Consider the following 288,358-nt stretch of genomic DNA (forward strand, 5'->3'; position numbering starts at 1 on the left):
TCACTAAGTCTTTCTTTAGGATGGAAACCTTCTCTTCCAGTTGCTCTTGGATCCTCTGCCTACATGGGCAAGAAAACAGCACTTAACACTTAGGACATCCTTGTACCTGCTGGGATGTATTGTTGCAGGGATCCAATATCACATTAAAGTGTAAGTTGGCTAGGGAAACATTCTTGACATATAACAAATTAAGATGTTTGTGGTAAAACAGGGATTACGGTAGCAGCAAGTCATTTGTGGTATTTGGGAGACCATAACAGGACTATGGCACTGTCTTTTGGAGAGAGAACTATTTGAAAGTATAAATGCATACTTTATGTTCTTAAAAACATTCATTTTGTAGTGCTTTTTCACTTATGTTTCAGTGTCTTTGACAAACATTTTGAACAGTTTGGTAAACGTTTGCTAAAAACAAATGATTTAGCTTAAAGGAAAACTATACCCCCCAAACAATGTAGGTCTCTATTAAAAGATACTGAGTAAAACAGCTCATGTGTAAAACCCTGCTTCATGTAAATGAACCATAATCATAATAATGTACTTTTTTAGTAGTATGTGCCATTGGGTAATCATAAATAGAAAATTGCCATTTTAAAAAATAAGGGCCGCCCCCTGAGATCGTAAGATTCACTGTGCACACATACAAACCACATGTAAGGTCACATGAGCCAATTAACAGACAGAGTTCTGCCTTTTGCTTCCTCACTTCTTCCTGTTACAGTTAGTGTTGTAGTATTTCTGGTCAGGTGATCTCTGAGGCAGCACAGATAGAGTCACGAAATGGTGGTTCAAGGCAAGAGATGTAAAAGGGCAATATTTATGTAAATATATATTCCAGTTTGGTAAGATTCTTTAATATGTCATTCAATTTGATATAAACTATCTGTTGCTTAAGTATTCATTTTGGGGGTATAGTTTTCCTTTAACACTGGTTATCATCAGCTCAGAAGTCTAAAATTAGTCTCCACTAATTATGAAAATGCATCAGAAATGTGCATGAAACATTTCAGTATTAATTCTACAATATACAAGATGAAAGTAATGGAAACTGAATTTGCTGGATAGTGATACTTAGGTATAACCAGCTCTCTTGGAAGATATTAGTACAACCATATTATACAGTGTTTACAATCATTTGTGTAACTGTATAGGCCAGGAAACATCGGCACCACTGAAATCAGTCAGGAACTGTTAAGAAAACCAACATTTCAAATAAACCTTTGGTATGACCAGAATTTGTAAAAAAAATATTACTGTAACCAAAAGGTTGGAGGAAATTATCTGAGCAACTGCAGTTTGGCAGTAACAGTCAGTAGAAAAGGAAGTTTAGAGGAAATATAAATGTGGCCACAAATGTACCTTTTTCAGAAAATGTTAGCATGACCAGAATTTTTGGGGAATTTTTAGTACAGACTTCATAAGGATAAATTAGTGCAAGCCTGGCAGGGATTCTAAGTGCAAATTGAAGTTTCCAAAATGTTACTATAGCCAGCAGTTGTTAGAAACACTTCATAAAAAAACAAAATCTATCAGAAAATGTTGGTTCAGTCATAATGCATGAGAAACGGTTCGTACTACAGGAGTTTTAAGTGCTTTTGGTGAAACCACAGTTTGGCAGGAATTGTAAGAAGCCATAGACATATGCAGAAAATGGTAATGAATAGGTCAAATGCACTTAGTTAAAACATATTGTCAGGAAGTTTTAATACAGAATTTGTCAGGAGTCAATTTTACATTGGGCAAGAGAGCAGACAGAAAATTTAAGAAACTGTTAATTCATGAAAAATTTGCCAGAACTGTTACACACTCGACATATTTGGAATTTGACAAAATTTGTTAGAATAAATAGGTAAATATGTAAGAAGTTACATACTTGGGGCAAATTCCCTAAGCAGCGCAAACTCGCTATCGACCACTTTGCCCACCTAGCCAGGCTTAATTCGCTAGGACAACGCCAATTCCCTAGAATGCAAAGTTTCGTCCAGGGTGCCAAATGCTGGCGAAGTTGCGCTACCGTTACTTCGGCAAGCAAATCAAAGTTCACCCTTTAGGGAATCTCCCCCTAAGACTACTGGTGTGTGTGACACAATACTCTTCCATCCCCAGGGAAAGGGACCATATATTAAAGGAACAGTTCAATGTAAAAATAAAAACTGGGTAAATAGATAGGCTGTGCAAAATAAAAAGTGTTTCTAATATAGTTAGTTAGCCAAAAATGTAATGTATAAAGGCTGGAGTGACTGGATGTCTAACATAATAGTCAGAACACTACTTTCTGTTTGCAGCTCTCTTGGTTTCCACTGATTGGTTACCAGTCAGTATCCAATCAGTGACTTGAGGGGGGGCACATAGGTCATCACTGTTTGCTTTTGAATCTGACATACTTGTTAAAGGAAAACTATACCCCCAAAATCAATACTTAAGCAACAGATAGTTTATATCAAATTGAATGACATATTAAAGAATCTTACCAAACTGGAATATATATTTACATAAATATTGCCCTTTTACACCTCTTGCCTTGAACCACCATTTCGTGACTCTATCTGTGCTGCCTCAGAGATCACCTGACCAGAAATACTACAACACTAACTGTAACAGGAAGAAGTGAGGAAGCAAAAGGCAGAACTCTGTCTGTTAATTGGCTCATGTGACCTTACATGTGGTTTGTATGTGTACACAGTGAATCTTACGATCTCAGGGGGCGGCCCTTATTTTTTAAAATGGCAATTTTCTATTTATGATTACCCAATGGCACATACTACTAAAAAAGTATATTATTATGATAATGGTTCATTTACATGAAGCAGGGTTTTAAACATGAGCTTTTTTACTCAGTATCTTTTAATAGAGACCTACATTGTTTGGGGGGTATAGTTTTCCTTTAAGGATTAATTGCAAACTCACTAAACAGTTATGACCCATGTGGCCCCCATTAAAGTCGATGACTAACTCAGAGTTAGAGAGCTGCAAAGCAGAAAGTTGGGTTCTGTTATATTATATTAGACATCTGCTCACTCCAGCCTTTCTAAATTACATTTTTGGCTAACTAACTATATTAGAAGCATGTTTTATTCTGCACAGTCTATCTATTTACCCAGTTTGCATTTTTAAACTGAACTATTCCTTTAAGGCTTTGCAAATGTGCCATGGTACATTCAAGGTTAATATACAAAGGGGTAGGAGGGACACTCCTGTATATTTCATATTTTAACAGTTATTCTGCAAGAAGTTAGGTTAAACTCCTATGTTGTACTTATACACACAATAACCTCTTGTGTTCACCTAGAATGCTATTTCTGCTTTATAAAAAGCTACTACTGGGAGAAGGAATAGTAATTATACAATGCTATAGTAATGCTATAGGAGGAAGAGTTTAAATTACAGAACACACTCCAAGGTCCAATACAGTAAGATGTACGACATTGGGCAAGGGTTTTGATCCAATCCTTAATAGAGGTATAATTTTTTTTTTTAAAGGTTATGTTTTATTTGCTTTAATAAACATTACAAAAAAGAAAAAATTATAGTAATATATCAATAAACATGTGTACAGTTGAAACATGTGACACTGGTCCTGAATTATTTGCTTTCAAATGTTGCAGCTTAGATTGAGGTTTAATTAACATCAGAAGTCATTACGGGTACCATGTAAGCATATGTATTAACCGGTTGCATGATCATTTCTGGGTTGCACGCCCAGGCCCATTTCCCACCAAGGACTCCATATCTTTTGACATTTATTTGCTGTGCCTCTTGGTTCATGAGTAAGCTTTATTTTGGGTATAGTTGAATTAACTAGGTTAATCCAGGAGTCCTTTGTGGGAGGGGTAGGTCCCATCCAGTGCATAATCACACATTTCTTAGCATAGAATATTAACGCTCTAAACCTTAATCTTGCACATACAGTGGGTACAAGGTGTTCCACTACACCCAGGAGACATACAGTGGGGGAGAGTATATGTGGGAACTCCAGTGTGTTCGCTAGCGAAGCCATTACTTGCGACCAGTAAGCATTTATTATTGGGCAAGACCAGGTCATGTGTAGAAAGTTGGCTTCTGGAGTTCCACATCTGGGGCAGGAGTCATTGTCCTTCTTACCCATTGCCTTTAGTTTAAGCGGGGTGATATATAGTTGATGGAACACCTTGTATTGTATCAGTCTATCCCTTATTGCTATTAAGCTTTTAAACATAGTTTCTGTTGCTTCGAATAGAGGTATAATTTAATAATGTTATAACTAATTACTAAGGTGTTGATAAAGTCATAGGTGCTGATCCTTTTAACATAAAGAAGTATGTTTTATTAGCTTGAAGTTATGAATAAGGAAGCCATGGGTGGTCTTTAAGCATAATTCACATGTGATAACAGTCAATAGGTACACCGAAGCAATTTTATGGATTTTATTCAAGATGTAAATGACTGACAGCTTCTGCATTGCAATGCTTTTTGAAGGAGCTATCATAAACCTAACATTAATATTGCTGATGAAGGATTATGATAGCATTCCTGGCACTCACCCTCTCTCTAGTTCCTTTTGATTGCGATCTCTCTCCCTATTCAGTTCCTCCTTCTGCTCTTCCAAGGTCTCCCTCTGTCGGAGTAACTCTCCATTGACGGCCTTCAGTCTTTCAGTTTCCAGCAGAGAACCCTCGGCTTTCTGCTTAATTGTGTGCAAGGATTCTTCCATATCCTCCTTCTCCCTGTAAACAGGTATACACAATCATAGATTACCCTGTATTTAAGTTATGCTTCACCAGGCAGTCTGTTTCTCCTATCTACTCAATTTTTGGCGAAATAAATGAATCAGCGACTAAATATTACCTGAAAACAAACAAAAAGGCTTCATTTAAAATGACACTAAGCACATGGACAGTAATAGCAAAAATTACTTCTATCAAAAATTCCAAAGTAGAGGGAAATAAATACATTGAGCATAATTTAAGATGGGGGATAGCTCTTCTCTCAGAGGTATGGGAAGTTGACTGTTCCTGCCTCAGTTGAGCAATAGAGTTTGTAGCATCTACATGCAGACAATGAACAATATTTGCAACAGTCTAAAAGGGCTGATTTTCAGTTGAGTGCACACCTAGCTAAAATGATCTGCCCATCTACCTTATGTAGGCCTCACACTTATTTTCTGAATGCTGATGCCTCTCCCCCGAGCACTTTTTGTAATACTGGGAGTGTAAAGACTCACCAAATGCACTTCTTGCGCTGTTTCGAGAACTAGCAGCAATTATGTGTGCACTGACAAGCTCACGGAGTGTCACACAGCTGTAAAAACACAATGCTGTTTTTAAAGGACTTGTTATAATCCTATTCAGCTCTAAACAGAGCCTTAAATAATACTTGCTGTTTCTGGTTTTATAAGTGTGCCAGTTTTAATGAAATGTTATTTCAAAATATAAATCTGGCATTCTTTACTTTATTTAGTTTTTCTTAACACTCCAAATCCACTATAATGCTAGGATAAATCCTGCCTTGAGTCTTTTGCATTGGAACAGAAATGAAGAAGAACAGGGTGGTGGGGGTCATTTATGTCTGTTTGTCAATCACTATCACTAATCAGTTTTACAGATACATTTCAGGCAAAAATATCCCCATTTGTATGTATTAACTGCAGTCAATCTAAAAGCCTGCCTATCTAGTTAATGGACTTCCTGTGCATTTTATAGGCTTTAAAAATAATTTCCACGCACACTTTTGCAGTTATATTGGAACACTGCTTCAAATAGACATAAGACATCACACCATAAATGCAGACATTGCCAAAAGATCACATTTATTACAATTCTTTTGAAATATAAGCACTGTTTTAAGAGCTATAGCTTACAGAAAAAAAATACCCATTCTTGATTGCATTCTAGAAAAAGGAAACTTTACAATTACACTATTTTAATGAAGTGGATAAAATGGCTAAGCACATGGACAGTAATAGCAACTAAAGGCAACAAAGTTGTTAAAATAAAGTCACGTTCTTCCTAGTACGTGTTAATATATAGGGGATAATGAACTTGCCTATTGTAACCAGGTCACCAATGACCTTTCTGGTGGTTGTAAGCTTTTATGTAGGTCTTGGAACTTCAAGGTGACTTTCTAGAGTTGGTAGTTTTTTTAATAATACACAAGGTTTTATGTGACAAATCACATCATTTATATCTAATGATACAACTAAGTATATATATATATATATATATATATATATATATATATATATATATATTTATATATATAGTTACATAGTTAAATCGGGTTGAAAAAAGACTAAGTCCATCAAGTTCAACCCCTCCAAATGAAAACCCAGCATCTATACATACACCCATCCTTTGCTAACTATAGAGTTTAGTATCACAATAGCCTTTGATATTATGCCTGTCCAAAAAATCATCCAAGCCATTCTTGAAGTCATTAACTGAATCAGCCATCACAACATCACCCGGCAGTGCATTCCACAACCTCACTGTCCTGACTGTGAGGAACCCCCTACGTTGCTTCAAATGAAAGTTCTTTTCTTCTAGTCTAAAGGGGTGGCCTCTGGTACGGTGATCCTCTTTATGGGTAAAAAGGTCCCCTGCTATTTGTCTATAATGTCCTCTTATGTACTTGTAAAGTGTAATCATGTCCCCTCACAGGCGCCTTTTTTCCAGAGAAAACAACCCCAACCTTGACAGTCTCCCCTCATAATTTAAGTCTTCCGTCCCTCTAACCAGTTTAGTTGCACGTCTCTGCTCTCTCTCCAGCTCATTTATATCCATCTTAAGGACTGGAGTCCAAAACTGCATGCATACTCCAGATGAGGCATCACAGATGAAACATATATATGTTTCAGGTTATTCATGCCTATTGTGTATGTTACTATGTATTCCATTTCTCATATCTTGCTCCAAGACTGATCATTCACCCATGGTAACCAAAGTGAACCTGCTCCCTGACTTTCTTCTAGAGAAGTGATCCCCAACCTGTGGCTTGCGAGCATCATGTTGTGCCCATTGGCCTCAAAGCAGGTGATCATTTTTTTAAATTTGACATGAAAAAAAGTTTTGGAGGCATAAAGACCATGTGTACTGCCAAACAGACCCACCTGTAGTCTGTCAGTCCACACAGGGGCTACCAAATAACCAATTAAAGCCCTTACTGGGCACGCCTCTAAACATTTTTTCATGCCTGTGTTGCTCTCCAACTTTTTTATATTTAAATGTAGCTCAAGGGTAAAAAGGTTGGGGACCCCTGTTCTAGAGACTCCCTGACTGATTCTAGAGAAGTAGTGTTATTCTATTCAAGTTCCCCCAGGGCCCAAATCAGTGTTAGAGATCTAGGAATACATCAGTGTATTAGGCATTCAGCCATAGTTCCATCTCGAGCAGCAAGTAAGTTGTCACCTCAAATCACACACTAATTGAGCTTCAAGCTTGGTTTACTTGTTCAAGAAGAACAGGTAGGAATTCTCCCCAAAACTCACCCAGCTTGCCTTTTAGGAGGAGCCCCTCTGCAACTGCTTAAAAGCACCCTGGGGCCCAGCCCCACACTCTAGGAATCACTGATCTAAAGCATAGACTAAAGATAAAACTACCAATTACAGTGTCAGCTATTAAATACACAGCTATTAAATCTCCTACTGGGAGATCCTCTGGTATTCTGGTAGGCCAGTCCAACCATGCACAGAATAATGCATAACCAGTGCAATGTTTTATGTTGGAAAACAAATAAATCTTGTGGACCCACCCAACTTAACTCGGGAGCTGTGTGTGAAAAATAAGCCTCACCAGTAATGCAAATGGCCTTCATAAGTATTACTGGCTTCAGTTTGAGAAACAGTCATCTGTATCTTTTTCAGCTATATGCCCCTTTCCCCCCATTTTGAGGTAATTCCAGGACAACAAAAACACCAAGCATAATCTCTCGCCCTCCCTTACCTGTTCAGCTCTTCTATGCTGTTTTGGCATTTCTGCAATTCTTGTTTTACACTTTCCAGCATGGTATTAATCTCCTTGTTCTCCTTTTTCAGTTCCTCAGTGTATGCCTCTGATATCTGCTGATTCTCCTCCTGCTGCTTCCTAGTTTGCTCCAGTGAATCCCGTGCTGCTGCAAGCTCAGAGTGTAGCTCCTACCCAAACATACGCCATGAGTTACATATTGGTCCTTGGTAATTGTAAGTGTGCCGACTGATCTGCAGATGTTTTACTGAGATAACGTATCTCAATCTAGAGCATTAACTGCTTGGAAGATGGTCACCAAATGAAGCCATTTTGCTAGCACATCACGTTGATTATAAGACTGCATGTTTTAACTTTCTGCACTGTACAAACACTGCTCCCCATAATAATAACCATCTCTCTTGCTTCTCCTCACTATTGCTTGTCTATAGCAGCAGCTGTGTTATTACTACAGATCTGGATTCACTTGACCTTGTCTTTGAAACTAGGAACTGCTCTAATGATTTTTTCAACAACAAAACATCATTTTGAAAGTCAATAGAATAATACGTACACATTTAGAAGGGTGGTTAACAGAAAAAGAGTAAAGGGGTGATGAGAAGTGGAAATGGAAATTTGTATATTTAGTGGAGACTGGCTGTTAGCACAGTCTGCAGCTCTCAAACAAATGTTTCACCTTTTCTCTGTCTTGGTATCGCTGCAGAACATTCTGAACTGCCTTCAGTGCCAGCTCTGAGCGCTGAGGGGAGCGCATACGTGTGGGAGACCTTCGGCGAATTGGGGAAGAGCTGAAAACATAGAAGGGGTTGACAGACGGTCTCATTTCATCTGTAGTAGATATTTCTGTGTTCTCAACACATGTTGGATCTGGGCTCCCATCAGTTTGACACATCTATGGAGAAAGCATTTTAGTATTTTAGTTATAAAATTAAAACCACAAAGAGTAAATAACTAAAAAGCTGAAATTGCAAGTATTGAAAAATTACCTATATTTCAATAAAATAATAAGTGAAAAGACGGTGAGATGAAAAAGTGAAAAGTAACAATTAGATTTAATCGATCATAATGGAAAGGGTATTTGAGTGTTTAGCAATACACTGTACAACAGTAAGGCAGCTCTTATGTAGATGGCTATTAACTGTTATCTGCTGAGTTCAAGAGAACAGAAGGAATTGTAAGTTCAATGAAAGCAATAATGATAGGTTTATAGTCATCTAGAACAGCACAGTCCAAGATTTTCTAAGATTGGGACAATTATCTGCTATTTCACATTTGTGTGGTGATTGTTAGAAAACAATGATGCACAAAGAGATTTTTGGATATCTTAGGCATGTGTATGCCATAAAATCTATTGGAGGACCCCATCTGGCCGCGGCCCTGCAGCTGGACAGCCCTGATCTAGAAGGAGTTATATTAAGGAATAGCAAAGGAAGAACACAGGTTAGCTTGATCTCACCATAAATGGTGAGACTATATGTTGTATGCTCAAGGGGAGGTTGGTATATGCTTTGATCTGGTGATATATTCTCTTGTAATCTTGCGACAAGGGGTGTGTAAGGAGATGGCGTCATGCATTAGAATTTTAACTATGAATTGTATGGACAGACTGGCAGTAGTGAGTTTGTAGCAAGCTGGCAAGAAACATCATTCTTGTTTGAGGGCCAAAGAGTTACATACAATGATGTGTGCTAAAAGTTAAGAATCTACAAGCAAGAAAAACATTCATTTTCCAGGACAGCATTTCTTCTTGGGCTTTGAAGTCTTTCTCTGTGGTAATGAAAAAGGTCAATATTATTTGAAAATTATTGAAGTTTGGTAAGTGTCTGTTGTTAACATTTGTATTGAATATATTATACCACTGTTGGCGACACACTGGCTTGATTATTTGGCACTATTACATAAAAGTCACCTAATTATTATTACTATTAAAATTGTAAAGGAGAAGGATCTGTGCCACACTTTTTTAGGTGAAACACCCAGATCTTTAAACTATCTGTGATTTTCAACTAGAAGAACAATTTGATGGGTGCTGTCCTTAAGGAATGGACGCAACTTGAATACTCCAGACCCCCCTGCAAACAATTGTGCAGATTGAAATGGCTCTCATTGTCTCCTATGGATCTAAAGACTTTTGTTTATAACTAGAACATGCAGTATATTGTATAAAGATGTTGCAAAGCACTGGGCTAAATGATGACAAATGGCACTGGGGAATGGTTCATGTGAAGGGGGTGTTAGAAAGAGCTGAGGGGCTGATAGGGCAATTTAGAATGATGATACAGATGCTGCTGGGTGAGTACCTGAGTGATGTTGCTCAGTACTTGCTGCAGTGAGTCACACTCTTCCCTGACACCTTCCAGCTCTTGCAAAGTATCGCACCCACTGTTCTCCTGTGAAATGAAAATACATCAGTGCAAGCAAACAGAAAATATAACCCGTTTATACATATATTTTACCCTAGTAAAGTCACTGAGCTCAGATTTTGGCTTTTGAAAAGTACTAAAGAAATAACATAAAGCAGGAAAACAAACAAAACATTCCTCATTCATTGTATATATATATGAGCTTTCGGACGCAAGGGAGGGTGCAAACATATGGGTCGTTCTTTTTCCTCTCTTTACATTTCATTCCTGCCTAGCTGTTTCTCTGACAAATATACCACATGTTGCCTTTTTAGACTTATTCCAGGTATGACACAGAAAACATAAAAGAAATAAAAGCAAGGGTCTCCAGCCCTGAGTAAACCCACCCTGGAAGTGTACTCCCCAGATTGCGAATGAATGCCAGAGAGAGTAAATTGCAACTATTACTAGAAAAATGCCATATGTTGTGTAACAAAGAATGGCTTCACTTGACTTAAATGTCATTGTGCAGTTCTACTTATAGTATGCAATAGCCTATAAGAACTGATTCCCTGCAAATAGAATGTGAACTACATTATGAAGTTATAAATGTTCCATTATAGTCACTGTTAGAGGAAAACTATACCCCCAAAATGAATACTTAAGCAACAGATTTATATAATATTAAATGGCATATTAAAGAATCTTACCAAACTGGTACATATATTTAAAGGAAAAGTAACACCAAAAAATGTAAGTGGTACACTGGTAAAACTGATCTGTTTGCTTCAGAAACACTACTATAGTTCATATAAACAAGCTGCTGTGGAGCAATGGCGGAAATTGAAAAACAGCTATATGGCACAGGTTAACTAATGGATAACAGATAACACCATTAGACAGACAGAGCTTATTTGCTATGTAACTTGAGCTTTTTCTCCTTTGAATGGCTGCCCACATTGCTACACAGCAGTTTATTTATATAAACAATAGTAGCGTTTCTTAAGCAAACACAGCAGTTTACCAGTGCAGGGCAACACTGCATTATATTTTCATTACTTTAAAACACTTTTATTTTTTGATGTTACTGTTCCTTTAAGCAAATATTGCCCTTTTACCTTTTACACCTCTTGCCTTGAACCACCATATTGTGATGGTCTGTGTGCTGCCTCAGAGATAACCTGACCAGAAATACTACAGCTCTAACTGTAACAGGAAGAAGTGTGGAAGCAAAAGACACAACTCTGTCTGTTAATTGGCTCATGTGACCTAACAAGTATACTTTGTTTGCTTTGTTTGTGTGCACCGTGAATCGTACGATCCAAGGGGGCGGTCCTTATTTTTTAAAATGGCAATTTTCTATTTGTGATTACCCAATGGCACATACTAATAGAAAAGTATATTATTATGAAAATGGTTTCTTTACATGAAGCAGGGTTTTACACATGAGCTGTTTTATGCAATATCTTTTTATGGAGACCTACATTATTGGGGGGGGGTATAGTTTTCCTTTTAACTGGATTGCCACCATTACATCTGCTACTTCTACTTCTGCTCGAAATGTTAGTAGATGGCACTTTCACACAACCATGTATGAATTTAGTAATAACTATGAACACTGCTGATCCCATGAAAATAGTAAAACATCAGAGTCGCATATGTGATCAAGGTTGGACTGGCTTGCCAGAATACCAGTAAATCTCCAGGTGGGACCAGGCCCTAGAGGGCCCCATCCAAGGACTAAACCATCAGCCCTTTCTTATTTCCAACAAAGGACTAAGCAGGTACAACATTTAGCACTGTCTACATCTCATTGTTGGGAAAGTGTACCTTGAATGTCAGGTTCTCTGGTAAAGGGCCAGTCCATTTGCAATGTCCCTACTTCCACCACTGCAAATAGCTGGCAAAAGTCTTTCTGGAGCTATGTGTAGCAGTGCTAATTTCCTCCTACTTTGATCCTCTTGCCCCCAGAATCATTTACTACTTAGCTCCAATTAATGCAGCTACTGTACACCATGCCAGTGCTTCAGCTTCAGTAGCTTTAGCTTTGGATAAAAGACAAATGTTTGTACCCAAGTTTCAGATTATAAAACATTAATTGCTTTTACCATGGTTTGTCCCTAAAGAAGTTCTGTTTTATATATAAAAATATATAAACACACATGTGTCTGTGACTTTACAATAATAAGTACAAACTGCTGTAATCTTGCCAGTTTCAAAATGTCCATCCTAACAATGCCCAATATAGTTGACCATTTCACTAATATTAGACAATACTGGCTTACCTCTGTTCATAGTACTGTGCTGCTACTAACAGATTTCCAGACTCAGGCAATCTTATTGAATATTGGCACTGGACTGTATAGGGTAAACAGTCAACCAGGGTCGTACTGGGCTGGTGGGACACCAGGTAAAAACACAGTGGGTCCCCCAAGCCAGACCTGCCTACAGACAAATGTATTTTTTGTTGTTGAAATATTGGTATGTAGGCAGCCATCTTAGGTCACTGTGCCTGATCCAGCAATTTACAATGCAACTGCTTTGAGATAAGCCATTGTTTCCCCTACTTTATGTAACTGAAGGAGTCGCGACTTGGGTTAACTGGACTTGGATTTTTACTATTGAGTGCTGTTCTCATATCTACCAACTAGTTGGGGCAAGGGAGTATTTTAGCAATGCAGGGGTAAGGGAGTTGTTACCTTGTTGCATTCCCAGTGTTCTGCTGATAGGCTGATAGGGGGAAAGGAAGGAGGTGATATCACTCCAACTTGCAGTGCCACAGAAAAGAGTAACTTATCTTAAATTTATCAGAGCACAAGTCACATGATTGAGGGCACCTGGGAAACTAATAACATATAAAGCCCCATGTCAAAATTAAATATTGAAAAATCTGTTTGCTCTTTTGAAAAATAAATGTCAGTGCAGGATTCAGCTGGAGCAGCACTATTAACTGATGTGCTTTGAAAAAAACATGTTTTCCGGTTACACAAAATCCCTTTAGCTTTACTTTTCTTTTACTTTACATAAAATAATTCAGTGCACACAGACGTGTCAAAATATTTAAGTTTGTATTGCAATGTTTAGTGCCTCTAATGGACTCCACTGTATTTGTCTTGAAGTAGTCAATTTAATTTAGGGATGCACTGAACCTAGTGATTCTGGATTCAGTCAAATCCTGAATCCGACGCATTGGATCTGTACGAATACTGAATCCAAACCCCTACCAAGGGCATTATTTGTACGAGACAAAAAAACATCAAACCCCATCGTTTTATCACTTGCCTGCCACAGAACGTAGAATCTATAGCCAGGCCCGGATTTGTCGAAAGGCCACCTAAGGCCACCGAAAGGCCTAGGGCAGCAGGATTTTAGGGGGGCGGCATGCTGTCCAACCACACCCACATTGGTTCAAAAACACTGGGGATGCGCTGGAGATACAATCATTTTTTATATTCCCATGTGCCAATCCCCATTGCTTCGGTCCAGATGATTTACACGAATAAAGGGGAGGAGACAGGGGCAATGAACGGCAGTGGGCCTAGGGGATCCCACTATGTAAATCCAGGCCTGTCTATGGCATTGAATGTCAAATAGTTCACTGTCAGTGTCATAGATTCCATGCTTCCAGGCTGCTTCTTCCAGATGCTGCAAAATCAAAAGTGCCTGGGAGAGAGGGAGTTAACCACTTCCTGTTTTTTTCTTACATAGTTTAGGGGAAAGGAAATGTATTTCTTTTCCAAACATGATATATTAAATATTACCATCAAAGTCATAATTTTTTTTTTTTATAGACTTTTGTTCCAAAAAATATCCTTTAACAGTCTTTAAAAGGTAAAGCATCACACAACACCACATGCCTTGGCAGTGAAATCCATTTGGTGGAGTCTCCCTGCTGTGCAAATAATTTACATATACAGAAGTCCCTTTCCTTTTTCTATCCGAGGACAATAACCTCATTATAAAAGATATGTGTATCTAACAATGCTGTAAATTCTTTTTTTTAGGTATAAGTCTCTGTAACTAAAGGTGTGTAAAATACACTGTGACTGTACCCTGCACAGATCACACCTCAGTACTTCACCTGGAAAAAGATGCTGGTTGCGAGTGACCTAATTGTATACTGCATATCTTGGTTCACTCATTTCAGCAGATTTATAGCTGTTTTATGATGTGTTTGCAAGTGACAGTGTTAACTGAAATTCCCAACTGTGTAATACTGTAAGGTGTGACAAAATATTTTGGTAAGGTACCAAGAAGTTAAGATAAAGTACTCACTTTCTTAAACAATCTAGTTTTCTCTATTTAAACTCCCACTGGAGGTTTCATGGGACTTGATAGAAAATATGGCTCCGTATGTAGCCACGCATAACTATTGTTTGTATTAAATGGATAAATAGATGTTTCAGTAGACTCCATAAAAACACCTGGAGGCAGCTGACAGGGTGATGTTTAATGATCTGCTTCAAAAGACACCAGATATGAAAAAGCAATTTATACAACAGATGAAGGGATAGAGGCAGCATATGAAATAGCATTCTACATAATAAACCTTTCACACAAAAGATATGTTTCTGGTGCAGCAAGCGCAATATTCTGCATTATTAAGAGGGCACAAAATAATGTGATAGAGAGTACATCAATCAGACACCATCATCAGCGTCGGAGTGGGGGGGGGAGTCTGGGCCCACCAGGGCTGCCACATCAGGGCCCCCCACCCTCAGCAAATCCCCCTTTGTCCTCCTTAAAACCCCGCCTCCAGCACGTCCCTTTTTGAGCATCATTTCTAATTGCGATGGGAAGGGGTGAAAAAGGAGTGCTGGAGGCCAGGAGCTGATGGCTATAGGGAGTGGGTTTGGCTGGTGGGGTCCACCAGGTTTTTTCCCAGTGTCCCACTAGCCCAGTCCGACCCTGACCATCATATCTGAATCCTGCTAACGCATCTGCTTGTGGCTAACTTTGCATCATGGCAAACATAGTGCTCAAGCAGGAAGCTTTTTTTTTTGAGGATCTGGGGCCTTTACACGTTATTTGATTACATTTAAAAGAATGAGCTTTTGTAAGGAAAAAAAGTAAAATATTTCCATACATGCAGAATGTAAACTTGGTCTGTATTTGTAAAACTGCTTTTGATTTAGCAAGTTGTATACAACATGCATAATACTGTATGAAACTCTGAATTACAGGGAGGCCTCTCAGATAGTGAGTATTTTATGCAAATAAAAATATATATAAATATGTATGCCCATATCTATATAGGGGAAGAATGATCCAGGGATAGACACAGAACACTGAAAACCAAACAAGATCCCATGTTATGAGTAATAAATCCTTGGGCCAGTTCATCTACTTTGCAGAACAATATGGAGATGCAGATCTGTACCTGACATGTGTGCCGATATCACGATGAACTGGTATATGTATGTGATGTGCCTTCCAGTGACTGCAACGATGCAGTTGGAGAGGACAAGTGCAAATAAGAAATAAAAGAATCTGACTTACTAGAATTTGCTTCTCCTTTTCTTTTTTACTGTTTTCTCTTATGAGTTTTTCAGTCTGCAAAGACAGTTCCGAGACCCTGTGAGAACAAAGGAGAGAGCATAGTTAGCTTACATACAGGCAAGCAGACAGGCAGGCAAACATTAAACATGCTTGGCTTACTTTCATTGTGATACAAAGTTTTGTGTGTTTTGTCATCGGTGATCACTATGGGTCACAACTCATGAAGTTTTCTAGGGTTCAAAGTGCAGCAACATATGGGCTTGCTAGTACTAAAAATGATTTGTTTGAATTATATAGACTGACATGTATTTTAGATTTAGCGACCCTTTAGTGAACAAAAAGCAAAGAACTAAGGATACATTGTATAGTGTATGCTAGAAATGGTACACTGAAAAAAATACCAGCAAGACTCAAGAGGGTGCCAAGTCTGGGTCTGGGGTCGACTACATTTGGGGTCCTGTGACTCAATGCACCTCAGTATAACACAGTATGGGGCAGATTTATCAAGGGTCGAATCGAAAATTCAAATTCGAAATTCAAATTTTTTTATGGTCAAAACTGTTAACTTTGACTAGGAAGTTATTCAAATTCAATTCGAGTTTTTTAAACTCTGGAACTAAACCCCCTTTAGCCAAAAGTCCCCACTGGCCCCCCTCCCCGCACATGCAGAGTCATCGCAGCAGAACTCACGGGCAACATCTTCGACTCTTTGGTATTCTGTGCAGTTGGAGCAATCTTCCGGTTCGCGACAACTGCGCATGCGCCAAAAGTAACGGAAATTGCCAAATGGACCCGAAGAATACAGAAGTGCCGGAAGATGGTGGAATTCAATTCGAGTTTTTAGGTTGGTTCAATTTGTCCAAATTTAAAAAAATTTTTATTTTGGGGCTCTTGAACACGGCTGTTTTTGCCTGCGCTCCCCTGCATTGCGCTTTCTTCTGTTCAGCCGCAGAGGAGCGCAGGAGTAGACGCAGTCAATTATTTTGATGGGGCTGTACTCACACAGATGCATGTAAGTGCCAAAGGCAGGTTGAGACGCAGCATGTTGCATTTCACCTGCATTCAGCGCTTACATGCGTCTGTGTGAATACAGCCCCCATCAATATAATTGACTGCGTCTACCCCCCTGCGGCTGAACGGAAGGAAGCGCAACGCAGGGGAGCGCAGGCAAAAGCGTCCGTGTATAAGAGCCCTTGTTAATAAATTTCGAATTTATGGGAGTTTAGGGGAATTTTTAAAAACTCACAGGAATTCGAAATTCGACCCTTGATAAATGTGCCTCTATAAGTCCCACTCTCTAAATCCCTGTAACACAAGTTATCATCACGCAGGCAAAATCATCTTATTAACTGGGCTATGTGGTCCAGGTGCAGCAGCCCCTTCACCTATTCACTATTATAATAAGAAGGATGAAGTCTGCACAAACACATAGGGCCTTCCCATACAGGATCAACGTGTTAAAACAAATTCAGCTTTACTGTAGAACTCGTAAAAGCATCTTGCCTTATGTGTTTTGTGCTTTTAGCTCTTTCCTAAAGGCAGAATACAATGTTTGCTGAAATAACCTGTCCAGGTGTGCTTGTTGTTTACATGAATTATGCCCCAAGTTTAAGTTAGATTAGCCCGTTTCACATACTTCTTACCAATTTGTAAAGCCAAACCCTCACAAATAAAACCTGAAGGGAAAACTCTGTTGGATAAAACCTGCATTTAAGCCAAATGCCAAAAGGCCTGTTGTAAATTGCTATAGAACATACTTCATATTGGACCTATGTAGGGCTCTTTGGATTTTTGAGTAATTCAAATTCTTGGGCCTATTTTATCCAGCATGGTTCCACCTTGAACACTGCACAGAATTTGAGCTATAGTACATACCCTCCAGCATTTGAAGATTGAAAAATCTGCAGGCCATGCCAAGACACAACTCAAACCTGTCCAAAACTCTATTCAGTCCCTCTAGTAAACTCCACACCAATAGGAGGCTGCCCCACCTAGGTAACAATTATATTACCAATCTTATGATTGCTTCTTAAAACCAAAAATCCAGCTCTATACTTAGGCTAAATAAGGGGGTTACTAAACGCAAAAATCACGAAGAATTCATGATATTTTTTTATAAAATCGGACTTTTAAAAAATTGAAACCCAGAGGACGGAAAAGTCAGGATCTGAAAATCTCAGACCTGTTGAAGTCAATTGGAGAAGTCCCAATGATTTTTTGATGTGCGCTGAGTTTTGTGCAATACCCAGAAGTTTTCCGGTGAAAATTCTGAAAAAATCATGAAAATCGCATGAAAAATGTTGAAAATCGGATTTTTACCGCAAAGCAAATTTTTGGGAAAATGTAATAATAAATAAGCGTAAAAAACCAGAGCGGATTTGATCGGAATTTGTAGCAGAAACTATTGAGATAAATTCGGACTTTACAGATAACGGATCTTTCCGTAATTTGGAACTTCATGCCTAAAGTAAATTATTTAAACATTAAATAAACCCAATAAGCTGATTTTTCCTCCAATAAGGATTAATTCCATTTTAGTTTGGATCGAGTACAAGGTACTGTTTTATTATTACAGAGAAAAAGGAAATTACTGTTTACATTTTGGATTATTTTTATAAAATGGAGTCTATGGGAGACAGCCTTTCCATAATTCTGAGCTTTCTGGATAAGAGATTTTACGATAATGGATCCTATACTTGTATTGGTATATAATGGTCTAGATCATTGCAGGTATACTCATTGAGTTAACTAAAATAGTATACACACTAAAAGGTAGTAACCTGTATTACATCAATATGTCTCTCAGGGTAGTTACAATTCATACAATACATATAGGGGCAGATTTATTAAGGGTCGAAGTAAAAATTCAAATTCGAATTGTGAATTATCCAAACTCGATTTGATTTTAAATTCGAATTAGAGTTTCGAGATTTATCATACTCTGGCCCTTTAAGAACTCGAATTCGACTCTTCTCTAAAACCTGCCAAATTACTTTATGGGTCAATGGGAGAGGTACAGGGATCAATTTGGCGATGTTTGCAGCCTTCCTGACATTCAAGTTTTTTTTCAAAGAAAATCCAGCTTTTCTAATTCAAATCGAATTTGATTCAAGTTTTCGGGTTGGTTCAATCTGTCCAAGCTGAGAATATTCGATTTTATTAATACATTTAGGGGGTTAGTTATCAAGGTCCGAATAGCCGAACCTCGAATAATTTGTGGTTTTCTGAGAAAAATAGAATTTTTCGTGATTTATTAAAGTCCGATGGTATAAAAACTCAGAATCCGAAACCCCGGCATCTAAAAGCTCTCAAGGTCCTGTATAAGTCAATGGGGAAGGTCCCAGTGTCTGCGCTGATGTCTGTACCGATATCCGATGAGTTTGTGGTTTCTGCGCAAAGTTTTTTTTCACCGATTTCTGCGTTTTTTGCGCAGAAACAACGAACAATTTGGAGTTTTCGGGGAAAGCTTCGAAGTTTGCCCGACCCTATTTTTTCTGACTTTATTCTTCATAAATAAGGTCCATTCGGGCAATCAGAGTTGCTCGGATTTCTAACTTAGAAATACTCAGATAAATTCGGACCTTGATAAAGAACCCCCTTAGATTAGTTGAATTTCGAGTTTTTGGGAGTTTTAAAAAACTCACCAGAATTTAAAATTCGACCCAGTTCTTTTTTCTTGAATACTTTTAAGAAAAGAATACCAAAAGATTTGTAACTTTTGGCTCTGTAGCCAAGGCAGAAATACCCGAGGAATGTTTAGGCACATACTTAACACCTGCTAAAACACACCTAAGGTAGCGTTAGCCTTCTGTGAGTAAGGCGCTAGGGTCACTTGCTAAATAAACATGTCTGACGTGCAAGCATAGGGTCTGAGTAATGAATCAAACTATATACGCAATTTGTATTGTCTTCTACATTCCAAGAGTTGCTAGAGATTTTGAGACAGACAAAGACATCTGTTTATTCTGCTTCTGAAAAATGTGTTAAGCTTTCCTTATTCTTCCAGCTTACGTCTCTGTCAACCCTAAGTAAATTGCTAGTAAGATTTAGTACTGTTGTTGCCAAAACCAATTTATGCGATTAAGCTTGAAACTTGTTTTAGACATCAATAAAAAGAAAATTCTTAAAGGGCAACAGTCACATCTAAAAAAGTAAATAAAATTCAAACAAAAAAATATATAAAAAGCTCAAAAGCAGGTCTATCCATTTAAAAGCTTTTTTGAAAAAATGTTTCCGAGGTTTATAACAGCAAAATCAAGATGTAAGGATCTTGTGGTTCCTAAAGCTAATATAATTTCCTGTATTTCTCTTTTGGCCGGCATTTGTTTTCATGAACCTTTACTTCTGATTGGTTGAAAGCTGCTCAATTTTACATGGAAGTTTTACATTGGGGATCATTTATCAACTCTGTGCAAATTTGCCTGTGGGCAACCAATAAAATTGTCTATATCTTACTCCTTTTAAAGTTTTACAAAACTTGTTTCTGTCCCGCCCACTTTTGATGGTTTCACTTCCGGTTTTCAGCACCATCACTTCCTGTTTGATGGTGGTCGGCGGGTTGCGGGTCGGGGATAAAGCAGTTGCGTGTCCGGGTCGGATAGCGGATCAAAGTGGGTAAATATGCGGGTTGCGGTTTGGAACGCGGGCTGCGGGTTCGGGTCTTAGAAATTGGTTTACCCTGGGCCTCTCCCATTGACTTAAACAGCAATTCAGCAGGTTTTAGGTGGTGAATAGTTGAATTCAAGTTCTTAAAGGGTTAAAGTATGATAAATCACGAAAATCTAATTCAATTTTTTTTTTAAAAAACTCAAATTGAATTTGAATAGCTCCCTTGTTGAATTTGACAGTTTTGACCATTAAAAACTCAAAAATTCTAATTTTCAATTTGACCCTTGATAAATCTGCCCCCTGGTGTCAACAAACAAAATAGGAGCTGCCCAAAAATATTAGTTAGGCCTGTATTTTATATTTGCATTGTTATGACGGAACAGTGAGGTCCAGCATGGAAAGGGTTAGGCTTTCTAGTTCAGTAAGTATTTTAGAATCTGCATTCTGAGTAAAACCTGCACAGTAGGGAACAATTCACTAATACCCCCTAAAAGATCATGAGGACAGGCTGTCTGAGCAGGGAACTGCAAGGTTGCAAGAGCAAGACAGGGCCAAACAGCTAACACAATTATCATACTTATGCCGTAGTGGAGTGGTCTGTCTCAGGGCAGATCTACAGTTAATATTGGTTTATGCCCATAACATAAATATCTTCTAAAACAGATAAAAATAATTTCACCCATCAATTACTTTATAGCTAGGGCTTCTCAAGGAGTCCAAACACTCCAACATTATGATGACCCATCTCATTGTTACCCAATATTCTGATAAAGCCAGAATAATATGTTAATCCTGGGGTGTTTGGTCTCTATAAAATGAGAATTCCATTTCCTACCCAACATTCATGATTTCATAAGCAGTTTAGGCTGGTTGAAAATCAATGTCTCCAGAATTGCCTGGTTCAAATTCAAATCGATGACCCGCCCTCACCTTTCTCATTGGAAGGGGGAGTGACCTACCTCTTCCCAACCTAGATATCAAGGGTCTGGGAAGATACATGCCTTTGGGGACCGAGCTGGGTTGGGAGCTGTAAATCGCTATTTCTTCCGTCCACCTAGGAACAGGAATCCTACAAGATCCTTCTGTAGTGTAGGGTTCTGTATTTTTATCCCTTTTTTATTTTGTTACTGTTTTCTACTCTGTTTGTTATTTTGTAATACTATCTATATTTCTATATAGTTTATGCGCTGTCCACTCTGTATTATTAAATATATAGTTTAATAAGTTTGTCTTTGCTGCTCTATACAAACCTTTTACCCAAGGGGATGTGTGTATGTTAAACGTGTTTTAACCCTTTTTGCTAGTTAGAAAAGGTGTGTCTGTTTAATCCTTTGCCTGCTTGTGGGGGAACTTTTGTGTTGTCTGTTGATTGACCTGACCTGTCTGCTGGAGTGTATGTCATAGTGCTTAGCTAGAAAGCATAGATAGTAGGGTAAGCCTCTAGTGAGTGTCAAGAGTCGAGTGCTTGTGGCCCTTAAAAGCAGGGGTGGCAGCTTTTAAATGATGGCTTGTTGGGGCTGTTTTGGGTGTGACTGCGTGAGTTCCGCGTGGACTGCATGCTTTATCACTTCAATGGTGTTGTGCGTGACAGGCATGTGTTCTTTGAATGTAAGGAACTGTAAGGGGGTATTCACTAAAACTCAAATTGATCAAATCAAGACAAGACATTTATCAAGAAATCAGCTCAAAAATGTCACTGCGGGAAAAGGCTTGACAAAACCGTGGAACAATTCAAATCGTACAAATTTTTCAAATTTGGGAGTTGTCACGCATAAACCCCCATAGATCACTATGTCAAGAAACATCTTCAGGGACATCTGCCATTGACTTCTACATGACCTAAACAGGTTTTAGCTGGAGTATTTTCGGATTCAGATTTTTAGCAGTTTTGGGGTACAAGTATGGGACTTGTTATCCAGAATGCTCAGGACCTGGGGTTTTCCGGATAATGGATCTTTCCGTAATTTGGATATTAATACCCTAAATCTACTAGAAAATCCTGTAAACATTAAATAAACCCAATAGTCTGGTTTCACTTCCAGGAAAGATTAATTATACCTTAGTTGGAATCAAGTATAAGCTTCTGTTTTACTATTACAGAAAAAAGTTTGGATTATCTGGATAAAAAGGAGTCTAAGGAGCTTTCTGGATAACGTGTTTCTGGATTACGGTTTTCCAGATAACGGATCCCATACCTGTATAATAAATCTCTAAAAATTCTATTTTTTTCCCTCTAAAAATTGAATTTTCCCCTATAAAAAATCGACCAGAAAAAAATCGAGGTTAAATAAATAGGCCCCAAAGAGTTGTTTTAATGAATCACCTTAATATGGATATGGATCATGTGCTGTCTGTGTGATAAAGAGCCCATGTAGTGGATACATGTTCAGTTTCATCTGGTCAGTGTTTACATGCATTTTCAAGTCTACAGTCCCATAAAGGAGACTATGGTCAATTAACTCCTATGTCCCCACATGAATATGTTAGAGCCATACAATTCAAAGTCAGAGTTTTCATAGGAAGAAATAATATAATTTTTTCTTTGTGTAATTGACAATAAAGTTTTTTTTTTATTTTCAGGATTTATTAAGCATCTATGAGGAATTCAAATTAAAATATAAGTGCTGTCTTGCAACAACAGCCAGTTAATAACAGTTAATTGTAATAAATTGTATCTTCAAAATAAGAAAAAAAGAAACATCCACTAATACCTTACTACAGTAGTGCTTTCATTGGAATAATATCTCTTAGGGATTCCAGATTAGTAAATATTATAAAATACATAAGACTGGCATTTAGCAAAAAATGACAGCGCTGCATACAATATATAAACAGGTCCACGATATAAACAAAATTCCCTACATGTTTTAGTAAGATCCTGTACACAGTCTGTGTTAAAATATCAGTGCCGATTAACAAGATTAAAAGATATTAAAAGGGTGGTTCACCTATAAGTAAACTTTCAGTATGTAATAGAATGACCAATTCTAAGTAACGTTTCTATTGATTTTCATTATTTATTTTTTATAGTTTTGTAATCATTTGCTTTTTTTTCTTCTGACGTTTTCCAGCTTTCAAATGGGCGTCACTGACCCCATCTAAAAAGCAAATGCTCTGTAAGACTACAAATTTTAACGCACCAGTTAATAGTGCTACTCCAGCAGAATTCTGCATTGAAATTCATTTTTCAAAAGAGCAAACAGATTTTTTTATATTCAATTTTGAAATCTGACATGGGACTAGACATTTTGTCAATTACCCAGCTGCCCCAGTCCTGTGACTTGTGCCTGCACTTTAGGAGAGAAATGCTTTCTGGCAGGCTGCTGTTTTTCCTTCTCAATGTAACTGAATGTGTCTCAGTGGGACATGGGTTTTTACTATTGAGTGCTGTTCTTAGATCTACCAGACAGCTGTTATCTTGTGTTAGGGAGTAGCTATCTGGTTACCTTCCCATTGTTCTTTTTTTTGGCTGCTGGCGGGAAAAGGGAGGGGGTGATATCACTCTAACTTGCAGTAAAGAGTGATTGAAGTTTATCAGAGCACAAGTCACATGACTTGGGGCAGCTGGGAAATTGACAATATGTCTAGCCCCATGTCAGATTTCAAAATTGAATTTAAAAAAAGCTGTTTGCTCTTTTGAGAAATGGATTTCAGTGCAGAATTATGCTGGAGCAGCACTATTAACTGATTCATTTTGGAAAAAAACATTTCTCCCATGACAGTTTCCCTTTAAGAATAAGTTTGAGCTTCACCAGATACAGTAATGGCAATGGCATACCTGGCCACCAGGAATTGCCTCAAATCCCTTATTTTGCATCAAATGTGAACCTTATTTCTAGTGATAGTTGTACACGTGTGGCAAACCCAGATACAATTATCTTTAGTTCACATCTTCCATTTTGAAATTATCGCAGGAATCCCACTGCTGTAAAATGCCAGGTGTGTCACTGATCAACTGATCCTTCATTTTTAATTAATGAGCATTTTCACCAGCTGAGCAAAAAGTATTGCATTGGATCATGTACCTGGAATTCAGCTCTACTTTCTCTGCATCCCACTGACTCTGTAGTTGCATCATTTGCCGCACTTTATCCCGGAGCTGCTGCTCAAGGCGAGCGGTGTGCAGAGATGCCCCTGCAGCACTCTGGGACAATCGCAAATTGGAGTCAAGGTTGAGACAGGCTGTGTGCATTCTGCGGGAGCTTCGGGAAATATCTGTCTTCATTTCAGCAAGACCCCTATACAGAAATGATAAAAAAAGAACCTATGACTAAGAATATACTGTAGTCATGCTCTCTGCAGTTTTCTATCAAGTTATCCCCCATCCAGCTATGCTGTCACAGTGTATTTGCCCTAACTTTATGTAATGACTGACTTATGTACTGATAGTAGTGTATTTGTATGTCACTAGGAGTAATACAGAGGCAGAGCTGTCAACTTTTAAAAGTAATGTATTGAGGGGAGGTGCGGTGCAAAATAATTCCGGGTTTGTGACTTTGCTCCACTGACGTCACTGAAATGGTCTGTGCACACCGGATTTTTGCCTGCAAATCATTAGAAATTGTCCGCGATCGTCAGAATTCGTTGGAATGCATAAAAGTGATAGGAAACGGGGACAAAGAGGAAAATCTGATAACTCCTGATAAAATGGGTAGAGTTGCCAGCTCTGTAGAGGGCGCTTTGCTGCATCTGCAGTAGTTTCCTTTCGGTGCCTGTTCTGCTATATCTCTTTCTCTCTCTCGTACAGCATCTTGATGTTTGGTGTTAAGTTAGATGCTCCTTGCTGAATAAACTTGTAGAAAGTTGCTGATAACGTGCTGCCTGTTTCAGGAGCCATAGTATTATATGCAGAACAATGAACACAATGTTGACTAGTTACATCTGTATGATATCCTGTCATAGTGTGGTTTCTCACATCATGATCACCTCAGCCATGTTCCCACATTATAATCTACCCCAAATCGGTATCACACTTACAGAAAGAACATCAAAATGAACCACTACAAACGAGGTACTGGAGACTTTGCCAGTTTTATCCGTTAAAAGGGAATATCCGTGATCCGGGTATAGATTTTTCATTACCAGCGCTAAAAGTTAGTGAGTATAGGGATGCCTTAACCATATTTCTGCAAAGGCAACATTAAGTCTTATATACCAACACTGGGCAAATCTGTACCTGGGCAGTAACCTATGTCAGACAATAAAATATTTGCAATTGTTGTTTTAACTACAGTTGGCTGAACAAAGCTGATCATTGACTGGTGTAGTGGGTTACTGCCCAGATGCAAATTTGCCCAGTGTTAGAAAAGATTTAGTGTGACTGTCTGTTTTTTTGCATTAAACCCCTGTGATATGCCCAAACAGCCCATTGTTACATTGTGAACTAAAAAAGCTACTTTTTTGGTCTAGCTGATCATAGCCTTACCTCTCAGTTATTGCACGCATATCAAGGAATTGACTGCGAAGAGCTGCTGCCTTGCGCCACAGTGTCAGGATACCACTGTGCTCATTGCTCAAGTAGGATGTATAATTCTGAAACAGTCAAATAATATGATATGAGCCAGACATATAATAGAGTGCAAAACTCTTATTATTGTAGTTTATGTGTGTGTGTATTGGGGGTTGAACTTGATGGACTTATTTTTTTCAACCCAAATAAACTATATAACAATATAACCTGTCGCTCTTTCCGCCACTCTGCTTCTTGCTGATCTAGGTTCTCGTGTGATCTGTGCAAGTCAGAGGTCAGGCGCTTTATCTCCTCAGTTAGTTTGTCATTGTTTGTCTTCAGCTGCTCCATCTGCTCCCGCAAGGTAAAATTCACCTGGGCCAGGCTGCTGCTCCTAAAGGGTAAAAATAAGTATAGGATTCCTATTTTTAGTACAGATTTATACAACCATTGATTTGATCAAGAAACATTTCCATAATATACCTGGAGCTAGTTTCAATAGATCCCACTAAACCATCGAGAATAAAGCAAGGCTGGCAATCCAAAAGTTTAGCAATTTTTGAGAAATGTTTCACTAAGCATAAGTGTACATGTGATTACATATAGAGTAACCTATCACTGGTACACAATAGTGATGTGTGGGTCGGGTTTTTTCTGACTCGCACCCGCCCGATATCCAGCACCCGCCCGATATCCCTTACTCCCTTGGCCCGTGCCCAACTTCTGGGAGCAGGGCAAGCAGGGGCGCGGCTATAAAATCAGAACCCAGAAGTCGGCAGTGTAAAGTGGCTCGAACAGGACCCACCCGAAAATGGGGGTGCAAGGTCGGCCCGAACCAGACTGACCTGGTCCCGTGAGCATCGGACCGGCCCTCACATCACTAGTACACAATTCATGAGCATAAACATTGATTTGACCCACCACTGTTTTTGTGTGTGTTATATGAGAGGTACAGGTATGGGATCTATTATCTGAACTACAGTACATGGGACCTGGGGTTATCTGAATAAGGGGTCGTAACATAAATTGGATAACCACTACTTAATTTTATAAAAAAAAATGTAAACATAAATTAAACCAAATAGTATTCTTTGCCACCAATTGTTACTACAAAGAAAAAAGCAATAGCTCCTGAATAATTTGCTTAGAGAGAGGTGTTAAATATTGCCTTTGTAATCCCTGACCTGAATATACTGTATAGTCCAACCCACAAATTGGGCAATAGTCTTCAAAAGGCTTTCAATCACTTAATATACAAAACAGGTGCACTCTAGAGTATATGTTAAATAAATGCTTTATGTGCAAAAAGAGATGAAAACCTTGAAAACTAGAACATGATTTAAGAACCTGGGGCACAAGGTGAACTGGCTCAGGATCAACCAAACTATCTTCTAATCTTCTAATATACAGTATATTCATTTGTTTACTCTTATGAATGTAATATTTCTTCATTAAAATAACTTAACTCTTAGGGGCAGATTTATTAAAAGCAGAGTTGTATTTAACCTTTGAGTGTATTTTTCAATCAAAACTTTTTTAAAAAAAATAACTGAATTTTTCCAGTATTTGTAAAAAAAAAAAATTCGAATTTTTCAAGATTTATTATATCCTGAAGCTGGAAATAGCTGGAATCTGAATATACACCATCTAAAACCTGACTAGGTCATGTAGAAGTCAATGGCAGAGGTCCCTTGATCCATCTGAAGATGTTAATAGCCCATGATGTTCAAGTTTTTTTTCAGTGGGTTTCACTCAAAAACTCGATCAATTTGAGCAATTCGAGTGTTTTTCAGTGGAAAACTCGACTAATTCGAGTTTTCAGATTCAAGGTTTTTCTTAAATTGGAAAAAATTTAGTTGTGAGTTCATTCGAACTCTAAAATTCGACCTTTGATAAATATGCTCCTTAGGTGGAGATTTATTAAAATTCGAGTTTTCAAGGGTATTTTTCAGTCAAAACTTGTAAATACTAACTAAAACCTGTCGAGGTCATGAAAAAGTCAATGGCACCTTTCGGTGGGTTTCGCTCGAAAACTCGATCAATTCTATTTTTTCCCCATGAGTTTTCAGGTTGTTCACTCGAAGTATAGCCACAAAGCTCTTAAATTCAACCTTTGACAAATATCCCCCTTAATCCCCCTTGTCTTAAAACCAAATGAGAACCCAATTATGAGTCAAAAACATAGTATTTGTTCATTTATCTACAGTTACATATATGTGTGAGGGGTAAAAGTATGCAACCCTTTGCTTTAAATAACTGGTGTGTCCCCTTGGCCAGCAATAACCTCAAATAAAAGTTTCCAGTAACTGGTAACTGTTGATCAGTCTAGCACATTGGCTTGGAGACATTTTAGCTCATTCTTTCTTATAGGAGGAATATACAGTATATATATAGACTACTTTTAGTTAGAAAATGAAAGAAATCTAAGGTCCGGAAAGCTGGATTGGTGTAGTTCTGCACAACATTAGTACTTTAGCCCCACTGTGACACTGTATATGACTGTTTCTTTCAGCCACCTACTGATAATATGGGACATACCTTTGCTGTTCCTCCTCAAGTCGAGTAAGAGCATTCTTTAGTTCTAAGCTGTGATTCTGATCCATCCTGTTCAGCTTTGATTCTGCAGAATCCAACCGTGCTTGGAGCTTTGTGATCAACAAGAGAGATGTTATACTGTGCCATTAATGCTCTAAGTTTTTTTAAATGCTTTGCTAAGATGTGTAGATATATATAGACAGACAGAAAGATGGAGAAATGAAACCCAAATTGGCCATTAAACAGGAGTGTGAAAATAAAATACAATTCGTCAGAGGGAAATTGCACCTCTCTATTCTCCAAAATAAGAATAAGAGGCCTATTTATCAAAAGGTTAAAACAGAAAAGCTCTGTTAGCACTCTTTCATAAATATGCTCTTGAAAATCCTATACATGTAAATTGAATTGAGTGGTTAAATTTCCCTTAAGTGAACTAAGGAAAACTCTAATTTTACTCTTTGATAAATATGCCAACTGAATAAGTTGTAGATGTTGTGACTGTAGTTGCCAGTGCTTACAGATATATGATGGTCTGCTAAAGATGAAGAATAATGAAAATATTGCAGATTCTCATGCTGGGATTAAATACTCTACTCTAACGTTACTCTAAGGCGCATATTTATGACTCCTCAAGGATTGTGATTAGGCAAACAAAGGCAGAAAATGCAAGTGTATTACTGAACTTACTCTCCTTTTCTGTAATCGTTTGCTTTTGTTTTTTTCTTGATCCTATTTTTAAAAAAATCAAGCATATTTGATTTAAAAAAACTGTGTGTGTGTGGGGGAAACAAAAGCAATTGATTGCAGAAAACACAGATGAGTTCAGGAACTCACTTGCAGGTTCTGCCTTTGTTCTGCCTGACCACAATCTTTAAAGGGATCATAAACATGCCCCCAAGTGTTTGCATTCCACATGAAAATTGAAAATTCAGAGGAAAAAGCAACTGAAAAACTGCTGTTCCCGATACACATATATTACGAAAATACTATAATGTATGTCTTACTTAGAGTAGTTTCCCGAGCCACTTATGCTCAGAGTTTGTGTAGCGTTGTGTGTACAAATGGCACAAAGAAACATTAATCTTAATATTTATACATTAAGAGGGCATTGAGCAGTAAAAATTAGGTACAGTTTGCCTCTATATTCAACTTGTTCAGCCCAGGAGAAGGGAATGTTCCAACCATGCTGCTAAGAGTACAACATTTTTCAATATCAAATGGCAGGCTCTATTAGTAGTTATTACTGTTTCTCTGAGGCAGGAAAACAATTGAATGTCCATCTTTCCCATAATTCTATAGCTGCTTTATCATAATGGAAAAAATATGCAGAGAAATAGCTAAAAGAGCATGGAAAAGGATTGGTTTTCTTTAGCTCGGTGGCTGAGAATGCTGGAAGATGCAGTGGAGGGGGCGGGGGATCAGCCTTTCTGAAGTAAGGGATACTTAAATAAAGTTTCCTTTACTGGATTGGTCTGACATATTGTGTTAAAAACAAGAATGTGCCTGTGCATTATACTATTTTAAATATAGAAGAAATGTAGTGTTTCAGGCTAATTTAATGAAAATTTAGGCAAATGCCTACTAGACCCACCCATCTGTTCCACTTCCCAGGTTGTGCAAGGGAGCTGGCAGTACACTGCACTGTAGGACAGGAACCAGTCAGCAGCTAGGCTGACCTGATAGGGAACTTTGATTGTGTGACTGCAGGGCTGTGATTGGCTATCCCCGGCTTACTGTGCTTCTGGCAGGTGCAATTAGGATACAACCACCCTTCATTTGAAACATGGACAGAGTCCGTGGCAGATCTGTAAGGAGCTCCAATATAAATTTTTAGCCCAATATTAAACCTGCACCATATATTATTCATTATTGCCTACATGATTAGGAGGGGGTTGTAGTAATGCTATATGTCTCCTTTAAACATTGTTAAATATTCTTATATAAGAGAAGGTGTGTTATTTTTTTTTTATAATGTAGTTGATTTTATTATAGTTTAAAAAAAAAGAGCAGCTAAGAAGCATTTGATCCTAATGCTAAGCTTCAGTCCTGCAGTGCTTGTCTGGTATTTCGGCTGAGCGCTGTGTGATTGATTTAAAGACACCTATTTGTAAGCCAGGTAGCATGTCTGCCTTAATCCATTCTTCTGTCTGTGCCCCATCACAGGTGCTTAAGGGGACGGCTTTGTTAGCATATCAGCAAGACTCTGATGTTTCTGCAGCTGGCTAAGCACAATTTCAATGCCAAAGATTGTAGAAGTATAAATCTAATAGTAAACACAGTATTTTAACCTTGCAATTTAAAGACAGAAAGACCTATTCAGACTTGTTAGGTACAATATTCAGAATATTTTCTCCACATTCCTAACATTTTGAACATGTTCTGCATAACTGTAAATAATACACTATTTCTGTTATCACAGGCCTTTAACAGACTTACTGGAACTTAACCATAAAGAGAAAGTCCATATTCAGGTGTAGGAACTGCAATGTTAAAAGCACTGTGAGCTACAGTAAAGTAGAATCTTTTTTTTTTGGTGTAAGAAGACACACTGCCAGCTGCAGGATAAGTCTAGTTGCTACTTTCTTTCAAACCCTTTGGCCTCACGCATTGTTTCCTATCCTGTTCCGATGTATCTAATTTCAGGCTGACCAGTTTTTTGGGGTTACATTTCCTCTCCGGTAAGTGCATTTATTATAAGAGGGTATCACATGGGACCACCAGTGCCGTCAAACCTTCACTCATAAAAAGAACTATTCTGTCACCACTGTAGCATCTCCATGACTGGGTTCCCATTTGATCTACGCCATGCCATGTGCTTAACTGGTAAAGTCCTGGCAATATCATAAGACCCTGGAACTGAAAGGGATAACTGATAAGAACGAATAGAATTCTAACATGCTTCTGCATAATTCTATATGTATATTTTTCAAACCTGGTGGCAGTGCTATTATGGCTAATATCTGAACTTTTACTATGCTCTATAACATATTCATATGGATGGAAATAAATATATTTTTTTAAAGGGTTGTTTACGCTGGAGAAGAGAGGGTTAAGGGGTGATGGGATAACTATGTAAAAATATATAAGAGGATCATATAATAATCTCTCTAATGCTTTATTTACCAATAGGTCCTTCCAGCTGACACATGGGAACCCATTCCGATTAGAAGAAAGGAGGTTCCTTCTAAATATTAAGAAGGGATTTTTACAGTGAGAGTTGTGAAGCTGTGGAATTCTCTCCCTAAATCAGTTTTACTGGCTGATACATTCAATAGCTTTAAGAAAGGGTTGGTGGTGTTTTTTTTCAACAGAGGGAATACAGGGTTATGGAAAATATCTCATAGTACAAGTTGATCTATGGACTGTTCTGATTACCATCTTGGAGTCAGGAAGGAATTGGAGAGGCTTCAGATGTTTTTTTTTTTTTTTTTGCCTTACTCTGAATTAACTAGCAGATTTAAGACTTAAAAGTTTGAAGCTGATTGGTGAGTGTCTTTAAAAAACGCCGGCAACCTTGCTCCCCCCCCGTGTATGTGTGTACCTGCACAGGGCCCCCCTTTTGTTGTGCCTTCTCCCTACCCCTAGTTCTGGCCCTGACTCAAACTAACTTACTATGTTTCTATGAGCCAATACAACCCATTTCATGGCAGCTAGGAAACATGGCCACAACCACTGGCATAGCGCCCTGTAATTACCAACATTCCCTTTAATTTCTTTTTAGCAAAATATAAGATAAGATAAGAATCACTTAAAACCACAAGTGGAGTCAGCAAATTGCAATTTCAGGTAAAAGTTGCCATGTTTTTTTTTATCCTCAACTTTGCATATTCTCCATAATTCTGGATTAACCGCAGGTGCAGTTGTGCTGATAATTCAGTGTCAGGATGTCATCATATCTGTCAGCCAGCTGTCAAATGTTGCCTGCATATGATTTTTACAGGGTTTACCTGCATCAACAGTTACATTGCCCAAGACTCCCAAGAAGAGGCAGAGTGGACCCAGCAGCACCAAAATCAACTTTGCAGAAGTGCAAGGAGCAGCTTTGCATGCAAATACCTTCATTGAATGCAGTTTTTTTGTGCAACAACTACACTTACTAGTTGTAACTGTTCCCATGCAAAATTCTCTGTGAGACCCGGTCGCGGCAGGAAGAAATTAAGGTGCGCACACGCACTGTGAGAGCTGAGCGCAGCACACTGTGAGATAACTTTAGAAATGCAGGGTGCAGATCTGGGCTGGCGGGGCCCACAAGAGCAGGAGGCCCACCGGGTTTTTCCCAGTCCGACCCTGATCACATCGCTTAGAGGAAACACTGCAACTAATATCTTGCTACTTTCCTCTTTTCTCTCTTGTTTCTGCAAGGTTGTTTAAAGATTTCCCTTAATTTACTTTCACTTTGTGTATGTGGACATAAATGTAGAAGTGTGATATGAAGTATTGTACAGGGCCGCATTTCTGGGACAGGCCCCTAGTCCAAACGCCTGGCCACACGGTCCAAATGCCCAGTCGTAGCACCCTGGCCCATGCGCGCATGCGTGTAAGGGGTTGGGCGGCATGCCGCCCCTAATTCTCTGCCGTCCTAGATCCCGGGTCTTTGTGGCCTTGCCACAAATCTGGGCCTGGTAGTGTACAGCAATAAAATGAATGTGCAGTATCTCTACATGGTACAAAAGAATGCTCAGGCACCAAATATATGTATGTCTCATTGACAAGTGTGTGCAAGCTTGTTGTTGGCTGCAGTGCAATCATTATTAGATGTGTGTTACACAGGAAAAAACGAAAGTAATGACTTTTCAAAGAATAATTATCATGTTGAACTCTAGCGTTCATATAGGTCTAGTGCTCTTATCATACACATCACCTCAAGGGCATTAAGTAATTAATACTGCATAATTGCAAGAAAATGGAATTCTAAACTACTGTCCAATATACTGTACATTACAGAGGTAGTTTTCCCTCTAATCAATTTTTCACTCCCATTATTTTCCAATAGTTTGCCAGAAATTATTTTTTTCCAGTTGCTTTTTTTTAACATTTCTTTTTTTTTGAACATTTTGCTAGTATTGAAATTTCCTTTTTCACCTTCTCCTGTCTAACTGGAGCAGCTCTTACAAAGCTCCAACTCTTATTTTATAGTTTAATTAATATGTTTATGTGCGCGCATACATGTGTCTCAAACTCACATCAAGGGCATGAAAAAACACCCAGAAGAGCCCTAATGTAGAAAACTGTAACAGTAGAGAGTCTGCCCTGGATTACTGAGCTCCCTGACACACTGAGAGAGTGAGGAAGGTTAAAGGGGAACTATCGCGGAAATTTTATATTAGCTTCAGCATTCTGAAATAAGAAACTTTCTAAATACAATCAATTAAATATTCTGTATAGTTTCTGAAATCAAGTAAATCAAGTTTATATTTACTATTCCTCTCTCAGCATGTTTATCCTTCATTCAGGAGTTGGGTGTCAGATGAATGATCCAATATATCGTATAGGGGGGCTCCTTTTGCCTAGAAGATGTATTAGAGCTCACTCTATTAAAACCACAAATCCTGTCTCTCTACATGCAGAATTTGTGCAAAAGGCTGTTATTTTGTTAGATTTTGTTTATACTGGAATCAGTTATTTGAGTGAGCTCTAAACTTTTTTTTTTATTTCTGATACATCTGAACATTAAATAACTGTTTGGAAGGTAAACTTTGCTTATTATCGAAAAGCTTTAACGAATGTATACTGGAAGGTTGCTTAAGATTACATTTTAACTTAGCAGATAGACTATGTAAAATTCAGCAGTTTTAGTTGCTACACAGGAAGATAAAAGGTCAAATTTCCAAATAACTACAGAATAAAAATCTCTCTTAAAAAATAGCATATTTATTGCCAAAAATAAACTAAAGAACTAAAAAAAATTGAAGCAATTGACATTTAAATGTACAAAGTACGATGACTCTATGATCATTGCTAAAAGACTTTTTAAGCTGTGTGCCACTATAGAGAGAAAAATAACACTTTGGGGTAGTACCTAATAGTAAAGACCCATCAGCAGTATGCCAACTATACTGTCATAACAGGGATAAGGGTCCAGGTGTCACCGATTTATGTAAGTCCATGAAAACTGGTTACCAGCATAGTTGTGTTAAGCTTGCTTCTACACATTGTTCTACACCTATCTCAATGCTAAAATGACAACGTCTCAGGTTAAGCAAACAGACCCCACTGAGTTATTCCCCAAACATAAGCAATTCCAAACATTTCTTCTGGGCACATTCCACTCAGCATCAGACCCTCCCCCAGCTTTTATGCAATTCCAGAAGGCTTCCCACTGTAGGGAAGTGTATCTTCATCTCTTCCAAAAATTCCTTCCAGTTTTATTATGTAATCTCTGCCCACTCTGCCCCACTGCATTTGTAGGGTTGTTACTTCAAATTCCAGCCATTTTAAACTCTTTTGGAGGATGCTGGGACTCTTTGCACCTTGAAAAAATGAGATGTTCTAACATAGTTTTGTTTATCCTAAGGATGCACAGTATCCATTATTCTTTAATTTGGTCAAATACCAAATGCAGACTTAAAAAGTTGAACTTGATGGACATGTGGCTTTTTTTCGACCGAACTGCCTATGTTAATATGTTACCAAATCTTCCACAAAAGATTTAGCCAAATACTGCACAGAATCCAAAACCTTAAATTTGAAGAAATCTGAAAAAATTGCATTATCCAAAGCAAAAGCCAACCTCTGTTGACCTGTGCTTTAAAGACCCAGGACATTGAAGCGATACTGATATGTTCCTATAACAATCATAAGACAGTGTCTGTATCAAAGAGGTGCTGCACGCTAAATATTTACATTCAAAAGCTCCCCCCAAAAGCTGCTCTCAGCCCCATGAACCTTGCCACGCAGTCACGCTGGGCTGGGGGCGAAGTGATCCTTCCATAGGCTGGAGTCCTGGTATCATTTGTAATTAGCCTATGGAAGGACAATGGTTAACCCAGCTAGGTTTGGTTAATAAGCCCTATTATTTGATATCTGAATATAATAATTTGGAATTGACAATAATGCAACTCACCTTTTACTATGTTCTGGCTGATTTGTAGAAAGTTTAAACTTGTACAAGTAGATAAAACTTACAAATGAATTAGAATTGTGGTGTCATATGGTTACAGCCAGGCATCTTGCACAGCATGGTCACTAATTGTAATATTTTTCCTTGCTGTACAAGCCATAGAATAGCCTAGAAGAGCTTTTAGTGCAAGCATCCCATGCTGACCCTCTTCTCCCCTACCTCCAGCTGCCCAAATCCTGGGCTAACCTTACTTAATACAGCTTTCCCTTAAATAGATAAAGCCAATATGGGCAATTTTTTGATGATTCCAATGATTCCGTTGTAGACACTCACAACCACAATTCCAAGCAAATAATGGTATGCCTCGCTACTACAGGTATGGGACCTGTTATCAAGAATGCGCAGTACCTGGGGTTTTCTGGAAAAGGGATCTTTCCTTAATTTGGATCACCATACCTTAAATCTACTAAAAATTATTTAAAAATTAATTAAACTTAATAGGCTGGTTTTGCCTCCAATAAGGATTAATTATATCTTAGTTTGGATCAAGTACAAGGTACTGTTTTATTATTACAGAGAAAAATTAAATCATTTAAAAAGAATTGGATTATTTGGACAAAATGGAGTCTATGGGAGATGACCTTTCCGTAATTTGAAGCATTCTGGATAACGGGTTTCCGGATAAAGGATCCTATACCTGTACCACAAAATTTACTTTGGTTGTTACTTGTTAGTGTACGAGTTTGTAAAGGAAGATTAACATATTTTTATGCATTGGAGGGATGCTTATACCTGTACCACAATATTTACTTTGGTTGTTACTTGTTAGTATACGAGTTTGTAAAGGAAGATTAACATATTTTTATGCATTGGGGGGATGCATGCAAGTGCAACAAATCATGGAGAGTTCCCCACCTGGTACGCAACTTCTTCTTACAACTGAATATTTATTTTACATGTCTAAAATGTATATCATAAATTATAATAAATCATAACTTGCTGAAATAGCAACTGCTAATTAATGTATTTGCTTAAGCATTTTCTAATTTTTGCAGGCTACTTTTCATATAACCTTTACTTAAATAAGATCACATGTGTGCTATTTTGCAATGTGAATGGTAACTGAAAGCAAAGCTTCCCAACAAAATCTGCATCCGTTTCACTCTTCCTTACTACCGCTCACTTCCAGTTTTCCTCTTTTCCTTGGTGAGTGCATTATTTCCCATCCCGAGATTAATCAATAGAGCAAGGGCTACTTACTGATGACTTAAAATCTGGGCCAGGAAAAAAAAATTCACTATAGTCAAAGTGCCGCCAGTCTGTCCCCGGGGAACAAACCCGATGCCATCTGGTTCCTTTTATCCTCCTTGAGGACAGAATGACTTACTCAGGAATCAATACTGCTTTTGTTCCTTTGCTCTACTGAGAGCCAGAGAGGGACATGTACGAGCTAAGCACTATGTAGCAGCCAGAAGAGACGCACACTTACTGCCAATCTTTGCTGCTCGCTCTCTGAAGTTTTCTCCAAAAGCTGCTGCTCCAGTTCTCTACACCTCCTTTTATACTGTAAAACCTGGGGAACAGATGTCAGGAACAAAATCAGAAAGAATAAAGCCGCCAAAATGGATACAGAAATATTAATAATTATCTGTGCTGTATTTTATATTCATCTACAAGCATGTACAATCACTGATTCCAATGTGTTTATTCAACTTAAGAAGCAGAATTGAGCATGATGAACATTATACCTTCTCATTGACACTGACTGCTAATATGCAATTTAATGGCCAAAGCACAACTGCCGGTAGTGTCTCACAGAAGAGGTGTCAGGGTAAACATTTAAAATAGCATATCTAAATAAGCAGCTCACGATTTCTGACAGTATGACTCCAGCAAAAAAATATGCATTTGCATCACTAACAGTATATCTTTTTGTGGCTTCCTTGTGCTATTCTGGGGTTCTTTCACAGAGTTTCTTATTAACATGCCCACTCCACATGTCAGCATGCTTTGTTAAAGGGGAACCATCTCAAAGATGAAAATTTAATATGAGCTTCATCATACTGAAATAAGACATTTTATAAACAAAATCAATTGAAAATTTAACTCACCCCTCTCAGCATTTGTCTCTCTTCGTTCTCTCTTCATGCAAGAGGTTGGAGTCTGATTTTAAATGACAGTAAGATTCAATAAATCTTTTAGGGGGGTCCTTTTGCCTAGAATATATATTAGAGCTCACTCTTTTAAAATCACAAGAAAACCTGTCTCTCTACATGCAGGATTTGTGCCAAAGTCAGTTTTTTTGTTAGATTTTGACTGTACTGGAATCAGTTATTTGAGTGAGCTCTGAAACATCTGCTAGGAAAGGCAGTCCCCCCATAAAATATATATTGGATCTATCAATTGGATCTGTCAATGAAAACCTGACACCCAGCTCCAGCATCAAGAGAGAATGAAGGGCTGCTGAGAGAGGAACAGTGAAGATAAACTTGATTATTTCAAAAATGGTACAAAATTCATAATTTATTATATTTAGAAAGTTTCTTGTTTCAGTGTGCTTAAACTTATATAAAATTTTCGTGATAGTTCCACTTTAATATTTAAAAGCTACTTTTGTTCATGCAATGTACAGATCCCAATAGCACCCCTCAGCATGCCTTTTGAGTACCATAGTTCTAAAATCAATCCATATGCTCTGTCCATGTCAAATTTACTTTATTAAGACAGTTGCTCACCAAAGCCTTTGCAAGTATGAATAACATTATTTATTAATCACTACTAGGATATGTGGTGCTGTACAATATAATGTATTAAAAGGGCACACAGGGACAACACATATTATAATAGGTAAATAATTATAAAAATGCAGAGATTAAATGCCACGTGGTAAGAGATAGTAGTACGTAAGCCCCTGCCCTGCAGAGCTTACTGTGGGCAGGCTTACAGAGTGGGGCAGGCTTACTGAGTGGGTGAAAATAACCCAGGCACAAATAGGAAGGAACAAAGGTTTGGGCATTGGTCCTTAAATTCCAAGACTAAGCAAGAAATGTTCTAGTGCTTTCAAATAGTAATTTCTTTTTTGAAGAGTATCCTTCAAAGGAATTAACCGAGAGCAAGATCATATCCCTGCTTAACAGGCAGCCATGATAGAGATTTTAACAGGGGTGAACAGGTTCCCTCTTGAGCCAAGGGCACTGTATGTAGATGATCCACTTCTCTCTGGTTGTGTTTTAAATGCAGGTTTAGAAAAGTAGATCCGCTCTTGACTGCTCCTCCTTGTAGCTCCACTAACACAGATTCGGCCTGTGTGCAGCTACACTTTTTACATACTTTTGCCTTTTGGGCTGAAATCCACTCAATTTAGCTGCATACAGGCAAGTACTGTGTCAGTCAGTGGAGCTACAAGGAGTGGATCCACTTTTCTAAGCCTGCGTGTAAACACAGGTGGAGAAAAGTGGATTATCATAATCTGAATGCAGACTAGAATATGAGCCAGAATTGCCAGAATACAATGCTACATAACTAAAATTTAAAGGGAGCGTAATAAAATATCTTGTGTAATTATTTTCTACAAACAGATGTCCAATTTGGCCCCTTATCTGTAGTAATTTTTCCTATTAAACAACCAGATCTATGCCAATCCAGCAATCAAATGGGGAACCAAGATATATAAATCAGGACTGGAATACCCAGGAAGTTTTGTTGACTGGTGAGTGATAGCAGAACTGTGTGCATACACAAGCAAGTTGTGACATCAGCATTTGTAAAATAGTGTGGAAAAGGCAAAATATGTTGCATTACTTAAAATGACTCTTACCTCAATATTTTACTTGAAAAATCATACAATATGCCATGAATGGTTATACAGAGTCATACACTATCATCATTTAGTAGTTAATTGTAGCCACCCACCATTCTGCACAAATGTGTACCTATCTTTTCTAAAATGAGAAGGAACCGTGGCAATACACCAGTTTGTGGTGACAATCATGAATTTGGACTCGTGAAACACTAAATATAAAGCAGGGAGCTATATGGGTATGTTGCATTATAACATCCTGCATGGACTTGAACCAGTGACCTGCAGGTTATTATGCAGTCCTGTCTTCCTCTGCACTATACGAGCAGACAACTCAGAACCTGGCTCAGTGCCTTGTTATCCTTGAGGTACACATGGCTTGTTTCTGCTGTTGTAAATCTGGCCAAATGTGGCCTGAGTTTACAGTCAGACTAACCCCCAGTAGTGATGTGCTGGTAGGCCCGTTACCCGCCGGTTCAGGCCGACCCCGCACCTCCATTTGCGGGTGGCGGAACTGCCGGCTTCTAACTTCCTACTTGATTTTTTAAAGACGCGCCCCTGCTGCCCCGCCTCTTTTGTGACGTCATCAGCGGGGTGGTGCGGGCCTTAAAATGGTAGCAGGAAGTCAGTTCGGGTTAGGTTTCACCCGACCCGCACATCACTAACCCCCAGCTTGGGTCCCTTGTTCCCAATTCCTGCTTCCCTGATCCTATACATAGGGGCACATTTACTTACGTGCAAATTTTTGCTTCGGAAGTAGTCACCAGACTTCGTGCGACTACGTCAGATGTTATTTTGTTGCTAATACGCATATTCATCAAAATGTGCATCAAAATGTGCAATTACGTCTTGCCAATGATTCATTGGCGCTACTTTCATACCAACATCGTTAACTTACTTAGGCTTACGTCAATTTAAATTCAGCGGGTATATAAAGGTCATATGTATGTATTTATTAGCGATGTTCTTGAAATTACTGGAAGTGGCCACTTTTAATTAAAAATGTCCAAGGAAGCAAAATGAAGACAGAATTCCTCTATTGTCCTAGGCCATGAGCCCACCACCCTAAAACAAATGTGGCATGAGCTTCAAATGTTAAAAAAAGTGCAAATAAAATATTTTTTAACAGTTACAACTTGTAAACATAACCAAATTGACCAAATTGCTTTTGCGAAAGTTCGCAATGTATGTAATAAAATATCGCAATCAAAGAGCAGGTGTTAAAGGTTCTCAATACACAATTAAAATGCGCAATGCGATAAAGCCTAAAGAAGAATGTTACATTGTAACAAGCAAATTTTTATTCCCAAAGTTTTGCACTTTGCAAATTTTATAACATTTCCCCTAAAGCATTATAAATGCTTTTCTCAATGTCTACTAATGAAAGAAATTAAGAAAGGTCCATATTCAGTATTATTTTATCTGGGGAAATCCTGTAAAAATACAGTACTTGTACTGTATGTTTGGGGGTAAAGAGAAATGTAATTCATTAAATAAAATTCAAATGTAATGTGAAATATACTGAATAATGAACATAATAACAAAAACGTTATTTACAAACCTTGTCTTGTAATCTCTGTACCAGCTGAGCTTGCCTCTGCTGCCCCTCCTGATAGGCTGACAGTTTGCGTTTATATGCCATCTCCTCCTCATGGAAGCGCTGCCGCAACTCTAACACTGCTTCTGTTTCTTCTGAACGGTGGCTCTGATACTGCTCCAACTACCCAGAAACAATGAAAGGAGAGAACTGTTAAAGATTTGTCACCATTGTTTTTTTCTAGGCTGTCCCTAACTCCCAAATCTGGCTCGTTTTTTGTGGCTGCGATGAGGGGCTGACACGGGTGGGAGGTTTAATTTAACTGCAAATTCAGATAGATAAAGTAAGGGCAGATTTATCAAGGGTTGAACTGAAAATTCGAATTTGTATTTTAAAGTTTTTTTTATGGTCAAAACTGTCAGATTCAACTAGGGAGTTATTCGAATTCGATTCGAGTTTTTTAAAAAATTCAATTTTCGAGATTTATCATACTCTGGCCCTTTAAAGGAAAACTTTACCCCCCAAATGAAGCAACAAATAGTTTATATCAAATTAAGTGACATATTAAAGAATCTTATCAAACTGGTATATATATATTTAAGTAAATATTGTCCTTTTACATCTCTTGCCTTGAACAACCATTTCGTATTGGTCTGTGTGCTGCCTCAGAGATCACCTGACCAGAAATACTACAACTCTAACTGTAACAGGAAGAAGTGTTGAAGCAAAAGACAGAATTCTGTATGTTAATTGGTTCATGTGACCTAACATGTATGGTGTATTTGTGTGCACACTGAATCATACGATCCCAGGGGGCGGCCCTTATTTTTTAAAATGGTAATTTTCTATTTATGATTACCCAATGGCACATACTACTAAAAAAGGTATATTATTATGAAAATGGTTTATTTTCATGAAGCTGGGTTTTACATATGAGTTGTTTTATGCAATATCATCTTTTTATAGACACATACAGGCAGGGCCGCCATCAGGGGGGGACAGGGGGGACAAGCGTACCGGGCCCGGGCATGAAGGGGGGCCCGGGCATGAAGGGGGGCCCGGCAGCGCTGCATTTTTTGAAGATCCGGGCCCCCCTTACGAGCGCCCGAGCCGTACGTCTTGCCTCTTGCGTGCCGAATGCGGAAGTGCCGAAAAGCCGAAGCCGATGCGCCGAAAAGACCCGAAGTCACGGAAAAAGCCGAAGTCACGAAGCGCCGAAAAGACCCAAAGTCACGAAAACAGCCGAAGCCGAAGTCCTGAAGCAGCACAAAGACCCGAAGTCACGAAAACAGCCGAAATTGAAGTCCTGAAGCGGTGAAAAGACCCGAAGTCACGAAAGGAGGCGAAGTTGAAGTACTGAAGCCATGAGTTCAATCTTACTGAACACCAGTTTGTGGTTTTTTTTTTTTTAATCCCCTGGCCACCAATGTATTATTTTAATATTCTATAGGCCCCTGCCACCAATCTTTTTTTTAAAACTTTTTTTTGGGGCCCCAATTTTTTTTTCAACTCGTAAGGGGCCCCTTGCCACCATTGTATTTTTTTGTTTTTTTTTTTAAAAAAAAATTAATTTTCTTTTTGGTGGCCCCAAATTTTTTTAACTTGTAAGGGGGCCCCTGCCACCAGTTTTTTTTTTCAAAAAAAAATTATTTTTTTTTCAAATTTTTTTTGGGGCCCCAATTTGTTTTTAACTTATAAGGGGGTCCCTGCCGCCAATGTTTTTTTTTTTTTTTTTTCAAAAAAAAATTTTTTTTTTCACATTTTTTTTTGGGGCCCCAATTTGTTTTTAACTTATAAGGGGGCCCCTGCCACCAATGTTTGTTTATTTTTTAGGTTTTTTTACATTTTTTTTTGTTGGGGCCCTAAGTTTTTTTTAACTTGTAAGGGGGCCCCTGACACCAATGATTTTTTTTTCAAAAAAAAATTTTTTTTCACATTTTTTTTTGGGGCCCCAATTTGTTTTTAACTTATAAGGGGGCCCCTGCCACCAATGTTTGTTTATTTTTTAGGTTTTTTTACATTTTTTTTTGTTGGGGCCCCAAGTTTTTTTTAACTTATAAGGGGGCCCCTGCCACCAATGTTTTTTAAAAAAAAAAAAATTAATTTTTTTTTTTGGGGCCCCAATTTTTTATAAGGGGGCCCTGACCATCAATAGCTTTTTACAACTTGTGTGGGGGGGGTTTACTTTTTTAGCGCTGATGTCTGTGTGGTCTTTTAACTGCGATGTGGAGTGGGCGGGATATGGGGTGGAGCTTGGTCGTCAGTGTGGGCGGGGCCCAGGGGGCCCCAAAAATTTTGTTGTACGGGGCCCCGTGATTTCTAATGGCGGCCCTGCATACAGGGGCCCATTTACTTAGTTCGAGTGAAGGAATAGAGGAAAAAAAGTTTGAATTTCGAATGGTCGAATATGGCTACTTCGACCATCGAATGGGCTACTTCGACCTTCGACTACGACCTTCGAAACGAACGATTCAATCTAAAAATCGTTCGACTATTTTATAGTCGAAGTACTGTCTCTTAAAAAAATTCTTCGACCCCCTAGTTTGCCACCTAAAACCTACCGAGGCCAATGTTAGCCTATGGGGAAGGTCTCCATAGGCTTCCTAACAATTTCCTGGTCGAACCTACCGAAACATACCAAGGCCAATGTTAGCCTATGGGGAAGGTCCCCATAGGCTTCCTAACAATTTCCTGATCGAAGGAATATCCTTCTATCGATGGATTAAAATTCTTCGATCGTTCGATCATAGGAATATCGGTAAATCCTTCGACTTCGATATTCGAAGTATTTTACTTTGACGGTCGAATATCGAGGGTTAATTAACCCTTAATATTCGACCCTAGGTAAATGTGCCCCACATTGTTTGGGGGTATAGTTTTCCTTTAAGAACTCTAATTCGACTGTTTGCCACCTAAAAGCTGCCGAATTGCTGTTTAAGTCAATGGGATATGTCTCGGCATCAATTTGGAGTCGTTTGCAACCTTCCTCTAATCAAGTTTTTTAAATTCGAAACATCCAACTTTTAAAAATTTGATTTTATTAATAAATTTCGACTGGTCAAATTTCGAGTTCGTGGGAGTTTTAAAAAACTCCCATGAATTCGAAATTTGACCCTTGATAAATGTGCCTCTAATAGCGAGAATTGATTCCCATTAGTTCATTTTATGTGGAGACATCAAACACATAGGAATGATTTAACAACCCTCGTTATTTATTTAGAAGCATGAGTAACTTCAATGCAAAGCTCTCTATGTTAAAGGTAGGGTGTCATTTGGAAAGAAAGGAATTCGACTGCTCAAAGAAATTGATTAAATTCTGACACTGATAAATGTATCAGTTTAGTAAACACTTCAGTGTTTCATAATGTGAAATGTGAATACATATTCATACTGCTGTGAATTCTTATGGATTCCCTAGTTTGAATTTAAGTAAATCACCCCCATACTATATATATCATAAGAATAAACAAAGATTAATGGAAGTAGCTATAGTCTCATGGGTCCATTAAATAAATATAGTACTGGGTCCCTCCTTATCAAATACCCATGCACCACAAAAGTCACCAGTTCCTTATTCTCATCCCCTCTATCCACCCATATCCCACATTTAAAGTATTTAGGACTGTGCACAAAGACTGTTACACTGCCGCTGTTTTTCTTGTGTGGGAAAATATCAAATTCTGTGTGCACATAGGGCCATCTCGGATTCCCAGGCCCAGGTGCGGAACCAGTAGCTATATAAATGATAGGTTGCCAACAAGGATTAGACGTCTCTTATTCTTGTTTCCATTAGAATAGCAAGTATACTTAGCATAATGTGTGTGTGTACAGTGTGAGCCTTAATTTAAATTACCAGACAATGGGAATGAATGAAACTGTTATAAAGAACAGTGTTATGTATGTAAAATGTATTGGTTAGATGTGAAAGGATATGTAGTACAAGTGTGGGATCCATAATCCAGAAACCAGTTATCCAGAAAGCTCCAAATTACGGAAAGGCCGTTTCCCATAGACACCATTTTAATTAAATTATCCAAGTTTTTTAAATTATTTCCTCTTTCTCTATAATTAAACAGTACTTTATTCAAACTAAGATATAATTAAAGGACAACTAAAGTATAACTAAAGAAGTAGCTAGAAATGTGATACATTATGTTTTGGGTTTCTGTACCAGCCCAAGGCAACCACAGCCCTTTAGCAGTAAAGACGTGTCTCCAAAGATGCCCCAGTAGCTCCCCATCTTCTTTTCTACTGATTCACTGCACCTGCTCTGTGCTGCTGTACAGTACACATAGAATATAAATGTCACAATATAATTATGATTAATAATTAATACAGATAATTACTACGTGTCAGATCAGAAACCAGTGCAATTAGCATCAGAATTTAATAATCAGCCCTGTAGCATCAGCTTATATTACAGACCAACCTCATTTTCTGCTTCATAATTTGTGACAACCCCTAATCTTATCTTCTCAACAGCTGCTCAGAGACCACTGAGCATGTGAGTGTCACAGACACTTTCCAAGATGGTGACCCCTGTGACAAGTTTGAAGTCCTGGATCATTGCTGCTATAGACAAGCTGAAACTTTAGGCCGGTGCAATAAATTCAGTATATAAAATATGGCATTTTTAGGGTTTAGCTCTCTTTTAATCCTTATTGGAAGCAAAACCAACCTATTGGGTTTATTTAATGTTTACATGATTTTCTTTTTTTTTAACAATTCAAGTTTATTAAGTATATCAGAATAACAGCAGTGTGACACAGGTAGGTAATGCAAAGTCACATTACAAGTGAATACAGTACAAACAATGTTAGCAGGCATAACATACAATTTGTAAGTTCCAACTATTCTAACACCTTGCAGTGTCTACCCTGTGTATTAGGCAAGTGGGTATTAAGATGGTTAAGGAGTTTGTATATGCAACGAGTTGCTCACCCAATTTGCCTCAAGGACTCATACTTATACCTTAACTAAACTAACTGGGAGGGATTTCGACACCTGCTTAATCCGACTAAAGAACATGCGGGAATCAGTGACACTTTGTGTGGTTCCTTGCATCGCTGTACCATCTGAGGTGACCATTTAGTAGATCACAGGGGGGATTATCTAAGATTAGGAATAGCTATATCCCTGTATACTCTTCATGTAATCTCATAATTTACCTTATACTGTGGGAGTTGGTTGAGCCTCTAGCCATTTGTCCCATGTCTTTTTAAACTTTTCAGGGCACCCTCTTCTAATATATATCAGCTTGTAAAGAGGAATTACTGAATTAACTTGCTTCTGCCACATGACAAGTGAGGGGGGGTCTTGGGCCTTCCACTTCATAGCTATACATTTTTTTGGCCGTAGTATATAAAATTGCTAAGAGAGTTCTAAGTGCCCTTGTTGGGGCCAAGTCCTCCACTTGGTTAAGCAACATAATCAACGGGTCAAGTTTAATTGGGATGTTTATTACCAGAATTGGTGTATTTTGCTACATGACCAAAACATGTGCATAAAATTTGCCGGGGTCTGGTGGCATTTGGGGCATTCTTCCGAGTATTGCATTGAGATTTTATGTGTTTACATGATTTTCTAATAGACTTAAAGGAGAAGGAAACCCCCTAGGAGCAAAAATCCCTCCCCTCTCCTCTGTGTTGCCCCCCCTCCCTTCTCCCCCCTGGCCTACCTGTCCCCCCGAGCAAATGCCCCTAACTTTTTACTCACTCCTCTGCGTAGGTCCTGTCCACGGAGTTCACAGGTGCCATCTTCTCCCGAGCGGGCTTCTTCCTGCTTTGACCGGCGTTTTTTGGCGCATGCGCAGTAGAAGCACTTACCGGTACGGATCTACTGCGCATGCTCCAAAAGTCACAAATAAAACTTTGTGACTTTCGGCGCATGTGCAGTAGATCTGTACCGATAAATCCTCCTACTGCGCATGCGCCAGAAAATGCAGATAAATCCAGGAAGCTGACCGCTCGGGAGAAGATGGCGCCTGTGAATTCCGTGGACAGGACCTGCACAGAGGGTTGAGTAACAAGTTAGGGGCATTTGCCCGGGGGGACCGGTAGGCCAGGGCGGAGGAGGGAGGGGGGCAACACACCGGAAGGGGGGATTTTTGCGCCTAGGGTGTTTCCTTCTCCTTTAAAGTATGAAGATCCAAATTACAGAAAGATCCTTTATCCAGAGAAACCCAGGTCCCAAGCACTCTGGATAACAGATCCCATACTTGTATTTGCAGATATGGTAATGTTTCTTTATGCATGCATATTACTTACTTTTTGCAAACATGCCAATAGCCAATAGTAGACTAGATTCTAACCTAAGAATCTTTAGTAACATAAATATTCTACATTCAGAGTTGGTGACCCAATATTCAAAGCTTATTATCCTTAGCCCAGCTATATTTTAGCCTAAAAAATTATCAGTCGCCCCTTTTCTAGCCTAATAAACACTGATTTCAACCACCAAATCTCTAGTCTTCTTTAAATTTTCATGTCAGTTTATTTAATATTTGCCAGATTCTAGGGATGCACAGAATCCACTATTTTAGGATTCGGCCATATCCCAAATCCTTTGTGAAAGATTTGACCGAATATCAAACCGAATCTGAACCCTACTTTGCATATGTAAATTAGGTAAAGGCGGAGAGAAAAAACTTTTGATTTCCTTGTTTGTGTAACCAAAAGTCATTTGATATTTTGGATTTGGATTCAGTTCAGTCAGGTACTTGGAATCAGTCAAATCTGAACCCTGCTGAAAATGGCAGAATCATGGCCAAATCCCGAACCGAATTCTGGATTCGTTGTATCCCTACTGGATTCTAACCTGTTTGCGTGACCAAGTCTCTAACTCCAATATCCCCAATCACACCAGAATAAAACAATTACCGTACTCTAAGATTCTAACTTTGGACTCCCATCATTTCTATATTTCAACCCCAAATCCCCAATCAGCCCTAGTTTATATAAATTAGCTAATCCCCAGGCATCATTCCAAATCTGGAATCCCCAATCACCCCTAGATATTAACCTCACTATTCAATCACTCCAAAATTCTAAGATCAGAATGCTCAATCAGTTTAGATTGTAATCTTAGAATCCACAATGAACCCCACCTAATCACACCTATATTCTATACTCAGTATCCCCAAACACCCACAGATTTCACAGTCATCCCTAGATACCAGCTTCAGAAACCTAAATGACACCTAGATTCCATGAACAGCAAAAATATCAACCCCAGATTCTAACGTCATTATGCCATTTACCCCAAGATTCCTATCCTGGAATCCTCCTTGATTATATTCACAGCCACAGATTCTAACCTCAGAAACCAAACAACCTAATATTATGACCTTAGTATACCCAATCACGCCTATAATATAATTTAAGACTTCTCGTTTAATTGTAATTTATAATCTATGGATATCCACTGACACATAGATATTAACTTCATAAACCTGAATCATTCCTAAATTCTCACATCAGACTCTTCAACCACCCCTAGATTTCTCATTTCAAATCCCCTTAGTACCCCTAGATTCTGCACAGAGACCTGGATTAATCCTGCCCCAGATTCTAACATTGGGATCTAACAGTGCTTATATACTGTATATCGTTTTTTAATTTTTTGAAATTAAACTAAAAAAGCAAAGCTGAGCACAAATGCCACATTCTCTTTTAGTGCCGTATAGATAAAAGTCTGACATGTACAAAGGATCACTAACATACGACTAACACAACACTGAGCTTTTAGTGCCAAAATATCCACGGGTTTTCTGAAAAGGACCATTAACTAGCTGCATGGCATTAAAATTATTTGGTAACAATTATTAGCTTGACAGCTCTCAATTTGACATAAAACATTCACATCCAACCAAATTCACATAGAAATATTTATGTTGCCCAATAAAATGTGTCACTGTGTAAGCATTTCTGTTCAAAGGTGTGAAATCTTGACGTTTCTCTTGCTGTAAGAGCGGAGTCATGGGGGAAGGGTTGGGATTTAGAGATCACACATCCCTGGGAAAGTGTTTGTGGGGAGGGCAATGCTCCCACCGGGTTGTTAACAGCCAGACAGTTTATTTAGTGCTGTTATGAGAGAGCGTTAATTCTGCTCTGGAAGGTGGGAATCTGGCACAGGGGGGCACCGAGGTGCAGTCGAAGAGAATGATGTGAGCTGAAGTGTGGAAGGACAAGGTCACAAAGCAGGCAAAAGCCTTGTCCAAGTGTCAGACTTGCGGGTTTGCTGCCAAAGTCAGACACAGCTGACAAGTAGGAATGACAGTCCCAAGCAAATTCACAATGTGTAGGACAAGTAGACACAGTGGTTAAAGAAATCACATCCTTGTGACAGGAGCTCAAAAAAAAAAATCTTGGCTATAAAGAATGATTAATGGCTTTCATAAATCACCACTAGGGAATCAGAACATTTAATACATGTTGTTCTGGACTGCCTCCGTATCTAAATGCCTACTTGTTCACAGGATGAAATGTGTATAGACAATTCTGAATTAGAACTGGAGCTACATCGGTAAGACGATCTGTAAGCAAGGCTGGCACTGGAATCATTGCTGCAGCCTGAATCATTGCTGAATTAGTACTACTGTAATGAAATGTAGTTTAAGAGAATCTGAAAGCATTATGTATCCCCAGGATCTCAAGCTGTACACTTGGGGGTAATGCTCAACTAGGGTTGCCACCTGGCCGGTATTTTACCGGCCTGGCCGCTAAAAATGATGTTTTTAATAGGGAAAAAAAGATAAATATATATAGGAAGGCCGGTATTTTTTTAGCAACCCTATGCTCAACTGGTGCTACAAACAAGCCTTTTTGCCTCTAGCAGGGACTTGTTGCATTTGCTGCTAACACCTTTTTAAAAAAGGTGCTAAACTCATATAAATTGTGTCTATTTAGCAGTGATGCAATATCATTTTGTCCTATTTGTAATAGTTTCTACTTTGTCACAGAAGGGGGCCCAGACATAAAGGCAGCATACATGAGGTTCAGAATAGCATTTTCAGTCCACTGAACCTAAGAAGCCTTGGATAGGTCTAATTACCAGGATATCCAGATTGCAAGTCCAGGACTGAAGAGCGTGTATTTGCACAAACAGCCTTATTTGTAAGGTATTTCACCAGTGTGCATGTACCACCAACAGTATGTACAGGCCTAAAGCAGCGTGTATGTGCAACCAGTAGTATGTGCAACCACCAATATGTGCAGGGTCGGATTGGCCTGGCGGGACACCTGGAAAAAACCCAGTAGGCCCCAGCCCTCGTGGGCCCCGCTGGCTCAGACACACTCCACGCAGCGCTCCTGACCTTCCCCCCCCTCACTTGAAGAAAATATGCTGGCATGGGGTGGTCAGAGGGGGATTAGCTGCAGGGAGGGGCAACGCTGAGTCCAATGCTGAGTATGTGTAGTCTGGTGGCGAGTTGACATTATTCATGGTAGCCATAGCCAGTTTCCTTAAGTTAACTCCCTCCAGTAGCAGTGGATGAACAGCAAAATATGCTTTTCCAACTACTTTGAATGTAGTTCATAATTTCATGCACTTTGGTAAAAAAAACACAGCTTTAGATTAGCATTTAGCACATAAAAAAGAAGCTAAAATCTTGTTGCAGTTTTGCAATTTTGTTCCTCATAGTGTTTGAACATTTGTGCCAGTGCAAGTCCTCCTGATTCTATCTCCTTACTTACTTTCTTCTTACTTTTTTCTTATTAGTTTTTCATTGGTTACTACAGTCATGAAAGCATGTTAAATTGAGTATATCGAGCAAAATCTTCAACGTTTAGGCCACTGAAAACACTATACTACCTAACTGCTTGAGTAAGGAATCTGTGTAGTGTGTTGTTATTTCTCCATTTAAAAAATCAGCAATGGAGAAAAACTGTGTCTGTGTCTTTTTCGTAATGAACATCAGGAAAAGTGAAACAGGTAAAATGTGTACCTGCATAAATTTAATGATATCTACTTAGGGAGAGGTCACACAGTGCGTTTTTACATTGCGTTTTTAAAAATAAGCACTCGAGCATAAATACTCCAATGAAACCACACGCGGATGGTAATATGCTTTTTTCAGTCTGTCATTTCTGTTTTTTCTCATGCTAGTTTCACATGCTTTGTACTTGGCCAATGGTATTAGGATGATCATTCGTTCTGTAAAAAAAGCCTTGGAGGAAGACATCTTGGAAGAATTTTAGTAAACTTTTGTGCATAAAAGCAGAGTAGAAAAGCAATTTTCATGCAAAATGTAGCCAGAACGATCGTAAATGCGCAACGTAATTAAGTCATCAGCCTACAATGCCACAACTGCGTATCTCGTGAGAGTTTGGCTGCCATATTGAAAATACGCTATGTATTTCAGCAAAGTGTAGTTCCAAACTTGCGGAGTCCAATGATGGTGTTTCCTTGGCGTATCTGCAGAAAAACTCAAATACTGGCTTTGCGTGGCGGATGTTGGCTCGCAAGCACATTGTGAGCATTGCCATAGTGTGTATTCTATTATTTTCAGTTGTACTTCATTTTATGCATATTTACACTTGAGCACTTGTTTTTAAAAATGCGACGTAAAAACGCACCGTGACCTCTCCCTTACTGTGAAGCATTCCTGCATGTATGTTAGATTTAAGGGTACACCCTACAAATGCATTTGTACCTTCTCACTCAACGTCTGGTTTCTAATGGCGAGGTCTTCACGTTCAGACCGTGTTAAAGAGAGAAGGTCTTCCATTCGTAACAACTCATCTTGCAGAGACCTGTTTTCCTCTTGCAAACTGACATTTGGATGTGATTCTGCGAACCCTGTTAATAAAGAATTTTTTTTAAAGGTGTTGTAAAACCCAAAATTAAAGATTTGCCCCAGAAAAAAAGCATTACATTTTGAAATTACTCTAAAAACATTTTAATGAATGTATATTTAAAAGTGGCTGATAAATGCAATTCCTTTGAGTAGGCAATTTAAAAACCCTCACAGAAATGGCTGAGATGGGAAAACTTGCTTTATGAAGCACGCCGCATTACAAATATCTGAAGGAATTTCAGTCTCCTATGTGCATGTACATCAAGTATACAGAACTGCAGCTTTTTTTCATTGTTAGGATTATACAATACGGCTGCTGGCAAGATAAAAAATGGACTCACTGTATGCGGAATCCTCGCTCAGGTTCTGTGTGACGATTTCTCTGATACGTGCAGGCACGGGAGTAAGTGCATCCCTCTCACCCTCTCCACTGCGTACACTTAATGCCCTGTCCTCACCCGAACTCCCTGGATTCAGAACCACATCTTCCAGGTGCTAGAAAAACATAGGAACATACTGGTCAGTTTTTTAATGGTATTTGATCACTGAAGAACAGCACGATTAGTGCATTAGAGGTAAAATAAACACAAGTTATAAGTAGGGTTTACAGTCACATTAGTCTTCTATAGAGGTTGATGAGAACAAACTAGCATAGGTTGTTTGGCCCAGAGAATAAAATATAACTATAAAATATAACATTATTTAGCCTACTCTGCAACTGTTTATCTGAGCATTCTAAATGGACTAACACAAAGGCACTTTTCAGAAGAAGCATGATGATTTTGCAGTCACCTACAACAGGTATAGGCTATCTTCAGCCTTCCAATAACAGCAGAACTAGAACCAGCTTGATTGCTTGAAATTCCCTGGGGTTCTGTGCTTTTCTCTGAAATTATATCATTATGGGTCATTTTCTAAATCTTCACTTAATCACTGTGGCAAATCATTCCATGGCAGGAAGCTGTAGAAATAAGTGTACCTGGGGGACAAGTTACAGTTGCCAAGAAAAAAAATGTCCTCCCCCCCCAAAAAAATAATCATGACTTATGTATCTTTTTTACTGAAACTATTGCTTATGATGTTCAATGCAGTTTAAAGCTTTAAAAATGCTGTTTAATGTCCTAAATGATAGTTTTCGCTTCTCGTCTCTCACTTAGCAGTTATCCTTTATTTTGGAAACCAATGTCCATCATCTGCTGATCCAAAGGCTGCAATCTACAAATGGAAGTTAATATACTGCTAATGTAAATACCTCTGATCCCCAGTGAGCTTTTCAGTTTATCATATGTCACTAAGAAATGCAGCATGAGGACACTTGGTATATTGTAAGCTCTACTGAGAAGGGCCCACTTTACCTTCTGTATTGTTTGGATGTATACATAATTTATTTGTATGATGTATACAATCTTTAGTTCTACATTGGTGGAGCTTATGTTGGCACTTAATTAATACATTTTATAAATAATAATAGTTTGAAAACACACACAATAACTGAAATAGTACTTGAGCAATGCCAGATGAAAATCATTGAGCAAAACTTGCGTGTCATGCTCATCGACATAACTGGGAGCACAATTAGGGGCCTTTTAACATCATCATCATCATAATAATAATAATAATAATAATGACAATAATACCATGGTGTAGGTATCTGCCAAAATATAAGTAGGTTAACCCTAGTATGTGTGTTCCTGTCTCACAGACATTCCCTTAAATTAACTTTTAGTATGATGTAGAGAGTGATATTAGCCAGAGACAATTTACAATTGGTTTTTATTTTTTATTATTAATTTTTTTTAGTTATTTTGCTTTTTTATTCAGCAGCTATCCAGTTTGCAATGTCAGCCATCTAGTTGCTAGGGTCCTAATTCTACTAGCAACCATGCATTTATATGAATAAGAGACTAGAATATGGATAGGAGAGGCCCTGAATAGAAAGATGAGAAATAAAAAGTAGCATTAACTGATTAAATTAAATTTGTAGCCGTGCAGAGCATTTGTTTTTTAAAAGTTGAAAGGAGTGAAGAGAAAAAGGCAAATCATTAAATAAACTAGAAAAATAAATAATGACCAATTGAAATGTTGCTTAGAATTTGCCATTCTATAACATACCAAAAGATTACTTAAAGGTGAACCACCCCTTTAAAGAATGATGCAAGTTTCACAAACACAAGAGTGGTCACCTCTACTGCACTTAGGTTGCCATTGGATATGAACCTTAGACCTTCCTGGACATTAAGCAAACCTTTCCAACATTTGAAAGTGAGACATTTTAGCCCATATGCCTCAGATACAGGGCCGCCATCAGAAATCGCAGGGCCCTATACGAAAAAATTTCCTGGGCCCCCTGGGCTGCACCCACCACAAGCCCCACCTACAGGTCCGCCCTCCCCACCCCACAGGTCCACCCCCCACCACACACTAAAAAAAAAACATTGGTGGCTATGGTTCCCACATGTTAATAAAAAAAATTGGTGGTCAGGGCCCCCCCATTGAAAAAAACATTTGTGGTCAGGGCACCCCATTAAAAAATATTGTTGGCTAGGGCCCCCCCATGTTATAAGAAAATTGGTGGCCAGGGCCCCCCTTAAACGTCCATGTAAAAAAACTTGCCCCCTCCAGAAGTTTAAAAAAAATTTGGTGCCTAGGGCCCCACTTACTTCATTAGTGTGGCCCACCTGCTGTCAGTGAGCTGCCAACTACAGAAGGGAGGAGGGGAGCACAGGTGGCTGCATCTTCTTCCAATGACAGCATGTTCTTCCCTTATTGGTTACAGAATTTCAAGTCCTTGTAAAGCTGCATGGTGATTGGATGAGCTGGAGGAGAAGTTCAAACCTCCGCTATCCAATCCCTGAGCAGCTCAAACGGGACTTAAACTCAGTGACCAATAAGGGGAAGTAATGGACAGAAGATACCTCCCCTTGTGCTCCCGCCCTGCGTTCCCGAAGTCAGCAGCTCTCAGAAAGCAGGGGGGCCGGCTAATCAAGAAAGTGCGGCGTGGCCGGGCCCCCCTTACCCTCGGGCCCCCTACAACTCTCCCCCCTGTCCCCCCTTGATGGCTGCCCTGCGTCAGATACACCCCCAGAAACCCCAGAAACCCCCACATGCTTTTCAGTGTGCCCTAACTCTGTATCACTATTTTAGTCGGTCCTGTGGAAATTGTTATTGTTACGGAAACACTAAGGTAATAACTACTGCTACTGATTAATAAACTGTTTATTTACAGTTTATTTACTGTCCAAAACCTTTCATACCAGATGTGATTTGCATCAGGGCAACTATCAGGAATCACTGGGCCCTGTACTACTAAGTAAGCAGGGTCCTTATCCCCCTGGCAGCATTAATTATTAAACTATTGGTCTCCTGGGTCCCTGGGTAGAGGGCCCTGCCAATAAGGAGAAAGGGACCCCAACTTATTGCTATGCCCTAATCGACCCCATTACACTGCCAACTGCCACTACCAGAAGGATTTGCACTAAATACCAGGGCCAGCTTTAAAGGGGTGGTTTACCTTTTTCTTCTTTCCAGCTTTCAAATGGGGGTCACTTACCCCATCTAAAAAACAAATTGTTATTGCTATTGCTGGTAATTTGAACCCTAGCAACCGGATTTCTTGAAATTGCAAACCGGAGAGCTGCTAAATAAAAAGCTAAATAACTCAAAAACACAAATAATAAACCATGAAAACCAATTGCAAATGATCCCACAATATCACTCTCTACATCATACTAAAAGTTAACTCAAAGTAGAAGAAGCCTTTTAAGTGCACGTTTCTGCTCTGCAATCCCTGTCATGGAGTCTCAGCTTTCCATTTGTTTCACAGGTATAGGGGTCCCCTTTGGGGCCGGGTTTATGTGAATGGGAATGAGCAGGGTGAAAAAAGTGTTTTGTTCTCCTTTGGCTACAATGGAAAAGGCAACATCCCCAAGCTAACAGGATATATCACATACATTATATTGTAAGTCACTTTAGAATAACAGTATACACATTGCTTTCTTCTTAGTAGATGAATCTTCTGTAGTCATCTCAGCAGGCGCTGTTGCCTTTCTGTCCTGCAATGAGTCAATAGAATCGCAAGGCAGTGTCCAGTGTCTCTCTGCAATGCCTCCCCCACCCATGCCCGAATTGCTTCCGCACCTGTCGGTGGCTGTTGTTGACTCAGGCCACCCCACCCCTTCCAGGCAGGCTCTGGAGTCCGGCTCAAAGATTTGGCAGGTTCATGGGCTGTTTTCTTTCCCTTAACAGTTTGGGCAGGTGCCAGGCCAGGAACAAGGGAGTCAGTATAAGGAGAGAGAGAAAGAGAGGTGGGAGGGGGGAGAGGAAAGAGACAGGGACATGGAGAGCAGAGGGGGTACAAGAGATGAAGGAGCAGAAAGATTGATGCAATGTAAAGCTGATATGGGTACAGATATAAGGGTTTTTTAGAAATAAAAGTACATGATTAATCCTTTTATTGCCCTCTGAACTTGTCCCATCTCTGCCCCTGAAGCAGTGGATTCATTGCAACCTCCTGCCCTCTGTATTTAACCCTCCACTGTTCCTGATGCAACAAATGAATCCCTTCATGGCCCCCAGCACAAAGCTTTAACCCCTTATCTGACTTCACAATTTTGCATTATCCATAAACTGTATTATTTGTAAGATTAATTCACTACCCAATAATCTACATTAAAGGGTTGTTCACCTTTGGGTTAACTTTTAGTATGATGTAGAGATATTCGGAGACAACTTGTTTTTTTTATTTGTAGTTTTTGAGTTATTTTGCTTTTTATTCTGCAGCTCTCCAGTTTGCAATTTCAGCAATCTGGTTGCTAGGATCCAAATTATCCTAGCAACCATGCATTGATTTGAATAAGACACTGGAATATGAATAGGAGATGGCCTGGATATTAAGATGAGTAATAGAAAGTAGCAATAAGTAGCATTTGCTCTTAGATCGGGTCAGTGATCCCCATTTGAAAGCTGGAAAAATCTGGAAGAAGGCAAATAATTCAAAAACTATAAAAAATAAACAATGAAGACCAATTTGCTTACTGTGCAAGTTGCTTACAATTGGCCATTGTATAACATACTAAAAGTTAGCTTGAAGGTGAACCACCCCTTTAAACCCTCACTTCTATCCTCATTGGCATCTAATCTGATGCATTAATCATACACTGACTATAACCTGCTGCTTTAAAGGCATCTATCATAGCAAAATTGTTTCCCCCAGTGGAGGTCTGGGCTATTCAGTGGTGTAGGAGGCAGACCCCGCAGAAGCGGGAGGCCAGAGGGAAAAGAAGGCCTGGATTGTGGGGTCTGCTTCCTCTATAGCATTTGAATCCCCTCCCCGCCGCTCTTTTTCTCCATCTTCTAATTGACACTCTTGTGCCTGTGCAAGTTAGTGGCAGGGTTACCAACAGGGGTGGGTTGCGGGCAGGAGCGGCTGCTAGGGCTGGGCTCTCCAAAAGTTTTTCTGGCAGGGGGGCCTGGGAAGCGATTGTGGTTAATAGAGCCTCAACTCTGGTTGGAGGAAACAATACTATTTTGAATAGAACATGCTCCTAGTGAGCAATATGCCGCTGTACTGGCACCTCCTGGTGTGGGCGACCATGTTTTGTCACATGCGGTGCATAATGAGTGACTCTGCTGGCTTGCTCGTATGTCACATAAACTTGAGGGAAGAGTTGACTTTTCCTATGTCATGTGTATAATAAGCAATCCATGACATGTCTCATTACACACATGCGTTGGGTCCCAAAATGGCCGCTTAAGCCTGGATAATCCTGGAGCTGGTGGAATAAAGCTCACTAGGAGCATTTGCTGCCCATTAAAGGACCAGCAACATTAATATTTCAATTAGATTTAAAGTTGGTACCTGGTCATCCAGTACCTACCTAGAAATGAATGGCATTTGACCCCAGTTTATCTTCTTGTGTAACAACTAAACCCACTGAATTCTGCAGAGCTTATCTGTTATCTGCTATGTAACCTTTTCAAGCTATAATGGCTGCCCCCAGGGCATTTTAGGATATGACCAGACGGGACAGAAATCAGCCTGCTGAAATCCGATTTCAGCCCCCAACCGCTAGCAGGATCCTCTTTGGCCCCAACATGAACACACTGGCGGAAACACAAGACTTTGCATTTTGAGTGTATTTGCACCAGAGCTGACACAAGGCTTCTGGACCTGAACACATAAAAGGATTCTGCTAGCGGTTGAGGGCTGAAATCGGCCTGTGGATTTCAGGAGGCTGATTCCTGCTCTGTCTGGCCTTATTTATATACACAAAGCAATGTTTCTAAAGCAAATACATTTTCTTTACCAGTGTAGTGTAACAGCACATTATATACAAATGAATATAAAGCACTTTAATTTTTTACTTTTACTGTTCCTTTAACTAATTTCTTCTAATGTCCTGCAGTAACAATGTACCACCCAAACTGTTTCATAAGCACATTCTTTTACCTTTCTCCACCTGCAGCATGGGTGCAGAAGGGGGCAAGAGTGGGCAATTACCCCACCCTGACTTCTTCAGCTAGTTCCAAGAAATAATTTAATTCCCAACATCAGGGTTGGACTGGGCCAACACCGGGAAACCAGTCCCGCACCCCTGCACTGCCAATTACCTCCTGGCTCTGCACCTTGCTGCAGACAATTAATGCCTGTTGTAAGAAAACTATGGGGTGCAATGTTGAGCCCCTTAGTGCAACAGCACTAGCATTGTATATGACCCCTTATATGGGTACATGGTTTCATATATGGCTACAAATAGCATTAGAAAAAGACATTATTGGCCACGGCAATAACACAGCAATGACAGACAACTCCAGTTCCAGCTGAGACTGCAGTCGTTTGGCTCACTTCACTAAACCACAGTTTTCCATTTGAACTGGGAAATCCTGTCTTTTTTTTATAGTATAGTGATATATATAGCAGGTATACACTCCCAGGATTTATAAAATATACTTGAAACAACAACAACTAAATCTAGAGTATGAAATAACATATTGCTTCCTTTGCTCAGTGCCTTGGACACCTTGCAGCGGCATTGCCTGCCCTACTCGTGCTTTAGTGGGCCTCCTTGTTCCTAAAGGGCTTGGACCTGGAAAGAGGACTATGTCCGCTATAAAAATAGCTGGAGAAACATTGGAGGATTTGAAAGTTCTTAAGCGCAGCTCAGTAACAGAAACCACAAAAATAAACAGAAGGCATAGTTACGTTCAAGCACATAAACACAGCAACTAATAGACAGAATGTGTGCTTAAAGGGAAAGCACTCCCAAAAAAGAAACAAGGAATTGCCTTGCTGAGTGTCAACACTATTAATTTACTATCAATATAAGTATAAATTAAGCAAATTTTTTGGTGATTAAAATCACGCATACAGGTTAGCAGTAGCATCTTCCAAGATACATTTAACAAGAAAATTGTATCTATTAAAGGGATACTGCTAAGGGGAAAAAAGAAATTCCCTCAAAACGCATTAGATAATAGTGCTGCTCCAGCACCGAAATCTGTTTCTCAAAAGATTTTTTTATATTTAATTGGGAAATTTGACATGGGGCTAGGCATATTGTCAGTTTCCCAGCTTCCCCCAGTCATGTGACTTGTGCTCTGATAAACTTCAATCACTCTTTACTGCTGTACTGCAAGTTGGAGTGATATCACCCCCCCCTCCCTTCTCCCCCCCCAGCAGCCTAACAACAGAACAATGGGAAGGTAACCAGATGGCAGCTCCCTAACACAAGATAACAGCTCCCTGGTAGATATAAGAACAGCACTCAATAGTAAAATCCAGGTCCCACTGAGACAGATTCAGTTACATTGAGTAGGAGAAACAACAGCCTGTCAGAAAGCAGTTCCATCCTAAAGTGCTGGCTCATTCTGAAAGCACATGACCAGGCAAAATGACCTGAGATGGCTGAATACACTCCAATATTACAACTAAAAAAAGGTTCAGGAATGAAATTTTATATGGTTGAGTGAATTGTCTGCAGTGTAAACAAAATAAAAGTATAATTCAGAAATAAAAACTACATCATAAAAATCATGACAGAATCCCTTTAAGTCTGAAGTATGATTTGACTTACACAGTGTCTATTGGGTTGTCCTAGATACAGAGAGAGCTATTAAAGGACAAGTCAAATCAAATTCACTGTGTGCCAATGTGTTATACACCCCCCAATGAATACAGTTGTTTACCTTAAACCCTGGGCTGTTGCCATCTCTGCTGATGTCTCTGTGATCCCCTTAATGGACAATTCAACCCTGTGGGAAAAAAACCCATACCCCCCACCCCAGGTAGACCTCCCCCCAGGCTAACTGTCCCCCCGGGGAAATGCCCTCGGTAAGCTGCATGCGCAGTTGTAGAAACCCGGCAAATTGCTACAACTTTGGCCATTCTATAACATACTAAAAGTTAACTTAAAGGTGAACCACCCCTTTAATAGCTCTGTGCCTAATAGACTACTCAGGCAGATACTTCCCTTCAGCATTGCAGAAGAGGTTGAGTGGTATAAGAAGAGGTTTCCACAGGAAACTAAAGAGCTAAATAGGAAGGTGTAACCAGGGCCGCCATCAGGGGGGGACAGGGGGGACAAGTGTCGAAAAGACCCAAAGTCACGAAAGGAGGCGAAGTTGAAGTTCTGAAGCCTTGAGATCATTTCTACTGAACACCAGTTTGTGTTTGTTTTTTTTTAATCCCCTGGCCACCAATGTATTATTTTAATATTCTATTTGAAATATTGGAAATTTGAAAAAATTTTTGGGGCCCCATTTTTTTTTAACTTGTAAGGGGCCCTTGCCACCAATGTTATTTTTTTTTAAAAATTGTAATATTTTTTGGGGCCCCAATTTTTTTAACTTGTAAGGGGTCCTTTCCATCAATGGGTTGTTTTTTTTAAAAAAAAAAAAAAAAAAAATTTAATTTTTTTTTGGGCCCCAATTTTTTTTAACTTGTAAGGGGCCCTTGCCACCAATGTTTTTTTTTTTTTTTTTTTTTTTAAATTTCAATTTTTTTGGGGCCCCAATTTTTTTTAACTTGTAAGGGGCCCTTGACAGACACCAATGGTTTTTTTTTAAAAAAAATTAAAAACATTTTTTTTTAATTTTTTTGGGGCCCCAATTTTTTTTTTAACTTGTAAGGGGGCCCCTGCCACCAATGGGTTTTTTTTAAAAAAAAATTTAAAACATTTTTATTTTACATTTTTTTTTGGGGCACCAATTTTTTTTAACTTATAAGGGGGCCCTGACCATCAATAGCTTTTTATAACGTGTGGGGGGTTAGTTTTTTAGGAGCTGATGTCTGTGGTCTTTTAACTGTGATTTGGAGTGGGCGGGATAAGGGGTGGGGCTTGGGCGTGAGGGTGGGCGGGGCCCAGGGGGCCCCATAAAATTTTGTTGTACGATGCCCTGTGATTTCTAATGGCAGCCCTGGGCAGGGCCGCCATCAGGGGGGGACAGGGGGGACAAGCGTACCGGGCCCGGGCATGAAGGGGGGCCCGGCAGCGCTGCATTTTTTTGAAGATCCGGGCCCCCTTACGAGCGCCCGAGCCGTACGTCTTGCCTCTTCAGTGCCGAATGCGGAAGTGCCGAAAGCCGAAGCCGATGCGACGAAAAGACCCGAAGTCACAGAAAAAGCCGAAGTCCCGAAGTCACGAAGCGCCGAAAAGACCCGAAGTCACGAAAACAGCCGAAGCCGAAGTCCTGAAGCAGCGCAAAGACCCGCAGTCACGAAAACAGCCGAAGCCGAAGTCCTGAAGCGGTGAAAAGACCCGAAGTCACGAAAGGAGGCGAAGTTGAAGTACTGAAGCCATGAGTTCAATTCTACTGAACACCAGTTTGTGTTTTTTTTTTTTTTTAATCCCCTGGCCACCAATGTATTATTTTAATATTCTATAGGCCCCTGCCACCAATCTTTTTTTTAAAACTTTTGTTTTTGGGGCCCCAATATTTTTTTTTAACTCGTAAGGGGCCCCTTGCCACCATTGGTTTTTTTTGGTTTTTTTTTTTAAAAAAAAAATTAATTTTCTTTTTGGTGGCCCCAAATTTTTTTAACTTGTAAGGGGGCCCCTGCCACCAGTTTTTTTTTTTTTCAAAAAAAAATTATTTTTTTTTTAAATTTTTTTTGGGGCCCCAATTTGTTTTTAACTTGTAAGGGGGCCCCTGCCACCATTTTTTTTTTTTTTCAAAAAAAATTTTTTCTCCAAATTTTTTTTTGGGGCCCCAATTTGTTTTTAACTTATAAGGGGGCCCCTGCCGCCAATGTTTTTTTTTTTTTCAAAAAAAATTAATTTTTTTTCAAATTTTTTTTTGGGGCCCCAATTTGTTTTTAACTTATAAGGGGGCCCCTGCCGCCAATGTTTTTTTTTTTTTCAAAAAAAAATTAATTTTTTTTCAAATTTTTTTTTGGGGCCCCAATTTGTTTTTAACTTATAAGGGGGCCCCTGCCGCCAATGTTTTTTTTTTTTTTCAAAAAAAATTAATTTTTTTTCAAATTTTTTTTGGGGCCCCAATTTGTTTTTAACTTAGAAGGGGGCCCCTGCCACCAATGTTTGTTTATTTTTTAGTTTTTTTTACATTTTTTTTTGTTGGGGCCCCAAGTTTTTTTTAACAGGGGGCCCCTGCCACCAATGTTTTTTAAAAAAAAAAAATTTTAATTTTTTTTTTTGGGGCCCCAATTTTTTTTATAAGAGGGCCCTGACCATCAATAGCTTTTTACAACTTGTGTGGGGGGGGGGTTACTTTTTTAGCGCTGATGTCTGTGTGGTCTTTTAACTGCGATGTGGGCGGGATATGGGGCGGAGCTTGGTCGTCAGTGTGGGCGGGGCCCAGGGGGCCCCAAAAATTTTGTTGTACGGGGCCCCGTGATTTCTAATGGCGGCCCTGGCCCTGGGTGTAACCTGATGGGCAATTAGAAGGCTCTCATGCAGAGAGGTAATTATCTCTCATACCGTATGTTCGAGGGCAGAATTACATTTAAAAGATGATGATATACAAAGAAGTCTATGGAGCCCTGAGCAGACTGTGAGCCATAAAATCCTCTGAGAGTCACATTTTACTCATCATGGGCCACAAGCTAGGCAGCCTAATCTTAAATATTCTTATATGAAAAGGACTGGCACCTGTTCAGTTCTGAAATGGACAGCCAGCTTTTAACTTGAGGTTATTTGGGTTTCAGAGACTTGAAACCCAGACAAATTTCTGCCCAATCACCACCCATTACATTCCCGGGTTACTCACTATTAAATTCCTTTCTCTTCATTTAGATATGTGTTACACAGATACACAGCCCAGCATTTTCCAGTGTTTGGCATCACAGGCCCAGAGCATTGCCTTGACACCAAGAACCCACTTTAAAGGGATACTGTCATGGGAAAAAAACCATTTTTTTCAAAATGAATCAGTTAATAGTGCTGCTCCAGCAGAATTCTGCACTGAAATCCATTTCTCATAAGTGCAAACAGATTTTTTTATATTCAATTTTGAAATCTGACATGGGGCTAGACATATTGTCAATTTCCCAGCTGCCCCAAGTCATGTGACTTGTGCTCTGATAAACTTCATTCACTCTTTAGTGCTGTACTGCAAGTTGGAGTGATATCACCCCTCCCTTTTCCCTCCCAGAAGCCAAACAAAAGAACAATTGGTAAGTAACCAGATAACAGCTCCCTAACACAAAATAACAACTGCCTGGTAGATCTAAGAACACCACTCAATAGTAAAAACCCATGTCCCACTGAGACACATTCAGTTACATTGAGAAGGAAAAACAGCAGCCTGCCAGAAAGCATTTCTTTCCTAAAGTGCAGGCACAAGTCACATGACATGGGGCAGCTGGGAAATTGACAAAATGTCTAGCCCCGTGTCAGATTTCAAAATTGAATATAAAAAAATCTTTTTGCTCTTTTGAGAAATGGATTTCAGTGCCGAATTCTGCTGGAGTAGCACTATTAACTGATGCATTTTGAAAAAAAAAAATGTTTTCCGATGACAGGATCCCTTTAAAGTGGACCTGTCACCCAGACATAAAAAGCTGTACAATAAAAGTCCTTTTCAAATTAAACATGAAATTCAAATTTATTTTTTTATTAAAGAATTCATAGCTGTTGTAAACGCATTAAAAAATCTCAGCTGTCAATCAAATATTGCCTGCCCCGCCTCTATGCCAAAGGCATAGAGGAATGGAATGGTGAATTACTTTCACTTTCCATTCAGCACTTTCTAGATGTCACTGCACTCTTCACAGTCCCCCTCTCTTTTTTACCATTTAATTGTGTAGCAAGTGCATGGGGATGGACATCAGGTCCCCCATTCTGGTGCACAAACAAGATTCTGACATGATGCAAGGTTTGCCTTAATAACAGTGTCCACAAAATGGCTCCTGCCTGCTTACTATAATTATGACTTCCCAGACCGAAGAAAACACTATTCAAATAATTTATATAGTGTAATTAAAGTTTATTTTGCTTGACAACTGCATCCAATATTAAATTCTAACATGGCCTGCATATGGATAGGCATGGGAGATACATTCCACCAAATCAGAGACTTCTAGATTCTTGATGCCAGAATCAGTGAATATTGACCTAAATCTCTGTAGAGCTACATGGTCCACAAAGCTTGTGTGAAAGAAAAAAGGGGCTCTGCTGAGTGACCTCGACTGCTCAAACTTCCTTCCCTTTAAAAGTTAACTGGGAACTGCTGAGTTTTACTTGGAAAACTGATACTACATTTCTCTATATTTAAACAGTGGTTTTTGGTAGTTCACCTTTAACTTTTAGTTAAAAAAGTTAAATTGGTCCTTCATTTTTTACATTTTTTGAATTATTGTACTTCTCGTTCCAGATGTCAAATGGAGGTCACTGACCCCAGCAACCAAAGAACCATTACTCTGCAAGGCTACAATTTTATTATTTACTTTTTCTTATCTTAGCTTTCTAGTCATTCTATTCATTTAGTCTCTAATTGCCTGGTTGCTAGTGTAAGTTAGACTCTAGAAGCCAGATAGCTTCTAAAATACCAAACTGGGAAGCTGCTGAACAAAAAGCTAAATAAATCATAGAATCTATACATATATAGATATCATTTTCCCCTTTTCTTTCCCTGTACATACTACCCTATACCCTATAGGGCACCCTAGCTTAATTGGACCACAGTTCCCAGCATCCCCACTGACTGTATACTATAATAGAGGGCCCCTTGAATCACGGAGATGCCTTTTGTCAGCTTTCTCTGTTCAGCTAGCAACAAAACTAGACTGGATGCTTTATCCATGGGCTTCACTGTTTGTTTGTGACAGTTTGCTTCATTTTACAGTAGAACTCCCAATTTACATTTTTCAGGGGACCAGAAAAAAATGTTGTAAAATCCAGGGAAATGTCAAATCAGGGAAATGTATTATGCATAATATATAGGTGGGACCACAAAACAACAATGTAGAATGAGGGGAAACTTAAAATCAGGGGATGTAAAATTGAGTTTCCACTGTATCTGATACATTATGTTAGTACTCTTTCATTTCTTTTATTCCTAAGCAGAACTGAGCATAAGTTGTGCAGCACTGTCCAACATTATAAAGCTTTTGCTGCAATGATACTGCAACCGAGTTCTGCCTCTGAAAGCTAAGCAATGGCATCCCCTAATGACACAAAAGGGCTAAACCCATCAGTGAAAATTAATAGCGCCCTCTGCTGGTTTTTGTCATGTTCAGAATACCTTTCTCTGAAAATGAGCTGCTGGGCTGAAATCCTGGAATTAAATGTCTAAAACTGCATATTTCAGGCACCACAAAAAATGAAATATTTCTATAAATTGCAAAGGTGCTCAGAGGAGCACTCTCACTTATTTTATGTCAGAATGTTTCTAATGTGGATGGGGGATTATGGGGTGAAGGCACAGAATGAATGCAGTACCTTGTAAAGGCAGCTTACCTTTCTATATATTGGTGGAGGGCTGAGGTTCAGTCTGTTGAGCAACTGAGAATTCCTAGACCTGCAATCTTGGTGAATGTTGGTGATTTTTAATAAAAGAACACTGAGAAATAAAGGTTATAATATAAATACTAGTAGTATATACCTGTGTCCACCTGATGTCATTGGAGGGGGAAATAACAATTATATAAACAAGTGCAGCCCCATCAGGAGGGGGTTGGAACTGCAGGGATAGTTGGAACACGGAGGATCAAAGATCCACCTCTGGGGCAATTGGCTGACCCCTTCATCACTAACACCCTTGTTCAACACAAGTGCAATTAATGGAAGGGAGGGGGCGCCTATTGGTAATCTAATTCAGTGTCATAATTTGGCAGCGCCGTCCCCGCAAAAAAAATCTACTGCGAGGGGCCAGCACAAACAGTCCTCTTCCCTTGGCCCCCCTCCAGACCCGATCACACCACACCTCCCAGGCCGGCACTGCAACACTATTTTAAAGGTAAAAGATGGATCGGGAGGTTATGATGTAGCAGACACTGCGGTCCCCCTGCTGCTCTAACCCCCCCCCTGCCGTGGGGTATGCTGTATAGGTAGTTACACCAGTGATCTAATTATCTTCCTCACCAACAGCCCTATACGTTTCTATCAGACCCTCTCCCCAACTGGACACAACTCTGGTCACCCCCCCAAACACCTGTAATAATGTACTTTTCCCAATTTTTCATGTAGGCAACAATCAGTACACCAGCCAGTGCCAACTAGAAAAGTACAAGGGCATTGTACAGAGACCTGTAACTCTATTAGAGTTGAGCTGCTGTACATGCATTACAGTTTGCACAGTGCTTTTGTAACCCTTTAAATGCTTTCTAGGATGGTTACTGCAGATTTTCTTCTGAATATAAGTCTATGTGAATGCATGCAGGAAATACAAATAACCCAAATTAGGTATCCTGTAGCTTTCCCTATGATGCAGAATTATAACAACCTCCCCAGCAACCAAACTGAAAATTGTACAGAAGATGTATCAAAGGTGACTCAGTATATATATTATATATACAGGTAGTATGCAGAAAATCAAGGTCAGTCATGAGTTATATTGATGTAGCAGGCTTAAACAGCCTACATGCAAGTCTCTAAATGAAGCTTGTTTTATCAGTAATTAGCTTCAGGACTGAATAGAACTATTAATGCACATGCTCAGTGAGTGAAAGGAACTCTAGAAGATGAGATTAAACATTCATATAAGAACTGGCACCTTGTAGTTACGGTAAACAGCTTACCTCAATGGAATCACTGCTGTAACTAGAAGTTACTGAGCACAACAGTTAAATCTTTATTTGGCCCCCCCAAAACTTGGACATTTTTTCACAAAATTTGTATTGAAACGGCCCATTAGCCAATGTCCCAAAGGCATAAATAGATGATACTGGGCCCCACAGCAAACTAATTTTAGGGCCAACAACATATACAGTGGTTGACCTGTTTTACCAATATATGTTGCAATTGTTCATTAATTAGAGCCTCGCTGGGCCCCCTGCAACTGCATAGTCTGTTTCCTCTTTAGTTACACCCCTGCAGTGACCCACTGGGTTCCTAATATCTCATGGGTCCCCCAGCAGTTGCTGCGTATACTCTGCTATAGATACACCCATAAATGATGCCTCTGCATCTCCCTCTAATAAATCAATAACTGTCTGAGCAAAAATAAAAGTTCTCATATATGCAAGTCTAGGACTGAATCTGTATTGTCGGACCCTATGATTAAATGCTGGCACATATAAATATAATTATCATATTTAGCCTAGCACAGACAGTCAGAACATGTTCACAACACAAAGGGTAACCAAACAACTTAGTAAAAAAGAAATAGCTACAAAAGTACAGGTGTACAGTGTTCATCTACAAGAAATTAAGTTCCATTGCCAAAAGGGAAAAGCTTGTATTTTACCAGTTAACTGTTGTTCCTAATTTGGTCATTTCTATGGATAACATATAATACATTTTTATTACACAGGCCATTCTATTTATATTAGACACTCTAGGGATCATTTAAAAAAACTGCCATGTTTGCACCTTGCCCCACACTTGATAACAGGGGCACAGGTATTTGTGTTGCCTGCAGCACAACATGTAAAGCAAAACAAGGCCCTGGGCAGAAATTCTTAGTTAAAGGAGAAACAAACCCCTTATTAAAAAAAAACCATACCCCCACCCCACATAGACCCCCCTCCCTACTCCCCCAGCCAAGCTGCTACCCTGGACAAATGCACCTAACTCTTTACTTACCCTTCGGTGCAGATTCAGGGATCGCAGTTCACGACAGCCATCTTCCTGGTCTTCCGTAATCTGAGAATCGGAGCGGCGTATGCGCAGTTGGAGCAATTTACCTGTTTGTGAAACTGCGCATACGCCCAAATTGACGGAAATTGCTGAAGCGCCGGAAGAAGACACGAAGACCCAGAAGATGGCTGCTGTGAACTTGGATCCCTGAATCTGCACCGAGGGGTAAGTAAAAAGTTAGGGGCATTTGCCTGGGGTAGCAGCTAGGCTGGGAGTGTAGAGGGAGGGGTATATATGGGGTAGGGTTTTTTTTAATAAGGGATTTGTTTCTCCTTTAAAGAGCACTAAGTGGTGTGATCTTTCAAGAACCTTTGTAACAGACCCCATTCTGTATATGGGCAAGTCATTGCTGCTTATGTATTACTACACCAGTACTCAACCCAAGGCTATTGTTTAATACAACTCTCTGTACGGTATTGCCTGTTGTGCAGCCATGCACCAAGTAAAGGTATGGGATCTGTTATTCGGAAACCAATTTTCCAAAAGCTCTGAATTACGGAGAGGTCGTCTCCCATAGGGGTATATTTATAAAAGAGTAAAGTTAGAGATCTTTACAGTCCGCAGAGTGAAATACCACCTCTCTCCGTTCATTTCTATGGGATTTTTATCAAAGGGTGATAGTGAAAGTTCACCATTTGATAAATAGGCCTTAAAAATCCCATAGAAACGAATGGAGAGGCGGTATTTCACTCTGCGAACTGTGGAGATCTCTAACTTCACTCTTTGATAAATATACCCCATTGATTCCATATTATCCAAATACCGTATATACTCGTGTATAAGCCGACCCGAGTATAAGCCGAGGTACCTAATTTTGCCTACAAACACTGGGAAAACATATTGACTCGTGTATAAGCCTAGGTTGAAAAATGCAGCAGCTACTGGTAAGTTTTCCTAAATTTGGTCACAACAAAAATCTAATTAATGAAATGGCTCACTACATTCTTTACATACCTCTTACTCTGGTCTCTGAAAAGCAAACAGCTCAGTTGCTTCATTCATTTGTTCTTCCTGCTTCTGTCCTGCTTGCTCAGCCCTTTAACCCCTCCCTTCAGAATTGTCACTGCTATCCCACAGCCACAGTCCTAGAGGGTATTAACCCCTCTGCAGGGTATTAACCCCTCTGCCACTACCCTTTATAGTCTCGTAAATGACTGCTGTTCTGCAAGGAATTAAGTAAGGGATGACAGCCTCTTGATGAGCAGTTTATATTGACATTTAATGTACGGTACTGGACAGCTAAATTAGCACTGGTTATTTGTGTGCTAGCTGCACTGTTAGCACAGCCAAAACGTGCAGTATAATTGCTCCAACAAGGTTACAGTCTGTGGTGGAGACACAGCCGAGCTGGGGGCAGTTGCCCAAAGAGCCCGAGGGTCCCCGGGGAGTGGGCGTTAGCCTTGCATGCTGCTGCCTAATTAGCTGCACTCGTAGAAAAAAAATCCGGTACCTGAAGTGGCGGATCAGCCTGTCCCTCCTCTGTGTACGTGGGAGGCTACTGCTGCTGCCGAAACCAGGTCGGATTGTATCGCTGTCGAACTCCATCCAGATATCACTTCCTACACTCACATACCGGTACATGCCAGGACGCGCCGCTCCTCAAGTCAACGTGATCGCGCAAACAGTGCGCATTCATACTTCCGTCGTACAGTCTTAAGTCACGCCTCTGCACGTCTTCCTTTTCATCGACTCCCAGGGGCGTGCGCAGAGAGAAGGCAGCGGGAGAAGGCAGCGGGAGAGGGCTTGTCTGCAGGTACTGACTCGTGTATAAGCCGAGGTAGACTTTTTCAGCACATTTTGAGTGCTGAAAAACTCGGCTTATACACGAGTATATACGGTAATCCAATTTTTTTAAAAAAAAATAAAAAATGTATTTTTTCTCTGTAATAATAAAACAATACCTTGCACTTAATCCAAACTAAGATATAATTAATTCTTATTGGAAGCCAACCCAGCCTATTGGGTTTATTTAATGTTTAAATGATTTCCTAGAAGACAAATTATGAAGATCCAAATTAGGGAAAGATCCATTATTCAGAAAACCCCAGGTCCAGAGCATTTTGGATAATAGGTCCCATACCTGTACCTATTTTAAAGGGACATGTAAATTCTCAAGGCTGCATTTTTTGTCACGGTGCCCAGAGGCCTTGCCACAAATCTGCGCTTTTAAATCATTAGCTTAAACATTAAACAATAAATATACCCAATAGGATTGTTGTGCATCCAATAATGATTAAAGGGGTTGTTCACTTTTGATTTAACTTATGTAGAGAGTGATATTCTGATACAAACTACAATTGCTTTTTATTTGTGGTTTTTTAGTTATTTATATTTTTAGTTATTTAGCTTTTTCTTCAACAGCTCTCCAGTTTGCAGTTTCAGCAATCTGGTTGCTATGGTCCAAATAAACCTAGCAACAATGCATTGATTTAGAATAAGAGACTGGTATATGACTAGGACCTGAAAGATGAGTAATAAAAATAGCAATAACAATACATTTGTAGATTTACAGAGTTGATTGTTTATTAGATGGGGTCAGTGACCCCTATTTGAAAGCTGGAAAGAGTCAGAAGAAAAAGGTAAACATTTAAAAAAAAAAAAAACTTAAAAAAAATAAACAATAAAGACCAGTGGAAAAGTTGCTGAGAACTGGGCATTCGATAACATACTAAAAGATGCCTCGAGCTGTCAGACTTTCTCCTTCTTTCCAAACTTTCAAAGGCTCCTTAAAGACCCACCTGTTTAAAGAAGCTTATTCAATGTACCTTAATTAATCAATCATTGCTGTATCACAAATCACAAAATTGTTTCTAAAATCCTAATGTTTCAATTGTAGCCTAACCTTTAGTTTGCAAACTCTAATTTGTAGGTCCCTCTAATCCTATTGTACCTGTAACCCTTGTTTGTAATCCACCATTTATTCCCTGTTTGTTATAACTAAGGGTCAGTCCACATAAGCAGATTCGGGGAGATTAGTCGCCCCAGCGACAAATCGCCCCTTCTTCGGGGCGACTATCTCCCCAAACTACCTTCACCCTTCCCTCCGCCAGCTAAAATGAAAATCACCGGTGGCAATGCACACGAGGCACTTGTTTTCCGAAATCGCCCGAAGTTTCCTCGTGAGGCGACTTCGGAAAAGGAAGCGTTGCGTGTGCATTGCCGCAGGCGATTTTCATTTTAGCCGGGCTGGGTGACTAATCTCCCCAAATCTGCTTCGATGGACTGACCCTAAGGTACAGCACTGCGTATCTTGTTGGCGCTATATAAATAAATGATGATATAAATAAGCTGCTGTGTAGCAATGGGGGCAGCCATTCAAAGGAGAAAAGGCTCAGGTTACACAGCAGATAAGCTCTGTAGAACATAATGGTGTTATCTGTTATCCACTATTTAACCTGTGCCATATAGCTTTTTTTCAATTTCCGCCATTGCTACGCAGCAGCTTGTTTATATGAACTATAGTAGTGTTTCTGAAGCAAAAACACCAGTTTTACCAGTGCAGGGTAACACTACATGATATTTTCATTACTTTAAAACACTTTGATTTTTTGGTGTTACTGTTGATTTAATGGGGATCAAGTACTGGTTTGTTTTTTATTACTGCGAAAAAGGAAATCCCCTTTTTAAAATATGAATTATTAGATTAAAATTGGCTCTACGGGAGAAGGCCTTCCTGTAATTCTGAGCTTTCTGGATAACGGGTTTCCGGATGATCATGTAGAGCGCTTCCAAACCTGAGTGATTCCATAGAGAAGTACAGTCCAACATCATGTTGTCTCACTGTATTTACTGAAGGACAACTTTGAGCATCCAGTGAAACCCAATTGGCTACAAAAGGAATGTCATACTGATGTTTTGTGGGAGACATTGGGCCCCCCTCTGTCCTGTTTTAGATTGTAGCCTAATTATATTATATCACATGTAATGTCAGCCCCACAAACACAATCAATAATGACAGTCGCACAGATCCTGAAGCAGAATCGCACAGGTGCTCCTATGAAATAAACACAGCAGAAAGTAATCCCCTCTCACCTGGATAACAGTTTCCAGTTTCATTGGTGATCCTTCCTCGCTGCTCATGGTGGTCCTGGTACTGTCCGCTCTCTCTCACTACTAACTTCTTCTGAGCCGCAACTTTGCAACTTCCCAACTTCTCTGCTGCGCCGTGCGGACAGCCTTGCAAGTTTCCATGGTAACAGAGACAACGCTGCTGGTGCGTTGCCTAGGTAACTCGACGCGGCGCCGGCAGATTTTTTAAAGTTGGCTTGGGACTCTATAGTGATTGACGCTACGGGGAGGGGTTTACGTGTCGTCCCCTTGGCGATGGCGGCTCAGGGCGTGGCCGGGGATTGTTAGATGGGGAATGGCGGTGGTGGGCGTGGTATAAGTTCATGGAGCGGGAAACTCAGGGAACAGGGAGGGAAGCGTAGGATTCGTTGAATACTTACTGTAAACTCATTGTGATTGTAAACTCAATCTGTTACGCTCTGTTAAGCGCTTACTCTCTTGTTATTGTAAAAAAAACAAACATACTGGCCTTCCGATATTTTTATGCTTTTTTTTCCCTGTTAATAACATTGGCGCCAAATCAAAGGCAGGTTTTTTTTTTCTGCCACCTGCTACATTTAGTCAAAAGTCAGATCCACCAGTGCAGAAAATAGAGAGGAACTGACAAATATGGCTTTCCCTTTTAATTATGCCTACATATAGGGCCAAATTACGGTACTGCCATAGACATTTTACTCAATTCGAATTTTCAAAAACAATTTCTGTTTTCTATTTAATAATTAAACAGTACCTTGTACTTGTTACTTAAAGGAGAACTAAACCCTAAAATTAAAAAACCCCTTCCCTACATAGACCTCCCTCCCTCCCCCCCCCCCCCAGCCTAAGTGTTACCCCAGGCAAATGGCCCTAAGGTTTTACTTACCCCTCGGTGCAGATTCAGGCAGGAGTTCATGAGCGCTATCTTCTTCAATTCGGAAATCTTGGGAATGAGACCGGCGTGGTGGCGCATGAGCAGTTGGAGCAATTTTCTGTTTCGCAACAACTGCGCATGCATCGAAACTCACGAAATTTGTCGAAGCGCCGGCCTCATTCCAAAGATTACAAAAGCTGCTGAAGATGGCAACCGTGAACTCCGATGCCTGAATCTGCACCGAGGGGTAAGTAAAACATATGGGGCATTTGCCCGGGGATAACTAGGGTTGCTACCTTTTTTAAAAAAAATGACCGGCCAGTGGTGGGGGCTAGAACTAAAGGGGCGGGCCGTGATTTAAAAAAAAGGGTGGAACCATGGGGGTCATGCTGCAAAAGGGGGCGGGCCACGTCGCCAGAAGACAAAGAAAATGGACGTTTCCACCAGAGGGGAAGGGATTTTGTTAAGCTACACTGCCGGTAAATTTGTAATACTGCCCCCAGCAGGTGTTTTACTGGCTAGGTAGCAACCCTAGGGGTGACACTTAGGCTGGGGGAGGAGGGAGGGGGTCCATGTAGGGTGGGAGGGTAGGGTTTTTTTTAACTTTAGAGTTTAGTTCTCCTTTAAAATACAATTAATCCGTGCTGGAGGCAAAACAATCCTATTATGTTTGGTATAATGATTTGCCAATCCAAATTATGGAAAGATATCCAGAAAACCCCAGGTCCCAAGCATTCTAATAGGTTCCATACCTGTATTGGAAAATGGCTTAGCATTATAAGTTCTCTCATTTAGTAAACATTTATTTTTGGGTTTGCACCCCATTCCCAGTTTGATTAAACACACACCAGTAGCATCTCTATTAAACCTTACATTACAAAGAAAGGAGGAGGTGCATTTTAACAAAGGCCACAAAATTCTAAGATTCTTTGGCATTAATGATGCATTTGAATTAGTTTTTCAAGTATTTACCACGATTACTGTCTTCTATTGCACACACTTGGGGGGTTATTTATTAAACTCCAAATGCAAAAATCCTAAAAAATTTGTGATTTTTTAGTTGGCTTTTAAAAAATTGCGAATTTTCCGGAGTTTATTATACCCAGATGATGGAAAAAGTCAGAATCAGAAAATCTGGCATCTCAGACCTTTCGAGGTTGCATATAAGTCAATGGGAGACAACCCAATGATTTTTTTGATGTGCGCTGTGTTTCGGCAATACCCCGAAGAGTTTTTAGGAAAAAAGCATACAAAACCTGAGTTTTTGGGTGGGATATCCCAAATTCGCAAAAGTCGTTTTTTTCCACCGCATTTGATAAATAACCCCCCTAGTGACCATTGTTTTATATATATATATATATATATATATATATATATATATATATATATACATACATATATATATATATATATATGTGTGTATATATATATATATATATATATATATATATATATATATATATAATATTTATGGTAGCAAAAATATATTGAAAATAGATCACCGTCAACATTAGTAACGCCAAAGCAGAGCAAAGATTAATGAACCATATACTCACAGCAGCAAGGAGACTCATATGCTCAAAATGGAAACAGAGGGGGATACCTACGATGAACGAAGTTCAAGATAAAGTAGAAGAGGTGTGGAGAATAGAGTATATGTCAGCAATACATAATAACAAAATACCCATATATGATAAAATATGGGCGAACTGGGTGTACCACTTTCCCAACATCCCCACAGCGGCTGAGTGATACAATGACTCAATGATCTGGAACTTTATTCCCACAATGTAGCTGTAGAGAGATAAAATAATGGAAGGCTGGACACCATGTTACCTGATATGGCTCAGACCCCAAAATGCATAGACTCCAACTACATTAAGCTGACAAAACACATTCGGTGGTGCCGCCTTGTGCTCCCATTCCACGAGAAAAAGTATTATATTAATGCACCTGGTGTGGTTCTGTGATATTTTATTGCACTTGGATAATCACATTTTTTTTTATATTTGGTTTACTTTTTATTTCTTTTGTTTTCCCTTCTGTTATGATTATTATTTGTGCCAAAACCAACGAAATAAAGAGTTAAAAAAATTACCATTTGGTTCAGTGGAAACAAATACCCATTTATAGTCACACCCCATACTAATATCATTATGCAAGTATACAGTATGTGGCACTTTTTCTGCAAACCTCATATTTAATCCACTTTTTTTAATGACTTCCATACTTATGAAATGGTCCCCCACAATGGGGGTTGCTTGCCTGGAAGACCAAATTATAACCAGAGAACAGTTACTGAAAGCTAGTCAGAATATAAATGGTTTATTTGCAATTTAAACATGCTTTTTTGGCCCATCTAGCCGACATCTAGCCGACATGTAGCCGACATCTAGCCTCATTGGCTTCTGATGTTATATTGAAATCATTAACTAATTTAAAATCTTGCTGCATAACTGATTGCCACAATTCCTTCACCATTCTCTCAGACATAGATTGTGGCAGCATGACCTATCAAATATAGAATGGCTTGAGTTTACACTATTTAGCATACCATACCAACTAGAGACAGATTAATTCAATACTTTACCATTTACGGTATATATTACCCAATTACATCTTAGGGAGGGCTGAATAGGAAATATAGACAAAGCCTACTGCCTTAAATATGGAGAATACAGGGCAAATTCTATGCAAATTATATGGTCATTGTCATGTCCACAAATAGGTAAATACTCAGGTGACTGAATTCACATAAGCTAAAACTGCCTTACCCCCAAATATTTTCACTGTAAGTCTGCCTACTAGGCATAATAGATTACTTTTCAATCAATGAAAGACACAGTTTTTAGAGATCCTTCCTATGCTTCACCAGAAAAGCATTGATATTGTCAACCCTTCTAATGTACATGTCTATTGAAGTATTCAATCACCCCAATACTGATCCGGAGTTCAATCTTTTGAACATCATCCCATAACTTGGTCACCTACCTTTATATTCTTCATATCTATGTTAATCATTCTTATGCTTTTTATATATATACAAAAAGTTCTAGAAATATATCTGATGCATGGGTCATGCAAGCAGAAATTTAAAAGAGACTGGAACATGTAAACAAAAGTCAGGGAAAAGATGGTATTTATCCCAGGGTACTAAACAAGCTTAGCTCTGTGCCAAACCATTCTACTTAATTTTTCAGGATTCATTGACGTCTGACATGGTGCCGAGAGACAGGAGAATTGCTAATATGGTGCCGCTATTCAAAAAAGGATCCCGTTCTCAGACTCAAAACTATGGGTCGGTTAGTCTGACATCAGTGGTAGGAAAGCTTTTCAAAGGGGTATTAAGGTATAATATACTTGACTTTGTAGAAAATCAAACCTAAGTAAAAATATAGTTGAAAAAAATGAGAAGCATTGATAATGAAGTGGATGGGTGTGATCCCCTCAATAATATATATATATATATATGTTACATGCCTCTTATCCAACAAACTTATTGTGTAGAATGTATCAAAGCTGTGTATTACCAATTTCCCCCTTGCTAATGCTCCCCATTTGTTGTTGTTCTGAATGAAAAAAAACATTAAATAAATAAACATTAACTAAAACCAGCAAAAAATGACCAGTCAAATGAAAACAATCAGTTATTTTAGTATTTAATTGAGGTATCTGTGATGATAGTAGAAAGAGGATGATTCATATATTGTATGAGAATGATGAATGAGTGAAGTTACAGTTTGGATTTAATGACAATTTTAGGAGCCGTCATCTTCAGCAAACAGGTTATTCACATCTTTTTTTTGGGACATTGCTGCAGAGCATCACGCAGAGCCTCTAGAACACGATCTACATTCAGTTGCGTTGAGTTATAGCCCATGAGGCCAATACGCAGAACCTGACAAGGAGAAAACATGAAATTATGAGTAATACATAAGGCACCACGTATATCTTGTTTACTGATAACCTTCCTTTCCTGAAAATCACACGTGAGGCTTTGTACTTTATATTGAACTGATTTTAGAGCAAAATCTAAATTCCCACACATCTTTGTTTAGCTACTTTTATCCGTATTCTTTTCTAGTACAAGTTTGGGATATAATATCTAAAATGCTTGGGACCTAGGGGGTTTCTGTAATTTGTATTATCTACCTTAAGGGGCAGGTTTATCAAGGGTCGAATTTTGAGGGTTAAAAAACCCTCGAATTCGACCCTCGAAGTAAAATCCTTCGAATTTGAATATCGAATTCGAAGGATTTTAGCGCAAAACGTTCGATCGAACGATTGAAAAAAAATCGTCCGATTGAACGATAAAATCCTTCAAATCGAACAATTCGAACGATTTTAAGCGATCGATCGAAGGATTTTTATTCGACCCAAAAAAACTTAGAAAAGTGCTGGGGATGATCCCCATAGGCTAACATTGGACTTTGGTAGGTTTAAAGTGGCGAAGTATGAAGTCAAAGGTCAAAGACAGTACTTCGAATATCGAATGGTCGAACGATTTGTACTTCGAATCGTTTGAATCATTCGATTCGATCGAATTTGACCATTTCGATGGTCGAAGTACCCAAAAAAAACCTTCGAAATTCGAATACTTTTGCATTCGAATTATTCACTCGAGCTTAGTAAATCTGCCCCAAAATCTACAAAAACATTAAAAATGTATAGGATTTTTTTTGTCACCAATATGGATGCATACAGTGTATTTATCATCAAGTACAAGTTACTTTTACCACTACTATAAAAAGGAAACCAGTTTAAAAATGATTTGCTATAGTGAGCTATATGGGAGGTAGCCTTTCTTTATTTCAGAGGCTTTTTGAATAACCTGTTTCTATGAAATAGATCCAAACCTGTATTAATCTTTTCCCTTTCATACAAGTGCATTATGTCATAGTATAAAGTGAATAAATTATCCATAAGCAGTAAGTTTGCCATCTTCAATCTACAGCTACTAGACCAAGCCTTGTGCACACTTTTTTTTATAGAGATTATAGTGAAAAAGGATGGCTCTGAAGAATATAAGGAAAGTTGTGGCCAGATAACAGTGAACAATGGAGTTTTTGCACAAGAGTACAAACAACTGTCTGTATACATGGTAAACAACTGAATTTTCTCTATACAGACGTAAGCCCTCTTGACATTTCCCCTCAACATTTTTGTTATGGTGGAGACAATTTGGATTAAAAAATGTCACGGGTACAATTAATTCTCAAAAAGGTCAAAAACACGCCCACTTTTTAACAACTGTTAACTTATTTTGAAATTTGATGGTTTGGTGGAGAAGCAACGGACAATTGGTCTGTGAATAAGTCAATGCAAATACGACATTTTAAAAACATTTTCCTTTACCAGCATTCCCCCTATAGTGTCAGTGGTTTTGCAATTGTATTATACACATTTAAGGGCAGATAAATTAAGGGTCAAATTGAAATTTTAGAATTTTCTAATTTTTTTTATGATCAAAACTCTTGAATTCGAATTTTGAGATTTATCACACTCTGGCCCTTTAAGAACTCGATTTCAACTATTCACCACCTAAAATCTGCAAAGTTCACGTCCAGGGACCAATTTGGACATGTTAGTAGCCTTCTTTACATTCAAGTATTTTTCTGAGATTTGAATTTGATTCGATTCGGTAAAATTTGTGAGAGTTTTAGATATTCGCTTTTTTTTCATTAAATAACTCCCAAATTGAATTTAAAGTATATTCAAATTTAATAAAAACAAAAGTTAAAAAAACGCACATGAATGAAAAATTCAACCTTTAATAAATGTGCCTCCCAGAAATAGAAGGTCGGGAACTTTAACATTTGGCTTTTGTGTTGCTTTAGTGAAGATTTTCCTATAAGCTTGCTAGCAGCAGCCAACCATTTCTGTCTGGATGCTTCCCTTGGCTGTGCAGAAGAGCTGCTGACACTCAAAACTTTGCATTGTAGTATATTAGTCAATCCCTATCTGGTGGGCTGGCAGTTAGCAATTAGGCGGACTTGACATGGAACTTCATTATACTGTTCCATTGTGAAGGTAGAGCTTTTACTGGCTACTCACATTTTTCTGTACTCTTGGGGAATAAGCAGGGCCGGGACTAGAGGTAGGCAGAAAAGACACCTGCCTAGGGCTCAACAATGTGGGTGCCTTTCCTTCCTCTTCATTGCTCACCCCTCCTTTCTCTTTTTATGGCACCCATGCATGCATACACACGAGAGAGGGGCAGGGGTAGCCGACCGGGGTGCCTTTGGATGCCCTGTCTGCTTGGCCCGGCCCTGGGAATAAGTGTTAAGGCATGCACCGTAGTTGTAACTACGAAAGTATAGGTTTTAAGGGTAATGAACCCAAATTTAAATCAGGTGCCATATACAGGGGTTGAAGTGGGGTGTGATTTATTTGGCCAATTTCAATACTACTGGGCAGGATTCAGCTATTAAGAATACTTATAAAAATACTTATGCATTTTTCTGGGGCCACAGAGTTTTAAAATGGTGAGGCTGGGGCAAAAATGCAGGTACGACTCTGTAATGAAAAGCTGATGGCAATGTACAATGAAATGCTAAGGTCACTGTGTCATCATGTGGTGAGACCACTGTGTCTTGAAATTCTACAGGTCATGCTATGTTTTGGAATTTATTATGTTTTGGTAGCCGAGGATGAGTAGAGTATAACAGTACTTTATTAGCAGACTCATGCAGCCATTACACAACAGTAAGCAACTCTAACATCACAAGCTGTATAGAAAGTATGCACAGTATAAGTCTTGACATCTACAGGCCATCACTGTCATTTCATACAACGGCCTCTCCATCATGACATACTGGGGCCCATGCCATACAATTCAGAGGCCACTAGGTGATTTTGAACTGTTTGGGCCACATTGCAATAAAATGCTGGGGTCACTTTGTCATGAAATGCTGGGGCTACTGCATCATGCAATATTAAAGGGATAGTTAATCTTTCAATTAACTATTCCTATACTATAGAATTATTTTAACTATTTGCCTTTTTCTTCTGAAAAACCAAATGCTCTATAAGGCTACAAATGTATTGTTATTGCTACTTTTTGTTTCTCATCTTTCTATTCAGGCCTCTCCTATTCATATTCCAGTCTATTCTTCAAATCAATGATTGGAGAGCTGCTGAATACAAAGCTAAATAACTCAAAAACCACACATAATAAAAAATGAAAACCAATTGCAAATTGTCTCAGAATATCACTATCTACACCATACTAAAGGGGGTTATTTACTAAACTCCAAATTTTTTTTTTTTTATAAAATCAGACTTTTAAAAGAATCATGAATTATACTGAATTTTTTAAAATCCGGCATCTCAGACCTGTCGAGGTTGCATATAAGTCAATGGGAGAAGTCCCAATGATTTTTTGATGTGTGCTGGGTTTCGTGCAATACCCTTAAGTTTTCAAAATTTCCGGGCAAAAAAAGCATAAGAAATCAGAGTTTTCGGGAAAAATCGTGCAAATCTAAAAAATGTTCCCCCCATAAAGCCAATTTTCGGGAAAATGTAATAAATAAGTGTAAAAAACCTGAGCGTATTTGATTGGAGTTTGTAGCAGAAAATGTGGAGATAAAAATCGGACATTGATAAATAACCCCCTAAAAGTTAACTCAAAGGTGAACAACCCGTCAAAGGATATTATCCCATCAATTTCTAGAATGCAGAGTATTTTTATTCTCCTTCCCTTTGCTTTTACCTTTCCAGTAGATGGCCCCAGGCCTCCTGTGATTTCAATGGCGTGATTCTTCATGATAAATGTAGTTATGTCTTTCCATTCATACCCATTTGGAACGCTAATTGTTGTGACGGTGGGGAGGCGCAGTGCCTGTGTAAAGTCAAATGGGATTATTATAACAAGCAAGATTAAAGAGAAATATTTGCATGAACTGACACTGTATAAAATATGTTTTTATTGGTGCTTTAAAAAAAATCTAAGAAAACAGATAATATAGTAATTTATACACATATGCATTTTGTACAATTTTAGAATGTTCTTGGGCTAAGATTTTTGAATTGTGTTAAAGGATTTAACTTCCTTTAAATGAGGAGGTAGTTGTGTTATTTACAATTCTTGTGAGTGGGCGGCACCTAATGCAGAGTGGAGTGTTTTGGTCACAGTACTTCTCCCTGATGGATCCATACAAAAACTGCCCTCCCTATACAGGGCTCCCGTCGCATGTTGCACTTATGTAATTGCAAGCTAATTTTTCACCCTCATACTCATCTTATGTTGCTGGAAAAATTTAAGTTTCTCCTCTGCATTGTCTCGCATCAAAGGCTCATAAAAGTCAAGAGCGGCCATTTACAGTTCCTCGGGGATCAAGTGCTAGATCGCTAAAGGACAAAAGAACATGTCCCTTAATAGTCACATAAGAAGCACTTGCACCTCAGGGAATGCTGCACTGTGTTCTACGCTCAGGGAGCAGGCAGTAAGCACATTCCCGCCAGCGGTGTGACTACGTTTGAAGGGACCTGGCAGGCACTGAGTCTTTTTGGGGGGCCCCAAACCCTTCACTATTCGCACTTGCTCACCTGCCCACTGTGAACAGATGCAGCATGCAGGCAAACTTTTGGTAGTTTGGCTATAGAGTTAATGGGCCCCCCTGATACTGAGGATCTGCATTCTCAGTAGTTATGCTGCTGGTTGCTGCTGTGCCTACTGTTGAGGGGTGCCAATTCGGAGAGGGAGGAGTGCTCATCAAGTGAATAGTAAGTGTAGTTAGAAGATGCTTAGGTGGGTGTTAGGTGAAGGGAGGGCCCTTAAATGCCTCTGCTGGGGTAGAAGGGCTCCAAAAGTGTCTCTACTGGAGGGGAGGTATCCAAATTGGCCTCTAATGGGGCAGGACGACCCCAATATTGCCTCTGCTTGGAGGGTCCCCGAAAGATATAGTTCTAGTCAACACTCTAGTTATGCCACTGAATTGGCAACCGCTGCCTCCAATCATTAGACCCCTCTCGGGTTTTACCTTGCTATGATTATGTTACCACTTACTGGGTCCTTTACAAAAAGCTTTATTCCTAGTGCTTCCAATCCTTTATGCAGCTTCAGTGCATTCTCTTGGTGCACAGCCCAGGAGCGTTCCAATCCCTAGAGATTGATGAGAGATTTAGGATGAATGTACATATGACTTTATGTATGCTAAAGATTTGAAATGTATATTAAAATAATAGCTTGAATTAATACATAGTTCAGTGTTTGGTATAACATAGACAGTCACAGACTGAAACAATCTGTTTGTCATATTTTAATTGGTTGTGGTTTTGGAAACATTGTCATTCTATTCTGCCCCTGTACTTTAAAACTGTATTTGCTGGAATCTGTTACACAAAGCAGATTAATCCAAAGGCTAGATTGGTACCGTTGTTGTTATATTTATTGTTGGTGTGTTGGTATGGGACCTGTTGTTCAAAATTCTTTGGATCTGGGTTTTCTGGATAAGGGATATTTCTGTAATTTAGATCTCCATTACAGAGATAAAGAAAATATTTTTTTAAAATTAGAATTTAATGTTTATAATGGAGTCTATGGGAGATGGCCTTTCCATAATTCTGAGCTTTTTGAATAATTTGTTTCCGGATAACGGATCCAATACCTGTACTATATAACTTATTCATCTTTTCATTCATTTAGTCTGTCATCCAAAACTATGTCTAAAACATGGTTCCCTGACTGTGGCTGCACTACAACTCCAAGCATTGTTTTTTAATGTAATCTAGGTTTAATGGATGGTAGGAATTTTAGTCCAACATTATCTGGGGACCCAAGTTTAAGAAATAAGGGTCTAGTTGTATGCTAATGATATGCAGCAATCAGGTAGAAGTTAAAATTATAAAAGGGAGAGATGGAGAACAAAAGGTAAAATAGTTCAAAATCCAATTACATTTGATTAGAATGCCTCTGTCTTTATTATACTGTACCAACAATATATGTACCTCAAATAACATTTATGATTGTGGTGTAAATAATAGCAAGGGTATGAATACATTCTACTTACCAGCTCAGCAAGAATTGCCAGTCCTTCTCTCAAGGTGAAGAAATTAGTCACTGGTCCAGTGTGGTGGTAGCTGAGGGGACATTGTATAACAACATTTACTACTAAGGTATGTTACACATTATATTACATTTATTTTATTTACATTATCAATTCTGATATTTGCCTTAGGGACTCGGCACTAGAGTGCTGACAAAACTCCCCCCCCCCACACTTGAAATCAAAGGCATGAAGTTTGAGTTAAATTACATCTGATCTGCTTCAGGGTGTGTATTTAAAAATGGTTTAAAGGTAAGTCTACATAGGGTGAAACCCTGGTCCATATGTAGTAGCATGACCAGCGGTCTAAGCAGGGGTGCTTCGTCAATGAGGCGAGTTGAGGCTGTTGCCTCAGACGGCAGTGCCCCACAAGGTACCAGGGGCAGCAAAAATGCTGCTCCTGGTACTTTAAGAGCGAATTTCCGGGGGAGGGGGGGGGCAGCAGCAACTGCTGCTGCCTCAGGCGGCAGAGGGGCCAGGATCGCCCCTGGGTGTAAGCTTCTAATTTGGTACAGAGCTAGTGGCATTAACCTTTCCTAAACAAGCTTCTGCCTTATTGGTATTGAAAAAAATAACCCTTCTGTTTGGCAAATGGCAAAAATAGGAAATACAGTATAACCCAGAATTTACGCTTTCACGCCTTTTTACGCCAATTTTTTTCAGTCCCGCCAATTTTAATGTATTTCTATGGGCTTTATGGGTTTTATGTATTGTTTTCCCGGATTTTACGTTTGTAAATCAGCCCTGTCCCTTGTGAACTTCTCGATTTTATTAGCAAAAACCTTTTACAGCAGCGTTCACACACTTAGCAGTTGCAAACTAAAAACAAAAATAGGTGGATGCGTGATATTGGGATATGAGGGCTAATTTACCATTGGTTGGGACACACTAAGGTGTGCAACATTGTCCCTTATGGAATACACACAGGCCATTCCAGGTCTCCACCAAGACCAATGGGAGGAAGCCGTAGACCAGTGATCCCCAACCAGTGGTTCAGGGGCAACAACCCCTTGCATGTTGCTCCCAGTGGCACCAAACCAGCTGCTTGTTTTTGAATTCCAGGCTTGGAGGCAAGTTTTGGTTGTATAAAAAACAGGTGTACTGCCAAACAGAACCTCCTGTAGGCTGCCAGTCCACATAGGGGCTATCATATAGCCAATCACAGCACTTATTTTGCATCACCTAGGAACATTTTTTCTGCTTGTGTTGCTCCTCAACTCTTTTTTTAAGGTTTCTATTTTAGAAATCTATAACCAAAAGAAAAAAAACATTTAAAATAAAGAGAAATAAACAGTCATGCTTGGCACTTACATATAATCCCTCTTTTGCTGAAAATGTTTGGCAGGATGGCCTGTTCCCCCGAATCAAATCCCCATGGTGCTAACCAAAATGTTATCATGGGGGAATAAGACCAGATCATGTGAATAAACATGATTTGGTCTCCTTCCCCCATGATAAAATGTTGGTCCAGTAACATAACTGGAGGGGGGCGGGCCCTGGTGCGAGACGTGCAGCCGGGCCCCACCCCCCTCCGCACCAGATTATTTGCTCTGAAATTGGCAGTGCGAGCTGGCAAGGGGGCCCTAAGGGGGTGTGGCCCCTGGCCCAATCGCACCCCCTGCTCCTCCAGTAGTTCCGCCACTGTGTTGGTCTAGTGTAATGGAGGCCCTGGCCTCCAAACTGGGTACACCACAAACAGTTGACCCAGTAATATGTCTACTAAGGACGGTTGATTACATATTTCCCATTAATGCAGCAGAATTTGTCTGCAATCTCTCATGTTTTGTGCCAAGAAGTGCGTGATTGTGTATTAGATGGGTGATACACCCCTCTACATAACTTTCTGGAGGCAGCTAGTGTTATGTTTTGGTAGCTGAGGATGAGTAGAGTATAACAGTAAGAGACATCTCGTTGCCAATTTGTTATGTTTTGGTATCTGAGGATTAGTAGAGTATAACAGTGCTTTATTAGCAGGTTCATGCAGCCATTACACATCAACTTTAGCTTCAACTCTTTTTAAGCAGTCTAGAAAGTACTCTGTACACAGTATAACTCTTGTGCACAGTGACATCTACAGGCCCTTTGTATAAACACCACAGCTAGTAGATGGGACTCAATTATGAAATTAGAGGAGCCAAAGTTTGACAAGGTGTGGGGCTTGGTGTGATCCAAGCTCCCTGGAGCTGTTATGTTACCTTTTTGGGCATATGTGACCTACACCTCACAGTTATGAAATCCTTCTATGTGTACATGTACCTGCAACCACCAGCAACTATACCCTGTTGTCTGAGCAAGACTGTAGTTGAACTAGTAGTAGTTGAACTAGCACCAATCAACACTACCGTACCTGACAGTGACCATATATTGTTTTATTCAATTTTAATTTGTTCTGTCTACCTTTGTCTGGTTTGTTAAAATCATGAAAACTTACCTTTAAGAAAAAGTATCTGATGCAATGTGCAGAGCCCGGAACACTGAGGTGACCTGAACATAATGTCTTCAATAGGAAGGCCACCCACCACTAGCCCTATCTAAATGCAACAATACTGAACCCAGGCAGTCCCACATTCAGAGCGAGATGCGTGCCCTTTGTGCTCCATTCTAGGACCATAATCTGCTACCTCAGCGTGCAAAGTCCAAAAGCAGGGCTCTTTGTGACCATGTTCTGGAACTTTGCACATTGCCACATAAGTTAAAAATGAACCTTTTGGGTTACACCAACCCTTCATCCAACACAGTTCTACTGATAAGGAAACGAGCTGGAGCTGTTAATAATTAATATTAATACTTTTGGTGGGCAGCCAAAAATATAAATGAAAGACAGACAGCATGCACTGATACTGTTCTCTGTGCTAATAACTTTTATTGTTATTTGGGGTAAACTGACCATTTCTCTATTATTTAGAGCACTGGACACATTCACAATATTCCATACAAGAAGTGTCCTGGCTGTATTGCTATTGCGCTCAGAATATAATCTCTGTACCAGTTGATGCCTGTTGCTGGATTTACAACATGTAGCCTACTATGAATCTGTAAATATACCTTATACATGTAGAAAGCAGTAGACAATATGTATTACATTCCAATATTGTACATATGATTACTTACATTCTTGGTTTGCCATCACATCCCCAATAGTTTGCAAGCCAATTTATATCCACATACAAAGATGGAGGTTTTGTTTTACGGCCAAACATCTTCTTACTAGGAAGAGAAATATGTCAGTATTTAGAGAGGACTGATACACCTGTACCCCAATCATACCCAACAGTACAGGGACACAAAATAGCTAGAGAGGTAAATAATTCATGGCAAAAAGGAGTGAAGAGTGAGCAGTTAGAGTGATGAGACTTTGCTGATTGTTAAAATTGTCATATTAAAGAGGTTGTTCACCTTTAAATGAACTTTTAGTGTGTTGTAGAGAGTGATATTCTGAGACAATTTACAACTGTCATTTTCTATTATTTGTGGTTTTTTGATAATGAAATAATAATAATGATGAAGAACAATTGATAATAACGAAGACCAATTGAAGTTCCTTAGAACTGGTCATTCTATAGCATATCAAAAGTTAACTGAAACCCCATTAATTGTAACACTGATTATGTATTACATTCACGAGTCAAGACCATTTAATACACCTATGCAATTTGTAATTTATGAACCTGTGCCTTAAACTTTAGAGAAAGAGACACCAGCTTAAGTGGGAAGTAACCCATGCATACTGAGCAGTCAATGGGTTTTTGACTTAGCACTAACTTTTCCATAACCTTATGCTTCCATAAACCCAAATAAGTGAATTATTGGATCTGGTTAAATTTGGCTGTATCTTAGGGACAATTTATGAAAAATGTCATAGAGCTTGCCACAGTTCACAAGAGGAAAATGTAATTGCTGTCTATTCTCTTTTATGAGATTGTTGCCTATGATTGAGGGGTGTTCCCGAAAGCGTTAGGCGTCTATAACGCTTTAGCCACCTGCGTTTTAATGGCAAAATAAACAGCAGATTTTACTCTATGAGGCTGTCATTTCAATGTTTTGGATCTGGGTATTTATCAGCCCTGAAAATCTCATACAAATGAATAGAGAATGAGTTCTATTCCTTCTTTCTATAGATAAATATACCACTAAATATCTACATGTTAATATAGGTAAGTTATTGATTGATCCAGATAGAGCTCTAAACACTAACCACTGCAGACAATCCCTCACATGAGCTCTAAACACTAACCACTGCAGACAATCCCTCACATTATCATCTGAAGGAATTGAGAATTTCACTTGAGAGCTTGAAGTGAATACAGAAACTTCTCTGTGAGGATTTACCTTGCAGCTTCACTGAAGGAAATGGGAGCAGTTCCTGGAGGGGCATTCAGAACCTTCTGAGATCCAGAATATAAAATGTCAATTCCTAGGAGGCAAATTTAAGAAATACACTGAAACCTTAATTTTACATCCCCTGATTTTAAGTTCTCCCTCATTTTACATTGTTGTTTTATGGTCCCACCTATATATTATGCATAACACATTTCCCTGATTTTATATTTTCCTTGGCCCCCGGTAAATTGTAAAATGGGGGTTCCATTGTACTTTAAATTGTTAAATATTGTTGACATGCAATGACAGTATTAACCACTATAGGGTGCTGTCGGATCATTTATTTATTTCATGTTAAATAGCATGAACTGATTTTCTAAAGGGACAAAATCATGGCCTGAACTAGGCGAAGGCAGAAAGAAGATTCCCTGGGTGTAGCCCTGGGGAAGGGATTATCCCCCTCCCCCAGGGCCAGAACTAAGGGTAGGTAGAATAAGGGTCTATAAATGTTTTTTATTTCCTATTGTTTTGGAATGATGGGCAGATGTGCTATATGAACTCTGATTCTTTCAAATCAGGGAGAGTTTTGTATTATGGAAAACACTGACCTTCACGAAACAGTAATAGGTCAAGTACCATGGTCTGCCCTTAGGTGGATGTCCAGAATAATCACTCACCCTGTTTGTCCATGTAGATTGGAGCTCCACCTAGAGAGGCTACGGAGTCTACAAGCAGTAGACAGTTATACCTGTGAATATATAAAAAGCATTATACAATGACTGTTTATGAGACAGATATCAGGTGAGAGACTTTTAGCTGCTATTTTGGAGCTACCTTTACTAGCTCTAATAGTTTTCTACTTTAAAAGATAAGTAAACCTTTAAAATACATTAATGTAAAATTGATGAGAGAGTAAGCACTTTTGTTATTTACATTCATTATTTACCGTATATATTTTTAATTCCAGGATATTAAGGGAAACATGTACTGTTAGGGGCAGTTTTACCAAAAGTCAAAGTAAAAATTTGAATTTAAAAATTTAAATTTCAAGCAAATTTTTGTGTACTTTGACTTGGGAATAGTCCAAATTCGATTCAAATTTAAAAAAACTTAGAATTTCAAATTTATCATGTACTGTCTCTTTAAAAATCCGACTTCGACCATTCGCCATCTAAAACCTGCCGAATTGCTGTTTTAGCCTATGGGGGACCTCCTAGAGGTCAATTGGTGAACTTTGAAAAAATCGAGGGAAAAACTTAGAATCGTACAATTGGAATTCAGTTGAAAACGGACCTATTCAATCGAAAACTGACCTATTTAGCCAAAAAAAGTTCAATCAATGATGGTCCTTTTGAATTGTAAAGTTTTTCAAATTCGAAATTCGACCCTTGATAAATCTGCCCCTTAATGTGAATGAATTTTGTTACAACATTGTCACCTGTTGGTCAGTTTCTGACCACAAAGTAGTCAAGGAAGTTGTCAGGAAAAAGAAAGAGGGCTGGTCTGATGTTCTTCTGTTTAGGAAAATCATTAAAACTGATCAGCAGGTGGTGCTGTTGTAACAAAATTCATTTATATTAACAGTACATCTATCCCTATATATTTCCTTTTTCTCTGTAATAATAAAACAGTACCTTGTACTTGATCCAAACTAAGATATAATTAATCATTCTTGGAAGCAAAACCAGCCTATGGGGTTCATTTAAATGTTTACATGAATTTCTGGTAGACTTAAGGTATGGAAATCTAAAGAACAGAAAGATCCGTTATCAGTAAAAAAAAAAACAGGTCCTGAGTATTCTGGATAACAGGTCCCATATGTGTAGAATTAAGTAGTAAGAAGCACTTTCCTGAGAATACAATCCTTTGTGTATTTAGAAGCACTGTATTTATAGAGATGGGTGATAGGCAGGATGTGGAAGCACCTCCTAGATAATTGTGCTAGAGAGGGGCACTGTTATGGCTTGTCCCAGAAATCCCATGTGGGATTAGTAAATGAGCCCTACATGGTTTATAATACGCTCACTGTACTGTATTGCAACTTGTATGGTCTTCATACTGATTTGTGTAATTTATAGACATTAAATTGTGGAGCACTGACCGGTGACAGAGATCTCCCAGGCCATCTAAGGGCTGAACCACTCCACTGGATGACTCTCCGTGGGTAATGAAGAAGAGCGATGGCTTGTGCTCTGCTAAAGCCTGGAACAAAGTGGTACATGAAAAAATGTGAAAAAGAACATTGATCAAATTATACCTACTATTAGTTGCCAACAGATAGTAATGCTTCACATTAGTAATGCATGAGTACAGTATAAACCAAACATGAAAATTATTTATTTGAATTGCAGTCCACTAAGTATAAATATTTTTTTTCAAGGAGTGCTAAAGGCAAAAATATTTCTCTGTTGCTTTATTATTATTATTTGTTTTTGGACTATGATGATTTAGGCTTTCTTATACTACACAAATACACACTATGTGTAATGTCTCTAGCACTCCTATCAAAATCTATAATGGTGATCTCCTGTGAACAAATTTGAAGGACTGGGTCATTATTGTTATAGAGCTGTTAAGCCTTTAAAGGGGCTGTTCACCTTTAAATTAACCTTAGTATGTTATGATGTAGAGAGTGATATTCTGAGACAATTTGCAATAGGTTTTCATTTTTATAATTTGTGGGTTTTGAGTTATTTAGCTTTTTATTCAGCGGCTTTCCAGTTTGCAATTTCAGCAATCTGGTTGCTAGTGACTACATTAACATATCAACCATGCATTGATTTGAATAAGAGACTGGACTGTGAATAGGGGAGGGCCTGAATAGAAATATGAGTAATAAAAAATAGCAATAGCAATTCATCTGTAACCTTACAGAGCATTTGTTTTTTTAGATGGAGTCAGTGAACCCCATTTGAAAGCTGGAGAGAGTCAGAAAAATGAGGCAAATAATTAAAATCTATTAAAAAAATGAAGACCAATTAAAAAGTTGCTTAGAACTGATCATTCAATAGCATACCAAAAAGTTAACTGAAAGGTGAACCACCCCTTTAAGTTGGTTTATTTAGTTCAGTATATATAATGCAGCATTTATACCCATATTTGCTTTTAGCGTTTCGTTCTTTAAATACAATTTTGTACGGACCAAATGACATTATCCCTGGAATATTGACAATCAGAGAAGTTTCTTATGTTATCTTTCATAAACCTGCTAGGTTCGTTTCTAAAATGCCTCTAAGGACCCTACCCCACTCACCTTTTCTACATCCTTAAGTGTAAAGGCTTCACCTACTGGTTTTGACACATATCGTACATCCGCACCTGAGGGGCAAAACACAAGTGATAAGCATATGCCAGCACGTAGCTTATGGTTTTTACAAAGAACGTAGTAATCTAAAAGCTTTACTATAAAATCAAACTGTTCAGCTATCATTTGTAACATTTGTGCCAAAATTGTGTGAATATATATATAGCTTTGAAAGTAATTACCCACAGAAAGCAGAAAACCAAAGCTCCAAACTTCTACCCATAAGACTACTGTTATCAGTGGCGTAACTAGAAGTTACTGGGCCCCATAGCACGTTCATTTTAGGGCCCCAAAATATCCAGAGATTGTCCTGTTTTTCCAATAAATATTGATATTGCTCATAATTTGGACCTCATTGGGCCCCTATGACTCTTGGGCCCCCTGCAGCCACAGGGTCTGCTTCCTCTGTAGTAACGCCCCTGACTGTTATGGAGTACAAAAAAAGTGCAGACTCAGCAATTACACACCACCAAGTGCTGTTCCCCTGCCATGTCAACCTGCCATGCTCTACAATGGCTTTCAGGATTAAAATTCAAACCTTTGCTAGGCTACATAAAGGGGACCTTCTCTAAAGAGATCTGGGAAGGGGTGCAGCTGTAGTAAAGCCTTGAATGCTTGTGTCTAAAGAGAGGCAATGAGTGAGGTGTTGAGGCAAACCTCACTCATTTGGCAGGTTATGAAATTTTGAACATATTTCTGTGTTTTTTTTCAGTTGTTACAGTTTTGCTAATGAAGGTGAATTGCCCTTTAAGCTGTGAGTCTAACTTCTCCCAAGGGACCTGTTATGTTATATTGTTACAATTACTTGTTTGCTTATCTCAAAATTGTTACAAAAGTATCTTATTTGCAGCTGTGGCTGTTCTGGGCTCTCTGCCAAAAGCCAATTAAGTTAGAAACATTGTTTCTTTTTCTGGCTGTTCAGTGCAGGGAAAATCGGGAGTTTCCAGTACAAACGAGGGACTTGCAGGGTTGAGCTGTCAAAAGAGGGACTGACCCTCTGAAACTGGATAGTTGGGAGGTATGGGTTGAGGTGTACACTGCATATAGGAGCATAATGAGCATTACTTGGATAAATTCAGAATTACAGGGTGGAGCAGAGCTGTGAACTGTTGTGAACATTGAGGACCATTCCATCAGTATACACTATATGCCACTGCCACCTGTTCAATTCTACATCTCCGCATGCCAAATGCTGATCTTTTCTATACTTTTTTTTTTAATATCTGACATCTTCAAGCTGCCACCAGATCCAGAGTAAAAAAGTAATGTTTTCTGGCATGACTTATTCCTTTTATTAGAAATAATAATGAAGCCCTGGTCTTTATTACCCCAATTGTTCAAATCGAATTATTTTTTTCAGAGAATTTTTAAATGTTAAACAGGTACAGAGTGAGACGGCCATCCTGGGAACTCTCCATATGTGGGTTTCGAAGGCAGAGGAATGTGAATAATTAACCCAAGTACAAGCTCAGCTTATTGCTGAAGTACATTAAAGGGGTTGTTCACCTTTTAATGAACTTTTAGCATGATGTAGAGAGTGATATTCTGAGACAATTTATAATTGGTTTTCATTTTTTATTAAGTGTAGTTTTTTAGTTATTTAGCTTTTTATTCAGCAGCTCTCTAATTTGCAATTTCAGCAAACTAGTTGCTAGAGTCCAAATTGCCCTAGCAACTATGTGCTAATTTGAATAAGGGAATGGAATGTGAATTGGAGAGGGCCTGAATAGAATTATAAGCAATAAAAAGGAGCAATAACAATAAACGTGTAGCTTAACAGAGTATTTATTTGTGACCTCCATTTGAAAGTTGGAAAGAATAAGAAGAAAAGGGCAAATAATTAAAAAAATATAAAAAATAAATAATGAAGATATTGATAAGGTGCTTAGAACTGGCAATCCTATAACATACTAAAAGTTAACTTAAAAGTGAAATACCCCTTTAAGGTATTTACTTACTCTTCTATACACAATATTATAGGTTTAAAGTATATTTATTAGGTAGATTGACTCATCACAGTGACTTACCTATTCGCTCTGCAATATCACCGGCTCTTTCCCCCCAAATTCCTTTTACAGCAACAAGGACCACATCTCCTTTCTCCACCACGTTAAAAATTGCAGTCTCCATGGCACAGTGTCCGGATCCACTCACAGCAAATGTCAGGTTGTTTTTTGTCTGGAAAGCATATTGTATCCCTTGTTTGATATCATCCATTATCTAAAAGGAAAGTGATTAAAGATATATTCAATGTTTTCCATTTACTACATGTGACACAGTGGTTGAATTAGGCAAAGCTTGAGTAAGTAAACAGAAATGAAACCGCCAGCTTTACATCTAAGGGCAATGGCACACATAGGGCCAAAAATACTCACAATTGTCATAATTTGCCCCTGACCCTGGCAGATGTAATTAAATGGTATAGTGGGGTAAACACGGGGACTTTGCCTCTGATTTTACACTTTGTACATTGTACGTAGTAAGTAAAGGTGGCCATACTCATGTAGAGAGAGAATGGTGTGGACAATAATAAAAATGCAACTTGCAGTTAATTTGCCTAGAGTGTGTGATTCCCAAACCCTGGATATACATTGTTAATACAAAGAGGAGGCCAGAGACGGAGCCTCCAGGGAACCACTACAACTGACTACTAAAAATTCCGACTGATTGTGTGTAAAACTAATATTGGCACATGTAGAAAAAGCATTTCAGTTCTACAAGGCAGACCAATCAAAGGCCAACATATAGTTTTTTTTTGCACAATTCTAATATGGCAATGGAACAACATGCTATTGGAAATGTTGGCAAGTGAAGTCTTTACAGTAATGAACCATAAAATTACATATACAGGTAAGGGATCTGTTATCTGGAAATCCAGAAAGCTCCAAATTATGGAAAGGCTGTATCCCAAAAGACTCCATTTTATCCAAATAATCCAAATATTCAAAAAACGATTTCCTTTTTTTTTGTAATAATAAAACAGTATTTGGTACTTAATCTAAACTAAGATATAATTAGTCCTTATTGGAAGCAAAACCAGCCTATTGGGTTTATTTAATGTTTATGTAATGATTCTCTAGTAGACTTAAGGTATGAAGATCCAAATTACAGAAAGATCTGTTATCCTGAAAACCCCAGGTCCCGAGAATTCTAGATAAAAGGTCCCATACCTGTATAGCATTCAGAACCTAATTACTCCACAATTGCTACTAGGCATGCACATATTTATATATATATATATATATTACGCATTGCTTAGAAACAAGAAAATACCCCACAAACTGGATTTGTTTGAACCTTTTTCAGGTTATACTGACATGTTACTTGCTGCAGTTCCTACACTCTCCATTCTGTTATTATTTTTGCACAAGTAAAATGTACAGAATGGAAGTTCTTTGTGAATTACTCCTCCCTTCCAGCCCATTGGTTTGTTCTTCAGAGTGAGGCTAGAATGTATCACCTTACCTTTAATAGGATAGGATCCAATGGATTAACCATTGGCAAAAATGCTGCAGCCTGTATTCGAGGGGGTACATTAACAGGGCCTGGTCCCAGCAAGAGTCTCTGAGGGACATTCAAAGGCTTGAGAAGGTTTTCCACTGGTTTAACATACAGTGAAGACATGATTGTTACAGTGACTCAGAAGTGCCTGAATCTCATACTCTCTGCATCCTGTACTTTTATTAAGTCAAGGTAGCCAATGAACATTAACCTTCTACACCATGCCCACTAGTCCTTCTACTCACAGTTTAACATTATCTCTACCTCCTGGAATCACGTTCCACAGAGCTTCTTGTTCAGCCAAGGAGAAAGTTCAAATAAATGGTTAATGTCTATTAATGATAAGTTTTCTTTTGCATAACTTGGTATGTTACGCAGAAAAGGCTAGGCTACCCCTCTGGAATATATGAAAACTCCACAGAGAAAAGGTGATTTACCAAAGGATTTAGTCCCTTTGTAAAATATATAATAAATCAATAGAATTTTTAATGAATCAGATGCAAATTGAGGACTGGCCAGAAATGGGATGACTTTGATGTAGTTGGCCATCTTAAATATATTGCAATATATTGACAAACAATCCCTGTTTTGTTTAAAGGGTAAGGCATTCAGCCAAAGCAAAGGGCCTGGCCAAACTGTATCCGAATCCTTAAAATCACGAACAAGGAAGTCAACATCTTTTTTTACCAGACGTGTAGCACATAGTTCCCTTTAGCCATTCCGTACTCTAATTTGCATATACAAATTAGGGTTTGGATTCCATTCATTCATATGAATCTTTTCAAGATTTGGCCAAATCTTAAAATAGTGGATTTGGTGCATCCCTACATGTTACACAGCAATCTATAGAGATTGTTAATCATTCACTTCCATAGTGGATCTTACAATGTAACACAACACACACTAGGGTCAGTTCAATCCAGAACCAATTAACTTACCTGTACATTTTTGGAGTGTGTCACCCCATCTGACTTCCCAGTGTTTTTATTGTGTTCCGCATCAAAATCCAATTACTTTACAAGAAGTGTTGAATTTATAGTCAGCAATAAATGAATATAATCTAATATTCAGATTATCTGCCTGATCTAATTTAAAGAGATGCTGACACCAGAAATTGAACCTTTTTTTTTACATCTACCATAAAACTGACTTTGCATGCTTCTTATAATTTTGCCATAAAGTATTTGCCCAAAGCTTTTACATTACCTAACTGACTCCCTGTGATCGCCTGTGAGGGGGCTGCCATATTTGTGCAGCAGGAGTCCGTTAGCATTAGAAACTTTAACTGACCGACATCCCTACAACTAACCTTATCTTCGTCGCATTCGACTTGACGCCAGCGCTTAGTCTCGTGGCGTCGAATCGGCCCATGTAGCTCAACCCTAAATTTGGTGTCTGGGTGTAATTACACACCTGGCAGTTACGCCACTAAGATTGAGCCAAATAGAAATACTATACAAACATAGTTGCAGTAGGGAAAAATAAAATATACGCTCCTATGGCTAACACCTAATCTTATTTAAGCTATGGAAGGTAGCTAAAACTTTAAACCACACAAACACAAAATCTAATACAGGTATGGGCCTGTTATGCAGAATGCACAGGGCCAGAGGTTTTATAGATAAGGGGTCTTTCTATAATTTCGATCTTGATACTTTAAGTCTACTAAAAATTAATTTAACATTATTTAAACCCAATAGGACTGTTTTGCCTCCCATAAACTTTAATAATATCTTAGTTTGGATCATTGTCTTCCTAATATTTCTGTTAGACAAATGCTAAAATGTGAAGGCAAACTGTCTCTTTAGCTGTCACACTGCATTTATTCGATGTAACAGCACTAACATATACTTTAGGGAGGTAAGCCGAATTTTCGCTATCCTGGCCATAGGTTACATGATTATGTATTTTTTGCTGGCTTGTGTGCAAAAGTACCAGAAGTATTTATGCTTTATTTTGTAAAAGTTTTGGCGCACATAGCGCACCCACTGGAGAAGCACCAGAAGCTGCCACATTCCATTCATTAAAATGGGTAAACTGTAACAGTTCGGTACTTGTAAACAAGAGCATTTTCTGGCTGAAAAGCCTCCCAAGCCACCATTGGCTGTGGTTTTCTATGCAGCTAAACATGATCTGGCAGCAACAGTTTCTGACACCTCTCTGGCAGCCGATATAAAGGGACTTTGGGGCATATTTAAATTCATTTTGTCCTCTTCCAAAGTCTTCCTCGATACATGAGGCATATTTTCTCATATTTACTATAAATGCTGTTGCGAGAGTAATGTGGCTAATATTCTCTAAGCCTAAATTCTTTGGGAAATTCACCGTTTTATTTTCTCCATACATTTGTAGTGGGGAAAATTCTCTAGATAATGTACACCATAAAGAAATGATGTATGTGGCATATTTTCATGGTGGAGGTGATATAAATAATGAGATGCAAATGTGGCTTCTCTATCTTTATAGTGGTAGTTTACCAGTGTCACTCTCTTTCTGGTTTCCTCACTTTTACGTCACTTGCTTGGAACTGCGCCCTAGGCACATGCCTACCACGCACACCCCTAATTCTGACCCTGCTCCGAACACAATTCTTCAACCCTCCTACTTTTTCCCGGTGTTTTTTTCTCTCCATCTTGGCAGGAGTATCCATACTTCCTGCCCACCCATACAATTTTCTGCTGATATGATTTATTTGTCTTTGAACATTTTACTTATCTTGCAGAAAATAATATATTCCCACCATGGTCAAATGTACAAATGTTAATTTTTTACTAGATTAACACAAATATTAACTTTTTTTCCTGGAATTGTGTCCTTAAAGGGATAGCCTTCACTCACTTTTCTTGTTATCCTTTATCATTTTGGTAAAAATACAAGCAGTAAGTTCTCACACTTGCATTTATTTGTGTTCACTAATACATTAAATGGGAGTCATTGGGAGGCTGTGGTTTTTCCACCAGCAGAAAAAAAACAAGTACAGAAAACTCTACATGTGGCATATGCCTAATGGTTAGCCTAATCTAACTTTTGTGTCTTTTTAAAGTAGACCCATTGAAAAAAACTATACACTGATATGGTATAAATAGTGGTTTGGGACCTTCCTCTGCTAAAGGACAACTAATATCCAGCTACCTAAGCCCGATTTCTTTTTTTGGTATATGCATGGCACACAGTGTGGCAGAAAGAAACATATAGATGTAGGCAAGTAAATGTTTGCAAAAGTATTAATATTTCAATGTAAATCTGCCTTACCTGGAACATTTCAGGGTGCATGTGACCAATAAGCTGTAAGCCCCCTGCTGCTTGAATCCGAGGAGGTACATTGGAGGGTCCGGGGCCAAGCATGAGGCGTTGGGGGACATTCAAGGGCCGCTGAAGAGCTGAAGGTGGAGGGATAGTGGCAAGCGAAGACATGATTCTGACAGGAGCAGAGAGGCGTGCAGCACAAAGAAGAGAAGAAGAAATGCTTCTAACTGACCCTTGCATCTTGTTTAACTTCTAAAAGGTCTCAGATAAATGACGCCCAGTGAACCTTCACCTAGTCCCTATTTTGTTTCTGGTCCTAACACTGGCTTGTCTAATGCATGCCGCTCTTTTTCCACCCTATCTCTTTCTCTGAATTCTGGAACTCCCCTCAAACCAGAGGGTACGGGGTTCTGACCTGTGCTCTGTGACTGAGAGGCTGTTACACCTGATGACAAAAACCTTTCCGCAATGTCAATAGAGCTTCCAATGGTCCTATTTATATTGACTCTTATCTATTAGTTATCCATTAAAGCCTCCTGGATAGGGATTGAACTAATGCCAAAAAACTTGGGTTTTATCGAAGTGTAAACACAAGGGAGAGCTGCGCTAAGTGGTGATAAACATATAGAAAGTCAGGTAGAGACTTAAACATATAGACAGCGAGCAAAACAGCTTCCTGAAGGGCTAGAGGTATAGAGTATGTGTCCTGACTGTCTGTTTGGCAGTTTTAATATATGTGGGGGAAAACAGATAATTGTTCTTGAAGTATTAGGGGGTAGGTGTACAGGAAGACCAAACAGGTTAATCTGAACATATCGTTGGATAGTATTGCCATTATGTGCACCTAATGTAACAGTGTCCTTCATTAATTGTTGCAGTATATTCACACCTACAAATTGGGCAGAAATGTCATGCTGAAATGATACCCCTACATCGAAGATTTTCAAGTTATGTCTTAATGCACAGGTGCAACCGCTACCCCTAGCCACAATTACAATGAAATTGTGGGAAAATGCTGCACTGTGGGTAAAACATGGTGAACATTATTATGCTCAATCACTGTAAGCTCTTCCATAAACATTAAGTCCCTATTTTTTTTTTTTTATAATGCTTAACATTCTAGCATTAAAGCATTTCTTAATGTCTAATTTCATACTATGTTAGGTTATGCTCTTGTGCATAAAAATGTAATAGCACTTTTTCTGGTATGGAATGAGTGTTGTACTATATATTTTATTCATCTTAATAAAAGTCGTCTATGTCCTATACTCCCCTTACCTTGGGGCCCTCCCAGCACACGTGCATAAATGTTGCTTGATTATTTCAGCCTCAGAAACATGTGGGGGATGTTATTTTAGTTTTTTGGGTGTTATATATCATCTAGACACTGCCTTATATCTCCCTTCCTTCAATAAGCTCTTACTAGAGATCTTTACATTATTTTTATAGTCATTATTTCATACCTATAATCCCACAAGCCTCCCAGTTCCTGTTCCATTTGAAATTGAAATCTTCCATCTTTTTTTGTACAGTTGTTATTTAATGTTTTATGCCCTAATTATGACTGAGTATTTTTCTATAACTGCATCCATGTTTAATATGTTATATATTAAACTGCAATGGCACATGGGAACATTTTGGGTATTGTGACCATTTTTACTTTCAGTAGTGCCAGTTTTTAGAGAGAATTGTCTGGTAGAGCTAGAGCTCTTTCATTCATCCATGGGATGGGACTGGTATGGGACCTGTTATCCAGAATGCTTGGGAACTGGGGTTTCTGGATAATGGATCTTTCTGTAATTTGGATCTTTATACCTTAAGTCTACTACAAAATCATGCAAACATTAAATAAACCCAATAGGCTGATTATGCTTCAGATAAGGGTTAATTATATATTAGTTTGAATTAAGTACAAGGTAGTGATTTATAATTACAGAGAAAAGGGAAATCATTTTTAAAAAATTGGATTATTTGGATACAATGACGTTTTTCCATAATTCAGAGCTTTCTAAATGATGGGTTTCCCGGATAACGGATCCCATACCTGTAGTGAAAGGTATTATTCACAATGGAGAAAGATTTTTAGTTTTTTTGGCAGCAAAGAGATTGGCAGGCCAAATTCCCTAGATTGTGTCTTGTGCCTTTGTCCCAAAATGCTACTGAATTGAGGGTTCAAAATTCTGCAGCTTTCAATGAGCATATTAAAATGTAATTTTTGTTGCTCACCCTCCCCCCCACACACACACTTGGCATAAGATCCCCTCACTAGCTGAACAAGGCGATCAATGATATATGAGCCATACAATATGATATCCTGAACAGAGGCAGATGTGTTGCTGCTTTTAGGCTTATGGATTACCACCATTTCAATTTAAAAAGTACAGGTCAGTAAATGACTGCCAGACTGCCACAGTGAATGATTGGACTGTTTTGGAATTGGGATTGACCAGAGGTCCGTAACTATTTTACAATTTCTGTGGGTTATAGATAATGTTAGGGGGCGCCTGCTTGCCGCCCCTAACATCTTGCCGCCCTAGGCCCGGGCCTAGGGGGGCCTTTCCCTAAATCCGGGCCTGGCTATTAACTAAGAAACAGAATTTACTGTTGTCCAGTATTTTCCAGGAACCCAGAAGTGTCTCAAAAGCAACCAGAGAGCATAGCTTGAATTAGATTGAACAAAATCAATTTTGAACATTAGAATGTCTCCAGGATTTCTGTTGTGCACAAAACTTCTATCTTGCTATTGATGTATTGTACCACAAAAAATATTTTTGTTCAACATTAGCTAATGCACATAGGTGTTGCTTAGTAATACAGGTATGGGATCTCTTATCTGGAAAGCCAAGATCCAGAAAGCTCCAACTTAGGGGATGGCCATCTCTCATAACTGTAAGCAAGTAATTCTAACTTTGAAAAATTATTGAATTTTTTCTCTGTAATGATAAAACCGCAACTTGCACTTTGTGGCATAAGAAATTATTGGGTTTCTATAATGTTTAAAATCTTTTTCATAGGCTTATGGTATAGTGATCCAAATTACAGATAGCTTCCTTAGCTAGAAAACCCCAGGTTTTGAGCATTCTAAACTGTTTACAAAAATGTCAGACAGACAAACTATACCCCATGTTGTCCTGCCAGTGGTTAACTGTACTCAGTAACTATAATTGCTATAACTTCTTTATTTATCGATATTTCCATCTTCTGCCTTATTAATATAGGTCAGCGATTGATATATCCATTGAATTATTTTTATTGCTTATGGCATCTTTTGCCCCTTGTTTGTCAGTTTTACACTTTAGGAATTAAGGGGTGGAGGTCATGTTCTATGTTTCCTGTTGTTGTGTACTAGGGTGGCTATGCAGAACTGCTTGAACTTTGGAATGTCAGCCAACAGGCATCAGACTGCTCTTCAAATCTGTAAATACAAGCACAATCATTGAAAGAAATCAATACACAAACTACAGTATTGCCTGAATGAAATGATTTATTCATGATACAGCCTCATATCAGATTAGTGAAGTGGAATTCAAATATGGCTTACACTATTGTTGTTACTACTCAATAAGACATGAATGGCACAGTGTAAATCTGAACTACCTGTTCGACAGATCTGGCCCTGGGAAATCATGTCTTCTTAAGATTTTTATATTGCAATCAGTCTCACAAATGTTTGCTCTATTGGATTAGAGTACAATGCTGTCAGGTAGAAGGCAGCCATAATGACTGTATTTTATAAAATGATTGAACATGTAATTTCAAAATGGGTTCTTCTGATCAGATGTTGTAACTTACTCCCAGTATTAAAGGCTTAAATAGTACCAACTAAGTATGTTTTGTACAATGCTGCAGATTATGTAGGTGCTTTATAAATATGTGATAATAACAAGTGACACTGCTGGTCAGGAAGGATCAGTATTCATGATCAGCTCCTGTATTCACCTATTCACTTGCAAAACGTAGTTCTTGTTAGAGAACTTGACATTTGTAGCGCAAAGTTTCAATAACAAAAGGTTTGCAAGATCTCTAGACGTATGAGACATTTACTCTCATAATTCTAAGGTGGTTATTTATCAAAGTCCGAATTTATCTCAATATTTTCTGCTACAAACTCCGATCAAATCCGCTCGGGTTTTTTTACTCTTATTTATTATTACATTCTCCCAAAAATTTGTTTTGTGGAAAAAAATCAGATTTTCACATATTTTTTGGACTTCTTCATCCGATTTTCGCGATTTTTTCGTAATTTTCACCCAAAAACTCCGAAAACTTTGGGGTATTGCCCGAAACCCAGCACACATCAAAAAATCATTGGGACTTCTCCCATTGACTTATATGCAACCTCGACAGGCCGGATTTTCAGATCCGGACCATCCTCGGGGTTTATTAAATTCCGAAAAATCCGTATTTTTTGTGATTTTTTAATTTGGAGTTTAGTAAATAACCCCCTAAGTGTCAAAGACTAAAAAAACTGAGAAAGTTTGATGAGTTACTAAATGAAAAAAATTATGTCTATACTACTTCATGCTCCCTAATGTGTCTTTTTTGGCCCTGGACTGTCTAAACTGTGAAAGTTTGGCTATAAGCTATCTATTGAAATGGTAGAGGGCTGCTAATGGTGTATGGATGCAGCCTCAGGCTGAGTGTAATACACAAGCCAAAGGTCAGAACAGACAGCAGGCATAGCTAGGCAGAATTTAGGGTAGGTTGCGGGCAAAGACAGAATCCTGTGCACAAGCCAGAGGTCAAGGGAGGAGGCAGGCAGAAACCAAGTCAAGTATACAGACCAAGGGTCAGGGTAGGTGGCAGGCAGAGTCCAAAATAAATATCAATAGTCAGAACAAAGAAAAAAGCAGAAGTAACAAGTAATCAAAAAACTTCAGGGGACCCCAGCAGGCTGGATCAAGCAACATAGCTTAATGACCAAGCAAAGGGTAGTAGCATGAAGCAGGCTTATGTAGCAACTAAGTAACAACAGATATGGGATCTGTTATCCAGAATGAGTTTTCCGAAAAACTGAATAATCTTCATACCCGTAGTCTTCTAGAAGAGCATGCAAACATTGAAAACCCAATAGGCTGGTTCTGCTTCCAATAAGGATTAATTATATCTTAGTTTGGATCAAGTACAAGGTACTGTTTTATTATTGCAGAGAAAACGGTAATACTTTTTAGAAATTTTATTACGGCTCAGGGGGTTGACATAAGACAGTCACTTATAGTATTGGAGCTACTCAATAAGCCTTGCAAAGTCTCCAGTAGCTCAGACCATAGGCCATGGTTTGAATTTAGGCAGGTCTTCATAGAACAGTATATGGGGAAAACCCTATACAGTCCATGCTGTCCTGGTAGTTTATATGCTAAATATATATATATATATATAATACACAAAAGCCATGAATATCTTGTAAATTATAGCCTTATAAACGGTGAGTTCTGATGTCATCAGTTATAAACGGTGAGTTCTGATGTAATTTCTGTCACATGACTCAGTGAAACTTGTGTATTATAATAAATAAAGTACCCCCAGTTGCAAAATATGAGGATATTAGAAGTTACCTTGGAGTTCCATGACCTGTATAAAGACACTCGGCCTTCGGCCTCGTGTTTTTATATGGTCATGAAACTCCTCGGTAACTTATAATATCCTTATATTTTACAAAAGGGGGTACTTTATTCACACTATATATATATATATATATATATAAATATATATATATATATATATATATACATGTACAAAAATATATAGACTACATGGCATTTGCAATAGGGTAAAATTTGAAGGTGTATGTTAATCAAATACACCGTTGTAAATGTGTTTATGCCACATTTTTGCTCAAGTCCATCATTTGTCAGAAGTGTCTAAAAAATATCCCAACATAGTTCATATTACAGACTGGAGAAGTTACCCATAAACAACAAAATTATTCATATTATAGGCCACTTTTTTTAAATAAAACATGACTATTTCACATGTTGTGTGCCAAGATCTTCACGGCATCCTCTGTCAAAACTCATTCTTGATGCTTTACCTTAAAGCAAGTACAGTAGCACCAGATGAAGATTGCAAAAGAAATGCTGCCAATTGGTAAGAGGATTTAGTGGGTGGGTAGTGGGGGCCAATACTAACCAATGCAAGTTAATTTAGGGAAGTCATTTAAAGGGATTCTGCCATGATTTTTATGGTGTTGTTTTTATTTCTAAATTACACTGCAAATAACACTGCAAATAATTCACTCTACAATATAAAATGTTATTCTGCATCAATAAGTGTATTTTTGTAGCTGTAATATTGGTGCGTAGGCAGCCATCTGAGGTCAGTTTGCCTGGTCAGATGCTTTCAGAATAAGCTAGCTCTTCATGATGGAACTGCTTTCAGACAGGCTATTGTTTCTCTAACTCAGGGATCCCCAACCTTTTGAACCCGTGAGCAACATTCAGAAGTAAAAGGAGTTGGGGAGCAACACAAGCATAAAAAATGTTCTTAGGGAGCCAAATAAGTGCTGTGATTGGCCATTTGTTAGCCCCTATGTAGCCCCTATGTAGATTGTCAACCTACATTGAGGCTCTGTTTGGCAGTGCACCTGGTTTTTATACAACCAAAACTTGCCTGGAATTCAAAAATAAGCTCCTGCTTTGAGGCCACTGGGAGCAACATCCAAGGGGTTGGAGAGCAACATGTTGCTCACGAGCTACTGGTTGGGGATCACTGCTCTAACTCAATGTAACTAAAGGAGTCATCGACTGTTATCTTGTTACATTCACATTGTTGATAAACTGTTGGGGGGGGAAGGGCATGACATCACTCCAACTTGCAGTGCAGCAGTAGAAAGACTAAAGTATCAGAGAACAAGTCACATGGCTAAAGGCACCTGGGAAACAAACATCATGTTTAGTCCAATGTCAGATTTCGAAATTAAATATTAAAACAAATCTGTTTGCTCTTTGAAGAATGGATTTCAGCACAGAAGTCTACTGGATCAGCTCTATTAACTGATGCATTTTGTAAAATACATGTTTTCCTATGACAGAATCCATTTAACAGTAAAGCAAAGTGGTTCATAATAAGAGCTGACTTTGAGAGAAATTTCTAATAATATTAAAGGATAGCTTCACTATTTATGCTTTTTTATTTTGTTACTATTAACAATAGGAAGAAACAATTCTATTCAAAGAATGTTCTAAGGTTTATTGCCACTAGCCTGTTCCATTCTGTGACTGTTAAATGCAGACAGTAGCCATTTTGTATTGAGAAAGTTAAGTTCCTTCACTTCCCTCATAGGAAGGAGTTGTAAGGTTTAGTAAGGCCAGTGGCATAGAACTGGGGAATGGCAGGAGCATTTTAGAATGTATATACAAATAGCATGGCAATACTGATACATGATATAAATAATACTTTATATTAACACACTAATATATTACAACATAACTATTTTCTCATCTATGTCATAAAACTTGTTTTTAATTTATATACAGGTATCTGTATATGTGCATATTTTTTTCTTTCTGGGAGAAAACAGACAAATACTTCATGAACTTTGATTCAGCATCGCCCCTTCCATGCCCCTTCACTCCCCTTGTTTATGTCTAATTAAACAAATGCTAGGATGGTTACTGTTTAATCTGACTCTCTCTCTTCCACAACTCAGTGTTCACAAAGTATTACTAATTTACTAACTGCCTGTTAGTTAAAATAAATAGTACAGTATTTCGATTGTAAGCTATTTTGGACAGGCCCCGTTTATCCCTTGTATCAGTCAGCAGTTGTTTTTTTTGTGAAGTTCAACGTATACACCCATTTATTGTACAGCGCTATGGAATGTGTTGCCACTTTATAAATACATGTACAATAATAATAATCATGATAATAATAATACAGTATTAACTTATAGGGAGTAGCATCGATCTGTGGACAAATACCCATATGTTTAGCTTTCATTGCAGTCCAATAACAAGCATCCACACACAGATTTCACTACTTATTATCTGAAATATTCTGTGACGTAAGTGGAAAGCCTTTGAGGATCGATACATTAAGTCTAGGTGCTTAACCTTGTCCTATTAGTTGAAAGCTTGTTATGTAAGTAAGACTGGTCTACTGTAGTAAATACAAATAGGTACAGGTATGGCCTGTGTCAGAATTATAGCCCCCCAAAAATGGATTTTTTTTTTCTTTTGGTTTCAAATTTATTCTTAAATAAGCATTTAGCAATATCTTGTTCAAGTTTAAAAGGGACAAGTGCAGTAGAAAGTAAAATCTGCAATAAAAGAACCATAGGTCCATGATTTTATGATTAGCTACACTTCCTAGGTTGGGGAGTAGAGGAGTAACTTTTAGGGTAAGGGAAGGGTGAGGCATTTGGCCAGGTTCTAAAAAACCCAAAAATAACTTTTCCATTGAACAGAGTTGGAGCTGATGTATCCCTGCAGGTGCACTTTCTTTATCTCTCTAAATTGTTCACTACTGCACTTCCTCAACACTCTTCAATGAAAAGGTGTTTTGGGTTGTTTTGCTGCCCACTTTGTGTTTTTGTGCAGGCAAAAAGAACACCCCATGGGCAAATACGTCCTTAATTTTCCCTTCATCCCTTGTGTTATGGTGTTAATATGACTATGGCATGCTGAGAGATTTCAAGTAGCTTTGGATCCCTTCCGGTAGAGTCCCACAGCGGGTTGGATACCCATAGATTACAAATTTGGTGGTGAAAAAAATATTTGCTAAACAGAGTTTGCAAATTGCGAATTTATATTCACGAAATTACCACCGTAAATTTCAAAGTTGTAATAGTTGATGTGGAGAAGGAATGACTGTTAGTTTAAAGCAGTTTTAAAAATGGTACCTACAAGTCAGAGATAGATTATGACAGTTTCCCTTCAATCTGTGGATCCATGTGGCCCCCCTAAAGTCGCCGAGTAACCTTTTAGTTAGTCAGCGACTTGAGGGGGGCCACATGGGACATAACTGTTTAGTTAGTTTGCTTTGATACTTAGTATGCAGGTCAGATTAAAAAGCAAATGGTTATGACCCATATGCCCCCCTAAAAGTCACTTGTGGGGATCATCTATAAACACTGGGCAAATGCACCTGGCCAGTATCCCATGGCAAACAATGAGATCTGCTTTCACTGTTCAACCTGCAGCTGGCTGAAAAAAGCTACTCAATGATTGGTTGCTATGGGCTACTTCCCAGGAGCAAATTTGCCCAGTGTTTATAAATGAGCCCAACTGTTAACAGGCTGGAGCGCTGCAAAGGAAAAATTTGGGTTCTAGCTATTGGTTTAGACATCTGTTCATTCCAGCCATCAAATATTACATTTTTAACTAACTAACTATATTGAAACATTTTTTTATGTTGCACAGCGTATTTACCCAGTTTCATCTTTACACTGAACAATTTCGTTCATGATTTTTTACATTTCTTAAATTTTTGTGTAAGATTAATACAATCACTAGTATTACAACTAATATGCTTTAGGATTATACAACAGGCCCATTTTTAAATATCTGTTCATTAATGACTTAAAAAGGGGCATTGAAAGCTACTGTACATGTGTGTATTTGCGTGTGGGGGACAGTATTCAATGATGAAAAATGTAATTTGATGCACTTGTAATAATATGACGTACCGATACCTCTAACAGGATAAAGCTATGCAAATATTTAATGGAAAAGGGCAGAGGGGCAGATGTGGATAATAAACCAATTCAGCAGCAGCAGCAGCAGGACAGAGAAGCACAATATTATCCTGTATTAAAAGAGATGAGAGATATAGAATACATCACAACATTTGAAAAATACGAAGAGGGATAAAAAGATTTGCTGCAAAAAAGTTTGCCAACCATGTAGCCATGCCTAGTACATGTAGCAATCAAAATGCTACATGTATTTCAGCAAATAGCAGTTGCTAATCTCTCTTTGTGACATACGGCTTAAAGTAAGGTAGTAGAAGAAATCTACTGCTATTGGGAAAGTGGTCTAAAATGCCCCATTCAAAACTACAATACAATTCCAACCAGCAATAAGAAGCAGCAACTAATTTCCTAGCGTAAATGTACCCATAAAGCCATAGATGGGATAAGTGCATAGAACATACCAGCACCAGTGCCTCAACAACCATGAATGCAGGTTGATCACCAGGGAATACATGGCAATCACTTGGAACTTTGGTAATCTTCAAAGTTCTGGTTGGCTTATTAGAGCATTTAATAAAATAAATTATAATGAAAGAAATGGTAGTTTAGCACCATTTAAAGGAAAACTATACCCCTCAAACAATGTAGGTCTCTATAAAAATGTATTGCCTGAAACAGCTCATATGTAGAACCCTGCTTCATCTAAATAAACCATTTTCATAATAATATCAGTTTTTAGTAGTATGTGCCATTGGGAAATCATAAATAGAAGACTGGGATCATATGATTCACGGTGCACACAAACATATCAAACAAACAATACTTGTTAGGTCACATGAGCCAATTAACAGGCACAGTTCTTTCTTTTGCTTCAACACTTCTTCCTGTTACAGTTAGAGCTGTAGTATTTCTGGTCAGGTGATCGCTGAGGCAGCACACAGACCATCATGAAATGGTGGTTCAAAGCAAGAGAATTAAAAGGGCAATATTTACTTAAATATATATACCAGTTTGATAAGATTCTTTAAAATGCCACTTAATTTTATATAAACTATCTCTTGCTCAAGTATTCATTTTTGGGGTATAGTTTTCCTTTAAGGTATCAGTGGGGCAGATTACTACATAGGCTTACCTAGGCTAAATTCTGTTTGTTTATGTTGTCCGAATGAGCACTCACCAAAGAATAATCGCGGAGACCTTCAATCACCATCAATCATTGCTTTATTACGGTACACATAGTGATACAGTGGCAAACATTAGTGCAACAAGCTGGCAGTCCAGTGTGATCAGGAGCCCATCAAGCTTTTTAAAAATTATTATTTCTCCAAATCTTTTAATATTTATTTTAAAAAAAATATTTTATTTATTTACAGTCCATTCGGTTGCACCTGGAAGAAAAAAGGCAAGCAAGGCATGTGCGCACCTGGGCTTTCTAGGCCGGTTCAAGATTGGCATGTAGGAGTCATGAGTCTGATTTCATCCCTGGCATTATCTAGGGTTACGTTAAAGGGGAATCTGTTTGCTTTATTTACAATCATTGTAACATTTTATATAGTGTATTAATAGCAACTTAAAGTTTAATTCCCTGTAATCAGTGTAGCCTGGTTCCCTGGCAGACTGCATACATGAGTCTTGATTTTTTGTAAAGCATCAGCTTCCCTGAAGATGGCCATATATGGGCCAATAAAAGCTGCCAACAGACCAAGTTGGATTGGAACTCCCTGGGCAAGTTTTAAAAATCCTGTTGAGGTGAGGAGCTCATCAACTTGTTGATGCCATCCACTTCAAGTTTGGCATATTGGTAAAAGACTGACTTGTTTGGCGACCTCACTAATCAAGCAGATTTTTACATGTATGGGCAGGTTTAAGGTGGCCACACATGGCTGCTAAAAGCTGCAGATGGACCGAGTCATCAGCTTATCTACCTGTGTATGAAGCCCTACTCGAGCGATATCTGAACGGTATCATAGATAATGATCAAGGAGGTTTAAAAATCTCATTGGCGTGAGGATTGCATCAGCCCATTGATGCGGCACACAACTCAATGGCCTGTATCCCTGTCATTGTTATCGGGACGTTTGGCCCTCGGGTGGGCATATTAGGGGGAAATTTACTTGCCAAACCAGCAGATCTTTTCAGCCAACTTTAAGCTGTTTATTTGAAAATAAACACAATTTTTAATGGACCATAGGTCTTTCCAAATCTCCCTTCTTAATTCCTACTTCGTACATCGGGCAGAGAGCTGCCATCCCCAGGTGGGGACTAATCATTCATGGCACATGTACTGGTTTCTTTAGCCTGATTGCACAAAGCCTCTGTAATTTCCTCATTTGCTGGGTCTCAGGGCAATCTGGGAGATATGTATCTTGCCTGTAGAGTTTTCTCAGACACTGTGCTACAATACATATTGAGTGAATGTAATAGGTACCTTAGGTTGTATGCTCTACTGGGGCAGGGGCTGATGTAAATGAGGAGGTATCTTTGTGCAGTGCAATCCTATTTAAATAAAGGACATTAAGGGGCATACTTATTATGCTGTGTAAAAAACAGAGGGACAATACACCACACATCGCCAGGTTTTTCCATGTAAAAAACAGTGTAAAATGTTTACACGTTTCTTCTTAGAGTGACTTCCGGTGGAAGCCATGTAAAATTACAGTGGCAAATCTGGCTTTCGCATGGTGTAATGGTGTAAAATTACACACACCTTGATAAATTTGACATTTATTCAACATAACTTTTTACACCGGTACTTTTGTTGAATTTAGTTTCACACAGCATAACAAATATGCCCCTGACAATAATATTTCTTTCACAAGATATAGTTTCCTACTACGCCTCACATCAACGAGTTGTTTTCTTGCTATTTGCTAAATACAAGAAGGTGTGTTCCACAGTAGTTGCCCAGTTGTATTTCTTTCTCCTGTCACACTGCACACAGAAATGTGTACTCTTTGGTGACAGACGGTGTGTGCATCAGGATGTCACTTCCTGCCATGGCGGCTGTTACAGGTGTACAACTGTGTGAAGCTGGAGAGACCAGTCATGAGGTATTATTTTATTTCTTGCTTTAATTAGTCATGATTAAGGATATACCTGCAGTGTTTATAGATCTCAGTGTGACTTTGTATAGTGCAGGCTCGGCCTGGAAATCTGGAAACTGCCAGAGGGCAGCCAAAGGGGCTGCTGTTAGCTGCCACAGACTGGTGCTTTATATTGGGTCTGTGAGAGGCTGTTCGGCTTTTTTTATTCTTGAAATGTGTCTGTGTATATCTGAATAGCATGTGTGTGTGTAACAAAAAATATATATTCCATATCTATTTATATCAGCTAATTTTTTTGGAATTATATATCTTATTTTTGCCTAAAAAAAGTTTATCTGCATCTGTTGAATTTCTTTATATATGTAATTGTAGTAGAAAAACATATTTACTCATTTTGGATTTGTCATCGTGTATTCTTTACAAAAAATTATGGTTTCCGGAGTTAAAGTTACTCTTTGGGGCCCACACATAAAATGCAGACAATATGTTAAAGGACCAGTAACATCAAAAAATTGAATTGTTTTAAAGTAATGAAAACTTAATGCAGTGTTGCCCTGCACTAGTAAAACTGGTGTGTTTGCTTCAGAAACACTACTATTGTTTATATAAATAAGCTGCTGTGTAGCCATGGGGGCAGCCATTCAAAGGAGAAAAGGCTCAGGTTACACAGCAGATAAGCTCTGTAGAAAATAATGTTATCTGTTATCCACTATTTAACCTGTGCCATATAGCCTTTTTTCAGTTTCCTCCATTGCTCCACAGCAGCTTGTTTATATGAACGATAGTAGTGTTTCTGAAGCAAACAGACCAGTTTTACCAGTGCAGGGCAACACTACATGATATTTTCATTACTTTAAAACACTTGGTTTTACTGTTCCTTTAAGTCTGAGGAGACAGTCATGGCAGTTTGTCTGCACTATTTACAGTTTGTGGGACTCTACATGCCACATATTTTGTTAATCCTATGAATATACTGTAGGATATCACATTTTTCAGAAGACCACTGACATTCGTATTTAAGGCGTCTTATTTTTGTATCAAGGAACATGTGAGCGATAAGATTCTGTAAAATATAAGCTTTTTGCATTAAATCAACAAACAAACCAGCAAACCAATATTGGTTGTTTAGAGTAGAAAATATATTTATCCAATCTTAATTTGTCACAATGTATTTCCAAATATAAATGGCATATTCAGGGATAAACTTACTGTTGGCAGTATTTTTCACCTTGCAAAAAGAATGTTGACTTGTGGTGCTATGCTTTGAAATTCTTTCCCCAGGAAATTAATGTTGAAAACTTACGTCACAGTTGGTAACTACGTTTATGCTAAATTGGTTGGCAGTTAAAGAGTTAATATCTATCTGAGCATAATTTACACACTAAATAAAAGAATTATAACACATTAAAAAAAAAAAATAATAAATTATACTGCTGGGAATAAATAAAAACAAAAGTCTGGATTTGTGGCACAATTTAATGGCCTGTATGATGTCCAGCTACATCTGTAGGTGCTTATTTATTTTGGAGCACTGGGGACTAGGCACCCTGGATATTTTCTTTTTCTGCGCAGGCAGTCCCTTGTGTACACCTTCTAGGAATCCAACCCCGTGTAAAAATAAATACACCTGCAGTCAAATGTGCCATTAGACTTATGGAGCATTCTTGTCTAGCAAAGTGCAAGCAAGTTGCCAGGGGAATAGAATGGAATATAAAGAAAGCCAAAACATTGGAAACACCTCCCTTATATTTAATTGATCCTGCAATTGCAAATACAACCTAACAGGGTAGAAATGTCAGTGTTTAGGGACTCAGGGTAGAGCACATTCCTTTTGTGGTGCCACTGGATATTCAGTAATTGCAACCAGTGACGTAACTAGAGAGCAAGCCATCCTTTTCTGTTTGTGTAACAGAGAATGCAAGTAGAGTTAAAAGCCGGACTTTAACAAAAAGTCGTCTTTTTTGATCTACTGCACGTGTTAGGCTCTGGATTCTGAATAAACAAGAAGGGAAGAAGAGGGCTGCTCACTTGCTAGGGCCTAGGCTGGTGCAGATTTCTGCCCTAACATTTGACACCCCCATCAATTGGAGGTTTCATTCTCCTTTAAAATTAGGGCATGTCAATTTGAGGATTCACTTTATCTATAAACATACTGTATGTAGGCATTTAATAAAAAACAAAAGACTATCAACAAGTGATATGCAGTTTATTATATAGAAAAGGTGTTCTGCAGTGTGGGAGATGAGAAAGCTTTGGTACTCACTGGGTGGCACCCTGGGCAGTTCAGGAAGTTCAAAAATTATTTAGGAAGTTACCCAGTATAGATATACTATGAACCAAGGAGGGATTGGAAGCTCAGAAACCTGTGTTTGCTCTATTTCCTTTCATGAAATCACAGAAAGTCACCATTTTAGGTGACACTGGAAGAATAATGAGATTGCTAGTAGTACGGATCACTGGGTTCTGGCAGTTCCATAGTTTGCATGAGAAGAGGTTTACCGGCAGGCACTGGACAATGTCTTCCTTTATAATAAACCAGAATTCCTCCAACTATTGTTGCTTCGACTTCTCCCCACAGCTGAAAACCCAGGTATGGTGTGAGCTGTCAATGCATTGAAATATGTTATTATAAACCTTTATTAATATAGCCAACATGATAATTAACAACTTAGCATATTGTAACAGTGCAGCCTGTGCAAATTATTCACTAGATTGGGATGCAATAACCACTCTCCTATTTTATACATCCAAATACAATCTTAAAATTTCTACCAAGCGACTGGTCATGTGATGTGACATATCACTTGAAAATGCAGCACTGTGCAATGAGATTAATTAGCATCCATGTAATTTCAAACAGATGCTGATTGCCATGTTTGCTCATATTGGCATTCATCATGCAGCTTCCTTCTTATGTTTCTGTTTCGTATTGTGTTGTACAATATGCAATTTTCTATAGCAACTGGTGCTAGTATTGATCTAGTCGCAAACTGTGTATTATATATTACCTTATTCTTGTGATGAAGGCTTTTCTCCTGCACCTGTAAAAAGAAATACAAATGTATCCTCGTCCATAATTAAAATAACCACTGTAAACTTTATGCAACCAATAGAAATCCTGTCAATCTTTATCTAGTTATAACCTCTAAAAGGTTTCTTGCCCGTGTGTCCTGTATTGGTTTATACATATTTTCCGAACATATTGGGGAGCTTTGTGCCATCATAGGAAATGTTAATATTGTGATAAAGCTATAAAGGACAATAAGAACTGATTCACTAGGGGGTGCCAATATGTATTCACACTTAAGGAGAAATGTAATTAAAAATTTAAATTGATGTTTAAAATGGCGTTTTAGCAAATGTTTAACTCTGCTCACAATTTTAAAATCATTTACTGGCAAATATTAGATCACTAAGCAAAGGTTAGTGTTAATACCTGCTCTATTGTTAAATATTTTGTCGCAAAATACGCTTTGGGATTGTGAAATTTTTATTACATATACTGCAGATGTTCTCAAGAGCCATTTGGCCACAAACTTTGCGAAGAAGTCGCAATGTTCAAAACGTTCACAATGGTCTTTGCAAACGTTTTTTGCGCTAACGAAACATATTACATTCCCCCATTAGACACTTGAATGTTCAATATAGCACATGCACTAGTCTAAGTCTATTGAGGGAAAACTGGCAAAGGAAATACATGTAGTGGAGCAGCACCGAGTGCATTCTTTCCTTAAAGGAGCACCACCAACCTGGAAAAAAACTAGCAGTTTAATTGGCCTGTCCTTGCCTTTTCCTTTAAAGCAAGAACATTGCCGACTACAACAAATATCAACATATTCAGGGGAGGCATTAGCCTAACCATTATCTTTTTGTATTAACATTTGAAACGCAAACTTTGTTATGCTAATTCACTGTATAAGAAATAAACACTTAAACAGCAATATCTAAAATGTCAAGATTTTACAGTTAAGTTATAGAATTATAGATCCAATATATGTAAAACAATTTACATCTTAACTTTTGTTTGCTGTAGTGGTGATAGGTATTTTTAGTACTGAGCTTCATTCTAATTTATTCTTTATTTATCATTCATGAATTATCAAAGTAAGGGACAGCAATCTAAGTCCACTAACAGAAGGTGGTTTTTTGCAGTAATTACACTATAACAAGATGATCCCTCTTAGCTTAGTCACCAATGCTATGTTTCTCCCAGCTATCTGCTTCTCTTTACTTTGTTCATTTGCATTTAAATTCTTATAATTTGCATAAGCTATCCTTCTGAAACTGATGTGTGCCTCCCAAAAATGAGAGATCTGCAGATTACAAAAAGCATACCCAGTACCAGATCCCAGACTGAGATTTATACAGCGCTTCACCAAACAAACAGATCTTTGTGAGGATGGACAGCTCTGAGGCCGATTTAGAGCTTCATTTTCCGAAGTGGCCCGAAGCTGCCTCACCAGGAAACTTCCGGCGACTTCGGAAAGCTGAAGTTCTAGCTGGCAGGAAGGCATTTTGGGGAGATTAGTCGCCCGAATAAGAGGCGATTTGTTGCTGGGTGACTAATCTCTCCAAGTAGCCACATGTGCAAGCACCCTTACAGAGCTTCTGTTTTTAGCTGGGGTCAGTGACGCCCATTTGAAAGCTGGAAAGAATCAGAAGAAAAAGTAAGATCATTAAAAAACTATAAAAAGAACAAATAAAGAAGATCATTTGAAAAGTTGATAAGCATTGGCCATTCTATAACAAGTTAAAAGTTAACTTGAAGAAGAACTACCCCTTTCATTTTGACACCCGTGTTTGTTTTTGTGTGTGAATTTGTGAATATCATGTTTCAACACTTTTTCAACAAATTAAAATCGAAATAAATAAATAATTCACTTATAAGCAAATGTGTATATAAGTTGTACACTTCTTGTATACGATATACAGTACCGCAAACAGCATGATTTTACTCACAGTAACAGAAACAACCTTTAAAAGTCAATGTTTGGGTGGGTCATTTGCTTCCAGTCTCTTTACCTGATATTCTTTGTCAGGATCCCAAATAACCAAATCAGCATCATACCCTGGTTTAATGGTCCCTTTTCTCCCATCCAGACTACACAGCTTGGCTGGGTTACTGCTCAGGAAGCGAGGTATATCCAACAAGCTGAAGCCACGAGTTCTTGCAGAGCTCCAGAAAAGAGATAATCCTATGAACAAAAGACTGGAAACTTAAAATTTCTCTCAAAAGGGGATAGCAGCTCCAGCTGAAGGTTTCATCCCAATGTCTAAATGTAGACAGAGAATGTAGACAGAGAATATACAGTACATATGTGGGTAGAAATATACATATCTGGGTGGGTGTAAACCTGTACAACTTGCTGAAGGTTGTCTTGTGACCACCCTAAGTTATAATGAAAAGTATACCCACAGGACTGCATATTTATACTGTATCTCTTTGCATATGACACAAGGCCATATATAATACCAATCCATGTTCACCCTTAATTTCTGCCATTTCAGATCATAACCCCAACAACCTATAACCTTAGGAACCCTCTCTTAGGCAGAAAAATAAAATCAGCTAATAAACTTTCCCCCATATTCATTTAACCCTAAATTTATCAGCAACCCCCTTGAAGCCTCCTTTGTCTCTGCTGATTTTCTGGTTGTGATCTCTGCCATGTTGATTGACTCTGCCTCTGCCTTTATTCTGTTAACCACTTGTTATTTGCCTTACCACTTGGCCAGACTGTTGAATTAACTATTTATTGTTGTTACCCAGAACATGGACTCCAGTCTGCTAGGCTCAGCCCACTGTCCCTAACAGAATCACCAAGGAAAACAAATCGTCTGTCTGTTGGTAAAGTAACCACTTCTTATATTATTGCAGGAGAACTAACACTAAGGGGCACATTTACTTAGGGTCGAATATCGAGGGTTAATTAACCCTCGATATTCAACTGTGGAAGTTAAATCCTTCGACTTCGAATATCGAAGTCGAAGGATTTACCGCAATATCATTTTCCTTCGATCAGAAATTTGTTAGAAAGCCTACAGGGACTTTCCCCATAGGCTAACATTAATGTTCGGTAGGTTTTAGTTTGCGATTAGGGGTTCGAAGTTTTTTTTATATAGAGAGTACTTCGACTATCAAATGGTTGAATAGTCAAACGATTTTTAGTTTGAATCGTTTGATTCTAAGTCATAGTCGAAGGTCGAAGTAGCCAATTCGATGGTTGAAGTAGCCAAAAAAAAACGTTCGAAGTATTTTTTCTTCTATTCCTTCACTCGAGCTAAGTAAATGTGCCCCTTAATAAAGGAGTAGGGTAGAACAGCTTGATAATTTTATTATGACCCCTAAGCTTAGCTTTTCAACAGAGCACAATGAGCATGTGCGTGTCATTAACACTCCTATCAAAATCCACGATTGTGATCTCTTGTGCAAGGCCTGGATCATTACTGTTACAAAGGTGCTGAACATTTAGCCTGGTATATTAATTCATTATATAAAACACCATATTTCCACCCATATTTGTTTTTACAGTTTATTCCTGCCATCAGTTTTGTGCCTACAGTTCCATGATCAGCTCCTGTATATTCTGCCCTGGCCTCTGGGCCTGAGGACAAAACCACCCAGGTCACTGAGCCTGTATATAAAACCACCCTGGCCACCACTTCATGCTGTTGATTCTGGTAGTTCTGTTGCTCCAAAGTCTGCTAGCCAAGCTGCTGCTATCTGTGGTGGTCCTCCACCTGTTTCTGCTGTCTGTAGCGAGGCACCTTATGCTGCTGTCTTTGTTGGTCCTCCTGAGGTTACTGTCTATGGTGGTCAACCTTTTGCTGACTCTTTTGATTCTCCTGCTGCTTACTATGATGGGAAAAAATGCAAATGATTCCCTACCAGGTCAGAAACTGACCTATTTGGCAAGGGGCTGTCCAGAGAAATTTGATGCCATTTGGTGCCCCTGTGCCCCAGACAGAATGTCTCATTGTATCTCTTCTGTAATGTAAGATGCTAATTTCTGATCCTCTGTCTCACTTCTCTTTCTTTTCTTCTTCTTTAACTTTCATGCTATTGTATTTTGTTTAATGCAAAGTTTAAAAACAAAACTTACAACAAAAAAATCTACAATATTTGGCACTTACCAAGCTGCAGTGAGCAAATACCCCCCCAAGCATTAAGGAAATCTCCATCCTGCAAGAGCTTGAGCTCAGGTGTACAAGGAGAATGATCAGATACAACCATGTCAATATGACCCTGCAAGAGGGCGTTCCAGAGTGCCTCCTACACAATGGGAATGAAGACAAAAAGAAACATAATACATTAAAGATGTCGATTTACAGACCAGTTGTACATTCAGAATATCACTGTCCAAAATGTCATATTAAAAATTCATCTAGAATTGAACAACCCCGTTAACAGGCCCTTTGCTGCGGCTAGTGCTGTGTTCTCCAGTGCTTTTTCCAACTGACCATATTCTGTAAGAAGAATGTTTGTTATTTAATACCTAAAAACTCAGATAGAATTATAGACTCAGAAGAGAAAAAAGAGCTACTATGGGGTGCTTATTTATTTTCTAACAGTGTAAAATGAGAAAATATGAATGAATATATTCATGGTTAACATATATTAAGCACTTTGTATACAAATTAATTTGTTTGCCCAGAGACACTCTACCTTGTTGCTCTGTTCCCTAACAGGGGGACAGCACTTGAAGTATGTGGCCCCAGGGGGGATTTTCTCTGCACTCAGTGTTAAGTAGTGATGGGTAGTTTCTACAGAGAGAGGTGCCCCAGCTTTTTTGGCCTTTCTGATGATTGGGAGAGCCATTGCTGATGAGAGGTGCACGATGTGACAGCGAACTCTAAGATTGGATCAAGAAAGTGATCATTGTTATAGTTTTCATGACAGCATAATGAAACCTCAGATTTCCTACATGTACAGCTTATATACATACCTCACACTCATTGTATTCAATGGAAGACATTTGTACTTACTTGTACTTTAGGCATAGATTGGCCACAGCTTCCACTGCTGCAATTTCCATGCAAGGGGGGCGTGAGGCAAGGAATGTTTCATATAGCATAGGGTCTGTAAGGTATACATAATGTTTTAGTTAGACATAGGTGTTTATATAACTCCCTATAAAAGATTATATGCAAGGGATGGCTTCAAGATCTTAGCAAAGAAAACTACATGCTAAGACGGACCCTGTTCTGCAAATTATTTGGGGTAATGGGGGGCAAAAAGGAACAGCTAAGAACTGTCTAAGCCAGGTGTAAGTTGTCATACATATAAAGTGGTGTAACTACAATACAGCGAACCCCACAAAGGCAGAGAAGCATTTGCCCCAAAATTTGTTTTGCTTGGGGACAATCCATGATAAGACTGATTATTTGCTATATAGAGCAATGTATCATTAATGGGGTGGTTTGCCTTTAAGTTAACAGTTATAGGAAGGCCAATTCTAAGCAACTTTTCAATTGGTCGTCATTATTTATTTTTTAGAGTTATTTAATTATTTGCCTCTTTCCAGCTTTCAAATGGGGGTCATTGAGCCCATCTATAAAATGTTCTGTAAAGCTACAAATGTATTGTTATTGCTACTTTATTACTCATCTTTCTATTCAGGCCCTCTCCTATCTATTCCAGTCTCTCATTCAAATCAAAACATGGTTGCTGGGGTAATATGGACCCTAGCAACTAGATTGCTGATATTGTCTCAGAATATCACTCTTTACCTCTATCATACTCTTATAACACTCTCTACCTCTATCATACTAACAGTTAACTTAATGGTGAACAACCCCTTTAACATGAAAATGCTATATTGGAGATTTGTTGATACATAGGAATTTGCAAAATAAAAATGCAGAGGGCAAAACAGCAGCAAATTAATAAGGCGGAAAAAAAATTCTTATCACTGATCAGCATCATCAACACTAGCTTCCTTGAGGTGTATACCTAGAATCTATATAAGAAATGCATGATAGTAGCCTGCCCTTTGCTGGTCCCTGTATTTGTATATATACACAGGTATGGGATCCGTTATCCAGAAACCCGCATTACGGGAAGTCAACATTTTTAAAAATGATTTTTTTTTTTTGGTAGTACCGCAGATATTAGTCTATTGTTAATCAAGCAGTTTTTTTTACCACTTGTAATCCATATTAAACATTAAACTTTGCTTTTAGGCACAAATAATCATAATAAAAAGGTCAATGTTTTCCCAGGTCCATACCTGGGAAAACATTGCCCTATACTGACCAATTAGATCTTTGCTCCCAAACAACAGACCAGCAAATTCTAAATGCTGATTGGCTGCTATGGAATATTGGACCATTAACAAACTTTACACCTTTCTTTACATTATCCCCAGTGTGTCCATATATACTGTACATGATTTTCCTCACCTCCATTGGTTGGTGCTCTTGATGGCTCATCAAATTCAGCATGAAACTGTTAAATAAAAAGACAGTGTTAACTTCCGTTATTATTATTATTATTATTTTTAATATCTTACACCTTGGGGCACATTTACTATTGGTCGAATATCAAGGGTTAATTAACCCTCGATATTCGAACCTCGAAGTTAAATCCTTCGACTTCGAATATCGAAGTTGAAGGATTTACCGCAATTCATTTGATCAAACGATCGAAGGAAAAATCCTTTGAATCTAACGCTTTGAAGGATTTTAATTCATCGATCGAACGAATTTCCTTCGATCCCAAATTGCTAGGAAAGCCTATGGGGACCTTTCCCATAGGCTAACATTGTATCTCAGTAGGTTTTGGGTGGCGAAGTAGGTGGTCGAAGTTTTTTTTAAAGAGACAGTACTTCGACTATCGAATGGTCGAATAGTCGAACGATTTTTAGTTCGAATTGTTGGATTCAAAGTCAAAGTCATAGTCGAAGGTGGAAGTAGCCAATTCGATGGTCGAAGTAGCCAAAAAAAACTTCGAAATTCAAAGTTTTTTTTATTCTAATCCTTCACTCGAGCTTAGTAAATGTGCCCCCTTGTGTGTATATCAATAGGAGGGTGACTGCCAGTGAATTTATCTGCAAAAGTTTATCAGGTAAATTTTCTGACATTATGCAATAAGTCAATTACGTGCCTTATTGTTAATTTGTGTTTTAGTTTTTACATTATGAGTGGAATCGTGCTTTGGTTTGGAATTTGGCAAAATCCTAAAATTTTTTTGAAAATTTGGCCGAATACTAACCATTCAGATGAACCAAATGTGAACGTTTAAATTCATGTGATTTTAAAGCTGTTCACAAGTAATGCAAATATTGAATTTGTTTAAATTGAAACTACAACATAGAATAGAATCTGGCTCATAGTGTCAGAAAAGCATGATCAGAATTATTGTTGTGTGATTTCCACAACTGATGGAGAAAATGAATGATGAAATAACAGCTGCTAATCAACATTGAAGGAAATGAGGACATTGTAATACAAACAGAGGAAAGAAGTTATTTAATGAGGCTGGTGTCTGTATGATAAAGCAGGGCTATGATGCAGAAATGAAAGCTGGAAGATGAAAGGTGGATAGTATAATCATCTGACTGCTCGGAGCCAACAAAGTGATTTCCATTGTTATCAGTATGGAATCCTGATTAAACAGATTGTGCAGATTGTGATGGGATTCTTTTATACTAAGGCTAAGGGCACACTAGGCGATAGCGCCGCGATTTGAGAAGTCGCCTGCAGCATGGCACACGCGGTGCTTCGTATTCCGAAGTCGCCCGGAATACCAAGTGCCGCGTGTGCCATGCCGCAGGCGACTTTTCATTATAGCCGGCACAAGACAGGGGGAAGGCGTTCGGGGAAATTAGTCGCCCCAAAGAAGAGGCGATTAGTCTAATGTAAATAATGCTCTATCTGCCCTGCTGTACAAAGTTCTAATGTAGCCAAATGAGGGTAACAGAAGCTTTTTTCTCTTTATGGTGATAAACCACAAGTGCACTTCACTTTCCTTCTTAGGCTAAGGCCACACTAGGCGATAGCGCGGCGATTTGACTCGCGGCGACTTTTCGCCGCGACTTTTAATCCGCAATCGCTGGGGAAACTTTGGCGCTGGCGTCTATGGGGAATCGCGACAAATCGCCAGCGTAAAAACACACGCGGCGATCTTTTTTCTATTGTCGCTCGAAATCGCCTAGCGAGGCGATTTCGAGCGACAATAGAAAAAAGATCGCCGCGTGTGTTTTTACGCTCGCGATTCCCCATAGACGCCAGCGCAAAAGTTTCCACAGCAATTGCGGCTTAAAAGTCGCGGCGAAAAGTCGCCGCGAGTCAAATCGCCGCGCTATCGCCTAGTGTGGCCTTAGCCTAAGAAGGAAAGTGAAGTGCACTTTTGGTTTATCACCATAAAGAGAAAAAAGCTTCTGTTACCCTCATTTGGCTACATTAGAACTTTGTACAGCAGGGCAGATAGAGCATTATTTACATTAGACTAATCGCCTCTTCTTTGGGGCGACTAATTTCCCCGAACGCCTTCCCCCTGTCTTGTGCCGGCTATAATGAAAAGTCGCCTGCGGCATGGCACACGCGGCACTTGGTATTCCGGGCGACTTCGGAATACGAAGCACCGCGTGTGCCATGCTGCAGGCGACTTCTCATTATAGCCGGCGCTAGACAGGGCGAAGGAGTTTGGGAAGATTAGTCGCCCCAAAGAACAGGCGATTAGTCACCAGATGACTAAATCTCCTCGAATCGCCAGGTGTGCCCTTAGCCTAGGGCAGAGACACATGCTGCAATTCAAGGAGATTAGTTTTAGTCCACACCACGCGATTCGGGGAGATTTAGCGCCCTGGTGACTAATCGCCTCTTCTTTGAGGCGACTAATCTCCCCAAACTGCTTCCTCTTCTCCTGTGACGGCTGTAATGAGAGTCGCCTGCGTTATGACACGCGTGCTTCGTTTTCCGAAGTTGCCTCACGAGGAAACTTCGAGGAACTTCGGAAAACGAAGTGCCGCATGTGTCATAAGGCAGGCGACTCAAATTACAGCCGGCTCAGGAGAAGAGGAAGGGGTTCGGGGAGATTAGTCGCCTCAAAGAAGAGGCAATTAGTCGCCAGGCGCTAAATCTCCCCAAATCGCCTGGTGTGGACTAAGCCTTAGTCGCCCAGTGACAAATCTCCTCTTCTTCGGGCGACTAATCTCCCCAAACTGCCTTCCCGCCGGCTAGAATGTAGGGATGGCATTAGGAGAGCTTTCTTTTCCGGAGTCGCCCGAAGTTTCCTTGTGAGGCAACTTCGGGCAACTTCGGAAAACGAAGCCATTCTGCTGGCGATTTTCATTCTAGCCGGCAGGAAAGCAGGGGAGGCAGTTTGGTAAGATTAGTCCCCCCGAAGAAGAGGAGATTTGTCGCTGGACAACTAATCTCCCCAAATTGCAGCGTGTCTCTGCCCTAAGGGTAGAACTCCACAAAACGCACGCGACAAGTCGGATGAAGATGCAGGCATCAAGATTCTAATTGGACTGAATGGCAGAATTCTGCCATATAAACCCCTGAAAGAATTCTGCCATATAAACCCCTGAAAGAATTCTGCCACATAAACCCCTGAAATTATTCTGCCATACAGACCCCTGAGAGTATTCTCAGGGTAATGGTAATATTAGTTGTCTTTTTCTCTCTCTCTAAAATAAATATATATTATTGCTTGCATAAATGTAAGGCAATACCTTTTTGGATATTTAGTTTTTGGAAGACTTCATATTCAGTTTGCTTTTTTATATTCCTGAAGGAGTTTTTATTTTTATTTTTTCTATTTTTATAAAGTGTTAATAAAAAAGCACAGATATTGCCTAATCTGCTGGTACAAGTACATGGTATTCCTTTCTAGACTGGGACATTGGTTCATGCCAAAAGCAGAGTCAGACACAGTCAATATTTTAAAGGTTAAAGGGTGATTAGTACATGCTGTTATTTGCTTTATCTAGCTCCATTAAAAAGATATAGAACCTATTTTGAAATTTGTTCTCTGTAATGTTCAGGAACCCAATATTCTTGGCATGGCCCTCTGTTTTTCTCCTTTAAATTAACTTTTAGTATGATGTAGAGAATGATATTTTGAGACAAGGGTTTTCATTTTTTATTACTTGTGGCTTGAGTAATTTAGCTTTTTATTCAGCAGCTCTCCAGTTTGTAATTTCAGCAATCAGGTTGTTAGGGTCCAAATTACAATAGAAACCATGCATTGATTTGAATAAGAGACTGTAATATTAATAAGACAGGGCCTGAATAGAAAGATGAGTAACAATAACAACGTATTTGTAGCTTTATAGAGCGTTTGTTTTTTAGATGGGGTCATTGATCCTCATTTCAAAGCTGGAAAGAGTCAGAAGAAAAAAGATAATATTTAAAAAACTATAAAGAAGAAAATAGGAAGGCCAATTGAAATGTTGCTTAGAATTAGCCATTCTATAGCATACTAAAGGTTAACTCAGAGATGATCTGCCACTTTAAGCTTATTTTGTGGCTACAGCCCTAAGTTTAGACCAACTTGCTATGAAGCTACTTCCAGTTTACTATAGTGGTGTGTTCAGCAGCTCAAATTCTTAGAGTGTGTTGGGCTAGTAATATGGGCTACTCCAACACTAGATATATGGCGATTTGAAACAAAACACTTTCTCAAGGATATCAATTTCTTGACCACACTTTTCTCAGAACAGTACGAATCCCCCACTGAGTAATCCCCACAATGTAGTTCCCCATATCTCACAGGAATACAGGGAGACTAGCATCAAGAAAATTCTTCAGAGGCACGCCTTAAATGCCACTCACCAGAAGAACACTGTTGGTTCCCTGCAGCTCTGACATTGCTGAATGCAGATCCATAAGGCTAACGTGAGGGAACTCAGGCACTCCACTGGATATGAGAAAACACTTAAATCCAGCTACACCAGCATGCAACATTGGCACCAGCTCCAGCTGTTGATCAAGTAAACACAAGTACAATAACATATAACTTCAGTAAGATATGATTATTAAAACATTACATATTTAGAACTCTCCAAAGATCACACATTGCTAATAAAAGCAATCCTACATAAGGGCAATGGTCATAAGTAAGCATAAGAATAATGTTTAAAGCATCAACAGATATAAACCGTTAATTCTGTTCTAAATAATTTTTTTCAATACACTGAAATGTTGCTTTTATCAATACAATATCAAGGATTTAAATGTTTTGTGCTTAGCCATAACAAATCTTAACCATATGATTTAGAATTCCTTCAGTTATCTCGAACAAGTCTGAAAATAAAGATTTGATTTTGCGTCCAGTTGAATCTCTATTCCCCTTTGCATTTGTAAAGATCATTTGAATAATGACCTTGTAAAGAATGGTGTTCACTAGTAGTTTGTCAGTAGAAAATAACAAATTGTATGGTGTGAGTAAAAATTCACATGCCATGTATCTAGAAGTTAAAACAGGTTATTTTAAATTATATTATTTTAAATTATATTTAATATATTATATATTTTGTATATATATACAGTATGTATATCTGCCTACAAATTTCTCTGTGACCGTCAGTGCTCCATGCAACTGTTTTCATTAGTCTGTTTCTTACCTGGTTACCAGGAATGACTCCTCCCCAAAATGCAACATCTACAAAGCACTGTCCCTTTGCAGCCTTCAGTTTGGTGTGAAAATTACTCACAGAGGTAGTTGGTGGCAGGCAGTTTCTAAAAAAATAATATGCAGAGAAATATGCCTTAATCCTTGAAGAGATTCAGTGTCCAAATAAAACATTGTAGGGTCCTTGGTTGGGCATGGACATATTTCTTTTTTAAAACTATAGGAACGTGGCTCAGGTTTTCAGACTTTTATTCAAGGTTCCCTTTTTTGGTCCAACATTTCTCCTCTAAACTTGGGGAAAGGATACAGAAACATGAAAAAGTAGTATGTTGGATGGGGTAATGTACACTTGATAAAGTGCAAGCTCATCCAAAACATGTAGTGTGGTGCATTACAAATTAATGAAAACTGCAGCATAGTTCTGCTCCTCTGGTTCCTCCATTTTTTTTAAATACTGGATAGCTTCTGGTTTGTTGTGGAGAGATCATATTTAACAATACCCTACCACTACATCACTTGTTGGGTTCCAGCTGAAGTTGGGATGAATTAGTGATATGTGGGCTGGCCATATACTCATGAGTCAGGCGGTTCGGGCAGACTTCCACACAAATTTTGTGGGTAACGGGCGGGTTCGGATTGAGCTGCTGGCTTTCGCTTTGGCGTGGGTCTCTAAATGGAGATACTGGCCGGGTTCGTGTTGGGTGCAGGTTGGGAGTGGCTTCAATTTTTGTTGACCCGCACATGTGTGAATAATATTTCAATGTCAACTATAGGGCTTAAATAAGTATAAACTGTTCACATATCTTACATGGACTGATAGAAGGTACTATCTAAGATATTGGACCTGACACACTAGTAAAAGGGGGCTGATGACCTCCTAAAAAACAAATGGCCAATATCATTTTTGGTCCAAAGAGCCAATTGCAAATTTGCAATCCCATGGCAAGGTACAATATGAACACTGTAACCCAAGCTGCCCAGACACAAAATGAGGGTTTGGTAATGAGAATTTTTAGCTAACTCCAGTTTTTAAAGTTTTACAGGAAAAAAAATGTGCAGTTATTTGGCAGAGAAAACATACATTATCTCTACGGCAATTTTATACTTACAATGGCATGTCTACAATTGTTGTAATGCCTCCTGCAGCTGCAGCTCTTGTGGCGGTAAAGTAGCCCTCCCAGTCAGTGCGCCCAGGCTCATTGACATGAACATGAGGGTCAATAACTCCAGGCATGACCACACGGTCACCAGCATCTAGAAACTTTAAGAAGAAATGTAAACTTAAGTTGCCTTCACCACAGTTCATATGCTGGTGTCTGGCATAGATTTAAGGAGAAGTCTAGTTTTGCCATTTATAACTCGGGTGCATTGCAAACTTGCCTGATTTACCATCAGTAGAATTGAACCAATAGGGTTATACACAATCCATCCTTATGTGAGCACAGATCATTAGAGATAATTAATAACACTGCAACAAAAAGTTGAATGAATTTGAGATGGGTAACGACATTTTTAACTCTATAACGATACTGTGTGTTTAAGCAGCATGATCGTGTGGTGCCAAATCCCCCAGATTTTCCAATTAACTTACATTGTAAGCTTATGAAAAGCAAGTAATTGTTAATAATGTGAAAAAATACCTTTTGTGGTATTGCTCTTATGGTAGTGTCCCTATAGTGCCTATCTACCAAGACAAGCCTAGTAAAGCCTCAGGGTGACATCCCTAGTTTTCCAATCTTTTTTTTTTGCACCATTGTGCTTTTTCATAATGGTAGAAGTTTCAGGTAGATAAGGCCATCCTACAGCCTGCTGTGTTACCTGTGATCCCATGGTTACGGTCTGCTTGCCCCATGGCTGGATGCCCATGATCTTGCCATCTTTGATGATTATATCAGCTGGAGAAATCGTGTTGCCAGTTATTACTCTTCTGCTCCTAATAATGCTGATCTTTGACCCCACTGGTACCTCCATAATGTCTTCACGCAAAAAAAAAAAGAAATCACTGCATAATGTAATTATATTCACTTCAGCTATAGCACATTAAGGTCCTATTATTTTTATCATCCTTTTAGAAAAATAACACCAACATTTTACACAGCATTTTAAGCATTTATTGGGTTTATTTGTTGTTTACATGATTATCTAGCAGACAAGGTATGAAAATCTAGATTGTGGAAAGATCAGTTATCCAGTAAACTCCAGGTCCTGAGCATTCTGATTAACGTGCCCCATACCTGTATTCTAAAAGGGTTATTATGCATTTGCCAGCAGCAGTAAGTCATGTGATGCTCTGGCTCACTGAATTTTTTCTGTATATATATATATATATATATATATATATATATATATATATATATATATATATATATATATATATAATGTTTACAAGTTTTACTAGCCTTAAGGCTAAACTAGGAAGGAGAGTTAGTAGCATGGTATTGTGATCAAAAGAACATTCTGGATAACAGGTCCCGTTCCAACACAAAAAATCCAATGCATAACCATACGTTTGCCACCCAACCCAACAAACTCATGGGATGGGAAATCGGAATGCCTTAAAGGTCACTGGCTGACCAGCTGGTCCCCAACCTTTTTCACCCATGAGCAACATTCAGATGTAAAAAGAGTTGGATAGCAACACAAGCATGAAAAATGCTTGTGTCAAATAAGGACTGTAATTGGCTATTTGGTAGCACTGGCAGTCTACAGGAGGCACTGGTTGGCAGTACATCTGTTTTTTATGCAACCAAAACTTGCCTCTAAGCCAGGAATTCAAAAATAAGCACCTGCTTTGAGGCCACTGAGGGCAACATCCAAGAGGTTGGTGAGCAACATGTTGCTCACGAGCTACAGGTTGGGGATCACTGGTTTAGGGCTAGTCCACACGGGGAGATAGCGACACGTTTGCGGTCGCGGCGACAAAGCGCCGCGACAGTCGCCGCGACCGGCGCAGGCGACAGTTTTGTATGGGCGCCTATGTAAAAACGCCTGTGCTAACCACACGAGGCGATGCGCTTTTCAACAGTCGCCTGAAAAAGCCTGGCGAGGCATTTTCAGGCGACTGTTGAAAAGCGCATCGCCTCGTGTGGTTAGCACAGGCGTTTTTACATAGGCGCCCATACAAAACTGTCGCCTGCGCCGGTCGCGGCGACTGTCGCGGCGCTTTGTCGCCGCGACCGCAAACGCGTCGCTATCTCCCCATGTGGAATAGCCCTTAAAGAGTCAATTTACTCCTGATTCAGCTTGAGTGCAATAAATAAGGGTTGTGCTGAAAATACTTCTTGCCTGTTCTTTTTTGTTGTTTTTTAAGATAAACAGGAAATTAATAAACTGTGCCATGTTTGGTTCTTGCAAGGTATATAATTAGTGCACAGATTATGCTGGGGGATTATTTGTGCACTGGTTATCTGCCTCACAAAGACCAAACATGGAGTAGCTTGCCTGTTCCCTTTATATACTGAGCATTATTGATATGCCCTATCTTGATATGGCTGTAAAATGTACCTGTTCAGGTAAATTGTCAAATCTGTCTATCATGTTAATCCCTTACCTTTCAAATGTCTGATTTCTTCCACTGGTATTCTTTGCTCCTCGGTCTCCCTGTAATCTTTGCTCTCTGGCCACTACAGCTGATGTGTTTGCTGTTCTTAAGGACTGACCCTATGAACATTGTCGAGGCACAGCGTGCCAATGGACTGTCTCTGTGAAAGTTAATAATTCACCTCGCCCATAGGAGGGCTAAGACCATGATATGTAGAGAGTTATGTAAATGATTATATAATTATTATATATGCACAGTGATAATATACACAGTATTAAGGGAGCTTTTATTCTGAGAGATCTTTAACATGGGCAGCAGCAGAAAAATTATCCCAGCTCATATCTAACCCCAACCTCTAATTCATCCATATTGTATTAAATAAGATATCCAATGTAAAGATCAGCAGAAGCATAGTGAAATAGATGTGATTGTTTGTATAACAAACATTTAACTCTTAGCTAACCCTATACAATTATGGGGTTATCCAGAATGTTAGGGACCTGTTTTTTTCCCAGGAAATCTTTCTGTAATTTGGATCTTCATACCTTAAGTCTATTAAAAAAAACATTTTAAACATCAAATAAACCAAATAAGATTGTTTTGTCTCCATTAAGGATTTATATTATCTTAGTTGGGATCAGGAATAAGGTACTGTTTTATTATTACAGAGAAAAAAAAGAATTTGGTTTGAAAAATATTAATTATTTGTTTAAGATGGAGTCTATGGGAGCTGATCTTCAGGTAATTCAGATCTTTCTGGATAACAGGTTTCCAGATAACGAACCTCATACCTGTAACTCTAATAGCCATATTAACTGACAATAAATCCTTGGGCCATAACCTGGTACCAAACTCCTTCCCAACCAAATCCACTTTGGGTGTATACCTATATATGAGGTGCTAGACTTGCCAGCTACCTATTAACTCTTCTCTTAACCTATCCATTGGGTCCCAGTATTAGCCACCCCAGAATCTGACAAATTGAAATACCCCATAGCAGGGAGGAAAGATAAGATGTCTTGGTTGTCTAATACACAGAAAAGAAAAACGAGACATCTATCTGGCCCTATGTAACCTATATATAACCTTTCCTAACCAATCAGCACAGAATGTGACTATTTCTATTTTCTTTCTGGCAAAGTAACATATGTCCTGTTTTGTGCTATAGCCGGAATTCAATTAAGCATCTTTATTTATACTATATCATTTATTGGTGCTTCCATGAGAAGTATATTACAGGATATGAGTCACTTCAGACTCATTGCAACTTCCCTCTGCCAGAGCAACTGGTTAACTTTGTAGGTGCCAGTTAGCATCCAGTTAGCATTAGTCCACAGGAGGGTACAGCCCTGGGCTGTGCTGTCAATATGGGCCACCACTCCAACCCCTGCTCTTCCATGATCCCACCCAACCAATGTCCAACCACAGTTCCATCCCAAATTCTGGAGCCGCGTCCCCACCCCTGTGATAATACACCATTGTCTCAGCCCTCAACAGGGTTATAGATTCCCTATACCCTCATACTTTGCCCCATGGGCTACTAGGCTGTTCCCTCTTGGCTTTTTAACTGAGATTATAATGAAAGCCATGTGGTAGCAGAGATGAAAGGATGTGGCAAGCCTGCAAGAGAGACAATTGCTGCCACGAGAGAGTGTTTTTTTTCAGAATTCCAGTCTAAAAGTGGACACCTGCTAAATAGCATGCATCCTTAAGGTGGCCATAGACGTAGAGATCTGCTTGTTTGGCGATGTTGCTAAACGAGCGGATCTCTCCCCAATATACCCACATTGAAGTGGGTGATATCGGGCTGATCCGATTGTGGGCCCTAGGCCCCAACGATAGGATCATAATGAATCCAATACGGGCGGTCGGATCGCGGGACCGCATAGACGCACAGACGTGGCCGCAATCCGACTGGATTTTTTAACCTACCCAATCGAGATCTGCCTGACTTTTGGCCAGCTATCGATCAGGGAAACCCGTCGGATCATGGCCCCACACATGGGCCAATAATCTGCTGACTCGGTCTGTCGGCAGCTTTTATCGGCCTGTGTATGGGGGCATTTAGTCGTCAGCAATTTAGTAATGCAGACACTGCTTTTTGTTTAGCAAGTTGAAGTGCTTTTTATGCTAAACTCACATGGGGAGGGTTTTATGTCTAGCTCAGTGATGTGTCCCATTTTAGAAATAGAATAATAGATACAATTCAGTTAGGGAAGTAAACCTTCTCCACTGCGCTTCCCATGATCGCACTTCAGCTCTGTGCTTTGGACAAACAGGATCCCCACTTACGGGATTGGTGCTGCTTCCTTCATCCATGACCCAAGAGTCACCATAACAATCCCATAAAGCAAAGATCTGGCAACAAAAAAAAAGTAACCTCCTCAAGGCATTTATTAAACCCATGGTTTCCTTGTGTGTACATGTATAGTTACAAGTACCTTTAAATTTAAGTACATTTAAATACACATAATTTTGCACTTTGCACTTGAGGTTGCATTTGCAAAAATGAGCACAGGTGCAGTTAAACCAGTTTGTGTAACACAATCACCTATAGTAAATGGCCCATGCAGTGTGTTTGTTATACGTGTTCTGTACAAGAAGTTTGCGGAATGCTACACTTTGCTTGCTTTGTAGGCAGGGATTATCCCATTTCTTTCCAATATAGAATGGGTTTTTAAGCCATTATTGCCCAGTAATACATCATGTACTGCATAGTTTTCTTCTAATAGTAGAGTGACTTAAAAGAGAACTAAAGCGTAACAGAGAAGTGGCCTAGCAATGCTCCATATTATTTTTATCTGTACCAGCCCAAGGTACCCAGCTTAAAGACCAACTTACAATATACTGTATAAATAAAATAAATGTCAAAATGCAAGGCTGATTAGTAAATATTTCAAATTCACATTACATGGCAGCTCAAAAACCAGTGTAGTCTGCATGATAATTAAATGGTCAGTCCTGTAGCATCAGCTTCTCTGACATGTGAACCTCATTTTCTGCTTTTTGTAAAACCCCCTAAGATTAGCATTTTAACAGCAGCCCAGAGCACACTGAGCATGTACAGTGCCATTGTCAACAAAATCCAAGATGGTGACTCCGTGTACAATTTTGAAGGCCTGAATCATTACTTGTATAGAGATTTTGAACCCTTAGACTAGTGCATTACGTTCAGTATATAATATATGACATTTCTAGCCATATTTCTTTTTAGGGTTCAGGCCTTTAAAGGAGAACTAAAGCTTAAAAAAGAATTAGGGTGGATCTGCAACACATTGGGTTTTTGGCCCCTGGTGGACCCCATGTTCTTTAGTTCTCTTTAGTATACTCTATGAATGCACATAATACATTGTTACTTTCATTTCTTTCTTTTCTAATAATATTATCAATAATATTTATTTCTTTGTCCTCAAATGTAGACTCAATGAGACAAACATTTACAAAAATCTTTATTATATTATCTTAATTAGAATCTTTATTTGATCAACGTGGTCTTAGAGAACTTCTCCATTTTTTCATGGTTTAAGATACATCTTAATGTGAATCTTTCTTTTTTTGGCCCAGTATCACTACTTGACTTGCGGTCTGCAGGAAGCCCATGGGTTGACTTATTTTGTAGCTGGAATTTTGTGCAGAACTAGGAGTTGCAGGCACAGCATAAACAGAAGTTACTGGGCCCAAGAACAATTTCAGCATTCCCTCAACCTTGGAAATTCTTCATAAAAATATATTGAAACTGATTCTCGATCACAGTCACAGAGTCATCTTCATGTATTGTATAGGCCCCTGGTTACAGGATTGAGGCAATTTCTCTCCACAGCACCCTTACACTGTCTGATTATAGATGCCTCTCTAGACTGAGTTGGTTGCTTACTGGATGTTGTGGCTAAACAGACAATTACTCAATAGATAATGTACAGAGGGGTAAATAAACCGAAAGTTAGATAAGCATACATAGTGAAGGTTAAAAGATAGATAGATAAACAGACAAAAGATAGATGATAGATTAGATACAGATAGACAGTCAGACATAAAGATAGATAATAAATTAGATAAATATAGATAGATACTAGATAGAGAGACAAATAGACAGACAAATAGATGATAGAATGATAGATAGATAGATAGATAGATAGATAGATAGATAGATAGATAGATAGAGAGACAGACAGATGATAGATAGACAGATAGATAGATGGTAAATAGATGATAGATAGATTATAGATCGATAGATAGATAGATAGATAGATAGAGAGAGAGAGAGAGAGAGAGAGAGAGAGAGATAGATGATAGATAGATAGATAGATAGATAGATAGATAGATAGATAGATAGATAGATAGATAGATAGATAGACAGATGATTGATAGATAGATGATAGATAGATAGATAGACAGACAGACAGACAGACAGACAGACAGACAGATAGATGGATGATAAATAGATGATAGATACATTATAGATAGATAGATAGACAGAGAGATAGATAGATGATAAATAGATAGAATATTAGCTAAAGATAGACAGACAGGCCGATAGATAGATGATAGATTAGATACAAATAGACAGACAAGTAGATTTATAGATGATAAATTAGATAACACGAGACAGACAAGCAGATAGATAGATACTAGATAGATAGATTATTGATTAGTAACAGATAGGCAGATAAATAGATAGACAATATATAGATGACTAACTAATGTCTGTTTTTCTGTCTCCCTATAGCTAAATCTGTTTACAGTTCCCATTTGCAATCAGCCAGTACAAGAACATATTGTGAATATGGACACCAGTATTATTTTAAATACCCTGCTATATGTCTGACAATCCATGGGGGTATGTGTGTGTGCCTCCTACACCTGTCCACTATATATCTGTATATATATCAATCTGTCTGTGTGATGTGCCCGCCTCGAGCTCCGTCTCTCCACTCTCAGCAGTCTCTCCCATTGCTGCTGCCTGTCTCCCAGTGATGGTGCAGTGATGAGGCATTAGCAGTCTCTGCACTAACGTCACTGCTCCCTCCTCAGCACCAGCAGCGGCCGAACCCTCCTCTCTCCCCACCTGCTCTCCCTCCGCCCCGTCCCTCTCCCCATCCCTGTGTATATGTGAGTCTCAGCAGCCCCACCGTCCCTCCTCCTCCCCACTCAGTCAGCTCCAGCCAACCAGCAGCGACAGGCAGGGCAGGGGATCGGAGGGACAAACAGGAGACAGAGGACAGAAGCCCAGCAGAGCACCCGGGAGCTGTGACACAGCAGCAATAGGAGCGGCGGAGGCATCAGACTGGGATTGGCAGTGACAGGCCAGAAGAAGCAGTAACAGCTTTAATGTCCCAGCGCACAGGAAGCCAGTGAGAGCATCGCCAATCCAGGTACCGCCCTGTCGCTTCTCCCGTGTCCTTTATCTTTCCTTACCGGCCCCCCATCCTCCGGCGACTTCTAGGCGTCTTTACTAATTGATTTCAACATTGTTTTTCTATCCTTGTGCCTTTCATTTCAACCTTCCACTCCCCATTCATTTTCTGCATCCCTATGCTGTTTTATAGTGCAGCCAGCCCAGTGTGGATCCTCTGCTCTTCCACTGTACTATAATAATCCTATAATTTAATGTCCTGTAAAAATAATGTCTTCTTATTTTCTCTCCATCCATCTCACCTTACTCCCTTCCTTTCCTCATCTATGTCTCCACCTCCCCTCCCTATTCCTTATTTTTCTCCTCTTCCTCTGCTGCCCTCCCTTGCTCTTGCTTTTTCCCTCTCCCCCCTCCTTTTCTTCCTCCCATGGGACATTCCTGTACCACTCTTTAACCCATTATGTGCTGCACTGCTCAGCTTGATAACATTAATGGACATGGGATGGGGATACAAACATAATGGATATAGCTGGGTGTGCATATATTTCACTATATCCAGTATAATAATGTGAGTACCTTTATGTATTGCATGTTTTCTATACTGCAGTCTATGTGTTCCCATCCTTGGGTATATATATATTAGTTTAATTTCAACACATAATTTACCATGTCCAACCTGTGGCCTTCCAGCGGTAATGGAGCAGCATTTCCCAGCATCCCCAGACAGCCATTGATGCTGCTAGTTGTTGTTCAGCTGGGGGCTCAAGGTTACACTTTCCTTTTCTGAATTGTCATTTGATGGGGCAGATTGAGGTATGGTTAGTATTGGCTTGGTCCTGGATGGTCTATCATGATTGATGGTGGTGTATGATTTCGTCTGTGAAGATGTTGTGACGTAAATGCCCAAATTATATTACTTTGTGTCATCGCCCTTAATCGTTGTGTTATTCACTGTAATAACCGTACATAGACACGTCACAGCTGGGCACACAGTGTAATGGAGACAGACATAACATGTGTTTGGATGGTGGGGGGATTAGGGGCCTTCTTTCGCTATGACACTGCAAACACCAATCCTTCTGGCTACACCCATTGCGCTGACTCTTCTTATTTCTGTAAATAATTGGTTTACACAGCAGCACAGGGAGGGGTCATCCTCCGCAGCAGGTACTTAGTAGTTATGGATGGCCATTTTATACAGATTGCCAGTTTAGTGATGGCTCCCATTCTAGCAAGGAGAAGGAAGCAGTTCTCTACCAGCCTTTCCAGAATGCTCTTTAATGTAGCCTCTATGCTGGCCTGAATAGAGAACAGCTATAAACAGTGGTATACTGCAGTCTTTTTATGTGTTCTGTAATGATTTGATTTTGTAAATGAGGACAGATTGCTTAACTGAAACATCTATTATGGCTGCATCAACCCAGTGAATCTATCTGCACCCACTGAATCTGAGAGGTAACCAGCTGATGGGCACCTAACGTGGCATGACAGCACCGTTGAATGATGATAAGGCTAAGCAGAGTGTGTATGGTAGAGCATTCAAATTTGGAACAAATATATCATCGTCCTTGAGTAGACACCAGCGTACTCTAACATTTCATATAATTCTATGACGTTTGGCGAGGGGAAATAATTTTTCCCCAGTTTCTTTTCGGTGATGAGATCCAGGGAATATGGGCTCTTTTAGGAATATTACCAGACCAGTGTCCTTGTTTGTTCATATAAGCACCCTGTAAGTGAAACATTAGATTTGATAGTAAGAATGGACCAATTATAGCTTATCTGTCTTGGCAGAGACATAATCCCAAAAATAAAATGTTGCCTTAAAGGGATACTGTCATGGGAAAACATGTTGTTTTCAAAAAACATCAGTTAATAGTGCAGCTCCAGCAGAATTCTGCACTGAAATCCATTTTTCAAAAGAGCAAACAGATTTTGTTATATTCAATTTTGAAATCTGACATGGGGCTAGACATATTGTCAGTTTCCCAGCTGCCTCCAGTTATGTGACTTGTGCTGGGATAAACTTCAATCACTCTTTACTGCTGTACTGCAAGTTGGAGTGATATCACCCCCCTCCCCCCCCCCCAGCCTAACAACAGAACAATGGGAAGGTAAGGAGATAGCAGGTCCCTAACACAAGATAACAGCTGCCTGGAAGCAAAGCACTAAACAGTAAAAGCCAAGTCCCACTGAAGTAGGAGAAATAACAGCCTGCCAGAAAGTAGTTCCATCCTAAAGTGCAGGCACAAGTCACATGACTAGGGCAGCTGGAAAACTGACAAAATGCCTAGCCCCATGTCAGATCTTAAAATTGAAAATTAAAAAATGTGTTTGCTGTCTTGAGAAATTGATTTCAGTGCAGAATTCTGGTGGAGCAGCACTATTAACTGTTTTGGAAAAAACATGTTTTTCCATGACGGTATCCCTTTAAGCCTTGTAATTACAAGCAGTTTCCCAAAATACCTTAATTGCACATTTTCAATGGATATTTATGAGACTATATGATTTGTAACTATAACTGCTGCTGAGAGCTGCATGTCCCTTTCTATCCTATGTCCTTGTGGTTCAGTGTAGCTGATTGACAGATCTGTAATGAAACATGCAAGGCTGTCTTCTGCTACATTGTTTCCATTGCAGTTACATTTGCAAATAATTTTAAAACTACTGAAAATATTAAGGGACTGTGTACCCTTATTAAAGGACAAGCAAAGCCCTATTCACTAAAGGGTGCCAAAATGTTAGACACCCCCAGACTATAATAGCTGTTTTCCTTAAAGGAGAAGGAAAAGTTAAAATTAAGTAAGCTTTATTAGAAAGGTCTATATAAATACACCAGTAAACCCTCAAAGTAACGCTGCTCTGTGTCCTCTGTTAAAAGAAACACAGCATTTCTTTCCTTCTATTGTGTACACATGGGCTTCTGTATCAGACCTGTTTCCAGCATAACCTCCAAGGCTAGGGCTTGAGCATGCTCAGTTTGCTCTTCTCCCCCTCCCTCCTCCCCTCCCTGCTGTACTCTGAGCCCAGAGCTATGAGCGTAGGAAGTGATGTCACACCAAGCTAATATGGCAGCTACTATTCTAAACAATGAGAGAGAGCTTCTAGAACTGTTTACTCAGGTATGGCAAAGTATTCTGCAGAATAAATATAGTGTTATAGCTTGTACTATTGTGGCTAATCTATTGGCAATAAACTGCTTTGGTAGCTTTCCTTCTCCTCTAATGCGCCGGTGATTCCTTATATTGCCTCTTTCAAGCTGCCTCCTTTACTTCCTGAGTAACCCCAGATTCATCAGTTTATTATTTATGATATACATAGCGTATATGTTATGTGTATAAGCAGTTCAAATTGTATTACTTTCTGGTTTGTCTTACCCACCTTTCAAATAAATGATCAGCAGGCATTGTTTTCGAGAAATGCTATCTGAAAATGAACTGATGTCACGTGAAAATGAAGGGTATAGCAACCTTATTTTATCAGTATCCTTGCTTTGCCTGTGTCCTGTCTATAATACTTATATAAGGCTATTCCTAGTGGTGTTTTCTCTGTGCAGTTTGGGTGCTGAAATATACATTGTTAGGTTAATGCACTACTGAAAATCTTTAGTATATTGTTAAGGATGAGTGTGCCATGTGCTTTCTCTCTTCAGTAATTTATATAATTAGGAAAGGTAGATTTTCATCAGTGCAAGTTAGGGGGCAGGAGGGTGGCAAGTTGTCCCCCAACCTACCCCATAGTGACAAAATGCTGCTGAATGCAGAACGCATTGTATTCATGGGGGCAGATTTTAAGGCCTACACTCTACAATGAAGATCATAAATGACCCCTATATGTTGAAAGGGGTTGTTCACCGTTAAATGATTTTTTTATATGACATAGAGAGTGATATTTTGAGAAAATTTGCAATTGGTTTTCATTTATTATTGTTTATGTTTTTTGAGTTATTTAGCTTTTAATCCAACAGCTCTCCAGTCCATTTTTAGCTATCTGGTTGCTAGGGTTCAAATGACCATAGCAACCATGCAATAGTTTGAATAAGAGACTGGAATATGAATAGGATAGGCCTGAATAGAAAGATGAGCAATAAATAGTAGCAATAACAATACATTTCGGTGAGCCCTGTTTGAAAGTGGGAAAGAGTGGGAAGGCAAATAATTAATAAACAAAAATAAATAAACACTGAAGACCAATTGGAAAGCAGCTTAGAGTTATCGTCAACTCAATAAGATACAAAAAGTTAATTTAAAGGTGAAACTGCACTTAGCAGCCTAGGTGCAGATCTTTGAGCTCCAGAATTGCCTGAGCTTCACTTATGTTCAGCATGGCTCTATTCATGAGCATGGTATGGGATCCATTATCCAGAAACCCATTATCCAGAAGGCTTCAGATTATGGGAAAGCCATTTCCCATACACTCCATTATAAAGAAATTATTATTTTCTTTATTAATGATTTCCTACTTCTTTGTAACAATAAAACAGTAGCTTGTATTTGATGGTAACTGGTAATTGCACGAATCCATATTGGTGGCAAAACAATCCTATTGGGTTTATTTAATGTTTAAATGATTTATAGCAGATTGAAAGATGAAGGATCCCACACCTATATACAGTGGGGATCCTAGAGGGGGCGGGCCCTTGTGCGTGACGCGCAGCCGGGCCCCGCCCCCTCCATACGGCCGCATTTGCAGGCATTTTCAGCGGCGAACGGACTGCCGGGGGGCCCTGAGGGGGTGCGGGCCCTGGCCCGCTCGCACCCCCTGCTCCCCCGGTAGTACCGCCACTGCCTGTATATGTAAAGTGATAAGTCTTATATCCCTTTTCTCTGTAAAGTACTGCAGGAGAGGATGGCGCTATATAAATAATATCAATAATAATAACAATACATTAAGATATTTATCAAAGCAGATCAATGTGTCATAATGTGTTTGACTGCCTATAGCAGTTGAACATCATTTTGGTCTGTGGGGTGTTAGAGCTCAGAGCCAGTTTCTGGTGTATCCCCATCAATAGGAAATATTCCTCCAGGTCTAATCAAATCAGATGTTTGCTTTGAAACATCAGCCTCGTTATAGGTTACTTGAACAAAAACTTTGCATTGTTATAGCATTATTATTGTACAGCGCATTAGTGATTGTGCGCGTCGAGTTTTCCGCGACCCGTACCCACCCGTCGGGTCCCGTGGGTTTGGGCTGGCGCACACATCACTACAGTGCATAGGCAATATGAATGGAATACTGTATCAGTAATATTCCACAGGACAGGCTACAACACATACAGTTCTTTTGTTGAATATTCATTTAATGATATGAACAAGGACAAAATGTGAGGCTGGCTCTTCTCATGGGAGCCTATAGTTGATCATTAAAATGCACAGTGTGTACCACCGTTCCCCGTGTAACTGGTCTGTGCTTGCGGGTGCTGACGTTGCCTATCAGAGAAGCGAGGCCCTGCATGACTAATGAAGTAGTAACAGATGACTAATTATCTCTCCGCTAGCGAAATAATGGATTATATGGAGGATGATTGTTGAATTTTTCCAACAATATTAACACAGTGACATGAACGACGAAAAGCCATTATTATTCTCTATTTCTATAGTTATGACATTATTTAGCTATTTACAGAGGTAACATAATAATAAGCTTTCCTGTGTGTTTTTGAGCAGAGCAGAAGCCCCATATAGACATATGGACTACGTGTGTTTTCAGAGTACAGGTAGAAACCCATCAGACAGAGGGATTTCATGTGCTTTTAGAGTGTAGGAGGAAACCTATGGAAATATCAGAATTAAATGCAGGCTCACCTCCCTGGGGCCCCACAAATGCTGGGGGGTCAGGGAATTCAGTTGTATAACTAAAACTTTTGTTGCCCATGTATTTTTTACATTCTACAGTTTATATTTCTTACAGTCCTAGGGTCTTTTTCACCAGTTGGATATAATTCAATGTCTGAGCACTAAAACTGTACATGCAGCCCAGGTGATGTTACATTGATTGTAAATTGCACGTAAATCATTCATTTGTGAGTTTTATATATTGTGCCACTGCGTTGATTTCCTGAATGGTTTTACTAAAATGGATTTCAAAGAGTTCCACCTGAATCTGCATGTAGCTGTGCCTGTGTTCGGCAGTACAGGTATGGGACCTGTTATCCAGAATGCTCGGGACCTGGGGTATTCCGAATAATGGATTTTTCTGTAATTTGGGTATTCATGCCTTAAGTCTACTAGAAATTCATTTAAACATAAAATAAACCCAATAGGCTGGTTTTGCTTCCAATAAGGATTAATTATATCTTAGTTTGGATCAAGTACAAGGTACTGTTTTTATTATTACAATTTCTGCCATTTCTGCCATTGGCATTTACCCTACAATTTTAAACTTCTCTATAGCCTCTATAGCCTCAAAAAGGAATGCATTATTTTCATATATACAGGTTCACCTTTTAGAAAAAAAGTCAATTAATTTTCTGCTTCAGAGAGAAGCAATAATTCATTTGTTTCTCCACTGGTTATTTTACGCTGATTAGAAAATACTGAGACACTTTTAAAAAAAATGCAATTTGCTGGGCTGCAAGAATTGCACAATAGAAATTACATGTAAGCAGTTCTGCCCCGGTAACTGCATTTTTTGAAGTGTTACCGATATTTCAGATGATCTTGTCAGCGGAGGTTATATGCAGTAATGTGCATTCAATATTTTCCATTTCCAATATATCCTATAGAATGAGCAGGCTAATGCACGGTACATGTGGCCTAAGCACAGGAAACTTAAAGGGGTTGTTCATCTTTGAGTTAACTTTTAGTATGTAGAGAGTGATATTCGGAGACAACTTGAAATATTGTTATATTTTCTTGTTATTTGTAGTTTTTGAGTTATCTAGCTTTTTTCCCCTAGCAGCTCTCCAGTTTGCAATTTCAGCAATCTGGTTGCTAGGGTCCAAATTACCCTAGCAACCATGCACTGGTTTGAAAAAGAAACTGGAATATGAATAGGAGAGAAAGATGAGTGATAAAACGTAACAATAACAATAAAGTTGTAGCCTTAACGAACATGTATTTTAAGTCAGCGACCCCCATTGGAAATCATTCAAAAACTATAAATAATACAAACTGAAGGCCAGTTGAAAAGAATTGCGCATTCTATAATATACTAAGGGACAGATTTATCAAAGGTCGAAGTGAAAATTCGAATTTAAAAAATTCGTATTTCGAGCTAATTTTTGTGTACTTCGACTAGGGAATAGTCCAAATTCGATTCGAATTTGAAAAAAATTAGAAAATAAGAATTTAGAAATTTATCATATTCTGTCTCTTAAAAAATGAAACTTCGACCATTTTAGTCTATGGGGGCCTCCTAGAACCAATTTGGAGTCAATTGGTGGACTTTGAAAAATCAAGTTTTTTTGGGGGGAAAACTTTGAATCGAATGTGCTATTACTTTGATTTGTATGGTTCGAATTCGATCTAAAACGGACCTATTCGGCCAAAAAAAAACCTATGATTCAATTTCAGTAGGTCTTTTTGAATTCGAATTTGGAAGTTTTTCAAATTCGAAATTCAACCCTTGATAAATCTGCCCGTAAAAGTTAACTTAAAGGTGAACCACCCCTTTAAATAGCTTTTCCAAAGTCATAGAAGAATGAAAATCTTAGATTCCCTGGTTTAGTGCAAAGAAACTGCACCCCCCCCCCGCCCATAACTTGCTTAATTTCCTATAGACTGTGAATTGCCATTATATTGATTTGTATGTTCCATTTATCACTCCTTGGCTGCACCTTGCTCTAGGAAATGCCCATGCTTTGTAAATGAAAAATATTATTAATGGCAGTAATTCACTTTAATGTGATTTAACAAGCCAATAGGTGGGCTCAGGAACACATACATCAGTCTTCTCTATAGCATCAAATAGATCCTGGACACCCAGGAAAAATGACAATATACGTTTAGTAGCAGATATTTTGGGCCTTTACTCTTTATTACTCCTTTATGTTCTCTTCTAATTTGGCATAATAATGCTGAGACAGTGGGTGAATGACGGTTTTATCATTCATTTGAGCCTCTGAACTCCAGGTATGCAAGGGGTGAAGGTTATTCCTGGCACAATATTCAGGTCTGTCTCAGCCTAACATTGTCTTTGTGGATTGCGTGAGCATAATTAGATTTGTTTGTTTGTTTTTTAAAAGCTTTACATCATACGTAGGGCTTATTTCTTTCCAAACCCATTAGCCAACCTTCACCTAAATTAAAAGAGCTTGTAAAGTTCGGAATGTTTATTAAGACATGAATTTTAAAATGACACTGTACAGTTTTACAGTACAGGAATGGGACCTGTTATCCAGAATGCTCAGGACCTACATAGTAACATAGTAAGTAAGGTTGAAAAAAGACACATGTCCATCGAGTTCAACCTTTTTTTTTTTAACTACCTATCTGCCAGTTGATCCAGAGGAAGGCAAAAAAAACCCATCTGAAGTCTCTCCAATTTGACCTGGGATTTTCCTGATAAGGGGTCTTTCCATATTTTGTATCTCCATGCCATAAGTCTACTAAAAAATAATTTAAACATTAATGAAACCCAATAGGATTGTTTTGTATCCAATAAGGATTCATTATATCTTAATTTGGATCAAGTACAAGTTTCTGTTTTATTATTATCATGAAAGAGCCAATTATTTTTAAAATGTGGATTATTGAGTCTATGGGACACGGCCATCCAGTAACTCTGAATAACGAGTTTCTGGATAATGAATCACATACCTGTACTATACATAGAACGAAATTACAACCTATAACAATAGATTTTTTTTATGTTACATGGGCAGAAAGGAGGCCATGGCAAGTAATCCATTCTGGCTATGATCAGGGACAGTAATACATACCTACTAACTGGAAATTTTAGTTTAAATCATATACTCTTTTAGAGGTACTTAAAAATGAGATTCGTTTTTGTAATCGTACATAATTCCATAATTGTATTCAACGTCATGCGCGGATACTTGACACCAGTAGCCATACAATCTAATTATCTCTTTTATCATTGATTTTCATGCAACCAGATTACTCAGTGCTTGCAACAACAGTGACTGTCTAGCATTATCCTCACCCCTTTGACCTCAAAGAACCAAAGACTTACTTTAGCATTTCAACTTTCTCATTAAATCTAGAGCATTGGCTAGACATGGGGAATGTTACAAAAAAAAGCTGATCTCTTACAATCACATTGGGCATCCTTAGGCTTCTGCCTGGGGAATTACAAGTAGTCATTCAGCTGGGTTCAAAATTATGGGATGATAGTGTTAAAGGAGCATTATCTAAAATGAAGAAATTGTGTAAGGGATTACTTATAACTAGGGAGTCATCAAATTGCATTGTTAACCTGTAGGCATTAGATACTGGCTAATACTGATGAGCAACTCAGCATCATCTGATACCTCCGACTTGGATTAAAGGGGTTAGTCACCTTTAAATTAAATTTAAACATGATGTAGAGAGGGATATTCTGGGACAGTTTATTTTTTATTATTTGTGGTTTTAAAGTTATTTAGCTTTATATTCAGCAGCTCTCCAGCTTGTAAATTACCCTAGCAAGCATGCATTGATTTGAATGTGAATCGGAGTGGCCTGAATAGAAAGTTGAACAATAAAAAGTGGAAATAACAATGAATGTGTAGCCTTACAGAGCATTTGTTTTTAGATGGTGTCAGTGACCCCCATTTGAAAGTTGGAAAGAGTCAGAAGAAGAAGAAGGCAAATAATTCAAAAATGATAAAAAATAAATAATAAAGACCAACTGAAAAGCTGCCTAAAATTAGCAATTCTATAAGATACTTTCTTGAAAAGTTGCTCTGAATTAGCCATTCTATAACATACTAAAAGTTAAATTAAAGATGAACCACCCCTTTAAGATTGTCTGCCCTGTACACAGAGTCAGACTGGGCCGGCGTGACACTGGGAAAATACCCAGTGGGCCCTGGCTCTTGTGGGCCCCGCAAGCCCAGACCCCCTCCCTGCAAAAATGATGTTCAAGTCGCGGCAGTACACACACATGCGCAATTGCGGCAAAACACGGTACGCATACATGCAAAATCACTGAAAAAACCCCAAAGTGGTGGGGCAAGGAGCCCAGAGAGGGGGCCAGGAAACAGCAGACCCGGTGGGCCTTAGGCCCCTCAGTCCGACCCTGCCTTTACAGGTCTATTTAAAAAGGTCTCAGGTCAATATTATCTACACTAATGTTGTTTGTGAATCTTTAAGGTGTCCGTGCATACGTCTTTCTGGCTTATCTTATCTACACATTTATTAATAGCAGAGTATATATTACCCATAATGTGCATATAAGTGTTCACCTCCTCGGATGATGGATTCTCTCTAAATTCAGTAGAAAAGACAAAAACAGAATGTTCTATTTGTATCACCCTCAAACAAAATGGGTGAGCAAAGAAATGGCTGAAAAATGTCTTCATGATGGGCAGCTTTCTCTCTGTCTTTTTTTAACAAGATATTTTTTAAGTAGCAGTATTTATTTCATTCATTGGCACTGGATACTGATACTCTGCTAATATATGTCTAAGAAGGAGGAAGGCATGTGCCATTATATAGCCCTGCCCACTTGTGCCTTACTAATAGCATATAGCCTTAGAGACAGGGTGCAGTGTATCTGTTTTACAGCATTATGGGGGTTATTTATCAAAGGTTGAGTTTATAAGGTTTTTTCTACCTCAAATAAACTCACAACTTGAACGTTTGCTTATTAATGAAAAAAACCCATGTAAAAAATTAATTGAATGCAATTGGGGGGGGAAAAACTGAATATGGATTGAGTAATCGACACAAGAAACCTTATAAACCTAAAATTGATCACATTGTGAAATCACAGTGAAAAACCCGAAAATAATAAGGCAAAAAACATCTTCAAATGGTTAAAGGGACCTCTGCCATTGACTTCTACATGAAACAAAAAAATAAGGAAAGCACACGCTATTAAATCAAAAAAGGAAAATTTATTGCATGCTAGTTACCCCACATGGCAACAGCATGTAGCCCTACGCGTTTCCGCCTACAAAGGACTTCATCAGGGGCACAAAAAATAATTAAAAAAAGGCCTGCCTTTTTTTTAAATTATTTTTTATGCCCCTGATGAAGACCTTTGTAGGTCGAAACGCGTAGGGCGACATGCTGTGGTAACTAGCATGAAATAAATTTTCCTTTTTTGAATTAATAGAGTGTGCTTTCCTTATTTTTTTGTTTCATGCATGATTTATTGGAGAGTACAGATGGGCAGCCTCCTTTAGGATTAGCACCTCGCATATATTTGATTTTCTGTATTTTTTGATTTATAACTAAGGAGTGTGCGCCTTCTGCTTTTGATGTTTTATTGACTTCTACATGACTGCGACAGATTTTATCTGGAGTATTTTCAGATTCAGGCTTTTAGCAGCTTCAGGGCACAATGAATCTCAAAATATTTGAGTTATTATTGAAACTACAAACAGGGTCGGACTGGGCCCGTGGGACACAAGGAAAAAAACTGGCCCAGATCCGCTCCCTGGATTCCTTATGTTAATTTCCCTCCCTGAACCCAGTAGCGTCTCTAACGCCACGTACATGCACATGTGTATGCGTGCTCACGGGGGAGGGAGGAACAGGCTAGGGGAGAGAAGACCTTGGCTGGGGGGCCTGAGGCTGGAAGCCCGGTGGGCCCTGGGTCCCCCAGTCCAACGCTGACTACAAACTACCCTTGGGAAACTCTAATTATTCAGGAAAACACAACTCAACCTTTAATTAATAAACCTAATAAACCTAATTAATAAAATTAATAAAGACTTTTTATACTATGGCCGAAAGGCAAATAAGTTAGGGACCGCCATATGGGGTTTACCTTGATGTAGTATGGTGGCTTTTCAACTTTATGATCATAACTTTGTAACTAAAAATCCCTGTTTTGTAAACTTACTTTTGAGACAGGGGACCAGGGAATGTGCATTAAAACTAGCACTTCCATTATACTTAAATATACTATAACTTAGCCTTTAGAGTGCTTCCACACACACAGGAGACTGTTTCCACTGATCAGGACCACTCTAATATGTACTAGATTGTTGAATATGCAGGGAAGAGTGGGGAAGACCCTTCATACATTTTCTGACATTGTAGGGCATTTTAAAAGATGTCTAAAGTACCAGTTACACACAAAAATACACACAAGAATATAGATGCTGTAGCACACCGTGCATTCTAATGCTACCTTCTTTCAAAAAAGGAACCCCAAGACACTGATTATTGCTAAATTCCATTTACAATTGGCACTCCCACTTAAATGCCTCCTTTTTCATCACTATTATTGCAAGTGCCCTAGATGCAGGCACCTGTGCCAACTTTAATAATTATTCAGAATATTAATATATTCAGATATACTGCCTGATCCTAGACCCCTTATACTAGGTTCAGACTGAGTTCTATTGCATCTTATTTGGGCCCTTACACACTTCTTTTAGTGACTACCCTAAATAATAAGAACCACAAGCACACTGCATTAAACAGGAACTCCCAGCAAGTTAACCACCTGCAGCACATTTTACATTAGGGGCCCATAGCACGGTTTTTTCTTACCAATAATCACTGAAAGCCTAACCCAAAAAAATCTGTCATCAGATGTAATGTAATAAATAAAATGTTGGGTAATTTACTTTGCAGTGCTTTATACTTAAATATGAAACAAAGCGAACATACCAGACAACAGGCAGATGGAGGAGGATGAGCAGCTGTTGTGTCTTTTTGCTGTTAGTCCTGGCCACAGAACACAACACCAAGTTTAACTCAGTTTCACACCTACTCCCCAATCGGTGGTACTACACAGTGCTTGGAACTTAGACTGTCTTCTAAATGTTTCAACTTCGAAATCTCACGAGATTTGCAATTTGAAATCTTGAGCGATTACATCTCACTCACGAGTTACACATGTAATGACAGGCAGTGCTCTTTTTACAGGTACTAATCAGCAGCAACCCCGCCCCTCCCTAAGAGCAATGCTCAGCTCATGTACCTAATTCTTTTTTTTATATTGATTTCTTTTAAAGGGGCTTGTTTTTCGACAGACCAAGCCTTAATGAAGATCCACCCATGCAATATCATTTATTTGTGTGATGCATTGTCCTGTGTGCCCATCACACCGCACATCCTTCTCCCTTTTCATGCCAATTTTTATTCTGCACCCACACAAATTCTCTAATAGACAGATGCTGAGTGCACAATACGTGGGCTTGCATGCACACATCCCATTGCCTCCAGGAGTTAGATAAAACCACACATATGTGTGTGCCATTCCCCGGTTGTGTTTACACTGTAGTTGGTATCACTGACAGGTTTGTGTTAGAAAATTGCCCCCCCTCATCCCACAGGCAAGGGAAGGGATTAATTACCTAAATCTCCCTACAATGTAACAAATAGCCTCTCTATTGTCTTGCACTTGTCATTCACTGTCTGACCTCATCTATGACTCACCCTCTTTCCCTACAATCATCTATTTATCTCTGTTTGCTTTAAGGTTTTTATACCATACCAGCTGATTGCCTTCAGATCCTTCCCACTTCATGTGTACATTTCCAGATGTCCCTTTATTTACTGCTTTTATTCCCACTATAATGTACTTCCGTCAATCAATATACAGGGAAGCACAGTAGAAGCTTAGAAGGTAATGAGGCCATTAAATTATACTTCAGATTGTATACTTTAAGGGTTAATCCACACAAACAGATTCCGGGGCGATTTGTCGCCCGCGGTTTTTAAAAGCGAGTAGCGTCGACTAGTCGCTCGTTTTGACTATACATAGAAAGTAAAGTGAATCGCCAAGTACCATGCACACAATGCTATTTAAAAGCGCCAGTAGCCTGAAAACGCACAGAGACCCTTTTCAGAGCGATAATTGAAAAATAGCAAAGACATAGTGAAGTAAAATGTTCAGGAAAGTAATAACCAAAGAGATAATTAAAAGTTCAAGCCATTTATTAGAACATATAAGATGAAGGCTTGATGCATTTCATGCCTGTTGGGGCACTTACTCATAGACATAGGCTTAATTATATCTTTGATTATTACTTTCATGGAGAAAATCTCACAATTTCAGCTGTTGTTTATCTTTCAGTTAACTTTTAGAGACACATTTATCAAGGGTATTAAAACTCACTCCATTCGACCAAAATTTATTTAAAAAATCCAATTTTCTCAGCTTAGATGAATTGAATTGGCCCGAAAAATCTAATAGAATTTGATTCGAATTAGAAAAACTCAATTCGAATTAAAAAAAAATTGATTCAAGTTTTTTTCTCCGAAAAAAATCTCAAATGTCAAGAAGGCTACAAACATCACCAAATTGATCCCTTGACCTCTCCCATTGACTTTTATATAGTAGTTCGGCAGGTTTTAGGTGGCGAATAGTTGAATTTGAGTTCTTACAGGGCCAGAGTATGATAAATTTCGAAATTTGAATTAAAACTCAAATCGAGTTTGGATAATTCACAATTCGAATTTGAGAGCTCTTTGACTAAAAAATAAAATAAATATGCCCCTTGGTATAAGGCAGAGAGTGATCTTCAGAGACAATTTGCGATTGGTTTGTGTTTTTTGAGTTATTTAGCTTTTTATTCAGCAGCTCTCCAGTTTGCATTTTCAGAAATCTGATTGCTAGGGTTCAATTTACCCTAACAACCAGGCATTGATTTAAGTAAGAGACTGGAATATGAATAGGACACTGAGCATGTGCAATACCACTGCAGCTGCGGACAACTTTGAAGGCATGGATCATTACTGTTTTAGGACTGCTGAGGTTGTACAGTAAATTCAGTACAAGTATGGGATCTGTTAACCATTATGGGATAGCAATCTCTCATAGACTCCATTTTATCCTAATAATCCAATTTTCTTAAAAAAAATTGCCTTTTTCTCTGTGTTAATAAAACTGTAGCTTGTACTTGATATAGACTAAGAGATAATTAATCCTTACTGGAAGAAAACCCAGCCTATTGGGCTAAATGTTTAAAAGGTTTTCTATTAGACTTAAGGCATGAAGATCCAAATTATGGAAAGATCTGTTTTCTGGAAAACCCCAGGTCCCCATACTTCCCAACATTTAAAAAACAGAAAGAGGGAGAAATAATACCACATAAATTTTACTAAATCTGGCAGGTTATGGAAACACATTTCTGGGGGTTTTAGGGTCAGGTTTTATGTGTTATTACACATTGAAGGTGAATTGTCCTTTAAGCTGCAAGTCACAGTTTTCCCAAGAGACTTGCTTATCTTAAATAGTTACAATTGTATCTTTGCACATCTTAAAATGTTACAAATATATCTAAGTGCAGGTGCCAAGTATTCCGGGCTCTCTGCCAAAAACCTTTAATTTAATTACATTTGAGAAACTTTGTATCTTTTTCTGGCTGTTAGTGTAGGAAATCAAAGAGAAACTTGAGACATTTCAGTAACTATCCAGGACTGCAGGTTGAGCTGTAAAAATCGGGACTGTCCCACAAAGAACGGGACAGTAGGTAAGTATGCAGGTCCCGAGCATTCTGTATACCAGATTCCATACCTGTATATAAAATAATGCGTTTGTAACCCTATTATTTTTAGGCTTTCGTTCCTTTCTAAAGGTGGCCATAGACACACAGATAATATTGTACGAAACTAATTTTCGTACGATATTTGGTGCATGTAGGGTGGGGAAACAGTACCTTGTACTTGATACAAACTAAGATATAATTAATCCTTATTGGGAGCAACACCAGCCTATTGGGTTTGTTTTATGTTTAAATTATTTTCTAGTAGAATTTAGGTATGAAGATCCAAATTACAGAAATATCCATTATACGGAAAACCCCAGGTCCCAAGCATTCTGGATAACTGGTCCTATACCCGTAACGAACCTTTGAGAGTAAATTATTATGTTACTTTGTTTATTGTTCTGGAACAGCAATTCAGCTGGAACTAAATACAGGTATGGGACCTGTTATCCAGAATTCTCAGGACCTGGGGTTTTCTGGATAATGGATCTTTAGGTTATTTAGATCTTAATACCGTAAGTCTACTAGGAAATCATTTAAACATTAAATAAACCCAATAGGCTGGTTTTGCTTCCAATAAGGATTAATTATATCTTAGTTGGGATCAAGTACAAGCTACTGTTTTATTATTACAGAGAAAATGGAAATCAATTTTTTAAAAATGTAATGTACAGGTATTTGATCCATTATCCGAAAACCCATTATCCATAATGCTCCAAATTACGGAAAGACCATCTCCCACAGACTCCATTTTATCCAAATAATCAAAATTTTTAAAAATGATTTCCTTTTTTTCTGTATTAATAAAACAGTACATTGTACTTGAGGCAGAACCAGCCTATTGGGTTTATTTAATGTTTACATGATTTTCTAGTTTTTCTAGTAGGCTTAAGGTATGAAGATCCAAATTATGGATAGATCCCTTATCCGGAAAGCCCCAGGTCCCAAGCATTCTCGATAACAGGTCCCATACCTGTATTTGGATAAAATTGAGTCTATGGGAGACGGCCTTCCTTTCTGGATAATGGGTTTCACAATAACAGATACCATACCTGTACAATATTTTCTGATTCACATCACAGACACAGCAATAGTATAATAAAAGGCTGACCATTTCAAAAAAACACACCAACATATATATATGAGTCATTGGTTGATAACGTTTATTTTGGCCTTTTTCAAAACATAAACCTTTTCATCTGCTATTCTATTTTTGTATATTGATTTTCTTCAACTCAGACCCCAACTGACGTCAAATCAGTATGAGGATCTTCAATGAGAATCCAGCATTAATAAATCATCTTAGCTGGAGAATATTCAGGAACTGCTTAAAAGCTGTTTTAATTCCTAAATGATACATTAAATAGCCTCATACATTAAATAGCCTCATAGAGCCTTCATCAGAAATACACTGAAATACCTCATGCTGAGGTACTTAACCTCTGCCTGCAGTGCCTTTATCATTCAAAGGACATGGTGCAGCGAATATATTAAAAAAATTAAATCTGCAGTAACAAGATTATCAAGGAAATATCATAGATGTGATAATTATACAGATACACTCATTGTTGTATGATAAAAACTGCTGGATACATTTTCCAAAATGTTATTTAGATTAGGCTTTGTCTATGTCTGAAATTAAGAATATTTCTCGAAGCAATATGACAAATCTGTAGCAATAATGAGATTAGTGAGGGGTCACATAGTGCCAAGAACAAGTGTTTGCCATTGCATTATACAAGTCTAAAAATAGAAGGAATGTGTCGGTCTGGTCAAACGGGCAGATTTGGGGAGATTGGTCGCCAGGAGACAAATATTCCCTTCTTCGCATCGACTAATCTAGCCGATCTGCCTTCCACCAGCTAAAATGAAAATCGCCTGGGGGCAGGCACTCGGAGCGCTTTGTTTTCCGAAGTTGCCCGTAATTGCCTCACGAGGACACTTCAGACGACTTCGGAAAACGAAGCGCTCCAAGTGCCTGTCCCCAGGCAATTTTCATTTTAGCCGGCAGAAGGCAGGGAAAGCCAGATCGAGGAGATTAGTTGCTGCGAAGAAGAGGAGATTTGTCGTCTGGCGACTAATCTCCCCGTGTGGCCAGACCCTAATTGTTCCATGTAATGCTGCTTCAATGAAAATTTATACAAAAAACTCTGCAGCCATCTGTTCCACTACTTGCCGGCTGCTTTCTCAGGTCTGTGACACCCTGCAGATGCCAACCAATCCCCTTCTGACGGACAGGCAGCCAGCAGCTCAGACAGTGGACCTGTTTGGGAACAGCAGTATAGATTTCCTTTTTTAAAGGGCACTTATCACTGAAAATGTGTTTCCCCCACAGGAGGTGTTGGCTAATTGTTTCTGGTTGGGGGAGCAATATCTTTTTTCAAAATAAATGTGCCTTGCTAGCGCTATGCTGCTTGCACCAAGAAGAAGCTGCCAATGCGGGCGGCCATGTTTTCTGGTACACATGCGTATAATGCCCGAGGCTCCCTTTTTGTTCATATGACATAGGAGGGGTGGACATGCCTCACTAGGTTACATCACACAAGGGAATAATGTCCAATCTGGGACATTCACTAAGGGGAGGACTAGGCCAGCGGGATAACGGGAAACAACCCGGTGGGCCCTGCCGACCCAGACCCGCTCCCTGCCCTACTCCTTGACCTCCCCTACTGGCCTGATTGTATGTGTACTTGCAGGGTGAGGGCTAATGGAAGGAGGTTGTGACTCAGGCTGGGAGAGGGGGTTGCTGCCGGGGCAGGGGCTGGCAGGGGCAGCCCCTCTCATTTATTATGGACATGCATGTGCCTCAACATGGCCACCCACACTTGCTGGCTAATTCAGTTGTTCTTGTAGGGAAGGACAGTTAGGACATGCTCACTGCTCTTTTATAAATACAGAGAAGGGCCAGAGAGGATCCATCGGGAGCTCCAAGTGTCATTTTTAAAAGGGATCTCAACCAAAAAAATGTATTAATGTAATCTTAGAGCCCTCATCTGAGAGATTTCTCAATTGCATTAATTTTCTATTTTTCTGGATTTCTGTGATATTAACAATCCTAGATGGCTTACACCAGACCTTAACAAAAGTAATAATATTAGTGACCCTAACTGGCTATGCACAACTACCTTGACACACGACTTTCTTAGATTGTAAGTTCTATGGGGAAAGGGTTTCCTTTCTCTTCTCTCTTTGACACTTTTAGCCAAAATGTAGGTGAGGTGCCATATATTGTTTATCACTGGTTACATTATGGGGTTGGTTTTAAAAACAACAATGGGGTCATTTACTACCTAATAGGGATGCACCGAATCGCGATTTTTAGCATTTGGTCAAATCCCAAATCCTTCTGAAAGGATTCAGGCAAATCCCGGACCAAATCTAAACCGAAGAGTAGGGGTAAGAAAGTCTGTGTGCATAGAAAAAAAAATCGATCTCGATAATCATGTAATCTAAAGCCATATTATATTTAGGGTTTGTCCAGACACTTGGATTCAGTTACAAATGATGCTGAAAAATGCTCAGAATCAGCCAAATCCCAAACCGAATCCAGAATTCAGTGCAAAAAACAGGCACAATCTATCTATTTCTTTCAGTTTGCTCTACAGGTAGAAGAATTGTCATATTTTCTGTCTTTGTTCATCCTAAGTTCATTCCATGTTTGCAGTGCTATATTCATTCAATTCACAGGTTGTCTGCTTTCTGTCCCCTAACTATCGAGTCATAGATACAGGCAGTGCCAGCGCAGGCTGCAGCAAACCTCTGTACTTACCCCTATGGCAACCAGACCCCAGACACAAGTACTTTTTAAATGAGCATTAAGAGGAGCACCTTTGTGTCCAAGGTCTCAGTAAATGCCCCTCTCCATGTGTCTTCTTTAAACCAAACATGCTCTTCATATTGTGTCCATGTCAATTTGCAAAATCTGAAATTGTGTGGGATGACATGTACCTGTTTTCAGTTGCTGACAAAGGAAGAGAATAGCAGACTGCATTGCATGTGACTCAGAACTGCTGCATTCTGCCTTCTGTTCTGTCATTTCTCTGCCTGCAGTGACTGCCCAACACAGGATCATTCTAAGCACTCACACATTCATTCTCTTCCTCTGTCTCTGCCACTAGATGCAATATCTCATCCTTCATCTCAACCTTTCATTCTTGTGGCATTATCAACAGAAAACTATTCCTCATATTCAAGAATACATGCAGAAAACACTTGTTCAATAAATGCTAGAACTGTAAATCACAAAATTAGACCATACATTGTGTATGTCATTCAACAGTTACTACCCATTTATCGACCCCCAACCTTTTTTACCCATGAGCCACATTCAAGTGTAAAAACAGTTGGAGAGCAACACAAGCATGAAAAAGGGTGCCAAATAAGGGTTATGGTTGGTTGGATGTCTCTATGTGGACAGGCAGCAAACAGAAAGGTCTGTTTAGCAGTGCACCAGGTTTTTATGCAACCAAAACTTGCATAAAATCAAGGAATAAGCATCTTCTTTGAGATCACTGATCTACAGTGTTCTTTCCTGTCCCCAAAATGATCAACCCAATTATACCTATGAAAGCTCTGCTTCACTAATAAGCACTGTCTGTGACTGCTACATTTTTAATAATTCATGTCATAAGATTCGGAATAGAACTTTGCCAACTTGGAGGTGGTGGTAACTAAAAGTTAGAGAAAGAAAATTTTTTGTAATGCTGCATTCACCCTTTTCAGTGTGCCTTTAGCGTTGTATCACAAGAGGTCATTTCCATTGCAGAACACAGTTTTTAAAGTGCAAAAAAAATTTTTCAATATGCATTCTGCTTTTTGCAAAATACCTGCAGGCTTCTGAGCTCTTTTTTGGAGTACAGAGACAAAAGGCCTTAGACCAGTGATCCCCAACCAATAGCTCGTGAGCAACATGTTGCTCTCCAACCCCGTGGATGTTGCTCCCAGTGGCCTCAAAGCAGGTGCTTATTTTTGAATTCCAGGCAAGTTATGGCTGCATAAAACCAGGTGCATTGCCAAACAGAGCATCAATGTAGATTGGCAGGTGTCCCTCCTCCTATATTGTGCAACTCACCCTGATATTGTGCTCTACTTCTTGTGATTTCCCCTGGGTACAATTGCTTTTTAGATGAGCATTAAGGGCATTTTCTAGCACAGGGTTCCCCAACCTTTTTACCCAGGAGCCACATTCAATTTTACAAAGAGTCGGGGAGCAACACAAGATGAAAATAGTTCTTGGGGATGCTGAATAAGGGCTGTGATTGGCTATTTGGACTGGCAGCCTACAGGAGGCTCTATCTGGCAGAGCACCTGCTTTTTTTACTAAAACTTGCTTCCAAGCCAAGAATTCAAAAATAAGCATCTACTTTGAGGCCATTGGGAGCAACATCCAAGGGGTCGGAGAGCAGCATGTTGCTCGCGAGCCACTGGTTGGGGATCACTGTTTTAGAACTTGTACAACGGGAATGCTAGAGAATGCTCATTTACCATCAATGGGCAAATCTGCACATGAACAGTAAAAATCACTATTGTGCCCTGCTAATTGGTAAAATGTAACATTTCTATTAAACAGACCCCTTTACACTCAATTTGTAACCTATAGCAACCAGTTAGGCTTTTGCTTTCTTTAAACTGGTCATAAACAGGCTGAAAAAATTTGCAGACGCCAGACACTTATGGGCCCCTGTATGGTGCTTGGTCAGCCTTAAAAGGTTTGGAAATCCAATTGGGCATTGATGCAGTCCCCTCCTAAAGATTGCCATAGCCCCCTTTTTTGATTCAAAAATTGCTTTTCTTGATACTCAATAACCCCTTTGGGTAAGCACCTATGCAGCTGTCTCTAATTATGGTTTTACTCTTCTGTCAGCTTAATATAATTTGGAGACAACCAAGTAAAGGGTAACTAAGTTAATAAAAAATATAATGACTGGCTGTGCAAGAAGGGTGTGTTGACATTTGGGAAGAGGTGCTTAAGCATTGGAAAATAATGATGATAAGAGTGTGTTATCACTGGAAACCTATTCTCTGCGCTGTCAGAGGATATAATCTGCAATGAAAGGAGATTCCACAGACAGAGGTCTTACCTGCAGCAGCTGAAACATTATTTTTTCCATCAAGAAAAGCCAGTTAAACTCTTATAATAAATGACAGAGAAATAAATAACTGTTTTATAGCTCCCTATTTTTGATGAATGACCTGGTACCCCAAGCAACTCACAGCGTTATGTTTTCATGTATTCATTACATATATCCAGGCTGTTGTACATACAAATTTAGGGCACAGTTTATGAAAGAACGGAACCTTTTATCACCAGTAACCATAGTAACCACAGTTCCGTCTCTGTTAAAGCATTATTGACTTTCAGATTTAACACTTGCCTGAAACCTTTTTCCTGCATATGATTTTCATTTGGGACAATTAGTATCCTTTCCTTATATAGCGCTGACATATTCTGTAGCATTTACTGAGATTATTGACATCGGTCAAAGACATTCTGCATGACATAAAAAAATAGCAGCTGATTCTTATATTGACCCATGGCTCTATTTTCTTGCCTTATACTGTACATGCATTTGATAGGGTTTAGGTTTTCAAAATGATTGTTTCATTTTCCTCCCTTCCTTTGATTAGCTGATACATTTCTCAGCAGCACGAGAACAACCCATTCAACTAATATATCAATTGTAGCAATTGCTCTGTGATAGACGTTAGCTCTGGAGTATGCTCAGTAAGGATGCTGAAGCTGCAACTGCTGCTGAGAAATTTAACAGCTAGTCTATCTAGAATGTAAAACATCTGGCTTACTAAAATACTACTGGGAAATTGTAATAATCTAGAATCCAGGGATCTGGCCTGCTGACGTATTACTGGGAAATTGTACCAGTCTAAAAAGCAATAAATTTGGCTTACTGAAGTACTGCAGGTGTGGAATCTGTTATCCAGAATGCTTGGGACCTGGGGTTTTCCAGATAATGGATCTTTCTGTAATTTGGATCTTCATACCTTAAGTCTACTAGAAAATTATGTAAACATGAAATAAACCTAATATGCTGGTTTTGCCTCCAATAAGGGTTAATTATACTGTATCTTAGTTTGGATCAAGTACAAGGCACTGTTTTATTCTACAGAGAAAAAGGAAATCATTTTTAAAAATTTGGATTATTTGAAAAAAATGGAGTCTATGAGAGACAGCTTGTCCGTAATTCAGAGCTTTCTGGATAACGGTTTCCGGATAACAGATGCCATACCAGTACTGGGAAATGGTATCAATCTAGAATCTAGGCCAGCGTTGGACTGGGGTATATGGGGCCCCAACAAAAAGTCATGAGCCTCTCCAGACATGATACCAAACTCCCCCCTCGTGTATGTTTTACTTCTTGCCGCAATCGGCCTAGCCCTGCTGGGAAATTTTATTAGTTAGTATTACTAGGAAAATGTAATAATCTAGAATCCAGGGGTACGGCCTCCTGATTTATAATTGGAAAATTGTATTTGTCTAGAAAACAATCAAGACCGGCATACTGCACTACTATTGGGAAATGGTATTAATCAAGAATCCAGGGATGCATCCTACTAACATACTTGAACAAGTGTAACAGTCTAGAAAGCAAGGCATCTGGCTTACTGAAGTACTACTGGAAAATTGTATCAATCTAGAATCCAGGTAGCTGGCCTTCTAGCTCAGGGGTCCCCAACCGCCGGGCCGTGAGCATTCACGTGCTGGACCGCCGAGACCAGTGCGCAAAAACGAGGCACGCCGAATAGGATGCCGGTGCGCGTCCAAATTTGCTGCCGACCCCACCCCCCGGTCCTCGCAACTAATTTTCAAATGTTTACTTTTAGAAATCCTCTAAAATACAGGAAATAGAAAGCATTATTTATTTAAAAATGATGTGATTTATAAAGGTAAACTGCCCCTTTAAATTTTACATTTTCCCATTTAAAACCACACAGATCTTTTACGAGATCGATGTCGATATCATACAGAAGAGTAATGAATCTTACACTGTTGTCATTATAAATACACACATGAGTAAATTCAATACTAAGGATTATTTATGGCCAGTAGAGTGAGCAAGGGAGGGGAGCTGTAGAAATAACATGTAGGGGCACATACAGTAAGAGCCAAGTAAGGAACATTATTTCTCTGGAAGTTCATTACTGTGAATCGCTGCTGCACACCATGAATTTATATCTTTCCTCGTTAGATTATGAGGCCCCATTTAGAGTCGTATAAATCTTCATTCACTGCTCCTGACTTTGTATGTGTGTGTGTACTGAGCAAGACAAACATTTGCAGGCACTTATCACTGCTCTGCACTCCACATAAGGACACTCAGCGGCACAGTCATGACTTCATCATGTGTCTCCATGATTTGTGAGTTTGGCTTCTGCCAGGCCAAGGATTTGTGGTTTATGGCTGTAGGTTGCTGGAGACTATTATTGCACTTCATTTGGTGGAAATGTCTTTCTTATAAATTAAAGGTGTTTTGCCAATATATTTAATCACCTGCAAAAATATGAATTTAAAAAGATATCATGTTTATAAGTTGGCTTTATATTGTGTTCAGTTTACTGTACAGGTATGGGACCTGTTATCCAGAAAGCTTGGGACCTAGGGTTTTCCTGTTAAGCGGTCTTTCTGTAATTTAGATCCCTGTATCTTAAATATACTAAAAATTATTTAAACATAAAATAAACCCGACAGGCTTGTTTTGCCTCCAACAAGGATTAATTATTTCTTAGTTACAGGTATAGGATACATTATCCAGAAACCTGTTATCCAGAAAGCTCCGAATTACTGAAGGGCTGTCTCCCATAAAGCCAATTTTATTGAAATAATTCAAATTTTTAAAAAGTTTTTCATTTTTTTCATGTAATGATAAAATAGTACATTGTACTGGAGCCAATATAAGTTATAATTAATCCTTATTGGAGGCAAAACCAGCCTATTGGGTTTATTTAATGTTTACACGTTTTCTAGTAGACTTAAGGTATGAACATCCAAATTACAGAAAGATCTGGAAAAACCCACGTCCCGAACATTCTGCATAAAAGGTCCTAGGTCCTGTACTGTTTTATTATTACAGAGAAAAAGTTAAATTTTATTTAATAAAATTCATTTAACAAAATATAGTCTATGGGAGATGGCATTCCCATAATTTGGAGCTTTCTGGATAACAGGTGTCTGAATAGCGAATCGTATACCTGTATATGTGTAATAAAAGTACATAGGGAGCCTCAATTATTTATATATATTCATATCAGCAGGAGCAGCCATGATTGCTCTGATGAGACAACCTCATCTAGACACTAGTGAAATAGTGCTCTCTGTTGGCTTAATAAAGAGTTCTGTTTCAAGGAAGCATGAACTATTGATTTTTTAATTGCTGGAAAAGCCCCACAGAAAATTTACTGATATATAAATCCATAATCTAACATTATAAAGTGTCTCTTACAAAGCAGTAAGATGTGTATACAAAGTATACAGAGATCACTTCTGCGTGATTTATTTGGATGACCATCGATTTCAAATTGGATAGATGAGCACAGCAGATGTTTTCTAATTAAAAAGAGAAATATGCACCTATGTCCTATGTACTTGGGCTTTTATTGTAGTAATTTGGTAATTGTACATTTCCGCCCACCTTCGTGACTCATCAGAGTTGCTGGGGGAGGATGGGGTAACGTCATAAAATTCTTAATAGTTTGCAGCAGCTCTGATAGTACATAACAGCCTAGCAGGGGTCATCATAAAGGTCTCTAGAGAGGTATCTAGGCAACTAGCCACTACAGTGCATTCAAGGATTAGGATACATTGTTGCAAAAGGGCACTTACTTAATTAAAACTTAGGGTATGTAAAGGGCATGTAAAAGCAAAAAAAATAAAATCCCATTTTTACTTTCTCTAATGAAAAAGAAACCTATCTCCATTATACTTTAATTAAGAAATGTATACCATTTTTATAAGAAACCTGATTGTATGCAGTGAAATTCTCCCTTCCTTCACTGCTGTGGCTAGGCATCGTCAGACTGACCCTAACTACTCTGCAGGGAAACAATCATACTTATGAACAGCAGGGGGAGCCCCCGCCTTACTTCCCAGCCATGCAGAACTCAAGCAGCTTTGTTTGCTTCCCTGTAGAGCAGTCGGCGATTATGTAGAGATTTGTATTGGATTTCATTTTTGCCTTTACATCCCCTTTACTGTTTCCAACTCCAGCTGCAGGGACAAAGATCATGGAGCCAGATTTAAATAGATCACCTTAGCTTCAATTTGGAGGATTGTTTTGCTGCAGCCACTGGTTCTGCAGAGAAAGTTTGTATTAAACAATACAAAAACTATAAAATCCACATTAGATTACATGACAACACAGGAGCCAGGGCATTCTGAATATTCTGATTATTTATTAGTCTAGCTGTATCGGCCTCTGGCAGAAATTTTTTTACTTGTGCTGTTTAGATAATTTATGATAATCCATAAGCAGCCCAGACCACACTGAGCATGTGCACAGTCTTGGTCTTGCAAAGATGTTTAACTAAGTTACAAGATGGTGACCCCCTGTGGCCAACTTTGAAAGCATACATCATTTGTTTGATTAGGCTTGTGGTGCAGTAAGTTCATGTTTATGTTTAGTATACAAAATACAGCATTTCTAGCCTTGTTCTATTACTTCCCCTTTACATTTTATTAAAATACTATGTATACTAAAAGAAAAACAGCAGCTCAAACAACACACAGTATTGGAAGAGCTTAGCTGATGCATTATTTTGTATTCTGTTTGCTCTTATTCGTAGAAGGAGCTTCACCTGACATTCTTTATAGTTCCTTGGCATGACAAAAGCAAACTGTTATAACTTTCATTTGTTTAACTTTGACTTAGGCATGTAACACCCATTTAAAAAGATAAATGTATCTGTTTATAGCAATGCACCATAATTAAAAGAAAAACCCTAGAACTACAGATTGTAGTAAATACAAGCCAATCCCATGCTTTATTTTATCATGTAGTGGGTGTATTTTACTTATTCTATTGCAAGGCATTTCATCAGCAAGAAAACCAATATTGGTTTTTAATAATGAGTTCACATAGGCTTGTCCTGATGTCTTGTTTTTGGAGTTCCCTTTTAAATTGTATGTCAACCTTAATGAGATGTACCTTAAAATTGCACCTGAATGAAGTCTGTGTATGTCATGTATGATATTTGCACACCTCTGTTATTTTAAGTATTTCCAGAACATTGAAAGCATTGTGGGGATTGGTGTATTGGCTGTTGGAGGGCTGACTAAAGAGTTTTGAGTTGAAATCACATTTACTTATATCAGTGAAATATGTTATTTAATGTATATTGGAATTAACCATTGATCATTCATTATGCAAATATTTTTTTTATTTGGGTTGACCAATTCAACCATTCAAGAAGGGAGTACCCTAGGTATGCTGGTAGATTCACTGGTAGAGATGTTAGGTCTATGTGCCTTGCCTCAAACCTGCAGCCAAGGGGAACAAAATACCTTCATTGCCTTTGAAAAAGTGTCTCAAGGCCCAAAACACGTAAGACTGTCTTATTGACCTGTAAAATAAAGATGCTTTTGGACTTTTATACTTATGGCCATTTCAGAATTTGGTATTGATGGCATTTTTTTACCCACCTCCTTTGCTTGGTTTGAGCAATACATTTTTAAATAAAATCTGAGAGGTTGATTGGGCCTGTGATGTAGGAAATGGACATGGGAACCTGGCATCTTGCATAGCAAAGGAAAATCACATAACTAGAGAGTAATTGCCTAGAGAGCATGTTAGGAAGCCATTGCTGAACAGTCTGTCACATAAATAACAAGATGTAACATGGATGAAAGATCCATAATAACAGGTTACTAGGAGCTTGAATCCACTGTAATGCCTTCAAAAAATTACCAGTTTCCTTCCTTTGTACAATTGCTAATTGCCTGCTAATTGACCGTTAGTGTAATTTGCTAAATGGCCGTTAAGTGGAACAAGTGTTATAACAGTTTTAACAGAGAAAAATCCCATTCTTCTAGGCAAGTACCCTGTATTTTACAAAATAATGTTGCTGGCGAAGGGCACAAGAAACCAGTATAGAAATGGGCACAAATGCTTCACTATCCTCAAGGGAGAGCTCTGTCTAATATGAGAGAAAGGACAAATTGCAAATTGGAATGAAATGAAAACAGAATATTTACTAAACCTCAAATTTATATGGTCAGGCTTTTTGGGGCAAAAACTAGAATTTTTAATTGGTCAGGCTTTTTTTTTAATTTAAATTATGAGATAATTTTGGATTTTAGTTAATAACCCCCTAATTGTTGAGCTAATAGCATACAAAATCCCTTCTTCCCTGTGTGTTGGTTTAGGTACTTCCCACTGAACAGCCCCGATAGCATTTAATGTCGCAATATAATACTCGGATCAGTCCAGTGGTGTCAAACTGCAGGACCAGCACAGTTCTACACTTGATTCCTTTAGTTTTTATTTTTTCTATATGCAGCCTTAGATCACATTTTAACATGTTGTATGTATCACATTTTATTTAACATTTTAAACATAAAAAATACAAGCTTAGTTTTATTTTTACTTCATCCTCATTCCAAACCCTTCCCCGCTGTTATTAGAAAGTGATATTTTTAATTTGAGACCAATGTGATATTTATGCCCATTTCCCTGCTGGCTCCTTGTGCCCTTTGCCAGCAATTACTTGTATTATTTTGTATATTTCTGTTGTGTTTGAAGCTTGTCGCCTATTCCTATTAGCATATAAACTAGATGGATAGTATTGGTGGCTGCTGTTCTTTTATTATATATCTAGGAAGGCTTCTGGCCCTACTGCCACCTGAAGCACAGAACTATGAGATGGTGAGCCAAACACATTTTGTTTTGGTTTTAAGACTGTATGGTTCATGAGAGTATAAGAACACCCTGGCCTTAGGTTTTCAGAAGCATCTCTCTGGCTACGTCATATAAGCAAATTCAAAAGCTCCTCTGCCCATTATCAATATATTAAGGACATAGAAACGTTTTGTGCCTTAGGCTACTAAAAATGCCTCACCCTTTAAACAAAACAGGGATTGTTTGTCCATATATTGCAATATATTTAATCCGGCCAATTACTTCAAACTCATCCCCGTTATGGCCAGTCCTATACTCAACTTTCATCCGATTCATTAAGAATTCTATTGCTTCATTATACGTTCATTATACATTTTACTCAGGGACTAAGTTTACCTGCAACTTACTTGCTGATTTCAAAGTAAAACTTCAAATGCATCATATAAAGCAACACAAGAGTAATTTATCTTTGCATAACTTATGAGTGCAGTGGTTGACATGCTGCTCGAGGGCACATTTTTTATGTTTAGCTTAGTCAATTCCAGAAGATAGTTCCAAATTACATGGGCCTTGACATTACAAATGGAAACAAATGATATACATATTCCTTGTGGTATATATATGCAATAATTCTGCTTTGTGTGTGTACCAGGTGTGCCTTACACTATTGTATTGCAGTATCTAGGTGTGCTACTTTATTCCTGGGTGCACAGAGTGGTACTTTCACACTCTGCAGCAGAAACTATACACTATAACACTATATGAGAATACCTAGTGAGCCCCAGAACAAATAGTGGGTAGGTCCCATAGGGAGAATGACTTTGGCAACACCAGTTCTTGAGCAGGGGGAATCATGAATAGATCTTGCCTAAGAATTATGGGAAGAGAGCATGGCACTAGCTTTTTAGCTTCTGTAAGAGATAATTGCTGGCACTCACCACCGCTGCAAGCGAAACTCAACCAGAAAGTTTAAATAGATGTGGTCCAAATGCCCTCATGCCAGCTTGCCAGTGAAAGGAAGCAATCGGCATCAGGAAAGTAATTACTGAGAGAATGTACTTGCTACTAAAAGAAACAATCTGTATCAGTAATTATTGAGAGAATGAAGAGCTTTGATTCCTGCGTGAGCATAATTGACCACTCGAAGGAAAGAAAACAAGCAAAAGGAATAACAATTGCAGATCCACTTCTTACTGTATCCAATGAGCTTCCTCATTTACATTACTATGCACAGTACAGAAGAGTCACCCTAAGTCCTAACCATACATGGCCTTTTGGCCTAAACTGTCAGTAAAGGCACATGAGCAATATGCTAAATTGAGCTGCAGTTTAAAGCCTCTTTGGAAACATTGGCCCGTCTCATAGGTGGGGCCTGAAAGTTTCAGGCAAAGGGACCATCCATATTAATTTAATTAATAAAATAAAAACATAATACTGTAATCTTTTGGAGAAATGACCCATTAACATTTTCAGCTGCAGACACATTCAGCCCTGGGGAAATTATACTAAAAAGAGACCTGAAGGCACTGCCCAACTATTTGAGCTATGTGAGCTTTACCCTCAAAATATGTGGAGTTAAAAATGCTATTCTATATTGTTATGGATTGATGCATAAAATAATTTCATTTTTTTGATGTACTGTTTGCTGTATACCTTAAAGCACTGTTAGTTGCATTTCATGACAATGGCATTCCAAGTGATTCAGTCATGTTTTTTATTGTATAGTTTGTATGACTAAATTACACTATGTACATTGCAAGTAATTCATTCAACCGTTTGAATTTTTATACTTGAACCAATAAATCAATTGTTTTAATTGTAAAATTGGTGTGTAGGCAGCCATTTCAGGTCATTCTGCTTGATCCTTTGCTTCCACCAGCATTTCATAATGGAACTGCTTTCAGATAAGCTATTGTTTCTCCTTCACAATGTAACAGTACTATTAACTATTGAGGGCCGTTCTCAAATCTACCACTAGGTAACATTTTTAGCAATGCAAGTGTCAGTGAGCTGTTATCTGGTTACCTTCCCATAGTTGTGTTGATAGATGTAATGGAACATGGTGGGGGCGGCCCTGGTGCGGACCGTGCAGCCGGGCCCGTCCCCACCCTCGTCTGCGTGATTTTTCTCTGCGGCTGCAGTGCACGCGATCTTCCGGGGGGGCCCTGCGGGGGTGCGGGCCCTGGCCCAGTTGCACCCCCTGCTCCCCCGGTAGTTACGCCCCTGGTTGATAGGCTGCTGGGGGGAAGGGAGGGGGGATATTATTCCAACTTGCAGTGCAGCAATAAAGAGTGGCTGCAGGCACCTGGGAAACTGACATGTCTAGCCCCATGTCTGATTTAAAATTTAAATCTTTTTTCCAGCTAAAATCTCGATGAATTAAAGTTTTCGGGTTGTTAACCCAGAACTCGCTAATTCAAGTTTTTGCCATTTGAGTTTTTTCTTACATTAGAAACCATTCAAGTTTTGAGTTCATAAAAAAACTCTAAAATTTGACCTTTGATAAATAACCACCCTAGTTTTAGGGTGGAGAACACCTCTAAGTATTGTGAATCCTAATTGGTGTAATAGGCTGTGTTGTCATATATATCTATAGCTATACATCTTAAAGGTGGAGAAGGTTTCATGTTTATATAGTGTGCGTAGAAACAGAAAACATTCTAGATAACCAATAAATCAGTACCAATAAAGAGATGTTTAATCACATGAAATCATGTAATATTATCTATGGTGATGTGGTAAGAATCCTAACAAATATATTAAACGCACACTATATTTATAAATAAAATATCTTGTACCTTTTCTTTAAAATTCAGGATCTCCCTTCCATAGTCCAGTTATTAGATTATTACATATTGCTGCATAATTGATATTGGTGACTTGCCATTAAATAACCAGTTGCGCTTCAGTCCCTGCAAAATGCCATTGATAGGCGTTATGTACTGAATCGAATTTGCAGTTGTGATCCAGTTGTTCTAGCAATTTTGACATATTCATGGTGGCCACATGTCTCTAGGGAAACCCAAGATCTCATAAGAGTTTTTGAGAAGAGATATGCAGTGCCTCCTTCTCAATGGCTGCTTGCAATTTGCTTCAGGAATTATTGAGAATAAAGTTAATGTAAGCCAGTATTATAGGTTTACCCACTGAATATTAAATGGAGACTAATAAAAAGATAAAGCAATTGAGAACAAGGCTTCCACTAAAGTATTTGAGTTATTTTATTAAAGGAGAACTAAACCCTAAAAATTAATAGGGCTAAAAATGCCATATTTTATATACTGTACTTATTGCACCAGCCTTAAGTTTCAGCTTCTCAATAGCAGCAATGATCAAGGATTTCAAACTTGTCACAGGGGGTCACCATCTTGGAAAGTGTCTGTGACCCTTACATGCTCAGTGGGCTCTGAGCAGCTGTTGAGAAGCTAAGGGGTCGTCACAAATGATCAAGCAGAAAATGAGATTGGTCTGTAATATAAGCTGATGCTACAGGGCTGATTATTAAATGCTGATGCTAATTGCACTGGTTTCTGTGCTACCATATAGTAATTATCTGTATTAATTACTAATCAATGAATTGGGAGGGTTAAACTAAGGGTGAAGGGGTGGATGGTGAATTAAGGAAGGGAACCTACGAGGATTGAGCTTGTTACCCACTGTTTTTCAGAAAATTGGTTATTAACCCCCATTCATGCCCTGTGGTTATCCCAAGACCTTGTGATTGGTCTATTCTCTACCTCACAGCTTGTATATATCGCGCAACTCGATAACAGTTAGTTTATCCCCCTGATCTTAACAATCATTTTATTTTTTTCTGGACTTATGGTTTTTATCCAATTATTAATAAAAGTTAAGTTTTAATTGGTTCTTTGAGTCATCGGATCCAACGATGGGGAGGTGCACTTTTTACGGTTTGCTTTCCTTCTTTTTTCTATTACAATTTACAATTTAACCATGCACACCATCTTACTGTCTCTTGAGTGTGATTGATAGTGCTCCCTAAATCTGTATTTATTTCCTTAATTACTAATCAGCCTTATATTGTGACATTTATATTCTATATGTACTGTATATTGTGAGTCAGCCCCTAAGCTCAGTAAGTGACAACAGCACAGATCAGGTGCAGTGAATTAGCAGAAAAGAAAATGGGGAGCTACTGGGGCATCTTTAGAGACACAGATTTTCCCTTCTAAAGGGCTGTGGTTGTCTTGGGCTGGTACAAAAAAACAAAGTGAACAACATTTCTAGCCTACTTCTTTAGTTAAGCTTTAATTCTCCTTTAATAAATAAGGTAAAATCGTGGATGGGAATTGAGTTGGTTGAGTTTGTTTTATTGAAATTGCTGAAAAACTCAAGTTTTAGTAAATGGGGGTCTTTGTGTTCTTCAAGCTGGAGTACTGGGTCAATTAACTTGTCAGGCGAGCTGAAGTCCAGTGATCAAATAGTGGTACTATCTGTGTAGGAAAAGGCAATGTGCTGAAGAGGTATGGGATTCATTCATGGTTCCAAGGCATTAATAAACATTAGTTATTCTAATTCCATGTAGATTTATTTTCAGGAAGTTATATGGCTATTTATGTATTTCTTGTGAATGAAATCATAACCACTTCTTCAAGATGTTATTTTTCTGCTTAAATATAAAGCTCTTGCTCGTAGTATGGCTGTATTTTTTCTTTCCCTTAAGAAACAGCAGCACTGTCTTGCTTTATGACTGAGATTCTAGATATCTTTATATCGGTCACAGGAGTCACAAATCCACATAAAGATATTTTATAAACATGTACTTTATTGACAAGTTGATATCTAGAGTAACAGAATACTGTACACATGTAATTAGGTGAGTATTCAAAAAAATGAAAAGGGAATGAGTAAAAAAAGTAATAATTTTTTGAGACAATCCTAATACCTAGTGGTGTTAATTCTAACTGTTAATTGCTACTGGATTGCTCAGTAATATTGAAAGTGGCTTGTTCGGTTAAACAGAGTGGTAGACATGGGATGATTGCATCTAATTAAAGGCTTGTTGTGGGGTCACACAACCTTTCGTTTGACCTTAATAGACGACCTCTTGTTCTCTGTGCATACCTGAGAGATTAAAGCTCCCCAGAGTTTTATATATTGACCTGACATGTATCTGTATGCGTAAGTCTCTCGCCTCTAAGTGACTGTGATTCCAGTTACTCAATAGGATTGAAAGCATCAGCCGGCCTCTTCCTTGAAAAGGCTCAGGTTTCTCATTTACTTCATTAAACATTCATTACTTTATACACTTGCTGCACTTTTCCTACCCCTAATATCCTTATTATGATCTTCTTTTGACCTCTCCTTTGCCATTCTCTATTCTGCCCACTCTTGCAGCCTTGAGCTCACTCCGATACAGCATCATAATATTGAGTCTTTGCTTTTGTTTGTATCCTCCAGGTCCAGGACATGGCGGGAGCCTCAGTGAAGGTTGCGGTCAGAGTGCGGCCGTTCAACTCGCGAGAAATTGGGAAGGATTCAAAATGCATCATCCAGATGTCTGGGAATACAACCAGTGAGTATTAGAGTAGAAATGAAAATAAAGGTTTTTTTTGGCATCTGTTCATATTTTTACTTTTCACATTATAAAAACTAGTTATTTGAGCTTGTATTAGCCAGTTGTATGTATGTGGATGTGCCCATGTTTATTTAATTTTCTTTGCTTAATATGTCCCATATAGGTGTACCACTGCACATCTATAATATTTTGGGTTACGAGAGCCATATTGGGCTGCCAGTGTAGAAGTCTATTATGGTTTTATTTTCTTATAATGTCCTTGTTCGTGTGTTCCACTGTAAGTGTTTCCCTTTTTTTGTTCCTATAAGGGCCAATGTACGTATTCCACTGTAGGTGTTTATTCTCTTTTTCTTGTAAGAGCCCATGTTGGTATTCCACTGTAGGTGTTTATTCTATTCTTCTTATGAGGGCCCATGTTGGTGTTACACTGTAGGTGTTTATTCCCTTTTTCTTATAAGGGTCCATGTTGGTATTCCACTGTAGTCGTTTATTCACTTTTTCTTATAAGGGCCCATGCAAGGGTTACACTGTAGTTGTTTATTCCATTTTTCTTATAAGGGTCCATGTTGGTGTTCCACTGTAGGTGATTATTCACTTTTTCTTATAAGAGCCCATAGAGGTGTTCCACTGTAGTTGTTTATTAGCTTTTTCTTATAAGGGCCCATGGAGTTGTTCCACTGTAGGTGATTATTCCCTTTTTCTTATAAGGGCCCATGGAGGTGTTCCACTGTAGTTGTTTATTCGATTTTTCGATTTTTCTTATAAGAGCCCATGGAGGTATTCCACTGTAAGCTATTATTCTTTTTTCTTTCAACTTTAGGAGCTTATTAGCTTTTTCAGTTGTTATATGAGGGCCAGTGAGCATGTGCACTTTAAAAATTCTATTTTATTGTTGAGTAAAGCCCCAATGGTCTGGAGTTCTCGACAATGCACTGGAAAAACTTTTTTTGCCCTTTTCTTGGCTTGCTATACTCTTGAACGATGCATTAGAAAATAAAATCAACAAACAAATTGAATCTGTAATAGATCCTTTTAGCTGATTTCCCCTGTGTCCCAGAAAAGTTAATCAATTCACTAATCATTATTCCATGGACCATATATTTAGAGAAGTTAGCACAACCAGAAATGTTTCAGCCATATCTGGCTAGCAACCTTATTGTGCACTCCTCTGACACGTAGCCAACATTCTTTCATTCATTACAACAAGCAACATTTTACTGTATGTGCCATTATTATCTTGTACTAAGTGTGTGAGACATCCTGGATGCAGTATCACTGGATGCAGACGACACCTGTCACTGAAACCACTAGAGAGTAGGGGGTTTGCGTGAGATCCTATTGCATTTTGGGATTCAGAGGCTCATTTTGTTTTTTATTCTCTGTCCCACCACCTTTCCACTGGCACTTATCTAATTGACCCTTTTGTTTTGTTCTCTTTGTGACTGTGGCAGCACAGGGATTTGGCTTGTGTGAGGACTTGCTGACTGAGAGCTTTCTGTGAATGAACAAAGGGATCTTGTGTGCCCACATTATCGCCAATGGATTGAAGGGTGCTGACCAGTCTAGGCATTAGACCAGTGCATGGAAAACCCATCACAAAGGCTGCGTCCCACTATTTTTAAAAACAGCCCTGTCCGATTATGTTAATAGGCATACAGCATAGTAATGCCAAGTACAGCTCGAATTCACATAATAATAAGGACAATGGCTGGTGGATGGATGACAAAAACCCCTGAAATCTCTCCTCGTTGATTTCTGAAAATCCAAAGTTAGTGTAGCACACTGATCCGTTATTGTAAGGGCAAAAAGTGTTTTATTGGCTCAAAAGTAGACATCAATTCTGCCATGTTGGGCCCTTTATCAAGCCTGAATTCAGACACTAAATACTGTGTTTAATAACGTAACAAGGAGGCAAGTTGGGGGTGGATCAAAGGGAGGGCAATTGAAAGGGGCAGGGTAAGTGCCAAATTATTGTTGATTTTAGTGATAGTTGCATGAATTCGTGGGTCTGGCAATCGTTGCTCAACAAAGATGCCCCAGTCATCTGATTGTGAGTACACGTGCTGATCCTGGAAATTACCACTGAAATGAATGAGTAATTATGAACATTTTGTTACCCACCTCATGGAGATTTTAAATGCTCAGGTGGCGACATGCATGCAGTCATGCCATTGTCCTAAAGCTGTAGCTGCCTGTCTACTTCCATTTTCATACTTATTAGGGTGTGATCATGATGCTGCTGTCTGAGGCATCAGACCTTTTCCACAAATTTAGCATTTAAAGTTACCAGGAAAGGCTGTATTTGCCACAACTGGTAATGTCCTAACCATACTACATGGTGTCCTCCCAAACAGCTACAAAAGTAACTCCTGTACAGCTCATGGAGGAGATTAAGTGAAGCCTCCAAAACGTCTGCCATAGTCCTAAAAGATATCTTACTGCATGAGAAAAAGATATTGCATCATGAAACAGAACATATTCACAGCAAGATTTAGGTCTCACCATCAGTTATCTTCTATAGTTCAGATTAATGGATGATTAAATAAATATAGAATTATAAAATCATGAATGGTATTGGTAAAAAAATTTTTATTCCTGCTTACCTACTAATAAAACTCAGTAACTGACAGCAGCTCAGAGCATTTTCAGTGAATCAGAGGAAAAGAAGATGGAGAGGTACAGAAAGCATCTTCAGAAGCATAGATCTTCCCTGTTCAAGGGCTGTGGTGTCCTTAGCTTTTTTTTTATATTGTGTGGTGTTTAAACATAAGAAAGGTGGACATAGGGTGGTCCATGCAACAAAAATATGTTCAGTGCCCTCAGTGAAGAACAGGGAGCTGAATGTATACAGAAGAGGCAAGGATTTAATGGGACGATTATTATTATACAGTATATATGGTTAGAACTGATACCTTGCAGCATTGGAGTCCTAGGTTGTATTCCAGCTAGGAAACTATATGAAACAAGTCTGTATGTTCTCCCTATGCTGTTGTTGGTTCACTTTGGGCACTTAAGTCTCCTCCCACACTCCAAAAACATACAGGCAGGTTAATAAGCTCCTGATAAAATTCACTATAGTCTGTGTGAATGTGATAATGATGTATAATAGTTGACCCACTGGTTCTTGAGTCCTGGGGACAAATTATATTGTGTTGTTTAATGCATCCATTTCTGGTATAGCTGCACCAAAAATTATTTCATGCTTCATGCCTTGCTAATATGTATGCTGGAAGGTTATAACTCAAAAGCATTTGGGTAACTAATAGGAGAGCAGCAACATATGTATTCTCTTTAAAAAAACGAAAAAAGTATATGATGGTAGGCACATATCAAACAAACAATTTAACATGATTTCTTCTCTCTTGTTTCTAGCAATCATCAACCCCAAACAGCCGAAAGAGACTCCCAAAAGCTTCAGCTTTGACTATTCCTACTGGTCCCACACTTCAGTGAGTAGCAAACAGTAGGGTTGTTCAAGGCAAAATAGATGGAAACCGTAAATTGGAACCTCGAGGCCATTTGCAAAATTATGTTCAGTTTGTTATTTTAATATAAATAAAGCACATTTCGAGATATATGACTGTACTACATCACTCTGACAACCTTGCTTCAAAGCTATTATTTTAGAATAGGAAATCAATACAAGCAGTTGATTTATGGCCAATACAATTATTTCTTTCTGCCCTAACCCCAACCTCCATTTTTGTATTTCTTAATAATTCTTAATAATTTTACAAAATGGTGCCTGCCTGCTTGCTGTAATTATGAATTTCAAGACTAAAAAAAAAACAAGATTGAAATAATTTTATAGTGTAAGTGAAGTTTATTTTGCTTGACAAACATCATGGAATTGGCTTTGGAATTATTTCTAAAGGTGACAGGTCCCCTTTAAAGGCAAGGTTTAGTTGCATAAAAACCATGTGTATTATCAGTTCACATAAAAACCATGTGTATAATTACAGTTCACATAGTGGATACCAATAACCAATCAGAGCCCATATTTGGCACCCCAACAACTTTTTGCATGTTTATGATGTTCAACTTGTTTTTACATTTGACTGTTCAAAAAAAATGTTGGGGACCCCTGGTTTACTAATACTGGTGTCTTCTCTAGTTCTGTTCTAATGAAAATATAGAAAAGAATGCACTGTTGTCGAGAATATATATATATATATATATATATACATATTTTTTTTTTTTTTAATTAAGTAATAACGTTTATTCTAATTAGAAAGCACATTTTAAATAGTGATTTCACTCCCATGCAGGTTTGTATAAATCACACACAACATACTGTATAAAACTTACACATGTCTATGTGTATTACAGGAAGAGGACAGTCAGTATGCGGGCCAGCAGCAGGTGTATTGTGACATTGGGGAAGAGATGCTGCTTCACGCATTTGAAGGATACAACGTCTGCATCTTTGCCTATGGACAGACTGGGGCTGGTAAATCCTACACTATGATGGGCAAACAGGAGCCATCCCAACAAGGAATTATACCCCAGGTGGCTAACAGGAATTATTTAATTTAAATCATTACACTAACCTGTAGTAGTTTCTTTGTGTGTATGATTTGTTATATTTAGATCAATTTGGAAAACAATGTTGTTGTGGTTTGTATCAAGACCACCTTTCTTTGTAAGCGCTATGGGGATTTTCTTCCACTTGTCTCTATGACACTAATCTTTAAAACTGTAGTTTGTATTTATTTGTAGTTATTATTTTATTGACGCCTGTTTTGTTCTGCTGTGCAGCCCTGCATATATAAATAGCACTTTATGTATGGGGGTCTTGCTATGATCTGCACCTCTTGGCATATTAGTACAGCTCCAGCGTACATATGGTAACATTTATTAGGCTGGAACTGCAAAGGATAAGCTCCCGCACTCTTTTAAGTTATTTTCAGTCCCCCTGTAAGCCCTTTAAATCCCTTTATAGACCCCAGGCACTAAACATTTCTTCTTATTTGCATTTATAACATATTTATAACATATACCATGCTGCTTTACTTGGCAAAATATTCCCAATAGACAATATAACAGTTTTCCAAGCTGTGGCACAAGCAACATTCCATCCATTCTAAAAGAGAGAATGATCTACTATCTGACCATAGCAGAACTTTTAGTTCAGTGTTTGGTCACTTTACATACACAAAGTTGTAAATAACTGCTGTCAGCACTGTCTTGTAAATAATTGTTTCCTTAATGCAAATAATTAACATTTGGCTGTTGTTTAAGACTTCCCTGGCTTCCAAAATGCTTAGCCAAGGTGCACTATATTCTCTACCAGAAGTATAATTAATACTCAGACATCGACATCTTATGAATAATCTGGAGCTCAGTTATTACGTTTGTGGCCCTTAAGCTCCCTGGAAGGTAGCTGGGAGACAGCAAATTTGATATTCCCACATCCAGTCTTGTTAACTCTTCATGTGCTTCATTCCCTTTACAATATTTGTTCCTCTTCATGCCTTTCCCCCTCATGCCCTGCATTATTGATTGGTTCCTCAGTGCCTATAAATGTTTAAGTTCTCTGCATGTGAATTATTCATTAACCCTACAGTGTCTGCTGCATTAACCCCTGGATGCTCGTGCCTTCACTATGAACCTGTAACATGAAACTCTCTTTGTTGACCCTCCTTTGAGATATTAAAACCTTGCTGCCCAGGAATAAATAATGACATATTTGTACCTCTCTCTGTGTGCTGTAGCTGTGCGAAGATCTTTTCTCTCGAATCAGTGACACAACCAATGACAACATGTCTTACTCTGTAGAGGTAAGTGTGGGTTAGTCTTCCCTTTGTATACAAATGCTGTATTGCAGTTAACTCATTGCTCACATATCATTGGTTACATCTATCACTAATCCACAGTTGTCATGTTTGAGATTTACATTAAATTATATTTTTAACAACTTCCCCCAGAAATCATTAGTAAGACAATTCTAATGTTGTCACACACATCCCTTTTAAACCAGACACATCTTAAATCCATAGCCAGTGTAACTGATTTATTTAGATTCATGATGGCAGTAACACAGTATTCTATACAGTCATGCAGCCTACATATAAATAAAGTGTTATAAATTATTAGCCATGTGACCACAACTGTGATGCAGTTATATTGACAGCGATTTCTGTTAATTTAAAGCAGATGAATTGATCTTCGTTTAGAAGCAGCAGCAAATTACTGCACTCAGTGTGCTTCAGCTCTTATCAGGGGAGGCAAACCTAGAGGATGCTAGGAGTTTTATTTTGGGTCAATACGTAAATACATAAATATAGGGATATTTAACCTGTAGCTCTACAGATATTTTGGAACTATATGTATTATATGTAATTTGTTATTCTACCCAAGACACTTTCTTACCTAGCCAAAAACTATTGCTTGAAGTAAACATGCGTAGTAAAAATTTGGTATACATGCATTTACTTTGGTTCTGGAAAGGTTTTAGAGTTGGTTTTTAAAAATGTCTCTCCTTTCTTTTCTGGAAAAAGTCCAGCCAACAGCAGTGGTCCAAGTGCTAAATGATTTTTAAGATTTGCAGCAATGAATAACAGTAATGGTTTGAGGTTTATGATGGATGAGGAAGGCATTGGTCTGTTGATGTATTCTTTTCTCAACAGGTCCCCATCACAGTTTGATCCAATTATTGGCCCATATGTGGATGGCCAAAGCAGACAAAGATCTGTTTGTTCGGAGACCTCATCAAACAAGCAGATCTTTAAAAGTATAGCCAGCTTTAGGCCCACTGCACACAGTTTGAGTTGGAATTTGAGTTTGAGAAGCACCTACTCTTTATAGTTACTAATTAAATAATTATTAATTAATTATTAATAATTTAAGACGTATTTCTAAGGCTAAGCACCTGCAGTTTATAACCAATCATCTGAATCAACACGGTTCTAGTCAATCGTGGGTTACAATTCACAAATTAATTCACAATCAACTGGAAGCATTCACGCTGTTCAGATATATATTTTTTTTTTAAATTGATGAATTAATAAGGTCCTGATAATTAATTGATATATACAGAATTAAAAGGTGTACCTTCACGATCTCTTTCAAGTAATAAATAATGAATTAAGAATGTGCATCAATTAGTAAAATCTACAAACTGGTCCTAAAGAGGTTCCTCTATAAATGGCCCTGGAAATTGTGGAAGGTGGAGGAGGGTCTTTTGAAGTAACCAAACAATTCAAGAACGGTTTCTTTCTCTTTCCCTTTCTTTTAATAAAACCATGAAGGAAATATGATTATCTGTTAAAAGTTACTTTAACGTGGCCCATACAGCCTTATGCAATCTAATTTGTAACTCTCATGACTACACAGCAGCTAATTTATATAAGCTATATTATTGTTTGTAATACAAACACACCTTATTTTAGTGCAGGATAAGAGTATGTTGCATTTACAAGAATACAAATCCTTCTCATATGTTGGTGTTTCCAGTCAATTCTCATATAGATATTTAACTCTTTATTGATTAAATGAAAAAGGATCAAGGAAAATAAGTAAATATGTGATGAAACACACCTTTAGATTACTGCTACTCTCTGATCTTTAGGTCAGTTATATGGAAATATACTGTGAGCGAGTTAGAGACTTGCTGAACCCCAAAAACAAGGGGAACCTGCGAGTGCGTGAACACCCCCTTCTGGGACCCTATGTGGAAGATCTTTCGAAACTTGCCGTCACTTCTTACCAGGATATTCAGGATCTCATGGACTCTGGTAACAAGGCCAGGTATTACAATAACTTATTTTTATATTTGTCGTTTGACTATGGGCCATAACAGTAGTAATTAGTGTAAATATTTAATGGCTAAAATGTGTTAATAAAACTCAAAATTGACAAATATTTTTTTCTCTGCTTTACAACCAATGAGTTTGTGTAACACTGAATTAAAACATTAGACATGTGATTATTATGCAGTTGAATTCAGTGGTTGTCACTACATACTGGAGATAAAATAGAAGCAATTAACCTCTTAATCCCACTGTAGACATAACAGATATAGTTGCACATAGTTTAATTGCACTATACTAATCAGTGTTAATCGACCAGTTGATGTGCAGACTACTGCATTTTTGCTCCTGAACCTCTAACATGTTTTCTTAGAGTTAAACCCTTCTTTATTTAGGCGGTCATGAACATTTTCAGACACCCATCCAGTCTCCACATTTGCCTGATCCTTAAAGCCAGACTGGATTTGCATACCTCCCAACTGTCCCTTTTTCGGAGAGACAGTCCCTCTTTTGACAGCTAAACCTGCAGTCCCTCATTTGTACTGGAAAGTCCCTATTTTCTCTGCTCTGAACAGCCAGAAAAAGAAACAAAGTTTCTCACTTAATTGGCTTTTAGCAGAGAGCACAGAACAGCTAAGAGGTTAAGAGCTAAGATACTTTGTAACAATTTTGAAACCTGCCAAATTTTGTAAAATTAACATGGTAAATAGGGGGTGTGGCCACAGAAAGGGCATGGTCCAAAAAAATTTGCTGCGCTACGTGCGAAAAAAAATTATTGTCCCTCTTTTCACTTCCAAAATGTTGGGAGGTATGGATTTCAGAGGAATGGGGTATGCGACCCACCAATTCATTTGAGCACATCTGAGCATATTAAAGCTTACACAAACTCACACAGGTATAAACAGCAATAAATTTTCCAGTATTAAGTCCAGAAACTTCCAAAAACAGAAGAATAATCTTTCATTTACTATCCACTAAAACACATATAAAAAGATTTCCAGTAAAATTAGTGCCTGGCCTATATCATAAGACCTTCGTTAACATAGGCCCAAAATAACTCAGGAACCTAACTGAAAAAAGAATATGGTAGAGCCATTCAATTAATGTCTCGCAGTGTTTTCATTTCCCCTGCCTGTAAATTGTTCTCTTGTAAATTATATGGATCTGTTTTTATTCCTCAGTGGGGTCTAAACATTTGGATTTCATCTTTTTTGTCTTGTAGGACTGTTGCTGCTACCAACATGAATGAAACAAGCAGTCGATCCCATGCTGTCTTCAACATTATCTTTACCCAGCGCAGACACGATGCTGATACCGAGAACACAACAGAGAAGGTAATGTACAGTGATATCTGGGCATTAAGAAAAGGTCAAATGCACCGTCCAAAATGCAATCAAAATAGAAATTTACACCATAAATGTTTGATTTTTGACTTTGAATGGACTGCTACTATAAATTTGAACAAGAAAACAACATGGCTTTCACCAGGGTTGCCTACAAGAACTTTTTAATGTTTCTGCCTCTACAGGTCAGTAAAATAAGCCTCGTAGATCTTGCTGGAAGTGAAAGAGCTGATTCTACAGGTGCAAAGGGTACAAGATTAAAGGTAAGAAGACCTTCTATTATCTAATGTTGACTTATAAGTGATGGAACACAGCAATTATCAATAGGGAATTATGATTTTCTGTGATGCATTAAATGTTCCCTTGCCAGCAGTATTATAAAGGGGCTATATGTTACAGATTGCACTGGTGTTGACAATTTTATTACTTATCTTTCTATTCAGACTCTCTCCTTTTCAGCTTCCAAGCTCACATTCAAACCACCGCCTGGTTGATAATGTAAATTGGACCCTAGCAAAAAAATACTTGTACATTTAAAAGTGAACTCCCCGTTTACATTCTTACTCTAACAAGTTTGGAATGCAGGACAAGGTGCCATAACAATACCATGTCTAAGCTAAAGTGCACAATAACTGCCTGTGCACCTGTCGGGTATTTCAATCCTTTACAAATATTGGGGTGAGCAGGGCACACCTCATGTGTGTTAATTTAGAACAAACCTCATTAATAATATGGTTTCAGCTGTCTGTTTTCCTGTACACGTTCTCTTTGATTATAGCTATTTATGCTTTCTCCTGCCAAAACAGGAAGGTGCAAACATCAACAAATCTCTCACTACCCTTGGAAAAGTGATCTCTGCTCTTGCTGAAATGGTAGGTTATACCTTATGCCTTCTGTCAACACAATCCACTTCCTTCAGCTGCAAAGTACAATGCTTTTGCTTCTTTTTGTTAAAATTAGTTTCCTGTTATGTTATTCCTTACATTAGAACCAGTGTCGGACTCTAGGGTCTGAGGCCCACTGGGGCTTCTGATACAGGGGCCCCCATCCCCCCCTCCAGGCCCCTGGCCCCACAACCCCCCCTCCAGACCCAGCACTCATACCTCTTCCCTTGTTTGGGGCTGGGGGGCGAGATCATGGGGCAACGCAGCCAGGCCATTGTGGGTAGTAGACAGGTGCGGGTTTGGGTCAACTGGGCATTACAGGTTTTTACCTGGTGTCCCGCCAGCCCAGTCCAACCTTGGTTATGCCACCCATATTTCCCCTTTCACCATTGCTGTATACAAAATGCTAATCTTTTTATGATAAATAAAATTTGTATTCAACAAACAGGCTTTGCGTCAATAAACTTTAAATATGAACATGGCACTTACAGTGAATATCTGGGAATGTTAAATCCTAGCACCATTTATTATATCTAAATTAGGGATGCACCGAATCCAGGATTCGGCCTTTTTCAGCAGGATTCAGATTTAGCCGAATCCTTCTGTCTGGCCGAACCGAATCCTAATTTGCATATGCAAATTAGGGGTGGGGAGGGAAATCGCATGACTTTTTTGTCACAAAACAAGGAAGTAAAAAAAAATTTCCCCTTAGGATTCGGTTCGGTATTCGGCCAAATCTTTCCCGAAGGATTCGGGGGTTCGGCCGAATCCAAAAAAGTGGATTCGGTGCATCCCTAATCTAAATCAAGGATTATTGGATAACATGATTGAGCCATTAGCATATTATGCACCCTAGAATTCAGTTGGCATATATCTAGCAGTGTGCTCTGTGGTTGTGTCTTTGTATTCTAGGTCACTTAAATATACGTTTTCTATCTTTCCACAGGACTCTGGAACCAATAAGGTGGGATTTCTTATTAATGTGGTAAAATAACCTAAAAAGACATATTAAAACATAAACGTTTAATAGGATATTGAAACGAAGCAAGATAATCTGTTTGAGAATTGCTAGCAAGAGTCAGGTGTTTTTTTTTAAAGGGGTGCTTCACCTTTAAGTTAACTTTTAAAATGTTATTGAATGGCCAATTCTAAGCAACTTATCTGATGGTCTTCATTATTTCTTTTTTTATAATTTTATGACTTCTATCTTATAATTCTTATAATTCTTCTGACTTCTAGCTTCAAATAGGGGTCACTGACCTCATCTATTAAAGAAATGTTCAGTAAAGCTACACATTTATTGCTGTTGCTATTTGATTATTCATCTTTCTATTTAGGTCCTTTCCAATTCAGATCCCAGTCTCAAATAAAAGCTCAATAATACAAAAAACCCCACATATATCAGAATATTACTTTCTATATTAGAAAAGTTAACTCAAAAGTGAACATCCCGTTTAGATTCTGGCTCAGCAGGAGAAGATAGGTAGATGTGAATATGGTGGGTAAGCAGGAAGTGATAAGCACAAGGCCAGAACCTGTGGCACAAGCTGATCTACATATCATAAACACTTATGATATTTCATTTAATTCACTGCAGAACAAAAAGAAGAAGAAAAATGATTTTGTTCCCTACCGAGATTCAGTGCTCACTTGGCTCCTGAGAGAGAATTTAGGTAATAATCTTATTCCACATATTTACATGGCAGGAATGTGTAACATGCTACAGTATTTAACTGTACCTATAAAGGCAAAACACACGTGGATATGAGCAGCATCTTGCACAAAAGTAATCCAATCGTCTGTCTGTCTACTGTATCTATCTATTTATCTACCTATCTGTTATCTACGCTATTCTAGCTCTATGCTCAGGCTATCTATCTATTTATCATCTATTTATTTATCTCTCTATAAGATCTATAAGTTCAGAACTAAGAAATTAGTATCCCGAAGGGCAGACATGTGGAAATTCGGGGAGATTAGTCACCCGGCGACAAATCGCCTCTGCTTCAGGTGACTAATCTCCCCGAACTGCCATCCCGCCAGACTAGAATCTAAATCGCCGGCAGGATGGCACTCTGAGCATTTCATTTTCCGGAGTCACCTAAAGATGCCTCACGAGGAAACGTCGGGTGACTTTGAAAATCGAAGTGCTCCGAGTGCCATCCCACTGGTAATTTCGATGCTAGCCGGCAGAAAGGCAGTTCGGAGAGCTTAGTCGACCAAAGAAGAGGCGATTTGTCGCCAGGCGTCTAAATCTCCCTGAATCTCCATGTATGTCTCTGCCCTAATAAAAACACTTGTGTAGATTGGCTGTAGCATACATGGTGAATAAATCTATTTGTCGTTGCAGTTAGTCCTTAACTGGTAGGTTCTTGCTAAGTTCTCTTCCTCTCCAACAGGTGGGAACTCTCGCACAGCCATGGTTGCTGCACTGAGCCCAGCAGATATCAATTATGATGAAACCCTCAGCACTTTAAGGTAAGACCTCTGAACCCATGTCTTTCAGATAAGGTTTATTTAGAAAACAGATAAGCCATTCCATTATACAATGTGCATGTTTCTACATCACAGGAGGTCATCATAATCAGCTCGCTCCGACAGAGAAACATATAACCATAATTTGTTTACTGTCTCTTTAAATAGCAATTAACCCTTGGTAATCCAGGGCCCTGAGTCCCTTTTGCGTATGAAAAATATTGGGAACTCGGATTTATACCTCCACCTAGGGAGCAGTGAGGAACACACAGCTCAGGGGGTTTCAACAAGGAAGAATGAAACACACAGTTTGCAGTAAAACAAATATAAACTTTATGTAAAATTGTATTTAGTAAATGTAAATGCAAATCACACAATATCACTTTACTCTGGGGAGCCTGTGTGGACTATCAACCCCTGGCACAGTCTCTCAATGCCACAGTCCCACACTACACACTGGGTGGATAAATGTAGAATAAATCAGGTTAGTTCAATGTCCCTTCCCCAAGAGCTCTTTCCCTTTGAAAGTAGTAGCCACTCCCACGTAGCAGGTACACAAGCAAGACCTGTCCTCACCCAGAGGGAACACACAGTGGCCAAAGTATCCACAGGCAGGAGATAGAAACTGACTCTCCCTGATGCTCAAATACTTTCTTAAGCAGAGCCCTTTCTTTTTCCTTCTTCCGGCACAATCCTTTCAAACAGCACTGTCACTCTTCACAGATCTGGATCTGTTTGGCTGTTGCAGCATGCATCCCTCTATAAGCTCTGTTGGAGATCCTGTACATTTGGCTCCAAAGTCAGGCATCCACCCTCTCCCAAGCATGCACTGGGGCGCCCAGCCAATCGGACGGCTCTCCAGGCTGTAACTCGGCTGGATGATGTCACAGACAGAAAAACAGGGGAAGGATTTGTCTGATCCCCTACAAACATATTAAAATAATATAACATTCAATACACAAACATTAGTTAATGTTTATTGTTTTACTATATACATGAACGTAACCTGGTGCTCTTTCCACACAGATATGCTGACCGTGCCAAACAGATTAGATGCAATGCTGTTATAAATGAGGATCCAAATAACCGTCTGATCCGTGAGCTGAAAGATGAGGTGTCACGACTGAGGGAGCTCTTGGGTGCACAAGGATTGTCTGATATTATTGACAGTGAGTGAACTATTTATACCCATTTACACAGTTAGGCCTTGAATTCATTAAAGCCATTTTATGCAATTTTATATGGTTTTAATATTTATACAGGTATAGGATCTGTTATCTGGAAAGCCGTTATCCAGGAAGCTCTGAATTACAGGAAGGACATCTCCCATAGACTCCATTTTAATAAAATAATTAAAAAATTTTAAAATTATTTCCTTCTTTTCTGTAATAATAAAACAGTGCCTTGATCCCAACTAAGGCATAATTAAACCTTATTGTAGGCAAAACAATCCTGTTGGAATTATTAATATTTAAATTATTTTTAGTAGACTGAAGGTATGGAGATCTAAATTATAGTAAAATCCCTTATCAGGAAAACCCCAGGTCCCAAGCATTCTGGATAACAGGCCCATACGTGTAATAGAATATCCAGGATTACACCATATCTAAATCAATTGTGAAATACTGAATTTACATTTTGCATTCTTAATGGTGCAAGTTAGATGTGAAAGTTCAGCTACACTAAGGGGCAGATTTATCAAGGGTCGAATTTCGAAGTACAAAAACTTCGAAATTCAACCATCGAATTAAAAAACTTTGAATTTGATATTCGAAGTTTTTTCAGCAAATTTGGCAATCCTGCGGTCGAATAAAAATTGTTTGATCGTCCAAACGATTCGAATGATTTTAGAGTACGGTCAAAGGAATTTTATTCGATGTGTAAAGACTTAGAAAAATGTTGTAGAAGGTCCCCATATGGTAACATAGCATTAACAGGTTTAATTTGGTTTAATTATATATAAGTCGAAGTTTTTTTAAAGAGACAGTACTTTCGATTATCGAATATTCGAACGATTTTTACTTCAAATCGAATTCGAAGTAAATTCGAAGTCGTAGTATCCTATTCGATGGTCGAAGTATCCAAAAATTACTTCGAATTTTGAATTTTTTGAATTCAAAAATTCCCTCGACCCTTGATAAATCTGCCCCTAATAGTTATGTACTGTAGCCACATGTAACTGAATGAATTGTGGGATGTGTGGCTGATAAGTTGCTTTTAACAATTCTACCAATCTCCCTTTCACCTCCACAGCCTGTAACACAGTGGAGCTAAAAGGGTCACTACATCGGTATCTCAGTTATGCTGCATAGTTTTCTTATAAGTTAATTATACTGTTGGTAATTAATTTTGTACATTTCCCTTACTTTGTTAAAAGTACAAGAAATCTAGAAATAACCACATTACTTGAAATGCGAACAGGATGATGTATGCTCTAAAATAGAGAGAGAGAGAATGAGAAAGAGAGAGAGAATGAGAGGGCCTTTTGTTGAGAGAAGAATTTCCCAGTGGCTGTCAGCACTCAAGAGCCCCATTCTGTTTAGTATGCTGTGAGAATGGCAGAAATTTCTACAAAGGCATCTCTTGAGCATAATGAAATACTTGCCTGCATTTTTTCTCCACAATTGGGTGTATGAAGCATAATTGATGCTGCTAGCATGGTACTGCTTTATCATCCACTGACCAAAGCACTGTTCATTTGGATATGTCTTGTTATTATTACATTTTGGAAAAAAAAGAAAAACATCAGCAATAGGCTTTTCTAAAATGGGGCTTATGATTTTGTCCAGTTTTCAGGAAAAATAACCAGTTGCTGAATGATAAAAGGTAGACTTACCCAGTACTGGAATTGAGGAGGGATGCACAGAGATGCCATCCCTTCACTTCTTTATGTCTGTGAATCCCCTCAGGGGGGATGCAAGAGTTTTGATTCCTGAAACTTTCTTTTGCTCCTCTCCACTTCTGCATTTAAATACAATGCACAGGTAAAATATAATATAGTTAAATATATAATTAAAAGAGAGAAAAGATTGCTGGTACAGAAGTAGAAAAGATAGAGAAGTGTTAAACAGATAAAGAAGGTGAAGGCATCAGAGAGGGTTATAGAGAAAAGAAGAGAAGAAAAAACAGGGGAAACAAAAAGAGAAAATGAAGGTATTAAACAGCAGCAGATTAAGGAATAGTGAGAGAATGATATATATGAAATAATCTAGGGGAATATAGAATAAGATGGGGTTGAGTTTTTTATGACACACAATACACAGAAAAGAGGCTGTGTTTGCAGAAGCTGAATTGGCAGCCAAGAAAAGTCATATTCACAATTTTCATTTTGGGGTCCCTACAGGTCAGATAAGTAAATCTATGCATACTGGCCATTAAACTGTGCATTAGAACAAAATACCAAAAAGGAAATAGCAAAATGGCTTTGCTTTAAAGTGGGTGAAACCAGAAAGTATTGGTGCATAAGGCTTTATAACAATGGGTGTGGCTTATGGTTGTAGGAGGGGCTTGTTTAAGCAAGCCACGCTACGCTTACTACACAGAGCACTAGACTCATCATATCAAACGGTGGGTCCAGGTGCGCATGCCCCAGATCTTCAGCTAGAGGAGAATTAATGAAGAATTCTTGGAGAAATCAAGCTGCACAAACTGAACCTCAGTCAATATTACTGCTTAACTATTTATTGCAAGTTCCATCACCCTTAAATAGGTAGTTCACCTTTAAGTTAGCTTTTAGTATCTTATAGTATTGCCAGTTCTAAGCAACTTTCAATTAGTTGATTGTTATATATATTTTTATATATTTTTATATAATTATATGCTTTCTTCTTCTGACTCTTTCCAGCTTCAAATGGGGGTCACTGACCCCATCTAAAAAACAAATGCTCTGTAAGGCTACAAATGTATTGTTATTGCTACTTTTTTATTACTCATCTTTCTATTCAGGCCTCTCCCATTCATATTCCAGTCTCTTATTCAAATCAATGCATGGTTGCTAGGGTAACTTGGACCCTAGCAACCAGATTGCTTAAATTGCAAACTGCTGAGCTTGTGAATAAAAAGCTAAATAACAAAACAATAAAAAATGAAATCAATTGCATATTGTCTTAGAATATCACTCTCTACATCATAATAAAAGTTAATTGAAAGGTGAACAATCCCTTTAACATAGTGCAAGAATAGCCTAATTCATATTCTTGCACTATATAAGGTAATGAAACTTTTTAATAAATAGTTAAGGTTCAGCTTGTGCCAGTCTTTCTCCATATGATTTTGTCCCTTGTTTCTCATCCCCTCACAACGAGGGTTACAAATAATCTATGCAACCAATTTTACAGTACTTTATGATAATAGTGAGACTGAGACAGAGACTGTTGCATATAACAGATCACCCTACCACCTATCCCAGCTTTGATAACCTAGTCAAAATTTCTGTGGCCATAAGTATACTATTCCTTTTATTTTCTTGCCTATGATTGGACTCAATGGTGCGGCATTAAGGCAGCATGAAATCTCACACAGTGTGACTGTTGTAAGACTGAGGCAGGATTCTCATCATTACACCCAATCACATGAGTTCAGGCATATGATACAAATACACTATTTCCTATTTTGGATTTTAAGCTGTAATGAGCAATCTGCATGGCGGACGTATATACCCTTCTATCGCACAATGATGTGGAATGTGTTTAAATATATGTGTTAATAATAATCATCACAATAATAATGTCCTATGCTAAAGAAAAGCCCAGCGCTGCAGTGCTGACATCATGAAGGTATGCTTTGTTCTTAAGGACTGATGTATTTTGGGTTCTTAAAATATGAAGTTTAATCTGTATTTTACATTTAGGACTGTTTTGAAAGATGCAGTCAAATAGGTGGTCCATTCTGTACTTGGCTCCTTGTGTCCTCTCCCTGTGATCTACTTGTGCCATCCAAACATGAAATTTCTCTTCTTGCTTCTCTGCTTGTCCTAAATCCTTCATTTCCTATAATTCTCTCCTCCACCTCCACTTTAATTATCCTTTGTCTTGTTCTGCCTGTCCATGGATCCTTTTCCTCTGCAATTTACACATTTTCTTTTAAATTACCATTATTTCTGTTTGTAAATATGTTTGTATGTTTTTTTACTTTTTATTTACTTAATATTGTCCATGCTATAATATTTCATGGCTTCTCATCTCACCCATACAAACAACTTTCTATATATCCATATTGCCTGCTATTTCATGTTTTTATATTATTTGATAACATTTAATGAACATTAACCCATCCCTTTATTTTCTTACTTGTGTTAAATTTTTTTTTTTTTTTGCATGTCCATGTTCCATCCATTCCATCCTGTGTTTATGCATCTCCCCGGGCCCTCTCTTTGGCTTTGCTCTCTATAGATGTTTGTCCTGTGGATAATGGGAATGTGCTACATACACGTCACGCTCCTGACAATCTCTTCACAGCCGTTAATGCCCTGACTGGTATGAGTCCTTCGTCTTCCATGTCTGGTTTGTCCAGCCGAGCTGCATCTGTCACTAGCCTACATGAGCGCCTGGCATTCACACCTGGCAGTGAAGAAGCCATTGAGAGACTCAAGGTATACAAAAAATGTCAGCTTCTTTGTTGTTCAAGGAAAGATATGCTCTTCACAAGATTCTGTTGTGCTGCAGTCTCAAGTTACTTGATATGATTTACAGCAGCTGACAACCACAGACTATGAGTTAAATCACTCATGTAGCTATGTGAAAACATGCCAACTCTATTAGAGACACAAGCACATACATATAGACGTGTGACTTCAAATCAAGATTGGACTTATGCTAGTTTGGCACAGAGCCAGGCCAAGAAGATTTGGCAACCTGCACCAGCTATCCCCCACAAGAACAGATATAGATGAATGTGCGACACCAGAGGAGCGAAGTTAAAGGCTATTAATACAGTAGTACACTTTTAAGTAAAGGAACAGTAACATCAAAAAATTAAAGTGTTTTAAAGTAATAAAAATATAATGAAGTGTTGCCCTGCACTGGTAAAACTGGCGTGTTTGCTTCAGAAACACTACTATTGTTTATATAAATAAGCTGCTGTGTAGCCTTTTTTCAATTTCTGCCATTGCCAGACAGCAGCTTGTTTATATGATCTATAGTAGTGTTTCTGAAGCAAACAGATCCGTTTTACCAGTGCAGGGCAACACTACATGATATTTTTTTAATTACTTTAAAATACTTTAATTTTTTGGTGCTACTGTTCCTTTAAGGTAATGACGATTCGTTGAATTCGCCATATGCACATTTTCAGGCATTGACCACCCCTTTCCCCATTTATTTATATTCCTCTGAAAAAGCCCTGATTACAATGTACAAGAAAATGCCATTTAATCCAAGGTCATCAGGGTATATTTATGAAAGCAAAATACACTTAGAAAAGCAAAATAGATGCAAATACTGACTGGTGTCCAGTAGGGGCCACGATCATCTATGTAAGTTGGAGAAAAACTAGGTTTTGGATAGTGTTAAATATCATTCAACTTGCAGATGCTAACATTCCCCCTACTTATATATGGGACAGTATAGGGGACTACATCACTGCACTTGATTTTGATGTGTTCTGGCAGGCTAATGGCCTGCAAGTTCTTTTTATTGGCATAAAATATTCACAGGAGTGACTTGTTCAATAACAATGATAATAGTGTTACAGAGCCTGCACTCAGCACAGATTTTATTACTTTGGCATTGACCATCTTCTGCTACACATATTGTGTCCAGTTGCAGCTTTAGACCCCCTTATTGTTACTGTGATGTTACTTTCTTCCCAAATATGTTATTGATATGACATTTTAGTGAACAGGGTAGAGCTGGGTGGTGCCCTGGTTGAAGAGAGTCTGTACATTCATGATGCACAAGACAGGACAGCAGCAGAAGTTGAATATGTCAGTCTACCTAGAAGAGGTACTCCATTGTGGGGTGTGATATTTTACCAATAAATCTTCTATTTCATCATCATTTATTTATATAGTGCTGACAAGATACGCAGTGCTTTACCTTAGGTATAACAAACAGGGAAAAAATGGTGGATAAAAATCTATTTCCTTTACTGTAGGAGACTGAAAAGATTATAGCAGAGTTGAATGAGACTTGGGAGGAAAAGCTGCGCAGGACTGAAGCTATACGCATGGACAGGTAAGAGGGACGTAAGGCGAAATATATAACAGGCAGAATAAATAGCATGTGTATGGCTTAAAGAGGGTCAATATTGACAAGCATAATGATTATGAAAACAGAAACATCTATACATGATGCACATAAAGTATTGAGGAAATTAACATTCTTGGTCAATAGGAGGTACTTATTTAGACAATTTAGAGTTGCTAAGCAGCTATATATGCATGTGTATATATAGGGTTCAGACATACAATTCTATGTTAGTCTCTATTCACTTTGGCACCTGCTTGCTTTCCATTATAGAGAAGCTTTGCTGGCAGAGATGGGAGTAGCTATGAGAGAAGATGGAGGAACACTTGGAGTCTTTTCACCTAAAAAGGTAAGTCCTGATGATATACTTACTCTTGTTTGTTGAAGCTAAAGATCAGAGATCAGAGAGTGCTAATGTAAAAAAATGAGCAAAATATTATATATAGCAACTGTATTTATTTGTTACTCTTTTTACCTTACATTGGCTGTTATTATTTTTCAACCTTAGGGTAATGGCATACAGTGATTATCACTATGCAGAATCTGCAAATAATAATTGGCTGACCCACAAGTGCACTGGTGCAAATAGCCTTCATTTAACCCCCATTTCCGGCATTATTAAGTTTAAAATCCCATGCTCCATCATGTTTTCACAGTTTCACAATCCTGGGCACTACCTGCAATTCTTTGTGCAACATTTTAGAAATGATTTATAATATAAATCTATATTTTTTTTGTTTTGCTAGCTGGAAAGTATTCATTGAAAGCATGTTTTAAAAATAGGTGACACAGGTTTGTGTTATTTATGTCTTTGTCTTGCTGAGTGTATGTTACAACTTTCCCTTCCCTTGGATTGTCAGATATCATCCCCAACTAGAGAGCTGTGCTCAGAACTCGTCGGGGTATTTTCACCCAAAGAGGTTGGTGTAGGTTTGGTGTGCACCATCACTCTATCTGCCTGTTCTGTCTTCAAACTTGATTTCATGTTATCTTTGGGGCCTTATATCTGAAAAAGGATTCAGGGGTAAAGGAACGCTGTCCCTTTGTTTACTGCATCAATATTTTCCTTCTCTGCTACTTTCTAAAATGTATGCTATCAATATTGTTATTTGGAATGTTTGCAAACCTTGAAGTGATATTTTGTTTTTGTAAATGGAAGTTAAAAGAGGTTGGGCCTCTTAAAGAATAGGATCCAAAAAAGACAAACAAGACTTGGCATTAAGAATGAGGTTAGGTGGGGAACAGACCATGATTGGAGTTGGAATTAAACAGCTACGGTGAATATTTTAGAAAGGAGAGTAGCGGGCAGGTATCTGGGAAAATAAGATTGCACCCAGCCTTTAGTAAGTTTGGAACAGAAGTTCTAGGAGATGGTAAAGAAGCAGAAGATGAGACAAAAGATAGTAGAGGAACTTCGTAGGCACTATGTGTGTGGGATGACATGAAGAAGCCTATGCAAACATCTCTTTTAGGATTCTCTGTTATCCAGCTACAGATAGCAATTAATAATCCCATTATTTTCTGAATGATTCCATTTCTCTTTTTGTGCTCTTCAACTGCATCATTTATAGTTCCCATAATAGAATATCCCTAAGAATATGACAAGTTTAGGTTCAATGTACAGTGGGAACTCCTCACTTTTTTCTTCTAGCTGAGAGCACTAACTTTTTTTTGCAGTGCCTGAGCTACTCGTTTCCTAATTCTCTGCTGTTTTTTTCTTTATATCAGACTCCTCACCTTGTGAACCTTAATGAAGATCCTCTGATGTCTGAGTGTCTATTATATTACATTAAAGATGGTATTACCAGGTAAGCATGTAACCGCGGCTATCCTACAGTAAATAACCTTCATATTTAGACAGTAAAAAAATAGTAAAGATAAGTCTATTCTCTTCTTCCTAAGAGGATTCTACATGAAAATATATTTTAAAAATTCACCCAGGATAAAAAAAATGTTTAATACCACATCTTGTAACTTTTGTAATCATTTTGTATCACAGAGTTGGGCGTGAGCATGCAACATTGAGGCAGGACATTGTGCTGAGTGGCCACTTCATTCGTGATGAGCATTGTATTTTCCGGAGTGATATATTGAGCTGTGGATCAGGTATTAGAGCACTAAATACAGGTATAGGATCTGTTATCTGGAAACCCATTATCCAGAAACCTCAGAACCTCATCCCACATAGACTCCATTTTAATGTAATAATGCTAATTTTTAAAAATGATTTCTTTTTTTCTTGTAATAAGCTAAGATATAATTAATCCTTATCGGAGGTAAAACAATCCTATTGGGTTTAATTAATGTTTACATTATATTTTTAGTTCATTTAAGGCATGGAGATCCAAATTATAGAAACTCTTATCTGGAAAACCCCAGGTCCTGAACATTTTGGATAACAGGTCACATAATTGTACTGAACTGGAAAGTGTTTGTTTTGCAATACAGGGTAACGTAGGCCAGGAGACACTAATATATATCATCATAAACATTTAGCATGGTTTAAAAGATGCCTAGACATAGATCATGGTGACTATCTTTTCTAATCCGCATGCTATGAATATAATCTGGTAAACACACTTGTATCAAATAATGTGTTATAACATTTTGATGTAGTTTACACATGTACATGTTGCTTTATTCAGTTTCCATATTAGAATTTATATGGGTTGATATTATGAAACACTTGAGGGATAACAGCTGTACACAAATACTTTTAAAACACCTTTTGTGTTTCTCAGTACAAACCTGTATTATTTATCATTTTTTACAGTGGTGGTGACTCTTGAGCCCTGTGATGGAGCCGACACATATGTAAATGGGAAGAAGTTGACAGAGTCATGTACTCTGAGATCTGGTGAGATATTTCCGTTTGCATTTATTAAACAATATTATCATTATTTAATTCCTATAGAACTACAAGTCAGCAAGAGTGTTGGTGGGTTTCTCTGAGCTTATGATCACCAGTTCAAAAACATATGTTTGAAATAGCTTTAATAATTTGCAAGTGAGGTGGCAAGACCTGCAGTTTGTCCCGTACTGACCATATATCTCAGACTAATGAAGTATGAGGGATGCGTAGTTATTGCACAGATGAATATTGTGTCAGATAGACTTGGATGAGATGCACCATAATATTATATAAGAACTGGATGCAAAGATAAGAATGTTAATAGAAGGCTAAGTTATACAACTGTTGGGGGGTTGTGAATATAAAAAAATGGGAATGGATGGTGACATTATAGGTTGGTTAGAACTCTTAATAGAAGTTAATTTAGGGGCATATTTATCAAAGGTCGATGTTCGAAGTTAAAAAAAACTTCGAACTTCGAATTCAAAAAGACCAACTGAATGGTGGTCGAAGTTTTTATGGGGTCGAAGTAGCGCTACTTCGATTTGAAGTTTTTTTTTTAAACTTCCTGAATTGCCTCCATACGGGTTCTAGGAGGTCCCCCATAGGCTAAAACAGCAGTTTGGCTGCTTTTAGGTGGTGAATGTTCGAAGTCGAAGTTTTAAAGAGACAGTACTTCAAAAAAATTTGACCTTGACCTTGAAGTTGGACTATTCCCTAGTCGAAATACCCAAAAATGACTTTGCCCCTTAGGGGCAGATTTATCAAAGGTTGAAGTTCGAAGTTAAAAAAACTTTGAACTTCGAATTCAAAAAGACCAACCGAATGTTGGTCGAAGTTTTTTGTGGTCGAAGTGGGCCTACTTCGAATTGAAGTTTTTTCAACTTTGATCTCCCAAACTCCCCCAATTACCTCCATACAGGTTCTAGGAGGTCCCCCATAGGCTAAAACAGCACTTCGGCAGCTTTTAGGTGGTGAATGGTCAAAGTCGAAGTTTTAAAGAGACTACTTAAAAAAAATTCAAATTTCTGAGTTTTTTTCAACTGCTCTGTTTGGCAGTACGCTTGTTTTTTTTATGCAAACCAGAATTTCAAAAATAAGCACCTGCTTTCAGGCCACTGGGAGCAACATCCAAGGTGTCGGTGAGCAATATGTTGCTCATAAGCCACTGGCTGCAGATCGTTGTGCTAAGTATAAGTTAGATTTCATACTCCAAAAATGGGGATAGGGATAGGGGGAAACTGGGACCATGCAGAGATCAACTGACTTGGTGAAGGTGCAGTAACATTAAAGGCCCAGAAGTTGTATATAAAATGATTAAAGACCTAGATCTTCTATGTTTGCATGAACTCCAATTCTGGCTGATTTTTTTATATCTGAAAAAATGGAATGGCTAGCATATAACAGCATCTAGTGCAAATGCATTAGTGTGTCATTGATCTACAAATGCCTAAAGGTTTGTGGGATACCAGCTTGATTCCTCATGTGAAATGCTTTAATTTAAATGTCATCCAGTTTTTTTTATATAAATATGGAGCAATGACTTGCCTCAGAATTAGGGATGGGCGCATTTTTTCGCCTTGTTTCGCTGAAAAAATGGCGCCCGTAGACTTGTATGGCGTTGTGCGCCAAAATAAAAAAGACGTGCGTCAAAACAATTTGCCGCATGACAAAATTTTTTTGACGCCCATAGACTTTAATGGGCATCGGCGACATTTCGCCAGTGGCGAATTTTTGGCGAAGCGAAACGGGACAAATTCGCCCATCCCTGCTCAGAATGCCTTCACCTCTATATCAGACCTTGTGCTTTCATTGAATTGTAGGGGTTTTAATACTTTCTGGGCCAATTTCTATTTTCAATTTCTTCACTAATGGGGTAATTGTTTTTATAGTTTTTTATAAGAAATGAATAATCTACTCCTTATGTCATGCACTTATCTTTTGGCTTCCAGGAAACAGAATCATTATGGGTAAGAGCCACGTATTCCGTTTCACCCACCCTGAGCAAGCTCGCCAGGAAAGGGAGCGCACGCCTTGTGCCGAGACCCCATCTGAACCTGTGGACTGGGCATTTGCTCAAAGAGAGCTCCTCGAGAAGCAGGGAATTGATATGAAACAAGAGATGGAACAGAGGTGAATATAACTGAAATACAAAATGAGGGCAAAATAGCACTTGAACTACTATTTCCTATGTCATATCAAAATATATTTGGGTAAAACGTTCTTTTTAAAATTACTAACATGAAAACAGTATAGAAATAATAATTTCCCCCAGACAGGTGATAAAGTTACACCACCATTGGCCCATGGACCAAAATAAATTGGAATTCATACCCAGGGTATTCGGCCAATTAAAAACCATAATCATCAAATGTTTGTCAGTTTCTTAGAAGGAGGAATGTGTTTACAGTTATCTATGAACAAAGATACACATCTGGGAACTCATAATCACTGCAGATGTGCCAGATAAGTAGGTCTTATCAGTTAGTGTCAGACTAGATTAAGCATTTTGAGGTTGAGGAAGCTTATCATTTCTGTGTCTAACATCAGGTTTCTATCTTATGTTCCCAGGCTCCAAGAACTGGAGGATCAATACAGAAAAGAACGTGAGGAAGCTAATTACCTTCTGGAACAGCAGAGACTGGTGAGGCAGAGTGATATCACAGTAACTGGACTGGACAGGTTACTCGGTGTGGGAGTAGATGTCATTGTATTTCACTTGTAAATGACTCCCTGAATAACCTTTGCCCAGTGTCTGAGTTTCAGGGACCATATCTCATAACATGAGCCCTCCAGCTCTGTGCCCCATGTCTACAAATCATTGACAAATGATATAACCAATAGTAAAGAGACTTGGTTTAATTAATACAAGCTGGTAAAGCAGATACTAATTGTGGTAGCCCCACACATTCTTGAATTTATACATACTTTGGATTCTTCAGGGCCAGGAACATTGCAAAATGCACTGAGATACCGTAAATCTTATTTTACAGGACTATGAAAGCAGACTAGAAGCATTACAGCGACAGATGGAATCTAGATATTTCACTGAAGTTACTGAGGAAGAGGAGGAACCTGAAGATGAAGGTACAGTGGTATTTTAAAAGATTGATGGCTTTATATGTATTATATGTATACATATGGCTATATATATATATATATATATATATATAGCCATATGTAGCATGGATGTTTTAATTAAAAAAAATAATTTGGGTTTCATGTTTAATTTTAAAAGGTGAAACCATAATTTTTTCTTATAATTTCAATAATTAGAAGTTGAATGTCTGTTCCTTTCCAGTTCAATGGACAGAACAGGAATATGATCTGGCATTATGGGCTTTTCGAAAGTGGAAGTGGTACCAGTTTACATCACTTCGAGATCAACTTTGGGGAAATGCCATCTTTCTTAAAGAAGCCAATGCTATCAGCGTGGAATTAAAGAAAAAGGTAAAGTTACAGTATGAACTAGTTAGGGCTTTGTCATTCTCTTTATTATTGCGTTTAAGGAAATTAATACAAGAGAGACAAAAATGGCAGAATAGATACATACCATGAGGTATGAAGTTTGGATTGGCTGGTATCTGAAACTAAAGTTGTAAAATGCAAAACCCATCTATTAAATATTTGTCTTTTGAATCTGATTATAATATTTTTTTTCACAGGTACAATTCCAGTTTGTTCTGCTGACAGACACTCTGTATTCTCCTCTACCTCCGGACCTGCTCCCGCCTGATGCCCATACTGAACGAGAAAAGCGCCCCTTCCCTAGAACCATTGTTGCGGTTGAGGTTCAGGATCAGAAAAATGGTGCAACTCACTACTGGACCCTAGAAAAACTCAGGTGGGGAAATAATATAAGAATTCAAAAGAAAAACTTTACAAAATCACTTTAAGGGGCCTATTTATTAAACCCCTGATAAATTTGAGACAATTCGAAAAAGGTTCAATTTTCAAATTGACGCATTATTTGTCTTGACGTGTTTTCATACCAAAGTTTTCGAGAAGAATAATTGGTAAATTAAGGGGATTTGGAGTGAGAAAAAGTTGAAAGGGGTGTAAAATGTTTCCCTATATAATAACTCCCAATATCATTGGAATAATATTCATGGCATGAAGGGAGATATGTTGGCCCCGGTAATTCTGTGTTACTGCGGAAGTCAAATCTCCTGAAAATACTATATCAAAGTAGTCTATTTCATCAGTTTCAGTGAACTTATTTTGGAGTTAATGTAAATCTCCTTTTCTACCCAACTGACAGGCAGCGTCTGGACATGATGAGGGAGATGTATGACCGGGCCGCAGAGCTTCCTTCTGGTCTCACGGAGGACTGTGATAATGTGGTGACTGGAGGAGATCCTTTTTATGACCGTTTCCCTTGGTTTCGACTAGTGGGAAGGTAGGTTCTTGCTTACCCTCTAATATGGAAAGTGTTTTAATACATAAGGAGAATAAATATATGTAAGTATGAGGGTTAGAAATATATATGTCCTCTTTTTGGCAACCTCTTATACCAAAGCTACAGGTAAATATAGCCTGTTGGAGTCATCAAAACTTCATTTAGAATAGTCAGCCAATCAAATACAGCTAATGATCAACGTTTTACTGCACTCAGTAATACATAATAATTAATATACTTATATCTAGTGATGGGCGAATTTATTTACCAGGCGCAAATTCCTTGGGAATTCCGCGTTTTACCACCGGCGAATAAATTTGCAAATTTTTTTTGATGCTGGAGACAATTCCAGTAACAATTTTGGTAAGATAAAAATCTTTTTGCCGCTGGCGACAATTCCAACGCCAGCGACAATTAATAGACGCCCATTGACTTTAATGTGCATCAGAATTGTCACTGGCGTCAGAATTGTGGCCAGCGTCGGAATAGTCGCAGACGTCAAAATTCACATTTCGCAATTTTTTTAGCCGTTTCGCAAATATCATGGTTTGGTTGACATTCTGACCTTAAGATGTTGATGAAGTTAAACTACCAGCATCCTGAGTCGTAGCTCAACAAAATATGAAGGGCAGCGGTTTGCCCATGACTGCTCAGCAAATATTATAATAAATGTATCTTCAACCACTGGTAGGGATGCACCGAATCCAGGATTTGGTTCGGAATTTGGCCAAGATTCAGCCAAATCCAAGTGCCTGGCCGAACCAAATCAGAATCCAAAAAAAAATCACATGACTTTTCGTCACACAAAAAGGTTTTACTCTTTTTACTCATTTTTACTCTCTTTTCCCTTTGTTTCCCTAATTTAGATATGCAAATTAGGATTTGAATTTGGTTCGGTATTCAGGCAAATCTTTCACAAAGGATTCGGGATTCGTCTGAATCTTAAAATAGCGGATTCAGTGCATCCCTAAATTGTTCATGGCTTATTTTATTATATTTATCTAAAACTTAAAAGTATTCACTGTAATTCCAATGGCAAAATGACAACTCACAAATGTTCAGCTAGAAACAGTACTGGCAGAAGACTTATCAGGACTTAACCCCAAGAATATCATAAAATGGACAACATTTGTGTTCTGGTTTTTATATTCAATCAAAACCCTCACTCCCAAGTGCAACGCATTAATCTGTAAACCCAACATGTGAGCCCCAGCAATCCCTGGAGAAGGAAGAGGTGCCTGTGCTAATGGCTGTATTTGTAATTGGCCTTTGTTTTTATTCTGTACATGTGCATCATCTCCCTAACTCCTTCACCTCCATTTTTGTTTTTCCCCTTCTCTTGTAGTTTTACATTCATATTTTTTTATGGGGACTATGCAGCGGGCTGGCAGTTTTACTTTAGGGATTCAGTAATTGGGTCCATTTATTAAAGAATTGTGCTTTGGCAGTAAATAAACCCAAACTAAGCTTTAGTGTTTATCATGTGGGGTATGTACATTTTGCTTTATATCACTAATTTTATATAGTGCTGTTGCAGCAATTTGAGGCGCAGAACCATATTATAGGTTATGTGCTTAATGGCATATGTGGGAATAGCTCCAATGTGTCGTTTTCTTGAGTTTTGCCTGGCCGAAATTTATTTTTTTTGCAAATTAATATATAGCAACAAGGTGTTTAACAGGCATTGTTCATAGAGAATGGTGAATTATAACCTGTGACTCACCATATAGTGCCAAAGTGAAACTCAGACCATTCAAATTACCTTTGCTGTTTTGGGAATGCTGGTGTGTTATAGTACAAAACAGCTAGGGATTAATATATTAAAAACCATTGATACATGGTGCAAAAGTCTCAAAACCAAAAATGAGAGGGTAAGCTGAAACTGAGGGCAGAGACATGTATATCTCTCCTTATATAACCCTTTGGCCAACTATGCATCAAACACATTTGATTTAATAGCATAACTATAGTCATGAATTTAAAAACATATCAAATGCCCAATGCAAACGTAGAGTGTGCAAAATGGCACCTTTCTCAGAGGAGAGTTATGAAACTGGCTGTTTAGCTGAAGCACTACTACTGGCTCAACTTTCCTGGGCAGTTGTATTTCTGGACTGTCCAAAGACATAATAACGTTTCTTGTTAGATACATGGAAAATAGTTTTGGTAAAATAAAAATCCTGTAGATGGTTGGTTTTCATCTTGTTAGTTCTTATCACCGCAAGATGCTGCAGCATGACTTTTGAGGTGTTGCAAGCAGTGGTGTAACTAGATGCTACTGGGACTCAGAGCAAATTAATTTTAGGGCCCCCACATATCCAGAGGTTGAAATTGCTCTTTATTTGGGCCTCATGGGGCCCCCTATTCCTCCCAGGTCCCACTGCAACCACAGGGTCCACTTCCTCTGTAGTTACGCCCCTGGTTGTAAGCAAAATAAGGAACCACTGATTCTGGTTGAATAAGAAAGAGCCACAGTTCCTTTAGTGATGGTTGACTTCTCATTTTTGTTTTTGTGGTAATCTTGTGGTAATCTTATGCATAAACTCCTTCTGTTATAGATTTTATTTTATTTAAATTAGAGGAGCTTTTTGGCTCCTTTCCCCACCTCAGTTTATCATATAGCAGTAATTTTGCTGCATATATTAAGTCCAACAAGGTAAAACGAATGCAGAAAATCTAATAAATGGTTTTTCTTCAGTTATGGGACCATTTCATCCTCATTCCAAAATTGGAAAATAATATCTAACCTGATATATTGCAACTTAAAAATGTAAGCATTTTTGAGACTATGACCAAAATTCTTTTTACTTTGCTTTGGGTTATGCAGTTCTCTGTTCCTGGTCACCTTTATATGTTCATTGTTAGTGTCCCTTGAGTAATCTGGAGCTACTTTGGGTCTCTGCCCTTTTACCAATTTAAAGCCGAATTTGCATATTTTGGTTAAATAATAAATATATATATATATTGTTATTAAACATTTATACAACATGTATTTTGGAAAAATGGTTGCTGTCCCCCATTGGCTCACTTCACATTATTATACAGAACCCTCTCTATGCTCCAATTTTATTCTTGCCCTTGGATTATCTCCAGCCCACTTTTGAATTCCACTGGGACAAGTCCTAATGCGGGATTAACCATTTCTGTTTTATACTAATCTCCTGCCTCCCCCCTTTCTGATCTCAGCTCTCCCCTATTCACCACATGCATGAGCGAGAGCATGGCCGAAATTACTCCCTCCCCCACTCTATCAAGCTCCGGCTCCGAAGGCCAGCTTGAAGAGGATATTTTTCAGGATGATGAGGAAGAGGAAGATGGACCCCAGGAGCATCCTTGCTGTGCTGTCAGATCAGACCCGTTTCACGACCGATTCCCCCTGTTCAGTGTAGTGGGAAGGTTCGTCAGGTCTGCCCAGAGCATGCTGGGAAGCAACCAGCTCTTTCAGGGCACTATTCCTCCCAGTTATTAGTATTTCAGCAAACACATCACAGTTATAAGTTGACCTTTAATGCACAGTATCTTGTAGGTGTCCTGAAATAAAAACGCAAATTTTAAGTACTGCTAGGCCAGAAGGCACGTTCTGGCGTTTTTTCATGGTTGACAACAGCCGTTAAAACATAGCTCTGTATTTGCAGGTTATTTAGTATTTTATTTGCTTTTATTTTTTGTTGCTCGATTGAGGAATAAACTTGATACATGGCCTAGGATAATTGTTAAAGGAACACATAAAAGGAGGCACACTGATTCTTGAAAGACCACACAAAACCCTACATGTTTTTTTGTCTTGTGCAAAGAAAAGCACACAAGCTTTTAGGACCCATTTGTCTGGTGTATCCTTGCTAAAAGCTTGCATGATCTTCCTTGGACTCAGCTAATAAAACATATAAGGCTCTGTTTGGGCGACCAAAACAATGTGCCTCTTCTTTTTTATGCTTTAGTGGACTTCAGTTTTTGGAAGTGATGAGCACCAGTGCTTTGGGGTGAATGTTTGCAAGAAAGCTTTAGCTTATTAAAGGAGACCATGAGAGAATATTTCAGGCTATATACCCGGCAGTTGGTGTTTATTGATAATAAGTTGAGGCCTGCTATCGGTATATATAATATTACATATAATGTGTTAGTATAGTTCAAGATATATAATTTACTGCATTTTCAAACCACCATCCTGTATATTATATGCAAAACTGCATACTGCATATATACTTGTGTGGTGTATTTATATAACATGCTATATGATACACATGAAGATCTGGAAGCATATTTCATAAATGCTTAGAGAGCCTCTAACTAAGACCATGCAACCCATGCAGATGTGATAAGCCAATCCTCTTTCAGTTGAATTCTTCTGTTATCACCAGCAGAGACGCAGTCCTTATAGAGGGGCGGTTCAGAAAAGACAATGGCTTTCCCACAGTCCCTTACAAATTATCCATTCTCATATTCCCAAAACAAGGCCCCCCTCTTTCTTATCCATCCCAGCTGTTCAATAATAGACAATTAAAAGGAAGGCTTTTCTAAAATATTACCTGCCTTACAACTAACCACTAATTTCTTTTTTCTTGTCCATCAAGTGACCCATATTATTTCTTATATTTGTCCCACAAACCATGTGGAAGCCATTTGGTGGATTTATAGATACATGGATACAATTGTAAGTTGGTTTAAGAGTTTCATTCCCTTATAATTAGGACTTTGAATTGACCTTTGGTCTATAGATACGTGAATTTAGCTAAGACTTGAAAAAGATATCAATAACAAAACCAAATCCACTACAGTAAAAACATACAATATTTACTTGCATTTATCTACAAGTGTTGTGCTCCACTATGCAATTATGTACTTATTTTGGTGCATAAAGTGGAAATCCCAGCCTGGAATCCTGTACTTAAAGGGATACTGTCATGGGAAAAAACATCTTTTTCAAAATGAATCAGTTAATAGTGCTGCTCCAGCAGAATTCTGCACTGAAATCCATTTCTCAAAAGAGCAAACAGATTTTTTTATATTCAATTTTGAAATCTGACATGGGGCTAGACATATTGTCAACTTCCCAGCTGCCCCAAGTCATGTGACTTGTGCTCTGATAAACCTCAATCACTCTTTACTGCTGTACTGCAAGTTGGAGTGATATCACCCCCTCCCTTCCCCCCCAGCAGCCAAACAACAGAACAATGGGAAGGTAACCAGATAACAGCTCCCTAACACAAGATAACAGCTGCCTGGTAGATCTAAGAACAACACTCAATAGTAAAAACCCATGTCCCACTGAGACACATTCAGTTACATTGAGAAGGAAAAACAGCAGCCTGCCAGAAAGCATTTCTCTCCTAAAGTGCAGGCACAAGTCACATGACCAGGGGCAGCTGGGAAATTGACAACATGTCTAGCCCCATGTCAGATTTCAAAATTGAATATAAAAAAATCTGTTTGCTCTTTTGAGAAATGGATTTCAGTGCAGAATTCTGCTGGAGCAGCACTATTAACTGATTCATTTTGAAAAAAAAAAATTTTTCCCATGACAGTATCCCTTTAACATTTGCCTTAACCAAGTGAGATGTAGCTCCCTTTGCATGTTGACTTTAAAGGCACTCCCTGTTGTGCTGGTTGAATTATGCGCATTTGAATGTAAGTACTGCATATGGCAATAGCCCAATGGCCATCTCTTATCTCACAGAAGGAAGTTTCACCTATATGCACACACGTTACAAGACTAATATATATTTTGCTTCTGACTGTCGTGGGTGCAATTATGATGCAGTTCTGGGAAAGAATGTTCATTGTGGGCAAAATGCACTTTGCACTATTTAATAATTTAGATCTAAAGTCTTAATAGAAGTTAAGTAATTTAGAGTCTGGCTAAGTTTTTTCATTTGTGTTTTAGAGGCCCTGCTGCTGTTAGTAATATGTCTTTCTTGATTATCAATATTGTAATGGTTCTGTAAAACATAGCTGGGTCCCAAGTGACGCCCTTTCTCTTTATTCACAAGAAACTTTAAATCATCTTATATAATAAGAAGAAAATCAAACATGAAAAGGATGAAAGCACAGCTGCTTTGACACTTCCCATTTGTTTCATGGAACACAGAATATTTTGTAGAGCAAGGAAGAAATCACACACACAAATCACATATACATAAATATCACATACACATTCTGAAATCCATTAAGTCATGTTAGAGCATAATATGCCTTTAAACACAAAGTATAGGATACTTTATCATATCATGAAAATGATATGTACTTTAATAATATATATAAATTACACAAAAGCCATGAATAAGCTGTAAAATATATCCTTATTGGTGATTTATCTTAGTATAATCATAGCTTGATAATGTGTTTGACCCCCTTGACTCAGTGAAACTTGTCTATCATGAAAAATAATAGTTGGCAACTTTTTTGCCAGTAACTGCAGGATTTTTGTCAAGTTTCAAGTTGGGTTCTGGTTCAGTTGTGTTAAGATTGTTTTACATTCTAAAGAACCAGCGGTTCAATTACTACTTGACATCAGCAGTGTCGACTAAAGTTGTAGAGAAACTGTTTTTGAGTCTCATTTATGGGGAATCACAGTTTTCCATGTTATCTTAGGGACATCACGTTTGGTGATTTTCAGCTGTGTATTGTAAGCTCTGGAACATTATATTGAATGTTTTTTCAAGCATAGTGCTATTAATACTTTTAAACAGTGTTAGGTCAAAGTAGCGGTGTTATGGTGATAAAAGGACTTTGTGAAAGCTAATGAGAGCTCTAAATAGAATACTGATGGTCCTCTAGACAGGAAATTTCTCAGAAGTAGAAAACAACTTTTAGAAGTTGCTGCAGCCTAAAAAAATGCAGCTCGGAAGGGTAGTATTAGAACTGACCATTGCATAAACATCGTCAATTCATTTTTATAGATGGATGGAATTTTGACACAGGTTCATGAACTTGTGCACATACAAAGGTTGGGCCATGAAGTTTTAGTTTGGCAAATCTATTAGTTATAAAGATGAATCCAAAGTGAGTTACACTATACTGTAGCTCACGGGGTATCCTGTGTCAATACCCCAAATGAATCAATCAAAGGAAAAGTAGAGATGCAGGACAATTCCAAAGCAGAAATCTTTCGACTTCAAATTGTTTTATTTATGAAGTAAGTGCCACACATACATGTTTCTAGGCCTTTTATCCAGTTTCTCTTTATCGGCTAATAAACTCAAAAATTTCTCCAAGGCATGCTAATAGTTAAAAAAATATGCTTTATTTACATCAATAGTTAAAAGACATGGAAAGTATCCCCTCTAACGCCTAACGCGTTTCATGCTTACCCAGCACTTAGTCATAGGCAGAATCTCTTTATCGGCCAAGCCCGAAACATGTAGGGGGTTATTTATCAAAGTCCGATTTTTATCTCAACATTTTCTGCTGCAAACTCCAAACAAATCCGCTAGGGTTTTTTACCCTTATTATTTATTATTACACTTTCCAGAAAATTTGCTATGCGGGTAAAAAATCTGATTTCGACGTTTTTTTTTGGTATTTTTCACCCAAAAACTCTGAATTCTTATGTTATTTGCCCAAAACACAGTGCACATCAAAAAATCATTGGGACTTTTCCCATTGACTTATATGCAACCTCGACAGGTCTGAGATGCCGGATTTTCAGATTCTGATTTTTCCATCCTTGGGGTTTAATAAATTCAGTCAGATTTTATTAAAAAAATCACATATTTTTACTGATTTTTGCATTTGGAGTTTAGTAAATAACCCCGGTAGTGTGGCTTTCTCAATTAAACCATTTGAAGTCGAAGATTACCGCTTTGGATTTGTCCTGCATCTCTACTTTTCCCGCTGATAGAATATGACATTGAATAAATGTGGCATGTTGAAAGCCAAAGACTTGTTAAGACTACAAATTATACAAATTATTCTCAGGTGTTAAAATATTCTCTCCAGTCACTTTACTGTCAACTCACTCAAATTTGTAAATACAGTATATACATACAGAATATACAAATCACATTCTGAATCATTTGTTTCAAATGTATACCTTGTAATGATTATAATGGCAGAATCCTTTATTATTTTTATCCCATCTACATGATTACATTTACATATGTTCTAAATATGTAGACATTACTATTGTACTGATAAAAATGGACAGTTATATTTTATTATCTGATTCTAGCAATCATTTATGTTCCATGATCCATTAATAGGAATTATGATCACTGGGAGTTATATATAAATATTCCACTGTTAATGCCACATTTGTTGGGATTCTTTAGGCATCTCTGTGCCACTGTTTGTGCAACAAATGTGGGATTCTAGTCAAGCCTCAAGGTGTGTTCTGGTTCAGTAGTGCTTAGAATGTTTTAGTTTACTGAGAACATCCCAAAGTATCAGCAGAGGTCAACACAAACTTTACAGTAACTGTAGTTTTGGTGTTATTAATGGGGATTCCCCTTTACTCAGTAGAATGAAAGAGCTGGCTACTTCTCGTATCTCTCTGTTTCTCTATGCCGTTTTCTATTTTTATTTGATTTGTTTTGGGTTTTGGCCGGCACACCCATAAACCTTTTTGCTCTGCTGCTGGCCCTTGATCCCAACAGAACACTGGGGTCTAGCTAGCCCCTCCTCACTGCCTTTGACCCTACCTCACCTTCACAATCCCTCCATTTGTCTCTCACTTGTCCCAAATTGTCTAACCATCCCATTCTCCCTGATACCTTGCTGCGGCTGCCCTGATCACTTCTCAGCTGCCCTTGGCTGTCCACCCTGTTGATTTTTAATTTGGCTTATAAGTTCTTGTTATTGTGTGAGCTGTGCTCCTCTACTCTGATAACTGTCATATGTGTTAATCTTGATCTGTTCTTCTTCTGTTCTTTTTCTTTCTCTGTTTGTCTCTGTTTCCTTCCTTCCACCAATTATTGTTCATTACTGTTCATCATTTTATCACCCCACATTTCAATTCATCAATACACCATAATACACCATAACCATTTTATTTTTCATTATTGTTTAATACTTTCGATTTCTCTTGTCTAACTCATTATTCCATAATAAAATAATTCTGATCTTTTTGTTCATCATCTCACCCACATGTTTCATTTCTTTGTTTTAACATATTCACGTTCTCTTGTTTATTGAAACATTTAAACATTGTCCTCTGCTCCATTTCTTTTCCATTTCACAACACTTACATTTTACAATTTATTTTACTTAATCACTTCCATTTTTAAAAACGTATTCTGCACTCCTATCCAATCTTTCTGCTTTGTTTAACTATTTATATTTTTTTTCATATACTTCATTACTTTTTACCTTTCCTATTTTCTGTTTATCTCTCCCCTGTAACACCTCTCCCACTCTGCAGGGCTTTTGTGTACCTGAGTAATTTGCTGTACTCTGTTCCATTGGTCCACCGAGTTGCCATTGTCAGTGAGAAGGGAGAAGTGAAAGGATTTCTTCGTGTTGCTGTTCAGGCCATATCAGGTGAGGATGAGTTTTTACAAAAGCTGCCTTGCAATGGTCTCCAAAAAATCTCTTGGGTACTTACTCATGGAGGTGGCTGTAGAGATGGCAGTGTTCTTTTTGTATCTCTGACATATAGGTGGTTATTTATCAAAGTCCGAATTTATCTCAAAATTTTATGAAAAAAACTCAGACCAAATCCGCATAGGTTTTTTCATCTTATTTATTAATACACTTTCCCAAAAATTTTGTTTGCGGGTAAAAATCCGAAAAAAACTTGAAAAATATTGAATTCTACACCTGAAACCTTGGGATTATTGCACGAACCCCAGTGCACATCAAATAATCTTTGGGACATATCTTATTGATTTATTTGCAACCTCTTTTCCTCTTTTTCCATCCTTGGGGTATAATAAATTCCGGGAAAAAGGTGATTTTTTTTTCCCACCAAAAATTCGGATTTTATACAAAAAAAACATGATTTTTTCAGTTTTTTGGCATTCGGAGTTTAGTAAATAACCCCCTAGAGTTCAATTCATGTAGCTATATGATTGTGCTGGTTTGATCATTTATGGTATAAATATGTAGCATGCTAGGCCTACACCTGATAAAGGATTTCTGGAGGCAACGTAATAAAAGTTACACATTTACAACAGTTCTAGCAACCCATAACAACTAGATGTTTGCTTTCGAACGCATGACAGGTACATTTAGGGGCACATTTATCAAGGGTCGAATAGAGTTCGACCCTCTAAGTTAAATCCTTTCAATATCGAATTCGAAGGATTTAGCGCAAATACTTTGTTTGATCGAACGATAAAATCCTTCAAATCGGACGATTCAAAGGATTTTAATCAATCGATCGAAGGATTTTTCTTTGATCAAAAAAAGCTTAGGAAAGTGATGGGGAAGGTCCCCATAGGCTAACATTGTATCTCAGTAGGTTTAAACTACCGAAGTATGTAGTCAAAGTTTCTTTTAAAGAGACAGTACTTCGACTATCGATTGGTCGAATAGTTGAACGATTTTTAGTTGGAATCGTTCGAATTGAAGTCGACGGTCATAGTAGCCTATTCGATGGTAGAAGTACCCACAAAAATACTTCGAAATTTGAAGTTTTTTTATATTCGAATCCTTCACTCGAGCTTAGTAAATGTGCCCCATATAATGATTGTTTGCTCTAAGTTTCTTGTGTACATTGCAACTTTTAATAAATTACCTTAGATCTTAAACATTTTGTGCATTACTTTCTCAATTAACTAGTTTTAAAAAAAAAAAAAACGACTGTTGTCATTTAGACTTTTTTCCTCATTTGTTTTTAGCTATGTTGTATGCAATGTTCCTTCTCAGCTATGTGTGCAAAAAAATAGTTTTGTATGCACATTTTAATCTTGTGTGCTCAGGTCTGAATTGATACAAAATGTTGGGGCCGATTCACTAAGGGTCGAATATCGAGGGTTAATTAACCCTTGATATTCGACTAGGAATTAAAATCCTTCGACTTCGAATATCGAAGGCGAAGGATTTATCGCAGATAGTTCGATAGAACGATCGAAGGATAATTCCTTCGATCGAACGATAAAATCCTTCAAATCGAATGATTCGAAGGATTTTAATCCAACGATCGAAGGAATATCCTTCGATCAAAAAAAGTTAGCCAAGCCTATGGGGACCTTCCCCATAGGCTAACATTGACTTCGGTAGCTTTTAGATGGCGAACTAGGGGGTCGAAGTTTTTTTTTAAAGAGACAGTACTTCGACTATCGAATGGTCGAATAGTCGAACGATTTTTACTTCGAATCCTTCGATTCGAAGTCGTAGTCGAAGGTCGAAGTAGCCCATTCGATGGTCGAAGTAGCCCAAAAAAAAACTTCGAAGTTCGAAGTTTTTTACCTTCGAATCCTTCACTCGAAGTTAGTGAATCGGCCCCGTTGTGTTCTCGCACAAAATTCTTTGTGCGCACCATAATTAGTTATGTGCGCTGGCATAAATATTACCTTAGAGGGAATATTGGTTGTATGTATCCATCTGTTATCTAATATCTAAACAAAGCCCCACCCTGTTTATTGTGTTCAGTAGAAGGGCAATGGCACATGGTTTGTTTTGTTGCCTGCAGTAAATTTCCGCTGGCGGTAATGTGAAGTGCTGGTGGGAAAACTTAAACACATACTCAAGAGGCAACTTTGGGCTCCTTTGGAAGTGGAAGCAGTGTGTATTTTTTCCCACCAGCAATTACTTTACTGTCAACGACCAGAGCAAATACAGAGCATATTTACTGCAGGTGACAAAATGTCCCATGTACCCACTGCCTTAAGGGTGGCCATACAATGGTCAATCCTATGATTTTGATCTATAGGGTAAGTGTCAATTTGATGTGAAAAACATATCTCCAAATTAGACTTACATATTACATACTATTTTTAAAAGAGTTTTTTTCTTTAATCATCCTTACCATATATATTACCTGGGCCAAAGGACAAGATAATGGTTGACAGATTTAGCCAAACAGCAGGACTTATTTTGTGTTATTCACTTCGTTCTCATTCTGAAGGAAAGGTGTGCAGCCTCTAAATTCATTTGTTAATGATGTTGGTATATGTTTCAGCTGACGAGGAAGCTCCCGATTATGGTTCTGGAGTCCGTCAGTCTGGCACAGCTAAAATATCCTTTGATGATCAACATTTTCAAAAGGTGAGAAAAAAACAGTACAGCTAATGTTATGACTGCCCTTTAATACTACTAATTACAGATTGAATGTTCTACTTCCTATGCAAAGTGCATATCTCCTAAACTGCAATCTTCTATACCCAATTGTGCTGCAGTTCCAGGCTGAAAGCTGCCCAGGAATGACACGCTCAGGCACTTCGCAAGAGGAGCTTCGTATTGTCGAGGGAGGACAAGGACAAAATCCAGACTCATGTCCTTCTGCTGATGAAGTCAACAACAACACCTGTGCAGGTGAATGGGCCAAGTACTAAATAAAAAGGAGCAAAATAACAAGAAATATTTAAATTGGGATCTTGTTATTCAAAAATAGATACAATAGAAATACTTTTTAACATGAAATGTTGATGTTTACCCATTAGACGTGTTAATTTAACATAATAAAATCTAGGCTAATCTAATCTAGCCTTACAGTTCTCTAGAAAGGGCTTCTAAATGCAACATGCCATTAAGGGTGTTATAGAAAAATCGCTTTAGGGAAGGTTTTTGATGTGTTTTTGGAAAAACTACAGAGTAATCAGAAAAGATGGAAACAGCTGACATTAACAGCTTTTTAACTGGCATCTCAGGGTAAAGAAAGACATTTTCTGGATCAACTTCTGAATGCTATATATGCTATATATTTTAGCCACTCAAATGTTCTAACAAAACCAAATTAACACTTCTTATTTCTCCATTAGCTTCTCTGCCGCCTTCCTTGCTGGATAGCCCTACAAAGGCACAATTTGACCTCTCAGATACTATGGGCCACCCTCTCAAACTGGGCAGCATCTTCACATTCAGAGTGACTGTCTTGCAGGCATCGAGTATACCTCCAGAATATGCTGACATATTCTGCCAATTCAAGTCAGTTCTGTTTAATAATTTATGTACTTGGTTTAGTTCCACACTCTTTGCATATTGTCAATAGCACACCAGCTCAATTAAAAAACAACAAGATTATTACATGTAGTGGGAAGTAAATAATGTTTTCAAGTTAATATGACAGAAGAGTATCTGAAAATGTTGATCCACATGTGCCTTTAAAAAGCAATTTAAAAGACTTGCAAACCCAGCCAAGACTCCTCATTCCCACAAAACCTTGCAATTACTGTGCTTAAGAGGCCTGCAGAGAAGGATAATCTCAGATGCATGCCAGGCATTGTGGTAACTAAAGTCTTGGCTCGAGCAGAGCTGAATTTGTAGCATCCATACTATAAATTTATATTTACAATTTTTTCAGAACATAAGAAAGAATACACAATATGAATTATATATATATGTCTATATTAGAAAACCTCAATGGGAGTTTAAATTAAATTGAAAATCAATTTATGCACCTCAGATTTATAGTGCAGATAGATAAATAGATATATAGCTGTTTTACCAACTAAGAAAGTTCTTATCTGTGTCTACATTTTATTGCAGTTTCATTCATCGCCATGATGAGGCCTTTTCCACTGAACCATTAAAAAACACTGGCCGAGGGCCACCATTGGGCTTCTACCATGTGCAGAATGTAAGTAACTATCTGAAAGCCCATCACTTGGCATTTTGACATGGCTATGCCAAACTCCTTTCCGTTGGAATGTGCAAGTGTAACAACAATCACTCTCAGATTAAGGTGCTATCTTCTTCATTATTAGCCATCTGCCTTAAAGAAACTAGATGGTATCTTCAAATAAATTAAAATTAGTTTTAAATGCTTATTTCAATACTTGTAAGAGGAGCTGTGTATGGTGTAGACAATGGAACATATTATGAAATCGAGGTTACAATTTAAGCAGGACTTAAGCAGAAGTTCTTTTCTTCTAGTCTAAAGGGGTGGCCTCTGGTACGGTGATCCACTTTATGGGTAAAAAGGTCCCCTGCTATTTGTCTATAATGTCCTCTAATGTACTTGTAAAGTGTAATCATGTCCCCTCACAATTGCCTTTTTCCCAGAGAAAACAACCCCAACCTTGACAGTCTACCCTCATAATTTAAGTCTTCCATCTCTCTAACCAGTTTAGTTGCACTTAGTCTCTGCACTCTCTCCAGCTCATTTATATCCCTCTTAAGGACTGGAGTCCAAAACTGCACTGCATACTCCAGATGAGGCCTTACCAGGGACCTATAAAGAGGCAGAATTATGTTTTCATCCCTTGAGTTAATGCCCTTTTTTATGCAAGACAGAACTTTATTTGCTTTAGTGGCCACAGAATGACACTGCCCAGAATTAGACAACTTGTTACCTACAAAACGCCCCAGATCCTTCTCAGTTAAGGAAACCCCCCAACACACTGCCATTTAGTGTATAACTTGCATTTATATTATTTTTGCCCAAGTGCATAACCTGCATTTATCAACATTGAACCTCATTTTCCTGTTTGCTGCCCAGTTTCCCAACTTAGACAACTCACTCTGCAAAGTGGCAGCATCCTGCATGGAACCTATAGTTCTGCACAATTTAGTATCATCTGCAAAAATAGAAACAGTACTTTCAATGGCCACCTCCAGGTCATTAATAAACAAGTTGAAAAGCAAGGGACCTAGTACAGAGCCCTGCGGTACTCCACTAACAACACTGGTCCAATTAGAAAATGTTCCATTTACCACCACTCTGTAGTCTATCTTTTAGCCAGTTCTCTATCCAGGTACAAATACTATGTTCCAGGCCTATGTGCTACAGATAACTGGAGTTGCTTGTAAATTCCTTTACACAAATATGGTACAGGTATGTTTTTTTTATCTGGAAACCCGTTATCCAGAAAGCTTTGAAATATGAAATGGCCATCTGCTATAGACTCCATTTTATCCAAATAATCGAAATTTTTAAAAAGCATTTCCTTTTTCTCTGTAATAATAAAACAATACCTTGTACTTGATCCAAACTAGGACATGATTAATCATGTTTGGAAGCAAAACCAGCCTGTTGAGTTTATTTAATGTTTATTTTCTTGTAAACGTATGAAGATCCAAATAATGGAAAGCTCTGTTATCCTGAAAACCCCAGGTCCTGAGCATTCTGGATAACAGGTCCCATTCCTGTACTGTCAATTCTGGATATACACCAATACATGTACAGTACACAGATACACACATGCACAAGTGCTTTGCCTTTTTTTTCTAATGCAGTGCCTGAATTTGGGTGGTCAAACAGTAGGCCATTCCCTTGATTTGGCATAGACCTGTTGGGCATCCATATGCGTTAGGAGAGCACGTGAAATACATGTATCTATATAGCTCACTAAACAAGCTACAAAAGAATTTAGGGTATAACCAATAACAAAATCACTGGGGGTGACTTTGATTCCTTTTTATCCCACAACTGCAAAACTGGTGAACAGTGAGAATCCAATACACTTTGAGGGTAAAACAGGTTAATTGTTTCCTACTGTTCTAGAAACTCACAGCAACGTATTAGCAGTTATCATATATATATTATATATATATATATGTTTTTCTTTCCCCAGATTGCTGTGGAGGTCACACAGTCTTTCGTGGAATATGTGAAGAGTCAACCAATTGTGTTTGAAGTGTTTGGACATTATCAGCAGCATCCTTTCCCTCCTTTGTGCAAAGACGTCCTGAGGTAACACACAGACAGACATATTACAGGTTATTGGGTGTGCAGACAGGGTGCTGAATTAGCATAGACATGCATGATACATGCTTGATACTCATACCGACACAATTCTCTCAACAGCCCTCTCCGCTCTTCTAGACGTCTGCTTCCAAGGGTCATGCCTCTGTCCAAACCAGGTAAATTCTGCTGTTTTACAGCATTAACACTTGCATACATATAACATAGAGAACTAATAACTTTGGTACATGAAAATGTTGCTTATAGCACTAATATGACAGATTTGTTTGATAAAAAAAGTAGAAAATATGGTGCTTATAGGATTTTTACTTAATATGAAGATTGGGTGAAAACCAGAAATCTTAAAGGAAAACTAATCCCTAAAAATTAATATGGCTAAAAATGCCATATTTTATATAGTGAACTTATTGCACCAGCCTACAGTTTCAGCTTGTCAATAGCAGCAATGATCCTGGACTTCAAACTTGTCTTGTCTTGATTATTAAATTGTAGTAATTGTAGTAATCTGTATCTGTATTAATTACTAATCAGCCTTATATTGTGACATTTCTATTCTATGTGTACTGTATATTGTGAGTGGGTCCCTAAGCTCAGTAAGTGACAGCAGCACAGAGCATGTGCAGTGAATCAGCAGAAAAGAAGATGGGGAGCTACTGGGGCATCTTTGGAGACACAGATATTTACAGCTAAAGGGCTGTGGTTGCCTTGGGCTGGTATAGAAGCACAAAACATCATGTACAACATTTCTAGCTATTTCTTTAGTTAAGCTTTAGTTCTACTTTAAGGCCCCATATAAATAAGGGCAGTGGGGCACATGATGAGATTCTTGGGCCACATGAAGTCTGCGCTACCATGGGCATTGCCTTTCTCTTTACTAACATTCTTATCGGCACATGTAAACACATCTGGCTTAATCGTGGAAAAAATATGAAAGAAGCCATTTTCCACCAAAGAAGCCATTATTCTATAGATAAATGAAATCATTTTGGAGGCTATGGTAATGGGAAAGATCCCCACTTGTCTTTGCTGATTAGAAGTTGCCTAAGTGGCATATCCAGAACTTATAAATGTACATAGTTACATATAAAGCAGATACACAGGTTGACATAGATGGATGGATGTATTTTCTTAATGAAAATTACTATGTAAGGTACTATGGGGCAGATTTACTAAAGGGCGAAGTGACCGTTTTCAGGGACTTTGCCGATTTACTAACTGGCGCAGGCGTCACTTTTCTACCGAAGGAGATAGAAACTAGCGGTGATTTGCACTCTATCGGCAGGCAAATGTTCGCTCTGGCGAATGGACGTTACTCCGCAAATTCACTAAGATGCGGATTTTTCTGAACGTTACCTCTTTCGCCAGACTTGCCTTCGCCAGCTCAGACCAGGTGAAGAGCACTGGAGAGCATAGATATTCTCCCTGAATCTTCTGTTACCTTCATCATATTTTTAAGTGAAAAAAGTTTCTAAGTCCAAAAAACGCTGGCGTCTTTTTCCTTTTTTCAGAGTGATAACCTGCAAAAGTCCTTCATTTTTTTGGGTAACCAGTTTCCCTCATACATTTACTAACATTAAATATACAGTGGGCTCATGTGTAGGGCATTACAAATACATTACATTACTTGTGTAATGTAATGTATTTGCTGCAACATATACGTCCATTCAACTTTAAATTTCCCGCCGTATGCAAATTAGCCTGGGCGAAGACCTCTAACGAAGTTGCGTTAGGCAGAATTGAACATTCGCCAGCGTTTGGCGCCCCGGTAGCAACTTCATATTTTAGTAAATTAGCATTGTCTGGCGAAGGGTTGCAATGGCTGCGAAGCCGTCGCTGGCGAATTTTCATCGCTTAGTAAATTTACCTCATTTACCTTGATTAATAAATTCTGTGAATTTGGGCAAGCATTCAGAATCCCAGAAATCTATTTAAGATGACATAACCTTCATCAAGATAAGACAGTGTAACAGAAAGCAGGAATAACTGCAGAATCTTTTGTATCTTCACAAAAATAATTTTGCCTTTTTTTTTTTGTTCTTCATCCGCTTATTTCATACTACTTCTATATGTGAACTTCTACAATTCCCTGATCGAAAACGCTTATCCTTTTTTATGACTCTACTACTAGGCTTGCACACCCCATTTCTGCCCCCAGCTTTTCACCCCACTTTCCGTATGCTGAGCTCCTTGGTTCCCTTACCAACTACAGAAGGTGGCCTTATAGGAAACAGTGTATTTAACAGGCTTGAGGGACAGGAACTTGAGTCTCCCATGCTCAAGATGACTGGGATCGTGACCAAGGCTCAGAGACATGGTGCGTGAGGGAGCAGCCTCAGTAAACGTGCTGCCTTACACTCTGATCTCTGAAACTTTTTGTGTTGTGAACTTTTTACTTCTCATAAATCCTGTTTCTGAGAAATACAACTTTTTTTCTTTTTCTGTGTTTTTAATCCATATCCTCTGGGTGAATTTGATATGAGAACTATTTATTAAAATGATGTTGCAGCAAAACTAGATATGTGCCATAATAAAACATGTATAAGATTACTTCACATGATAGCTACAGTATATAGAAAAATTATAGATTTTTTTCCCTTTAAATGGTCATTATGTCACACTCACAAATATAACCAGAACCATTACACTACCGGCGTGTTTTGTTTCAATAGCATGTGCTGTTTTCCAAACTCTGATGCAAACAAGTGCAGTAGTTCCTCCGCTTTAAATAGAGGCACTTCTTCTTCTGATAAGAATCTGTGGGTCAAGCTTCAGAGGATTTACAATTCATTGGTGGAGTTTACTAGTTATAACATCCCTTTTAAGTATAACTGATATCATGAAGTGTGGTTATTAAAACCTTTATTAATATTCCATGGGTTTATATTACTGCCATTGTCAGATGGTTAATATGGCACCATGTTGCGTTGTCAGAAGCAATCAGCAATAACTGAGATTTATGATTATCGCTTTTTTTTCCGGTGTTACTAGCAGCAAACAAAACAATGGTTTATGGGCTGATACAATTTCCCATTGGCTAAAACTGGCCATAAGTGCAAAGATTCACTTGTTTGGCAAGGTCACCAAACAAGCAAATCTTCCCCCCATTGTGCTCACCTTGAGGTGGGAAATATTGGGCTAATCTGATTGTTTGTCCCTTAGGCCAATGATTGGACCATAATTGGCACTAGACAGGCAGTTAGGACAAGGACCACATCAAGTGCAAATGCGGTCCTTGATCCGATTGAAAAATCAAACCCGTCCAATCATTATCTGGTCGAAAATTGCTTTATGTATGGCCACCTTAAAGGGGCTGTTCACCTTTAAGATAACTTTTAGTATGATGTAGAGAGTGGTATTCTAAGACAATTTGCAATTGGTTTTCATTTTTTATTATTGATGGTTTTAGCTTTTTATTCAGCAGCTCTTCAATTTGCATCTTATGCATTCTGGTAACTTGGGTCCAAATGACCCTAGTAACCATGCATTGATTTAAATAAAGACTGGAATATGAATAGGAGAGGCCTTAATATCAGGATCAGTAATAAAATGAACAATAACAATACATTTGTAGCCTTACAGAGCATTTGTTTTTTATAAGGGAGTCAGCCCCTTTGAAAGCTGCAAAGAGTTAGAAGAAAAAGACAAATAACTATAAAACCATAAAAAATAAATATTGAAAACCAATTGAAAAGTTGCTTAGAATTTACCTTTCTATAACATAATAAAAGTTACCTTAAAGGTGAACCACCCCTTTAAGACCTGGCACTGGAATCAAACCTGGCACAACAATCCCACAATCCAATTTGATAATTTAGCATCCTACGCACAATCATGTACCATCCCACAATACTATAATTCTTATTTTATTCAATCCCTATATATAGTGAATAAAGTACCCCCTCTTGTAAAATATAAGGATATTATAAGTTACCGAGGAGTTTCATGACCATATAAAAACACGAGGCCGAAGGCCGAGTGTTTTTATACAGGTCATGGAACTCCGAGGTTACTTATAATATCCTCATATTTTACAACTGGGGGTACTTTATTAATTATAATACACAAATTTTAGTGAGTCATGTGACAGAAATTACATCACTACTCACCGTTTATAACTGATGACATCACTACTCACCGTTTATAAGGATATAATTTACAAGATATTCACGGCTTTTGTGTATTATATGTATATACATTACATTTATGACATGTACCATATCTCGTTTGGCTGCTAACATTTTTATAACTAGTTTTCTAGGAATCTGCATGGTGATGTTTCTTTTTAATCAAAATGTTGGAACTGTGATTCGTTTACTAAATCTGACATACACCCTGTAAATCCTGTGCTGTTACACATCATGAAATAAAATGATTTGGGGCCTGTAATAGTTGTTCTGACCAGTGCTATTCAATTGCTATCACAGTTTAACCTATTAAGAATTCTGCTAGTAACTTCTTTTAATCTTGACCTATAATCCATTAATTAAACCTAAACAGTCCAATGATTAATAAGACAGCAATATATATATATATATATATATATATATATATATATATATATATATATATATATATATATATATGTATATATATATATATATATATATGTATATATATATATATTGTATATATATATATATATATGTATATATATATATATTATATATATATATATATATATTTATTTAACCAGATTTGTGGAATCTGTTTTTAACTTTTTATTTTAAGGCCATTTTATACAACACACTGTGGCTTTTATAAAACAAGTGCTTAGTTGCTGGTGTGCAGTGAGTCAAGATTTCTATCACAGTGTGTATTTTATATGCATTATTAATTCTTTTCATTGAAATAGTCAATTTAAGCTCAAGCTTAAAAGCCCCATCCATGTAATGCACTAGTTGCAGGTGAACATATAGCTATGCAAATGAATGGCGCCCTTTGTATTTGCAGGAAGGAAGTGAAATGAATTATGCTAACGAGAGTTAGAGCGCTAGTTATAAAATCATAATAAAATGATAACTCATCCATTTAGCCATTAAGTACTTAGCTGCTGATTATAGAAGCAAAGGAGGGCAGTATTCATTCATAATGCAATGCAATTATGCAAGAGGCATTATCTGCACATTGATGCTTGGATCAAGAGATAATTTTATAAGAAACAATTGTGAAGGGTAGATGCGGGTGGCATGTCATTTGTTTTGATATGCCAAAGAGACATATTAAAGAGGAAGCTTTCTTTGTGTGTCCCAGAGCTGCATATTAAAGGAGAGATTCAACTAAAAACATACATTTTGTGGTTTATCCGAGTTTTAGAGGTTTGTGAGGTTTTTTTGTACCTCGATTAAACTCAACTTGAATGTTATAATTTATGAAACAAGTCAAATGCAAACAACTCGAATTAGTGTAATCGGGGTGAAAAACTCGAATAATCGAATTGATCAAAAAAAAAACCCCGAACATCATGAACGCTACAAACATCTTCAAATGGTTCAAGGGACCTCGGCCATTGACTTCTACATGACTTCGACAGGTTTTAACTGAAGTATTTTCGGATTCAGGCTATGTCCATCTTCGGGGCATAATAAATCTTAACAAAAAAATAGATTTTTTTCATGAAAACAACCCTCAAAAACTCGAATTCGTGGAAAAAACAACTCTACCTTTGATAAATAACCCCCATAGTATGCAATGTAGTATTATTTTGCTTTCTCCTTTTCCAAAGTGGTCTTTAAATTGCCATGTGATCACTAGGGATATATGACTTGATTAGCAAGCTATAGTGTACTAGCCCGTGTGCAGAAGGCCAGAAGCAGTTTAATAGTAAAGATCCTTAACTCATCTGAAAAGACAGTGGTTTCATAAAAGTCAATGTAGACTACAGCCTGAAGTTAAACTCATTAGCTAAACAATTTGTTTTTGTAATTAGTTTAGCATGTATTCTTGTAGTTACTCAGGAGTTAAATGTTTGGACCTGGACTGTCATAGTGCTGTTATGACAATGGGCTAGTTAAGTAAGCCTAAACAAGGTAAAATGTATAATAATGTTATACTAAGGCTTTAGTTTCCTATAATGTAATGAAGATTTCAGTCTGAGTATTTGGTTTCAGTCCTCTGTTGAATTATATTGAATAGTTATTATTTTCCCTCTTATACACGTCTTGTAATGCATTTGTTGACACATCCTGTAATGCATTTGCTGTCCGTTCCTTCATTTTTGGATTCTTTTTGGGACAAAAGGTTGCTGTGCCTGTTAAAATGAATGTACAACACATAGGGCCAGATTCAATCCAGTGAGAAAACGTTATCTCATGGTTTATCACGTGAAAACTCACGGAGGAGATTCAATTCATGGAGAAACAAATTTTCTCCAAATTCAGTTCCAGTTTTTTTTCCCATAGACTTCAATAGAGTTTTCACGTACTAAACCGTGAAATTTGTTTTTTCTAAATTGAATTTCATCTCAGATTGAATCTTGTCCATGACCTTTCACGTGAGAAACCTTTTTCTTACTGAATTGAATCTGGCCAATTGTATGGTATGGTACAATTAGAATAATGATAATACTGATAAGGAAGATCAATGAGTTGGGGTCATACAGTAATTTACTGTGCTTTGCCCATTGCTGTCCTACATTTATAGACATCTCTAACCCACACTAGAATGTGATTTTTTTTAATAACAATTGTAACTTCCCTAAATTTTAGGTGTCACTAGATACAACCCTTATCAGATTTCAGGTAATACGAGTTTTGTACATGCCAACAATTTTTAACAACTTATAGGGTAGGGCTGCCTTTCTTATATCCACCAGGAGCTTATATAGTCTATATATCTGGCACTGTCTCCATCTATTGTTTGGAGAGTGGGCACTGGATGTCAGGTTCTCTGATGTGATCCAGGAGCCCAGTCTAACACTAATAACTCATAAACTATTTGAAACTTTTACTGTTTGCATGGTTTTTATTTTGGTGCCTCCTGGTTTACCTATGTCTTCTGATTCTTCCTCTTCTTCAAATATGCTCATAGACTCTCTTCCAACCTCTCACTTCCATCTAATAAATATCAATTGCTGTTTTTCTTGCTGCCAGTTCCTGCCACAAAGTTGAGCAGACAGCGTGTCCCCAGTGTTGGTCCTTGTCACTGCAAGTATGACCTGATGGCTTACTTCCAGATCTGTGAACTTGAAGCTAATGGAGAGTAAGTCAATTTGTTCTGTGAAGCAAGGAAAATCAGAAAAGACCATTAGAACATAAATTTTTGGCTTAATTATTTTGTTAAATTACTGGTTCCCCTTGGTCATGAAAGCTAGTCTTTAGTTCAGGATTCAACTGAATGCTGGAACTTTGTGAAAGATTTGTAATCAGCCAAATAAATCCTTAGTATTCAGCTGAACATAATTGGAACCCTTAATATCATGGGACTTTAATGTGGAACTGAATGTGTCATATTTGTGTTTACAGGTGATGTCTCTTTAGAGATTGTGCATATATTTAAATACAAATTAGGTTTGGATTTTATATTTGGTTGGATCTTTTTGTATATTATCAAATGTCAAAATGGTGCATTTTGTTTGTCCCTACATCTATGGGGCCTAATAGTAAAAAAAAAAAAAAAACAATCATTCAATTTTCACCACCCCAATCCCATGTACTAGTGGTATGAGAGGTTAGAAAGGGCTTTCTGTAGATTAGGTAAGGAAACATTTAAAAATATAGAAATATTTGTATAAATATATTTTAAGAGAGCATTTTTGGATTCTCTATACTTTCAAATAAGGAATAGTAATGCCACATATCTATATACTCAAGTGTTTCTTACTGCACTTTTTTGACTTTGTAACATACCACTCTTACAGTTACATACCGGTATCAATAGATCATGGAGTTGGCTTGCCTTGCCACGGGACATTTCTTCTTCACCAGGTACAGTGCCTTCTTACAGGTCTACCGTTTACATGAATTAAAATTGTTTTTTATGAGATATCAATATATTGATGTCAGAGAGGAGTTCTAACAACATATAAAAGCATGAGATTACATGTATATTCACAGTGAAAGAACGCCAGGGTGACTTCCAATATCTATTTTTCAGAGAGAGTTGCACAAGTGGAGATTAAACAGCACTTGCATCCATTATCTGGCTCTGCTCTGTGCATCATATCTAATAAAAAAAATCCATGCAGGATTGGGTCTGTTATTTTGCACTTAGTTCCCAGCCCTGAAGGTAGTAAATGACATTTGTACTGCACCACGCAGTATGCAAAGTGCAAAAAAGTGTAGCAATGAGACTTTTTTTTAACCGGCCGCTGACCCCTATTAATGCTACAAATGTATCATAACTTCTTATGACCTTGGAATTTGTCACACAGGGTATCCAAAGACGCATTTCAGTGACACTGGTGCATGAAGCTGGCGCTGAGCTGAAGTGGCTGGAAGTGCGAGAGCTGGTTGTGGGTGAGCACCACTGTTTAAATTTAAACTCATATATTTATGAATTATTAATAAATACTGATATTGACTAAAAAACAGCCAGAACTAGTGGCAGGCAGAAGAGCCACATATCTAGGGCACAGTGCTGGGGGGTGCTGGGTATGTATACCTTTTGCCTGTCTTCCTTTAGTTTCAGACCATCTAAAGACTGGAATTTTGGGTCTTTCTGGTGCATGGTGGGTGTGTGCACATGATTAGAGGAGCGGGTGGGTACATGGGTGCTTATCTTGGGTGCCCCCAAAAGAAAAGCAAAAATTTTAAATAAACATTACTCATAGCCTACAATGGAATTTAAATCAGTCATTCTTTGAGGGTCTGTGATATCAAACCCCTGAAAAGCCGGAGCAATAGTCAACACCACCTTTTCTTGCATATATAGACATAAATAAATTCATTTGACAGCTAAGATTTAATCAAAGATTAAAAAACAAGGAAAGTCTTATTCTACCTAATGTTGAATACTGATTCATAATAAAGCAGCCCCAAATTATTCAATAAAAGAAGCCTGGAAAAGGTAACAGACATGGTGGCTCCATTTACAGTAATACAAAAACTGCTAAATATTGTAGTAATGTCTGTTTTTTAACCTTCTATCTATTGAACTATAGAATCCATCATCCACTGGCAGCTGAATGTTGTTGGAAGGTGTTTCTCTAGCACTTAAATGTCTATAGGTTGCATGGCAGTACATAGCTTACATAGGTTACATAGCCTTTTTTCTGGAGTTGGGATCCATGCTTCCTGCATTGCTCCTCATCAGCAGCCTTGTATATCACATTTCCTACTTTACAAAACAAATCATTTCTGTAACCTTAGGTCGCATCCGGAACACTCCAGAGGCGGATGAGTCTCTTATTGACCCCAACATTTTGTCACTGAATATCCTATCTGCGGGGTATCGGCCCCCTGAAGGAGGTGATCGGTGAGTGATAATGTGGGTTTTGTAAAAATGCAAGTGGGAATCCCATGAATCAGACACCAGGGGGTTTATATGGTGTGTCTGGAAGGTTAAAATGGGCAGGGAGGAGCTTACTAGGGATGAGCAATGAAGAGTCTCTTATATTGCTGTGTTCCCTTTACCTTTGGCTTTTGGCTTCATCATTAAGCATGAATCAGAGAAATCTGGGCAGAAGCTTCCCGTGCTTTCCTCATCCAGCCTTCCCAAACAAATCCTCTTAACTTATTCCCCAATCACACTCATTTCCTTTCATTCCTTTACACGTTCCTTTGCACATATCCTCACGTATTATTTAAAGTCACCTTCATATATCATGTCCAGCATTAATCATTGTAGCCACTGCATCTCCTGAGGCATTAACACATCTCCGTCTACTTAGCATTTTAAATAATTTAAATATAGTCATAGAATTCCTTGCACTATGATTTCTTCATTCTGTGTTTTTTACAATTATCATGAGGAGCACTTTACACCTAAATTACATCCCAACATTCAAGCAACAGTGTCCTTATTCCACTCATCTCCTCTTACTACATTTCAAAACTTTCCCCCAAAAAATAATATCACACCAAATAATATCTATAAGACCCTTATTACTCTGGCTCAAATGCTTAACTTAATAATATACCATGGAAGCTCTAACTTAAGAGGTCTGTTCACTCAGGTGTCCAAATTGTAGATTGACTCCCCATTACATATAGGGTATGCAACAATGAAACAGGGTGAATACTATAATCATTTATAACCCTCCTTCTTTTATTCTCATTATGTACATGCCAATGTTATAAAAAGAATGGCAATGTTTGAATAGATAATTTAAAAATAGAAGTGCAACCCTTCTAAGCAGCCACTTAGCATCACCATTTCAATTCTGATCCCATTGGGCAGGGGTGTAAATACAGAGGAAGCACCCTGTGGGTGCAGGGGGCCCATAAGGTATATCATATCAGTTTTAATAAATATTAGTAAAACAGGTCAATCTCTAGACATTTTGGGGGCCTGTAAAAGAATTTGCTATGGGGCCCAGTAATATATTGTTATGCCACTGCCATTGGGCATGTCTCTTGCCAGACTTCAGTCCTAGCTGGGGGTGCTAATACCTGTTTGAGTTGTTTGAGTATAGACCCCCAGACCAACGCCAGCAAATATTAGGGGCTGTTATAAGGAAGTGTTGGCTTGTTGTTAGACAACAACACTGATTTGAATATCGTAAGCCTTTGAAGTAATATTACTCAAAGTGATTTTAAACAAACTATTTGTGAAAAACAAAATGCTAAAACTATTACCTTTTTTTAAACTTGGGTAACAGTGAGGTGAGGTTAAAAAGTAGGGTAATAAATGTTTGCATATAATTGATTACTTTAATGTTAAGAATATAGTTCCTTTTCAACACACCCTTATTAGAACTGCCTTTATTACATAGCTTACCTTAACAACTGGACAAGTGGAAATCTGTTTAATGAGTTTTGCCCCCAACACTTATAATAGTTTCCTTATGCCTGAATAAATATACTGGGAGACTTTTTGGGGCCTTGAGAATATTGGTACCAACATGTTGCCTGCACTAACATCTCCTTATTTGTGTTTCAGGCAGTTTCTTGATTCTGACACTCCTAGGTATTTTTCTTTAAATCATTCCTAAGCCAACCCTTAAACTTCCTCCCTTCTTCTTCATCTTCCCTTATCTTCCTTTTCCATGCTTTACCATTTACCATTTGTTATTATTTCATACGTTTCTCCATTTCCTCACTATTCCAAACTGCAAATCCAATTATTTCTGCACTGCTTTATCTGGCTTTCCATTAGCAGCCTCCTTGGCGTGTGGTTCTGTATTCTACTTGGGTGTATTTTACTTTGCCTAACGCTAATGATGCATGTGGCACTGAGAAAGATTAGCCCCACTATCAGCAACTTCTAACACCAGGAACAGGGATTAATACTCGGATTTGTTAGTCTGTGCATTCTCAAAATCTGCAATTTATCTGTGTATACAACTATATATATCTTATTTCTTCATATACTGTATAACGTGTTACTTAAAATGGTAATAAATACCTTTTAAGCATAAGATAAAAATACATAGAATGGGATGTATTAGTTGGTGTCATTTGCATGAGTAGGCATTTAATTAAGGGTAAGAAATGGTAAAATTATTATTTTGTGTTTAAGTTCTCCATGCCCTGCACAAACTGATACATTCTTAATTCCCATCTTCCTCCCCATCTCCAACCTTGGGTATCTGCACTCATTTCTCTTTTTTGGCCCTTGGCATTCACACTCTCTCACTATGTATTTGGGGCTCCTACCTGCAGCTGCCAATCCGGGAGGGGCACCAGGTACTTCTTTTCTAATATTCTGTCTTCTTCTATCCTTGTCTGAAGTCTCCTTTGCACTGTTTCCTCCTCCTTTTCTTGCCTCCCCTCTTCTACCTATTATTTCCCCACCTCACAACTCCTTTTTTTCCTTATAAAACTTCTCCCTGCAAGATGAACTGTTCAGACAGTAAACAGGAAAATCACAGTATTCTCTATTTGCTTTTAATATTATTCTTCCACTTCTGGAAGGTTAATATCTTCTCAGTAGCACATTACCACTTTAAATCCACTAGCCATGTGTCTGTTTTGTCTCACTCTCTCTGCCTTCAGGTAAAGCCTTGCCATTGGCCTCTATTTGTTCTTAGCTTATCATACATCACATTTACTGTTAAGACATTTCTTGCTTCTTAAATAAATTACTGCCATTTCCTCAAGCTCTCATTTTCATCCATATTTATCCTTTTGGTTCATACTTGAATGTAATTCATAGTTTCATAGGTCAGACTGGCTTCTTAACATCCATTGGCAACCTGACTAGCTTCTCAGTCCATCTTCACCATAATGTCTTATGCTCTGCTTCCCCTTCCTTGCCCCTGCTTCTTGTTTTCCTGTCTCATCATATATCCAAATGCATTTGCTTAACCAGTTCAAGTGCTTCTGTTTTTATTGTGGGCAGTTTCACATTTCTAAAACGATAGTGTGTTAAAAGCAGTGGCCAATGTTTTACTGAGAGCTTCCAAGTCAAGTGACTCCAACATTTTGTTAGGTCAGATGATTATTATTTCCCAAGGAAATACCCGCAGTTACATTTTGGTAACATAATGAACTCTGGAGGCTAAAACATATATAACTTGCTCCAAACAGAAGATTAACAAAGGCCAGTGCATTTATGTAATGTATACAGACCTCTAACATCTGTCTAAATATGCATGCTCAGTCAGTGTGTCTCTTTTGTTCTTTCTCTCTCCAGTGCGTCAGTCTATCTCTGTGTACCCACATACTGTAAGGGTGTTTTGTACTTTGTGTTTGTACAGTTGTAGGTTCTACAAATCTCACTATGGTTGAGCTTTTATTGTTAGGAAATAACAATATCTCCTTGTCTCTATGGTAGGACATTCTATCACTTTGAGGTGGCCTGGGACAGCTCTATGCACAACTCTTTGTTGCTGAATCGTGTCACTCCATACAGAGAGAAGATCTACATGACTTTGTCTGCCTATGTGGAGGTGAGGCATCTAGAGCAAATATCTTTGGGATATGAATAATATCTTCTTTAAATGGAATCTCTTGTTCAGGCCTTGTAGTATTTATCTAGATGCTAACATAGCCATAGCAATAAATACTTTATAATGGAAAGAGGGGGTCTCCAATCTTCTCCCTGCTGGCTTTTCTCTTTTTTAAAAACTCACCAGCCCACCACCAACTTTGCAGACCTGTTAGAGTGCCATTTATGTTACACATTTTATTATATGCAGTTTATGTGCATTAGACCTCAAAGACAGCCAGTCAGTGCTCTACTAGGTCTGTCAAGATGGCAGCACTACTGGACAAGGGAAGGCTACCCCACTCAGTACAATTTCACAAGAGAGAAGGTTAAGTTTAGATTAGGGTCTGGGGTAGAAAGGGCCCCCCCCAACAACTTTGAATTTCCATGTCCTTTAAAGGTGTTGGAAAATACTATCCAAGATAGTGTGAAAACCTCTAAAAGTATATAAATAGGTCATGATGATGGTGATGAAAGTAGGGGAGCATAGTTGAATTTCCCTTTGACTATAAGACTATGTCCTTCTTACAGCCCCTTGTAAATCTTGATTTTTTTTTCTCCGTCTGATAATGAAAATTCTGCTGCTTTGCTCTTTAACAGATGGAAAATTGTACACAGCCTGCTGTGATCACAAAAGACTTCTGCATGGTTTTCTATTCTCGAGATGCCAAACTCCCAGCATGCCGGTCCATTCGGAACCTATTTGGAACTGGCAGCTTACGAGCCTCTGAAAGGTGAGTTCACAGCGAACTGTATTAATGTTCCTACATAAAATGGGGCTACAGCAGACCTTTTAACATTCAATAAACGCTAATCTTCAATATCAGCTGGGCATTGGGTCATCATATGTGCTGAATAAAAGTTACTAAAGATCTATATTTTTATTGTATGTATAACTTGCTTGCCAAATTAATGTACATTTCAGTAAGCTAATTTTTTTTACTGCTTGTTATTGCGTACAGACAGAGATTGCATAGGTCTCATCCTGTTAATTATTGCACATGCTGGGCAGGAAAGAAAGATATGATTATATTGTTCTTTTGTATGATGTAAATAGTGCAATGGCATTTGCAGAGAGATATGTTACCCCTGATATTTTGCACCTTTGTGTTTGAATGGTTTATGTATCTGCCTGCCATTGCATGCCCCCCAAGTAATATCACAAACCAGTCTAATGGGCATATTTCTCAAGCACACTATTTTCTTTTTTAATTCTTTATTTAGATTTTTTAATTCTTAAAAAAGCATATGCAACATCCCATACATAGAATACAATTATGCATATTAGAAAATAACAGTAAACAGAAAATAAAGAAAGAAAGAAAAAAAAGCACACTAATTGCTGAACTTTGTGAGCTTGTTATTATTTTTTTTGCATGTGAATTTTCTGTGATGTCTATCTCTGCATAAAAATTAATACTGGATTTAATATGGGCATATACAGCTCAGTCAGAAAAATTATGCTTACACTGAATTCTAGACATTTCTATAAGCATTAAATAGCATTTATTAGCATTTAGCCTTTGTTCTATAATATTTTCTAACTTTTCCCCAGTACATACTGAAGGGAATAAAAAAAAAATCTACATTTATTATATTTTAAAAAAAACCTTTGCTCTTCTACATTTATGTAATGATTTTACCAGCATATGACTTTTTTATGAAACTTAATTTTTTATTTGTGTATGTGTAAATTTATATATATATATTATTAGGCTGACAAATCATCTTCATTAAGTGGGCTATCAGTAACACTGTCACAGTGAGAGGTAGAGATGACAGCAATTCTCCCTGGGATGTTTTGTTTGCCCAGAAGCTGGATAGTTGCATGTTAGAAATCAACAATATTTTTCTGGTCACTAATTCAATCTTAAAATTCAGTTATTTTTTTCATCTCAGTACACATGCATATAAACAATCAACATTTTTTGTGACTTTCTTCTCTGTTTCCCATGTCACATTGGGGGCTGCATATCTCTATAAGCCCTAATTAAAACAATACATTTGATATCCGCTTGAACCGCTTCATGTTCTCTTATCTTTTTCATTAACCTCTAGATTCTCCTATAACTTATTGCATTACTGTACTCGGCTAACATGCATGCTTATGAATATGAGAGGCAAGGTGGGATATGCACCAAGGTAAGAAAAGTCTCTCCTGTCTTTAAGTTATTCTGCGGAGCCTATTTTCCAAGTCAAAGTACATTTGTACTCCCTAGTGAATATGCTCCATGTAATAACTTGAATTGGAGAGTTTTCTTTCACTGGAGACACTTGGGGCATTCTGTAAAGAAATGGCACTGGGCTCACTTTTGCTATTTATGACTTGCAGAAAAAGTCCATTTAAAGGTGGTGTCATCTGCAGTTCACTCACGTGCGATTTTATTGGGTGCATTTGGCCTCTGTTCCATTAACAGGCACATTATATGGAGTTGGAAATGGAAACATTATGAAACTAGGCCCAAAACAATGTCCCAGTGCTAGCACTCAATATCAGTCTTGTTCCACTTATGCTACAAACTGTAAAAATTATTTGTTTTTTTAAAATTTGCTTGGGGGGAGCCACAGTGCGCTCCGTTTCTTTACAGCCTGCCCTTGATTCTCCTTAGGTACCTCACCACTTATATACACTAAATTACCATTATATCATACTGTCCATAAATCATGATGCTTGGAATGGAAATGATTGGGGTGTATGTACATTTTAAGCAAATCAGCAATTTTGTGGGGAAAATATTCTCACTTGGCAGATTCTTCTCACAATCTAATTATTTCTAAATGTGATGCAGCTTTTCATTCAAAAAACAAACACAAAACAGTCAGATAACCGATGACTATTTGCATCTCTTTATAGAACTGATATGTTACTACTTTATTTTCATGTGCTAATTCTGCTGTGTGGAAGAGCTTGAGACTAAAACATTCGCTATAACCCAGTGCTTCATACCTTTCCCCCATGCAAGCCTTGTCCTCTCCATAAAATTTCCTTTTATGGGAATATCTTTGTATAAGAAGCAAGTTTGCTTATATTATTTTATAACACATATAGCCACCATTCCTGTTACCAATGCTTATGTGGTTCCTTTAGATTTTAGATTTTAACTAAGACTATATTAATATGTTTCAGGTGCAGTTTAAGGCAAGAGACAAAATGATATTATGGCCACACTAAATGAGGGCTGTCCACATGGAGGCCAGAGGGTCAGATATGACCCTCAGAGTGATTTTTTCATGTATACAATATAGGAACAATTTATATTGTCCTCTTTGCATTACATCATTGTTTTATAATAACCAAACCCCCTAAACATGTGATAATGGCCCACAGCATGGACAGCTCTAAATAAACAACCCATGTTATTTCAGAGTGTGGATTATATATTTTTCTGTGCTGCTTGTAACATGCAGAAGTGTCTAGAGGATGAGAAGCCTTGTGGACCTTGTCTTATGCGACAAGCAGCTGCCAGTTGCGTCCTGTCCCTGCAAGGTCTCTGATGCCAGTTTAGCACTGTAAACTTTGCTCCCATCTTTTTTAGTATTAGCCACATATCAACACCCATTTAACAAGTATTAAGGATATATTTTTACTCCATAAAGGTTGTACCCTTACATACAGTTTCTTTAGATTTCCACTGAGCAGCAGATTCAAAACATTATGGAAAATTTAGAGGATCTATAGTTAGAAAAAAGTGTGCTGCTTTTGCTACCATCAGTGGAAGAGAGTGAAGTGTTTTATAGAAATTAAAATTATATATGAATATAGAGCAGTTTTTTTTCAGATAATTCATTGTCTTACCTGCAGGTTAAAACTACAACCTTCTCGGTCTGGTCCATCTAAAAGGAGGCATCAGACCTTAGAGTGACAGAAACTCCAACTCGCTGCCACTCTGTTTATAGACAAGGGTACCACTGGCCCTTCTTGCAAGAGGACCAGAGCATCTTCTCATATAACCTGTGGGGAGGGAACATGAGTCATTTTATTATATATTTTATATCACAAAGTGGTTGGTTGCTCTCTCTGAAGTAGCAAAACCAGCACATATGTTTTGCATATAGTTCCCCTATAAATAAAAAGCAATTCATTTTTAAATAATGTTTAAAGTTTCCTTTCACTTTGTCAACGTCATATGATTAATTTCATACTCCACTAATCCATTCAGTCTTTCCATAAATTGACCAATCTGGGCACTAAGAAAATGTGATCTACCCTGTCTTTTATTGGAGGTTGATCTTTATATGGCAGTCAAGATCTACTCACAGTTTTGTTTTACTTCTGATACAATCACTACAGTGTGTACATCATTCAATATGCTCATCCTAGTAATAACACAGTTATATGACCTTAAACCTATGTTTGGATCTTAATTGTCTCACCCGTGCACTGTTAGTTGCATGTGCTGCTGCATCATTAAATAATAGCCATGGGATTAGTCTTCTTTATGCCATGTACTAAGTTTTCCTTTCTCCAACCACCTGCCATTGTGCCAAAGCCATTTCTCCCTGCCTGCCTGTTGCAAATTTATTTTATGTTATTTATGACCACCATTGTACTGTATGACACTAAGGGGCTGATTTATCAAAGATCGAGTTTGGATTTTTTGGGGGGGCTAAAACTCAACAAAAAAGAATTATAACTGCAAATCAAGTATTTCTGCAAAAAAACAAGAATTTGCCAGTGCATTAAACTCTTTTAGATATAGAAGGAATGCTGCTTTGTTTTATTATTGAAAATTTCTGAAAAAACCCTGCTAGTCCCACCCATCTGTTCCACTTCCTGCTGCCTCCTTTCCCAGGCTATGCAGGGGAGCTGGTGGCACCCAGTACACTGCACTGTAGGACAGGAACAAATCAGCAGCTAGGCCGACCTGATAGGAAACTGAAGCCTGCTTGTGTGACTGCAGGGCTGTGATTGGCTTTCCCCCTCCTACTTTGCATCTGGCAGGGATGTTAGGACACGCCCACCCCTCATTTGAAACATGGACCAATATTAATTTACACCCAAAAGTAAAATCTGATTTAAATACATTAATATTGGTCCATGTTTCAAATGAGGGGTGGGTGGTCCTAACATCCCTGCCAGATGCACAGTAGGAGGCGGAAAGCCAATTTTAAATCTCCATATAGCATACATCATTGCCTACAAAATTAGTTTTTTTTTTTAAATTTATCCTATATGTCTCCTTTAAGCTGAAAAAAACTCTAAAAACTTAAATGTAATACTTCGGTATCTAAAAGCTTGCAAGGTCATGTAAAAGTTAATAGGAGTTGTCCTAGACAAAAGTTAAACTATTTATTCAATTCGAGTTTTTGCAGTTTTTTTAAGCTTGAAAACTCAATTTTTTCTCAGATTTTTTTATACATATGTTTTTTTTATTATGAGTTTATTCAAAGTAGAAAAAAACATCTAATATTACACAAATCTGAATTTTCATAAATTTGGCCCTAAGTAGCAATTATAATTGTATAACTGGAGTATGTTATGATTATGTTAACGTTATGGTCATCAGTTGGTGCATTATTTTAAGTACTTATTCTCTATAAAAGTAACCACAGCATAGTTCAGCAGTTGGGATCAATCATTTCAGGGTGTCTATTAATGAGTGTGATTACTGACTAGTGCACAAGCATTCATGAAGTACCTTAAACACTTTGGCTAAGACTTTGTTCACTGATAGAGCTACAGAGCCTTGTCAATAACAATCACTGAAAACAACATGGAAATAGTAAGAAATGCTACACAGTGGGTCAGGGGGGAAAGAGTACAAGAAATACATTATCTTAAAAATACATCAGAGTTTTAATGCATAGTATCTATAAAATCATTTTTGTAAAATAAATAGAATGATTAAATAGTTTTTATGATAATTCTCAATAACACTCATATACTGTAATGCCTCTCCGTGCAGTAATCGTGTGACAGGAGTTTATGAGCTGAGCCTGTGTCGTGTTGCAGAAGCCAGTAGTCCAGGTAAGTGGCCACTGGATATTTTAGAGCTCTTAACTAATACTTCCCTTAATCTATCTTGTCTACCTTGATGAGTTTTCTAGATTAACCCTGAGGGAGTGATGTAATAAGAACTATATACTATATAAATAAAATTATTACACAGAAAGTGTGCTATTCAGCTTCAAGTGGTCACATTTCAACTTATATTAATAATACTAAACAAATAATGTAAATCAGCAAAAAATATTAAAGTGACACCTCTACAGTTTCATTTGCGAGGGATGGGAAATAAGAAGCATCATACAATGTGCAGCATTTGCCCAAAAAACATATTGTTTCTCCTTGTGTCTAAACCACAGGTTTAGAAGTGTTTAATTGAAAGTGTTGTCACCATCATTCCTCTTTACACTTTCCATTGGTGCTCTTACAAACTCATTAGAATTCTTATTTCTAACCTCACACATCATTCAGGGATGCAGCGGAGACGGAGACGTGTGTTAGACACCTCAGTAGCATATGTACGAGGGGAGGAAAACCTGGCAGGGTGGAGGCCACGGAGTGACAGCCTTATCCTTGACCATCAGTGGGAACTGGAGAAACTCAGCTTGCTTCAAGAGGTATCGCAAGTCTTTATCCTTCATTTCCTGGCACGGAGAAAAAATAAATCCAGTGGAAAGTGCCCATAAACACTGGGAATATTTGGTGTAATACTAGATTTTGGTTGGGATGTACTGAATCCAGGATTCGGTTCGGAATTTGGCCAGGATTCAGGCTTTTTAAGCAGGATTCAGATTTGGCCGAATCCTTGTGCCTGGCTGAACCGAATCCTTATCCTAATTTGCATATGTAATGGAGACTTTTTGTCACAAAACAAAGAACTAAAATATTTTTCCCCACTTTTTCCCTTCCCTCCCCTAGTTTGCTTATGCAGATAAGGATTTGGTTCGGTATTAGGCTGAATCTTTCATGAAGAATTCAGAGATTCGGCCGAATCCCAAATATTGGATTCAGTGCATCCCTAGTTTTTAGCATCAGTGATAAAATCATCATGTGAACCATAGTATCCCAAAAAAAATATAGAAATAGAAAGAAACCCCGTCTATGACAATTAATTGGTGTCTGGTGAAGGACCAGACACCAATTAATTGTCATAGACGGGGTTTCTTTCTACTCCTATATTTTTTTTGTGCACTGATTTTCTGACAGTTGTCAGCCCCTGATTGTGACCTTTGAGAATTTGTTACGTATAGTGATTGAAGAGTCCTTTCCTTTTAATTTAACCATAGTATCCCCCCCTTTCATTTATTCTGCTTTGCATTTATTTCTATGAGACACATCTGTTTTAAAACTTCCATATGCTTATTCACCTATTTAATTACTTTCTTTATTGAGAGAGTTTTATTCCTATAAATATTATGAGAAAGAGATAGAGTCCCAAGAAGGAAACATCCTGCTCTAAATGCTTTTCATGGAGAATATGAATAACTGAATTTAAATACATTTAGGAGAGCAGTTTTAGGAAGGAGGGTTGCTACTGGTATTTGAAGATCTTGAGAGAGATTAAGACACAGTGTTGTAGATAATAGACATTTATGAAAAGGAGTTCTTTTACTTTCCCAGGTGGAGAAAACTCGGCATTACCTGCTGCTGAGAGAGAAACTGGAAGCCACTCTCAGGGGAGCCACAGAACTTCTCACTCCTTCCCCAACTGAGGAGATGCTGCCTTTCAGCCCAACAAGTCAGCCAATTCAGCTCACAGAGGTTGGATCCCCCCGTGCAGAAGAGAACCCCCTAGAAACTGCCAGCGAAAGGCAGAAAGAGCTGGCTGCTAAGGTGCAAATCTATTGTTCTGGCATCTTCTATTTTTGTACTTTACAGTATTTTACATAGTAAAAACACTGCTGCTTGCTATTTTCTTGCTCAGTGGAAATCACTGAGTGCTATGAATAGTAACAGTAGAATAGTAAAAGTTCAAAATAGTGATGTTTATTTGTGTTATTAGGAGTGGCAATAAGTAAAGCAACAAACAATTAATTTGCTAAACTGGACACAAATTTAGAGCTGTTGGCAAGGAACTATCTGATTGCTATAGGCATTGTAGTTCAGTAGCTTCTAAAAGTCTCTTTAATCGCTAATTGCTTATGTTACAGTGTCTTCGCCTGCTCACCCACACCTTCAACAGAGAGTACAGTTACAGTCATGTATGCGTGAGTGCCAGCGAGAGCAAGGTAAGCAATCCTTGGGCACTTTTCTGTGTGTATAATTTCCCCTATAGGTTATCACTCACAAAAACCTACTACCGAGTTACATGTGTAGCCACACTTGGACCTTCAGAATTTGGAACCAGAACTCCCTAGATAGTGAAAGTGCCAAAACATTGTTATACTAATTGATTAGCAGTCAAACATAAAAACACAACTGTAAGGTGTCTAACTACCTTAAATGCCTGCTATCATACAACATATAAGGATAATAATACATATACACATATTAAATTATGTGAATTTCAAAAAGCCCCACAAAATGCCCAGTTGGGGTCTTTCTAGCCCAACCTGACCATCTGCTCATCAACACAAGTTAAAAAATTAAAGATGGAAAAGATAGGACACCACCCTTGCTGTAAATCTCGGTATTGCTAATTTAGCTGAATACAGCCATAACTTTGACTCTGTGATATGGATGTTGTGCAATAACCTATTCTTTTTTTCTATATTTGCAGCTGTCAGAAATGTCAGTTACACTTTTACGGGACCCTTCACTGTCTGGCTTAGGGGTCAACTCCCTCACACCATCCAGCACCTGCCCTTCCCTAGTAGAAGGACGTTACTACAGTCCTGAGGCTAGGTATGTTTTGGGTATTATAGTGTGTGGCTAGCTTTGGAAGTCTGGATCCTTTTGGTCAATTTAAACATGTTAGTGAATGTGAATTCTGTGAAACTTTCCCCAGTAGCTCCAGTCAGATGGGTTAGCTCAGGGCTAGCACACCGGTGTTGATCATGGCTAGCTCTGAACTGGTGCTAACCACATCAGATATGAATATGGTGGATGGCTTAGTTCAAATGCATTTTTCTATCTATTTACATATTTTTTCAGCCTATTTTCTAAAGCATTTTTCAAATGTTACCATTGTTTTTCCCATCCACATTTTTTTACCTTTGAATAGATGGGGAAAATCAGCAGCTCCAGGTAATACAAAACATTATCTGCCCCAAACCAATCGTTTGGCCTCTGAGCAAGCGATATGATCATAAAAGCAGCCTTAAAAACCTATTGGGAGATAACCAAATGAAGGCCTGATATGGTCCACACTCAATTGGATTTTCAGAACTGCCTGTTATTATTATTATTAATAATAACAATATGTATTTTTAGACCGCCAACATATTTTGCAGCTATGTACAATAATATATACAGTATATAGACAGTATATATATATATATATATATATATATATATATATATATATATATATATATATATATATATATATATATGATGGATGCCTGACCAGATATGGGTTGGGATGGCAATTGTTTTGGTCCCATACACTGAACAATAAATATAATATCTATCAGGAATTTATATGCAATTTAAGACATGTCAGAATTTCACCTGAAATCTTTTTGTCATTTTCTTGCTCTTCTTCCTTTTTCCTTTAGCCCACAACCTATCTCCTGCGCATTCAGCCCTGAGCGAGACCTGCTGAGCCCAGCTGGAGACCTCCTGAAATCTCCCAGTGGTGAACTGAAGACTCCCACTTTAAAACTCTTTGCACCTGAAATACAAGAGGTCAGAGTTAGGTAAGGAGAAATTATCTTTCTTTTTTTTGTTTTTTAAATTTACACGCCATTCATGGGCTTGTGTGATCATCTTCAAGAAGACTTTGGGCAGGGTGAGCCCTAAAATATTTAGCTGTGTGACCATGAAACCTCTTATGATATGGTTGGGGCAGGTGGAAGTTTTGTATGGCTTAATATTATAAAAATAGCTTTTTTACCTACAGGCAAAGGACCTGTTATCCAGAATGCTCGGGGCCTGGGGTTTTCCATATAATGGATCTTTCCATCTTTACTAGAAAATTGTAAACCAATAGGCTGGTTTTGCTTCCAATAAGGATGAATGGTATCTTAGTTTGAAACAAGTACAAGGTACAGTTTTATTATAACAGAAAAAAAGATTATTTGGATAAAATGGAGTGTATGGGAGATGGCCTTTCTTTAATTTGGAGCTTTCTGGATAAAGGTTTTCCAGATAATGGATCCCATACCTGTATATGTTTCAGCCACCTTAAAGATCCTATTTTTTTATTTTGTTAGTAATGTTTTTGCTTTTGATAAGCATGTGATGTTTTGGGGGCAAAAATAAGGTTAAAAACTTCTATATTAGAGGATAACATAAAAAAGACTAGTATCAAGGGTGCATTTGTTGCACCAGTCAAAAAGCCATTCAGGACTTGAACTAAGTGCCACTATTCCATTTGCTCCTGCAGAATAGGACATAAGGTGCAGTGGACTTTGGCACAAACGTACTTTGTACTTTACACCTGCTTCAAGCAGCTGCTAATCCAAGGGTTGTCCAGGATATATTGAACCAACAGGCAACCCTAATTATGGTAACTGATGTCCACCAATAGATTGATAGCTAATGCAGAGTACAGTGTATTTGCTCTTTACACACAGCACTACTATGGTAAATAAGCACTGTGGTTTTCATGTGGCATAGCTCAGAAATAATACAAGACATGTTTAAGTTTCCAGCTTCTTTCTGTCACCATTTACCTGTGTTCTTTCCTTGCAGTCCAATTGTCTCTAGGAAGGGATACCTACACTTTCTGGAGCCACATACCGGAGGCTGGGTGAAGAGATATGTAGTAGTCAGACGACCCTATGTCTATATTTACAATAACGATCGGGACCCAGTGGAGAGAGCCATCCTCAACCTCTCCCAGGCCCATGTTGAGTATAGTGAGGACCAACAAGCTATGCTGAAGGTAAGCACAAACAACTTGACAAACTTATATATGTGACATAGAGTCACCAACCACATTGGCACCTGCAAGCATTTCTACATTTACATTCATTCATATAATTGAACTGAAACGTTTCCAAAGTCCTCAGATCAGACGCTCTCACTTTGTATTTCCATGAAAGCACAATATTGTGTTGATGTTTATATAAGACCTTTCATTATATTCTAAAAAGCATGGAACATAGGGCTTTGGTAAGTATTTTAAGGATACAAAATCCCGTTCTCATCCCTTTATTCCACATACTAATCTTACAGGGTCTAGGAAGCCAGACTGACAGTTTAATTTTCTGTTTATCCTTAAAGTGATCACATGTACTTACCTGAAACCCCAAGCCGGTGCAACTATTAGGAGAAAATTTCACCGGCCCAAGATTCTATCAGTGAGCACCATGGATTGAACGTCTTCAGGCTTCCTCTTTTTTCTCAAGGCTGAGCATGCGCAGTAGCGCGAAAAGCCAAACTTTAACAAAAAGTTGGCTAATATCGTTCTACTGTGCATGCATTTGCCCATGCAAATTTGAAGCTGGAAGAGGATTGTTCCATGGTGCTCGCTGGAATAACCCTGTTTTCACCTGATAGGTGAATAACTTTTGGCACCCACGAAGTAAAAAGACCATTCCTTCTCCTTTAAAGGTTCCATATCCATTTTCTGAAGGCTTAATTGAAGTATCAGACAAGGACACTGTTTCTTCTTATGAAACAAGTGGTGTTCCATGTGGACTATGTGCTCAAATCTATTTGTTAAATCTGTTCCTTCTGTATTAATCTCAAAACACTGTGCTGCTGCCTGAAAAAAATGCAAATGAGCTTTCGTAAGGAAATGGACCTTTCAGTAGATCAGACCTGCACGGTTGCACAGACGTGTTTGATAGCCCTGCATTGGATGGTCTTGTTGGTACTTAATTAGCTGCAATGTAGTTGTAGTAACCCATAGCAACAAATATAATGTTTGCTTTGAACATGACCAACGAGTTGTCTATGGTTTACTTATTTTTCCAAATTTCTGAAGAATATAGATACATGGATTTATGGGACATTCTTCAGTATAATGTGTTTTCTGGAGGAGCTTGCAGTGTATCCCTTGGTATATGATGTACAACTAAGGACACTTTTTGTCCTCTTTTCTACAGACCCCCAACACATTTGCAGTATGCACCCAGCACCGCGGCATCCTGCTGCAGGCCAGCAACGACAAAGACATGCATGACTGGCTCTACGCCTTTAACCCTCTCCTGGCTGGCTCCATCCGGTGAGACTCTGCAACAAACAAACAATCTGCAGGGCAAGTGCACTGCTCTGAAGGGAAGGAGTGGAGACGGCAGCTTGCTAGCTACAGACACATTATAACAAAATGAGTTTACATTCATCCTGTTCTATAGGTGCATCTCAGGAATGGGGGGGGGGGTCATCTCCATTCATTTGTACCCAAAATCAGTATAACTGATACATTTTACAGAACACAAACTTTTTAGCTGTTTAGCAAGTGTATATAGAATCCAGGTAAGAAATGTGTACAGACAGATAAGCCTCAGACATGAACTTTGTCATATAATCATAATGTGGATCAGTGTGATATCTTATTTATCTTGTGACTAGTCTGTGTAAAAATGGCACGTTCAGCTCTGTATGACTGTCTTTCCTTCTTTTTCTGTTTCTTTGCTTCTTTCTTAGGTCCAAACTATCCAGGCGCAGATCAGCCCAAATGAGAATTTAATGGGATCCTTGCTCTTCTTCCCATTTCATTGCCAGGTTACACCTTCAGTTCAAATCACAAACCTGCAAACAACAGCCTGGCTCCTCTTGGCTTGGTGCTGTCACTCAGCAGGGGTTTTACTTTAGAGCTGTCCTTGAAGATTCCCCTTTATCTCACTGTGCTGCACTTTCCCTCTGCTACAAAAGAATTGTATTCTCTCTTCCTGACTTTATATTCAATCCACAACACTTGGTAGAGCAGAGGAGAGTCTTTTTCTGATGAAGAGAAGTGAACCTTGGTTGGGTTAATTAATATATCTTAGAATACACCCAGAAGTGTATAAGGGGTAAATGAAGGAGAGTGCTGCTTTGCTTGTCTGAAAAGAAAGTGGAGTTTTAGTAATGGAAGCTAATATCTGTGGCAGTGATAAATGTGGATGCAATGCTCTGCATGTCTCTAGAGGGATATGAAACAGCCAGGCTCAATCAATGATATTACCCATTAATGTAAAACCATTTCCTTGCACAAATTTTCCACTTCATGTCACACACATGGGCACTCTTCCTAAATACGAATATATCTTTCTTCTATAGTTTCTGTCACCTTTAGCCACATTATCCAGTCTGAGAAAACAGGAGTTCATGTATTAATGGGCACTTCTTGGATATTATTGGAGCACTAGATATTTGTGTATGTAACTTTCACTAACCTACAGTCAGAACCATCATCACAGAAACATTTTGCCAGTATTGGGTCCCCTATTACTCACCAGACTGTTCTATTTCCAGGACCTCCAGTCTGACTGGGCCCCAGACAACCATATGTCCCCATAGCAGATTAATATAATTATTATTTACAAATATTGACAGCAGACATCAAGAACATAGGTCATTAAATCAGTCTGGGACTGAAGGACTCATTTATAAACACTGGGCAAATCTGCACCTGGGTAGTAACCCAGGGCAACCAATTAAATGTTTGCTTTCACTGTTCAACCTGCAGCTGCCTATAAAAAGCCAGTTACTGATTGGTTGCTGTGGGTTACTGCCCAGGTGCAAATTTGCCCAGTTTTTATAAATGAGCCCCACAGTCTTATATAGAGAAGAGAGCACTGAATACTCACTGATCATTGAATCTGTAAAACTGTACCCAGTTCCACAATACATCTACAGAGCAGGCACATGAGGCTTACATGAATGTAATACATGGCAGGCATTATATGTTTCTTTTTAACAGCTAGGTACTGATTGCCATAGAGTTTTGGACAGATTGCAGCCAGCAGAATGGTTTATTACATATAATATTTAGTTGATTTGAAGTTGAAATGAATTGAAAAAATTTGGATTAGAAAAATTCAGAGGCAGGCTGGTAATAAGGGGTTGCAAGTGGACTTTTCCCATAGTCCTAGAGGAGAGCTGTGATATGCAGGGCCTGTGAATGTTCTGCTAGTCTAAAGCTGATCTTGGCATGTGCACTTATAGACAGTAGGCCCTGCATGGGGTGAGATTTCACTGTACTAACGTGTGCTGAGTCTGGAGCTTAATGTTAGTCCTACCTTTCATTGGTAAATGACCTCCGGTGCCTTCATACTTCATACTACTATTTTCAAATCTGAATGTATTTCTAATCATCCAGGATTACACCAAGATCACAGCTAACCTCGAGCAATCCAGCAAGAGGATATTTTTAAAACCAAAGAATAAAACCCAAGGACAATGTGAACACAAGAGGGACAGAGTAATTCTTGTACCAATAATATGGCTCCAGCCTTTCAAAAGACCAGTGAGGTTTCTTATATAAAGAGCAGACTTTGTGTATAAGATTTACTCCTTAACTTCAATACACATTGATCTGTGGTTCCCAGGTAACAATGTGGGGACTTGCTTCCATATGCACTTTATTAATGATATATTATCTGATTCATGATCTAAAAGGCATACCTGCCTGCAACACTTTTACATAACCATGAGGTAGGACGCCATCATAATCCATTAAAATATCTCATTAATGTGTCATATGTCTCTATACAATACCACTCTTCTTTCATTTACTGTAGCTCTTAATGACCTCTTTGTTTCAGTACCACAAATAAAGTTGAAAAATGCTATTAAACAGGAGATTGAGGGAAAAGTAGAATTAATTAAAATGTTGAAGCATTGCCGGTTATTATGAGGGTTTAAGATTCACCAAATACACACATCTCAATCTGTCTGGCTCTCTCTTTATCTTTAAAGGATAAGATACTGATCTATCTTTTGCAATGGACCAATGTGTGGGGGTGATAGCACCTCAGAACTTGGCTCATGGTCAGTCAGCCTTGAGGACTTTGAAGTTCCACCACTTCCTACGCGTGGTCAGATGTGTATCTGAGGCCAGCAAACCTGCAGAGCACAGTTTCTTGAGATAGACCTTGTCTCTCAATCCTGAAAGAGTAAGAGAAGTCCCACAATAATGACAAAATTCATCATAGGAATGAGTAAGTATGTTCCATCACCAATCTAGGGCAGATACACATGTCCAGTTTTACCACCAGACCAAAGGGAAAGGACCACAATCATACGGGGTTCGGATTGAAACAAGATGATCTATTGATATACGAGAAAAGAAGCATAACGAAGCACACAATTGTATTGCTTAAACAAGAAGACATCCATTAAATCACCTGTGCTAGCTTTTTTTTTTTTTATAAAAACAACATATTTTGGAGTACAGTTACGCTATAAAGTCAGGAGACTTCAATTCCTATGACAAACTAGGAATTGGGGATTGTGCAGCTGAGACTTTTATTGTTTTATATGATCACTTGCCAAGGTGCAGGTTGTAAAAATGGCATTACTAATCTAGATTCTAAGGAAAGCCCTCAAATATAATGTACATCAGTGTCACATTAACGAGTGGTGGGGTTCATTTACTAACAATGGACTCATTAATAATAATAACAATGAACTAATACATTGTACCATGGCAACCAATCAACTTTCATTGATCTTCCTGCCATTGTCTGAACAAAGAAAACGCATGATTGATTTCTATGGCTTACTGTAAAGTTGACCAGGGTCTATTAAATGAGCCTGGCTGGATATTTTTTTCTTTGCTTAATTCACTAGAATAAAAGTGTAAATAACATATTATATATAATTATAAAGAAATAGTGAACGCCAGATTAGCAAGGTTTAAAAGTCTTTAGGAGCGACCCATTTGTTTTCTTAATCAATACACCGCAGACATTCGCTGTGCACCATAAATAGTGCTATCTAGTGCAAAAAAAATGATGTTAACGTCACAGAATAGATTCCGTGTAGCTAGTTTTTAGCCTGCCATGTGTGGGTGTCGTATCTTTTGAAATCTGGCAATATGTGTATGTTAGGTGTAAATGGTTCTGTTCCTGCACAAACGACTAACAACTTTAATATTTATAAATTGAAACTGGTTAATATTTTGTGTTTCTTTCACAGGGGGCCACCCCCATTATATTCTATTTTAATTATACTGAGCACTGTAAAGACCCATTCCTCAATGCCAGACCCATGGCTGTGTTTGTGTATATTTACCTACTACATGTTTCACTATGGAGCATGGGGGAGAGGTGTTAGTGAATAGTCATTTGTGAGTCACTTGATACTAGGGTCTTGTTCAGAGCTGAACATCTTTGAAGGCTTCTCAATGCCTTAATGTAGAACATTATGTATATTTGAGGAAGGGAATACTGCTAAGTCCTTTTATGTGCATTTGACTTGAGTAGTTGGATATGACATTCTATAGACAATGAACTGCACTTTTAGATGTCAAGCACTTTTAGAATCATACAGGTTAGAGGCATATTGAGTATACTTAAAGTGGTCTTGTTGCTCCCTTTTGCATTATTTTCAGAACAATCCACATTGTGGCTCCCAATAAAAACACTCAGCAGCTAGACTGCCTGTTCCTGCTTCTTTACCTATTCAACCTATTAGCCTTAGTATCATGAGTGGGGTGCAGGACATCATTTCCTCCCTTGTTGGAACCTTAAAAAATTCAAATATTGTGGCTCCCGCCATTACAGACTTTCTAGGGAGTAGATAACGTACATTTTATGAACGTAAGAGGTTCTGCAGCAGCTGAAACATTTGCACTTTAAAAACAGAAAGCACCCTAGATACACCAATTATCTAACTTGAGTTGGCTGCTCAGATTTCTTAACGTACTCTTACAGGAGTGTAAAATCTGGTGAGCTTGACCCTCTCTAAATATTCCAGACTAGGAAACATTTCATGCAAATTCAACAGACAGAGCAGAGGTTGGGAAAATGCAGGTTTTAAGTGTCGTCTTTGCTTGAACTGAACTAGATTCGTTAACAGTAAATCCCCCCCCCTTAAGCTCTGAACACTGGTGTGCCAGAGATACATGACGAGTCCTCTAGGGGTCGCTGCAGCCAACTCTACGCCTACCCCCTTCTTATTCTCTAATAAAGGAGCTTGTTGAAGAAGAATCATGTTTATTTTCTCTTATTTGCAATGCTTTGCACAACCCTTTTCTGTCCATCCTTAATGTCATGTCACATGACCGTCACATGTATTTATTTATGTATTTTAACATTTACTGTTGGCAGTAGACCTGCCGCGTATCTTGTTTTATTTATGCAGTGTATAATGATTTACTTGGCAGTGTAATTATATGAAGTTGTATGTTCAAGTATAATATCTATACTGTACTTATTGTAAATGTAACTTTTTATTATATTCATGTAGGAATAATGAGTCTTGATTCTTGCTACTGAGCAGGTTAGTGCCCCAAATCCAGAGCGGGTTAGTGCTTCATCCAGAGTGTACGGCTTCTGTGTGTATATGGGAGAAGAGAGTAGTGTTCTGCCAACTCCCAATTGGCTCTCGCTGCATTTCTTAACTTCCATTTCCTTAAATCTGCCTCTGTGCTATTCCTATGGTGCTTTGCAGGGGGCAGAAAGGGAATAGCAAGGTACAGGAGGCTCTCGGTAAACAAAACGGAGTATTACCAGTCGGCTGTAGAATTCGGTGGCCGTGTGGTTTGACCTGTAAGATTTTCACTTCATACATAGTGCATGAACCACCCGGAGCATCATTTCCAGTAATCCATTATTTATCTTTTTTATCTGTAATATTCAAACTAACAAAGTATATGTCAGTGCAAGAAATAAAGGTTTCTGTGTCATAACTGTAGAATAAACCGATGTAAGATAACCTGTCTCCCGAGTGCCTCTTTGTTTTATCCCTTTCAAGAGCCTGTTAGGCTTTGCATCCTTGAAATAAACAAATTGTTGAAGAAAGAAAAACTAAAGTAACAATCACTACCTTGTGGATCCCTCGTGTATATACTGTTATGTTTTGGGTAGCCGAGGATGAGTAGAGTATAACAGTGCTTTATTATCAGAGTCATGCAGGCCTTACACAACAGTAAGCTTCCAATTTTAAGCTACCAGGAAGTATGCACAGATTAGTCTTAGCACAGTGACATCTACAGGCCATTTGTATAAACACAATATATTCCCCCTATAGTAGGAGAGCATTTGGACAACTATAATAAACAGCAACATTAAACAGTATGCATTCTATACATTATTCACATCACATAGTCCTTGGTCCATCTGATTCTCTCAGTACGCCTTATAGGTTCACTTTCTTCAGGCCTATTGCAGTTGATATCAGGAGTAGGAAAATGTCCTTCATCAAATGGAGCTTCTCCAAAGTCATATCTAACAGGAGCAAGACAACTTGCATTCCATATGCGTCCATCAGACAGTTCATATGTGTATGGTCCTCGCTGGCGTCTCACTTCAAGTGGTGTAGTACATTTAGATTATCCTTGTTTCAGTATTCCTGGTTTCTTAATTCTGACTAAAGATCCAGGCTGAAAGTGCACTTCTCTGGAACCACGTTTTCTGTCAGTATAAGCCTTGCATTTGGCTTGGTGACGTTTCACATTGTCAGCAGTAGATGATTTTGTAGGCACAGTATTTTGTGGAAGTTTGATGTCTGTAAAATGTAACTTAGTGCGCATCTGTCTGCAATGTAATAATTCAGCAGGAGATGATTGCTCTGTAGTTATGTAGGAACTCTGTTGTAAATACTTTCCAAGATTTCCCTGTAAGATTAGCTGTCTGTAGTGCTTCTTTCAGACTTCTGTTGAATCGCTCGATTTCTCCATTTGCTTGTGGGTAATACACTGAAGACTGTAGACAGAAATGTTATTACTGTAGCTGATGTTATATGAGAAACAAATGCAGTTTCAGGCCATTTACTGTAATAGTCTATCAAGGTTATAGCAAATCTACAGTCTATAGGAGCATCTGTAAAAGGATATATCAATAGCAAGTTTTTCCCATGCTGAATCAGGGAATAGTACTGGTTTTACATTTGGTCTCACCTTAACTTTGTATACAACGTTCTTTGCACAAACCAGTGAAGTGTTGCTTTGTGGTGAAATTTTAGACACTGGCTGTGTGGCAGGCACTGGTGCTGTAGTAATGAGACCATCAACTAATTGTAGGTTTAATGCAGCAAAGAGATCCCTTCCAAGTATAGCAGTTCCCTTATTCACAATGTAAAAGTCACATTTTGCAGTATTTGATTCAAATTGTACAGTCACTGGCAAGCAACCAAGCACAGGGATTGGATCCTTTAAGTAACTGACCAGTTTCAGGGCAAGTGCAACAAGCGGATCTTTTGCAAAGTATTTCAACAGCTGAACATCTGAACCTGTATCAAGCATCAGGTTAATGGGGTGTCCCTTGTCAGCAGAAGCAGTATTAACACTGACAGTGCATATAAACTTGTCTGGAATAAATGTACCAGCTTTATCCACACTTAATACTGTGACATTTGTAGTAGTGACTTCATGAACATCTTTAGCAGAACTACAGCAGATCTTACCAAAATGTCCTTTTGTGCAGTTGTGGCACCATATAGCTTTTGCAGGACATGTAACATGATTTGCAGTGTGTTGTGTTGAACCACAGTGAAAGCAATATTTTCTATTTGTATTTGCTGCACGGTTTTGCAGTGTAGGTGAATCCCTTTCCTTAGCACTGTATTTTGCCTGTGACTGTGCATTATTAGGCCACAGAGTTGAATTCACAATCTGTACATTCCCAGCAGTTCCCTGACTGAGAGTTTTAGCCTCTGACACTGCTGTTTCAATTTGTCTAGCAACTGTAATAGCCTTTGCAAGGGTTAAATCCTGCTCTAGGAGCAGTCTGTCTCTAATGTGAGGTGAGTTTGTTTTTTCCAGTATTCCAGTCTCTTAGCATTTCATCTGTTAGATTCCCAAAGTCACAGGTAACAACCAGCTCTCTCAAAGCTGCTACAAATTGTTCTGTGGATTCGCCATTACGCTGTCCACGTTGGCGGAATTTATATCTTTCAGCAACCACATTTACTCTTGGCACGAAAAAAGTTCGTTATAGCAGTAACAGTAGCGTAACTAGAGGGGACGGGCCCTGGTGCATGATGCGCAGCCGGGCCCCACCACCCTCCGTACCGCCCGCATTTTCAGTGGCACGCGGGCTGCCGGGGGGCCCTGATGTAGTTCTGCTACTGAGCAGTAAGAGCAGTTTCATAAGTCTCATCAGGTAATGGTAATGTGTAGAATATACACTGTCCCTCTGCTCCCAGGCAGTGAATAAGTAAAGCACGCTTTCTAGCAGCAGCAATAATGTAATTTTTCAAACATACGGATCCAAGCAGTAAAAGGTATGGTAGGCTCACCAGGATTTGGGAGAAAATGTGCAGGCTGCTGCAGAGGCAGAAGAGACATCCTGTCACCATTAGTTATGTTTTGGGTAGCCAAGGATGAGTAGAGTAACAGTGCTTTATTAGCAGACTCATGCAGCCATTACACAACAGTAAGCTTTTACTTTCACTTTTAAGCTGACAGGAAGTATGCAGAGATAAGTCTGAGCACAGTGACATCTACAGGCCATTTGTATAAACACCACATGTACCTGCCGCTCAGCCCTTTCCACTGTATGGCCCTAACCACAAGCCCTGTGTGTCTTGTAATTGTAATGTGTACTTCATCTGAGTATTTGGGGTATAAGATGTGCAGCCGGGGACTCTCGGATATAACTTTTACACTGGCCACGGGGCTGCTAAGTGCATTGTCCTGGAAAGCATTAGTCCAACTGGCACCAATGTTCTAACCAAGTGGCTGTGATCTGGTCTGGAATAACGAATCCATTAATAAATGTGACATTAATGCAAATAGCTCATTTGAGTATCCTGTATTTTTTCAATGCGTATGATTAGGTTGTATTGAGCCATGTTTCTCCGGGTACCACACATGGAACAAAGAGCCAGCAAATGGTTAATCATGTACAAGTCACTGTGTTCTCTGAAGGCTTTTGCATATCATGTTCATCACCCCTGTATAAGGGAAATCAAAAGCCATTATTTATTCACAAAAGGAGAAAGTTTGCCTTTAAAAATAACTACAGGTATGGGACCTGTTATCCAGAATGAGTGGGACCTGGAGCTTTCAGGAAAACAGATCTTTCCGTAATTTAGATATTTAGCTACTGAAAAACCATGTAAACATTAAGGGGGTTATTTACTAAACTCCGAATGCAAAAATCACGAAAAATTCTAAAATTGGACTTTTAAAAAGTTTTTCTGAATTTATTAAACCCAGAGGATGGAAAAGGCCGAATCTGAAAATGCAGCATCTCAGACCTGCCGAGGTTGCTTATAAGTCAATGGGAGAAGTCCCAATGATGTTTTGATGTGCGATGGGTTTCGGGCAATACCCCAAAGTTTTCAGGTGAAAATAAAGAAACAATCGCGAAGATCGTATGAAGTCCGAAAAACTTGTGAAAATTAGATTTTTTCCTGCAAAGAAAATTTTTGGGAAAATGTAATAATAAATAAGCGTAAACAACCAGAGCGGATTTGATCGGAGTTGTAGCAGAAAATATTGAGATCAATTCAGACTTTGATAAATAACCCCCTAAATAAACCCAATGGGCTGATTCTGCTTTCAGTGAGGATTAATTATATCTTAGTTGGGATCAAGTATAAGGTCCTGTTCTGTTATTACAGAGAAAAAGGAAATTATTTTCAAAAATTTTGATAAAACAGAGTCTTTCCGTAATTTGGAACTTTCTGGATAACGGGTTTCCAGATAACTGATCCCATATCTATATTACATAACAAATAGGTGTTACTACCTCACTTTAGCCAAAATACGTAAGATCACATGCCATGTCAAGGCTACATATTTAAGGCAAGTCCAACACTATCTTTTAGCATTTTAGGTCTGTAGTGCATCTAAAATCACCCCCAGCAAACAGTGTGACTGAGTAGTAAGACCATGTCGCACTTACCCTTATCTCAGGAGTCCCCAAAATAAAAATTGGCCTAATAAAAAAAAAACATAATTTGAAGTAACTTTCCAATATACATTTATTACAAATTTTCAGTGCTTTGTAAAACTGAGTTAAGCAGCATTTGCTTAACTCTTGGTTGTTACTTTTTAAAGAATGTTGAGTTCCCCAGCTAAGACAGGTCTGTTACTTCGCTTCCTTGTCTTACATTGTATCCACAGTCTGAGCCATCAGGGCAGAGAATAGAAAGGGGCAGACACTGCTTTCAGTAGAATTACATATACAAATAACTTATAAAACATTTAAATCATGTATATTGCAAAGTTGGAATTATGTTTCCATTTATTTGGCTACAATTTGTACATGAAACACAGAAAGAAATTGCTAGTGCTCAGTCTAACCCACACTGTGCAAACATACAGCATGAATAAGGCAAATGTTTTCTGGCACATTCTATGCCCACTATGGAAATGCAAAAAGAGTCTTAGTTACTCATTACCCTGGTACCCACTACTTGTGTCCCTCTTACCCAGTGATCCCCAACCAGTAGCTCATGTGCAACATGTTGCTCTCCAACCCCTTAGATCAGGGGTGTCCAAACTTTTTACAACGAGGGCCAAATTTGGCGAGATGAAAATGTTTGGGGGCCGACCAATCAGCATGACATTGTTTGATTCGAACCATTAAGTATATATATATTCATGAAGCTGCTGGATCCAGGAAAATTAAATGTGAAGCCATTATGGTATGTTAGTGCCCTACTGCACTGATCTTCTTCTGTCCCCATAGACAGCCCTTACCCACCCCCACATCCAGCCTCTGTAGTCTATAATAACTTTTATTTCAATTGTTTATTCTCTCTCCGTTAGACACTCACCTTTGGAAACTCCCCCTCCCTCTCAGAAACAGGCATGAAAAAAAAGCTTAAAACTCTGTCTCCTCCTTTAAACACAAGCACTCCCTCTGGAGCTCCCCCTCCCTGCCAGAAACTAAAGGTGGACTCCGACTGTGATTTACTTCCCTGCTGGCACACATTCATTTCTATGTGATCGCTGATACAGGCGTTAGATAAGCAGGATCAAGCTGCAGCAGCACATTCAACACTCGCGTCTCTCAGTGATCACATAGAAATGAATGTGCGGCAGCAGGGAAGTAAATTGGAGTCCACCTTTAGTTTCTGGCAGGGCGGGTTTCTGGCAGAGAGAGCTGGTATGTAACGGAGGCCTTGGTTGTAAAACTATCGAAGGGGGAGTTGAGCCAGAGGATAGAACGGGGTTTTTTTAGCACTGTAGCTTTTTTTCATGCCTGGTTTATGGGAGGGAGGGGGAGTGACAGAAGGTTTAAAAAATCACTGCGAGGTGCTGCTGTGACTTCGGCTCCTCTTCTGCTCTTTGCTGCGGGCCAATTAAAATTGGATCGCGGGCCGCATTTGGCCCGCGGGCCGTAGTTTGGACACCCCTGCCTTAGATGTTGCTCTCAGTGTCTTCAAAGCAGGTGCTTATTTTTGAATTCCAGGCAAGTTTTGGTTGTATAAAAAATAGATGTACTGCCAAAAAGAGTCTCCTTTACACTGCCAGTCCTCATAGGGGCTAACAAACAGCCAATCACAGTCCTTATTTGGAGCCCCCGAGGGACTTTTTCATGCTTGTGTTGCTCCGCAAATCTTATTGCATTTGAATGTGGCTCATGGGTATAAAAGGTTGGGGACCCCTGCTCTTACCTGATCTAGAATGATTTATAGCATTTTTAACTCGGGATAATTAATTAATGAATGTGAATGAATTTCAATGCATAAATATCCAAACAATCCAACAGGCCTATCAAATCAATCAGCCAATTCAATGGATTCCTAAAAAATGTCATCAAGTTCTAATGCCTGGGGAAAAGTGGTAACTATAGAGAAATCAGACCCTGTGGCTGCAGGGGTCTAGTCTGCTTACTCTATACACTGAGGGGGTCGTGGGTGACCTGCGCTTTCATGCACAAACCTTGACACATGCAAAATTGTGGGGTGACCCATGATTTTGGGTCCCATGGGAGGTCCAGAAAAAAAAATTTGAGGGGGGACCCAGGTCAGCAGTGTTTTTGAATTCCAGATAAATCAGCCCCTTGATTCCCAACCGTACTCCAAGTACGATTTCCTCTCCTTACCTCATATAACAATCAAAAGACACAACGTATGCACATTTATTGGTTGGCAAGTTTTAATTAGATAAAATTAAATGTGTTCCAAAAAGAAAACAACTGTTCAACAACAGCACCACAACTCAGGAATGCAAAGCCAACCAGGGCAAACAGATTGCAGCTTTGTATTGGTATTTCTCCTTTCCAGAGTTTTGAAAGAATAATTAGTAGCCAGTCCCAATACGATTTCAAATGTAAAAAATAATCAAGTTCACTGGATGTCAACTTCTCTTTCCTTCACATTTGACATTGGGCTGTTTTGTGACACTTTCATCTAGGCTTGAGTCACTGTCTGAATCTTCTCCGTCTTCTTGCTCGGAGGGTCTGGATTCAGATGGCTCGCCAGCTTCGGCAAGAGGTACTGCGCCCTTGCGCTGGGGTAGAACACAAAAAAAGGCTTCCTTCCAATCTCTCTTTTCCAGAAAGGCAAGTATGATCTCAAAAACTGCAAAGTAGAATGTCATTGATGAGCAGTGACAAGTAAGCAAAGTGTCAGTGTGAAAACCTCAAGCAGCGACTAAAACATATGTATCACCATAAGGAGTACTTCTGATGGAAACAATATAACTTATTATCATCATCATCATCATGATGATGATGATGATGATGATGATGATAACTTATTATATCAACTGCAAACATGTCCAGCAGCTTGAGTCCTGCACGGAAACGATTTATAAGACCCGGACCCGACCCCGCAGCACGCGACCCGAACCGCAACCTGCATATTTACCCACTTTGATCTGCTAACCTACCCGCAACCCGCCGACCACCATCAAACAGGAAGTGATGGAGCTGCAAACCAATAGTGACGTCATCAAAAGTGGCCGGGGACAGAAACAAGTTTCGTAAAACTTTAAAAGGAGTAAAATATAGACAATATTACATAAGATAAGAAATTTAGATGAGACTCACAACCCGACCCGCACCTGAAAATCCTCCCTCATTCCTGCAGCGGGTACCCGACCCGCTGCAGGACTCTACCAGCAGCCTAAAGGAAAAGTTTATTCAAACATATACTGTCTGCGATAGCAATAGTGCGATCCAACTTTTTCTTCCGTGTACAAGATATAATACATATCTGTGGGCTACATTATATTTAAACAAGTATTAAGCTGGCCATAGATGCAAAGATCCGATTGTTCGAGGCTTCCCCATCTCCAGACCTGCCACTAACCATTCATATCAAATAAAGTAGTAAAAGAACAGATCAGCCGATGTTCTGCCCCTGACAGCAATCGTACGAAAGTTATGTCTGACAAAAGCTAGTGACAGTCTCCCACTGAAAATCGTACGATCGGCAATACACGCAGAGATATTATCGGCACCAACAGAAATCTTTTAACCTGTCTGATCGACCGATCTCCGTGAGACGCAAAAATGTCGGGACTCTACACATGGTCTAAAAATCGTACGAATACAGGATTCATACAATTGGATCTTTGTGTCTATGGCCAGCTTAAGTTATTGAAGCATTTGGGCAGGGAGGTGCTACAAAATCCCTTTGATGGCCACATCAAGCTGCCTGCAATGCAATGAAAATTTCCCATCTCTATTTGTTGCATTTTCTCCATTTTGAAGGTATGACGATTTACGCTTTCACAAAATAGACATGGTGGGATGGTGACTAGGGGTGCTTGTTGGCAAGTAGTGGTCTGTGTAGTATAATCCTGCCACATGATTAAATGCAATAACTGAAAGCAAAGTAGACCCACATAAGAGGAGAACCTCCTGAGATCTAAGTCTCCATATGTGTTGCTACTGCATCAAGTCTCTTTTCAGTAGAATGATACCTGGGTCCTACATGCTCTGTTCCTATATACTGATTAAAGTCCAGCCATTATCATTAATAAAAGCCAACTTAACAACTGACCAAGACATTGCTAATGTGTTTTTACATTCATTCGTATAGTAGAACATGTCATTATGTTTCATTGTATAAAGTGTTGCTTACCATGATTAACTGCCAATACTTTGCGACTGTTCATTTTCACAAAATTTCCAAGCGGCAGCTGAGCGTGACTGATCCCAAGTTCCAAAGCTTTCTTGTACGTGATACCCTAAAAGATTTGAAGATTGATATATTAACAGAATTAACACTTTGGGGCCTATTTAAGACTGCTTTTTGGCCTCTTTGGCACAAGCAATCTTTAAGGAAACCCCATGCGAACGCAGTTTTTCAGGCCAAAAAAGCTCAGTAATGTTTGTATTTTTACCCAAACATGCTTTTAGAACAAAAAAAAATGTAGGCAGGTTTTAGGTGGCAAAGTTTTAATTCGTTCCAAGCCCCTTTATTTATAGGTGTTTGGGTTATTTAAAATCCTCAGTAATAGGCCAAGGAATTCTCAGTGCTCCCATATTCACTTCTTGAAAGAAAGAGCCAACTGAAAGACTTTGCCACTGCTTAGCAAGAACTCACCGACAACTGACTTAAGGCTTTTCCAAAGATGGATTGCTTCTAGGTAATAAAGGAAAACAATCAACTTACAAGTAACTAGGGATGCACTGAATTAAGGATTCAGTATTGGATTCATTCAAATCAGAGCCTTTTTTCAACAGAACCCGGCTGAACTGAATCCGAAACCTAAAAGTGAAAGATTTGCCGCATGCATCAATTTCTGCCTGTCCAGTCTATTTCCGGGCACGCAGAGGATTTGGATTTCAAATACAAAAAAATGAGGATTCAGCCGCACCATGCATAACCAGGTTTGGGGTGTCCCTTCAAGTAAGTCTTTTTACCAATTTAAATTGATTTGTTCATTATTTAGGAAATGCATTCAACATTTGCAAAAAAAATTAGAGGAGATGAAGGAAGCAAAGAATGTATTACTTAATAAACCAACTACAAAATCAACACTGAGCTTTCTGCAATATACTGGGAGCAGTTAGTTAGACAAATAGCTACCTTGTGATGATTGTGGTCTACCAGGCCCCCAATAATGTAAGCTTTGGTCTCATCTAGCTCGCTCAGTACTTCCGGGGAGTCCGACGTAAGATAAACAAGGTCTTCCTTCTTCATGAGGTCTTTGTAATGCTCTGGCTTAATATGAATATCCTATAAATGAGAATATCAGAGACTGTGATTTAGTGATGGGCTGAAAGTATTACAGGGATCCCACTTAGAGACTATTCCCCAGCCACCCAGTTGTTTTTCAATTTATTACTCAAGGGTTATTACTCAAACCAGGAGTTGCTATAATTCAATATTACAGTGCAATATTCAATGTTGCTATCTGTTCACCCTACTCCTTGAACTGGCTTTTTAACCTCCCATGAGTAGGACATGGCTGTCAGATGTGGACTCAAAGAATATGCCATAAACAAATGCAACTGTAAAGATATTAAAAGGGAATATGTTTCTTGAAGGAAACCAAGTACATACTGGTCTCTCTGCATTGTGCTAGCCAGTCCCCAGTCTAACCAGAAACAGAATTTATGAATTCTCTTCAGTTTAGTTGTTTTCAGACAGTCCACCAGTTTTTCACTTACTTACTCATATTATGATATCTGCTATTGTTTTTCTAATATCTAAGTTTGAAGACCCTAACCCACCCTCAACCAACCTGCACCCTGCCAAGCTCCTCCATTTAAAGACCCACGGCCTCCACGCCCTGCAGTGACATCACAAAAGGGGCCGGGCAGGCGCAAATCTATAAATGGAAGAGCCGGAAGCCAACTGCTCAACCCGAACTTGCTGCAACCCGAATACTTGATGCAGCAGCATCGAACCTTGCCAACCTGTGGGTCCCGCTGGTTTCGGGCCGGCCCACACATCACTGACCTGGATTACTGAGCTGTCAGACTGAAACACCATATACACTAACATGTGATTTGTAGTCAATAAAATACTTTTCTAGCAGTAACTGCTATTTGAGTGCTCTCCTCTATACTGCAGAATTTTGACACTAACATTAAACTTTAATTCCCTATTTTGGAAAAATGGTAAAAGATAAAAAATGAAATACAAATGAAAACAATCTGAAAACAAATAAACTTAAAAAAAAGTGTTTGGAAGGTGAACAGCCCCTTTAAAGCAAGCATCTGCCATCAGATAAGTCCAAAGTGAAATGATGGGAATGTCAAACTAAAAAATAAGTTTTGCTTAACAAAAAAACATAATTCTAAGCAACCTTACAATATAATATACATCTATCACAAATTCCCTATGGTTTTTAAGTTATTTGTATATATATATATTGCTATTGAAAGCAGTGTTTGTTCCTTTCTTTTCACTAGCCCTGATGTCTAAGACTGTTGATACAATGTAGGACAAGGCAGCTGATTAACAGACATTGTTTAAAAAGTAAGTTAAGCAAATGCTGCTTTCAATAGCAACTGTTTTTACTAATAACTTTAAAAAGCACCAAAAATTTTTAATAAATGTATATTGGATATTTTTTATTTTGGGGTTGCTTTGCCCTTTAAAGGAGAACTAAACCCTAGCCCCTCTCCAGTGCCCGCTCCATTGCACCCCCTCCAATCTTCCTCCCTGCAGCATCTGTTCCTTTTGAAAGTCGATAGGCTCCTGACCTACTATAGTTCTGCAGAGTTGCACAGTGGAATTCAAAGGGGCCATCTTCTGTCGTCTAATCCTCTTCCAACAGTTGCCAATAGGGACCTTGAGGGAGCATGCGCAGTAGAAGCCGATTTAGGACATAGATTGAACTGCGCGTGCTCCTGTAACATCCGTGTCGCTGCTCAGAGAGAAGATGTCGCCTTTAAACTCCGCTGCGCAACTCTGCAGATTTAGAGCAGGTCAGGAGACAGGCAGACTTTTAAAAGGAATAGATGCTGCAGGCAGGGAACTTGGAGGTGGGAAATAGTGGGGGCAGTGGAGGGGGCCTAGGGTTTAGTTATCCTTTAACTTGGTTTCTTAGTGATAATCTAAGACTAAGATTTATATGAGAGTAAAATTAATTTCTAGTTGTCCATTTCATTTGTTGCCCAAGCCTTCAAGTTTTATAGTTGTGCCTTTACAAAAGTAAACGTGCTTTAATTCTGATAGCTACAGATCTTCAAACCATGGGAAGTTTCAGACATATTGATGCATAACTGCCAAGTACACTTTCAGATAGAAGCTGCATTTCCATTAGTAATGCTTGTGTTATACTGGGAGACATATGTGTGCTTCGCTAGTGAAGAGGCTATAAAACTATTGTGTTTATCTGTTTTCCTGAATACCTTCCAGTTGATCCATCCTTTGTCATATTCATCCATGTTACTTTTCAGCTGCCCACCATAGCTGGTCAAATAGAGCTTAAAAAGAAAACCAGAGATAAGTCAAGCCATGTACATACATGATATTGCTCCATGTAACCATGTCAAAAAAAGGTTATAATGTCTGAAACCTTTGTGTAAGGATAATAAGTTCAGTAAGATTTCATTTTACAAAAAAGATCAGTGTCCAGATCAGGTTTGCATGTAGGCCTTAAAGGGAATATGCCCCCAAATAATTTCTGTTTGTCCCTACCAAGCAATTCTGAAGACTTTGCCAGCCTACAGAAACAGTATCAAAAATCAGTCAAGACTCCACAATGCCTCACACTAGTGTTCTTCTTATGTCTGTTAACCACTGAACATGCAAGGCATTGTGGGAACTGGAGTCTTGGATGGAGGAGTCTTGGAAAGGAAAGAAGAGAAAGAAACATTGAAAGTCTCTATAGTGGAAAGTTACTTATTAGAATAAGAATACTTGTCTTTACAGTACTGTTAAGTACGTCTTTCTGCACAAAACTATCAAACCACAACCTCAGCCACGCTTAGCGGCAGATTTAGCAAAATATGAAATTAGAACTCACCACAGAAGAATTCACCCACTTTCTATTCGAAGGGGATTATTTATCAAAATCCAAAGCACTGATTTTTTCCCCCCCTTATTTATCAATCCATTTTTCCAAAAATTTCCTGTGTGGGAAAAAAAACCGATAAAATCGTGAACAAATTTGAATTGGATTCTTTTGGATTTGATGCCCGAAAAGACAGATTTTTACGTGAAAACCACAAAATCTCTGGATTATTTGCACGAAACCCACCGCAGATCAGGATATCTTTGGGACTTCTCCCATTAACTTCTACATGAACTCGGCAGGTCTGAGTAGGAGTATGTTTTTATTAGGACTCGGGGTTTAATAAATTCTGAAAAATTCCATTTTTTTTCCCACTAAAAATTTGGATTTTATAGTAAAAAAAAAAAAAACTCGATTTTTTAGTTCTAGTTTTTGCCATTCGGATTTTGATAAATAACCCACTGATAAACGCACTTCTAAAAAATCATTTTACAACTACCAACAAATGATGGAGGATGTGGCAGTGCTCTGTGCAAGGGCAGGAATATTGTGTTACCTGAACAGGATGGATTGCCCGTCGATTCTCAGCATAACATCGTCTAATTTGCTTGTTCAGCTTTTTAACATCCTAAATCACAAGAAAAAAATCATGAAAAAAGTTTGTTACATTTAATGCTGCAAGAGATGAGAGGCGAGGCTTACCCGTAATGCCATCAATTCATCAAAACTGCAGTCTATAACCAGACGGAGTGCACTGGGCTGGACTTCATGACGGAATCGTTTTCTACTGTTAGCATCGCTATTGTGCTCCGTCTGAGCCTGGCGCTCCAGTTTGCGTTTTTGCCGTTTTTCCTTTCGCTTCTGCCTAAAGACCAAGATGTGAAATAAAGTGATATTTGTCCCTTTCTCTGTCAAGAAACAAAAAACTGTGTATGTTGCACAATGGGTCATGGTTTGAACCCAATGCATTATGGCCACACCCCTATGCACAAAGGAGCCCCAAATATTTCACTTGATCACGTCTGCTTGCAAATATTTGTGGCTGAATTGGGTAATATCCATTAGGGATGCACCGAATACAGGATTTGGTTTGAAATTCGGCCTGGATTTTGCCTTCTTCTGCAGGATTTGGTGAAAATCCTTAAAACAATGAAGTGAAAAAAATGTATTCACTAAGCGCTGCATGAACGGTTTATCTTGCACTCTTCCTGGCACTAATTTGATAGTAGGATTCGGTTTTGGATTCAGCCGAATGCTTCAAGAAGGATTTGGGATTTGGCCAAATCCCAAAATAGTGTATGCTTAAATGGATACTGTCATGGGAAAACTATGTTTTTTTCAAAACGCATCAGTTAATAGAGCTACTCCAGCAGAATTCTGCACTGAATCCATCTTTCAAAAGAGCAAACAGATTTTTTTATATTCAATTTTGAGATCTGACATGGGGCTAGACATATTGTCAGTTTCCCAGCTGCACCCAGTCATGTGACTTGTGCCTGCACTTTAGGATGGAACTACTTTCTGGCAGGCTGTTATTTCTCCTACTCAATGTAACTGAATCAGTCTCAGTGGGACTTGGCTTTTACTATTGGGTGTTGTTTTTAGATCTACCAGGCAGCTGTTATCTTGTGTTAGGGAGCTGCTATCTGGTTACCTTCCCAGGCTGCTGGGGGGGGGGGTGGAAGGAAGTGGGTGATATCAAAATTGAATATAAAAAAATCTGTTTGCTCTTTTGAAAGATGGATTTCAGTGCAGAATTCTGCTGGAGCAGTACTATTAACTGATGCGTTTTGAAAAAAAACATGTTTTCCCATGACGGTATCACTTTAATATCCATCTAATTGTATAAAGGACCCATCTTCCAAATAGCATGCATTAAAGTAACCCTCTTGCTGTGATACATACTTGCGGAGCTCTCTTTGGTCTTCCCACTGTTTCTGTTTCAGAATCTTCTTCAACTGTCTCTTTGACATTGCATCCTGAGTCTTGCACTCACCCCTTAGGGCAGAGCTGTTTTCTTGTAAAGGCGTACTGTTGCCAGCATGCGGGGATGTGAGTGCTTCTTTATTATTTGGATCTACACAGCACTTGTCGGGTTCTGCTACAGTTTCCGAGGTCATTGTCTCCAATCATTAAGCGTTCCTTTCACAAATACAATTCTCGCTCTCACACCTACAAATCATGAGACAATGGTTACTACAAATCAAAATTAGGATTAAAGACGTACCCAATTCATGATTCTCCGGACTTGCAGCAATTTTTGCCAGATTCCTCTGAATCCTATTTTAGCCTTATCTGAAGTCTTACCCCCATATGTAATAAAAGGCACTTTTGACCAGGAGCAGTAGCAAATGACAAACAACAAGATGTTTGCTAAGGGAAACACAAAGCCCTGGAGTGGTGTAGACTGCAGTTGAGTGGCACAATAAATCTTTTATTACATTGTCCTGACTTCCTCTGTATCCTAGTTATCATTGGAAATAGCGTCTTTATTATGAAGTTGTATTGCCTGAACTTCACCTTGTGCTTCAGGCACCCTCAGACTCAGGCTCCCCATCTATTAAACTGTGTAAAATTTGTATGTGCAAATTAGGGCCAGGAAAGGAAAAAGTGGGAATATTTTTTTTATTCACTTTACATATGCAAATTAGGATTCGGATTTGGTTCAGCCAGGCACAAGGATTCTGCCGAACATGAATTTGGGTTGTCATCTGTCTGTTTTTGACCTGGACAGCCAGGTTTTTTGAAAGGCTGACCGGGTCAAAACTGACTGCCAGTCAGAATTCCCTATGATTGACAAGGCGATCAGTCAATCACCACATCATAGCCCTGCCCCTTGTCACTGCCTGGTCCAGCCCCCTCCGCATCATGGCCCCCACCCATGTCCAGTCTCCACTGGGCAAAAAGGTGACAACCCTAATCTGAATCCTGATGAAAAAGGCTGAATCCCGAACCGAATCCTGGATTCGGTATATCCCTCATTACTCCTCATACATACAATGCTACAGGATATGTTGGCATTTTACAAATACATGTTAATTATAATAATGTGTGATTTAACGCCTCCTATCACAATAAAAAAAAAATGCTTACGCGATTATAACCTATAACAGTGTGTATTTCCTTCTATGCCACATGATCACTGAGTTGAACTGCACACCACCCGACTCCTTAAAAGGGGCAATGGTGGCCAGTTTCTTCACACAGTATTACTGGCTGGCTATAGTACAGGTATGGGACCTGTTATCCAGATTGCTCAGAACCTGTGGATTTCTGGATAAGGGATCTGTTGGTAACTGGGATCTGCTGGTAACTATGATCTGTTGGTAACTAGGATCTCTAGACCTTAAGTCTACTAAAAAAATGTAAAAAAAACCCATTGAAACATTAATTAAAACCAACCGGATAGTTTTGCCTCCTATAAGGATTAATTATATCTTAGTTTGGATCAAGTACAAGCTACTGTTTTATTATTACAGAGAAAAGGAAAATTTTGATTAAATGGAGTATAGGGGAGATGACCTTCCCATAATCCGGATCTTTCTTGATAAGGGGTTACTGCATAAGGTTAGGGGTCCCATATCCGTACTAAATCAGCCATTTCACACAATAAGAAGTCTGATAAGAGACCAGACAATGACTGGCACTATATGGCTTAGTATTTGGTCGCAGTTTCTAACACAGATTGATAAATAGGCCCCTCAGCAATGTCCCTAGAGCAGGGAAGGCAGAGACAACAGGGCACTGAGGCCTCACACTGGAGCCCCACACAAATCGCAGCCACAGGTTTTAAAAATAACAACAAAACCCATAGAACACGTGAAAACCCCAGACTGTCCCTCAGCATCAGCACTTACATCAGATGAAGTGTGTGCTCCAAGGCGAATCCCTGCACTGTTTTAAATAAAGTTTCACACATATAGAAAAAAAAAAGAGAAGAAAGATTAGACGGCAAACACTGATTGGTCATCTTTTAGCAAGCCTCCCATCATACCCCGTTGTTGATAGGCTAATCTGGTCACGTGCTTGTGTGCATGGCACATTGGTTTCCGCCCAAAACCAAACATTGCCTCTGTGTCTGTTGTCGCGATAAGAGAGTGGGCTTTTAATTTTTGGGTCAGGGAATCTTGGATGGATCTGTATGATGAACTTCCCGAGCCTCCTCGGGCCCCTGGTGAGGAACAGAAGAGTTATGACGTGTGCGTGTGTGTGACGGAGCAGCGTGGAACGCAATATATGTGGCGTATGGAACGCATGATGTGTGCTGCTCCTGCCCGGGCTTGTTAGCTACGTTATAGACTAGAATACAGTGATGAGTAGTAGGTATTGACTGTGACACACATTAGGGAATATGCTGATGTCCCAGTGTTGACTTCTGCTGCTCCCAACATTGTAACTCCGTGTAAGCAGTGGGCGAGCTGCTGTAAGTGAGGGAAGTTGCTGGGGGGCCTTTATATGGTGGGACACATGGGCTCCTATTGTCTAGAGGGGATCATATGTAATGTTACAATAAAACATGTTCTATTGCTTTAGCTGCACTAGGGGTTTCATCTTGATCTGAGCAGCAGTCGCACACAAGTCAGGCTTTGGCATATGTCAGGACAACACTACCTCTAAATGCATAATAATGCTCAAGGGTTGGTAAATAATGCTCAAGGGTTGGTTACCTTCATGGTTTGGGCTAGAGCACTGGTTAAAGAGAAAGCAAGCCTTAAAGGGGTGGTTCACCTTTAAAGGGGACCCTGCACCACAACAAATGATTCAAAATCCTATTTTATCACATTAGTCAAGCAAAATGAACTTTAATAACACAATATAAATGATTTGAATCTTGTTTCCATCAGTCTGGGAATTCATAATTATAACAAGCAGGCAGCAGCCATTTTGTGGACACTGTTATTAAGACAAGCCTTGTATCATCTCAGAATCTTGTTTGTGCACCAGAATGGGGGACCTGATGTCCATCCCCATGCCCTGGCTACACAATTAAATAGTGAAGAGAACAGGGGGAGTGGGGAGAGCAGTGACATCTAGGAAGTGCTGAATGGAAAGTGAAAGTAATTGTCTGCCTAAGGCATAGAGGAGGGGCAGACAATATTTGATTGACAACGGAGATTTTTAAATGAGCTTACTACAGCTATGAATGCTTAAATAAAAAATAGAAATTGGATTTCTAAATTGAAAAGGACTTTAATTATACAGATTTTTGTGTCTGGGTAACAGGTCCACTTTAAGATAACTCTTAGTGTGTTCTAGAATGGCTAATTCAATGCAGCTTTTCACTTGGCCTAATGTCTTCTTTAATTTTTGAATTTCGATTTCATCAAAATCTTTTCAGCTTTTAAATGGGGTTCACTGACCCCATCTAAATACAAATGCTGTGTAAAGGCTGCAAATGTATTGTTATTGCTTATCTTTATTACTCATCTTTCTATTAAGACCTCTCCTGTTTATATTCAGGATCAAATTTAAATCAACACATGGTTGCTAGGGTAATTTCAGCTCTAGCAACCAGATTGCTGACATTTCAAACTGGTGGGCTGCTGAATAAAAAGCTAAACAACTAAAAAATAGTAAAAAAATGAAAACCAATCCAATTGCAAATTGTCTCAGAATATCACCCTCTGCAATCATATTAAAAGTTAATTTAAAGATGAACAAAAACTTTAAGCCTAAAGTGTACAAGGACATTCTTGACAATTCTTTGCTTTCTACTTTGTGGTAACAGATTGGGGAAGGCTCAGTCTATTAATGCCCTCCCCTATGCTCAAAGTGAGGTCCACACTGATATACTGAGCTCTGAGATTGTATTGGAAGCACTTGCCTGGCCTACACAGAGCCCTATCCACAACCCAAGTGAACACCTGTGGGATGAATTGTATTTCTTACTGCGAGGCCAGGCCCCCAACATCAGTGCCCTACCTCAATTATGTACTTGTGGCTAATCCTAACTACAATGTCATGCTTGGGACATGGGGTTTTCTGGGTAAGGGATCCTTCCGAAATTTGTATCTCCGAACCATAAAAATCAGTTAAACGTTAAGAAAAACCAACGGAATTGCTGTGCCTCCAATAAGGATTAATTATATCTTAGTTTGGATCAAGTATAAGGTTCAGGTATGGGATTCGTTATCCAGAAAGCTCCAAAATATTGAAAGGCTGTCTCCCGTAGACTCAATTTTGTCCAAATTATCCAAATTTTTAAAAATTATTTCTCTGTAATAATAAAACAGTAGCTTGTACTTGATCCAAACTAAGATGTTATCAATAATCCTTATTGGAAGCAAAACCAGCCTATTGGGTTTATTTAATGTTTACATGATTTTCTAGTAGACAGGTATGAAGATACAAATTACAGAAAGCATTCTGGATAACAGGTCCCATACCTGTACTGTTTTATTATTACAGCGCATTATTAAAAATGTAAATTATTTGATTAAAATGGAGATGGCCTTCCTGTAATTCAGAAACTTTTGAATACCAGGTTTCCAGATAACAGATCCCATACCTGTATCAGCAAAGCGATGACCCACTTGAGCAGAGAATCAGAAAGCTGCCATTATTGTCGCTTGGTATGGGGTTCCTGTTTTTCCTGGTGATTACTGGAAAATTAGCGCTAAGCAAAATAAATGAGACTGTATTTGTGATTACACGTGGCAGTGTTTTTGTGGTACCCAAGAAACTCTGCTTCCTTCTTAACCAAGAAAATAATATCATTCATTCTTTTGTTTTATGGCAAGTCAGATTTGTAATTTCTGTAATGGAAACTTCTTTCCTTTTCTCTGTTCAGTAGTTTTACACACAATGGGATTATCCTGTAATATGAGATGAGCACATCCCAATTTTCTTTCAGGTCCTGCAGTGTCGCCATCTGAAGCCGGACCCCCCGACAATAAACCCACTAATAAACGCAAAGCGGAAACGGCAGACTCTGACAGCTGTGAAGGGCAGCACCAGGAAAAGAAAGTTTGTAAAGGTTTTCACACAACTCAAAACTGCACATGGTGTTTGTGCTTGAAATGCTGTTTCTTCAGTGTTGGTCCGTTTCGTTGCCTGTTGCCTGACTCTTTAAATGTCAAAATTTACAGAACAAAATGGTTATTTAGATAAATATCTGCATTTTTCCTGTGCCAACTGAATAAGAATAATACAGTACAGAAAAAAATAAATTATATATATATATATATATATATATATATTTCCTGAAGAAGGCTCGAGTGCTAGAGCCGAAACGTCAGAATAAAACTACTTTGTTTACACTAAATCAAGTCCTGTGAGTGCGGTTTTTTGTTGCTATTTATATTATTATATAACCAGCACCCAGGCAGTTGACCCAGTTTTCGAGTGAGTGCTCCAGATTGCTTGTTGATATATATATATATATATATATATATATATATATATATATATATATATATATATATATATATATATATTAATTCACGAGGACAGCCTCTGAGTAAGTGCCCACCTCGGCATGAAACACATTAGGCTAATGTATGTCCTAATAAAGTTTTTTTACTTTTAAGAAATATTTGGGCTGCTTTTCTAGGTCACTCTCGATTATTGTTTTTGATTTGCTTCACCAAAATAATTCAACCATTTTTGGTTCCTTGTAATATCTAAATGGCAGGTCAGAAAGGGTTTTCACTCACACCTGTCCTACAAATTTTAACCAATCCTCTCTTAGGGTTTGTTTTCCATTTATTTCCCGTTAAAATTGATAGTCAGTGATACAAAGACTGCTTTTGTACGGTAATCTGCAGTTTGTTTGCTGTGCTTGTTGAATTATTTAATGTTTCATCTTAGTATTTAAAGTGACACACACTCTCACGTTTTTACTCAAATCCTCTAAACTGCTAAAGCAGTTTGGGCATCCTAACTCAGCTCACACAGAAGCCCTTTAAGAAGTTAGTCTACTGTCAGGATCCACAAGCGGCAGCAAGCTGCTTTCCAGCTTCAGAGAGCAGCAACACCAACAATAGGGGGATTTGACTAAATAAGCGTCATCCCCTGTCCTATCAAGTCCTGGTGCCATTTCAACTACTATTTTGTTGGCAAAAAAGTTATCTCCGTGGACTGCTGATTTGTTTTCATTGATCTAGTAGGTTTCATGAAGTAGAATGTAACTTTAGTTTTAGATTTAGGTACAGATTTTGCCACGTTTTGTGCAAGAAATAAAATAAATATTTCTTAATTAAAACAATAGGCAGAAACAACGTTTAGCACAAGACCTATTCATTAATTATTAATGGGGTTCACCTTCAAACAACTAGTTGTTTTCAGATATATCACCAGAAACAATTACTTTCTATTTTCTACGTGTCACTGATTTTCTAATATTGAAGTGTAAAGTGTAATTTTTCACCTTCTAAAGCAGCTGGGAAGGGGGGTCGCCGACCCTGTAAACTGTTCTAAATTGATATATTTAGTTGATACATTTCTTATCGTTGTCCCTGCTGAGCAGACTCTCTGGGTTTCATTAAAGGCAGCTGTTAGCATTAATACAATAGTTGCTAATACTCCAGAGCTGTTGCTGAAAAACGTATCAACTAAATGTTGCAAAATTGTAACAGTTCAGAGTCTGCTGAATTACTGAGCTGCCAGACTCAAACACCAGAGACAGGGACATTCAACTTTAAACTTAGATTTTGGAAAAACGGTAAAAAATAAATAATGGAAAGTAATTGAAAAAAGTCATTATTTCTGGGGAACAATCCGAAAACAACTGAACTGAAAAAAGTGTTTGGAAGGTGAACAACAGTAAAAGAGTCAGAAAGGCAAATACTTTAGTACAAAAAGTTGCACAGATGTTTAAAAGACTTCAATCTATAATATATACATAGGATATATATTTAGTTACATTGTTGACAGAGATACGTTTAATTATATCTTCCCCTTTAACTGAAAATGGGAGCATAGGGCGCAGAGCATTCTTTGCATTGTTCTATTTATGAGTGGGAATTGGCATTTTCCTTTCACTTTAGTAATGATTCTGTGTAGAAAACCGTAAACCAGCTCTATTGTTGTGCCCTGCCAAGAAATGGTTTTAGATTTGCACCCTAGGGTTCTTGGGGTCATGGCAAACTGGGTGTTGCAGAGAAACATGAAACTGCCCATGTAAATACCTGCTGGGGACCACACTGATTGTACAGGCCAATTCCATTTAAGTCACTGGGAGGTGGCAAGCACAGTTTTGGATACTTTTATGCAAGAAGTGTTGCATGTTTATGTCAGGCACTTATTTATGGGTTGGGTTATAAGCTTGTTATGCAGTATGTTCATGTATTTTGTTTAGTTGCAGTGTGAATCAATGGAAAGAGAGAAACTACATTGTCTTTAATCTTTCTTATTCCTTTGTTTAGGAATCCTGTCTTTGAAAGCCCATATTGCTGAGCGTCGAGGGGAGCGTGAAGAATTACAGGATGCACATTCCATCTGTGACCTCAACCAAGATTGCCAGCCGATGCCATCTGACTTGTAGGTTTTCATACATCTTCTTTAACAACCATGTATTTTTTAACTGTGTCCGTACTAGTAAACGTGCCACAGCATAGATCACAAGGCAAGCCAGAACACAGAATTGTATTCATATTGGTGCCTTAGATTCTATGTTGGCTGACAGCTAGAGAGTTAACGTTAACAGGAAAAATGTTTTTGCTTCCCTGTTGCTCTATATGCATTCCTCTCATTTAGCATCTCTCAATCTATTTTTCAGATCACGCCTCTCGTATTTTGCTGTGTTTGATGGTCACGGTGGAACACGGGCATCACGTTTTGCTGCACAAAATTTGCATAGAAATATAGTGAAAAAAATACCCAGAGGTAATTTAAAATAAATAAATGTTTTCAGTTTAATGGGATTAATGTCTACAGAGTGTCACTGTGTGCTGTGTTGCAGGTGAGGGCAGTAGTGTGGACAAAGGTATGAAGCGATGTATCCTGGATGCCTTTAAGCAAACAGATGAAGATTTTCTCAAGCAAGCAGCAAGCCAGTGAGCATCCCATAACTTCTTACATGCCTTTTAGCAGTGAGCTTCAGCCTCTGGATCTCTAGTTGTTGCTGAACTAATAATGAGAATTCGGGGGGGAGTAAAACAGCAACAGATCGAGACCCACAGGTTGGAGATTTCATATAATGCAGGATATTTTAACAATGAGATATTACCTCGTATATTACAATCAAGTGAACTAATTTGTGGAAGTGTGGGATTCTAAAACATTTAAGAATAAAGAAAAATCAAGCACTGGATTTATGCTAAATTAGGTTTGTTTTTTGTTTTTTTATTGTAAATGGCTTTACCATATTTCAGAGCTTTCTGGGTAACAGGATCCTGGAAAATGGATCCTACGGCTGGTTTCTAGAGCAGAATGAGCATAAAGTTAGCTTTCCCTTTAAGGGAAATAGAGTTCTGTTGTGGTCAGTCCCATTTTCATATATATGAGGATACCATCATCATTCATTCATACAGTGTAATACAAGTCACAAGCTCTTTAAAATAATTTCCTAGCAAGCAGGGCAGTAAGTATTTAATAAGCAGTAATTGTAAAGCAGTGCACTTCAGGAGTGTGATGCAAAGTCTAGGTTAACGCAATGAACCTGCATAAAAATATATGTAGTTATCATATATTTCCCAATCCTTCTGTGCTTCATCTTCTCTGTTTTCAACTGCTTTTAGGAAACCTGCATGGAAAGATGGGACGACAGCCATCTGTGTGTTGGTTGCTGATAATATCTTGTATATTGCCAACCTAGGGGATAGTAGGGTAAGCCCAGGACAAGAGATTTCACTGACCTCACACCTCAGTCTATGTAAAATAAGTGTGATTACTCATTTGCTCTATGTGTGTGTGTACTTGTATGCATATATGTGTTCAAGTGCTTACATCTAGATACACTAGCGTTTTGTTTATTTCATAATGTGCTAAAAAGTAGCTTTTCAGTGTAATTTTGTCTACTTTACATCCGGGAACTTTGCTTTCCTAAAGGAGAGCCGCCTCGGCTTCAATAAATACCATTTATAGAAAGGGGGAAGTTGCACAACATAAGCTGCATTAGTCATTTTGCACTGGAGGTTTATAAATCCACCTAAAAGATTTGCCCTGTAGTGATCGCTCTCACCACCATTTTTAATGACATGAAGTGAATGCAGGAACACTTTTAGTGGTGTATATTAATGGCTGTTAGTTTACTATGAAATGGCCTTAATTCTAGAATTGGATATTGATGGCCCTTATGTAAGGGGTGAGCTGTCTGGTTTTACTCCCCCCATCACTGATTTTGGGAAGGCAGTTTTCATGTACAGAACAAAGATACGTTTTTCATGCAACTACAAACCAGAGATGGGAGAAAAAAAGATAGTGTAGTTCTGTCCCTAAAAACCCACCGTTTGTATGAGGTTTTATGGGAAAACACAAAAAGCTTTAAAAAAAGTACAACTGGTTATTGCTTTCATTAACACAATAGTCAAATTGGAGAGGCTTCAGATGGGTTTTTTTTTTGCCTTCCTCTGGATCAACTGGCAGATAGGTAGTTAATAAAAAAAAAAAAAAAAAAAAGGTTGAACTCGATGGACTTGTCTTTTTTCAACCTTACTTACTATGTAAAGGGCTGGTTCACCTTTAAGGTAACTTTTATTATGTTATAGAACAGACAATTCTAAGCAACTTTTCAAGTTGGTTTAATTATTTATTTTTTATAGTTTTATAGTTATTTGCATTTTTCTTCTGACACTTTGCAGCTTTCAAATGGGTCGTCGCTGACTCCCTTCTAAAAAACAAATGCTCTGTAAGGCTGCAAATGTCTTGTTATTGTTACTTTTTATTACTGATCCTTCTATTCAGGCCTCTCCTATTCATATTCCAGTCTTTTATTCAAATCAATGCATGGTTACTAGGGTAATTTGGACCCTAGTTACCAGATTGGTTAAGATGCAAATTCATTCAGGGTTGCTGAATAAAAAGCTAAATAACTCAAAAACCACAAATAATAAAAAATTAAAACCAATTGCAAATTGTCTCAGAATATCACTCACTACACCATACTAAAAGTTAATCTAAAGGTGAACAACCCCTTTAATTAAATGGGGCTTAGTTTGTCTTTTAAGTTTGACTACTGTTTACAAAGAATGAGCAGGCAATTACCACTGCTGAAAAATATCTTTGTAAACTGCCAAATGCCATAGTATAGTTTCTTGTGTCTCTGTGCTGTATTTCTTGTAGCCACTAGAAGGCGCCAGGATAATTATCTTTATCTTGAATCACTAGTTTAAGACTGGATATCAGAGCAGAATAGCAAAATGTTTGTTCAGCAGCTTCAAGACACTATATGAAATATATGCAATCTGTAAACAGGCGTCCCGTCTTTGCCTAATCCTTGGTGGGTGGTCAAAATGTATTCTTTGTCTGCACCCAGGAGATAGTATTTATTTTGTAACAAAATAAGGACTTGGAAAAGTTGTATTCACAGTTTGTGTGTATATAAGAGTAGCTTTATAGTTCACCTGTAGATCTTCACTTTTATATTTTTGTTTGTGAAAGTTATACACATAAATGGCCAGCATATAAATCACTAAAAAAAACAAATTATATCTGAACTGCTAATGCAGTTGAATTCTTCTTTGGGCTTTTATTCTTTGTTTAATGCCATTTTGTGCTTGTGTCAGGCTTTGCTCTGCAGGATTAATAATGAAAACCAGAAGCATGTAGTGCTCAGTTTGAGTAGAGAGCACAATCCTACCCAGTATGAGGAGCGGATGAGGATTCAGAAAGCAGGGGGAAATGTAAGGTGAGTTTCAACCATCATCCATAAAAAGCAGCTATTGACTTCATATAGGAGCCCCTTTAATACTGTGCCATCGGCAATACATAAACATTTATGCAACAGAGTTTTGTACATGAATGATTACAGTTTTGCCCTTAGGGTCGGGGCACACGTGCAGATTCGGGGAGATTAATCACCAGACAACAAATCTCCTCTTCTTCGGGGCGACTAATCTCCCCGATCTGCCTTCCGCTGGCTAAAATGAAAATTGCCTGGGGGCAGGCACTCGGAGCGCTTCGTTTTCCGAAGTCACCAGTAATTGGAATAGGAAACTTCGGGCGACTTCGGAAAAACAAAGTGCTCCTGCCCCCAGGTGATTTTCCTTTTAGCTGGCAGATCGGGGAGATTAGTTGCCCCGAAAAAGAGGAGATTTGTCGCCTGGCAACTAATCTCCCCAAATCTGCCATGTGCCCCGACCCTTAATCTTGGGACAGTGGATAAACCAAGAAACCTTTAGCACACTTACTAATGTCGAACGTCAACTCCCCCCAACTAGTTAGTGCCTTTTCTTTGGGTGATAAGCATTCTTTTGTTAACCTAACTACAGTCCTAAAGACCATCCAGATTGGTGTCTGATGCATTTGTCAGTAGACACACATTTCCTATTTTATTGGGACTTCTACTTACATTTGTTCTTGTTTTTTTAACTTATTTACTATTTCCCTCCCCCTCTTCTGGGTGGAGGTGCCCCTAGCCTGGGGCGTGTGCTGTTTTCTGCAAAATCAGCAAATTCTTTGAAATGTTAGACACTTATCAGTAGCATACATACTCCACATTACTGTGCAGTGTACATACAGTTACTACCTCTGACAGTTCTTTATGGAGCAACTTGTGTGCCGTCCTCTAATAATATATAGATAGATACAGATCGTTTGTCACTGCACCCATGGAATAGATGCAATCCTAATGCTATCATATATAGAAATATGTGTAAATAAGTGCTCCATCAGAAATAAAACGGATACCCTCACCAACTTTAGAGATACAGCCTTGCTTTATGCTGAATTGAGTAACTTCCCATATCTATGTTATTGGCAGTAACGTGTTCTATTGTTTTTATTTGGCGCTGTGTTCGGCTACTGATAGGAAATACTGGAAATTATATTTGGGTGTGTCTCTTTGATTTAAGCAGAGATGGACGAGTGCTGGGTGTGCTGGAGGTCTCCCGCTCAATAGGTGATGGTCAATACAAGCGCTACGGTGTAATCAGCACCCCAGAGGTGAAGAGATGTCCACTCACTGACAGTGACAGGTGATTGTGTATATTATTGGCTGTGTCTGTGACCACTGTACACCAGCCAGAACTGTGTCAATAGTTTAAAGTGCAGGGCATCACAATATAAGAGTTCATTGCCTGAACAGAGAGTTTAGTAACATTATTGCTGAGCCCCATGTTAATATAGTCATACATATATCTATAAACATAACACTTATATTGATGGGTGCCTAAAAACAGCAACATGATGTAAAAAATCTAAAATGCTGAGGAGGGTTTTAGCTGCAGTTTTTCTTTTAACGACTTGGTATCTTTATGAGCTAATTTATTCTTACACCTTCTGTTTTTCTAGGTTTATTTTGCTGGCTTGTGATGGTCTTTTTAAGGCCTTCTCAGCAGAAGAGGCTGTAACCTTCATCTTGACTCATATACAGGTACATTCAGAAATGGGGCACTGTCCAGGATCCTGTGGGAGAATATCTGGCATGTAAAATGGGTGGGGCTTATAAGTGGTTTGGGCAGGTGGAGGCATAATTGCGCATGGCCAGGGTGGACTTGGGGCTTGGTTAAGCCCTATGGCATGAAACGTGTTAGCATGGTGATTCTATTGGGCCTTGAATTGCACCTCTGCAATTTGGTTTGATTTTATTGTTTTAACCAATGTGTGCAAAATAAATATTTAATGCTAGGAACTGCTGCTTCTTTGTTATGACTTTACATAATAACATATCCATTTGCTGGTCTACTTTTGCCCCTTTAAAGGAGAACTAAACTTCCCCTACAGTTAAAAGCCCCCATTGCCTTCTCCACAGGCCCCTCTCCCTGCTTCCACCCCGCATAGTGTTCAGCAAGAACAAGTGTCCCATCCAGCAACACTGACTAAATTTGCAACGCAGCGGAGCTCGGGCCCCATGTCTGGTTGTTTTTGAACTGAGCACCAAAACTTCAGCCTTTGGCACATGCAAAAATTACCAAAAAGAAAGAGGATCTGTACGATACCGAAGTGACCGAACATGGTGCCCCCGAGCTCTTGCTCTCGCTACTCTGCAAATATAGTCAGTGTTGCCCCAAAGGACCTTGCTGAATACTATGCAGGGACGGGCCAGTGGAGAATGTGAAAGGGGACTTTTAGCTGTAGGGGAGTTTAGTTCTCCTTTAAAGAAATCTGCTGTTGCATGTTCATTACATGTCCAGGAATCATTGGTTTATGTGCTAATTAGACTAGAAAAACATTTTCTTTCCAACAGGAAAAGAGTCCTTCAGCTGAAGATGGCCAACCTGACCTTGATTCTTTGTATGAATCTGCATGTCATCGACTTGCCAATGAAGCAGTGCGTCGGGGTGCTGCTGATAACGTCACAGTGTTGCTAGTACAAATTCAGCACTGATAACAGAGCTTGGGGAAGGCAGGGCCACAGCAAGGTTTCACATAGTCCTCATCTTTTAAACCTTTCATTTCTTGATTGTAAATACATTTCTCAATCACCTCTCCCCTTATTTAGACAGGATTCTATAGAACATGGATTCCGCCCGTTTGCCGATACGAGAAGAAATGTTTTCTAACGAAAGTCTCTGATTGGAACTTGTTGGAAAATTACAGGTCGAAAGCAGTAGAGCAACATTCTGGTGGCTTCAAGCTTTCATACTACGTGCGCTTTTGTAAATGAGATTGTGTATTTATGTTCCACTATATTTTAGTAAACTGCCATCTTCTTAACTACGGTGTCATTTGCTCCTTGCCTGTCCTACTTAAATGTAATCAGAAAGAACAATGGTTTGTGTCAGAATAAGATCTGTATGAGGTGCAGAACAGATGGGTGGCTGCTAGCCCTCCAGATATTGTTGAAAGCCATTTATTTTCATCATCATTATCCTTCATTAATATAGTACCAACACTTTTTATGCTTAAGAGAGATGTTGAGATTGAGATTGTTTATCATTTGCATCAGGCATTGCCCCAGTGAAGCTTATGATTTAAGATCAATATAACATAAAAGATAACACAAACATTTAACCAGAAACCAGTTAATCTGCTTGTATGGCTTAAGAATGCTGATTGAGACGGCAGCTTATTGGTCATTGTATGGGTTCCCCAGGCTTCCCCGGGCCAATATCTAGCCGAAAATCTGACCGATATTGATATTATGCATCATACATTTCCTGAATTTTACACCATATTGTTTCTGTGGTCCCTGAAAAACCTAAAATGAGAATTCTACTGTCATGGTTTATTAAAGAGGGTTGGTCATCTCTGAATTAACTTTTAGTATGATGTAGAGAGTGACAATTTGCAATTTTTTTTTTTATTATTATTTGTCGTTATTTAGCTTTTTATTCAACAGCTCTCCAGATTGCAATTTCAGCAATCTGGTTGCTAGGGTCCACATTACCCTAACAACCATGCATTGATTGGAATAGGAGTGATCCTGAATAGAAACAGTAGCTATAACAATAAATGTGTAACCCTACAGAGCATGTGTTTTTTTTAATTGGGGTCAGTGCCCCCATTTGAAATCTGAAAAAGGAGGCAAATAACTCAAAATAAAAAAATGAAGACCAATTGAAAAGTTCCTTAGAATTCTCCACTCTATAACATACTAAAAAGCACTCTCTTAACAGAAATATTAATTTTGTCAGGGTTTTATAAATAAATGCAACTTTTCTGCCTAAGCCCAACTAAGAATATATATACGTACTGTATATGTGTTTTATGATGGATAACAGTAGTCACAAAACAGTGTTGGCTTTTTTTTTTATAGATTATTAGTAGTCAACCTGACCCTATGTCTTCTGCATCTTCACTCATGGATGATGTTGCTTGAGGTATCAGAAAGCTAGTCACGTGGCAGTATTTCATTGTCCGAGCAGCACCCCGCTAAATTCTGATCCTTGCTCCACTACAACAGGATAACTCATTCTGTTCTCGAGGAACACTGAAACATATTGTCCTTCCTGAAACAAAAAAAGAAATGCACCTTTGATTTAGTCCATTCAGTCCTTCATAATGTAATAATCCATAGTGCTCTATTGCAAAGATCAGTGAATATAATTCTAATTAAAGAGTTAATCATAATGAGTTAATAACAACTCCTATATAGCATTACATTTGAATCCAATTAGGATACCCATGTGTAATCATAGGCTGAGACTTATATGTAACAGATACACCAATAATACACTGATCCACATGAAACCTCTTTCCATAAGTTGCCCGTGTGTTTTCTCTTAGTTTTTGAATGCGGCTTCTGTACAGTAAAATGCTCACAATCATTTGTGTTAGTTGTTTCCTTTGTACAAACTGCTGGGAGGCTCATCAATTTTATAGAGACTCGTTTGTGATCTACATACTCTGCTTACCTGCAGGTACAAGACTCCATGTACATTAAGTGTGTGAGGTGCTCCACTGATCTGGCTGGTTTGTTGCAGAGACCTAAAGGGTAAAAATATCCAAAATATAACAACGTGTTAACATCGCCCTTAAACCTATGTATCCAGTTCTTTATCTCTATTAAACACAATAATGTGCTTGGCAAGTGGAAACAGATGGGGATTTTCATCCAGAGGCAGATATGAAATACTTACAAGTGTTTTTGGCATAAGGACTGGATACACACTTGTGCTCTCAGAAAGCCTGATGTTGTGTCCAATGGGGAATGCTCCTGAAAACCTGCAAACAAATACAGGAGCATTGTTATAGAGCAGGGATCCCCAGCCTTTTTTTATCTGTGAGCCACATTTAAAAATAAAAAGTCGGAGAGCAACACAAGCCCCTGGGAGTCCCTGTGAGTGCCAAATAGGGCTCTGATGGGGTATTTGGTAGCCCCTCTGTGGACTGGCAGCCTACAGGAGGCTCTCTTTGGCAGTACACATGGTTTTTATGCAATTAAAACTTTGAAGCCTGGAATACAAAAATAAACACACACTTTAAGGGCCACTGGGAGCAACATGTTGCTCACAACCCACTAGTTGGAGATCACTGTTATAGAGGATCAATTCTTAATATACATAACTTTATACAGAAAGGCTTATTAACCAGATTTCATTACAGAGAGACCCTAGTCATTAAAATATGAAACCTGGCCTGTTTCCGATTCATCCTCAGAAGTTCATCATAAACTGGTCTTTGAAGGACAGGCTCCTAGAGAGGGTTGGACAGGAAGCTAAGGCAATAATCCAGTTTTACTATGCCTTTTTATTTTTGCAGGATGTTGCTGATGCTGCCGACTAGATATCATTTTCCAAACATATAGGTATAGAGAGAGTTTCTTTTGTTTTTTAGAGAGAAATAATGTGCGACTCACCAATATTCAGTCTTGAATTGAAAGCATAAAGTCCACTATATGGGGCAGTATATCGGCCAATGGTGAGATTAAGACCTGCTCCTCTATTAAATGAGCCGTCTTCTTGTGCCTGTGAGACGTGAAATCCATAAGAAGCAATAAATATCTCTCTCTCTTCATGATCTGCTGCAAGTGTTGTGAATTATTCATAGTTGCCTATTGGTTAAAACTGCATTTAAAGGGGAGATTCACCTTTAGATGTAATTTTTAGCAGACGGGCCTTGAGATCAGAAAGCAGTTTAATGGCCAAATGATATAAAGCTAGTTAGTAACTTATTTACAGAACAACAAACATATAAAAGCAGCACATTGATACCATGCCCCTTACCATTTGGAAAAAGTATACCTTTCTATTTCTAAGTGTGAATTTGACTCACTCCTGATGATGTCTCTTGCAGTTTGTAGCAACTGAACTTCCTGTTTAATGCTGGTCAGCGGGTCATGGATCGGGTTTTGGATAAGGCAGTTGCGGGTTGGGTAGCGAGCCCATGTGGGTAAAAATGCGCATCTGGGGTTTAAAAAATTACTTCTAAGCAACCGCAAGACTCTACCCTGGTGTCTGCTCCCCTCCTCTAGGCTTGCTCCGTATAGTAACACACCTCACATTTGCTGTTCCCTCTATTGATTTCTGTAAAAAACGACTTAATGACTCCTCGACTAGTCAGTTTGGGGCACTTGGATGTCAACACAATAAATTATGTGATTACTGTTGTTTATTTCTGCTTACTCTGAAATGGACTCTTTGCTCTTTCTTTCTTACTTACTTTCATTTATATCCATTTTTACTTTGTATGTAAATTTTCCTAAAATGACACACTTGCAGTTGGTCTTCATATTTTATTTATAATAGTTTTTTTAATGGTTTATTGTTTTGTTCATTAGATCTCTGGATTGGAATCTGCTATCTGGTTGCTAGGTCCAATTTAACTTCACAACTAGGCAGAGGTTTGGATGAGAGACTGGAAGATAAATAGAAGAAGGCCTGAATAGAAGGATAAGTAATGTAATGTAACAATAACATTGTCGCCTTACAGAGCAATAGCTTGTTGGCTACAGGGGGTCAGTGACCCCATTTGGAAACTGGAAAGATGCAGAAGCGAAAGGCAAAAAATTTAAACTATGAAGACTAACTGGAATCTTGATAAGCATAGGACAGGCTAAACTTAAAAAACCTGTGCTTCCAAAGATTTAGACTGTCAGAGATCATAGTGGGCATGGTATTCCTTTTTACAGACATTCTTTTACCCACATATTATGTTCACCTGTCTGTGCTGCCACCATATTCTGTATCTAACCTGTTGGTACTGGCGCAGCTCTCTCTGGACTCCCTGTTCCAAAGCGGAACTTTGGGCTAGCTTACAGATAAATGCAGCGTGCACAGTTGAAGGGGTGAGAGTTAGTGGATACTTGTGTATCTCTGTGCGTTCCCCATTCAGCCTTCTAAGAAGTTCTGTTTAAAAAAAAAAAGGTTAATGTGAGTTATAAAGCAGTATGGCTAAACAATATATGTAATTATTTTCTAAAACACCAAAAATGTACACAGTGAGGGCATAATATAATTAGACAGTGAAAATAATAAATCTATGCTTATTGCTTAGGTGTTTTAATACACATTTGGTATGAGCTCTCTGCCCCAAAGAGCTTACAATCTATTAGGAAGAGGAGACTGAAACAAAAGGGGTGGGTAAGAAGTGCATGGGTTAAGGGTGTCTTGCTGCAGACAAAGTCTAGCTAAATGCTTACTCTAGTAGGAGAATTTTAAGGAGCTCTGAGAAAAGTGTGGGAGCTATAACATACTGAAGCTTTCCAGAGATGAGGTGCAATAAGAAAGGGTTTTTTTTTGTGTGACTCAGCTGTTTTGGTGAACTTTATTGTCCACGGATTGTCTTGAGGTTAGTGCAGAGCCCGGAAAGGAGTGTACGGATAAGAGCAGATTTGTAGAGAGGAGTACATGAATGTAGGGCTCTGAAGGACAAGATAAGAATTTTGTAATTAATGCACCATTTTACTGGAAGCCTTTAGTAGTGAGGCAGTCAAGAAGTATTGAGATGAGATGATGTGGGCAGCAGCAAGGATGGATTGCAGCGGGTAGTGATCAGGGAGAAAAGCTAGTAATATATTGCAGTAGTTTATCCTGGACAGTAGGAGGGGCTGAGCCAGTGCTTTAGCAGTAGAGGGACAGAGGAATGATTGCAATGCTTCTTAGAAAAAAAACTGCATCTTTTGGGGAAGGATGGGTCTTAGACGACACTCATACACCTGTCTTGCAAGACTGGACATAGGGTGACATTGTCGATTATAAATGTTAAATAGAGGGAGGGGATATATTTAGGTGAGACTATAAGAACTTCAGTCTTGGACATGTAAGGTGGTGAGTAGCCATCCAAGATGCTACAGCAGTAAGGCATTGTGGGACTAGCAGGGCTGAGATCGGGACTGGGGAGAAAGATCTGTGTGTCACTGTGTAAGGGCTTTAGCACATGGGCAGATTCAGGGAGATTAAGTTGCCTGGCAACTAATCACCTCTTCTTTGGGTCGACAATCTCCCCGAACTGCCTTCCGCCTGCTAAAATGGAAAATTGCCTGCAGCAATGCAAGGCGCTTTGATTTCCGAAGTCGCACAAAGTTTCCTCGTGAGGCAACGAATCTGCCCGTGTGCAAAAGCCCTGAAGATTATAGGAGAAGCATGTAATAAGGTCACCCAGAAGGAAAATGTAAAGAGAGAAGAGCAGAGGCTCTAAGACAGACCCTTGAGAGAATAAAAGGTTCAGACGTTCTGTCAGAAAACATGACAATGAAAGTGTGAACAGAGAGCTAGGATAATGAAGCGCCACTGATACCAACATTATTAGGTATTTTACTCTGAGAATGTTTTTTTAAAGCAGAATAATCAAATTGGGGAGATCCTCTGAAGAGTAGCCTGAACAATGTTTCCATCTCTCCATGTGTTGTTGTGATATTGTGTTACATGGCCTAAGGAAAGCTCAGTTATGTCCAGGGTTGAAAGTTGTGAATATTACAGATATATAGATACTATTTGTGTACAAGCATACTAAAGCCTTATAAATCTTGCTAGAGTCCCATGTTAAGTAATGAGATATGGCCACCAGCACTCTTGCTCCAATTTTATCACCCTTTCTAAAAGACTCATTATGCCCTGTTATTTGTGCACTAACCCACATATTCAACTCATCCCTCTCAACTGGTATATTTCTATCCACCTTTAAGCATGCCATTGTCACACCAATACTTCAGAAAACTTTCTCTCATGCAGCTTCCTTTGATAAATATAGGCCTAACTCACTACTGTTCTTCCCCTCCAAGCTCCTAGAATGGACAGTCTCAAACAGTTTGCTGAAGGTCCTACATAACAATCATCTTCTTGACCCCTTTCAGTCAGGTTTCCATACAGGTCACTCTACTGCAACAGCTCTAAGTTCATCAACAGTATCCATGTTGCTTAGGACTAGGGACACTATTCCATGTTCCTACTCCTTGATTTCTCTGTAGCATTTGATACAACTGACCATTCCAGTTCTAGGTAGAAAAAGATGAATGAATGGATCATTGTGCCAACTATGGTTTCTTTTAACTCAATTTCTTTTTTAAGGAGGGTAAGATTATTTTATCACTGTAATATATAATATAATTGCAATTTACAGACTTACCGCTCAGCAACTGCAGGAAATGATGGAGCTTCTTCCTCTCTAAAACAGGACTGTAACTGTGATGTGTAGCAGGTGCTGGGGGGCCAATAGGGCCACGGCGACACGGCTAGACAGCAAACAATAAGGCAGAAGAGAAAGAGATGGCAAGCTATTGAGACAGGAGCTGAAGTTTTGGCCTTCTAATATATACCTAGGTATGTGCATGTGTGTGTGCAAGAACATAAACATGGCTGAGTTTTTATATGTGATGAGTAAAGGCATAGAATTGATGTACTGAAACCACAGTGTGCAAGTTCAAATAAAAGCAGAGAGAGACATAATTGAGCGACAAGTTCAAATAAAAGCAGAGAGAGACATAATTGAGCAACAGTCATGTAAAGCAGTGAGGAGTCTCACACGCAAGCTTTCTTCTTGGCTTTTCTTTTTGCCGTTGGGTGCACGGTCAGAATTTTTCAGGAGCATCAACCAGGACTCTTTAGGTGGCCAAGGGGGGCGCTCTATCCGGGGGACCTTTTCTGAAGACTCCTGCGGGGTTGTCAGCCTAGGGATCGCTAGTGGAGGAAGAACTGTGACCGGCTTAACCTGCATAAACAGAAGAATCAATCAAATTTTACCCAGTCCAGAAACACATCTTATGAGAACGAGCCTATGTGCAGTCTATAATTGCTGGCACTGATATCTATTCAATAATATTATATTACACTAAGAGAATTCAGTCCAGTCATACATTAGTCCTAAAAGCATCAAGCATACAACTTGCAGAATATAGCCTTCAATTGGGCAGTGATTCATATTTCTCATTGTAGGTACAATAAAATTGCCCATGTAATGCAAATAATCATCCATACCTTATTTTCACATGCAATTCCTGTTCTATAAGGCAGAGGTTCCCAAACTCTAGACTGGCCCAGAACTAATGAATAGGACCCCAATGTGAAGGCCGTTTAGGGTGAGGATAAATATAGGATAATAGGATAAGTATATAGGATATAGGATAAGTATAGGATAAATGCTAATTTGCTGTGCGACATATTCCTGGCAGAGCAGACTGAATTACACTTACAGAGAGATTTAGGGGGAAATTCACTAAAGGGCGAAGTGACTAACGTTAGTGAAAATTCGCCAGCATGACGTCATTTCGGGACTTCGCTGATTTACTAATGGGCGCCGCGCAGGCGTCACTTCACTAGCGAAGGAGATAGACTCTAGCGCTACTTTGCATTCTTAAGCCAGCCGATGTTTCACTCTGGCGAAAGAGCGTTACTTCGCAAATTTGCTAAGATGCACCTTTTACTCAACGTTACCTGTTCCGCCAGACTTGCCTTCGCCAGCTCAGACCAGGCGAAGTGCAATTGAATGTATAGAGCTTCTTCAAGTTTTAGTTGAAAGTCCCAAAAAACCCTAGCGTCTTTTACTTTTTCAGGGTGATAGGCTGCAAAAGTCCGTAAATTTTTTTTTGGGTACCCGGGTTCCCCCATACAATTCCTACCATATGGCACATAAAATAAAGTTGTTATAATGCCCTACACATGTGCCCAGTGTATCGTTTATTGTATTAAGGTATCCTTGTGTAGTGTAATGTATTTGCTGCAACATATACGTCCATTCAACTTTAACTTCCCGCCATATGCAAATTAGCCAACGCTAGCGCAACTTCGCTTAGCACAGTAATGCTAGTGCAACTTCAGAACTCCAGAGTTTGGTGCCCTGGACGCAACTTTGGATTTTAGTGAATTGGCGTTGTCCTAGTGAATCTATGCCTGGCGAAGTGTTGCGATGCGAGCGAAGCCGGCGCTGGCGAATTTCAGCAGGTTAGTGAATTTGCCCCCTGTAGAGAATATTTATTGGCTGTCCTAGGGATTTTTAGAACCAGAGCATGATGATTGATATAATAATGCTTTCATAAATCTGTGATTTTGTAATAAAGGGATACTGTCATAGGAAAAACAAATGTTTTCAAAATGAATCAGTTAATAGTGCTGCTCCAGCAGAATTCTGCACTGAAATCCATTTCTCAAAAGAGCAAACAGATTTTTTTATATTCAATTTTGAAATCTGACATATTGTCAATTTCCAAGCTGCCCCAAGTCATGTCACTTGTGCTCTGATAAACTTCAATCACTCTTTACTGCTGTACTGCAAGTTGGAGTGATATCACCCACCTCCCCCCCCCCCAGCAGCCAAACAAAAGAACAAAGGGAAGGTAACCAGATAACAGCTCCCTAACACAAGATAACAGCTGCCTGGTAGATCTAAGAACAACACTCAATAGTAAAATTCCATGTCTCACTGAGACACATTCAGTTACATTGAGAAGGAAAAACAGCAGCCTGCCAGAAAGCATTTCTCTCCTAAAGTGCAGGCACAAGTCACATGACTGGGGGCAGCTGGGAAATTGACAATATGTCTAGCCCCATGTCAGATTTCAAAATTAAATATAAAAAAAATTGCTCTTTTGAGAAATGGATTTCAGTGCAGAATTCTGCTGGAGTAGCACTATTAACTGATGTGTTTTGAAAAAAACATGTTTTCCGATGACAGGATCCCTTAAGGAAAATGACCAAATACTGGAGCAGAAAATAATGCTCAAACCCCAAAAAATGTCTAAAAACCACTTCATATGTTCATTTTTCTCTTCATAGTTTTTAAATGATTTGTCTTCTTCTTCTTCTGACTCTTTCCAGCTTTCAAATGTTGGGCACTGACCCCATCCAAAAAAACACATGCTCTGTAAGGCTACAAATTTATAATGCACAGTTGCTAGGGTAATCTGGATCCTAGCAACCATATTGCTGTAATTTCAAACTGGATTGCTGTTTAATAAAAAGCTCAATAACTCAAAAGCCACATGAAAACCAACTGCACATTGTCTCAGAATATCACTCTCTATAGCAAACTAAAAGTTTATTTAAATGTGAACAACCCCTTTAAATGGGAAACCTCAATTTTACTTCCTCTGGTTTTAAGTTTTCCCTCATTTAATGCCATTATTTGTGGTCCCATCCATATATATATTACATCATTAATTTCCCTGATTTTACATTTTCCCAGACAGCATCTATTTCTGGTCCCCTAAAAAAACATAAAATGGGGTTCCAATGAAGTTCATATTTGCATTATACTAGAATTCTGCATTTGTGTAGCGGTATGGGACCTGTTATCCAAAATGCTCAGAGCCTGGGGTTTTCTGGATAAAGTATATTTCTGCAATTCGGATCATACCTTAATTCTGCTAGAAAATCATATAAACATTAAATAAACTCAACAGGATTGTTTTGCTTCCAATAAGGGTTAATTGTATTTTAGATGGGATCAAGTGCAATGCATGGTTTCATTATAATAGAGAAAAAGAAAATAATTTTTAAAAAATTGTATTATTTGGATAAAATGGAGTCTATGGGAGATGATCTTTCCATAATTGGGAGCTTTTCTGGATAATGGGTTCCCAATCCTGTATTATGATTTTGTAATAGGGTAAGACTACCACAAGCTAATGCCACAAGTTTTTAGAAAAGAAAAAAAAGAGTAATACACCCCAAATCAGGTCAAAACTGGCACTCAAGAAAGAACCCCACCTATTGCTTTAGAAACTCAAGTAGCCCCAAAGTTTGGGAACCTGTTCCTGATTGGTGGACACTGAAAAACACACATTATAAAATATTATCAGAAAAGCTCACCTGACTGTAAGCTCATGTGCCCACATAAATATCTACAGTAACTGTATTTACCACTGGATATGCAAGAAGCAGAGCAAATACATGGCACATGTTGCCTTTGAGTAGCATTCAGCATGGGATTATATTACTATGCCAGGAGTCTGCTTATTGAAACAGATGATAAACTTACTTGGAACATGAATGATCTGTTCTTGTGGGTGCAGGCAGGTCCAGCACAGAAGAGAATCAACAACACTCCCATGCTGATAGTCATGAGCACACAGCGCAGAGGGATCGGCTTGTATTCGGCATCCATTATCCTGGGGGTCTGACTGGCCCAACAAAACAAGTACTGGATCCTGTTGAACACACTGGGGCACAGCTTCTCAAAGAGGCCTGAGCTCCCTACACTGACTGGTTATGCTTATTCAGCTTCTGCTTAGGTTGCACCCCAATTACTTTCCCTCAGGGTCCCCTAAATATTACTGTGCGGTGATTCACACAAGCAGCATAAACATAGAGGCTGTACTTATTAGACAGAAAAACAAACAGTCCTGTTGGAAATCACTCACATTTAAAGAAGGGTTCACTAAATAAACAATGGCACATAACAGGTTCCTACTGTCAATGCCTCTCTCTGCTGTCACCCCTTCCTCTGCCTTGTCCTGCTGTTGCCCAATATATGTCAGTATCAGCTCTTGAGAACTGTCTTGCCTTCATGGCTTAGATAACACCGAAGTGCACCCAACGCCCCACACGTACACAATTAGCAGTACAGAGCAGGAGTGTGGCCATTCCAAGAAACAGTATTTGGAGAAATGTGTTGCATAGATCTAATGAGGCACACATCTAGGTGCTGGGTTCTTATAATCCATCCTTGTCTGACCCTAGACTGTCTGCTCTATAGTCCTGTAGGCAATTGGCACAAAGCTCAGAACCCTGAAGAAATGAAAGATACCACATACATGACATCAAACACTAGAGCGTTATTTATTAAAGTCTGAATGCCAAAAATTCGAATAAAGAGGAAAAAAACTAAAATTTTTCAGAATTTATTATACCCGAGGATGGAAAAAGTCTGAATCCAATAATCCGGCTTCTTAGACCTGTGGAGGTTCCATATAAGTTAATGGGAGCAGTCCACAAGATATCCTGATCTGTGCCGGGTTTTGTGCAATAATCCGAAAATTGCTTGGTTTTTGGGCAAAAATTCGAAAAAATCTGAGTTTTTGGGAGGAAAATCCAAAAAATTGTATGATTTGAATTTTTTTTTACATTTTTCTAGTTTTTTTCCTGCACAGGAAATTTTTGGGAAAATGTATTGATAATTAAGGGGAAATAACCTGTGCGGATTTGGTCGGAGTAGATTTCAGAAAATAAGATATTTTTGGATTTTGATAAATATTTAGTAAATATTGTTAATACACACATGCAAAAAGCACAAAGAACTGCATTTTTGTTAAAAACTACTATTGTATCATTGTTTATACCCTCACCACCCGAAACCCATATTTGTTTAAACTGAGCTCAGTGTATACAACTTCCTCCCTTCCCCCAGTTGTTGCCTGTGTCTAAGGCTTACAGATAAGGAGGAGTTCTTATCTTTGGAGGGACAACGTATTGGCCCCAACCTCAATTAATTAATTTTTTTTTTTTTTGCAGTTCCCAATGCACTCTCGGTGCATGTCTCCAACAAAATTTTTATTATTGAGTAAATCCTACAGAAACTCCTGCACATGTGACAAATCTACCGCAGGAGGCAAGTCGAATGACACAAGGGGCGAGATGATGATGTTGAGGGAGGAGCTGTGAATTTTAGGGGTGGGGTGATGATGTCAGTGGGTGGGGCTATGTGATAGCTGACAAGCAGTTGTCATTTCAAATCAGTCTGGCAGAGATCTGTCCAGCTTTCATCACTCTGAAGCCCAGGCAAGTGGTTTTGGACAAATGGCAAACCCCAGTGCCCCCTTCTGCTTTTGATGTGTATCACACTCTATAATCCTTTATTCTAATATCACACCATGTGCATCTAAACAACCCATGGCACTTGCCATTGACCAATATGAGAACCACTTATCACTGTTCATACAGGCTTGCACAAGCAGTAACAGATGTTTAAAGCCAACCTGTGAGATGGTGACCGAGTGTTGGACAAAAATGTAACTGTGGAATTAGTGTGGATTGAAAAGTTGTGGAAAGTGTTGTAAATTGTAAAATGTTTGTAAATGAAAATGTAATTTGTAGGTGTCACCACAGGAGGGCAGCAAAGGATAACTTTTGTGTTTAGGTGCAGTTCCTTCCCCAGCCACTAGAGGGAAGTGGAAAAGAAGGGTATTTAAGGAGAGGACACAACCAGGGCAGGGTTCTTTGACTGTGGATGTAGACAGTGACAGGTCACCAAGTGGAAGTACTAGGTACTTCAGGTAGTTAGGAACAGCTAGTTCGGGCAGCTGTGGCCCCAACAAGGAGATAGTGGCATATGAGCCAAGTCTAAGCCAGTTAGGGTGGAAGTGATAGTGAGGCAAAAGAACATCCTGAAGGAGGGGTACAGAAAATTCCTATCCGGAGTAGACCAGAGGGGCATAGAGCGTATGCTGGACCGGTAGGACCGGAAGGTGTCACAGAAAATTCCTACCCGGGGTAACGCAGGGCGTAGTGTATACGATCGCTGCCAGGACCGGGAGGTGGGTGAGTAACCCTGGAAAGGATGTGTCTGGAAGCCTCAGAGGGGGTACCTAACCATAAAGAGAAGATTTGCTTAGCAAGTGTGCGAGAAGTTTCTTAAGTAAATTGTGGTGTGAATGCCTGTTTGCCCTGGAGTGTGAAGTGAACCAACTGATGTAAGGAAGTGTACCAAGTAAATAATTCTTTATTTAGATCAGTGGTGTGGACTTCTATTCTTCAGAAGGACAGTCAGAAAGACCTTTAAACAACTTTAGGAAGCATCAGGGGTAACAATGGTAACACAGGTAAATTAACCCCTTGGTACCCTTACAAACATGCCTATTGTAGCATTAGCCTTACACTTGTTTTGCAATCGTGTACCTTTCACATCATTACTGTGTACAGTAGTGAACAAATGAATGTTCTTTTGGGGTAACTTTCATATAATTATCCCTAAGGATTTTTTTTATTTTTCAAAATTATACATACATTTTCCATTTATACAATGAACATGATTCTTAACCCACCACACGCCAGTATGCTCTGGGTTTTGGCTAAACTGTCAAATAGTCATGACATCAGTTTCAGTTTCCGAAAAGAAAACTTAAAACTTTGTAGAAAGGCCCTGTTTTTTGGTATTTTAATTACTACAGACTGCTAACTAGCTTGCTTGTATATGCTGAGCATACATGAGCCAATAAACACTACCGACTAGGCTGCTCTATTCAGCAGTGTATGAGGCCATAACGAGGTCCTGTACAATATTATCCAGATATCAATCATGCAGAGTTGATTGCATTGGCACACAGATGTGGCCTTTGCCAGACAAGACTCATTATGATCCAATAAATAGACCTTTGTATTTTTGGTAACACCCTGACTGTTTTGTGAATCAGCCAAACAAGTAGATCTTACAATGTATGACCAGCTTTACATTTTTATTTTTATATGAACCTTCTTTGAAAACTTGAGCTATAAAATTTCAAGTCACAGCTGATGATGAATGTCATTATTATCATCCTTAATTTCTATAGCACAGGTCAGGCACATCCAACAGGCATTACAAAGCCAATACATCATTCACGTCAGCCCCTGCTCATTTTTAACGGCCGACAGATAGGACTCCATCAAACTGCCGACAGATCGGACTGCATCTATTTTAATACTTTCTGCAACAGCACTGGAACAGGTTGCTTTGCTAAATAAAGAGTAACTATGACAAATAACTGCGGTGGGAAAGCTGTTCATAGTCCATCATTTATTTTCCATAAAAAGTTAAGTGCAAAGTTATCTCATCTTGCATCCAGGGACCTATGTCCCAAAAACAAAAATGTGGCTCTGTATACTGTATCTTCCATTCCTTGTGACACAATTCAGATCCATTGTATCCATGTCAAAGTTCTGCCTCTGGTTGTCCCTGGAATTCTTCTGTCCACCGAGATGTATCCATAAAAATGGTGGAGGTGCAGTGGTACAGCCAGGGACTGGGGAGAGGCCCCTGTCGTGTCCAGACATCAGTGTTACAGTCGTATGACTCCATCACTACACTGTAATCTCGAGCCATGCCATGCCAGTGGCCGCCAGTCACATACAAGCAAGACCCAACAGATGTCATGCCTCCGTTTTCATGAAGGGTGTGGAGAAGCTGCACCTGGACATACAAAATGTGAGACGCGGCAATTTATTCACGGATTTGACCATTACGGCTTTCAGGCTCAATTGAATTACTATTGTTGATTTGTAAATCCATAAAGTTGTAAATTGCTTTTTCTTTGAACAATTACAGAATTATATATTTTCCATACAGCAGAACACCTTTTCCCATAAGTTTCTTTCCATAAAGCTTTTTCCTTACCTTTTTCCACAAGTTAACTTCAGGAAGATACATATAAACTTTTTTGGTGTTGTCAGCAATGAGGTAAACAGAACCCCCCACGGTACAACAACAAGGAGACGACAGGTACTTTGGGATGAATGGCGATGCAATGACACTCCAGCCATCTGAAAGACACAAAAACATACATTAAAGGACAAGGAAAGTCTAAAATAGAATAAGGCTAGAAATGCTGTATTTTGTATACTAAACATAAGCATGAACTTACTGCACCACAAAGCCTAATCAAACAAATGATTTATGCTTTCAAAGTTGGCCACAGGGGGATCTCATCTTGTAACTTTGTTAAACATCTTTGCCTGACCCTGAACCTGCACATGCTCAGTGTGGTCTGGGCTGCTTAGGGATCGTCATAAACAAAGCTGCTTGAGTTCTGCATGGCTGGTAAGTAAGGTGGGGGTTCCCCCTGCTGTTCATAAGTATGATTGTTTCCCTGCTCAGCAGTTAGGGACCATCTGACAATTCCTATCCACAGCAGTAAATGAAGGGAGAATTTCACTGCATACAGTCAGGTTTCTTATAAAAACGGTACACATTTTTTAATTAAAGTATATTGGAGATAGGTTTCTTTTTTATTGAAGAAAGTAAAAATGGGATTTTATTTTTTTGCCTTTCCTTGTCCTTTAAATGAATTCTGAGATTTAATCTGAGGCCTATTAGAAAATTTTTTTAAGATGTCATGCAATACACCACACAGCATATATTTGTGATTAACAGCGTTATTAGAGGAGCATATTTATTACATTTCACAGATTTCTGTTCGCTGGTGTGAACTTTTTTTGGCCATATTTAAAGGAACAGTAATACCAAAAAAAGGAAGTGTTTTGAAGTAATGAGAATATAATGTACTGTTGCTCTGCACTTGTACAACCAGTGTATTTGCTTTTAGATAGTTTATATAAACAAGCTGCTGTGTAGCAATGGGGGCAGCCATTCAAAGCTGAAAAAGGAGAAATGGCACAGGATACACAGCAGATAACAGATAAGCTCTTTTGAATACAATGGAATTCTTTAGAATGAATCTACTGTGTATCCTGTGCTTGAATGGCTGCCCCCATGGCTACACAACAGCTTGTTTATATAAACTATACTAGTCTTTCTGAAGCAAACACACCAGTTGTACCAGTGCAGGGCAACAGTACATTATATTGTCATTCCATTTTTGGTGTTACTGTTCCTTTAAGGAAGGGTGAAAACAGAGCAACCTCTGCCTATCTCTATGCATTCAAATGAGACAAGAACTACAATTTTAGTGTGTAATCTGTTTTTGAGTACTAGAACTATCTATGCCTTCCACTATCAGCGTGAGCTCTGCATACTAGCGATAACCTGACCTCAGTGAGCTGCACATACTGATACCTGTGGCTGGGTTGTAGCACTGAAGAGTGAGGGCATTGTACTTCATAGCACAGGAACCAATCAGGTAGAGTTTTCCACTGCACCCGACAGCAGTGAAATTGCTCACATACTTCTGAGCAGGACTTATTAGTGACCACGTCCCACTGTAGGGATCATAGCATTCCACCTCCACGGCTTCTTGAAGGGTTCCTAGGAAGAAAGATGAATGCAAACATCACATCAGCCTAAGAGTTATCACTATAAGATAAATACAGCCACTATAATCACTATTAGACACAAATGTTCCAACCTAGCTCATGATGAACTATAGCTTTGCAACAGCTGCAGTCCCAAATGATTCATGTTCTTGCTCTAAAACCCAATAATAATCTTCCAGAAGAAATCAGTATTGGAGTACTGGATGTATCATGAGCACCCGAACTTGTAGAACTTGCACTAACCTCCAATGACATATATTTCTCCATTAAGAGAGGCACTGGAATGATTGGTCCGTGGATTAATCATAGGTGTTATTGGCTTCCATATTCCCTCATTTAGGACGAAACGCCAGCCCTGCCGGGTAGACCAAGAGTCGTCCCTTGATCCTCGGGAGCCCCCTGTAAAATAAGGAGAAATTGAGCCCCTACCCCTTTAACATTATGTATCACTAGATTATTTCTAGATGGGTGCTATGTAAAAAACACGCTCAACTCACCTGTGACATAAACATCATTGCTCAGAGATGTGATGGAGAATCCCCATTTATTATAATCAGGAAAGTCGGGAAAAGCCATCCATTTTTCTGCCACAAAAATTAAGAGTCTATCACCAATCATTTATCAGTGTCTACAAAACACCCCCTTTTCAATTACACCAAAAAAGTACCAGCAGAGTACTCAACTGTTTCTGTTCCACCCCTCGGGTGAAAAAGTCCACACACTATTGCCTCAATAAATATATACAAAAGACTGAGCGTGAGGAAAGACAGAAGAATCTGGTGGAAATTAAATGGGGGGTGTGGAGAAGCAAAACATAAGGCTACTCGGATGCAAGAAAGAAAAGGTTAATTGAGGGATGCAGATGCAGTTCATAGGGTCTACTACAAATGATAGATGCTTTATATATTGACTAAAGAAAATTAACACACAGCTATGGGACCTGTTATGCAGAAAGCCATTTTATCCAAATAATCCACCTTGTACTAGATCCAAACCAAGATATAATTAATCCTTATTGGAAGCAAAACCAGCCTATCGGGTTTATTTAATGATTACATGATTTTCTTGTAGACTTAAGGAAAAAATTTGTTATCAGGAAAACCCCAAGTCCCGAGCATTCTGGATAACAGGTCCCATACCTGTATAAGAACATAGTTGTTGAATTATTGAAATAAACTGCTCTTGAGGGATGCAGTGAACTTGTATCGTTTTCAGATGGAGCTGCTATGGCAGTGTGGCAGCAGACTTTGCTTATAACATAATTTGAAAGTGTTCTCAGTGTTTATTTAAAGAGAATAGATAGATGGATGGATGGATGGATGGATGGATGGATGGATGGATGGATGGATGGATGGATGGATGGATAGATAGATGATAGAGACATAAGGTGTACACCATAGACAGTTGTTTCACCTGGGTGCCTGAGCTAAGAAATAACACAAGCAATGCAGAAGAACGGCACTCACAGGACTTGCTGAATCAATCTTCCGAAGTTTATTTTGCTCAACGTTTCGGTCCACCACAGGGACCTTCGTCAGGAATCAAACTGGTTCCACTGTTTGATTCCTGACGAAGGTCCCATTGGGGAACCAAAACGTTGAGCAAAATAAACCTTTGGAAGATCGATTCAGCCAGTCCTTCTGCATTGCTTGTATATATATATATATATATATATATATATATATATATATATATATATATATATATATATATATATATATGACTATATATATATTCTCTAAAACTGGAAAATGCAACACTGATTATTCATTAACTGTAAAAGTGGCAAAGTACAATCAGATAAGTTACAGTATCTGGAAAATTCAGCCTCTGCTTGTATAAGGGGGTCACAATCGGAACAGAGCAAACTCTGTACAAAAATACTCCTATAATAGCTAATGATCCTAAGAAATTAGCAAAGGGTCCAATATTGATCCCATCAACTTCTTCTTTTGTTTCTTGGCTGGGCTTGTTGCACTTACTGGTTTTTGTATTGTAGTATGCAAAGTTTGCTGATGTTCTCTGTGTCTCTTCATCTTCTTCATCCTCATCCTCCTCTTCTTCCTCCAAGACCTTTCCTCCCACTACTACCAGAACTTCCTGTAGAAATACAGGTGACTGTTCTCTGAGACCCCTGGTTTCCTGAAAGTATAGGAGAAGATAAAAACTGGAGAAGTGGCCCATGCAAGTTACAAAAACAAACACATATTGAGCTTTGATCCTGTCTATCACCTAAAGTTCCCCATAGACAATTGACCTGGACACACAATATTGCTAGTAGGTAATCATGTTTACCCAGCAGAGGTCTGAGGATCACACAAGCTAAAAGCCATCATTTTATTTTATTGGAATTGATTCCTTAAGAGAAACGGAGATGTGAGTAAAATGAATTCAAGAGACAACCTAGAAATTGGTTGGAACTATAGCCAATCCCTACTTAAACACATGCAGCAATAATAATGGAATCCAGCAATGATGTCTCATGTCAACCATACAAGGTACAAAAAGGAATGTTTCCATTATCTAGTGGCTCCAAAAATGTATTAAATCTGATGGAGCTTTGATCTAGTTCATTTGATTGACGGGCCTTACTTTTGTTGTCAAAGCACAGACAAACTGGAGACATGAGTCGAAAGAATTCATGAATTGGTATGTAATATAGCTATTTCCTACTAAGATACATGTATTTAATTGACTGGCTGTCTTGGTGGTGATAGAGAATAAAATTATGTGTATGCAGACTCCCCCATGAACTCCCCTGACTTGGATGGATTGTGTTCTCAAGCTAGTCTTGGTTACTACTAACCTGGCCTTGAGAGCAGAGCCACCTGTTTGGTCTAATTGCAGTTCTTTGTTTTTCTGTGCTTTGGAGCAATATCGTTATACTCTACCAACTGTAACTCCTAATTTCAAGTTCTCTGTTCAGGGTCAAGACTCTTTGCGCCCAATCTGTCCAATCAGCATAAGGCTGCCCTGTTTGTGATTCATATTCGATGGAGCTTGTGTCAAATAACTCTGTCTTTTGCCTCAAGTGATCTTGGGTAACTGAAATTGTGGGAAGCAATAAAAGGAACCCAGCAATGACATCTTATGTCAACTTTACAGAAAATGAGCGCTTTAAAGAGAAAAAAACCTTTGCCTCTCAGCAGTTCTCTCCTTTTAATCCCCAGTCCTCTATCACCTTTGTATTGAGCTTTTGATTGTTCATTTCATTTTAACAATGCATTTATGCATTTAATACCGCTTCTTTGGACACAAGGCAATAAAGGAGTGAAAGATTTAGGAGGTGTCATATATTTGATAGGTAAACTGGCCTGGGAAATGTGACACGCGGGACAACTGATAACTCCCAGTGTGTGAGAAGTGATACAGAGAGAGATTACAGGAGGTGTCTGGTGATAGACTTGATAAGTGATATGGGTTGAAAAACCAAAACAGGTGAGTGAGGTTACACAGTTGCAAGGGACAACTGGCGTGATAACTGACACTGCGGTGTGGAGGTGATACATTGTCAGGGAGCTGTTAAAGTTCAACAGGTTAACATTAAAGTGAAATGTAACGCAGGTGGGGGAGCCAATGACAAATGTGAGAGACCAAAAGGTGACACAGGTTATAGAACAAGTGTTAGGAAGCGATCAACAATAGTGATGGTTACACAGGTAGAGGGGACGATGT

At 38.6% G+C, this 288,358-nt stretch overlaps 8 protein-coding genes across 30 annotated transcripts in view; 2 read left to right on the top strand and 6 right to left on the bottom strand.

Annotated features, from left to right (window-relative positions):
* The window catches only part of LOC108717099 (rootletin), a 110,281-nt gene extending 38,142 nt beyond the window's left edge, over positions 1-72,139 (bottom strand). Inside the window, exons 1-15 of the mRNA XM_018263869.2 lie at positions 71,847-72,139; positions 51,903-52,056; positions 51,418-51,563; positions 40,791-40,949; positions 36,920-37,003; positions 28,374-28,480; positions 26,064-26,229; positions 25,812-25,918; positions 24,412-24,624; positions 15,779-15,854; positions 10,238-10,327; positions 8,614-8,829; positions 7,917-8,107; positions 4,521-4,703; positions 1-59 (exon numbers count right to left, since the gene is read on the bottom strand). The exon at positions 1-59 is cut by the window's left edge and continues 86 nt beyond it. Coding sequence (XP_018119358.1) covers positions 1-59; positions 4,521-4,703; positions 7,917-8,107; positions 8,614-8,829; positions 10,238-10,327; positions 15,779-15,854; positions 24,412-24,624; positions 25,812-25,918; positions 26,064-26,229; positions 28,374-28,480; positions 36,920-37,003; positions 40,791-40,949; positions 51,418-51,563; positions 51,903-52,056; positions 71,847-71,894 — 1,999 coding nt within the window. The 5' untranslated portion in view covers positions 71,895-72,139. The remainder of the gene's footprint in view (positions 60-4,520; positions 4,704-7,916; positions 8,108-8,613; positions 8,830-10,237; positions 10,328-15,778; positions 15,855-24,411; positions 24,625-25,811; positions 25,919-26,063; positions 26,230-28,373; positions 28,481-36,919; positions 37,004-40,790; positions 40,950-51,417; positions 51,564-51,902; positions 52,057-71,846) is intronic.
* Positions 72,140-76,378: 4,239 nt separating this feature from the next.
* On the bottom strand, positions 76,379-97,615 carry agxt.L (alanine--glyoxylate and serine-- pyruvate aminotransferase L homeolog; the record flags this gene model as incomplete). Its single annotated transcript, NM_001088479.2, is given in 11 exon segments — positions 76,379-76,630; positions 80,444-80,572; positions 81,740-81,835; positions 82,743-82,812; positions 85,890-85,985; positions 87,108-87,192; positions 87,776-87,846; positions 89,200-89,300; positions 90,352-90,416; positions 92,430-92,622; positions 97,156-97,615. Coding segments are annotated over 11 exon segments (1,248 nt in total). The 5' UTR covers positions 97,390-97,615.
* A 14,398-nt stretch (positions 97,616-112,013) lies between these two features.
* On the bottom strand, positions 112,014-146,167 carry XB5950266.L (allantoinase, mitochondrial-like L homeolog). 2 transcript variants are annotated; one of them, XM_018261910.2, is made up of 12 exons: positions 146,034-146,167; positions 126,224-126,381; positions 125,515-125,666; positions 124,398-124,512; positions 123,607-123,753; positions 119,227-119,272; positions 117,811-117,904; positions 117,491-117,677; positions 116,959-117,097; positions 114,847-115,019; positions 112,833-112,865; positions 112,014-112,426 (listed from the first exon to the last, which is right to left on the bottom strand). In XM_018261910.2, the coding sequence occupies exons 2-12, from the start codon at positions 126,374-126,376 to the stop codon at positions 112,265-112,267; spliced, it is 1,401 nt and encodes a 466-aa protein (XP_018117399.1). In that variant the 5' UTR covers positions 126,377-126,381; positions 146,034-146,167; the 3' UTR covers positions 112,014-112,264. The 2 variants fall into 2 exon arrangements, with proteins under 2 accessions (XP_018117399.1, XP_018117400.1); XM_018261911.2 differs by lacking the exon at positions 146,034-146,167 and adding an exon at positions 127,956-128,068.
* kif1a.L (kinesin family member 1A L homeolog) lies at positions 133,200-236,552 on the top strand. Of its 15 annotated transcripts, none has more exons than XM_041563419.1 (51): positions 133,200-133,318; positions 167,125-167,239; positions 170,615-170,691; positions 171,572-171,751; positions 172,957-173,022; positions 174,813-174,991; positions 176,216-176,327; positions 176,522-176,599; positions 177,143-177,208; positions 178,167-178,184; positions 178,818-178,893; positions 179,620-179,698; positions 180,722-180,864; positions 185,086-185,285; positions 186,788-186,867; positions 187,153-187,228; positions 188,608-188,687; positions 188,879-188,985; positions 189,653-189,736; positions 191,683-191,863; positions 192,302-192,374; positions 192,724-192,817; positions 193,032-193,180; positions 193,396-193,574; positions 193,992-194,129; positions 197,316-197,525; positions 203,485-203,603; positions 206,188-206,273; positions 206,405-206,540; positions 206,987-207,152; positions 207,714-207,804; positions 209,741-209,859; positions 209,974-210,029; positions 216,960-217,068; positions 217,727-217,793; positions 218,240-218,324; positions 219,177-219,282; positions 220,909-220,935; positions 221,631-221,654; positions 222,745-222,859; positions 223,498-223,631; positions 224,956-225,039; positions 228,804-228,865; positions 229,316-229,461; positions 230,465-230,677; positions 230,995-231,072; positions 231,564-231,688; positions 232,504-232,644; positions 233,642-233,834; positions 235,003-235,121; positions 235,544-236,552. In XM_041563419.1, the coding sequence occupies exons 2-51, from the start codon at positions 167,134-167,136 to the stop codon at positions 235,584-235,586; spliced, it is 5,475 nt and encodes a 1,824-aa protein (XP_041419353.1). In that variant the 5' UTR covers positions 133,200-133,318; positions 167,125-167,133; the 3' UTR covers positions 235,587-236,552. The 15 variants fall into 15 exon arrangements, with proteins under 15 accessions (XP_041419353.1, XP_041419358.1, XP_041419359.1 ...); XM_041563424.1 differs by having other exon boundaries at positions 185,152-185,285; XM_041563425.1 differs by lacking the exon at positions 224,956-225,039.
* A 10,530-nt stretch (positions 236,553-247,082) lies between these two features.
* Positions 247,083-256,855, bottom strand: trmt10a.L (tRNA methyltransferase 10A L homeolog). 2 transcript variants are annotated; one of them, XM_018261570.2, is made up of 8 exons: positions 256,724-256,855; positions 254,772-255,038; positions 253,569-253,731; positions 253,423-253,494; positions 252,262-252,336; positions 249,986-250,135; positions 249,035-249,140; positions 247,083-247,525 (listed from the first exon to the last, which is right to left on the bottom strand). In XM_018261570.2, exons 2-8 carry the CDS (start codon positions 254,984-254,986, stop codon positions 247,302-247,304), a joined length of 1,005 nt encoding a protein of 334 aa, XP_018117059.1. In that variant the 5' UTR covers positions 254,987-255,038; positions 256,724-256,855; the 3' UTR covers positions 247,083-247,301.
* A 28-nt stretch (positions 256,856-256,883) lies between these two features.
* ilkap.L (ILK associated serine/threonine phosphatase L homeolog) lies at positions 256,884-268,622 on the top strand. 6 transcript variants are annotated; one of them, XM_018261955.2, is made up of 11 exons: positions 256,884-257,040; positions 259,720-259,905; positions 262,232-262,346; positions 262,585-262,691; positions 262,768-262,861; positions 263,546-263,633; positions 265,532-265,653; positions 266,822-266,941; positions 267,258-267,339; positions 268,153-268,327; positions 268,408-268,622. In XM_018261955.2, the coding sequence occupies exons 1-10, from the start codon at positions 256,998-257,000 to the stop codon at positions 268,291-268,293; spliced, it is 1,098 nt and encodes a 365-aa protein (XP_018117444.1). In that variant the 5' UTR covers positions 256,884-256,997; the 3' UTR covers positions 268,294-268,327; positions 268,408-268,622. The 6 variants fall into 6 exon arrangements, with proteins under 6 accessions (XP_018117444.1, XP_018117443.1, XP_041419367.1 ...); XM_018261954.2 differs by having other exon boundaries at positions 268,153-268,622; XM_041563433.1 differs by having other exon boundaries at positions 259,720-259,842; positions 268,153-268,622.
* Positions 268,623-269,446: 824 nt separating this feature from the next.
* On the bottom strand, positions 269,447-279,340 carry erfe.L (erythroferrone L homeolog). The gene is made up of 8 exons (XM_018263872.2): positions 278,760-279,340; positions 275,310-275,495; positions 274,914-275,019; positions 272,541-272,695; positions 271,207-271,315; positions 270,488-270,572; positions 270,263-270,335; positions 269,447-269,857 (listed from the first exon to the last, which is right to left on the bottom strand). Exons 1-8 carry the CDS (start codon positions 278,883-278,885, stop codon positions 269,759-269,761), a joined length of 939 nt encoding a protein of 312 aa, XP_018119361.1. The 5' UTR covers positions 278,886-279,340; the 3' UTR covers positions 269,447-269,758.
* A 2,080-nt stretch (positions 279,341-281,420) lies between these two features.
* klhl30.L (kelch like family member 30 L homeolog) overlaps positions 281,421-288,358 on the bottom strand; it is a 15,300-nt gene continuing 8,362 nt past the window's right edge. For both annotated transcript variants that reach the window (NM_001091724.1, XM_041562178.1), the window contains 6 exon segments: positions 281,421-282,884; positions 283,089-283,234; positions 284,487-284,675; positions 284,927-285,082; positions 285,181-285,267; positions 286,666-286,825. In NM_001091724.1, coding sequence (NP_001085193.1) covers positions 282,627-282,884; positions 283,089-283,234; positions 284,487-284,675; positions 284,927-285,082; positions 285,181-285,267; positions 286,666-286,825 — 996 coding nt within the window. In that variant the 3' untranslated portion in view covers positions 281,421-282,626.

This window comes from Xenopus laevis, chromosome 5L (genome assembly GCF_017654675.1).
Source record: "Xenopus laevis strain J_2021 chromosome 5L, Xenopus_laevis_v10.1, whole genome shotgun sequence".
NCBI lineage: Eukaryota > Metazoa > Chordata > Amphibia > Anura > Pipidae > Xenopus > Xenopus laevis.

Coding starts and splice junctions, on each gene's coding strand:
- XB5950266.L (XM_018261910.2), bottom strand. CDS start 126,376: ATGGAGGTACCAGTGGGGTCAAAGATCAGCATTATTAGGAGCAGAAGA. Junction 124,513..125,514: donor ACAATTGTAGACATGCCATT/GTAAGTATAAAA, acceptor TTATTTTTTTAG/AAACTGCCTGCCACCAACTA. Junction 117,098..117,490: donor TTAGGGAACAGAGCAACAAG/GTAGAGTGTCTC, acceptor CCCATTGTGTAG/GAGGCACTCTGGAACGCCCT.
- kif1a.L (XM_041563419.1), top strand. CDS start 167,134: ATGGCGGGAGCCTCAGTGAAGGTTGCGGTCAGAGTGCGGCCGTTCAAC. Junction 188,986..189,652: donor TATATTGAGCTGTGGATCAG/GTATTAGAGCAC, acceptor CATTTTTTACAG/TGGTGGTGACTCTTGAGCCC. Junction 230,678..230,994: donor AGAAAGAGCTGGCTGCTAAG/GTGCAAATCTAT, acceptor CTTATGTTACAG/TGTCTTCGCCTGCTCACCCA.
- trmt10a.L (XM_018261570.2), bottom strand. CDS start 254,986: ATGACCTCGGAAACTGTAGCAGAACCCGACAAGTGCTGTGTAGATCCA. Junction 253,495..253,568: donor ATGAATTGATGGCATTACGG/GTAAGCCTCGCC, acceptor CTTGTGATTTAG/GATGTTAAAAAGCTGAACAA. Junction 250,136..252,261: donor AAGGATGGATCAACTGGAAG/GTATTCAGGAAA, acceptor TCTCATTTATAG/GATATTCATATTAAGCCAGA.
- ilkap.L (XM_018261954.2), top strand. CDS start 256,998: ATGGATCTGTATGATGAACTTCCCGAGCCTCCTCGGGCCCCTG. Junction 263,634..265,531: donor CCAACCTAGGGGATAGTAGG/GTAAGCCCAGGA, acceptor TGCTTGTGTCAG/GCTTTGCTCTGCAGGATTAA. Junction 266,942..267,257: donor CCACTCACTGACAGTGACAG/GTGATTGTGTAT, acceptor CTGTTTTTCTAG/GTTTATTTTGCTGGCTTGTG.
- erfe.L (XM_018263872.2), bottom strand. CDS start 278,885: ATGGATGCCGAATACAAGCCGATCCCTCTGCGCTGTGTGCTCATGACT. Junction 275,496..278,759: donor ACAGATCATTCATGTTCCAA/GTAAGTTTATCA, acceptor CTGTTTATGCAG/GTTAAGCCGGTCACAGTTCT. Junction 275,020..275,309: donor GCCAAGAAGAAAGCTTGCGT/GTGAGACTCCTC, acceptor TTTGCTGTCTAG/CCGTGTCGCCGTGGCCCTAT.